The sequence below is a fragment of the Rhea pennata genome, chromosome 7 (assembly GCF_028389875.1).
Source record: "Rhea pennata isolate bPtePen1 chromosome 7, bPtePen1.pri, whole genome shotgun sequence".
NCBI lineage: Eukaryota > Metazoa > Chordata > Aves > Rheiformes > Rheidae > Rhea > Rhea pennata.
The window spans coordinates 26,458,602-26,746,959 of NC_084669.1; the positions used below are offsets into that span (position 1 = coordinate 26,458,602).

The 288,358-nt window shown below is 38.0% G+C and overlaps 2 protein-coding genes across 7 annotated transcripts; one reads left to right on the top strand and one right to left on the bottom strand.

The window, feature by feature from the left end:
- Window positions 1-7,911: 7,911 nt before the first annotated feature.
- Window positions 7,912-46,410, bottom strand: POLR3A (RNA polymerase III subunit A). Of its 3 annotated transcripts, XR_009958954.1 has the most exons (33): window positions 46,328-46,410; window positions 45,852-45,987; window positions 45,185-45,322; window positions 43,474-43,645; window positions 42,027-42,181; window positions 40,768-41,007; window positions 39,980-40,142; window positions 39,637-39,773; window positions 38,954-39,057; window positions 37,866-38,007; window positions 37,224-37,364; window positions 36,494-36,563; window positions 36,117-36,244; window positions 34,468-34,606; window positions 32,446-32,610; window positions 31,990-32,162; window positions 30,634-30,745; window positions 30,312-30,430; window positions 28,626-28,763; window positions 27,062-27,232; window positions 26,170-26,283; window positions 24,880-24,915; window positions 21,791-21,877; window positions 21,626-21,708; window positions 18,342-18,512; window positions 17,622-17,715; window positions 17,419-17,511; window positions 16,777-16,941; window positions 15,932-16,096; window positions 15,477-15,608; window positions 13,945-14,077; window positions 9,770-10,400; window positions 7,912-8,625 (listed from the first exon to the last, which is right to left on the bottom strand). XR_009958954.1 is itself a non-coding variant. In XM_062580282.1 (32 exons), exons 1-32 carry the CDS (start codon window positions 46,369-46,371, stop codon window positions 10,252-10,254), a joined length of 4,209 nt encoding a protein of 1,402 aa, XP_062436266.1. In that variant the 5' UTR covers window positions 46,372-46,410; the 3' UTR covers window positions 7,912-10,251. The 3 variants fall into 3 exon arrangements, 2 of the variants coding, with proteins under 2 accessions (XP_062436266.1, XP_062436267.1); XM_062580282.1 differs by having other exon boundaries at window positions 7,912-10,400; XM_062580283.1 differs by lacking the exon at window positions 24,880-24,915 and having other exon boundaries at window positions 7,912-10,400.
- A 298-nt stretch (window positions 46,411-46,708) lies between these two features.
- On the top strand, window positions 46,709-184,556 carry RPS24 (ribosomal protein S24). 4 transcript variants are annotated; one of them, XM_062580316.1, is made up of 8 exons: window positions 46,709-46,801; window positions 47,184-47,249; window positions 47,618-47,827; window positions 48,322-48,432; window positions 48,553-48,567; window positions 49,323-49,340; window positions 51,536-51,571; window positions 52,433-52,644. In XM_062580316.1, exons 1-6 carry the CDS (start codon window positions 46,799-46,801, stop codon window positions 49,326-49,328), a joined length of 411 nt encoding a protein of 136 aa, XP_062436300.1. In that variant the 5' UTR covers window positions 46,709-46,798; the 3' UTR covers window positions 49,329-49,340; window positions 51,536-51,571; window positions 52,433-52,644. The 4 variants fall into 4 exon arrangements, with proteins under 4 accessions (XP_062436300.1, XP_062436301.1, XP_062436303.1 ...); XM_062580317.1 differs by lacking the exon at window positions 48,553-48,567 and having other exon boundaries at window positions 46,710-46,801; XM_062580318.1 differs by lacking the exons at window positions 48,553-48,567; window positions 49,323-49,340 and having other exon boundaries at window positions 46,712-46,801.
- The last annotated feature ends 103,802 nt before the right edge of the window (window positions 184,557-288,358 follow it).

A 288,358-nucleotide genomic window follows, 5' to 3' on the forward strand; every position in this document is an offset into this window, starting at 1 on the left:
AGAGCCTAAAGATTTCCCCAGGTCATGTAAGTCTGTGGCAGAAACAGTTAACTGATTCCACAGGTGCCGATTACAAAGCTCCTGCCCTGGGCGTTGCTTCTTATTTTTACTCTCCATGGAGCACATACAGACACCAGCAAGTGAAGCAACACTGGTGTCAGGTAAGTGGGAAGGAACAAGAGCAGGCAGAAAAGAAAAGTAAGCAGAGAACTAAACCACTGAATATGGCTCTCAGTGCTGAGAAAAAGCCACATCCAGCTGAGAAGCCTTTCACTTCAGTGCAGAGTACAAATACATTGCTTTATGTAATAAGGTCATCTCTCCAGAAGTTATTCAACCAGAATTGTAATTTTGATGGCAGTAGATTTCCACATCCAGATGTGCTGAGGAGGTGCCTTCTCCTCGAGCAGTTTCACCGTGCCGCGGGGAAGGGCTCGCGGTAACCTTGCATGGCTGAGCCGAAGCCAGCCAGTGGCACGGTATGGTTGACACAGCACCGCCACAGGGAAGCCACGTCACCAGCAGTGACAGTCACTGCCTACAAGGGAGGAATCTGTTTGAGAAACACAGATAAGGAGAAAAAAAGATAGGAAAACTAAAAAATGCACAGCAGTACCATCTGTCAGAAGAATTAAACAGAAATCTTAAAGTTTAAAGGCAGTCTGTAATGTAACTGGAAAATATTTGTATGAGCTGCAAATCTGGAAAACAGTTTTTGGAAAAGGGAATGGGAGAATCTTCTGGGCTGTCAAATGTACCAGCACGTCCACCAAATGTTGTAGCATCATTGTGCTAGAAAAGTGCAGGGGTCTATGTAAACTATGGGACAAATTGTGTGCTTCCTTCTACTGGGTGCACGGAAAGGTCCCATGCCTGCTGTCCCCTTCCACCACAAGTCATGCACCTGGCAGCTGATGCTTCAAGCCTACACCACAAATGGCTAGGAACATCATCTTTACTCTAAAGATAATCCACCCTTTGTAACAGAAATGCTGAGAATCAACCTTAGTCAAAGAATCCCCAATCTCTGATTGTATATTTCTCAGAATTTCATTCTACATGGCGGCTTGAAAAAAGTACTTAGAGAAACAAGTCTTATCTGAAGTAATAGAAGAAAATAACATCATAGGATTATAATCAGGGATGAATCATGCCACCCTGCCAAACAATGCTTTTTGGAACTGAGCAAAACCCAGAATAAGAGTAAAAAAAAAAATCAAGAATTTTTAAATCACAGACCCTCAGAATAGTCAGAGTTGGCAGGAACCTCTAGAGATCATCTTGTTCAACCCCCTGCTCAAGCATGGTCAGCTATAGCAGGCTGCCTAAGATCATATCCAGATGACTTTTGAGTATGTCCAGGTATGGAGATTCCACAACCTCTCTGGGCAACCTGCTCCAGTGTTCAACCACCCTCAGAGCTAAAAACAAAACAAAACAAAACAAAACAAAACAAAAACAAAAAAAAAAAAAAGAGGAAGCTTTTCTTTTATTCAGACTGATTTTCCTGTGTTTATGCCCATTGCTTCTTCTGTCACCAGGCACCACTGTGGCAGTCTGATCCTGTCTTCTGTACTCTCTCCCATCAGGCATTTATGCACATTGATCAGATCTCCCTGAGCCTGCTCTTCTCCAAGCTAAGCAACTCCAGCTCTTTCAGCCTCTCCTCATATAAGAGATTCTGTAGTCCCTCAATCATCTTCTAAAATAAACCATCACCTTAATCATCACCTAAAGCTCACTTAGGCCTAATCCTGGCATTTTCTGGAACTCTTAAAGTTTATTAGTGCAATCTCGCTGCTGCTTTTGCATTTTTTGGCCAAAAATTCATTATTTTCCCCTTTAAAGCTGCACAATTTAACATTTAAAAGGTCTACAAATAGATAAAATTGCCTTTTATAGTAGAAGATTAAGCAGCTCCATTACTGGTCAAGTGTCTCTAATTGACAAAACACAGCAGTCATGGAGGTGGAAAGGGAGCTGGTGTGACATTCAGTGGTGTACTCCAGTTCTGTAGGTAAGGAAAGCCAGCCACAGAGGCATCTTTTATCCATGTAATGAAACTCCTCAACATTGTCCAGCCTCTGAAATCTGACAGGATCATTGCATTAGGATGGCAGACATTCATTACATACGATCTTTTATTTTATTTTTTAAATTCTAAATAGGTTTCCATTTCAAACTTTAATAAGAGATTTTTTAAACTAATCTTCATATGAAATGTTGCAGTATCTGTTCTACTAGCAGACTCCATATTGTAATTTAGTCCATGTCATTTCTGTTTGTTGACCCAGTAGCAAGACTAATATATTATTAAAAACTCCTCTCAGCAAGGATTTTCCAGAACTTATGATCTGTCCATGTGTATCAACACTTCAAGACCTATTTGCCCCTATTTACGTACATCATCATCCATGGGAACTGTACCAGAATCCAATATGCAGAGCAGCTTACACAGTTAGCTGTAGCATATCACTATAGTTCCATACTTGTCTTTTTGTACAGTTGGCTGAGTAAGGATTATAACCAAATAGATATGATAACTGAAGGAAAATAATTCAGTTATTGCTCATTAATGTTGTTAATCATATAATGAATCATGTGATTTTTAACAATCAGTTATCACAGTCTAATCTCCAGAACAAATGATGAAATTTTAGTTCTCAGAAATACGCATCTTTTCTTAGTCATTTCTGTCAATTCACGGGGACTCCTTGTAGTGTCTAGTAGTAGGTGGATAGTAGATAATAGATATATAGTGCTAGTGATCACTATTATTTCACCTACCTAGCATGTTATTGTCTTTCCTCCTCAAACAGATACAACAGATAAAAGCATCTTCTTTGCTTCCATATGTCCTTGTTTTTTCCTTTTTTCTTTCTTTTATTCTTTTATTTCTCTCTCTCTCTCTTTTTTTTTGCATTCTTTGTCCATCTTTGAAGCTTTCTTCCCTCTATCCTTAACACCTGGAGAAGCCGTTCTATTCCTGTGCTACTTTAGTCACATCTGCCATACTTTCTTCCAAAAGGAACAACAAACATTCCTCACCTTGCAGGCTTGGACCTGCAAGACAGAGACAAACTCTTTGGAAGAAGAAACATCCTGTGCCCTCTGATGCACAGGATGGCTTTACATAGAACAATACCACAAATATCAGAAGAAACCATAGTGGTTAGCACAATTCTGTATTCAAAGATGTTTGTGGTCAATAGAACACCTATTCACATCCAGTTATTACTGGGTTCTTCAAAGGATCACTGTGAATTCAGTTATACATCTGCAACAAAGCTACAGGCATCCCTGCTTTAATCTTTCAGCTTTCACATATAAAAGTACAAGTCATCTTTCCTTAATTTTGCTGTTTTCCAGTTGTCTGTACACACAGAAGACTGCCTGTTTTACATTATTTTCAATCCTAAACATCGGTCTCTTGCAGCATCACCTTCACATGCTCTTAATGCAGTCTGGGTTTGGGGTTCTGCATCAGCTCAACAATGCGAGACGCTGCCCAGCTGCCAGAGCTGGAGGCTCCAGAGATGCTCTTGGAGCCATTATTTAAATGCTCACCATAGGCAACGAATGCAGACTGTAACAACCACTTCTGCATGGAAAATACTGCACCACAACACACTGGCCCCTTTCACAGTAGAGCTATACTGTTCTCCCTCTTGCCAAGAGAAATTCACTGTGTTCCTTTGGAAATGACTATGGTCTCTTCTGTGCCACTTTTCTTAGCCAGATGGGGCAAAAGATAAACAAGTCCTTGCTAATTCATGAAAAGAGCATGCCTAGACTGTTTTCTCCCTCCTAGGTGAGGGAGTTCCTTTAATTTCCTTCTTCACATATATAATCTTAACTGATTTCCTTCCGTTTCATAGTTGTATCTCTGCTCTGACATTAAAAAAAAAAATGTAATAGAAGATAAGCAACTACTACCCCAAAACCTTGCTATTCCTAAAACAAAATGCTGCTCTCTAGTGGAAGATCATTATTTAATCTAGTTATGTTAGAATGAATGTTTCAAGTATGTCACTTTAATTTATGGAAAACCTTAATTCATTTTTACGAGCATTGACATACTAGAGTGGAAGAGGTGGTTTATTTCGGTCTTTCAGGTTGTCCTTTAGATTTTGGTATTTATTCCTCAAGATAAATTCACTATGCAATTAAATCAACACTGTAATCACACCTGAATAACTTGCTGAATATTTATGTGTTAAAATACTTGCACATTCTCTAAATGACCCCTTTTAGTTGTTCTGTTCTTAGACAATATAAAACTATTGAAAATATTTTCTTAATTTTCTTTCCACATGTTTAATTACTGAGAGTTTTCTAGATCAGAACATATATTTAGCTGTTTTAAAAATACAATATTTGTCATTTATATTCACAGTAGAGTTTAGGCACGTATGCTGATACAATGAAAATGTGCATGTTATTTGCTATGGGTGTCTAAAGACGTTCCTATCTCCAAGCACAATGATACCGAAATTCACTGAAGTAATTGAGGGATTATTGCAATGACACAGCTCCTTCAGCTTATACTGAAATGGTGACAAATAGGCAGGCATCACAAGGAGCATCTGCATCTTTTCTTCTTCTTCTTTCCTTTTAATACATAAGCAAAAAAAAAAAAAAAAAAAAAAAAAAAAAAAAAAAAAGTCATATCCCTCCATACTGTTTCTTTTAAGTGATGGAGGAAAGTAGCATAGTTCTCAGTTTATTCCAAGCTTTCCACATTCTGTAAAGAAACTCTTTATATCACGTGCCTTGGTTTTATCTTTCTGCAGACACGGGACATGTGTAAAGTAGTTTCCTGACAAAGATACTGAGAAAGTACTTTATTACTTTTTTACGAAGTGTCATTTCGAAAGAATTCTGCTTTCTGCTTACTAGTTTACTAATTATTTTGAACTACTATTTTTTGCCTACATACTATTTCTACTCTAAGTATTCTTCACATCAAATACTAATACTATGAGGAGAAAAAAGTAAGAGTATAAAGATTAAGCTGTCATAGATTGCTAGCCAGTCAAACTTCTTTTGTAACAAGTGCTACCCCTGTCAGGTCTCTATATGCTCTTCTGTCAAAATCATACAGACTACATACATCACAGACTAGTATTACAAATGCAAGAACTCTCCAGGTTAACTTGAACCACCAGCTTCTGAAGCTGCATGCTGTACCCACACAGCCCCGTTTGGCTGCACAGCACACAGCTGTGGCCCCCGCGTGTTTGCTCATCTCCCTGACTACTCCTCGCTCCCTCTTGCCATCCATCCAGCTGTCACACAAATGTATTCCACAGCAACTGCCTAACCCTCCTGCAATAGCCTCATGAAGACTTTCTTTAGCTTCCCCACTGGATTTCCTCACAGCCCTCTCCCTTCACTTACACTTCAACTCGCTTGCTGCTCTGTTCCCGTAGCTCAGAACCCGCCGCCCTCGCGGCAGAGCTCAGGGGATCCCTCGACACCAGCAGTTACTGCAGCGCTGGATGTATGGCCAGGCCTTCGCTCTTTTGCATTCTTAGCACCAGACCATCAGGTCATTGCCTATGGTCCCACGAGTGCAGCCAAAGGTGTGTGTTTGTTTGGGGCCAAAAAGAAACAGACAGAAGTTTTCTCCATCCCCAAGTTTCTACTGACACAGGTTTTGAAGCAATTACTCACCTACTCCTGTTGTTCAGCAGAAAAATGAAGAAGGAACCTTTTTTCGACCCACTAGAAACAGAATCCAGAACTACTAATTTTTAGGGAGTACAGAGAAAGAACAACACACCTGCTCTGTCATTTGCTTAAAGAAAAGCAGAAAACAGTACTCAAATTTTAGTGAAGTCACATAGTATGTAGTATTTTCATTAGACCTCACTAAAGAAAAATAGCCAAGGATCAGTTTACAAATAATGACTTACCAAGGAAAGTTCCTAGGTCTGACAATTACAGAAAACTTTACATGATTTTAAAAGGATGAAAAAGAAGGACGATAATTAGAAAGCAGGATATTTATAATTTCATGAATTTTGGGGATCGATCCTTGCTCCATTAAAAATGTGCCGTCAGCAACACTAACATGAATCAGGGTTCCCCTCGGAGGCCTCCCGCTTGCAGTTGGCCTTGCTGCCTGACTGCAGCATCATTTGCTACATGCTTCATACTTGAGATTCTTCAGCGACCTTTCTATTCTAAGTTCAATGAGTGTGTTCTGCAGAAGCTGGACGACATTGGAATTTTTAAGAGCATCTGTGAACAAATTCACATGGTAACACCTAATTGTTCCATAACCTTATAATTAGATTTTAACATTATCTTCCAAAGTGTTTTTATTGTAATTAGTGACCAAACAATTCTGAGATATTAAAAGTAACTCACTTACTGTGAAGCTTCTCCTTGCAAAGAACATTTTGTCCGTCTGATATATTTTGTTCTAGTGTATCTACTGCTTCTACTGTATCTGTGTCTACTGTTATAGAGCAATTTCCAGATCTTTTAAAGAAAATTTAACTTAGTATTTAATTTCAATTAGTGTATTAATTTGAAGACCGTGAAAATAACGTGCAAAACAATCTTGATTTCTTTAAAAATGAAACTTGCTCTAAAGATGATGGTAAATGTGATAAAAATGCGAATTTTAATGAAATATCCTAAAGTTTCATTTGACCATTAAAACTGATTCTTAAATTAGCTGCTTATGAGTGAAATCCAACTGCTAGTTTCTTTACTGAACATACAGAAAGCCCTAACAATAATTGTTAATCCATAGTTTTGTTATAAACAACCTATTTTTACTCAAAACACTTATAAAGTACATTGCCTGCTCAGAGGAAATGTATGTATATTATATATTCATTTAGGTTCATTTAGGTTGTAAATATTGGAGATTTAAGTGCACTCTAATGTACATTACATGTATAACAAGTATTATGTTGTTGACATATACCCAGGTACTATACTTGCAAGCCATCACTTCTAGCTCCTTTTTTAGTGGTATCCCTACAAAACCGAAATATATTCTAATGTTAAAGATGAGTTGTGGGAATTATCTGGAAGAAAGCAAACTTAAAGGCTTGAAAAATTATCTTTTTTTTTAATCAAATTCAATCAATCAATTGCAAGGACTCTTCCCCCCCCCTTGATAAGGATCACTACATATATCACAGACTAACCTCACTTCAGAAGTACAGAAGCATTGTATTATCCCTCAGTGATGCCTCCTTCAAGTTACCAGAAAATTTGTTTGAGGAAAGCCCAGTAACTCTAAATTGCCTTAATAACTAAGCGGATGAAACAAGAAGAGGTTGGGTCAAGTATAAGCTCATTTATGCACAATTTTTTTTTTTATCTCTGCCTCTTTTTATTGTTTTATTAAATAAAATTGTAACAGATATAATTCACTGCATACTTTCAAGACATTCAACAGAGGAAAACTATAATTTAAATAGTTCCATTTCACTGTGTTTACAAAAATGAGGTAGCTACTCATGACCATACAAACCTCATCCAATTACACCTTCAGAAGAATCTTATTCATAAAAATACCAAACACTTTCATTAGAATTTCCCAGGATAAAATCAGGAAACTTTTATGGTCTTTCTCTCAATTTGACCCCTACTTGTTGTGTATTTTCAAAAAGAAATAGAACTAGACTTCTATATAGACTTGTTAGTCAGTAAATAGTCATCTAGCTCACAACAAAAAATTCAAATACATTTGGAAATTTTTATAGTTAAAAGGGAAACTGGAAAATACTTCTGGCTTGTAGAGTAGATATTAAGTACATTCCACTTCCAATTTTGACCCTAACAAAATCTCAGCAGACGTATGTTTTAGTACCCAATCCAAAATATAAAATAATTTGAGAATAGCTATGTTGAATTTCACATCAGGTCTTTTCTGCATGGAGGATGAATTAAAAAAAAAAAAACAAAAAAAACAAAACAAAACAAAAAAAAAAAAAAAAACCACACAGAACAGAGGAACAGAAGAGCAGTGGCACCTTAGACTTAAAACAACAGGATTTACATTCTCTTAATGCACCCTTACACTTTTCTTTTGGTTGCTACCTGAAGACAAACCACAGCACATACTGACTCATTTTCAAATGCCAGATAATTCAGCAGCTTGTTTTCATTTCATGTGTGAACAACTTTAGCTGTATCTACTTTTTTTCTCTCCAATCTTGACCCATGTTATGAACACACTGAATATCCAAATACTGAGGACAACAAGAACCAAGAAACTTTCCCTCCCTAGCACTGAAGTAAATTTACAGTACTACCTTTAAATAATTTAAAATATATATTCAGTTTGAAAACTGTTCTAATGGCCTACAGATTAAAACATTTAGTCAAATGATTTCATGTCCATGCATGAAGTTTCCTTCCTACTTCCACTTGACATATTAAAACAAAACCCTATTAAAACAGAACCCTGCTCATTTATGAAACTTGCCCAAAACTAAGACTGCTAAACATCATGTACATTACAGATTCCGGCAATATAACAGCTACTATAATATGAGAAACTAGTTATTTTTATAATGTTCTTAAATATAGGTCTTCTTAGAACTTAGTAACAGCTTTAAAGTCTGCAGCTTTGTGGTTGCTCTCCACAGTAGAATCCTGGGAAAAAAAACATGTACTGGATAATAATGTGGGATAAGAGAAAAAAACTAATAAAGAAAAACAGACAAGTAAGGAGCAAACATTTCAGATATATTTAACTGCACTCAAAGTTTAACGCAGTATGGATGATTCAGATACTCAGTTCTAGCTTTCTAAAGTCCCTTTCTCATTCTTAGGAGCTACAGAACATTTTCTGCAGCTCCTGCTGAAATGCCACTTCAAAATGCACTCTATAAAAGCTCACAGATTTATTTTGCAGGTATTTTCATCAAAGCTGAATACGCAGTGTATCTAATAATGAGTTAATAACCCAAAGATCTCAAAATAAATCAAGCTATCATACTGCAAGAATTTTACAGCTACTTGTAAGTTACAGAAATATATGTTTTCATCAGAAATGTCTACTGTTCAACCTTACCTTTATCTGTACCCAATATTACAACTTCATAAAGTATACAAGTCCCATGATACCAATACTGGAAAATTCTCCTCAATCTCCAAAATTTAGATAGTACAAGTCCTAATCAGTAAGTTTAGGAGTTACTTCCCCCAAAATTGGTAAATTTAGTTTTTTCTTTTTTTTTTGCAATACTATTTGCCTACAGGAAACTTTCACTGCCTTCAGAGCCACAAAGCACAGCAATCTGACACTTGATATCCACCCACACAGAGCGCACGTTTCCAAGTTTCCAAGTGCAGCAGCTTCTTTCTTAAAACACCATGTTCTAACATGCAGCTCTGTCTTTTAGCTCTGCCACAAGAATACCTTTTGAAGCACCATTACTCTTCATTGGGTTCAATAACCCTGAAACTTATCTTTATGGAAAAGTGGACTTAAAATAGGATTTTTTCAGTCAGAAAGAATACCAAGAAAACCTTACGTATCACCTACTCTTAATTTCGCACTTGGCCCACTGCAATTAGCATATTCAAAACTGTGGATATATTCTGACTTAAGAGAACATGTATTATCTTGAAGTTAATTACTCTTCCGGTTCATGCAAGGTACCTTAACAAGGTAAACGGCTTAGGTTTTCTTTTTTCACATGTATCATTTTAAGAACCTCTTAGGATCCTCTATTTAATGATCAGCTAGTTTTACTGACAGTCCCCACAGTGCTAACGTAAGTTGAACACTTACCACTTCTAAAAAAACCCCATCTGTGATGTTGCAACATTGATATTGTAGTTTCTTCATAAATCAGTGAAAAGCACACATCAATTTGAAAGCTTTACTTGTGATAGTGAGGAAACAAACCCAGTTCCTATAAAGACGAACATCAACTACCATGGGAAGTAATTTACAAAAGGTAAGGTGCCAAAGTTTCAGCTCTTCTCAAAGCATATTGCTAATGCTATTATTTGTAGCATGGAAAATTCTAGAACAGAAAGAAAACTTTTATCAGCTGAGATCCACTTCAAATTATTTTCTGCTCTCTGGTGCAGAGAAGCCTCTCCTTTTTGTCTGTACAAACAGGCGGTAAACAATCGGGCAATCCTTTTGACAGTATTTCATTTATGAATTCAGTTATTTGAGACACACAGAACTGATAAAATACATTCCCTAATTTAATTACAGGTTTTCTTCCTGTTCCTTGCTTAGCTCTGTATTTTGCCCAAATGCTATGTAACAATGGGAATATGAAACTCATTATTATCAAATATCAGAGGCCTCCTAGGAGGGGCTGATTCTTTGTCCGCTTTGTGTAGTAGTTTAAAAAGTCCTGTCCCAATATTCATCGGAATTCCCATGATGATGCACTCGGAAACACCTAGGGGGAAAAAAAAAAAAAAGTTGAAATGTCTGAAGAGTAAAAATTTTCAAAACTATTTTTTCATTTGCCATGCTCTAAACATTGCTCTATCATATCTCCTTGAACCTCATATGTAAAGACCAATGTCACTATTACCTTTTAGTTATTGGATTGTTAGATCACTATGTCACATAATTAGTGTTATTTAAATAGTGTTATTTAAGTTCTGCACAATTAGGAAAAAAAAACAACCTAAACACCTTTTCTACTAATTAACGAACATGAGAATGTTTGTCTTTGGAGAAGATGCATTCTACCTATTATCAATTGCAGAAGTTGCAAGGTAAAGTAACTTATGTTTCTTCTCTGACTCAATGCAAAGACTTCATTCAAATCTGGACAAGCTCTCCTGAAACTCCTGCAATTTAGCAGAGCAGAAGGAGCTTTAGTTTTACGTCCTTAAAAAAAAAAAAAAAAAAAAAAAACCATTTTCGTGATTCAAAAAATACTCGTTTTGAATGTATTAAAACGCAGATCTGGTCTGTGCCAATTATTTTTGATAGCTATAGTATTTTTGCACCAATGTGCTGACATACAGTTATATTTCAGATGTACTTACCTGAACTACTTCTCCTGATAATTTATGTTCTTATAAAACATGACTATGAATTAAGAAAACAGCATGCAGAGACAAAAAACACTGATATGATCCAAATGATACTTTCACATATTCTCAGGAGTATGAGCACACTGTCCTTTCCATAAACATTTAATAAAATATTTAACCTCTACAAGTAATAAATAAAAATGTACATTTAATGCATATCCTAAGATGAAAACAAATTTTCTGAAAACTTTGGCAGTTTCTTAATTTCAATTTTTAAGAAATGTATAAGAAAATGCAATACTTCTGTTCTCAGACCAATGCTGCACTTCCACTGAATGTTTTCCTATGTTAAACCCTTAAAAACACTGTGCATAATATGAATTATTAAAAGTTATCTACTGCGTATCTATGACCACTATTTTGTACAGCTGCTATAGCATCCAGAGTACAATGGAAAAAGCAAGTTATAATCATAGAATCGGTAAGGTTGGTAGGGACCTCTGGAGATCATCTAGTGCAGCTGAGGGCAGAACAACGGCCAGGAAAGGGCACTCTGCTCTAATGACCACCCCCAGACTATTTCAGTGCAACCCTACCAGTCAGAACCTATTGCAGATCTAAGCAGCTGCCTGACAGCTACGAACTGCTGCTCATTTTCAGCTGGAAGAAGCTAGCTAGAGATGCAGCCAGTCTTACTGCTCTTACTGCAAACAGGCTGTGTTTTTGACGTTTCCCTCATAAACGAGTGTCACAGCAATGATCTGTAGCTCTCAGTTCCCACTTTGCAGTTAGAAAGGAGAATATACTGTTGACTGTTCTTTGGGAAGGGGACAGAAAGTTAAACAGGCTGCATCTTTCACAGATAGCATGTCCTGCTGAACCTGCTGATGCTGCTTCTGCAGTGGAGATGGCTGGAACTAGATATATTCCTGTGCCCTAGTTTCAACCCACTCTGCCCACGGGGGTGGCAGCAGCAATTCTCAGAAGAAAATGCTTGTCCTTATGTTGGTACAGGAGGACTCAGATGTTCCCCATTTTCTCAGGGGTAAAAAAAGACATAAGATTAAAGGGGTTCAAAGGCCACATTGTCTGAAACTACATCCACACTTTCTGGAGAAGCACTGATTTGAGACACCATTCAATTCAGCACCTATAGTTGATTTTAGGCACATGCTCATTTTTCTTGGCAGCGTTTGTAAGTTTTTCCTGCTCTGGAGATGCAAAAATGTGAGCATGTGACAGAGTCTCTTTTCATGGTAATTCAAAGAGATAATGAGGAATGACCAGATCAAGCAGCTGCCCAGCAGTTTTTCTTACAAGTAAGCCAATATCACCTCCCCAGTTTTGAAAGATAGACAACAAATTTCTGTTTTGTCCATTCCACTCCATTCCCTCATTTGAACTAAAACATTAATATAGAGGGCAACATGAAAAGATCTTTGGTTTTCGCATTATTCAAAATAAGATTTTACCAACCCAGAGGGGACTTTGAAAAAACATTTTCTTTTCCTTACTGTTCAGGATGGAATAAGTCTGCCATAGGATCTTTGTTTTAACCACAGGCAGAATAATAAAAACAAAGATTAATAAAAACCCACTCACACTGAAGGCTGAACAGCCAGAAAGTGGAAGAGCTCTTAAAACACAGGCTAGTAATATAAAGGTTTCTAATAGATTCCAGCCATTCAGAAAATATTCTGTCTACAGAACATTCAATACATTTGACAGCATTTTTAAGATCACCTAGGAAAACACATAAACCAGTAAATTTTAACGTACTATGTTAGTATTTTTATACTTCACTAGGACCCAGAAATTCCAAACAAGCAATTACAGCTCCAGGATGGTAGGTCTTATATAAACGTACGCTGAAGAGAGTGAAACCAGCCTGCCTTCTCTTTTTCTCAGTTTAATCTACTACAGACTTGTTAACAAATCATTCCAACAGATATTTAACACAAAGGAGAATTAAATCTGGGAAGAAATGGGGAAAAAAGAGAAAAAGAGAGGAAAAGATTTAAATTCCAAATATTAGAATACACGGCAGAAATTCAAAATCAAGAGAAACAGAATGACAAAACCCAACTATTCAAACAACTAAGATACAAGTGATGATATTCTGTTTGTCTGCATGCATGCGTGCATGCACGCGCATATGTAATACACATGTATTCTAAATTCCAATTAGATTCGTTAATGAATTCAGTGAGAGGAAGATTCAGTGGATGTTAACAAAGTAATCTGTAACACTTAAAAGCAAATATATTTCAAAAGAAATTGAGAAGATTATCTTCTCTGTTCTGCTAATGAATAGCCCCTGACAAAATAGGGTTTCTAATAAAAAAAAAATAATAAAAAGAAAAAAGGATAAAATTACCTATTTGGTTCAGAACTGAACTGAAAAGGTCAAAGGCTTTTGTCTTTCTGTATTTTCTAGTTACAGTTGACAAATTCATGGAAGCAATCATTATGCAAAGTATCATATGCACCTATACTACCTGAAAAGTAAATGTCTTCCAACACAGTAGGAATGAAAAGGAAACCTAAATATTGAATGAGGTACTAGCTTCCCTGTCGAGCTCTAGGTGTTGAAGACAAACAAACCTTTGCAGTGCAAAAAAAAGAAATACTGATTTCAGCAAATAATTCAGGAATAGTGAAATTCCAGGAAATCTGTCCTAATTAAGGAGTGAGAGGAATAAAATACGAATGGTCAAAGTCTGTCTTAAGAAATGTAAGACACATGCCCATCTGACTTCAAGATCTGTAACTGATGGTGGAAGGTAATCCTTAGAAAAATGTTTATCAAACTTCCAGGATCAAGAAGTACAGATCAGTCTCAGTCTTTACATTTTTGACACACAAGATGAACAGAAAGCTTAGCAAAGGGCTTTGAGGAGTTTTACAGCTGCTGGATAAGGACCACAAACTGCCATCAGAATTTGCAATACCTACCACAAACAGAATCCTTCTGCCCAAAGTAGGCAGCATCGAAGAGATGATCTGCAGTCTTTTCAAAAGAAGCCAGCATCAACACGCTTTCCTTCATTTTTGCCAGTCCAAATCTAGTAATGCCCAGCACTTCACCCTTGATTGATGGAGAAACCCAGAGAAAGATTATCATAATAGTGGCTGGAGGTCAGTTTCACTTGCTAAAGAAACAAATTAGATGGACAACAGAAATGTACCGATTATTCTAACAAAACCAGGAAAAAGAGTAGTAAGTAAAAAGTTACTATCTACAATATGGTATATTTCCTAATACGTTGCTTCACAATTAAATATCCTGAAGATTAATATTTTGATAGTTATCAACATTTAAATAAAACAGAAGCAGTTATTTGTAAACTACAGAACCTGTTATGAACTGTTAAGGCAATTTTTTTAAACAAATATCGGAACAAACGAAAGACACATGGACACGAGAGAAAACACAATCGTAAACCAGTTGCTGAGCTACAAACTTTTGTGATGTCTCAGAGCAGTGTTATAAAAGCACTTCCCGGAAGCTACTGCTTTTGTCCTCATAAAGCTGACTTCAGCTGCTAGCAGATTAGAGAAAAAAATAAATCTTCATTTTTTTCCACACTCCACAAAAAAATACTTCAATTTTCTACTAACTTGATGTATTTTTGCCTCTATCTCTACCAAACATCCTGATTACAACAGACTTTACGCATTTTTGAGGCCCAAGTCAGAAATACAAACAAAAGAAAGCACAGTAGGAACCCAACAAGCATAAAACACTGCACTCTGCTGCCCTTTTCCACTATTGTGCTGCAGCTCAGCACAGCAGCCCCAGGGACTGCTGTACCTCAGTACAAAGCCCTACAGCTTTGGGAGAAGCAAGAATTCCTTCGTCCATTTTACCCAAATTAAACCCTTGCACTCCGACAGGCAAGAGTGGAAAAATTGATGTCACTAGGTCAAATATATTTAAGTTATATATTCAAATATGTCTAAAACATACTGGATGGTAAGGATAAACATCAATCAATAAAGAGCAGATATGATGTTGTATTAACAAGTCCTCAAAGACTGTTCATACTCTGTATGTCATCTGATCCTCTTTGTAAAGTCTGTATCCTTTGACTCCTGTACGCAGTGAAGCTGCTATGAAACACACCCCATGTGGTTTTCTGTATCACAAGATACATGTGTGTATCTTAAGCTGCATGTGTGGTTACCCACACAGTTGATTTTCATCCCCAAATTTTTAGGCTTCAGGTTTCCAAGATGAAATCATGATGCCTTACTCCCTTCACCAACTTTTCCCAATCAAAATAGACCTACTTTTTTTAAAGAAGTGGGTTAATTAACCATTTTGTTTCATATATAAACAACAGTATTTAGATAGCACAACATACAGTTCTTTCAACCTGTAACTGATTTCCATCTTCCTAGCTGACCCTTATTCTTCCCAAACATGGCAAGATTAATTTGAACAAACAGACCAATGCAGCATTGAGAAAAAGCATAGAACAAACCTTGTATGTCATTAGATCAGACAGCAGCATAACATGTCTCCTATCAATGCTCATACCATGGTTCACCATTGTATACTGAATCTCATTGATAATAGTGGTCCGAGCAGCTTCAATTCCTAATGTCTTCTCTACCTAGAAGAAAGATTTTGTTGGATTAATGACGAACCAAATGCTTGGAGCAAATATGTTTCTGAACTGAATATTATCTGACATGAGTAGAACGCAGTTTCTTTTGCTACCATTTTGTATTTCTGTCTTTTAAAAATTTTTTTTGAAAAGGCTTTTTAGAAGTGAACAGTGCTGCCAGTGGAATTATTCTCTTATGTTAATACATTCTGACAACTATTAGTGAAATCAGGCTCGATTAGCTATAAATTGCTGCATCTGAACACAAGGCAAGCACTTGTAGTAAAGACATTATGGGGCAAAAAGCACAGTACTCATTTGAACATTACCTCGTAAGTATTGTTAGAGGATGTCTTTGTTCCTTTCACTCCATGAGTAGCCATAACAGCTCGCAGGTTATCACCTTCAACTAGAAGTTTGTATTTTTCCTTACCACTTTGTTCATCAATATGAATGACAGCTCGAGAAACCTCTGGTATACCTTGCACTACAACCTTCAAAAAAGAAAAGCTTGAGTAAGTTTGATTCATACAATGACGTAGTATATAAAAGATAAAGTAAACTCTACCAGCATTCAAATGTATTTAGAACCTCCAGTCTCTGGAATAGGTGGTGAATTAAAATAAATACAAAACTAGATGTTACACTCTTAAATACACTAGTGCATGTGACATTCACTTTACACCATCAGCCTTACTCAATACCTGCACACGTCAAATAAATTCAGACCTAGGTGTCTGAATGGTGTGTCCACACAACTGAAAGGGCACCCTGTAAATAATACAGCTCACTGACTGGCATTTTTAAAATCTAAAGTAGACAGTTTTCTTCTATACAGCACAAAATAGGCCAGATATTTTCATGTGCTCCAGGTCTAGATGCAAATGGAAGAAGAAGCAACTATTTCATACTTTTACAAGAACTGCCGTGTTTGGAATGCTTCAGTGAATGCTTAAAGGAAAATACCAAGTCTTCAATTTTATTTTATGAAGATTAGTACTGGGGGCTTAGTTTGAGCTGTAAAGCAGTGGCAATCAAATCACAAAGTTCTGGACTCAGATTATCTCTATTGTAAAGACTGACAAAAAATACTCCATCTTCCCATCGTAGAGCCCCAAACTATTATTACTGATTATCTCCCCCCAAAACATGTGACAAAGCCTTTGCTTTTTACCTTTGGCAATTCTTCCTTAAGGGACTGCAATACATAATACATTGAACTCTTGCTATTTTCACGAGGGGTCACGCATACAACTGCCTCTCCATGGACAGCAACATCCCCAGGTTTTACTCTGAGTTTAGATATGCAAATAGAGTAGCGCACAGTCTCTGCATTCACCTGTGGCAAAAATATTAGTCATCAAACATTAGAATCTCTCTCAAAATATTTAAATCTGCTCAAAAACATGTAGCAGTCAAATTTGTGCTATGACTCTTAACAGAGTATCAGAAAGTGGAATGTAGAAAACTAAACGAAAATTCACAAATTATTACTCTTTTAAGTTACATGAAATACTGTCTTGTGTTGAGAGTACATACAGACCCGTATGTTCCTAATTGAAAGACAGAAATAGCATCTTTCTTATGTTTAGCAAGACATCAAGAAATAAATTAATGTTCTCATTTCCAAATAGAGCAAAAATTATCCACTTTAGAAGAAGAAGAAATAAATCTTGGTGTGATGTAGAGACAGGATATGCTTCATTAACTTCCTGTTTTTCATTTCCATTACTCTGATTTCTGCTTCTGAAAAAGGATGAAGAGACCCTTTGGAATTTTCTCAAAGCATATTATGAAAGCAAACTGAACAACTCACCTCTAATCTCAGCAGTCTAATGCGCTCCAAAGAGAGCTTGACCAGGATGAAACAATCATCAGGAAGAAACACTTCTTCGATATATTCTGAAATCTTTAAGAGATAAGGATGAAACAGTTATTCTGAGAGAATGGCTAAAATGTCCCAGAGCAATAGACTAAAAAAGGCATTTAAGGCATTACCAATAATACAGTTTTTCCTACCTCTCCTAGTAAAGTTTTCTCAATTCTTCCTTTAACCAAACGGGCAAAATCAGGATCATCATCTTTGTCCAACTGTGCTGTTATAATAGGTGTGCTACAGAGAACAAACACACAGAAAAAACCTCAGAGTTATGAAACTGCTAAACTAGATTAGAGATGGCAATTTGTATTACAGCTATACTTATGAAATCTATCACATTATCCAAGGTAGGATTAACTAAGATAGAAAGACATTTGGCTTCCTCGGGTACATTTAAAAAAATTATTCTTCAGATACTTCAGGCTAGTAAAAATAAACAAACACACAAGAGATTATAATAATATAGCAACTGATAATTTTGGTGGCTTACACTACTCTAGTGTTATTTAAATATGGTTTTGTGGATACCCAGCGATATGCATGTTTCAACTATCACTAAAGAACAGAAAGATTCACAATATATGAGAGATGCCTAACAGCACATTAAGTTTCAGAACAGAATATTAAGTTTCAGACAGTCATCAGTTTATCTCATTTGATTTTCAAAAAAATGAAACTCGTCTGTTTTCTAGCCCTAACTCATCACTTGGTTGGACAGACAATAAATTTTTCTTGTTTAGGTATTTAATAGATTCATTGCAGTTTCTAGTATATTACTGATATCAGAGAAATGCTATCACATATCACAAATTTATCAAACAGGTTTCACTTCAGGAAAGAAAAAACATCAATACTAGTACCTAATTGCCTTTGAAGCATTAATAATTTCTTTGATTCTTGGCACACCCAAAGTAATGTTCATTGAAGCGACACCAGCAAAATGAAAAGTCTTCAGAGTCATTTGTGTGCCAGGCTCACCAATACTTTGTGCACAAAGAGCTCCTACTGCAGAACCAGGCTCCATCTGTGCCCTGAGAAAGAAATCCTCGTAAAAAATACAGGAAGAAATATAGAACTCAGTAAGGCATAAAATCCTAAACAATCACAGACAAAAACTATTCTGGTAGATGTTATTAAAAAAAAAAAAAAAAAAAAAGAAGGTAACAAACTTGTATTAATTAAACCAGTTAAAAGGTCACTGATATTCAAACACTGATCTCATGCAAGGTGAATGATGCCCTGTCATACAGGCATTCAACAGCCCCAGTACAACATCCATAACAGAAAACAAAATGCTCTTCCTAAACGTCAACCAGGAGAACCGAAATTTTCCATTCAGGAAACGGCACACACTAATGTTTTCACAACTCCCATTGAAACGTTAAAGAATGAGAGATCTTTAAGAAAGTCTTCTCTAAGAAATTATTGTGTAGATAACTTTTTAATAAGAGCAAAATTTAGGTATTAATGCTGTATTGTTCTCAGCTTATTTAAAAGCTTATACTAATGACCTACTTTCCCTCCAACTATGCATGTAATGGGACCATTTCTATGTTTGACCCTTTCTAAAACTTATAGCCTTTGAGAACTGGTTGTCTTTACAGTACAGAAAATGAAGACCATTGCACTATGCAGTCTGAAAATGAGAATTTGTGAGGAAATTTACATCTTCCCCTAAAGTTCTGTTCAGATCCTGGAGTCAACATTCTTAAACCTAAAAGAGTGCAAAATGATCATTTTTACTAGAGCAAACAAAACTTCCAGAACTTACAGAATATAACTTCCTAAATCTATCTAAACTGTAGCAGCATCTTGCATTTTCCTTGATGAACTCTTACCAAGTAAATATGCTATCTCATACTCTTTAGCTTCTAACATCCGATGGAATTAACTGAGTGACTGCAAAACGAAATTATTGGAGGTTATTGTTTTCACTATTATTTAGAGATCTCTTGTCATTCACTCATGCTGTATAATAGAATCATAGAATCAGTAAGGTTGGAAGGGACCTCTGGAGATCATCTAGTCCAACCTCCCTGCTCAGCAGGGTCACCTAGAGATGTTAGACAGGGTTGCATCCAAGCAGCCCTTGAAGATCTCCCGAGAAGGAGACTCCACAACCTCTCTGGGCAGCCTGTGCCAGGGCTCCGTCACTCTCACAGGGAAGAAATTCCCCCTCACATCCAGGCGGAACTTCCTGTGCTTCAATTTCTGCCCATTGCCTCTTGTCCTGTCACACGGGGCAACTGAACAGAGTTTGTCCCCGTCCCCCTGACACCCTCCCTTCAGGTACTTGTACACATTGATAAGATCCCCCCTCAGTCTTCTCTTCCCCAGGCTGAAGAGGCCCAGCTCTCACAGCCGTTCCTCATAGGGCAGATGCTCCAGCCCTCTGATCATCTTCGTAGCCCTACGCTGGACTGCCTCCAGTAGCTCCATGTCTCCCTTGTACTGGGGAGCCCAGAACTGGACATAGTACTCGAGATGAGGCCTCCCCAGGACTGAGTAGAGGAGCAGGATCACCTCCCTCGACCTGCTGGCAACACTCTTCCTAATGCACCCCAGGATAGGGGTGCCAGGATACCAGTGGCTTTCTTGGCCACAAGGGCACATTGCTGGCTCATGGTCAACTTGTCATCCGCCAGCACTCCCAGGTCCTCTGCAGAGCTGCTTTCCAGCAGGTCAGCCTCCAGCTTGTATGGCTCCTAGAGTTATTTTTCCCTAGGTGCAGAACTCTGCACTTGCCCTTGTTGAACCTTATGAGGCTCCTCTCTGCCCGGCTCTCTACCACCAAATTGCTGTGATCCCAGAGACTTCTGTTCCTGCTAAAATAATAACCGTCTACAAAATAAAAGCATGCATCACAGCAATCACATCCTTTCCAAAGGTACCATGTTTCAGTTGTCAGACCAGCATCAGTCACCACACATCAGCATAATACAATACTGTAAAACAACACACCATTCACAGTTCACACTTAAGAATATTTAAGAGAAACATAAGCTAACGATACTATTACTTGAAAGCAAACCTTATTGCTTTAAAGTAGGTAAAGAATTTAATACATACATAAAGCTTCTGGAAAAGGGAAACCACACTAACAAATAATTGATGTAGGTGAGTGCGAGGCCACAAAAGGGCTGTCACCTGTAGCTCTACGCCAATGAACAAATCCCAGAAGAATCATGACCTTCTTTAAGTAAGCAAAACAACTCTCAATGGATAGTGATGATCCATTCATACTAATGCTGTCTTGTAATAGACCAGGAAACAAACAACAAACCCCTAGAAGTGGGTAAGAGATTCAAGGACACTTTAAACCAATGTGTGACTTAACTCTTTATAGATTGTGTAGACCAAGATGAACCATCAAGGTTGTTAAGGATTCAAAACTGATCCAGTTCAAGCACTATTCCACATGGACTCTTTGGATGTGGGAACAACGTGCTGCATGGACGGGAGTAAAGTAACATGTCTACAAGTACCTAAATTTCATTGTTTAAACAATATCCTCAATCTTTTGAATTATAGCACTTTTCATTTCTACCTGAATCCACTGTTCAAATGCTATCTGTGTATTCTACAAAATAAGTAGTAGCTCCAGATGAAAACTGTGCTCACAGATATGACTACTACTATTTCAGAAGAAAAGTGCTTCAGCACAAGCACATAATTTTTCACACTCAAGTCTCCTGAAACAAGGATTTAAGAAATACAAAACATTTTTTCCTACAATATAAAAGGAAAACAATCAATTAGTAACAAGAGTTTCCTAATGAAAGCATCTAATCAGGACTCAAGACAAAAAGGTGAAAATCCCAGCTCTGGCAAACCCTCAGAACTCTCATACAAGCTCTAAACTCTGCATCTTAACATCCCTACCTGTAGATAGCAAGACCTTTTTGTTTTTTAGTTATTCTTCTACCTTTGTCTTGCAATATTTACATCTTTGGGGTCAACTACTTGTCATTCTTTATTTGTACTGTAATGACAATGGTACCAATGGTACCAAAGTAGTAAAATACTTCGCTTTAAATTACCACTAGTTGTAAACAAAATGGCAAATATTAAACTGGTTTTAAAAACAAACAAACAAAAGAAGGTAGATTAGAGAGAGGAAGAAAGAAACAGGTCAAACACCTACCTCATGTATTTGTCCCTACAAGTCTCCAGAAACTTCTCCAGTTGGGTTGGAGTAATCCTATCCAACTGATACAAAACTCGTGGCTGAAAAGAGAGGACAGCTGGAAATGCAATAGCTTATGAAGATCTACAGTAACTGCATAATTACCCCAATGAAATTAGTTACCTCAGTTGTGCCATTGTCATTAATGCCATACTTGTCCCTAGTTTTTTTTATCTTTTCAGAAACACCTTTGATGAATTTTTTAATTTCCTGAAATTAAATATAACAAGGGTCAGCAAAGATATTTTTCTCATACTGAAATCTTCAACAGTAAGTTACTTGCTTACAGATACAAAAGAAATGCTTACAATAATAAAATAGTCATATGTAATATGAAGAGACATCAAAACTTAGATACACAGACTAGAATTTAGTAAACCAAATTCAATCCTGTGTAACCTCAAATTAGTATCATTACTTGAAAACGTAGGCAGTCTACTCTGCCTAAAAGTATCCTTCCTGAGCACATACTGAAAACTCAGAGATCTGACTTTGGTTAATCATTTTTAACTAATCATCACTCACTGACACTCTTCCGACTATCCCACCTCAAAAATCTTATGGAAAGGAAAAAAAAAACCCTCAAAAATATTTATTCTCTGAGTATATGAACCCAAATGCTTTCTCACTCATTCCTCAGTATTCAAAGTAAGTCAGAGAGGAAAGACGATGTCAATAGAGGAAATATACAAAGGACATCTGTTAGACAGGTTTCAGAGATTCAAGATATAGTTTACCTACAAAAAACAAAAAGCAAAAAACAAACAAAAAACCCCCCGAAAATTTATATGTACATGACATAGTCTCTACCTAGCATAGTACAAATAGCACCTTTTATGCTGTGGGGAAGTCTTGTAAATAGTGCATTTAATGTGTGCTAATACATAAACCAGCCACACACTTATCAGGTTTACCCAAAGATAGCTCTAACAGCCTTTACTGAAATGCAAATTGAAATGATTCTTTCAGAAAAACATTCAATATTTCTATGAAAAATCGTTCAGTCATTTTGCTTAAGAAACAGGTATGTACTGTGGAGATCATGAAATATGAGGCCTATGACTATTTTTTCTGTAAAACTGGATTCAATGCAAATCACTACTACAACACAGGCTATCAAAACCAAAAAAACATCAAAGAAAAATCAAAAGCAAATAATTCCTGTCTACTTCAGCAATGATTTAAGAACACCTCTGTGGAAAAGTGGCTAATTTGATTTTCAGAGTGCATTTAGGCCCTTTCCACCCCATTATGCTTGCTTGTCAACCAGAATGATGACTATAAAGTAACATCTCATCTTTGCTCAGTACTGGCCTCTATCCAACTACTACAGTAGCTGAGCACTTAAAATTACCTGCCAAATTGAATAAATATCTAAATGACTGCCTTTTAAAAATTTTGTTCATAAATCAAAACAGCTCATTGTTTTCCATGAAGACTAAAACAAAGTCTTATTGAAAAAAAAATGATTACAGGAACGTGCTACTGGAATGAATGCTTCAAACTGTTTCCCACTCGGAAGACAATAGATTGCATCTATACATTTCTGACCCCTTTGCCCTGCTGTAACTCCCAGTAACTTACAGATAGACTATTTTGTCATTGGGAAGATTTTTTTCACCTGTAGATATTTGGATATAATAAATAATTTTATTTATTTTGTAAGATAAGTGTTGAGTAATCATGCCAAATGAAGGCTTAGTTTTTCTACTACTTGTGGAGAAAATAAAAATAGGAATGCAGAAGATCATTCAGAACATCTGGTCAAAATGGGGAAAAAAAACCCCACTAGAAATACTTAAAAGCTATTTCATCTGGAAAGGTGATTCTTTTGTGGGAGACAGAACTGAGATACGGCAACTTCAACTCTCTCCCCAGGACATTGAACATTTAAATTATTTTATACTTTCAGCTACTGTCATATAATCAAGGGACAGGAATAATAACAACAACACATCACAAATCAAAAGAAGTTGTCATATTGGCTACAGAATTAGTAAGATGAAGAAAGTCCACAATAGGACAGACTTAGGAAAAAAACAGCAGTGTGGAAATAATATTATGGTAAACTATTTATTGTAGACTTTTTCTCTTTGACAGTCTATGAGATTATCCAAACTATGGATTACTTCACGTTACAAATAGTAGCTTGCTTTCTGCTGAGCCTGTCTTTACGGAGTTATCATCTGGAGTGCAATACTGTCCTCCACGAGCACAGTTGTGCAGCTTCCAGAGCTAGCTCAGGAAAATAGCTTCTTTCATGTAGTCTTAGACCCTTTCATCTGAACCTGTTTAACAAAAAGGCACCAAACTGACTTGGTAAATTCAGGCTCAGCACAGACCTTGTGAACTACTACATGGCCAACATTAAGTAAAAAGGTCTGGTCTCAAATGATTCAGCAAGAACTAGTTCAAGTCCTGTCAGACTTAGTAGGCCAGCACTATGTATGTCAGCACAAGACTGGCTCTGTGCAAAGGCTTTTTTGTGTTTGCATTGCACTCTCAAGAACACATACTCTAGCCCCAAAAAATCAGGAAAGTTGTTTTTTCTTTTTCATTCCAAAGGTTTCTAAAGATCTTCCTAATTGTGATAAGAAGAAAAAAAAAAAATCTCTTCAGCTATATTTTAATACACACAGGTATGCCTATGCTAAAACATTAAGCCCCACTAAAAGCTGTGTCAGGCAACAATCTGCTTATTTCATCAGTTGACTTCCCTCCAGTAAGGACAGAGTACAGGCAAAATTAATGTTAGTCTGCTTGAAAAAGGCTATTTAGATATACTGTTAGACACACTCTGGACTAGAGTGGATAAGCCTATTACAGTAACCTCCTGGTAAAAATAACAACAATATGAAAGACCTCTATTCCAGAATGGAAAAATGGTGAAGGGAAGAGGAGAAAATTAGGAAAAACATGCTAATATCCCTACAGGTTGAAAGGACAAGTTTTAGAAAGAAAGAAAAGTCACATATCGAAACAAAGCTTCCAAGAACCAAATCCTGAAACTTAATTGTAGGGATTAATTCATATGTCATGGTTTTCACCGTTAAAAATGAACTTGGGCAAACTGTTGTGGTGAACATCTAGATTGGAATTTAACAAGCAGGTATGTATATATTCTATTCAGTTATTTTAGCACTATACAAACATCTTTAGCTAAAAAACACTAACATTAATGCTCACACAGTGCACACACATGCTACAGTTACCTCATTATATTTTTCATAACCTGTCTCAGTTAATGTCTTCAAGGAAGAAAAGAAAAAAGAAAAGGAAAAAAGAAAATGAAACAATAGCTGAAACATAAATATCAGAAATACAACTGATTACTGTTAGGATGATGTAGCTAAATCTATGCTTCTGAAGTGAACAGCAGTTACTTAGACTTTACTGATACAATTTAAAAAAACCATACACCTCAAAAAGAACAGTTTTACCTCCATGCTTTGATATTATTGTATTGCATCTTTTCTCCAGCAACAAAGTTAAGATTTACAGCATATTTCTAACATGGAAAAGAACTGATTTTTCAACTCAGCTCTAGCAACTGAATTGCTAACCAATTCATACACAGCTGCTTACTGGTTTTGTCACTTTCCACTCTGAAGTGCTGATCATTAACCAACTCTTTAAAAGTGTTACTGAATTCATGGTGTTGTCACCACTGCCAGAAATTAAAAGGGACATCAAGGTACACAGCCAGGTTAATTCCACAGCTTCTAACCACTATCTTCTAAATAAGCCTTAGGTTTGGCCATTATCCTAAATTCTCAAATTGCTTAATGCTCTTCTAAATGCATTGACTTTCACAATTCAAACTACAGGAAGGCAGAACACAGTCATGTGGACCTTCACTCATCCTTAAAAGACATAAACCCTACCAAATAATGACTCAAGTGCTTTGCTGGGTTAGTATCAAAGGAAAGCAAGGTAAATACATGTGTGCATATATGGTGTTTTTACTAAAGGAAGAAAAGCAAATGACTAAAAACAGTTACTTAGAAGACAGATAATATCAAAACATATACATAATAAGGGAGTATGAGACCCTATCCTATTAGTTTCTCACATAGAGTCAATGAAGACTACTTTTCTTCAGACATTGCAGAGGATGTATGTAATTATTGTACCATTTTGTTCCAGTAAGTTATCTCAGATATGACCAGAGGCACCTTCTACTCAAAAATCACTAGATTTTTCTCCCATTTCAAAACCTACTGTTGTGAACACAAACAACTTCTGTAAGAATAATAATTAATATTATCATATTAAATTGCAAGTCCTACCTACACAGAGAAAGTATCCAGAAATATCTTATTGAACAAACTAGTACTGCTGCTACTAATGTAGGAACTTCAGCCATTATTCCAACAGATTGATAAAACTGATCTTTAAAAAAGTACTTTCAGTTTATTTAATTTCCCTGACTTATAACAGAATTATGTTACATATAAGGGTTAAATTCTCAATGTGAAAAGGAAATGAGAAAATGATATTACCTGCAGAAAACTGTCTTGGCAGCAGAGAAATTCATTCTTCTTCATGATGGACTCAGATGTTAATACCAATTCGTTTTTACTAAGGGCTGGTTCATTTCGGCATGGATATACAGCCTGAGAGGGGAAAAAAAATACTGCAGGTAAAACATACACACAAAAGCTACACTGTAAGGATATAGAATATAGATACACGTATCTATATGTATAACATATAACTGATTAACATCTTTTAAGTGAATAATACCAGACTATTGTGAAGAGAAGACTCGCATATTTTTCTACATGCTTCAGTAAAGCTGAAGATGTGTACACACACACACACACACACACACACACTTCTAATTCTACCAATTTATTACACTCACAAAGAAATCCAAATGGTCATGTCAGTAAAAAGTTTTTATCTTAGTCAAGGAAAAAAAAATAAAAGTATAAATAAATAACACTTATTGAAACATAACTATATGTTCAGTTAGTCAACAGCATTTTACGCATCTGAGCTAAGGAGCAGTCCAACACAAAAAACATGCACACCTTTACATTTAATTAGGAATTAATTTGTGTAATGTGAGTCCAATCTAGTACCCAGCTAAACCAGTAACAATCTAACTCCCAAGCTTGGTATTGGGCCCAAAAACCACATCTAGACATTGAAAAAAAATGTATTTTTTACACCTCATACATAGTTCAGCTCTAGTTGCCATGTTTTAAAGTAGAAAAATTCTGCAGCTGTTGGCATACACAAGCAGAGAAACTCAGATCAGGATCCCTCAAAAAATGCAATTTAAAATTTAATTATTTAATTAAAACAATTCTCAAAAAAAATTGTTACTTCCTCCTAAATGCCCCAAAGTCTTTTCAAACTTCTAACAAAGATTCCAATAATCCTTACTCTGATGTTGTCTAGAACTCGCTTGAACTCCAGAGGTTCATCCTTCCCCTCCATTGCTGCAGGATCCAAGCCATCTCCTCCATAAATAAACTGAATAATGTCACCAGTAGAACTTCTGACAGTTAAATCATATTGAGAACAAAGATCTTCAAGTGACTTTACCAGCCGCCTCTGGGGGGGGGGAGGAGATACAAAGAGGGAGGTGGAAGGAAGCTAAATAGATTCTTTTCAAAAATAGCTACTGATTGAGATTACAAATATCTATAGTAACTGGACTTAGGAAATGAATCTGATATCACCATTAGCAGACACAGGAATCTATTTCATACATACATACATAATAGGACTTCACTGTACATTCTCCTGAGCAAAAAAAGTCAGCAATAATAAAATCTTAAAATAATTCCACATTTAAAAACTCTGTCATATAAGATACTTAACGATAAGCTATTAAGAACCTATCACAGTTCAAAGGCTTAAAGGAAATAAAATAAATAAAATAAACCATCCACACATGCCAAAGTGTATTTTCAAAGTTCTTCTAACCATGTTTGTTTCTCAAGTGATACAACTTTTCTGTACAAAAGCAAAACCAAATCAACGATTATTTTCATTGACCAAAATAAAAAAAAAAAAAAAAAAAAAAGAAAAAAGAGACATTGTAGCTCACCTGTCAAAACTTGTAGGTACCCTTTGCATCAGTGTTACATAGCTATTGATTACTACATTGATTCATTGCATCATTCATTGCCCCTACTACAATCTCCCCTTATCTGCTTCCCCCCAAAAGAGAACATGCTACTAAGTATTAGCAGTTAAAACCCCTTTTACTTTAAAGATGGACCCATTGTTCTACCTATGTAAAACAGCTCATTAATGAATATAAATTGGCGCTTTTTTTTTTCTACTGAGGAGGAAAAAGGTAAGACAAAATAAACGTTAAGAGATTTAAAAATCCAAATTCCATGTGCTACAATTTATCTATGTGGTGTAAAAGTTGATGAGAAAAAGTTTTAACAATTGTTTTTACACACACATATATATGTGTGTATATATATGTGTGTGCGTATGTACACACACATATACACACGTGTACACACACACACAAACACGCATAGTCCTTTAAATTTGCAGACAGAGAGTCAAATTAGCTAGTCACCCCAACAGAAATGATTTCTCTCTTTGTAAAACTACTTGCATGTACTTGAATTATTTTCCCAACATCACGTTGCCTGGGCTTTTCTACTGCCTGTTAGCCTGGAAAGAGAACTATATTTAAAAGTAAAAGCCATACTACTTGAATATTACTTAAAATATTACTTAATTGTTTTCACTGAACTCTAGAGACTAAGTATAGGAACAAGACACCTGTGCCATTGCCTGAAGTGTCTACAGACAATAGAGCAAATTCAAATATTTCACAATATACTCTCCATTACATTAAAAAAAAAAAAAAAAAAAAAAAAAAACATGCACTTCATCTTCCCCATCCTACAAAACACATACCAAAACACATATCCTCCTTTTGCAAAATTGGTAATACTCCCATTCTACTGACAGCTACCTGCATATATCCAGTTTCAGCAGTTTTTACAGCTGTATCAACCAGACCTTCTCGACCAGCCATGGTATGGAAGAAAAATTCAGTAGGAGTCAATCCAGAATAGAAGCTATTAGCAACAAACCCTTTTGCTGCTGGAAGCTGCACAGAAGAGTGGAAAAAAAAGATTAATATACAGTGTACATCCTGTATGCATGCAACAAAAAAATGTGTACTTTAAGGGGCCTAAATTTTTTCAGAAAGTTAGTTGATAAATACAAAATTAAATAGAAAGCACTTGTCTCAACTTGTATTTAGAATCATAGAATTGGTAAGGTTGGAAGGGACCTCTGGAGATCATCTAGTCCAACCCTCAAACAAGTGGCCCATATGGGGATTGAACCCATTACCTTGGCATTATTAGCACCATGCTCTAACCAACTGAGCTAAACCTAACCCCTAAGTTCAATGTTCATTTTAGTTCTGAATAAAGTCTTCAAAACCCTGTCTAGTTTTTCCCAAGTTATATTAGATAAGATTTTATTTCTCCACATTCAAGTCTTACCATGCTTCCATCCATTTCTTGCAAACACTACACTAAACTAACACTTCAGTCTCCCTTAATGTTTCAAGAAATGAAATGATGATATGAACATTAATTCTGTAGTAGTATAGCAAAGGCATTAACAGTGCTGAAGAATAAGGAATCTATAGAGAATATAACAAAGTGAAGGTGTGTACATAACTAACTCTTTTGAGTGGCTGGCTTTCACTACCGATAAAGAATTTGGGCCAATGGACTTCACGCAGACATCCCTTTAAGCCAAGCAACAAAGCTGACCACATAAAACAATGTTATAGGCTACCAGGAGTTTCATCTTAGAAGACCATTTTGTGCTGTTATTTAACAAGCAGTGTTTCTTACATCTCTAACAAAGCTAGAGTTAAAAGTTATGACTTCTTCCTTCTCATATAACCCATGAAGTTTTATTTCTCTCTTAATTCATTCAGGAAAGAAAGGGTTTCATGTTACAGAATTCAGAAGTTGAAAATAGGACATGCAAGTGCCGTGGCTACCATCAACAGCTGACTAACGCATTCTAATCAGAATGATGGCTAGTCCTTGGAACCTTCTCTATAGATAACTAGATTTCAGATACCAATTTTTAAAAGAAAAAAAAATCTGAATTGTATTAACAAGTGCATATTCCTCACTGATCCATGTAGAACAGGATTCAAATGCAGCATGTTTAAAGTAGCCCATGATATCTATCTTAGTGGAAAAAGAAACAAACCAAATTCTAGAATAGTTTATCTGGTATGTTACACCTGACTAAAAATTTCAATGTCCAGCTAACAGTTGTCCTGAAAAGTTCTAGTGCACTGAAACAGAATGTAAAAAGAAGCTTTAACAAATTATTGCACTAAAAATGTATCAGACTTAGTTTAAAATTACTAAATTAGAAAGGTCTATCTTTCAGAAATAGCAAAGTTGAGCTGTAAAAATTCAAACTAATCAAACTTTCTATGGGAACTGACAACATTGCTCTTAACTCGTGATTCACATTCAAAACACTTTACATTCACTGGGAATGTTGCTTTTCCTTCACCATGCTATGACACACCATACCCTATCATGTGTCCCACTTAAAATGGTGTTAACAACCTATTTTTCTTTCTTTACAAAATACTGCAAGTATACAAATTTACCTTAGAATGTTTCTCAAAGTGAGGCAAGGATCTGTTCTCAAATCCATCAGGAACTCGTGACCCACTGATAGCCTGCTGACCTACACAAGCAATCATCTGGGATATGTTAATGAAGGAACCTGAAAAGAAAATGAAAAATGCCGCACTCACAAATGAAGAGTATCAATGCTCCTCCAAAGACAAAGATAAATGCTCCTCCAAAGATAAATTCAATAAATGTGCATCTGACTACTTGTACAAAACAGGCTATAATAGGAACACAAGCAATTCTGAGAACAGTGATGGAGGCAGCAATCTAATTTCAAAGCTTAGGGAGTCCTACCTTTAGAACCACAGAGAGCCATGATAAGGGGACTGTTGCTCTTGTCCAGTTCCCTGAGACAGGCACTGCCAGCATGATCTCTGATAACAGAGAGTTCTTTAAGGATTAAGGCCTAGAATCCAAGAATTCAGAGATACAGCTTTAGTTAAAAATACCATACACAAACAGTACCCTCTCACTTGGTACTAATACCTTCAACAGTCAAGAAGAAATTAAAAACAGAATAAAAAGAAAGAAATCTATATGTTTGCTTGTAGTAAAACAAGATACGACTTTTAACTCAAATAACCATAGTTTGCTGTGTAAAAATTCTTTGCTAGAAGACAAGGGTAGCTGAGGCATGATAGCCTCTTTTGGCAGCATCACTAGCTTAAGCTAGTTAGACCAATCATCAAACTAAGTTGTAAGTCTCATTGTGCTACACGTAAAGACCATCACAAAAAGTGATTCTGGACAGCATATGCAATGCTGATATCTCCAATTGTTAAGAGCTTAACAACTGTATCAAAAAAATGTTCTAGGACATACACCAAAAAGAGGAAGAAGAAGAGGAGAGAAAGACTGCAAGACTCTTCAGTCAGAGAGTACCAGTTTTAACTAACTGCACAACTGTGGCAATAGCTAAACACAAAGTGGAGGTGACTTTACAAAAAAAGTAATACAACACATCTCCTAGACATTTAGTATCCAAGAGGACAAATGTATAAAACGATTAAAGACAATGAAAAGAGTATTCTTCAGTTCAACCCGTTAGGTCTCCATTAGGTCCCTGTCTTTAAGCTTTTGGGCAGTCATTGCTCTTCATCAAAATTCCTTCCCCCCCCAAAAAAAAAAAAAAAAAAAAAAAAGAGAGAGAACTGAAGTCCACTCAAGTTTTGCCCTAATAAAGCACAAGAAAACATTTGCATAAAGACAGAATTGTAACTAAACGAGTATTTTTCTTTTTGGATTAGATTCATTGGTGTTACTATTAGTTATTAACTTACTTAGTAAATGTAACATTAACTCCACTCTGTTTGGCTGTGTAATTTTCTTATTTTACATGCAACCCCAATACTTCCAGCAGGGTGGGAGGATCACAGCATTCAGTATTTAACTGCCATTTTTCATGTTCTTGAAGAGCATAAAAATCAAGAACAGCTACAACAGCAGCCCCAAGTGGCCCTAATCCATTCATATGAATGCATCTAAATGTTAAGCCTAGACAGATTCAAACAATTAAAGTTGAATACATAAGAATCCTATTCACTCAAAACTTTAAGCTTCAGCAGACAGCTTTGAGCTTCAAAACTGAATAGGAATTCATTGATGAAGTCTCTACTATAAACACATATTGATTTAATTTAAAACTTTTACCTCTAGTGTCTCTTCTGCAGTACAGCCAGGCTGCTGCTGCAGCTTGCCAGTATTCAGAGCTTCAATATACTCATCACATTTCTTATAGCCAGCATTCAGCAGTTCGTACTTAGCTTTTAGCAGGCCCTGCCCAGGGGTAACATCACCAATTCCAATGGAAAAGCCACGGTTAGCTACAGTAAAAAAACAAGACAATTCTACTAGCTCAGTTTCATAAAGAGAAAATACAAATAAAAACAGGAAATGTTACCATCATGACCTTTATTATTCTTGCTATTATGATGCAAATCACACACATCAGTTATTTCAGTGTTTCTATTAGCTTTGCAATTAGCTTATTTTTTAAACAGATTACACCATATTTTAAGCATGATTGCTTAAACCATGCTTGATTGTTCTGTATTTCAGCCTTAAAACACTGTTTTTACAAAGAAATGTACTTCCCCCATTACTTACAAAGATAGACAGGAGCAAGCCTGGCTAGCCGTGACATGGCATCTGCAGCTTCCACCTGACCCCAGTCTCTCAGCAAGATATAGAAGATATTGTTCTTGGATCCTGATCCTAAGGTTCCTTTGTCCATACTGCCACTCATTAACTCGCTATTTTGAATTGTGACATCTAGAAGCCAAAAAGAATCAGTCATTTTTAAAATAGTACTTAAACTCTAGCAATAAATTATGAAGCATGTTGTAAAATAAAAGCTTTGTTCACGAAGCTAATAAAACCCAGAGGCATATATTTACCATATGTTAACCTACATTAACATTTCTCTATTTCCCTCCCTCCTTAGAATGGCAATTTATCCAATTTAATACTTCTAAGAAACACTAAGAATAATCCTTTATGTTAATAATCTAAAAATCAAGCAAAAAACACCCCAAAAGAAACTTCATTTCACTGACCAAAACAAGGATTTCAATCAATCAGTCTTAATCTTCCAGAAATAAAGTCCATGATGCTACTTAATGAACTAAAGAGCCCGGATTTTTTTTATTATTATTTTTTACTTAGAGCAGTAAAATTTCAGAAGGGAGGTTGCAATTTTCTTATTCAAAGACCCTGTATATGCTGCATCCCTTAGGTTCCGTTTGCTTCCTCAGGAACCTGTAATTCAGGTACTGAATCTTCCTTACAAGCTTTAGCCTTTAAGCAATTAAAAAGTATCTTCTAAACATGAACTTTAGACAGATTTTTAATGAAAGCAGTACATGTTCATTCTCAATTTCATTATGCATCTCTCAAAGAAAAACTGGCATATATATGTTTTTATGTTTGGACCCAATTTAAATCATTTTCTGCAGAATGCTCTGATGTTTGCACACTATATGCTCAGTATATTCAATATGAATTTAGGTAATCAACTTGTTGAACTACAACCAAAAAATTATTACATATAATGAAAATATAATACCAAAATTTAATGACACCTCAGAGAATTTGCACAATTTTCTGAATGGAATTAGTGTTGCTTTAGAAATGAAGTTATTTCAGAGAACTGAACAGACCCATCAGTGAAATCCAAAGGTTTTCTCAATCATTGTCTACTGTTAACCTCATAAAATGGAAATTCTGCCCATATATCTTAAAACGTAAAGCCGATGGAAAAAGGAATATGGCTTTATGTTCAGACAACATCAGGCTTGCTTTGCTCACCTCTGCATTCCATCCAGGGTGAAAAAAATGTGCCATCACATTTACAACCAAGTTCACAACCACTGAGTGCCTGTGCCTTCTAAGGAAATCTCTCAGAATCTGGTACAGAGTGGATTTGAGTCCTCATCAGATCTTTTCTCACATCAAGGCTACATGCCTGACCAGGCATATAATGTCGGTATGCAATGTAAATCAATGGTTCCTCCCTAGGTTCCTTAACTCACACTTCCAAGCAGTGAAGAGTTAAACTAATACTGCCTGCTCAAGTTTTTTTCCCAACTGTTACTACATGAATTAAATTATTAACCAGCCAAGCCTTGTTCATCTCTTACAGTGCTTTCAACCTTTGCTTCTTTGCTACCACTCTGACTTCCCTAACTGAAAGGATATAGCGGTTTGACTTCTTAGAGATTCCCATCTTCCCTTCATATCTTTAATCTTTTCAGTGTTTGACTGTTAATCCCAGCATCACTATCTCCCACTTGAGATACTGAATTTTCCCGTTTGCCTTCTGCACGGCCACTTTAAGCTTCTTCGTTTTCCTTATCTTTGTCTTTCTTACCTCTAAATACTGCATTAGCATCACTACAAGCCTAGAATCATATAAAAGAAGTTTTATTACAAGAAACCATTCATGTCTTTTCTTTGACATTCAGTATGACTCCAACGTTTTGAAAAAATGCACAATTTAATTTTCATTTCAAGAACACTATGCGAAACACTGCTTCAACTCCACGAGAGAGCTCAGTAGCAACAAACTCAAAGCAATCTCTACAGCTTCTCTGAAGAGTTCTAAAACAAAACTTCAGAAGTGTCACTCACAAGAATCATTGAAACACAGGTCTTCTCCTTTGCCACAATATTGTTTGCCCTTGGTTCGCAGATTGGCTTTTACAGGACAGTCATCACTAGGTTTGAGAATAAGGCTGAAAACCTGTTTTCCTGTCCACAGTGTTACAGGCTTAAAAGAACAAAAGGACAAAACTTAGGGTTGGAGGTTTTATAATACAACTATAGTAAAATAGCAGAAAGATTTTAATTGTAAAATTTTGTTTTCTACACTGAACCGTTAGATTCTGAATTACATTTATAGAAGTGTATGATAGCTTTCCTTTGAATAGGAGAGCTATTATGCATTTCTATAAATAAGAAAGCACTGACTCTGAATTGTTACCTTTTAAATAAGAGTAAGTGCATGCATGAAAACAGGGTCTATTACTCCTTCTAACTGCCATACTTCTCCCTCTGATCAAAATAAAGGAAGAAAATGATAATGGTACTGCCATTTAATTTCCAAAACTGGATGCCATGTTTGTATTTCCTTCATTATATAGTGCCTTCTGATTAAATTTTTATGAGGTTAAACATTCATATAGTTACGTATTTCACTCAACTGTGGTAAAACATAAGTTGTTTAGTTACTATACTAGTGTTACTACACTAGCAGTAGTGACATGCAGTGACAAAATTATTTATTTGATTTGACAGAAGCAGTCAGAGAATCACTGCTCTTGGCTGTAAATTATAGTTTACATACATTTATAAAATTCACCTTAGATACTGCCCATAAATGTTTGACCTTGCTTGAAGTATTATTCTTTGATGCTCCAGTTTTACTTTGCTAACAGTTAAGGAAATTTCCAGGAATATATTACACTTACAGCAATTTTAACATCTAGTAAAAGGTATAAACAAGTACATGCTGGTTCTTCATGAGTATTCAGCAAGTTACAAAATATATCAGTTCTCTCTCCAAACAATAACATTTGCTTCAAATGGAAAATTAATCAAATAAAGCCACCCTTAAAAGTATGCGAATGAAGGCTTAACAGACACTGATCTCATCTAACAAATGATACTATAGCACTCTTCAAAGTCTGCGACTAATACACAAATAGTTTGTCCTTCACAACAAATTTTCATGCACATGATGTACCAGAAGTCACATAGCAATCATCATCTTTACACCTTTAACACTTTTCCAGATTAACAGTTAAAACATTATTTCACAGATGTGACATCTCTTAGTGTTGGAATACTGGAACTTAGAATTGTCCAGGATTCCAACACATTGCTTCAGGGTACCCACAGATTAATGTGGTTTCTCCACTTAGCCCCATATTAGTCTCCACAGGTTTTTAAAAACGGTGCATCTTCTACTGATCATCAATAGCAAGGTAGCCTGTCTGATGGTAGCAAGACAGAAGAAAAACTCTGCTTTAACCCTGAAGGAATATGCACTAGTTGGTGATAGCTGATGGATTATAGCATCTGGACCACACCATGCAAGGTCAACTTTGCTCAGCCTCAGGCATTGAACTCCTTCCGCATAGCTTTGACCCTGGATTCTCACTCTTTATGCCTTACAATATTTGACACAGTGCCAATGTCAGAGCAAACAAGAACTGTCACTGAAATTCTCTGTTGAAAACACTACCATGGATTAGAAAAAGAAAAATACTTTGACACACCTTTAAGATTGCTGGCGGTGGAAGGCGAACTTTAATCTTTTCATCCTTGCCGACTAGGATAGAAGCAATAATTTGACAGGCTTTGGCTCGATCAAAAAAGGTATCTTTTAGTGTAAGAAGATATGCACCTAGATTGTAAAAAAAAGAATTAATCTAACATTAAAACTAGGTTAAATTTAAAAGCTATTGCATATTTGGTATTAACGATTTCATTCTGATACTGGTTATCCACTTAGTGTACAAAGTGATAAAAGATTAGAGAGCTTCAGTTGTAAATCCTTTCTAGATTGTTTAAAAATTCCCCCAGTGATTATGAAAAAACAACAAAACAAACAACTGTGAAATCACACAGCTCAAAAATGAACTTATGTACATACCTGTAAGGAAATCTTGAATAGCAGCAATTAAGGGCTCTCCATTTCTTGGTGTTACCAAGTTTGCTTTAGTCTATATGACATAAGAAACAAAAAGATTACACTTTTCAAAAGATTGATATTGCATTTGCTACTCAACAGCGCCCTAAAGAAACAAACAATGAACTGGAAAAATTCTCATAGTGTTGCTACTGACTTCACTCACACATCACAGATCAATAGAAAGAACTATCAGATCCCTCTTCATCTACTATCCTTTCTCTCTCTGTTCCATCGTATGAGCCTACTGTCTCCTGTCTTCTCTGATAAATATTGCTCCAGTACCATCACACTATTATTGCCTCACTTCCAATTGATCTGACAGCCCAAAATTGCTGGGATGTCAGAGGGGAAGGCAAACTATGAACCTGGTAAGGGAACCATCCTACTTCGGCAGTGCTCACTATTACTAACGATAGTCAGGTAGAAACATCTAAACACATGCTCTTACTTAAAATCACTGCCAGTGGAGTCTAAATACATGGCTAATGGACTACGGAGGTATTTAAAGAGCCTTAATTTATTCTAAATTCTCTTCTGCTTTTAAGCAGCTTCACAGTTTAGCATTATCCTCATCAGGGTAGCTAAATGATGTTTTCAAATTTTACAAATCTACACATTATTTACATGTAAGGTACAAGGCATAGTTCATCTGCCACTAAAAAAAATCCCAACAGCAATATGATCTACATACCCCCATTAGAACAAGTGCTTCTGCTTTTGCTTCTTCTGTCTGAGGAAGGTGAAGGTTCATCTCATCTCCATCAAAATCTGCATTGTATGGTGTACAGACACATTCATTAAACCTGAATGTCCTATGAGGTTTTACTCTAGCCTGCAAAAGAAGAAAAAGCAATGAATTACACGGTCAAGCACATTAAAAGATAAAAAACATACCTGAATGTCTCCTTGTATTTTTACCTTAGATGTAAGTCAAGATTTCTGATTAAATGATTACATTGACCAGGAACTAACAGAAACAGGTTACGTTACACAAATGTAACTACTAACCTCAATTATGAAGCACTTACACAAATCACAGAACACAGCATGCTTTGTAGGGATCACATCTACTCTGCAAAATGAAATGCCTATGCAAGCACGGATACTAAGATCAATTACGGCTATTAACAGAATCATCCAGATAGAATTCTGCCCAGTTACACTTCAATTCCCATGCAAAACCACACATGCACTGAATTTACGATCCTCCCCATGCAATGTTTCAGCAGAAGTTGTTTATTTTTGTTTGTGTAAGAGATAAACATCAGCAAAGGTAAAGCACCTAAGATTCAGGTGATGCACTAACTCTATGCTAGACTGTGTGTGCACTTACAATGTGAGCCATGATGCTCAGCTTGTGTAGAGATGGTTGTCGGTTGAAGAGTACTATATCACCATCTATAAGATGCCTCTCCACAGTATCACCAAACTTCAGCTCCTGTGCCATCTTTTCTCGGTTCCCGTATTTCAAAAATCTTACAGCAACACATGGCAATAGAGACAGAAGAAATAAAGTCAAAAAGATATAAAGAAAACTGAAAAGAAACTGTGTTTATAATGTAAATTCTTCCATTAAAAACGTTGGAGTATTTGTATTTCAATGACTAGAAGATAAAACTGGTGTGGAAAGTGTTGCATCATTAAACACCAATCCTGTTATAGTTTTAAATAATTAATGAATTTGCAATGTTAATTAACAAAAGCAGTGTTATTACTACAAGTCAGAAAAAAACTAGCCATAAAAACATGAAAATTTGTAACCGTATCAGAAAATAAGGGGTTTCACTGATACACAGTCACATCTTACTATCCGTAAACTGACTGCAGATTAGCCCTTACATAACAGCAGCCAGTACAAAGTGCTCCACACTGCCTGCTTCCACCCATCATTAAACTGCAAAGCTCCAGAGCTCACAGTACAGGAGACAGCAGTGTTAAGCCAACCCCCTAGATCCCAATTGCTAATGAAAACAATAAAGTAGAGCCATTCACCTATCTCTGCACTGTGCCTCTCAGTATTTGCCAAAATACAGATCTCATCCAAGTTCCTACATTACCATAGTATTGTAGCCTTTATTATATTACACCAAATAAAAAATAATCAATCCTAAAGCAATCTAATTGCAGTTCACTATCATTAGTATGGCATGGCACTTAAGTTTAAATCCCATGGATTATCTGCTCAGGTTTATTGTACAAGCTCTTTTTAGATGACAAATTTTTATTACTGTCATTTATGAAGGATATTAAAAAATAAAAAATAGTATTAATCCCTATATACATATATATATATATACACATATATACACATATACATACATATACATATATATATATATATATATATATATGTAACTGGTTTCACACATCAGTAACAACAAGCTGATGAAGAGAAATGAATCATTACAATAAGCACAGTACCTTTTCATCTGAGTGTGCCTTTGCTGAATGAAGTTGGCGCCAGGATGAATATCAGGACCATTTCGGACAAGTTTTCTCATAAAATTTATATTTGCTTTATTCACCTGTTGCATAAAGACTTCAATCACTAACAAGTAAAACACACTTCTGGACCTCTTGCTTTTTCTGGTGTTTTGTGTTTTCAAATTTTGGGATTAACTAACAATCCCACCCCCCAAACACAGCCTCCAGCTGAAAGAAACAGGTAGGACAGAGGAGAAAATTTTAAGTTGATCTTAGAGCAGAATATCAGAGGGAAATTAAATGAAAAATCTGGGAAGTAAATTCAGAAATAGAAAAACCAAAACAGTCCTTAGACAGGTACACCAATGAACATATGAAGCTATATACAAGTTTAAAAAATATCAAGCAAAACTAACATTCTCGCTTGATGTCTCCCTTCACACGCAGTGGGCCTCAACAGTACTTGCATTCATCTGATACTACAACTTTCACTTGCTAGCAGCAATGGAACTAGCAAAGTGTCATTGAATAGCATGTTGAACATAAATCTGCTATATTTACTTCTTTTTGTTTTCCTTTTCCATTCAGGTTATAAACAGGGACAACAATGCTACTGGGTTAAAAAAACAAAAAAACAAAAAACCACAGACATAGGAATGGCTTTGGTTCTGACTGCTTACCTTTTCAGGAAAGGTTAGTATTTTAGCAACATGTATAGGCACTGCTACTTCATCTATACGTAAGTTAGGATCAGGTGAAATGACTGTTCTGCCAGAGAAATCTACTCGCTTTCCGGACAGATTGCCTCTAAACCGACCTAACAAAAATAAGCAAATTAAAATGATTTTACAACAATGCATTTTCAAAATGCTATCTGCAAAAAAGCATTCACATTAGGATAGCAGATTAGAACAACTTTTACAGTACATCACAGGAGCACAACACAAAAATAACACAGGGATGCTTTGCAATAGCAAATATTTCTGCCTTAATTAATTAATTAAAACAACTTTCCAGACAAACCTTGCTTTCCTTTCAGTCTCTGAACAAAACCTCTAGTCCATTTTTTAGGTGCCATATTGAGAGGAATCCCAGAGAGCTCACTGTTGATGTACAGGGCACACTGTAGTTGAAGGAAGTCCCAGTCTTCCATAATCATCTGTGTTTTGGCTCCTGATATCCTATGCTAAACAAAATAAGTCAGTTTAGAAAATAAACACAGCAACACAAATGAAACTAGCAAAGAATGTTTCTGATAACGAGTACAACTGTTTGTTCTTGTGAAAATAGCATTAAGAAAACTTTACACCCATTTTAATAATAAAGGCAAGAGGATAGGCCCTGTCTCAAGAATAGATAGTGAAATTAAAAAAAAAGGGAAAAAAATTAGAAAGAAATGGGAAGGCCTACAAAGAACAAGACGAGTCCGAATGGCAAGTAAATGGGCAATTTCTAAACATTATAGAATGTTTTCCTGTATCTGATCGTTCAAACGTGTAATTGCCATGAGGAAAAAAAGACAACAGTTTATGGATCAGAACTAAAAAAGGAAAAACAACCTTCTCCCAAGGCACCAGTGCATCTTCAGGAGGTCCTATTACTACAAAAAGATAACATGAACAGTCAGATAGCCAGCTCCATTTGAAGCAAGTCTCCCTACTTGTTTTAATGAAAGGTTGAATGAGATAGCTGTGCAGTGTAGACTGTTTTTAGATTGCGAGCAGTGAAACAAGTAAAATCAGTTACTATATTCAATTCTAACCAAATCTTCTCAAAGGCAGCAGTGTCTGACAGCTTGAAGGATGACTCACCTTTTTTATTACATCATTGAGGAAAATGATCTCTGTCAGTTTCATAGTCAAGTCATCTTCATTGGTGCCAGACTTCAAGTCACTCACAACAGAGGGTCTGATGCACAGTGGGGGCACTAGGAGTCGTGTGAGGATCAAATCTGAAGGTTTACCTGCTTCTGGGTTCATCAGAAGCAGAGGGATATCTTCTGCCTGGATTCTTTTGAAGAGGTTCAATACTACTAATGGATTCAAGTTTTCCTACAAAATACATTGGGGAATGGGGAGAACAAATCATCATGAAAACAACTTTCAATCCTTCCCTCCTTCCCTTATTTACTGATTGTTCACATAAAAGTATTTAAAAAGGACAGAGAACTACTATTAATGCAAACAAAATGATGTTTCAAATTTTTTATTCTGAACCAACATTTTTAGTGTCTCAAATACTCAAATAATGTCTGCTCTCCTTGATTTTTTCCGCTCTATCAGTGTTTACTTCTCACCATGTTACTCCCTTTTTTAAAAAGGTTACTGAGAGCATTTCACACTCACTTCCCAAAGCCAACTCAGTAAGCTTCTTAAAACAAATTTGTAGTAGATTATAAATATTCATTTTATTAGAAGAAAATCAACACCTCTTCTAAATTTTGTTTTTAAAATTTCATTTCTCTCTTCTCAGTATAGCTACTGCTCCAATGTAAGAAACTTACATATTCATTAGTTTTTCTGCTCCATTATCTACAGTAAAATCTGCCTGGCTTGCAAAGTGCAGAAAGAAACAGAACTCCGCACAATGCCAAACTGAATGAAACAAAAAGTCTATCCGATAAATTGCCTCTCTTCTCAATACTGCTCAGTACTGTTCAAAAGAACAACAACAACAAAGTTCGTACTGTAATCATCCTAGACTTAAAGTAAATCTACAAGTACGTGCAAAGTTTCCATGGGCCTACATTTCTTCTCCCGTTTCTAGCTTATGGAAGTTTCATATACCAAGAATCATTTCTGCATAGCTGCTACATATCCCTAGCACTACAGCTCAAACATCCCCTCTCTTTACAGACAGAAAGCTATGTATCAGAGTATGCTAACACACTAAGTTTCTCATTTTTCAAGGTTAATGTTATTCCAATGGATACAAACATTCTTCAATTGTCTATCTGGTATGTGAGAAACTTAGATCACCAAAAGGCTTAAGCAGCTACATTAAATGCCTTTGAGGAGTGTTATTTCATGTACAAAGACTAGCAAGAAATTTAAGTGATAATAAAATTTACCTGAGCTCTTCCCAGTAAGGATTCTACTTCTTTATTATGTTCTATGGCAGTTTCAAAGGACTGGAGGAAAGTGGATACTATTGGATCTACCACTTTCTTATTGGTCTTGTATTTTTCATGTATTATTTTCAATAAACCACACTTCTTCACAGTTCCTGCAAGCAAACAAATGCTTTTTAAAAATAAAAATTTATGAAAACAAGTCAGCCACTCTTCCAAAATTATATATTTTATACCTTCTGAGAATGCAATAATAAAATAAAAAGTTCATCAACTTTATTAACCAGTTTCCTAAATTCATAAAACAAGAAGAGGACAATCAGAGCCATCTTCCTTGTATTGCTGGCTTATTTTGCCTTGATTATGATGTGGCTTCTGAAGATGAAAGAGGGTATTCTTTCTCAGCCTGTACTTTCATTCACCTTTCCTTCAATCACAACAAAGATTTTTTTTTAATGTAAAAATTCCCACGTTAAAAACCGGTGAAATGTGCCATATATATACACCATCCAATTAGCTTCTAAAGTCATTTTGGAAGTGAATTACAGCAAAAATCTGACAAGTATTTTCATTTCATGCAGGCAGCAGTACTGGTAAAACTTCTATAGACTAGTACAAAGGATTTCCAAACTCAAGTTTTTTTTTTTTTTTTGAAATAGACTGATTTATCACTTAATTTTGTAAACTGATATTGTGCCATGTGTATGCCCCTTTACATACACATGGCACTCAAAGAAACTCCCTTCCTAGTTGTTCAGATCTTTGATCATCAGAACAATACAAACAGAACTTTCATGAGTTTAAATAGCAAATTTTTACTGCAAGTTATGAATTATCCACTCACTATAAATCCGTAATACCACAGCATGTCCCTTAACAGCAGTGTTACTTTATGAGCATACATGAGGAAAACGTGTTTTTAAAAACAAATATGAAATCTTACTGCATAAGATACTCTGCCGTGAAGAACAAATTCCAGTGTAACTCAACATCATGAAAACTCCAAGCTACACCTGCAGAACGTACCCTTCCACAGGATGACAAGAGCTTCTAAACTTATAAAAGGTGATTTAATATAATTATGAAAAGTGAAGTTCAGTCAAAATTACAAGGTTTACAAATGCTTCCAAGATATTTATCATTGACAGTAGCTTCCAGTGTTCTTAAGAACATATTAAATAGGCTTTTTGCCATAATTCAAGTATCAAGTATTGGTTATTGCCATAAAGGGATACGACATCAGATAAAATCAGCTACTAGGACAGTGTCTATATACACATACATAAGATGTGAACAAACTTGGAATTAAAAATGCAACTGCCCGTTTCCTAATATCATTAGCTGTGGCACAAAGATAATCAAGATTTTGGTGCCTACCAGAGATGTCAAGGTTAAAAAACAGCACCATACACAACTACCACTAACTGTCACTAATGCCAACACTCACCATTAAAAGCACCACAGTACGGACAAGTGTTTTTCTTTCGGCACTTTTCAGACACCTTTTTTTTTAGACCTCTTTTCTGAAGATATGTAAGGCCAGGTCGCTTTAGGTAATCCAAAAACTGCTTCTTTTCTTCCACAGATAGCATGATACGGCAACAGGTTTTGCAAATCATCTTAAATGTAAGCACACGTAAACGAAGTTTAACAGAAACATGCAAAGTTGTAACAGAAACCAAGATTAACATGTTTTAGTCTAACTTGAGTTCTTTATCAATATGCAGCTTTCTGAGTGAAGTATACGATTTTGGCTGAAACACCAACCCACATACAGTAGGCTGCAACAAAAATAAGCACATGAAAAAAAAATCTGGTCAATGAGGCAAATTGTTGTCCAAGTTCTGCAGGATCTTAAAAACCCATACAAGGCAAACAGGGCTCTGATTTACTTGACTGTCCTAAATGGCAAGTACAATTCATGTATTTGTTTCAAACTATTGCGCAAGGATAAATGATTATGTAAGTCTGAGGTCACATATGGTAAGACTGATGCTTACATAAAAGCACTTTACAATACACAAGACGCACAAAGAACTGATAAAATATACAATACAACCTTATTTTGGTATTCTAAACTACTACGTTTCGAGAATCATAGGTGGGTTAGATGTGGATTACATGAGTGGACAGTGAGGCAGATTGAGAACTGGCTGAAAGGCAGAGCTCAAACGGTTGTGATCAGTGGTGCAAAGTCTATTTGGAGGCACACAGCTAGCGGTATCCCCCAGGACTCAGTACTGGGGCCAGTCTTCTTCAACTTATTCATCAATGGCCTGGATGAAGAGACAAAGTGCCTCCTCAACAAGTTTGCAGAAATACAAAACTGGGAGGAGTGTCTGGTACACCAGAGGCCTGTGCTGCCATTCACAAGGACCTCAACAGGCTGGAGAGCTGGGCAGAGAGGAACCTCACGAAGTTCAAAGGGAAGTGCAGGGTCCTGCACCTAGGGAGGAATAATCCCATGCACCAGTACAAGCTGGGGGCTGACCTGCTGGAGAGCAGCTCTGCAGAGAAGGACTGGGAGTGCTGGTGGACAACAAGCTGACCATGAGCCAGCAATGTGCCCTTGTGGCCAAGAAGGCCAATGCAATTCTGGGGTGCATTAGGAAGAGTGTTGCCAGCAGGTCCAGAGAGGTGAACCTGCTTCTCTACTCAGCCCTGGTGAAGCCACATCTCAAGCACTGTGCCCAGTTCTAGGCTGCCAGTACAAGAGAGACATGGAGCTACTGGAGGCAGTCCAGCGTGGGTGAGGAAGATAATTCGGGGACTGGAACATCTCCCCTGTGAGGGAAGATTGAAAGAGCTGGGCCTGTTCAGCACGGAGAAGACTGAGAGGAGATCTTATCAATGTCTACAAATATCCTAAGGGAAGATGTCAAGAGGATGGGACTAAACTCTTTTCAGTGATGCCAAGCAACAGGACGAGAAGCAATGGGCCCAAACTGAAACACAGACAGTTGCATCTGGAAAACTTCTTTCCTGTGAGGGTGACAGAGCACTGGAACAGTTTGCCTAGAGAGGCTGCAGAGCCTTCTCTGCAGATATTCGCAACCTACCTAGACGCGATCCCGGCCAACATGCTCTAGGTGACCATGCTTTTCTAATCGTTTCCTTTGTGCACAGTAATACAGATTATGAAACACAAATACATTTACCTGTAAGATGCCTATCACAGCTTTGAAGTATCCAACATGGAAACATGGCAGTTCTAAGTCAATGTACCCATAATGTCCTAAACAATCTGCTAGATTTTTTCCACAAGTTTCACAGGGACGGTCTTTTTCACTGGTTCCCTTCAGGGAAGAAAAAAAAATGAAAGGTTTTAGCAGTTATCAACTAAGCGAATAAATGGAAGATACCACAGCAGTTCTAAAGGCAGTCAGTAATCTTGACAGCAGACCTAGAGCACTTTCTTTTCCCCTCTGCATCACAATCATTCCAGTAGCATTACACTCAGCCCAAAACTTCCTACTGATGTTAGTAATATTAACTCATCTAGCTGTTACAACTGATCTACAGCCCAGTAAGACATTCTGTACATGAGCCTCTGAGTCTCCCAACAACCAAGCTGAACAAATTTCTCTGCTGCCTTGTAAGAGTGCTTCCCCGAACCATACAAAAGCAAGAAGAGAGTAGATGTAAAATATCAAGGTTCAGAACAACATGGGAAGCCAATGCAACTGACAATCTCTCCAACTTAAGTAGAGACATACTGGCACATTTTTTTACTGAATAGGTAATTTCATTCTTCATCTCACATCATTTTAACTATTTCAAGTAAGCCCACAGAAAGATTACAAAGAAGAAAAAAACAGGTCTCACCATGCGATGGTCAAGTACTCCATACTGCAGGGGAGAGTGATTGTTGTCCTGACTGTACAAGTTTTTGCTAACCACCTGAATGTGCGCTTGCTGACGCATCTCTTCTGGAGATTTCATCCCAAAGCAGATGTGGCTTCTGGGATGCGAGAAGTCACAAGGACATATGTGTAAACACACACAAGTTTATAAGCACATGCACGCAAACATATGTTCAGAAAACAACGCACGAAAGGGTAAGGTGATTCAAAACCCGGCCGAAGCCGTTTCTTTCCGCACAGCTCCTAAAGCCAGACCTGTTTTGCACCTGCGGGGCAAGGCCCCAGCCGCCCGCGGAGAGCCGCGCTCAGCTCCCCGCCGCGGCCACTGCCCCGCCCGCGCCCACACAGGGCGCTTCTGCCCGCGGAACGGCAATCCCACCCGCCCCACGGCGCAGAGCCCCCAGTGGCGCCGGGCTCCGCGCCACCCGCCCCACTCACATCTTCTTGGCCACATCCGTCTCCCTGAACTGCTCCTTCACCATGATGGCGGCGGCGGCGGCGGCCGTTACGCGGCCGGCGAAGCTGCACGCGACAGCGCAGAGCCCCCACCGCCGCGCAAGCGCGCTACAGCCACCCTGCCGCGGACCCCTCGCCCCGCCCCGCGGCCCCTCGCCCCGCCCCCGCGGCCCCTCGCCCCGCCCCCGATAGAGAGCCGCTGCGCCCCCTTCCCTCTGTCCTCTCCTGTGCTGCGCTGGTGCCCTCCAGGCCACCCTCTCGCTGCCGCTCCTCATCAGGCGCCGGCTCGGCCACCCCCGGTCTCCCGCACCCGGCTCCGGCTCTGGGAGGGGCAGCCCTGCGCGCGGCCCCGCCCCCCCCGGGCGCGAAGGTCCCTGCGCCGGTTTATGATTGGCGGCGCGGGCCCGGCGCTTCCTTTCCGCGCTCGCCGGCAGAGAGGCCGCCGCCGCCGCCATGGTGGGTCCGCGCGCCATCCGCGCCGCCGCGCCGCCATCCCGCCGCCGCGCGGCCCCCGGCCCGCCGCGCCCGCGCCGCCCGGCCCGCCCGCCCGCGCCCGCGCCGCCGTGGCCGGGACCCGCGTTTCCCTCGCTCCGGGCCGCGGCGCCCGCGGCCTGGGCCCAGGGCGCCGTCCCGGTGCCGGCCAGTGGGAGCCGCTGCGGGCTCGGAGTGGGGCGCGGAGCCGTTCCGGGGTGGGGAGGGGATGGGACGGCGGCGGTGCGGGATGCGCGCGGGCGGCCGCGACCCGCGCGGGAGCTGCGCGCCGGTTCCGTGAGCGCCCTCGGCCGTCGGCGACGCGTGGCGCTGCGGCGTGTTTTCTCACCGCTCTTGTGTCCGTTAGAATGACACCGTGACCATCAGGACCAGGAAGTTCATGACCAACAGGCTGCTTCAGCGTAAGCAGATGGTAAGAGTATAGCGAAAATTACCTGTCGTTTCACGTGACTGCTGCTTCTGGCATGTTGGTGTTCTTCAGTTACTGTCGGTAAAAGCTGCTCAGTCTGGCTTTTTGGAGATGCCGTTGTAAGAGCATGTGCGTTTAAATGTATTGATGCATGCTGAAGAGGAATGTTAATGGTGCAGTAATGGTTTGATCTGTCATTTGAAACAACATACTGCTGTCAACACTTTTGTTTCAAATTAATAGTTTTCCTTATTGCTGATGTGGGGTATTTCAGTGCCAAGCATGCCTGTAATGGGTCTGTGAAGTCTGGTAACTGTAATGCATATTGGTCTACTTCTCCTTTCATGTAACTTCTAAAAACTCATTCTTAGGTGATTGATGTTCTTCATCCTGGGAAGGCTACAGTCCCCAAAACAGAAATCAGGGAAAAGCTGGCAAAAATGTACAAGACCACCCCTGATGTAATCTTCGTCTTTGGCTTCAGAACTCACTTTGGTGGTGGAAAAACAACAGGTTTTGGCATGATTTATGATTCCTTGGACTATGCAAAGAAAAATGAACCAAAGCACAGGTTGGCTAGGGTAGGTTTTCTTTTTGTTTTCTAATAACTTGAGAACAATGAAGATGGCCTTAAAGTGTTTTGTGGTTTGTGACTTAAAACTGCAAAGGAAAGTCTTGTTAAAGTAGTATTGCATGGATATGAAAGTTGAAGTGTTGTGCATATAGTTTTGTAATAGAATGGGTTACTTAATGCATTTGCAGAATAGGATAAGCTTTTTAGAGTATATTTTGGGCCTGGGGATGGTAAAAACAGATGTTACTAATTAAGCTTAGTATGAAGAAGTAACTATAAACACCACTGAACCTGTTAAAGAATTAAGAGATGGAACTGGTACATACAAATACGGAATATTAAATGGTGTATTATATTGAATTTGTATTACTACTTAACTATATTTCAGATTCAAGTATTATTTGAAGAGCCTGAAAATAATGGAATTAGTTCAGAAAAACTTAAGGTCATAAGTTAGGGTCAGTAAAGTGATTTTAAATAAATGTAACTTTTTCTTAATAGCATGGCCTGTATGAAAAGAAGAAGACTTCTAGGAAGCAACGAAAGGAGCGTAAGAACAGAATGAAGAAAGTCAGAGGCACAGCCAAGGCAAATGTTGGTGCTGGCAAGAAGGTAGGATGAGACTATCTGTAAGCTTGAATGTGGATGTTGCCTTTAAAATGTTGATTAGAAATTAAACAGAATTACATTGTCTTTCTTCCCATTTTTTTCATTTGTTCTACTGGATAACAGAAGGTAACCTGTGTGGTGATGTATAGCTTTCTGTTGGCTTAGTAGCTTAGTTTAGCTCCTCATTGCTGCAGCTTAGCTGATATAACATGGAACAGTGCTTAAATAATTTTCTTGTGTGTCAGTTATCAAACTGAAGCTAAAAGTTCTTAAATTTAACAAAAGCATTGCTCTAACATCATAACTCATGCAATGTATGGATCTGATGCACTTTTCTTAACATATTATTCTGACTACCTGAATATCTAACACTTCTATCCCAGCAAGTTATGGTGTTCCTAACGATGCCATGGAGGAGACTTTCTTAGGCATATATGTGCTAGGTGATGAGGTTGGTGTGGAAGTTAGGGTAGAGTTTAAGTGACTGATTCCTGCTTTATAGGGCTTTTGTTCTGGTGGAAGTCACCATTTTGTGGCTGGAACTTTGTACAGACTTGACAAGCATGAAGTTTGGAGGCAGACTGAGTTCTTAAAAAAAAAAAAAAAAAAAAAAAAAAAAAAAAAAAAGGAGGGGGGGTGGGGGAGACATGCAGGGAGGGGAAGCTGAGGAATAACCTAGGAATAGCCACTATCTTCAGCAGCAGCTGTGCTCTTTGTGTTTTGGCGGGGGGGAAGTAAGCTTTGCAACTAAGTAAGTGGGTTTTTAAACAGTGAAAGGAAGAGGGGGGGGCTGGGTTTTGATAGTTCTATAGCTGCTATAAATTGCTTTAACATCTTGAACTTTACTAATATTCACTTTTGCTTTTTTCTACTTTCTTGGATTTCTTCATCAGAAATGAAGTATCTAGCAGGTACTGAAAAAATGAGTGTGGATGTTGTGACTGAATTACATATCATTGAAACACTCTTTATTCATCCTTTTAATGGAAGCACTGTACTGCTTTGCCTGCCTACATCTTGCATTAAACTCGCTTCTACCCTGTAAGGGTTCAGATAACTACATAAATCAGTTTTATTCTGTGTAACTTAAAAATAAAATTTGTTTGGCAGACAGCAAACAAGAGTTTTGATGTTAATAAAATAGCATTAATATAAGAAGTTCCCGATGTGAGGAAAGCTGGTAAACTAAATGGTATCATCTGAGGCATTGGGTCAAAACCGCCCAGATTCTGGTTCAAAGTAGTACAGTGCAATTGCACGTGTAACTTGATCTTTGTTAAGTAGTTCATGTGTCTTCATGAAAACTAGTCATACTACAGCTTAGTGCATTTGAGATGGTTGTTGGAAACCAGTTGTCAGCTTGTAATACTTCTAACTCTTGACCTGAATTACAAATTTTAAGACACCAATTTACTGATGTGAATTTAGGTTCTCTTCACTGAAAATAGCATAAATCTCACAGGTATATTGTTGGCTGGAAATAAACTAACGTTACTGCTACCTACTGCTTACCTAGATAAGATTCAAAGACTTTCTGCTTTACTGCTGGTTTAATAGTGAAGTTATACAACCATTTACAGTGTAACAGTAGAAGAAAAGAAAACTTACTGTAGCAGTAATAGTGTAACATGCATCATGTTGTGCAACGCAAGTGAGTCATTTAGCATTGGGCTGGTATCAGTAATATGTGTGAGGTTCCTCTCCCTAAGAATTCTTTGCTTGAAAGTAGCTGTTACTGACTCTTATAATTCCCTTTATCAAAGGGTTAAGTGACTATCACTTACTAGTATAGTTGAGCTCATTTAAATTTCTTCAGCTTCTAAAATGTTTATGCTTTAAGGCTGGGGTCATGTGCTGTGATAATTGCACAACAGATGTGAGTCTTGTACCAGGCATACCTCAAATGAGTGTGCCATCTTGCCATCTCAGTAACAGAACTGTTTTGGCTTTGAAATTCATTCAGTGCTTTAAATGATCTTTCAGTTGAGAAGTATATGTGGGTTAGAGCGTATTTGTTAGTTCTGGTGTCTTTACATAAAGCTCAAACTAAAGACAGATTAATTGGCTTGCCTTTTGGAGAACCTGGATGTGAAGGTTCTCCTCACAGAACTAAACTGCCTCACAGAAATAAGCTTGCAAAGTACGCTTTTAAAGCTTTGTTTTGAAAAATGCATGTTTGAACATAATGGTATGGTGTGGTACAGCACTGTTTCTCACAGCCATCTGTAGGAATTTTAAATCAATTGAATCAATCAAGACAGTTTTGGTGTCTGCCTACATGTGTGAAAAGTATTTACCTCTGAAGTACGTAGTCACTTGATTGAGACCTGTTTAGGCAAATCTGTATAGGCCTTGGGCTACATACCATGTGATTGTGTAAACTTGGCATGCTGAATCATATTTAAATTTTTTCTACATAGCAGTGTGTGTTATGATGTCTAGCTCCTCTAGTTTTGTTTAGTGTTCTGTTTTGCTTTCTATTCCTTCAGAATTCCCGTGCTGTTTCTCCTGCAGTTACAAGAAAAGTGTATTAAAAGTTTGTCTAACCCTTTCTCCTGTAATTAGTTGGACTTGCATAGAAGTTCACAAGTGTTGTGAGAAGCACCTCATCTCCTGCTTGCTTTTATAGTAATGACCTATATAATCTGAGATGAGGTAGCGTAAAAACAACCTTTCAGTGTAACTGCTACTACAGGCTTTGACATGTTAGCCTTCCAAACAATTATAAATGCTTTTTTTTACATACACACACAAATATATATATATATACATATATATATATATATATATAACAAATGTGACCAAAATGGGAAGCATGGATCAGCCCTTGAAACAATTGTGGCCTGTAGATAGAAGTGAACATTAATTGCATTAAGTATTGTAGAGCTCTACATTGCTATGGCTAGCTCCCACCTCAAGTTTGAGGAATGCATGAAATTTAAGTTTTTAGCCTATGCAGTAGTTAAAACTTGCCTGAGTTTTCCTGTTACGTTTCACTGCGCTAATTGAAAAAAGCGATTTAGCATGTCAAAAGCTAAACCTTTTGCAATAATAGAACTTGGATGAGACCATTCTTTTATCAATAATACTTCTTGCTTTATTTCAGTAAATGAACATACCTCAGATAGAAAATGGAAAACAGGTAAGACCTTTTTAAGTGCTTTGTTAGACTGGACATTAGATAGCATGTTGTTATCACATGGGTCTACTGTTGATTCATGCAAAGACCATTGGATTTGTCCTGATAGAACCCAGTGCAGAGTTTAAGATTAAGGAACACTTCAGTATTTACAAATCACTGTTGTGCTTGCTCCTGAGTTGTGCATTTGTGGCTTAATGTTCTTACATGAAATACTTAGCTAGTAGAGACTGAAGCAGTAGGTAGTTCTCAGATTTACTGATCAAACTGTAGATTTAGTTTATCCTAAACAAGGCTTAATTTTTCCTTTTTCAACAGTGTTGGTATGTTATATATAAGGTAGCATACATTGTTTTTTTATGTCCTAAATGGATTGAAGTTGTTTATCTTCTGTTTTAGAAACTATTTTGTATTTTCTTACCAGTATTTACATCAAGTAAACTGTGTACAAACCTGATAGCCTTTTATACAAGTTCTGATTTACATTTTAGATCTCTGCTACAGAAACATAATTGTTTAGATGTGCTGTGGACAGAAACCATTACAAACAAATTTTATTATAAACTTTCAGAGTATGATTCATTTTAATTTGAACAGTCTGGGAGCTGTTGGACTGAGCCTAGGCTGTTAAACAGAAGGCTGACAAAACAACTGTTAGCTTGTTGCTTCTGCAGAAGTGCTGTGATTTAGGCTGTTGCCAAGTGTCATGGCAGTACTGTGAAATTGCCTTTCTTCAAAGATAGGGTTCAGTATAGTTCACCTGGCTGGTTTGGGATCTGGTTGTTCAGGTGTTACAAAGGTCTGAGTGTAAAAAATGTTAATTTCACTAGTTGTGTGGAACTGATCTTTTTTTTTTCTTTACAGACTAAATTATTCTGGAAAGAAGTGCAGGAAGAATTACTTTGGAAAGAAGCTGTTCACCTGGCTTTAACATCAAATAAACCATGTTAATAAGTGTCTATTTGCTCTTTAGTTCTGATTTGACTGCTACAATTTTGTAAAGTCTGAGAAGTTAATTGGTGTACTGTTGGCACTGTATTGAAACTTTCATAATTAAACAGCTCTTATGAGTATCATTTTTGAGTCTATCAATTTTGTAGTGATAGAAGTTCCATGCAGGCAGTGTTACTTAGCAGAGGTAGAGGTGACTATCATGACATTCAAACTGTAGTTTGAAAAACCCTTAAGACTTCAGTCAGGATCTTGAACTAGTGGGTGTTGTTGTCTGTATTTATTTCAGCAGCACCATGCATACCCTTAGCTGTATGGTAGTGTTATTCCTCGTGATAGTGTGTCTGCCTTTATTGGAGTTAGTAATTGTGGTTAGTAATGAATTGCACTGGTAAAAGGATAGATACTGCAGATTTTTTCTTAGCGTAGATGAGCTAACAAAGTTTGACTAAGGGGATGGAAAAGCAGGGACTAATTGCTTCTAAAATACAGTTTGGATTATGAATTTATGTTGAAATGAAAAGATTGCTCTTTTACTTAGCAGATGCCTTCAAAGACAGATAGATATTGGATATGCTTCTGAAAAGATACAAGCAAATTGCTCTGAAAAGTGTTGATAGAGAAGTATTAAAGTGAAATCTGTTGGATATATTATGTGCACTGAACTCCTGAGTCTATTGGTGTGTTTTAAATTAGTGAAGATAAATTTCTGACTTGTGAAGGTGTATAAAGTAAAGTTAATTCACATTAGTAGGCCTAGAATCTAGTTCTAAGCTAAAACTAAGCTTTTTTTTAAGCTAATACCTGCATTAACTCGCTTTTTGTCAGATCATGTTCAACACTGAAAGAATAGTCACGTTATTAAATATAATTGTTCAATCTCTTGGGGATAGTGTGAACACAGCAATACAGATTTCTGTAGCAGTTTTTTTCATAAAACAGACTGGAAGGAAGCTGCAGAAGAGGCTAACTCCTTTATAAATATTCATTAAAAATGGTTGTGTTTAGGATCTGAGGCTTTGCTCTTTTACAGCTTTTCTTTGAGTGAAATGGAAATTGTCTGCTTTAGTGAAGATCATAGTTAAGTGTTTTAAGCATTTCCATATGTGTACTTCTTTTAAAAGTTCTAGAGTGCTCACGCAAATTTGTAACTCTTTTCAGAATCTTCCTTACCTTAGTTTTCAGCAATCAAATAAAAAGAAAAGACTGGCATAAAGCCAGCAAAACTTACATATTTTTGATATTTTGGCTTTACAAAAACAGTATTTCAGAAGGCATGTACCTCTTGAAGTAGAATTCACTTCTGGAGTTGGAGTACTAAAGATTTCATCTCTAATGCTGTCTTAGCTGCTTTTCATTAAGGTGAAATTTTTTTATAGAAGAAACTTCCTATGTAAATCAACTTGATATTACTGACCCACAGTTTAATTTGGCAGATGTTTAGTAACTCTTCATTTTTCATGATTAGGATTTACTTTTTTTGAAGGAGAATAGAAAAATACTGGTACTTTTAGAAGAGGTAGGAATTTTTGGTAAAAAGGACTCAAAACCATATAGCTAGACCAGTGGGGTGAAATAAGGCTTCCTGTGAAATACTCTGAAAGCTATGCAGAAGACTTAGGGCTTGATCTAATTAAAATTGGAACAAGCAGTGGGATTTCTTGGTGAAATTCCAGCTGTATATGCAGTGAGAGATACAAGACAGCCAGATAAAGGCAGCCTCTGTCTTAGAGGTTGTTGTCTAGAAGAGAAGACAAACTACAACAGAACAAAATGAGATTTACTAGAGAAGCTGACTGGAGAAGCCAAGATTACTGTTCAGAGGCTGTAGGGGGTAGGAAAATAACCTATAGACATGTGAAGAGAGATAGTAAAACTTAGCATCAGCTGGACAGTGATGCTGTTTTCTCTACAGAGTGGCTTACAACAAGCATGAGAGCAAATGCTGAGGGAGAGAAACTCAGCTGATACTGTCAGTGATTTGAAAGGAGTGCACCATAACTTGCTATGAAAAGACTGCAGCATGAATAGGAAAAGAAAAAAAGATGATATATTCCTTTAAATAGAAAGGAAATTCATCTATGAGAATAAAATACACAGGTCACAATCAAATGTATTTTCAGAGGTCAGAAGAAATCATGAATGTGTTCAGATTATTGTGACAAGTTCCTGTACAAAATTCATTTTAATGTTGGTGTTTCCTATATGGAGATAAACAATGCTGTCCTGTAGCAGCTGTTGCTACTAGATTCATGCAGTACATTCAAAATTCTGGTTTTGAACATTGCTTGCTCAAGTATTTGCATTTGAGTAAAACCAGATTTTTTGACTCTTGGCTCAATATTGTAGTGGTGCCAACAGGCTAGATATGCGCAGTCCGGGTTTCACTAAATGTTGGGAGAGTTTCAGCTAAACGTGAAAATTCTCAAATGGGGTGCAAGTGTGTGTTTGCTCCAAAAAAACAGTAATAAGTTACTCTTATGAATTTATGTGTTCAATAGAAAAAGTTCAAGTAAGCTTTGATAAGACTGTTAGGACTAGTATGTTAATACTTTTGGACCACTTTGCTTTAAAAGGGATTAATTGCAAATGGAGTCTTATATTGTCTAATATTGTCTTTTAAAAAAAAAAAAAAAAAAAAAAAAAAAGGTGCATTCCCCTATGGATTTTCATCTTCATTTGGAATTCATTAAGTTTCCTTTTAATAGAAGCCTCTGCTTTCTGTAAAGGCTGTGGCTAATGAACAGTTGCAAAAGTGGTTAAAAGGTACTCTGAGCACTAAAACATAACTGTATTTTCTAAGAACTGACCATTGGCAACCAATAATATTGTTTGGGGGGGGAGGGGGGTGGAAATCACTATCTTCCTTTCCAGTAACTGCTGTTCATGCACAGAGATTGTAAGGAAGGTCTAGTAGTGAGCTGAGGTGGAAGCATGTCCAGCATGTCTGTGATGTTTCTTTAATACAGTAGATCTTTTACACTCAGTTAAAAGAAAAAAAGGTGGCAATGCAGCACTTCACTAGGCACAGATGATAATGGTTTATACTTGTGTTCATTGGGTTAAAATACAGCTTGTTATGTAATGAAGCTGGCCAGACTTTGGATTGACCTGCATTGAGAGAGACATGCTTCACTGCCTTTCATGATGATCTGATTTGATTGTACTGGAGCTACTGTCCTGCTATCATTTTCTGTCAATTTTTGCTAGCTGTTTAAGGCAGGCATCATTTGTGCTGATTTAATAGCCAGTTTCAATCACAGATAATACAACTTTTCGACAACAGATGACCTCAGATCCGTATCTCCTGCACAGTGTTGGCTGTAAGTGGAAGATTGGGTCTGACACTTGCCTTTTCCAGTGTTTTCTGGCTGGTTTAACTCTAAAAATTGCAGTGAAAGTGGGTTTATATTGTTAAATTAAAAAGAGAAGTTGATTTTCTGGTGTCAGGGTAGTTTTTACATAGTTAACTTCACTGTTTCCTTCATAGTTTGATAGATCCCGCTACACAGCAGAAGTGGGAAGAGAAGCTTTTTTACTTTTGACACCAGCAGAGAATTACCATAAAACTTGGGAGCCATCAGAACTCACATTTTAGGTCTTTGTTAGTTGATCAGATTTTGCATTAATAGTTATGAAGAATAGTTATTGAAGATCATATCACTATATCATTTTTTAAAATTTTAATTAAACAGGCAAATCTAAGGCACGTGTCTGTTAGTTGCCTTAGCCAGCAGACTTCAGAAAAAACGTTTTAGCATGGTAAATGATTGCTGTAAAGTATTTCCTTTAGATTGACGGTATTCTTTTGGCTACTGCCAGTATTTCACTTGTATGGCAAGTGTCTGGTGGCCCGCGTGAGAGTGTCATGATTGAGTTACTTTTACAGAAGCTCCAACACAGAGCTGCACAGACCAAACTGAAGCGTCTCCTCTGAAAAGCTTGTCACAGCCTTAAAGGCAAGTGCAGGGAACTCTACTTCTGTCCCTGTTAGGACAATATCAGAGAACCTTAGAAAATCCCCACGAGATGGGAAAGTTCTAATATTTCGACTTTACAGAAGAAGCACAGAAGCATAAAAACTTATTCTTTTTTTCTTTTAAAAAGAACCCCCTCAAGTCTTAAAATGACAAGACCCTCTAACATTAAATGAATTTCCTGTTACTATAAAAATACCTCCTGAAGTGACTTTGAAGTAAATACTCTTTGCTATCATTGCTGATTTTCAAGTGCTGAAAGTAGGAGAAAGTAGTAGTTCTCTTTTCTCTTTGGCCTCACCCTTAATGACACCTGAGGTTTGTTTGACTTGCAGATCTCCACTTAGCCAGGAGGATATTTCATCTTTATATAAGATGCTTGTTGCATGTGGACCATGCTTCCTTCTGATATTCATGTTAGTCCTTTCCACTCAGTTAGAAAAAGTTGCCTTTATATGCTGCTACAACATATCTTCAATGTCCTCAGTGATACATCTCTATTTCTTGTGTTTCTACTTTTCAGTCCATTTCTTTCTGTCCAAGCTGATCTCTATGTTTCTTAGATTTGTTCTGCTGGCAGATGCTTTTTCTAGCTTTACTTTCCTAAAGACGTGGCAGGAGCGAACAATAACAATACAGCTTCTATACAACAACTTATTTTATCAGTCTCTTAATGGATTATCAATATTACACTGGCACCTTTATTAACAGGGAGAATAATATATGCTGAAAAGAGAGGAGGAACCTAAAGCTGATGCCTGCAGAGTTAGAAGCTTGTAGAGTACTTTATAGTGCTGGTCTTTTGTGGATGAAGCACAGTACAGTTCCCAGTTGTGTCAAGGTGCCACACTTCATCCATCCAACATTAACACTGTTTTAGTAAAGGTACAAAATAACTTCTGGCAGCCTTTTTAAAAAAATGAGTGACTCTCATTCATCACTGTAATTAGTAAATGGAAACAGAAGAATACTGTAGTACACAGCTGCTAAATCAACACTAGACACAAGGCACAGTACCTCCTAGATCTGTTCTTCAATTAATACTCTCCACTATTTTTAATGGCAGTTACAGCAAAACTGCAGAGAGAGAACAGGTCCGTGAATTTCAGAGGTGGTGATGAGATGTATCACCAGATGTGATGTTTTTCCTTCAGCTTTTCAGCTTATTTCAGTAATCACTATCTCCAGCCTCTTACTTGTTTTATCATTTAAATAGCTGTCATGGGACCCAAAATGCAGGACCACATGTGAAATACTTTTCATGGTGTTTGCTGAGTAATGAGAACTTTATTATGTGGCCATTTTCAAACCATAAGAACTTCAAGAGCAAACATACCCTACTTTTCAGCAAAACTGCATAAAAGAAAACAGCTTAGGTTCTCAAAGAGATGGTGCAAGGTAATCTTTTAGCCAGCAGAGGACTGTAGAACCACATACACAGTTCTTGATGCAAAAATGTCCGGTCACAAGGAGTAAGGGGAAAACCCATGCAGCAAAATTTGTACAAAAGAGATTCTCTTAAAATACTGAATTATTTACATGAGTATGTGATAAAACAGTGAAAAAATGAGGGTTCTTCTCTTTTTTTGTTCCTCATTAAAAAATTTAATTTGCTCTACTTTGTCACGGAAGATTAATGGGAATTTTGTTTACTTTTTGAAGAGCATTGTAAAGAAGAGTACTTAATATATGAAGTATACTGAGGCTTTTGGTGGAATCATGACACTACACTGATACAGAAATGGTGACACAGTCCCTAAAGGAAAACATACTTCCTTTGTAACAAACATTATGTCTACAGAAACTAATAGCACAACCTCCTATTCAGTTTATGTAAAATAAAACAGGCCATATGTTGCTGCTTTTAGAGTTGGGGTGTTTAAATTAAATGTTGTTTAATGAATATTCAAGCCCATTTGCTCAAAAGTTGTGCTCGGTGTAGCATCTTTTTTCCTCCCTATTTGATCTTGTAGGGAGTACTAAGCCATTACAAGAGGGTACTAAAACTGAGGCATCTGTGTCTAACTAAAACTTGGATATTAAAATCCCACAGCAGATGAGAGGGTAAATAAAGACATACAGTAACAGGATCGTATTATTTTTTGTTTTGTAATTAAGACTGAGAAAGGTTTGATATGCATTACACCCTTTAAGAAACAGGAACATTCACTGTGCTGTTACGACAGCTGCAGTTTGGCTGCACAGTGGCTCCACTCCCCGTTCCCAACAGCTTTTTCAGTACGTATGGGCCAGGTGCCTGCCGTGGGGTGCCTCAGCAGGCTGCTTTCCAGAGTCCCCTACATCCACGTGGCACCAGAAGCGGCTCTTAGATCTTCGTGTCTTGGTGTGGGAAGGTTTACCAGCAGCAATGTATAAAAGCTGGGATTCACGTCCCGTTAGTAACATAGAAAAACTTTTATCATCAATCCCCAGCTCAAAGTCAACTAGAAATGTTGGTAGGCTGGAAGAAATACTCCAGAAGCCAGATCTGTCCTACTGACTGCCTTATGCAACTCCCTACCATTCAGACCTGAAAATGTATCAGGCGTTCGCCATCAAAGTCAGGAACTGCACTGTGAGATTGCTCTGAGTTGAGACGGGACCCAGAGTCACAAATGGGTGGTTGAATTCAGTCTCATTATCTGTTTATTTGCATCCATTTTTTTCAGGCCTTTAATTCATGAAAGTACTTCAGTGCATGCTTAAATCTATACATTTTCGAAAAAGCCTCTAAGAAAAAAATAGGTGCTTAAATATTTTCATGAACTTTACCTTCAAGTCCAGAAATGACACCACCACCCTCTTTTTCTAATGGCTTGGAAAAAAATCTCATTAGAATGCTGCAATGTAAATGCAAATCATAATAATTGGCATTTACGTATTTTCATGAGGATTCTTGAGATGCTTGTTTTTACTGCACAAGTGCAATATTGTAGATATACAGTGAAGCCCTCTTCAGAGAATAATTGATACACATATAAAATACTTAAGAGCATTTCCTAATACTGTAAATATAAATGAAAGCTCAGATTCATTACATGAGAAAAACAAATATACAACACCCCATATTCTTCATAATTCTACTAAAGCTTTCCTGGCCTAAAAAATTCTACTATCTCTGCTTAGCCAGGTTGGGAAGCACCCTTTAGCACAAGACCAGGACAAGAAATTGCTTGCCCAACAATGTATCACCTGAAGATAGTTACTGTGTTTTGGGCATGTCTGCAGAACAAAAAAATTCACCATTTCTCTAGCTCCTTAAGAGCATTTGTTAAATATCTCCAATTAGAAATATGTATATAGACGAAAAGATTTAATGAAGTTAACAGTGCTATCACTTTTTTGCAATGTGAACTTCTGGAATGAACCAAACTTGAAATTCTCCTTATACTTCAATAGGAAATTGAAGTGCTAGCTGCTGTGCAATAAACTGAGAGACAGTCATAGCCAGAAGAATGCTAATTTTATTTTGCATCTCAGTTTTGATCTCATAAAACTTGTAATACATGAGGAAAAATGATTTTTCTTTTAAAACCCATCTATATGATTGAGAAAGACTTACTGGGATAATTATTTTTAAAGTGTAGCTCTATGCTAGATTTATTTCTTGAGCAATCCCTTATGTATATTCATAGTTTATCTACTTACTGTAGTGAAACACTTCTTTCAAATTTTAACGTTTATTACCTCTATGGGCCAATATAGAAAACAAAAGAACATGAACCTTTTCTTTCTTGTCCATCATCAGTGGGAATGTTCACTAGTTGCCATCAGCTACTAGGTTTTTCCAAACCCTCTGTGTGCACAAGGGTGACAGAAAAAAAAAAAAAGTTGGGATGCTTTTCGGAATCAAGGTGTACTGTGAGTGAAATTATGTTTTTGTGCTGGATTTGCAGATCATCTGCTCCTTTAAGCTACAGGATAAATACGGTCGAGGCCATAGACTCCTTGAATTTCTTTTCTTAATGCGTATGAAACCCCACATAATGCATTATATAATGTAGTTAAGCCAACCAGCCCCACACAGTGCATGGTGTCAAGGGGAGACAAATCGTGACTGAAAAGTGCAAGGTGAGGACCAAATGTTCAAGCCTTATTGTCAATGAGAAAAACTTCAGGCACTTCCAATCTTTAACACACTTTCTGAAAGACTACTTCATTATTTCACTATCAATTTTTCAGTATCTTGAGCAGAAGAGGTAGTATTGGCAGTAGCTTTTTGATATGGACACATCCTCACTAAGAGCCAAGCAGGGACACTGAACAGCTAATGCAGAAGTGACATCTTCCAGTACTACAGGTGGCGTGACAGTGGGGTAAGTGCTATGTAAACATAGAAATATCACTGCAAAACTTCATGGCCTGGCTCCTGGGGAAGCGGGGGGGGGGGGGGGGGGGGGGCGGGGAGGAAGAAGAAGAAAAAAATTATCTGCAAAATATCTGAATGGGAGATTTTCAGTGATTTATTTTTCAAAGGGTACTTTCTCTTCAATAGATTTTCTACTGTGCAGTGCCAACCAGCTTCTGTTAAATATTCCACACAAATGCCAGTCCAATATTTTCATTACACTTCCAGTATTAACTTACTGATGACCATTATACAAAAAGCTTGGCAGAGTGAAACCAGGGAGGCAGCTTATAAAAATATATTTTTTTAATTTCACCTTTTCATTCTATTTCAGGTAGTTAAGTTGCTCTCTTCTGAATCAAGAGACTGTGCCATTTGCCTGCTGAACGAGGATTACAAATACACTATATAACCAATTTCAGAATTTGGGGAAAACGGCAGCCTACAATATAATGAAAAGAGAATTTTTCAAAGACCTTAAAGAACAGATGGGATGAACAGTTAGTCTAATTGGGTCAGAAAAATACCAGTTTCAGTAAGTTTAATCTATTCCTTCAGTTCAAAAATTTTACATATTTTAAGTCAGGATTAAAGTACTGGTGGCTTGAAATCACTGTCCAGTAGATACCCAAGTTACTAAAAATCTCCCTTCAAGTTTCACTCTTGCCAGTTCAGTCTTCTGAATTTAGGCCACAAGCCCTGTTTTGTTTCCCTCTCTCCCACCCTTCACCCACACTTCTGCAGCTACAGTATATGTAAATTACAGAGAGAAAACTATTCTCCAAGCACAGGAAAAATATAAAAGACTTCCCCCCCTCATTATGCTTTAAAACATGCTAGCTCTTTCTTCCTCACCTTTCTTCTTGTCAAGATGTAGCAAACACAAACTGTCCCTAAGGAGAAAACAAACACTTGCTGCAGTACACAAATGCTCCGTGCGCTCGTGGCATCAGCGCTAACATGGATCGTTTCAGCTCCAATTTAAAATCCTTTCTCCTGCACCTTACGTCTTCTCTTTCTGGCCATCTATCCAGCTTCTTCCAAGTTTGTCGTATTAATCTGGCATCCACCTTTCTGAATGCTAAAATGCACTATCCCCTCTTTCCATGGTGGTGCGCATGTTTAAAACATTGAAATATTTTTGCATCCTCCTGAACGCTATATAGGAAAGATGAAAGAATGAGGAGAACAGTTGTACATCATGGATCCAGCCCTCAGGATAGGAATGATACTGATGACAACCTGTCGAAATGCTGAACTCGTGTTGTTGTATGTATGAAAGAGTGAATGCAAATGAGGGATAAGGAGAAAATAAAAGTAACCCAATGCTTCAGGATGGGCTAGGGAGATTTTCCAGCAACAGAACAGCAAACATTATCAGACCATTTGTAATTACAAGTCATATAACCCTCCACTGTTGGGACCCAGAGGTGTCCCTACACCATTACATTCCTTCCCAAAGATGTTTTAATGCCTGAAGAAATCTAGGCATACTCCATAAGTGATAGAAGCAAAGTCTGCTTTATTAAAATCCTAGAAAAGACTCTTGGACTGCTTGCTTACTAGCTGCCAGGAGATATCAGCGTAGAGTAAGGAAGTTAATGTATCACTGTGATATACATGTTCTGGTTTTGCACACATGGCAAATACACATGATTAAAAAATTTGATAGGTTCATTAAGAGGTACAGCCCCTGCATGGAGATGTTCTTCCTTGGTTTCAGTTCATGTTATAGCAACTTAAGATAAACTGATTAGATAGTTAAATCCATGCAGCTCTCTAGACATGGCCTTTAGGACAGTACCTAACTACTGGAATTAGTAGCAAGGCTGAAGTGGACTACTTCGGGAGGATAATAGGTGTAATAGTGCATCAGTCTGCAAGATGTATTTCCACGCTTTATTGTGGATAAAGAACCAATATACTGTAAGACCTACACCTTTTCTAGAAGAGAGCCAGTAATTTTGGTATGTATGAAGAAACCAGTTCCCAGAGCTCATATACATGTTTTCAGCAAAAGAAGAATTCCCCTCCTCATCCTCCCACCCCCAGCTGTTAGGCAGGACAGTACAAATTTAATGACACAATCAGAAAAAGGGCAAGCAGCAACGGATAGAATCAATACAGAGAAGAAAGCTGATTCTTTCCAGTCCTGTTATTTTTGCTCTACCCCTCCACCCCCATCCCAATCTTTGTTTTCCCCCATTGCCTGGCAGGTAGGATGTTAAAAGAAGTTGCATATGAGGAACTGAGAGTAATTGGAGCACAGCAGTCTTTCTTGATTTATTACTTCATTCATTAATCCATATATAAAATGTAATTTAGGATAAGGCTCTGAAATCCTTGCTCTGACATGTTCACACATATTTGATAAATGATTCCACTGGAAGAGGCTTGAAGGGCATCTGCAGTAAATTCTGCTGAGATCTATTTCTCAAAACATTTTTACACTTTCATATCAAATTAGAGGATATCTCTTAGATAAGGGTAAGTGATGGGATTTCTATCACTTGGGTGCATGGCTCGTAACTCACACGGGTGGAAGAGTACAAGCAACCAGCACCAGAAGAAAGCAATAACTTCAGGATAATCTCCTTGAAAATAATTCTCAGAATTGTCTTTCCTTGACCCGAAGTTATTAATAGCCGTTGAGAGGTCTGAAGATACAGTTTTATCTAGCTATCCAAAGGAAAAAGTACTACGATACATGGAGTCCATTTCCATTAGTCCAGGCTGAACAAGCATTATTAATATTAATTTGAGGAAACAGAACAAAGTAATTTTAGTATAGAAATCTCATAGTTTACATACACAGAACATGACAGACAGCTCTGTGAACTTGGGAACTGCATTGTTTTGATTAAGTTAAGGAGGCACAGTGAAACAAAGAGTTTCAGTTTTAGAGAACCTTTCTTTCTTCAAACTGGCTACAGAATATATATCCATCACCACACAGTCCTTAGGCCTCCCTTTCTACTCTATTTTTATTGCTCTTCTTTTACCTTTCCCATTTCGGTACATAATAGTCACTTCTCCTAGCTTCCTATAAGACTTTTCTCAGACTGTCCTTTCAGTTCATACCGTGCAGGAAGCATTCAGGAAAAGGAACGGCATTAGCAAGTATCTGTGGAAGCAGCTCAGTGGAAAGTATGTCTTTCCCATACCCCTGTGAAGTGGATGTATGCGGTCAAGGTAGCTAGAGTCATCTCCCACCTTGCTCTATCAAACGAGGCTGTGATGTGGGGGAGAAAAAAAAAAGTTTGTGGACCTTGATTTTTTGACACCTTGTTATGATCTGCGTGCTCACTATATGGTAATGTGCACATCTACAGAGACACATACACAAGCACGTTTCTGTGTTGTTGCTGTTTGAATTGCACACAGAAGGTCAGATGATCTCCAGGTTCCCATTGGTGTAACAACAGAGAAAAGGGATGAAAGCAAATGTTCACCTTCTGCGATCGGTTCTGTCCTATGCTAAAGCAAGCCTACGAATTAGGGAACAAAATCAGCTTACAGAACTGAACAGGCATGAATTACATAGTCTTTTACAGTTATTGTAGAAAGCTGCTGTCATCAATGGGACCTTCTGACAGTGTGGAAGAAACTTTAGTGCTGTATTTTCATAGAAAAGAACCCTAAAACAGCAACATTTGGCCTTTAGCAAATATTTTCAGCTCAGACCTAGCGAACTGATCTGATATCTATTTAAAATCTCAACTTTTAAGAACAGGATTAAATTGAACTTCTTTGTATACAAATCCTAGAAACTCAATTTTCTCTCTTTCTTTGGAATATACTTTCTTGAGAAGGTAGCAAATAAGTTGGACTCTGAATTCTGATCACTACTTCTTTTTCTCATTCTTCTTAATCCTCTAGTTAAGAGCCTTTGTCCGACTCCCTTAAAATTTAGTACAAAATGTCTTCCTGAAGACCATACTTAGCTTGCTGATTTTGAAGCTGGCAAGCTTCCATTCACGAATTCAAGGATTCCGGCTTCTAAAGGAAACTTAGCTGCAATAGCAACTCTACATCAGCCACTGCCATTCTGCAATGACCACAGTATGTTGAAAATCTCAGTCATGTATTTAAACTCCCTGTGGTTTTATAGATTATTGCTGCTGCGCAGAGGAAATCCTTCTGCTGCCCTTGAGTAATATCCTCCAGTCTTATTCAGCCTGAAAGTGTTTGTCAGGGAGTCATTACAGCTGTTTTGTTTGCATACAGCTTTCATTCCTTGTACTTTAATGTCTGGACATCATTAGCTCAAATAGTCTAATGAATAAGTATTCCACTTATTAGAACTTATTAGTATTCTACTTATTAAGTCTTCTCCTATTAAATAGCTAGTTTGTTTATTGGTTCATATGTAATGTGCTAGGTCAGACTAGCTGATGTCTCTATCAAGACTATTCTGAAGAACTTTGTGGTCTACCAGTTTGATATTTTTGCCTGCTGCTTTCTGAGGAAGCAAGGACAGGCTAATTTCTGTATCTGTTTTCCTCAAGATTCTCAAAGCAGTAAAAGTTCCTAGAAAGGGTGATGCTCCTGTCCTACTAAACTCTTTACCAGAGAGATTGGAAATCCTGCTGTCTAGTGCAATTTGGGTAGCTTCACCAGGTAGGATAGCACCTGAAACAAATTAAAATCAAGTGCCACAGTCATTCGATTTCTAGCTGTACCTAGCATACAACAACAGAAATAGAGAACAAGGTAATAGCCTGTATACCAAGGATTATCACATTTTTCTATTAATGGAATAGACAAAACTCGCCCTGACTTTAATCAGTAACCTCTTCCTCAGAAGTGCTATTTTGTGTGGTAAGGAGAAAGAGACACGTAGGACAGCTATGAGTATTATCATTATGAATCAGAATAATACACTTACAGACTAATTTGGATATTGTCAGCTTTCTCCTTTCCAGTCTCAAGAGTTTTCTCCCACACCTTCAGAATGACAGTAACAGCATTACCACTGCAAAAAATTAATTCCTGTGTCTAAGCTCTTTCCAAGCATTAACTACTTTGCCCTTACAATAGCCCTCTGGAATAAGTAAAAACATATTGTTATCCTTGTTGTGCAGATAAGAAAGCAAGGGAGTTTAAAGACCATTCAATTTGCAGGAAAAATTTGAAGGTTAGGCTCTGGGTCAGAGCCTAGCCCATTCTTAATTAAGGCCTGTGCTTAATTATTACTAATAATATTTTAATACATTACAGGTTTTAATTTCCAGGCAGATAACACATTAGGTGAATGATGCATTACAACACAATACTTTCTGAAGGAACAACCAAAGACCTCCAGAAACTCGAAACTATCAGTACCTTTCCCCTTCCAGAAGGAAGGCATTTCTCTTTGGTCTTACTTGGGAGACTGCTCTGTAACACAAATACTGGAAAAGCATATGTGTTTGTATTTGCAAAACTAGCCTGAAACAAAATACTCTATTACATGTTCTTTCTCTCCAAATGGAATAAAAGAACAAATATGTGACAGATGTTAATTATATTACTTACTAAGCTATTAGAAAGAGCTGAGATGCTCTAATAAGGAGCTTGTATGAAAACATTTAGACACGCTATGAAATAGTAACAATTAAAACAAACAGTAATATATATCTGCAAAATAGCTCAAACTGTTTCTTAAAAAGTAGAACAAATTCAATCATATCCTTTCTCTCTTCATTTACTGTCTATTAAAAAAAACAGATTAGTAAAAAGACTGAACAACAGCCTAACAGTTTGATCGCTATTAACCTTGACAAGAAGAGTTCCTGCCCAAACCCAGCCGTAGCTACTGATTCTTTAAAGCCCAGCTGATGCCCATTTGCTGCACACAGGTGTTAGCAGTAAATCAGTGATGGCCTACAGGTGCTTCCTGTTGGAGCCATGCAAATGGGAGGATTTATATTGTTACCAGCCCCCCAAGACAAAGAAGTAGAAGAGTAGCTGTTTGATGAAGATATGCCTGAGTGTATCCAGATTATCATCCTGACTTGCAATTCAAGCGGAAGAGTGTCAAGAATTCCTGAGTTCTGAGACTGAAGATAAAGCAACTGAAGAGATCTGTGTAAGAGTGTTAATTGTTTTTGTTTTTTTTTCAATCTAGCAATTGTGAATGATTAGAGAGGAAGAAGAGGGGGAGAGTAAACGAATGAGGGAAATAATGTTTAATTGGAACTATTCTTTTAAGTAATAAGCAATTTTATTTAATTTTACCTTTTAAAACTTTTCCTCTTCTGTTATATCAAAAATAAATGGAAGAGACTATAAGAGAGTAAAAAGAAAGTGCTGCTAATTGGACAAAGAAAGTAACTTTAGAGAGAAGCATTTAATAATGGATTCCTGTTTTTTGAATTGGTTTCATTTACTATTATTGTGTTTTAACTCAAAAAATGCTTCTGTGGAAAGTTGGGTTTTAGCTGAGGAAAACTTTTGGCTAGCCCTTGAGCTAGAATTAGAATGTAGTAACAAAACTTCTTTATTTATTTAGTCTTTGTCTGCTTCAAATAGCATATCTCAAAGGAGCATGTGTGACTTCATTGCTTTTAAGTTGTTCCTCTTATAAAATCTGTGCAGTTTGATGACACTATGCACAGCTGGAGGGCATAAAGTGAAAACATATAGGGCTCTGTAGCTTCCAGAGCACATGGGGCACCTGAGTCACTGTTGCTGCCACCCTCAGTGCAGCTAGGAGTATTCTGAACTCCAAGTCATTCCTGAGGATTGCTGCAAGACATCTGTACCTCCAACTGTAAGGCGTTTGCCTCAAAGGAGACTTAGACTGCCTTCCAAACCCTATTTACTTCAGTGATAACAGGTGTTAGATCATCTTTTTCTGAGTAATATAATCTCAGGTTATAGTGAGGTGCTATAATGAATTAAGGCATATGCTCACAGAATGGGAGAGGGTAGCCAGAAAAGCACTCTACAAATGGCATGTACCAGAGATTTCCCCTTAAACGATTTGTGAGGGCAATCCAGAGGCCAGGCCTTGTGAGAGAAAGCACACAAGGGACTAGATTAGCTGTAATATTTCTGTACAGTGACAGCATCATTAATGATGCTGAATGAGATCCCCAATAACTGGCTGCTAGACACTGGAGTAATTTGTGAAGCGTTGTAGAAATGTTCTGGAAGCCTTGGGTAGGTGTGGGGAAAAGTTCTGTCAAAATAACTTGAAAATACCAGCCTTTAGCTGTTTCATACATTACTTATGTTTGTAGTAAACAAAATTCATTTATGTGGTATCAAAATTATTTTTGTGTTGTAGGTCTTCATTAATCCCCCCTCCAAAAAAGAAAAAAAAAAAACAAAGCAAAACTCTGTAATCCAAGGGACAAGAGGGTGTCTTCAGGAAACAATTTTGATTCCTGGCTTTCAGCAAGCCATGTCCTTTTTGGCAAGAGATAGCATAGCATTTTGCAGTGTTTCAGAGAACCGGTTCTGTCTTGATTCACTTTTGGAAGATTAAACCAGTACAAAACCTTCCCTCTGCAGTGAAGTTGTTTAGAGAGATCCAGTTCACTAATAACCAAACTCTCTAAATGTGTATGAATGTCTAATCTGTCATCTTTAGGCACTTCTAACATCTTTGGAAGTCTGGTGCAGTATTTTGTGGATGTAGAAATATCAATTTGTACAGCATAGCAATGTGTCAGCATGTCGGGATGCCAATCTAATTGCAGTACTGGTAGTCAATCTATAGATTGACTATGATGAAAAACAGTACAGCCAAAGCTAGCACAAGTGCTGTTTACACTTCAGCTTTGGATCTGGCTTTTAGAAAAATGGAAGTATGTTGTGTCCTGGATCTGCCTTCTCCTTTCCATCTAATGCTGCTTCCCTCCTCGATGAAATTGTATGTAATCTAGGATACTGCAACTCCAAAAGAAGTTTGAATTTCACTTTGCAAGCATTTATATATGTTTATAAATTGATCTCAATGTGTTCTTATCTTTGAGCTCTGAGTGTTGATCAGGTAATTTCTGATCCCTTCTGTTGCATCAATATGCATTTACATAAGTTCATGTGGCAGTTTAGAGCCAATTAAAATTTATAAGCCACAAGTAGTGAGAAAAACTGAGGATTAATTTACTCACTGGAGTATTAATCTGTAACATAGTAGGTTATTCTTCAGCAAACTTGCCTATATGGAGATACAGAGATACATTTCCTTGCATGTTTTACTGTAAATGCAGTAATTAGTCCCACTGGGCTGTTGAGCTTCAGTGATTGCATCCAGTGGTACTACTGCAGCCTTGGTATGAACTCCAGGAAAAAGAATCAAATCAGCAGTATGAAATCCAGCCATGTTTATATAGCAGAATCTGTTTTGTTTTTCATTCTCTGCTCTGAGTTTGAGATCAAGAAAGGTGGAAAAAGGTGAAAACAAAGTTTATTTAGAAGAAGAAGAAAAACTTGTCCTATGACTATCAGAAAGTATAACCCCAGATTCTTCCAATTAAAGAAGAGATTGAGATGGGTCTGGAAAACAAATGCAGTGAATGTAAATTACTCCATGCACTCAACAAGAGCTTCCTCCCAGGATTTGTGAGTTAGGATCCCTACATGTGGAGAACTGAAGTGATCAAGCCTAGTAAATCAGACTCTTGTTAATGGTTCTTCAGCTGTCACTTATTCAGCTAATTATATCACTGAGGTGAGCAGGGACAAACTCTGTGGCCACAAATGGCCCCACAAAGTGCCTGAATTATGTTATAATTTGGTTCCTTTCCTCTCTGATTTAGGATGTTTTTCCTCACATGAAGCTCTGCCATCCTCCAAGTTACTAACTTTGGACTTGTTTCCATAAACTGACTACATTTATTTTGTGACTTTGGGGGGGGGGGAGAGAAAAAGGGAGGGGAGGAGGCCAAAAAAAAAAAAAAAGCTCTTCGGGTGACTGAGGAGGTAAAGTTCCAGAATTTTGTCTGGGAAAACCCAGCTGAGACAAGCGAATGAATAAACAAACATGCTGTAGAGACTTGTATCTTGGGAACACTGAGACTTCACAATGAAGAGTTGCACTAAAAATTCTTCTCCTAAAGGATTTTAAATGTGTTATTCAATACTTGTTTTTTGGTGTCAGTAGCTGAGAGTTGTAAAGCTAGTCTCTTTGTCATTATCTCACATTACTGGATTTATCTATCATATTCCCTGTGATATAGTATTGAATGATACTGCACAGGCAAAATTTGCTGAACTGCCTTTATCTGCCTTTTATATAAGAATTGTCCCAATCCAACCTTCTAGTTGTAATTCTTTTGCTTTGCTAGGAAACACAAAGGGAACTGTCTAGAAAAGCTTGAAACCAAGGCAGGGGGGCCATAAGTATATTGGTGGGAAGAATCCTTTGTGCTTTGGAGAACTTTGCAGCTTACCACGTTGTCAAATCTCCACTCTTGTACCCTAAACATTTTCCTGGCTTGTCTGGCCCACCAGATACTAAGATAAGTAGCATGTGAATTCTTCACTTGGGGGTCGTGGTATTGACCCAGGACTGCTCTGAATGTTGCTTAGATAGTGCGTGGTGCTTTTGCCTCAAACAGCTTGCAGTCCTAATGGACCAGGTAGAACTGCTTGTGGGTTCTGGTTTCTTCTTAGTCAAGGTGGAGTAAAATAGTTTTATCATAAACAAAACAAAAAAGGTTTTCCAAAGATATCTTCAGGTCAGTTTAGAGCAAGGGAATAGAATTCAATCCTCTGCTGAATCTCCCAGGCTCCGTACCTGTGACAAACCCTTCTTCCTGCCTTTTAAATCTTGCCTCTTCAAAGCACTTTTTATCCTTGGACAGCTTTTGTTCTGAGGAGCAGTATAATCTTTCAAGCTGCTCCATGGCAGTGAACACTTGGCAGCAAGCACAGTATCTGGCGATGTTCCTCCAAGTTGCTAATTCCCAGCTGCAAGTAAAGCTGAGCTGTGCACGAAGGGGCAGTAGGACCGATAGTCTGTTAGCCCAGCGTTGCATGGAAGTCTTGAGGGAAGAGCTGGCTAGGTTCTGACCTCCTCATGTGATCAGTACTGAAACAGAGCCCAGAATGAAACTCTTGAGATTTAAGTGTCTCTCTCTTCCTTTTTTCTAAAACTGGAAATCGTGCCGGAACACTAAGGCTGTCAAACTCTAAACAATCATTAGAAATAGTCATACGACATAGGTGGCTTTTTGAAAATGGTATACCGAAGAACCTGCTATTAGGAGTGAAAGTTACCCTTTGGGTGTACATATTTGACAAAATGAGTTACTCTGCCTGTATCAAACTCAATATATTGAATGTAAATTCATGTATTACCTGTTTTTTAAGCAGTATTTCATTCCATATGCAAGTATGTACTCTGAAGCATAAAAAAAATCTTGCAGTGTGGTATATTCCAAGCTAATTTATGGGAGAACATTTTTTACCTTAATGTAATATTATTTCTGAATTGCCAATACCAATTTTCTCCCCCCTTCCCCTTTCTCATTATTGAAGCTTGCATACATACTTTTTTGTATATATTATTTTCCAATTATCCTCTGAGACACTACTACCGTAACTCTACAGAGAATAACAGAGGTAGGTGGTGACTTTCAAAATGCATTATAAACCCTCTAATGGTTATGTGAATATGGGAAAGCCAGTAATAATCTTTTTGTTTTGGCTTTTAAATGTCTTCCAGTATTCAAACTGTGGCTTTCAGCAGAGATCTAATTAGCATCGTTCGTTCTGTAGCATTATTTTGGGGGCGGGGTCTGGTAAGAGCTTCCTTCTATAAAGGTTTCTGTACCAGTGCTTATGACTTGTTCTCACAGTTCTTAATCACTTTGTATCTCTTTGAGTCAAACTTAGTTTCTCTCTTGCTCTCTTTTTAATGTTTGAAAGGGATGCTCGCCCGTTTGAGCCATGTAATTTCAGAAATTTTCAAAATTTTTATTTTTTCAGAGTGTAAACATTTTGGATTTTATAATGCATTTTACTCTTGCAATTATTATAATCAGGCTGTATTTGGATGAATCACTTTTTTCTCTATGCCTTGAACTGGAATATTCCCTTACCAGGACTGTCCAAAGTTTGACTCAAAAAAAAAGTTTTAAAATAAAACTGCCATGAAATGAAGACTTTGGCAGTAACAGTGTTGGGCCTGAATGTGGACTTGACATTGGGATTCTCCAAGAGGGAATTGGGGTTGTGGCTGGGCTGACTCGAGAGGCGCGGTAATCCGGACTGCGCTGCCCTGGGAGCCCCAGGACCGGCCGCGCTGGGGAGCCCGCGAGGCTCTGCGCGGGGCGGCTGCCCCTGGGAGCTCCGGCACTGCCGGCTCTGCGTAACGGGATGCATGGAGTGCGAGGAAGCGTTTAGCTGAGCGGGAGGAACCCTGTTGGCGCCTGCAGACTTGGGCTTCGTGCCTTCGGTAGCTGGTTTTGATAGGAAACATATAAAGCCTGAAGCCTTGACCCTGCTTGCCTAAATACATGGTGGTGCAAGCTATCTGTAGCTGCAAGCAGTCAGTGAGGTGTGTGCCCCCACAGACTATTTTCCAGTCTGATTAAAAAGAAAAAAATAGAATGGGTAATGTTTTGTCCTTCAGCAGAGAGCAGCAACTTAAAACTAGCTCAAAGCCCTGGGGCGGGGAGAAAGCAATTCCTAATTTGTTTCAAATCTGGATCTGTATCAAGGAAGAAGGATAAGACTGCAAGCATACATGGTGTTTTAAGTAGATTTGTTTCAATTGTGGAATTGTATTTTTTTTAATCACATTAATTTGCAGTTTTTGCATCATGCTGCAGTCTGCTTTGAACTGTAAGGGCAAAATTATGCTTTGAGTTATTTGGTCTGTCTTGGACCTTAACTGACTTCTGTGTATATATTCATGCAAAATCTCAGTTTGATTTTAATTTTTGATTATATTTGAACTAATTATTTTCATAAATTAAAAATGAAATCGCTGTGATGCAAAATTTCTGTCCCAATGCTGCTGCTATTTAACTCTCTGCTATTTTATCATTTCACATACCAGAGTGTTTGTGGTTTGACGGAAAAAGTAGCAGAGCTCCTCCATCTACAGCTGTACCTTACTGAATTTCTTCAGTGCCTTTCCTTTTTTTTTTCTTTTTTTTTTCTTTTAAGGTCTTTGATTTAATCTTGCTTTTCTCATGCTACAAGGTACAGCTGCAAACACTGTTCTCTGCTGATTAAAATGTGGGATGAGCAGGCTGGCATTGCTCTTGGCAAACACTGCCCTAGTCGCTGGGGTGGGGAAAACACGGAGTAATGAGCTTTAATCCTTGTTAATGATACATACGAAACATGCAGGCCAGCCAGCCCCAGTTGTCAGAACACCCTGATTTACTAAACCTCACCTCTTCGGAAAGAAGTGATGAAGATTGATCACTGCTTTCTGTCTGCTGATGTTTATTTTCCATTTATTTTGCTCATGACCTTTGTTCCTTACGAGCTTTATCACCTGTCAGCAGACACCAATGTGGTCTCCTGTATGTCAAAAACCAGGCTTGTTGGGCAGTATGTTGCTTTTTTTTTTTTCCCCCTCAGCATAAGGTCGTAATTCCCTGTTTGTGCACCAGAACTAAGCCTGTACTTACGTTTGTGTAAAGAGCGTTTAGCTCAGCAGTGGGTCTCGGGGTGTGCGCGCTCCCCTGCGCGCTGAGGGCAGCTGCTGCCCGGCTGACGAGCCGCGTGCTCGCTTTCCCCGCGGAAAGCCGCGACGAGGCGGAAGCGCGGGGCCCGGTGCGGCTGCGGGGCCGCGGAAGCGGCTCTCCCAGGCTGAGCAGCCCTGGCTGGGCTGTGGGAAGGGGGCTTCAGCTTACAAATTTATCTCGTCTTCCTGACAGGAGAGGTGGCACAGATCTTGGATAACACGCGGAGCCCCTTGGCCTTGCCCCAGCTGGCTGGTGCCTGCCAGCCTCCCAGCTGCAGACTGGGGCTGGAGAGCTGCGGAGGGGAAACATGCTACTGCCTGAGGCCGCGGCAGGAAATCGCTACCCTGCTGCTGTTGGTGCTGGGTCTCCTCTTGCCCGGAGAGGGAGATGGTGCTGCGCTAACCAGCTCTGTCCGTTTTGACCCGTTTGCTGTTCCCTGGCTCTGCTCCGGGGCAGGATTCCTGGGAGCCATCGCGGGGCAGCTGGCCTCTGCTGGGATGGCTCTTGTTCTCCCGCGGTTTGGCGCTCCTGCCGTCCTGCGCGGGGCGTAAATGAGCGTGCTGCTGTTTGTGTGCATCACGGTAATGAAGGGTTTCGGCTGTGCCGTGAGCTCAAAGTAATTAAAGTGCATGTACATGGCCACAAATACTTCAATGGCATGTTCTGGGCAGTATTTGTATCATTATACTGATTGCAAATATTTGGAAGACTTTGTAGTGAAAATGTTTTCTAATGAATTTAAACAAGTCAAGCGATGTCCTTGGTCTTTTCCAGAAAGACTGCACAAAACAAACTTTGGTCACAAACTAATTTGGAGAAGAGGGGGGAAGCCAGCTTTTTTTTCTTAAAAAAAAAAAAAAAAAAATCTCTCTCAAGCTAGAGCAATTTCTGTCTATAATCAGTGGGTTGTTATAAAAGTGATCTTATCTTACAGGCTGGTTCAGAGCAGCTTTGCTAGGTATACCCATAGCTGCAGCAGACTGGTGATATGCCACAGCTCCTTGCTCGATTACGTGACAGGAGGATCTAACCTTCTGTACATCTCTTCTTAATTGTCTAGGTGGCTTTTATTATTAAAGCCTAAAGCTGATTAAAAGAAAAAAAAAAAAAAAAAGAAAGCATCAGAATGAACTTCTGATTCCTTTCATAAAGGACAATTATGTTGTATATTTACTGGCAATAAATCACTTGGATTAGCTGCTTTACTTCAGTCTGCATACAGTGGGGAAATAGTTTTGCATTTCGCAGTGAGATCACTTTAAGAGGTCTGAACAAACTTCCATGTATGTGTTGATGAATGCAATGCGACTTTCACAAGGCCTTGTATCAGGCTATTTCTTTTAAATAATTGTTGTCTTATGTGCTGGCAGGATGCATGGACTATTTATTATAAATTCCAGTCTTGTATATTCAGTGTGCTATATACTGAATAGGAAGTGAGGAAAAAAAAAAAAGATAGGACTATCTCGGACTGGTAGGATACTTTGTCTTCTGCAAGGACTCAAGTATACAGCCATTGTCAGCTTATATCCATCTTCTAGGGTAAATGATGGTTTAGTGCCTGGCTAGATGCAAAATTCACTTGGGCAGAATTCACAGCTGCAGGAAATAGCATCAGGCCTGCCTCATAATTGTTACAAGCTTTCTACAATTTATATTGGCATATGTATGTGTAAGGGAGAAAGAATTTACTTAGGATTATTTTTTCAGTAGTAAGATGTCCTGAGGAGCACTATGGCAATGTTTCAGGGCATTTTTCTATGGGAACTCAGGCACAGGTGCAGATCTTTTTTCAGAGCCTTTAAGGAAGCCTAACTGTGACCTGCCTGGCTGTCAGCTAACAACTCTAAATGGCTAGTGGGCTGCTGGCACATAGTTCTCTTGTGTGCTGTAGACTACATGCTGTGGCAAACCTTAGCTATGCCAGCCCTGTGAGCCACTTGGTTCAGGAGAAGTCTTAAATTAGATTAAGGGAATGTAGTGCTGTGAAGAGACCACAAGCACAGATAAACCTGGTGGTTTTTAGCAGCATTAAAAGTTATCAATCAGAAGTGTCTATATTTGTGTGACTATGCACATAGACTTAAACCACTGCATTTTTATCAGGTTTTAGTGTTCACTATATAGTAGTGGTATTTTGAGAAGTCTCACTTGAATATGCATGAGCTGTACTGGTGGGAAAAGGTAAGAAAGATGCAGAATTTCATGTGATCATGGCCCTTGTGCTCTGACACTCACCCACCACCTCCAAATAATGTATATTTAGTAATATAAAAAACTTGTTCATTGGTTATTACAAGGGACCTGTCAAGGATAACACATGCAGCACAGCAGTACTGTACCATTCTGATTCCCCAGAGCCTGGTGTATCTGCACGTTAGTTAAGGAAGGCCACAGAGATACCTGGGTATTCATCTCATTGCTGTTGAAATTTCAAGTACTAGCTGCCGAATTGCTATCCCCTGCTCATGTTGGCAAAGTTCAGGTGCAGTATGAGCTTGAATAGTGAGCTTTCCTGTGTTGCCTGTTGTGTCTCCCAGCACTAGCCAGGGTTTCTCTGCTGGGTCTTTCATGACTAGCATCACCACTTGGAGCTTTTCCTGTTTTTAGGTTTATGCCATACCTGAGCCCCTTCTGCTGTAGCAGGAGCAATGAGCTTCTGCCTACCAGAGGCTTAAAGTGCAAGAATGGCCACACCAGTTCAGATCAGGCAACGGCTGCTGCTACTTCCCTTATTGCTTGGTATGCTTTAGTGGCCTAAAGCGTTACCTTACTCGGACAAAATAACTCCATGCATATGTAGAGTGTCGTCCTACTCAGAGACACCTAGATTCCAGTGCACCAGAAAGGTTTGTTTAGTTTTTGATTTAACCTTTTTAAACCTGCAGTTTGTCAGCTGATATTAGTAGGCAACTTGCAATGTATTAGAGAAATGAATGTTTTTTTTTTTTTTTTTTTTTTTTTTTTTTTTTTTTTTTTACCCTTGATATTTTGCCAAGTCCCAGAACCATATTGATTTACCTGCTTAATTATCTTTTGTAAACAGTGAGCACAATACACAGTCTGGAGTCTCAGGCTATAGACTTTGTTATATAAGGAAATACCTATGAATGTTTTGAAGCCTAGGGATTTGTCATCTTTAAGACTCAAGGGATTGCCCAGTCTGATCTGAGAATATATAGATATACATATATAAAAAGTTTCCCATAGTCATAATTGTTGGGTTTATTATTGTTCTGGCATTACTGAAGAAGATACAAGTCATTTTTTGGAATAAATATAGGGATAATGTAGTTTAAATGTTAGTTGTTTCTTAACTCCACATTTTGTGATCTGTTAACATGAATATTTAATTTAATGCAGTCAAAGATGAATGCTTGTGTTGATTTCTAAAAATGTGAAGATGCTGCAGGATAGCCTCTAGCTCTGTTGCCCTTTAGGAAATACAGCTGAAGATAATTTTCATGCTCTAATCATACAAATATTCCTTTCCTTCCCTCTTGCCCCTCCCCACTCTCTCTTTTCTCTCATTCTTTATTCCTAAAAATAAGCCATAGGGTTCTAATGGGGACGCTGATTAAATATGCTGCTCTGTAATTTATGCAAAAGTGAATCCCAACAGGAATCAGGGACTCTGAAAATCTGTTGTGAAATAATTATCCTGAATGACATTGTAGAAATGGTCCATGAGGATGTTGTCAATAATACATTACATAAAATCTGTTTGAAATAAACCTTGAAAATTACATGATATTCAAGGGAACCTGAAAGAATTATCAGCAAACAAATTTAATCAGCCTGATGTTGTGCATACCACTCAACCTCTTATTATCTGATCATCTAGGTTTTAGAATGCTATGGGGAATTGAATGACAACTAATACTAAGATAGAGCTGTAGGAGCTCATGCAGCGGCTGCAGGACTACCTGATTCTCTTAATTTTTGCTCATCTCTCTTCATTTGCATTCATTTCTTGCTGCCTTAGCTTCTTCAGTGACACCCACTGATGGTGACCTGGCTGTTTGTTGTTGCAGTTGTTCCCTTAACAAGAAGGCGCTTGTTAACAAAGAATGAACCTGCTCAGCAATGAGATAATTTTGATTCTTCCTGCATACTGTGAAATGGTTATACCAATGTCTAGACACTGCTTATTGTGATATCCCAACCACATGGTGAAAATGAAAGCCAAACCACAAAATTAAGTGCAGTATAAAATATATGCTAAAGCAGGTACAGCTTTAGTGACATTTCTTGCTATAAAAGTCAGCTGTGGTGAACTCATTACAAATAAATTCTAGGGAGGTAGGACCTGCTCTTGATTCACTGAAATCACTGGGAGTTTTACCAATGATTTTGCAAGGAGCGATAGAATAGGAAATTCATTCATCTGAATCTATTTTCAGGCTTTCAGTTATCAGGCATCTATTGAGAAGAGTCTTAGATCAGAGTTAAAATGCATGCAAGATACTTAATGCCAGCTTCAAAACTTTATTTTATTAAATAGCAAAGCAGACATGATAGGTATGTTTCTTTTATTTCAGGTCATTTGTCACATGTGCTAGCATCTAGGACCCAACCTTCAAGTTCATCCTCCCATTTTTCCTGCATTCATTGTGCCCAAGGAATTCCTGTTTTGTGAATGTATTTGGATTAAATTGTGTGATGCTAAAATAAGCAATATTACCCCTATTCAAGACTTTCTACTCCCTTCCTTCTAGTCACTCATTTGGAGCCTTCTAGTAACTTCCTTTCACAAAGTTAACAAATTTGGTAAAAATGATTCTTTCAGGTTGGCTCATATCAAGATGGTAGAAATACAGTGAGATGGATTTTAAAAATGATCCCAGATGAGGAAAATGAAATTGGCAGACTTGGCATTAATTTGTAGCTTTACCCAAAGACTGCATAACCCTGGGCAAATTGCAATAGACAGGACTCTTGCAATTGCAAATGAGAGCTGTAGCCTGAAATCCTGATTATTGGGAAGTGACTCTGCTTTTTGTTTCCCAAATGCAGGTTGCAATATCTATAGGGTACTTTCTAAAGTACCCTGACACGAAGGTGATAAGAAGTCATAAGAAATCTATGCTGGAGATGCTCTAGTCCTTGCCTTCACTGAAAATGTTACAAGATAATTTTCAGTCCTCTGCACTTGCTAGCTGATTTTGAGTATATTAAACTTACAAGAGTTAATGGACATCAACTCTTTGGATAGGTAGTTGAGGGTGCTACCTCCTCGAAGCGGTACAGGAACTAAAGAGACGGGATGACAAGAAAAGGAAACTGAACTGTTCTATTTTCAGCATCTACTTTTAGCTAATGAACATTTCTCTTGCTTTAGTCTAGTTTTCCATTGTCCTGATAGCATCTTGTTTTGTTGGAAGTAAAGGGAATTGTGTGAGGCAGAAGGTAAGCTGTTGCGAGCTAGAGTGCCTAAACCCTCTCTGAGGGAAAGGGGCAGAGGCCAGCCTGCTCGAATCAGGAGGAGACATGACTTAGGTCTGTTAGATATGACTTCAGCTAGATAAAACTTATAAATATTGCATCACTTATTACATATCTGACTGCATTACCTCACTTAGCAGTGTAGTCCACTAAAGGTCTGTCTAATAAAACCTTCAAGTCAATAATTGAGGAAGAAATGGCAACAATTTAGGGCTAGTCTATTAATGAACTATCAGAATAACTCCTAGCTTTTCACAGGTTGATTTGGCTTCTTTTAGTATGTGCTTGAGAGTGAAACCACATGTTTAGGATCAAGACTATTTCAGTTTACCTCAGCTGGGAAAACATGAATTCAGAGAACACTAAATAAAAACCTCATAATCCAAAACAAGAATCTTGCATAAAGCTGTGCCTAATTAAAGACATGAATTATTGCTTCATTGTTTTCATTCCAAATTATAGATAGTCCATATGCAATGAGTTAACTAAACTTAATGGCATAAGGTAAGAGCTATAAACATTTTGAAATCATTGGCACATGTGCTAACAGTAAAGTTGCATGAAGCTTACCTGCAATCAGTCCAAGAACTGCACTCAAAATCTCTATAGGAAGATGCAGGGAAGCTCTGCTAACCCTAACCACCCTTTTATTCAAGTGCTTTTCTGAAAACATTGGTTAAATACTTCTGTTTCTACAGTGGCCGGGGTTTAATTATAGATAACTACGTACATTGGATGCTATGGACAAATTTGAGTCATTTTTATGACTTGGTCTAGAACCAGCACGAGCCCCAGTGGTGAAGCATGTGGGTTTGCCTTCACTTCTGAGTTGTGCTCTGTGGTTTATCCTGGCTTTGAGGCTAGCTCAGGCAGAATCAAATTGAGTAAATATGCACCTTCAGTGTAAACACTTGCTGAATTTCTTTCTTTCTCTCTCTCTCTCTCTCTTTTTTTTTTTTTTTTTTTTCTTTTATCAGCAGGTCTTGGGTAAAAACCCTTATGTAAGCCTCAAAATGGGAGCTGATGAATGCTGTAGGGTTAGACTGGGTTGGTTCAAATAATAAAATTATCTCACTGAAAGTACTGTCTGTTGAAGTAAATGACTGTTTGGGAATGGCTGGATGAAAAATTAAACTAAGTTTGCTTAATGAGGAAATGTGTAGATAAATAGGCAACCATAAAATATCTTCCTGAAGTAGAGACCTAAGAGCTCTAAGTGTATACTGCCACCATTCAGCTTTTGTGGTGGTGCGGTTTAAATTGGAGCAATTTCCTTAGGATATTAGAAAATGGAGGGTTTAAAGATAAAATCCATATGAAGAAGGACCAAAAAAATATTCAGATCTCTTTCACTGAGCAGTTTGATTCAGATCAAGCTTTTAGCGTCATGCCATAGTCTCTATCTTACTTGACTAGCTTACGTGAGGGAGGGAATCAACTTACACTGATTCATACATTTAAATCCCAAAGTTGTTTGCTGTTTTTTTGTCTTGCATCGTATTCCAGTCACTGGCCTATAAAAGGACTTACTTGATTTTATCTGTCTGTCCTTATATATTTTCCAATTAATGAAGTATAAAGGATGCATCATTAATGACCTGACCTTGCTCCCCCCTGTCCCCAGTGCTAATGCTCCCATTCAAATCAGAATAGAGGGTGTGTAATGACAGAAAATGGTGTTATGTATTCAAGAAGCTCTGTATATGCAAACAGTAAGTCTGTTTCTGTGTATTTGTAATATCAGTCGTTGCAGTTTTTTTCCTCAGTCAGCTGGATAGCTTTGTCTTTAATCTTGCCTTTGCTTACTGTGTTTCTTGTTCATGTTAATAATGCACGGTAACCTTTTATCATAGGGTGATGAGCTGAAACACTTCCTGAAATCACTAGAGTTTTAGTAGATATATGCTAGGGTGTAATTTTGCCCTTTAAATATGCACTTTAATACGAATAGGATTTTATAGTATTGTATGCATCAGACTTCCTGTGTTAACCTCATCATACCTTGCCCAATATGATAAAATCAAGACAGGAATAAATCTTCTGGAGGAGGAGTGTGTGTGGGGAGAAGGAAGAGAGGACTGGCAGTACACACTAATGGTCTAACTACTCTGTTTTCTTTTTTATTTTCTATTTCTTTCTTCAAAATGTCTACCAATGGTTTGAGTCAACCATTTTGTGAAAGATTGTAGAAAGTTGGACTGCTATAGTGTTCTGGGCTTGTTCTGTATTGTCAGAATATAGGTAGAGATTTCTGTAATATTTGTAAAGGAATAAGTAGCAACAGGAGCTATGCTGCTATGGAAGATTGCACCTGTTCACAAGGGAAAAGAACCTTTATGAAATACAATAAGGTCCAAATAAATTTAGATGAGATGGCTCTAGATGAAATGCTTGCTCCCCCTCCTTTAAAGAAAAGACTGCTAAGACCAAACTAAAGAGCTGATGCTATTTCATATTTAGCTCTGATAAACAGCAAGGTCATTAGAGCATGGGATCAGTTTGAAAAGGATAGATGTAGAAAAATATAGGAAGTAACTGAGGAAGTCAACAAAGTGTAGTAAAGGGTGTAGAATTTCTATGGTTAAAGGTAAGAAATTGATGCAAAACTTGTTCCCCAGAAAGGGGGACTATAAATCTCCAGGAACAATTCCAAGAAAACAGATAAACAACCACATCTGAAGGGGTACTGAGATGAGAACAAAGCCTACAAGGAATGGAAAAGGGGATTGCTAAGCAAAGAAAAAATGTAGTTTGCAGTTAGGAAGTATGAAGCATAACTTGGGTAGCAACAGAATGAAAAAAAAGAATGCAAGTGTAAAGGTAAGACGGGGCAATGCCTGGACCCCTGGCAGGGACAGATAAACCCAAGGCACACTGTGGTGAATATTGAGTGTTTATTGCCTCTGTGTTTGAGCATGATTCCCCAGTGATTTCCTGATCGAGGTGGTAATGGGGCAGGAGAGTCCCTGGCACTGCTTAACATCAGTCCATGGCAAGAATTGGCAGAGGACGGCACTGTATGAGGTTTCTATGTACTATATACAAGTGCAGTAAGTACACACTGAGCTCATCACTGATCTCAGCTTGAAGCCCAGGTGTAGCACCACACTGACATGAGTTTGGCTGTGTGCCTTGATCTATGGGTCAAGGTGATGTTCCTCTTCCCACAGACAGTCTATCTGGCTTCCATCTCCTTGCATATTAGGTATGCATATCTCCTTGATACTCTTCTGCATTTTCCCATACAATATGATATTTTTATTCCTATATGATAGGAAAGCACAGAAAAATATCTACTGTGCACTGAGGAACAGCTAAAATTAAAGTGAATTTAAATATGGTCCCAAAGCTAAATTAATGCTTTTTCTTTCTTATTGGTAAGACTGATAATACTGAAGAAGGTAGGATGTTTGTGGAGATCAAGCATGCAGATACGGAAATTTTCATCTTCAATGAAAATTGATATCAAAGTGTGTGATCAAGTCAAGGACAGAATCTAGAGGATGCTCATTTCAGATTAATTACTATATGCATATATATATATATACACACACACTTCATATGCTAACTTTGTATAGCAGTGCTATGATACCTGCTGATTTCTGGATGAAAAGGGAAAGCTGCCTACTGAGTTGATTTGTCCTCCTCCATTCTATTTGCAAACTAGAAACTTTGAGAAACTAGTTCTACTTTGACAAGACTGAGAAGCTCAATGTGAATGCTTTCTACAAAAGAAAGATGATCTTTTTCTCCTGTGTTCAGGAAAACAAGAATATATGTCAAATAGATGCAAAACTGAGTATGCTATTTCTTTTTCTTCTGTTGCTGTCTTTAATGCTCTCATAATAATTACTTGCCTCCTACATGGATAGAGAAAAGCTATTGGTGGTAGGAAGAGCAGTAGGATATAGAAATAAAAGTACTGTTTTGAACTTCTGACCATTTTAAAAAAAAAAACCCTCCTTTTTTGGAGATAATGGTACAGATAGAAATTAATATTTTCTTTGTAAAGAATTTTAGCTCACATTTTTGTGTGTCTTTATGCTAGTCAAAGTAAGATATTGATCCTATTTTAGTTTTGATTAGTTAAATATTTATGCTATTTTGATTAGAATTCTAACGTTTAATAGGCCAAGATATATATATATATATATATATATATATAAGCTAGCTTCATAAAAACACAGGTTTTGCCAAGTCTTAAAGAGCATGCCCTTTCATGAGAGTCATAAGAGAATAGATTTCCTTTTATAAGTTGCTCTCTTGCCTCAGTACTGAGATGAAATGTTGAGTTTAACAACTGTCCAACCTGGGTATTGTTGTCAATCACAAATTTAGTATCTAAGCTGTAGTATTTGAAACTGTAACGCTGTTTCAGCTGTGGAAGACAGCTGTGTGTTACAGGTATGGGGGAATCAGTAGCTGACTAAATCAGAAGCAGGAAAGCTATATAATATCAAAAGCATTTAACTGGCCCTGAATTCATTTAATAAACAGATGCTTAGCTTCTGCTCATAATGCTTTATTACTGTTTAGGGAGTTGGAGAGAAGCAACAGAAAAACCAAAACACTCTGCTAAGATGGCATTTATTCTAGTCTTTACCAAGTATGTATTATGTAGGCATGTGGATAAGGATGTAAGTAATGCTACTAAATGGCATAAGAAAACCAAATGCCCATTAAATAACATGTTTCTAAAGCATGCTTTAAGATTAAAAACCAATCTTGTACTTGATAGGGCTTTGGATAATTTTTTTATTATATTCTAGGAAATACTGTGCGTAACAAAGGGTAATGTACATACAATGGATACATTATCTGTTATATATAAATATATAGATACACCATATGTATATATCCAAATGGCCAGCTTCTTTTTAAAGGTCTTATCAATGATGCAATGTCTCATGTTGCCCTATTTTGGAAATACTATCAGGTGGTAAAGGCAAATGCTATCCTTGTGAACTTATTTTCATTCATCAATATGTAACATATTTATGATATTATTCAAGGTCCAGCTCTGGATTCTTAATATTGCATGCAGCTTAAAGATATTTTTTCTCATGACTGAATTAGTTATTGAGTTGACAAACAACATCAGGGTCAGGAAATCCCCTAAACCAAAAACTGCTGAAGGTTGGGTGAGTATTATGGATAGGTATCATATACACTTGCTCTGCTGCTTAGTTTTCTTAGGTGTCTGCTTTTGGCTGCTACTGGAGACAGAATACTGTTGACTAGGTGGACCCTTAATTTAAACCAGTACAGTTTATTTTCTTACAGTAATATTTAATATCTCTGGCAAAAGTGGTAGTTGTTTTAGCTCTTTTTTGTAAGAAAACAAGGCTTATGTAGTATTGTCTTTCTCCTTCCCTTTACATAACATGTGAACTTGGCTGATTTCAGCCAATTCCAGAGATGTTACATCGCTGCAAGTTGTCTTAATGTATTTGACCAGAAGGGAGAAGAAAAAGCAATGTTACTAAAATGACCCCTGAAGAGCCTGAGCAGGTATGTGGCCTGCATGGGACATCCTGCGATCCTTTCCAGGGTCGAGCACAAGGCTAGAGGAAATAGGGCTTCATGCATACCTTTTTTTTTTTTTTTTAATACATTGAAAAGGCAGTAGAAAAATTTTAGGCAGACTAGACTGGGCCCTTTGGTCTTCCAGTCTTCATGCTCTCAGTTGGCCTTCCTGCTGTACTAACCTCTATTTAACCTCCTCAAGCTTCCTCCCTTCTAACTGTCATGACCTTCCCTTTGGGGAAATAAGTGAAACCGAAGTGGATATGTTTCCTGAGTACACGTCAGGTTTTCAAGGTGTACCTGTTGCTTACGTTCAGCACTATCCAAGTACAAGGCTGAGAGGTAATGCCAAGGCTTGAGGTTAGACTGCAGCTCAAGTGATGCCGATTTGCTTATGTCTTCAGCTTTATACGTTCATGCGTATTTGTTTTGGTTTAAGTATTATAATGTATAAAACTGGAACTGGCTGTCTTACATCTTTATCAAACTTGTTTTATATCAATCTTTCCATGACAAACTGAAATATGTTGCTTTCAGCAGGACATAGCCAGAGAAACCATTGTCCTTTGCATACACTCTACTTGAAAGCCCATATCCTGGGTAATATTCAGGCAGTCCTAGTTAATCCATTCCAGGAAAGCCATAGAGATCAAACTTGTTAATGCAGGTCTGAAATACTCAGCAACCCCGTGTTGTTGTTAGCAGATCTTTGACCAGGTTGGCAAGCAGAAAAGCAAGCAAATTTTGTGGTCTATCAGTCTGTCTGTTCCATATTGGTGTATATACATGTATTTAGAGAAGACATGTATGTAAATCTACAAATTCACATATGCATATGTACACACTTGTATACATTTATACAGAATCTAATTTTTTTTTTTTAAGTATTTAGTAATGTTTCAGTTCATCAGTATAATGAATGGGAGTAACATTTCATAGCAGTAAAAAAGTTTGTATGAAGGTTTTTGGTATCAGAGCATGAGTTTGCAGGAAATACAGAAATGAGGGGTTTTAGGGTTGACTGTGCTGAACAACAGTAACTCAATGCATCCAGTAGTTGTAAATGTGATAATTGATTATCCTTGTTATTTTTCAAATGAGACTTCTTTACCTTATATACACATCTATCTTAAGTTAAAAGCAATCACAGAAAGAGTAAGCATGAACATCCGAGTGGTCCTATTGTATTTTAGGATGGTTTCCTGATGAATCTGAAGTAGATGCTTTGACTGCTGAAGTCTTCTGAATTTGTGTATTCCAGGCAAAATTAATACAGTAAGACTTTCATGTGTATTCCTGATTCAGTTAGACCTTCTATAAAAGCAGTGCTTACTGTATTTGTACCACTTCTGTATTTGAATGAGATGTCTAAAACTGTTCTGATACTGGTACTAGCAATAAACACAAGAGCTCTTTAGGGATGAAAGGGGTAAGTTTTCGAACTGAACTACTGTACGTGATTTTGCAATCCTTTTTAAAAATGGAGAAAATGTTTTGCTCTGGGAGACTAGAACTTACCAGTGGATTCAAGTGGAACTTCAAAGAAATAAGATAGTATTGGATGTGGCAATAATCGCAGTATTGTTTTACTGGCAATTAGATTTCAAACTGGCAGGGATGTATGAAAACAAGCTTCAGTTATGGGACTGTGGTGTTTCAATGCCATCTGTCAATAGTTTGCTCCTTATGCCACAACATGTGTACCTTTGGAGCAGAAAAAAATTGATTTAATAGAATGAGTGAAGAGGTAAAGCACACTAAATTGTACTCCAGTTCTTATAACAAATGCTGTCACTTATGGAGTTCAATATGGTATGAACAAACTTGTGTCTATACAGACACAAGCCACAGAGTCTCCTTGTTTGTGACATATTGTGAAGTACAACTTGATCTTTCTGATCTCAAATTTTTGCAGAATTTGATATAGCACATGCATAGAACTATTTCCATAATTTTTTTCTGAATTATTGGCTGTTGTAAATGTCTTGTTTATATAGCAATTGTACCTGCATGGGGATTTTAAAGATTACTATGGAAATTTTTGCAAAGGTTTTGACCTGTTTCCAATTAAGGTGATTGTATTAGTTATTCATGATCACTATGTTCATTAGTATTTAAAAATGAGATGTTACCAACTGAACTTTATTAGTTTTAGTTTTTACAATAATGTGTAGCTCTTGTATTCTCAACCAACCTTAAGACATTCTTGGACTACTAGCTAGGCAAAACAAGACTGTGCTGACATCTTCTAATCCCAGACTTCGGAGCTGAGGCCAAACCTTCAGGGTTCTAAACCTTAACTTCAACATCTATTGTAGATACCATATATACAGGATATCTTTTAGTAAGATACAATGAAAACAGAAACTAATACCTCCCTAAAAATGAAGTGTCTCTGCAGTTTGGAGCAAATCGTGCTGTAAGAAGAACCTGTTGCTCTGGTTAGAGATGCTGATGGGTCCAGAACTATATCTGCAGCTATGGATGCATGTGTTAAACTCACTTGTGTGAGGAGTCCCACTGATTTCAATAGGATTCTTCAGTACAAATTTAGGGCTCCTGGGAAACGCTTACTTACATAGGAACTGCATTTCTGTAAAGAACAGTATAATGAATTTTACCCAGCAAGTCAGATGCCAGTGTTGTCTTAGCTCTGTAATAAAGTTGAACAGTGTCTACTTACATTTCCAAATCTACCTTCCAATTTGTTTTTTTGCATTTGAAGAACTGAATGTGGATACAAAATATGTACAGTCCTTATTAAACCCCAGAAGCTGGGAGTTCATTGTCTGCTAGTGGTGCTGTGATAATTTTGCCTTATTCTAGTTCTCATATGTTCACTTTGAAAGCAGAAAAATTTAGCTGTATACCCAGGAAAGATGTAATGTAACAAACTAACTTATGTACTACAAAGTACTCTTTCTATAGCACTTTGAATCGTTTTTAAAAGTATGCTAGTGGGTAGTATTTTTATCATTAGGCTTAACAGTCTGTATAAAACATTTCTCTGTATAATGTGAATTATATGTTCAAATACATGCAGGCACAAAATGTTTGATTTTTTTTTTTTTTTTTTTTTTTTTTTTTTTTTTTTTTTACAAATGAGTTCATTTGAACTGTTACCAATGTTGAATGCTTTGTTAATTACATTAGAAATAGTCTATGTAATTAGAGGGTTTTGTCTGGGACAGAATCAGAGCTGAGAAATAAAATATTCACATGGATTTTAGGCTTGATTGTTTGAATTCTCATATTACAAGGCTTTCTGCAGACTATTTTTTGGTAGCTTACATTCTCTGGCTTTGCCTTCATGAGAAAGGACACATTGGAGTAGCCATTACTGTTTTAAAGTAACTTTGGAACTTATGGTAACTTTCAAGTGAAACCAGTGGTTGGGTGGGAGAAGAATTGGATCCCTCATACTCATTGTTTAGCTGCCTCTATTTGAGCAGTAATCATACTGATTTGGGTTGCTGCTTTTCTCTCTCTGCCAGGTAGCATTAAGATTCTTTTGGTGGTTTGGAGTAGCAGTCTAGAGACAGCAGCAGAACAGAGCTAGCTGCACTATAGCTGCAGGCACAAGCCTTGTAGGAAAAGAAATGGCTGTAAAGCTAAAGCAGTTTGAGGTGAACGTAGGGTAAGGTTTTATAGAGACAGAGGTAAAGCTAGCCTGTTAAAATATGGAAATGGGTTGGAGGGAAGGAATGAAAATGGAGGAGGGAAAAAAAAGACAGTCCAAGGAAAAGACTATAGGAAATGCGAGAAAACCCCTTGAAAGGATTAAAAAAAAAATGGTAAGGCAGAAGAACTGATGAAAGCTGATTGTAAATAAGGCAATCCATATAGGACGAGGGAGGAGGAAAATATATAAAAACTTAAATTACTGAACTAATTCTGTTTATAAATTGAAAATCCAGGTCTATTGACAGATTGTGAAAGGAACGGAAATGGTGATGGCTGCCTATCATTTTAAGAGTAACTTTTGATGTCATTCTGTTTCAACTTTGACAGTGGTATTGCATATTTTGAGTACTTCCCACGTTGCATCATGCCACTAGGTGGGTAAATAGATGGCTGTTAAATTTTCAGATTTCTCCTTTTCCTGGTAAGTGTAAGACATTATTTCACAGACAAATATTTCTAAGCAATTTCTAAAGATAAAAGCTTAGTAGTGTTCTCCCTTCTTACAATTAGGCCTAGAGAAAGGATATATCTAGAAGTGCTTTAAGGATCATGTGTAGGCACCAGCTTAGAATGTATGTGCCTCCAGACTTAAGTGGTCTCAGTGAAGTTGGTAAGACTCTTCCAATACTTAAAGCTGTCTAGATGTAGAGTATCTTGCTAGCCTGGCACACTGATACAGTCCCACAGGTTGTCTTTGTTCACTGAACAAACAAAATTAAAGGTGAACAGTAGGGCAAAGCAGATAGTTGTCTCATACATTGGAGTTATTGTGTACAATAACGCTATGGGAGGAATAAATTCCTTATGGAAAGGATAGTAACATTGCTAGAGGGCCACAAGTTTAATATCTAGGAAACTGAAGTGGTTAAACGAGAAATGACAAAATAGTTGGTAATTGAAGTTCACTCTTGCTTATGAAAGGTCAGATCTGATGCTTACTATTACCAACTGTCTTAGATTTATTTTATGATAAGGACTTTTATTTAAGAGCCTTTTCAGACTATATTTTAAAAAAGCTAAGCATCTGAGGCTTTTGCTTAAACAGACTTTCTAATTCTAATGCTTAAGAATAAAAGCTCAAAAAAGTGAACCCTAAAAGCTGAAATGTAAGTTGACAAATGAAATGACCATGACCATTTTTATGTCAGTCTCGGGATTTTTTTTTTATTTTGATCTGAATTAATGTTTTGAATTTTAGGATCTGTTGATTAAAGTTGACAAACCTTTCTATGAACCCACAACTTGTTAATCAAGTAAGAATCCTTTTTTACTGAATCATTAGTTCAGATGCATGGTTTGTTGGGAATGTTTCTCAGTTCTACGGCAGAACTTGAATGAGAAAGGATCTGAGAATGGTCTTGCTTTTTCATCTCTCTATGCATACCTGCTTGTGTCGCTCCTCTGGGATGGAGGTTCAAGCTCTCTTCTGCTCTTGGCTGAAAGCATTGGCAGCTTGAGGAAGGACTTCTTTAGCAACCTTTATGTTACTTAATTAAATGATATTTGGGTCAAAGGCTGGCAGGCTCTAGTCTTGTGGCTAAGATATTGTCTGGGATATAGGAAGAAGAATGTGAATTTGACTCCAGAATCTGTCTACTACAGCTGACAACTTCGTAGTCACTTGCCTATTCATTTCCCAAAGATGGATCTGTCCATGTCCATTTTTTTTCTGTTTGCATAACAAATTTCAAGAGATTCTGGGCTTGGCCAAAGACTGAACAAATCAAGTGAAAAAGCCCTCAATTTTTCTTGGTAAAGAGCATTTCCTGTTTTCCTAGCCAAGCTTTCTGGCAATACTGGGTTCCATGGTTCAGAATCATGCTGGACTCGCTCTCCCTGTTGCTTCTGATAAACAGAAAATGTTAGTCCCTAAGGCCAGCAGCCTGTGATATTTTGTGGTCATTACACTCTCCACAGTTTTCTGAGATGCTGTGGATATGCATGTAAATACTAGAGTAAGCCATTCATCTAAAAATGTTCATTTCAGTAACTTCTACATTTCTACTTACACAACTTCTATGGAGAAGCTGTAAAGGTTATCGCTTGTAAGTTAAGACATCCCTCTGCTGAAGGCTCTGTCACAGGTGCTGAAATGTTGTAGTAGTTCAGAAGGGTCAACCTGATTTTATTTTCTGTTTTGCAGCTGTATTACCACTTAGGTAGCCTTCATGCTACTGTCCAGCAGATAAATGGGGGAAGGGCCAGGAGTTGAAGTACTAGCCTAACACAGGTTTTCAGGGTGACTCTCAAACTTGTTTGCTCTCTTTAAATTTGTACTCTAGCACTGCTTAAAAAAAAAAGGAAAAGAAAAGAAAAATCTATAAATTAATGTTAGTAGACAGCGTCTTGTGCATCCAAACCACGTCTCTTGGAGCCTGATGTTGACTTTCACCAGAGTTAGATCAGTCCCTAAGTAGTATTTTGCCATTCAAGCAAATGAAGTCCAAGTGGTTTTCTGTTAGATCTGGAGGGGTTTGCCACTTGATGTAGTGAGATGGCAAAGCATGGGGGGAGGGTATTGAGGAAAAAAGATAGGAAAAGAAAGAAAAAGCTCCGAGTAGCTCTTGACAGATGGTGCTTGAAAATGAGTATCTCTCTGGCACCATGAAAGCTCCCTGAGGGGTTCTTCATTCCCCAACTCTTTTTCTTTTTTCCCTTCACTTGCTCCCTGACACTTCCCTTCATTTACTGTAATTTAAATGAGTGCAGAAAAGGCATATTTGATTTTAATATGTAAAGAGCTACTCCTGGGTTTGAAGCAGCCATTTAACATGCAGGATGAGTGAAAGGAGGGATGGAGACTGGGGCTGCTGGCTGTCAGTTCCTGCCGCAGTAGTTGCTGCCATTGCTTGGCTGCTATCAAAGATTCATTGGGGGGAAGTCACTGCTTTGCAGACAAAAATAACAGATGGTCGCTCGTGTTTGCCGTACTCTGGGGGCCTTGCCACAATACACGAAGTCCAAGAGAATTTGCATTACTGGGGGTGGTTGCTTTTTGTGTGTGTTCATGCATATTTGAACAGACTTTTTGTTTTTGGATTTTATAAACTTGCTAATGAATTTAATGATGAACCTATAGATTTCCTGATATGCTTACAGGATGTGTTGGTTTTGAAGTGAATTTTAATTAAATTTTCCAGCACTCATCCACAATTTAGCACTGTTATGTTGAAAAACAAGCATTTTACCACAGGTGGTGGGGCATGGATGTGACATTTGAAGGAAAAAAAAAAAAAAAAAAAAACCCTTTCCCTGCTGCCAACCCAAATAAACATGGTTCATTATGCAAAAATACTGATCACGCTATTTTTCTTTAGAGAGCTAAATAGTATGTAGACAAAATAAATGTTTATTTCAGTCAAAGGCAAATTGAGCAGAAGGAAAAATTGTTGTTCGAAATCTTTTATATTTTAAAGATATGAAGTTATATTGATTTCTTTTTTGGGGGGGGAGGGGGCATAACTAATTGGTCTCATCTTTATGGAGATGTTCTGTTACCTAAAGCTTAGCATCAAACTCGGTCAGGTACCTCTCAAATATAGCATATGGCCAAGAACTGTGACCTTTAGAGTCCTTATGTCTTAGTTAACAGGAGACCGTGAAATAAGACTGTCTCATGTGGCATTCAGACTTCCTATGTAACTTGCTCATTGCTAGCTATCAATGAATTCGCCTCTGAAGAATAGAAGTTGCAAAGAATCAAAGCTGATAGTTATTTTCCCCCCCTGCATTTCCCATTTCATTAACAGCTTTGTCTTACTCAGAATGGTCAGTCTCCCTTGATGTGAAAAGAATTCAAGTTATCTAACAATCTATGCTACTTAACCTTCAATAATGAAGGTGCTGTTTCCCAGGATGTTTTGAGGGCTGCTGTTAAAGCAAATGGCCAGACCTTCTCTATGCTTGTGACTGAATTCTTTCTACAGGTTGATCCCAGGAGATGGGCTGCAGTTCTGTAAGGGCCACATGCTCCTCAGGCCTGGGGGTTCTCCCAGGTGTTGTAAGAAGGTTTGAAAGACAATTGGGTTTATCTTTGTATTTCTGTTCTATTAATATTGCCTTTAGGGTTCAGGAAAGCCCTTTTTTTTTTTTTTTTTTTTTTTTTTTTTTTTTTTTTTTTTTTTTTTTTTTTTTTTTTTTTTGTAATGTGTGATTTGGCTTTCAATGCTTTTCCTCCTATTTCTGAAAGGTTGCAAATGGCCACAACTAGAGGCTTTTCCTCAGGTAGGAATATTTTCATGAGGATACTTTTCCTTCATTGTGATATGCCATGTGATAGGATTGCTGACATATTTGAGGTGTGTTATTTTGCTGACACAGAAAAGTTGTAATTCTCAGGCTTTTGTACAAGTAATCTTCTGGTAGATGAATTATGACCAGGGATACTAATATTTTTAAGGAGTGAGAAGGGTAATGGGGTCTTTCATCTGCTGAGCAGGTGTTTCATGAAGAGATCAGCAGAAAACTAATCATTTGGGCAGAGACTGCTGCAGAATCTGTGCTTGGAGGAAATGACTTCTGAAAACTGAAAGCAAAAATAGTTGAAGGTTGGTGTGCCCAGTTTTCCATCTCTACAGAGAACATGTAGCACAGACTCATATGAGACTATTTATTGTTGTCTTGGTTTAAACTTTTCCTGTTTCCATAAATGGTTGCAAGGGGCATCTGCAGGAGACAACTGTGCAGCAGCAGCTAATAAAGCACCTAATAAATTTTTTTTCACTTAATTCAAAATTATCTACAGCTTTAAAACAGTTGTTTAATCTCTTTCAAAACTCTTCTGCTCATTTTCCAAAGATGCTAGTGTTACAATGTGAGGGGGTACCTTGGTTTACTGATTTATTTAAGGAAGTTGCTTATAAAGATCATAGTGCATCTGCATTTTTTTTTTGAGTGTGTATATGAGTATGCAGGTTATGTGAGGTATCCTTATATTCATAAAATGGAAGATGTACCCTGTGGTGAGAGTAATGATGGAGAGTAAACCACAGATCTAGACCTATTTTTTTTCTCAGCACAATGAAGTCTGTTTAAAACATAAATATGCACATGTGAATTGTGTGCACTGTACCAGCAATGTCTGGTAAATATGAATAGGTGGATGTGGTCATTTCAGATGTATATATTTCATATTGTGATTATGGGCATAGCACAGTGCTGCTTCTCAATTGCTTTAGCTTAGAATGGCATCTTAACAGCTTTTCCTCATTACTTTTTCTAAGAATTTTTATCTCTCATTATCAAAGAAAGGAGTATGATTCTGCAGCTGACTGCCTTTGACCTGTGGCTCTAACTTGACAGCCAACAGGCTGTCACCTCTTTGCTCTTAGAAACTATCTCTAGAAATCATTTTGAGGAAAGTTGTATGGGTAACAATCTAAGTTATAACTATATTTGCATCTTGTTAGAAGCTTTTTCTTATGACGCAGTTTCCTGCTCCTCCTGAATAGAAAGTATGGTCTCAGCTAACTGCCTTCCTCTGTGCAGTAAAAAGGAAGCATTAAGTGAAGACAGGCCAGGAGGATGAGGTGCTGGAGCTGCTCTTTATGTGAGAGAGCAACTGGAATTCATCCAGCTCTGCCTAGGGGTGGAGGAGGAGGAGGCAGTTGAGCTTATGGGTAAGGATCAAAGGGCAGGCTGGCACAGGGGACGCTGTGGGTGTCTACTACAGGCCACCTGACCAGGAAGAGAAAGTTGATGAGGCCTTCTCTAGTCAGCTGGAGGTAGCCTCAAGATCACAGGCCCCGGTTCTCATGGGGGACTTCAACCAACCTGACATCTGCTGGAGGGACTAGACAGCAAGGCGCAGGCAGTCCAGGAGGCTCCCGCAATGCGCTGATGATAACTTCTCGCCACAAATGGTGGAGAAGCCTACGAGGAAGGGTGTCCTGCTGGACCTTGTCCTTACCAACAGAGAGGGACCGGTTAGAGATGTGAAGGTGGGGGGCGGCCTCGGCTGCAGTGACCACGAGATGGCGGAGTTCAGGATCCTGCAGGAAAGAAGCAAGGCGACAAGCAGGATCGCAACCCCGGACCTCAGGAGAGCGGACTTCGGGCTCTCCGGAGACCTAACTGGAAGAATCTCATGGGTTAAGGCCCTAGGAGGAAGGAGGGTCCAGGAGAGCTGGCTAATATTCAAACGTCGCTTCCTCTGAGCTCAAGAACAGTGCATCCCTATGAGTAAGAAGCGCAACAAAAGGGGCGTGAGACCCGCGTGGGTGAGCGGGGAGCTCCTGGCCAAATTCAGACAGAAGGCGAAAGCGCACAGAATGTGGAAGAGGGGACAGGCTGCTTGGGAGGATTATAGGAATGCAGTCAGAGTCTGTAGAGATGCATCGAGGAAGGCTAAGGCCCAGCTGGAACTGAGTCTGGCAAGGGATGTCAAGGACAACAGGAAGGGCTTCTTCAGATACATCAGCAGCAAGAGGAGGACATGGGAAAATGCGGGCCCGCTACTGAATGGGGCGGGGGCCCTGGTGGCAAGGGATACAGAGAAGGCAGAGTTACTGCATGCCTTCTTTGCTTCGGTCTTCACTGCTAAGGGCAGCCCCCAGGAATCCCGTAGTCCGGACGTGAGGGAGAGAGTCTGGAGAAGGGAAGACTTTCCTTTGGTTGAGGAGGATAGGATTAGAGACCTTCTGGGCAGCCTAGACACCCACAAATCCACGGGCCCGGACGGGATGCACCCACGGGTACCGAGGGAGCTGGAGGATGTTGTTGCCAGGCCGCTCTCCATCATCTTTGAAAAGTCATGGAGAACCGGAGAGGTGCCTGAGGACTGGAAGAAAGCCAGTGTCACTCCAGTCTTCAAACAGGGCAAGGAGGAGGACCCAGGCAACTACAGGCCGGTCAGCCTCACCTCCATCCCTGGGAAGGCGATGGAACAGCTCATCCTGGATGTCATCTCCAGGCATATGGGGGAAAAGAAGGTGATCAGGAGTAGTCAGCATGGCACTATCGCACATGTAGTAGTGTGACAAGGCTCCCAGTATTGGACAGAATATTGTTGCAAAAAATAGCTATGAAATTGTCCCACAGAGATGAATTGTTTTGTTTTAATTTCTGTACCAGTCTTTGAATTTAAAATCACACTTTCAATTGTTCATTGACTGAAAACAAATGCCTCAATCTTGACATCTGTCTCAAAACTGCTGAAGAACCAAGTAGAAAATGACTGTTAACATACAGGACTAAATTTGCACTGAATAGCATTGAATGCATCGCAGTTAAGAATTCCTGTGATAAGACACATAAGATGGCAAGAGAGCCTGGACTCCTCCATTCGTTTACCACTATGCACTGTACAAGCAATCAACAGAGTTCTTGAGACAGAAGAATGAAGCCACCCCAGAGGGGCAATTACAATGCTTTAGTGCTCAAAAGTTACTGCCAATCCCATGAACCAGTTATCTTGCCAATATATGTTCTGACAAGGTATAATCAGAGCATGAACTGAAGCAGTCCATTGCTTTCTCTACTGCTATTGGTAACTGAAACTTTTAGCCAGTGACTATAATTACTATTTATAGTCTGCACTGACATACTAATTAGGTGTTTAAGCTATATTTCAAACACTTTTGGAAGGTGCTGCCTTCCCAATGAATTTGCAATCAAAGGTGCATCTCTGAACTAGTTGTAGTTGGGGATAACTAATATACTGGCAGAAGTTCAAACCTTGCCAATGATTTGGCATAAAAAGGCTGCTGCTTTGGGGTTTTTCTTTTTTTTTTTTTTTTTTTTTTTCCTTTTTTTTTTTTTCTTTTCCGCAGTATATTCAGTACTTCCCATGGGAGGGGAGGTACCTTTGGTCTGCCTTTGAGTGGTGTTTGTGTGATCTCTAACTCACATGTCTGATCCAGCTGGAATCTGGAACCTGGAAATTGTTTCTTTCAGAAGAGCAAGAAACCCTCTAAAAGGCAGAGGGAGTAACTTTTCAGGCAGTAGTATGAACTCTTACGGTGAAGAAAAGCTTTTGTATGTATGTCAGAGGCTTGTCTTATGCTAGTCAGATTGACAAAACCATGGCTAGTTCAGCCTGGGGGCTTGGCAATTAAGATGTGAACACCGGTACTGTAACACTTGTGAATTCTCAAGACAAGGAAAACAAGACTAAACTCTTACTCTGGTTACACTGTCATCTTGGAGCAATATTAATGATAAAATGGTAAAAAAAATAAAATGAAATGATTAAAGAAACATTAACTTACATCTAACACTGTTTCCTTTGAAGCAGAAAGAACCAGAGTTGATCAAATCCATAGACTGCCTAGAGGTGGATCACATTTGCCGTTGACAGGAGAGAAAACTCAGACAGCTTTTGTAAAGGTTGAGAGAAGGTATGAGCAAATTTATGTCTGAATAGCTTTCCTCTACAGGAAGTGACTGGATAAAAAGATTTTCATGCTTTAATACACTGGGACTACTTGTAAACATCTCCCTTCCCATGATACTTCATTACATGATATTATAGTAATAGTCTAAACTCACCAAATTCAAGTCCTACATAGTTATGTTCTTATAGGGGTTTGTACAACTGGACTGAAGTTGGAAAATGTTGTTGAACTTAAATTAAACATGGAGGAGGGAAAAATGAATTCTGGGAAAGGTAATTATTACATCTGTCATAAGCATGCTAGGTCCTAGCTCCAATTATTTTTTTCTCACTTTTTGAATCATCTTTTTTGGGTGCAAAATGTATGACCAGGCTGAACATAACGCTTATAGGCATATGTAAATAAAATTATAACAAGGATAACTTTCATTAGTGGCTATGTATACTTACCTAAAACAGTGTTGTATCAGCTCTGAGGTTCTTATCTTCTATGCGTGCATTTCTGTTTGTATTTAGGTTATGGCTGAAGAGAACTGTGTACTAGGAAAAGGTAAGGATAATCTGAATGAGTTTATAGATCCAGCCTGTAGCTGGCTACACATCTACCTAAGCAGATTTTCAAGTACGTTTGAATCTCCAAGATAGTGTGGTCTTATTCACACAACTTAATGTACCAGGATGATTTTGCCGGGATTGTTATTGACAAAACAGTATCAGGTCATGGAATCAATACTCTGCTACTTCTCCCCTCTCCCTGCCTAAAAAACTTGATTAGAAGATCTTGTAATAAAAGCTGTTGTCTGGAAATTTGGAGGCAAACTATTGAGTGGATATTGAAGACACTAGGAAGAAGGGGCTTGCTGGTAGGAAAGGTAGACTAAGCATTTAAGAGAATGAAAAAAGCAACTGCAGTTACCTAAGAACAAGAGCAAATGTTGCTGTTGCAAGAATAAACTACCTCCTTCTTGTGACCAACCATTGAAACTGCTTCGATGTGGGTGTATGTTGTCTGGTGTGCTGTCCAAGGGCTATGCAGATGTTGTTAGATAACCTGTATTTATTAGAAAATCTATATGAAAACAGATAAATTGTAATATCTCTAGTAGATGTTAGAGATCATTCCTGCAAGTTTTGCACTGTAAGTCAAGACTGAAGCAACAAGGTATTCACTTTTTGTCAAAAGACCCTTTTGGTTAAATTATTTTGTCAAATTTTGTTGAATTTGTTTATGGTTGAACCCTGTAATAAAAGCTCCAGACTGCAACTTGTCATCTTGTTCACTTCCTGACTGTGCCATAAACTTCCTGGGTAAGTTGCTCAGCAGGGTAGTGTCTCTTCTCTAGTGGTAAAAATACAACTAAACTTTCTTCTGTTCCTCATCTTGACTGTTTAGATTGGAGGATATTGGGAGTGGTCACTGTTTCTGTATTCCTTCTGGGGATTTCTTGTTCTGTCTGCAGCCTTTATGAAATAATGAGATTTTTGTTTTCCTTAATCATTCTAATTTCTAAGGATTCCTTTTTTAAAAAATACGTGTTGGGGCAGGAGGATAGAGATTGGGTGGAAAAGCTGTACAGTGAAATTGATGAGATGAAATACAAGTGGTTACCTGTATTTGTCACAAGGGTACCTGATCAGAGTTCATTGTCCTCAGTAAACTATTATAGATACATGGTGAAAAGATGCCTAATTGTTTGCTTTCTGAAGAGTGCTGCAACTAACAGATCATAGGAGTGTGTACAGGTTATGGAGACTGAGCAAGTTAATCTTATATACAGGACTAAAAATTGGCAAAGCGAAATGTTCCAATGCAGGGAAAGTACTTAATCTCCTTGCATTTTTTTTTTTCCAGCTATAAAATCAAGATAGTGCAACTTCTTCCTTCTCTCAAGGGTTGTACAAGAGGTATTTAGGTGTTGATTATACCCTAATGCTTTGGTTTCAGGCACTGCTGAGCACTACAGTATTTTAATGTTGATGATACTTGAGACTATACTCTGAGAAACTTCCTTCAGTTTAGTAATGTTTTATCCTGAATGCATAGTTAGAAATGGATCCGGCAGGGATAGAGTTAATGTCTGACTTCCTCTCTCTCTAGACTAGCAGATGCTCTTCAATGCACTAACAAGAATGGGTGGATTAGCAGGTGCTTCATGCAGGAAGGCTAATGAGGTTCACTGGCACTTGGGGATATGAAACAGCAGGGGAGTAGGGGGGACTGGGGTCTGGAAGAGAGTAGTGGTGGGGTTTCTGGCTGAATAAGACTGCCCAGGCTATTCTGCAGCTGCCTTTTTCTTTTTTCTTCTATGACTCACAGGAACTTGGGTATTTTAATATTTTACTTGGATGATATTGGTGATGAATACCACGAGGTTCTCTCCTTGCTGGTAAAAACTGTCCGTGGATTAATTGCTCTGTCATCTCTGGACTGCATTTCTTACTGCTTCATTCTGTGTATAACTGTACAGAACGAGCACATCCAATACACAGTTAGTAGGTTGGTCCGGAGAGAGCTTGTGCCCCATGCTGCCAATGACTCACCTTAATGGGACGGACCACAGATGGCCTAAGTTTCCTTTCCAAGGTTCCTCTGCTCCAGCTGGGCTGTCAGGGTGAGTTAACCAGATTAATTTGGTCAGTGCAGCTGAGTCAATTCTGATGGTACAAAAGATGATGGAAAGTACTAAACAGGATGGCTCTGTCAAACCTTTAACACTTCAGCATCTGCCTATCACCTCCCCCAAGGAATTAAAGCTTTAAAATGTTTTTTCTAGACTAGAACACTATTCCCCCCACTCCAAGTAGGAACAGATGTTTTGGAAAGCATCCTGCAGGTATGGGAGCGTTGTTTATAGAAATATATCAAAATGTGAGAATTGTGATCAAATCATGAGATATTCTGCTTTGTCAAACTGAAATGTAGCCGGAAAAATCTGACATCAAGAAATATCTACTGTCAGCCCAATTTGTGGAATAATTCTGGTACAGTCATGTCTGTTTGCATTAACAGAAATATTCTGTCCTGAAACATTGGTAGTATAACTAGCTATTCTTTATATATTTCCTTCATGGCTTAAAAACCTGTTTTGTGGTCTTGCAACTCATCTAAAGGCATTGTGCAAATGCAGGGCATTGTCAAAACGGTTGTGATGGTGTGTAACGTTAAGAGCAGTGGGCTAGTCAGCAGCTCTATAATATGAAGTCCTTTCTAGTTTGGATTGTCAAATGATATTTTTGATTCAAGGGCTTTTTAAGAATGAAAGAAACAAGGAAGATAACAGATCAGTTTTTGTTGCACTTCAAAAGGCTCTTAAAGCGTAGGGATAAGAAGCCTATAGGGCTTCTTAGTTACAGATGAGATGCTTGAGGTCTTCAGGTTAGTCTGGAGTCTAGTTCTTATACAGAGCATTATGGTTTAGTACAGGTAGCTGTTCCTTTACTGGAGTGTTTGGCAAATGGTTCAAATGCCTGAAGTGATCCAAGAGACTGGAGTAATCAGTGTGGCTCTAGGAAAAATAGGTGACCCAACTAGTTTATATGACTTTTGTGCTATTTAGCAAAAAAATGCCTGAATACAGAAACTACTTCTACAGACAGGTAAGGTTATCTGGTAGGCTGACCATATTCAGAGCTGCTAATGAAAACTGGCAGTTGAATATCTCCAGTGCCAAGTGCCTTACTGAATTGTTCAGGCTCTTGTATTTTAAACTTAATTTGGAAGGATTTATTAGCTGGCACAATAACCCTATTTCTGTCTGCCCTGCATCTCTGTCTTCAGAATGCTGTGGGGATACTTAAGAGCAGAAAACATACTGCAGATGGAAGCTACCCTGTGGTCTGACTATTGTAGGATAGGTTCTAGGAGCTGCTGTAGCTGATAGTAGAGAGAGAGTGCGTGTGGGGGGGGGGGGGGTTTGGGGGTAGGGGAAAGCATCTCACATTGTGGTATTTGTAAGGGGATACTTCATAGCTTGGTCATGGATAATCCTGTATCCCCAGGAGTTTTTCTTGGCTTTATGTATTGGTATGAGCTCAAAATTCTGTCTAGCCAAGTTTTCCTGTAATCTTCAGATTTTACAGTAGATTTGGGCCAATTGACCTGAGAACCTAGGCATCTGAATGCAAAGAAAGTATTTCTATTAATTCTTTTGAAGTATAGTTTATAATTTAACCTTACTGGGCTCTCCCCCCCCCCCCCAAAAAAAAAAAAAAAAAAAAAAGCTTCTTGTTATGTAACTATTCCTCTTCCACATGAAAGAACTTCTGTTAGGAAATAGTGAGACATAAATTCCTTCTTCCAGATGTTGAACATCTACTGAAAATACGGTTTTAGCTATCTTCAGGCCAGCTCACTGAGATACTCTGCTATCTAGGCGGAAAGACTTTTTTGCCTTTAAGGTTGTGATGTCCATTCTCCTCCTGCATCTGCCATGGACTAGTTATGATGTGTGAAAAATCATGGAACTTTTTGCTCCATCTACTACTCTGCAGAGAATTTTTAAGCCATCTTATTCACTTAGGTATATTGAGTAGTCTGTTTCTTCAGATGGTGTTGGAGTATTGCTGGTTTTCAATGCTATGTCAAAATATAGTGGAGAGGGGAGGAGGAGTGGTCATAAGCATCTTAGCCTGCTTCCTTAAACATACTGAGATAATATAGTCTCCAAGTGCTTCTGTAGGCTTACCAGAGCAGTTATTCAAGTTATTGGCATTTCTTGTTACTTTGCTCCAGACAACATGTTAGGAGTAACCTTTGCCACTTATTGTAAAGCTCAATTGACTATTTTCAAAGTGCTTTGAGAGCTGCAGAACGAGAAGTAGATATTATGTTTACTTGCTGGTTTGTCATTAAAAACTGTACCAATCACCCTTCTTTCCTTACTGCAATCATTTTTGTGTGGAATGCTTTTCTGTTTTCTGCTTATGTTTAAAATATCTTTGGTAGAGGAGGGGTGAAAGGTGATGTTCTATGTAGCTGCTGTATGATTGCAAGGGAAAGGGGTGTGTGGATGGGGGCAAACCAGAATTTAAATTACTCAAGATCTTGAGTAACCTTTCTGGATATATTTTCAAATGCAGCTTGTGCTGCTTAATCATCACACCAGTCTTGCAGCCTATCTGCAGAACAGGACAGGTAAGTAGGTGGTTATGTACCTCTGGCAACAGTGACCTGTAAGGTTGTATGGCCTGATAGGCAGCTTGACATGAGTCCTACTGCAGTGCTGCTCTAACTGGGTTGGTAGGGCTACTGCTTCTTTGTGAATAGTGGCTGTTATATGCAAGATCATAGAATCGGCAAGGTTGGAAGGGACCTCTGGAGATCATCTAGTCCAACCTCCCCCCTCAGCAGGGTCACCTAGAGCATGGTAGACAGGGTTGCATCCAGGCAGGCCTTGAAGATCTCTGGAGAAGGAGACTCCACAACCTCTCTGGACAGCCTGTCCCAGTGCTCTGTCACTCTCACAGGGAAGAAAATCCCCCTCACCTTCAGGCAGAACTTCCTGTGCTTCAGTTTCTGCCCACTGCCTCTTGTCCTGTCACAGGGGACAACTGAAAAGAGTTTGTCCCCATCCCCCTGACACCCTCCCTTCAGGTACTTGTACACACTGATAAGATCCCCCCTCAGGCTTCTCTTCCCCAGGCTGAAGAGGCCCAGCTCTCGCAGCCGTTCCTCATAGGGCAGGTACTATGAGGAAAGGTTGGGAGAGCAGAGATATTGCCTTGTGTCATGCTAATGGCAGAATTTAAGTTGATAGGTTTCCTTAATTATTTTGTGGATTAGCATCTGTGCCCAGATGTCCTCCAGTGGTTTTTCCTAGTCCTGCCTTTTCAACTGTCTCCATCTGTCCAACTTTGAGGGTATTCCTTTCTGACTCTTTTCGTAAACAACTAAGATTGTTAGCCAGGGGTTGCATTCAGCCATCTGTTCAAGTGGGTCCCTAGCTCAATGAACTGCTCTTTGAATATGTCTTTCCACTGCTTTAATATTAAAACTTTTCTGTTGAGAGAGAGGTTTTGGTAACATTCTCATGTCCCTCCATAGTGTTTCTCAACATAGAGGGAACAGTATGGTAATACATGAAAGAGCAGTTGAAGCAGCTTCTGAGAAAGGTACAAGTGCCAAAGATAGAAATGTGGCAGAGCTGAACAGAATTACCTTACTGGCCAATGGAAAATAAGTGGGCCTGGGGAGCAGGATTGTATTCCTTAGCTATGTTCTTCAACTGGATTCCTCAGAGCTGACAGCAGAGTAGTATCCCTTATGTAGGAAAGCACTTCAATTGAAGTCTTGTTATAGTCAATTGCTGCTGACTGCAGAGGTGATCTGCTAGCTTTGGATGAGAAAGCACAGGTATTAGAAGCAGCTGAGGCACAGAAGCACGGAGCATCATTTGACCTGCTTGTTTGTGGTATCTTAGTTCACTTTTAAAAAGCAAGCTTGGGTATTTCCACGTTCTAGTGCAGTCAATAGTTTAGATGAACTTTTGTCTATTTAGCTGTTTGAGGGCCTGGCAGCATGATTAAACAGTAAAGAAAGGACAATGTTTTGAAGCAGTTGACATCACTTGGTGACCTGTGCCTGTTCAAATAAGTGTTTTTAATACTGCTCAAGGCAAGGTCAGACATCTAGGACTTAATCTGTGCTTACCAAATTGAGGTCTATGTTCTGGACAGCAGTGACTTTTAGACATTATAATAGATTAGCAGCTTGGTATGCACTCCCACTGCACTGCAGTGGCAGGAAGGCCATTGCGAACCTTGAATAGGTGAGTTAGAGGATTAGTGACTAGGGATGACAATGCATCTTTTGGTTCCAGGTACTGGAATGCTGTGTCTCCTGTGTTGCCCTCCCCCTCTTGATAGGTGAAGTTAATTAAGCACTGGATCAGGCTGCAAGAGAGACTCCACAAATTCTCTTTAATGTTTTAAAGTTAAAACTAAAGGCATTTTGAAAAGTGTGTCTTCATCAAACAAATTTTTTGGCTTACACATACAGGTAGTTGATTTAAACTTGAAGTGCTAAAGTAGGAAACTGTATTACACTGTTACACCATTTTTAATGTATTTGAACAGTTGAGGAATTTTTTTTTCACTCAAACTAATCTCATTAGTTTGATCTGGGGAATGAAAATAGTGCATTCTGTGATATAATTAGCTTTTTGCTGTTAAAGAAAAATTCAGGATTTCTTCCTGTAAAGACGTACATCCCTATTGCTTGGGAAAATAGCTTATGTCAAGAGAAAGCCTACTCTGTGTGTGTGCATGCTGGGTACGTATTTCAGGAAGCTGTGCTGTAGTACTGAATTGTTACATGTGATAGCCCAACATCAGGAAGAGAGGACTAAAGCTCTTCAGAGAAAGGTATACAGCTACTGCTGTTCTCCCTTTGAAGCCTATCTGTGAACAGAATGTTCTCAAGGGATGTCTGTAAAATAAGCCAGCAGCCTGTCAGCCACTCAGCATTTGCTTTGCATTCTAGTACGCTATACTTCCTCTGTGTTCTTACTCCTCTTGTAAGAAAAATAATGCGAATCCACAGCAATGCAGACAACTATCTGGCAGCTGGGTGCCTGGCAGCCCAAGTTTCTATTTATGGAGAAAATGGATCCCAGCAAAAATCTTATACCGGGGAACCTTGTTCATGTTGTCTTGCTAGAGTACGGAGAGCCTTGGACATGATTTCATTATGTAACCACTAGATAAAGTTTGCTCATTACTTGGGGCTACTGAAGCCCTCAGTTTTGTTCAGAATTCTGTAAATGTGCTGTGGATGGGATACGCATGCTGGCCTTGCTGGGATTTAATGACTGTGAATTCATGGAACTATGTGATGAGTAAACTATGCTTATGCATGATCTGGTCTTTGCTATTGCTTCTTCCAAAAGCTTTTCTGTTGGTACTCCTTCAAGAGTAGTTCCTATTCTAATGACCAACCTGAGAATTAGTTAGACCTGAGAACTACTTTATTTTGAATGTGATACTTTGTCTGCTTTACAATAATACAGATGATAGTAACAGCAAAGACAGTGTTTCCTTAATGCTAAGCAAAATGGAAATAGGTGCAATTAGTTGTATTTGTTTTCTTTAGGTAAATGATACATTTTGTTTGCACTTTAACTGTGTTCTATAATTCACTGGATATTTTTTGCATGTTGCCCTACCTTTCAGGGCTGTAAAAGCTCGATCTAAAGTTGAAAAACTGAAAGCTGCACAAGGAGGGAAGAGGGAAGAAGCCACCAAATCAAGAAGAGTGTGATCTCAGCTATTCAAAGTCTTATCTAAGCCCAGTCTGAAGCTAGTGAAGGACTGTGTGCTACTAGAAATTGTTTTCTTATGCTCTGCAGCTTTTCATTGACTGAATATAAAAGGAAGAGGCCAAATCACTATGACCCCAACATCTGTATGTTACTATTAGCTTGTCTTTGGTTGAAGAGTTAGCGGAGATTCTTGCTCAGTCACTGACTTCAAACAGGCTTCTGTCAGTGCATGCTGCTTTTTGCTGGTGCTTTAACCCTGGGCTAGCTGGTAGAGCTGGTAATGTACAGTAGAGTTCAGTTCATACTTTTAAGCCAGCTCTTCAGGTTTCACATTCTGCTATCAGATTTGGAGTGCTGATAAAGAATTAACCAAAGGCTTTAGAAAACTGGAGACAAAAGATATTGTCACAAATTTGGGCGAACTTCATTACTGGATAGGAACGGCGTTGAAATATTTTAGATTTTCTAGCTGTTGTATAAAGCTTCATCCTGCACTTGGCTGTATGAACTTGACAAGTGTGTGAGGTTTAATGCCACAAGTGTCAACCAGATACTTATTAGACAATCAAGCAGTGTCAGCAATGTCATGGTTCATGGAGTGGTTAACTACCCTACTACCTTAGTTTTTCACTACACTTGTTTTGTAGTAATGTACTAGCAGCAGCAACTCAAATAGGCTCTCTGAAATGTCAAGCTTTGCAAAAGTTCTGGGGCAAAAACACAGTAACATGTCATCTTTATCCTGTCACAAAGATCACACAGAATATTAAGAACTGAGATGGCTGTAAGGCAGAATGAGAGAGTTGATTGAAAGGTCTTGGAAGAAGGGCTCTCTAATACTCTTATTTTGGGTGTAGAAACACAGAATCAGTGGCCTTAGGCCTCACTGCATCTCAGTTCTCTGTCATATTTAGTCACTTGGGATCCTGATTTTTGCGCAGTTAAGTTGATTTCAGGGCTGTATTGTTGCATCTAAGTTGTAGATGTTGAACAGGACTTCATAAACATTTTGAAGGTCTACTATTTTTTACTGAGGGAAGTATGTAATTTTACCAAGGCTCACCAAGTAGAATGGAACGCACCAGCCACAGCTTTGCCAGGTTAGCCTGACTCTCTTTCACAGGCATAAACTGTGTCGGCATACTGTAGCTGGCTCTGGAAGAGTGGGAAAACACTGTGAAATACAGATTCTGGCATTGGAACTTGGGGAACTATACTTCTGGGATCTTGAAACGACTGGGGCAAAAAATGTACTCCAGACTTGCAGCAGTGAGATTCTGTTTTTTGCTGTCTGTGTACTTGTTTATGCAGGTCTTACACTGTTATAAAGAGAGGCTCCAAGTAGTCATTGAATAGGCATGTGCAGATGGTAATTTATGAGAAGACTGAGGATCAGATCTTTTTCCTAGGTGAAAATTTGGTGCTTAAATATATAAATTTAAACTTAGTGTTAAGTGCTTTTTCAGATATAGCATCTCCTGAAAGGTTGATTTGCCAGTCTAAAAGCAGAAGAGCATACGGTACTCTTTGTCATGCTTTGAACTGAAAGGTACCACATGTTCTAAAATGTTTCCAGTGACCCCTTTTATAGGAATCATTCACTGCTGTTTTGTGCAGTTGTGATCTACAGTCTGTTAAGGGTGGCTTATATGGTGGCAAAAATTAAAAGTTGCAACTGGAGGTCAATAAAATGTTTTTAAAAGGGCTTTTGAATTTGTGCAGATTTGACATGTAGGAACTTGGTTTTAGTGAATGGAAAAAATGCACTGAAATTTCAAAAATTATAAGAAGGCAAGCTCACTCAGACTTGAATCTTTCATCTATACTTTGATTGCAGTTTATGTAAGTGGTTAATTGTTAAATAGACTGTGGTCTCTTAACTCATTCATTCACCTAAAACACAGTGGTGTACTGGGAAGCGGTTGAACTTCAGTCCTTATCAAAAGTGTTTCTCACTAAATCAGGGGTATATATTGTAGTTTAGAGGCTGTACCTAATCACAGAATTAGCCTGGCATTTAGGGGGAAAAAATAAAAAACAGTAGCTTAAGTTTGCAGTATTTAGTAAGATCCTGCAATTCAGTCTCAGGACAGTATAGTGATGGTCTGGATTTGGAAGTATTCACACACAAGTAAAAGTGTATTTGGCTGCTCTAAGTGATATCTGTCACTGTTACTGTCAAGGGCACCATATTCCCCTACAAAAAGAAAACACAAGACAAAAAGTACATTTGTGTCAGTTTTGTCAATGCTGTATCTAGTCTGTAGCTTACATTCACTTCATCATTGCTTTTTCACACATAAGGCTGTTCAAGGTAAATGAATCTTAACTTGTTTTTTTTTTTTTTTTTTTTTTTTTGTTCCCAAAGAAATAATTTAATCTAAACACTTGGTAATACATGATTGCTTTTGGTTGCTTTCAGAGATGAGGAAGGGGTAAATCTATCTTTGTTTACCCTAAATGTTACTCAAGCTAGCAAATGGTCCAAGGCTTTGGTCAGAAGGGAAATGCCTTGTGTATTTGAATAGCCAGAATTTCATCCTGAATGTAGGAAATACATCTTTAACTTAAAGCTGGTGGTCTGACCATTTTGTAGCCATAAGTGAAGTTATCTGATTGTCCTGTTGGCTGGCGGAGAAAATACTTGAGCCTGCGTATGAAATTGCTTTGTGAAGCACAGAGCAGATTTTCTTTCTTAGATTTTCTTTCATGCTCTTGCATGAAAAATGGAAGTCCTTGGTGTTGCTAAGAGCAGGACCTCCTCCATATGTTCTTACTGACTGCAAGAGCCAGCCATTGCAATGAGGGCACTCCTCATGACTGGAGACCCAGGTGGAGGGCTGAGAGGCAGAAGGTACTGTTAAAGACATTGTTAGTTCAGACATGAAGAACCTGCATTGGTGGCTTTTCTGCCTTAAGGCTGTTCCAGCTGGTCATTTGTTGTAAAAACGAGTTGTATCTGGGAGAATAAAAATTGGGTTTTCTGGCATAATGGTGGTGACAGTGTGGAAGAGATGGAACAACATGCTAATACTGGAAAAACAACCTTGACACAAAGGTTATAGTAACACTGAGATTTTGATAGTTGGCTTGATTTAAGGAGGTGTGAAATAATATCTTCAATCTGTGTCAGGTCAGAGAAAGAGAAGTACTTATACTGCTGAGTGCAGTGGAGATGAAAACAGATTCTGGGATTTGAAGCTAGGAAGCCTGTCAGTCCCTGCACCACAGATTCTGAAGTAAAGACATGATTCCTTATATCTGATCCAGGGTGATTTCTGGCAACTCAGTACATGTAAAGCCTTTTCTTCCCCCTCTCATTTTAGCAGTGTTCTGCAGTGGCCTGGATGTAATGTGAAGGTCATTCTGTGCGAGGGAATCAAAAATAACACATTTGTATTTCTTTGCCACCTGTATTTTAAAACATTGCTGCAGAATCTATTCTAAAATTACTGAATTCATTAGGGCCCTGGACTTAGAAATCTAAAAATAGCATAACTTGCTTTACAGGTGGGCAAAGTGCACATGAGCTGAGAAGCTTCAGACCAAGTGATGTCTGTAGTGACTTTGCCTCAATGTGAACCCTTCACGAAGCAACCTTGATTTCTGGTTCCTAGTCCCATACGCTAATCACTCTATGATAAATGTCAAGGCAGGCAAGTATTTGATATATCAGGACTTGGAGAATATTCTAAATGGTCACGGATGGCTGTGTTCTCCCTATTTGACTTGTTTCGTGTGCTGTATTATAGATACCAGTGCTTCTACATGCACTGGTGCCGTTGGCTGAAGAATGAGAAAATTAATGCACTGAGAAGGGCTATGTTACTACAATGTTAAAATAGAATTTCACTGACTTTTTTTTCTCCTTTGTCTTTGTTGTAATTTTTATTACTGCTTTTATTTTCCTTTGCTCTTCCAAAGAAGGAAGTAAAACTGATGCTTGGATGTGGGCTGTGAATTGATTTCTGCCAACAGGCTTCACTGCTGGTGCTTAGGAAGCTGTTTGCTTAATAATGTGATGTAACTGAGAAAATGTAAATCCAGGTCTTCTCAAACTACTTCACCTGCCACTGCATGTGAAATGTGGGAAGCTTAGTCATTTGATGTCTCAAGTTCTCTTCTGTTGTCTTTGACACAGCGGCTGGAGTATGTGGGAGATTTATTTTCATCACTTCAAAACAAATAGTACTTCTTGTAGAAGCCTGTATAGAGGAGATCTTGTATCATCCTTCTGCTCTGTAATTGTTTCTGGCAGCTGTTACCTGCAAAAGATAAAATCAGGCCTTTATGGTCCTTTGGGCATCTGTCATTCCATATATATGTATGTGTGTGTGTTCATAAACTGGGAAACTGGAAAGTGATTTTTCAACAGATGAAGTCTGTTATGTCCTGGAAATGTACATGCAAGTTTAGAAAGAGACCTACTTTCTGCATAGAGGCAGGCTTAAGTTTGGAAATTGGGGCTTTTTTTTTTCTGTTTTGCAGGCTTTGTATAAATAGTACTTAGATCTTTGGGCATGAAAGATCAGCAAACCGCTGAACAGTTGTGTGCTCTTTCAAGGTAATGTGTCTGCTAGTATCAGTACACTGGTACTGATATGTTGTCCCACCTTTTAAACAGAAACCAGTGAAGCATCTTACTGTGCCTATCAGTGGTGGAAGATGTGTTGTAATTTCTGATTTCTGACATAAGTGTGTGTGTGTATGTTTCTAATAAAAATATTTCCTTCAATAGAAAGTTTTTTTTCTACCTGCGGAGCAGCACTTTTTTCAGAAGGTTTCTGCTGAGTTATGGAAGGAAACAAACTTCAAATGTATTTTCCAAAGGAAGTGCCTGCTTGGAGATGATTTTTCCTGATTAATGGACTGAAAATGCCTTTGGAGTTCCACCATCCTCTGTAACCACCAATCCTGCCTATTATCCTGGTGACTCTGAAACCTAGGGCTAATTGCTTGGCTGGGAAGGTAGATGTAATAACTTCCTTGATGTTACTGCCTGTCCTCTGATGTCCGTCCTAAGTTCTTTGCCATGACTCAGCTGTGTTTGTGTTAATTATGTAGTCGTAGAGTTCAGTGAATCAGAGTGTGCTAGTAAGTCTACTGAGGCCTATTGAGCTGAACTTAGCTTTTATAATGTCAGTGAAAATACTTGCAATCAAAATTTGCCTTTTAACTGTAATCTGAAAAGAGTTCATTCCTGTAGGTAAGAGAGATCCCGTGTCCTTACCACAAAAGGTGAATATTTTAATTTCTCATTGCTGTCATTCTTGGTGGCCCCTGTTAGACTGCTGGTGAATCAAATGTGTTGGATACTGCAGTCTTATCAGTGTTGCTGTGGCTGTCTTGGAAATGTGTGTTCTTCAAACCTTCACATTGACACGGCTGTGTGTATTTGTAAGGGTGAGTAAATATAGCAAGAAGGCAAGTGAAGTATCTTTCCTTCTGTTAAGGAGAGCAGTTCTTAGCTGTATTTGGATATGAAGGTTGATATGGAAGTAACCTAGTAGGAGGAAGATTATGAACTTGGAGCAAGGCATTGAATAACAGCACTGCTTAAATAGTAGCTTTTATATTATTAACATATGCCACTTGTTTTGCCATTTTCAGGAGGGAATGTTTTGTTTTATACTTCAAATCTGATACAGTCTGTCTCCTATTCAGACCCAATATTTCAAGGGCATTTGCTATGCCGATATCTAAGTTTTAGCCTCTGTTCCTGCCCCTGCATGTTTGTGTAACCTTCACTTTTCTTATACTGTGCACTCAATTTCTTTTTCTGTAAAAAAAATTGTCCGTAAGCAAAACAAAATATTGCGTCTAGAGTGGACCTTTTTATATATTAAGATCTAATGTAATTTGTGGGTTGTCCTACATACACAAAATGTTTTTCTCTTGCTTAAGACCAGAATGGCAAGTTGGTTTGTAGGACTGATCCTTTAATATCATACAAGTGCTTCTGTCTTTCGGAGCTTGCATTACAAAAACGATGTATTTGGGTTACCTGTGGTATGTTTGGATCAGAGTAATGGCACCTAGACTTCTGATAGTCATGTATTGACCTCAAAATCCTTCCTTTAACTTTAGGACTTGGACTAGAATGTCTTAATCAAATTTGTTTATCCTTGCATTGATGTTTTTGAATCATCCTTTAAAAATGTGAATTGGCTTGCTGTTTGAACCTTACTGGAGTTGAATGACAATGGAAAAGGCTAGTATATTCTGCTTTTAGGTACCTTGTGTTGGACTGTCTCCTGCTAAAAGCTGATTTCATGTAACGCTATTGGCGTCAACTGACTACTTACTGGAAAAAAGTTTAGGATGATTTTTTATATATTAAAAAGAATCAAGAACTTTTTAAACCCAACCATTTGCCCTTATTTGTCCCTTCTATTTTTCACATTCAAATCAGTTTCCATTTTGCATGAGTGAGGAGAAAGAAATGGAGATAAAACCCCGAATGAAGTCATCTGTCTAGAAAAACAACCTAATTTTTTCCTCTTACTTTATATGTATATACACATATAAAGATATAGATATATGTATATATTTATATATATAAAAATAAAATGCCACATCCCAAATAGTGTGTGAAAACCATCAGGGCAAAGTAAAACAAGGGATAGAGGAAGTTAAATGATGTGGTTTTCCTGCTCATTATCTCTAGTTAAATGTAACTTGACAATACCTTAGATTGCTGCTGCCTCTTTTTTTTTTTTTTTTTTTTTTTTTTTTTTGTTTTGCTGACCGTGTTGAAGGTGTGCATCACTTGTTCAGTGGGATGATTTGGCAGTAACACTGTTGTTGGCATGCCAGGACCTTAAATACAGAAAGAATCATGTGTGAACTTAGTAATTAGTATTGTCATGGATTAACTGTTCATATGTAATGTGCAAATGACACAATCATCTTTAGTCTCCATGAAATTATATAGTGAGATAGCTAAACTGAGGGGAAAAACCAAGTGCCTGCTCAACAGAACGGAGAGTTATTTCTATACAGTGGAAATGTGATCAGTTAAATGGTGTTTATGACTAACCTTTTCTTTGTTTTGTGTCCTGTCTACTTGTCTCAGGTTTCTGCCCAGTGGCAAAGATGATAGGAAAAATATGTTGCTGTTGCTTAAAAAAAAGTGCCACAGCACTGAAAAGACAGTAGCTGCTTAGTGATTAAACTGTTTTTCCCCAGCCCCCCCTTCAGCACTCCATTTTTTTTTAATGTATTGTGCAGTGCCGCTGTTCAGCCAGAGGCTAGGAGAGGGGATGTAGGTACACGGCATACCTGCCAGAGGAGCGAGACACTGGAATATTCCAGCTTGAGAACAGCGTCTGTATAATAAAGACAGGATCCTACATCTTCTGGCCCTGGTGTCGTTGTTATTTGCATCAAGGCACCAGCATGAATCAGTGCACTGCGGCAGCAGTCCAGCTGATGTGACTTGCATTATTATCAGGTACCTGATTGCAGTCTCTGGATGGATGGAGGGTTGGATGTGACTAGCATATCAAAATGTGTGGTGGTGGTGCTGCTGCTGCTGTGCGATAGTGATCTGTGGTGCAGACAGAAGCCACTCAGTGTGGCAGAAAGTTCTTTAGGCACACAATAAACCCCATTTGGTGAAACCTTGATCAGTCACTATGATTTTTCTGTGCAATCTTTGACATGCTACCAGCCTGTCCAGAAAATGCTGTGACAAACTCATTTAGACTATGTAGAACAATGAGGAAAGTACATTGTTTTAGTTTTGAAATTGCAAGTTTTTTACTCCGACACAATTATGAATTTAAGATAAATCTGTTGGTTCCAAGACTCCAGTAGTCCAGGTGCTGTATTCCCGTATGGAATATTATCATTTTCCTCTTCAAATATGTCTTACTTCCAGATAATGCCAGTTCATAAAATTTTGCCTTTTTTTTTATATGGTATGTGGATCAAAGAGTTTTTTTTTTTTTTTTTTTTTTTTTTTTTTTTTTTCCCCTGCTCCTATCATTGATCCCAGATCTCCATGATCCAACTGCTTTACCTTCAGTGGCAAAAATCCAAGGCCTGTATGGGTTGCAGGCTGTTTAATAATGCATTTCCGAATTGGAGGTGACTGTCAAACCAAAACACAATGCTACTTTATGATTTCTTTTATCTGTGGATGGATGGATTTATTCCTGTTTTCAATTTTCTGTCTAATTTAGCTTTGCACTTGGTATTACTATCTGCAATTATTATCATGTTAAGGTTGCCCACCGGACAAGATTGACAATCTTACTTCTAGTATTTTCTAGTATTTGAGAATTTACCAATGTACCATAAATGTCCTTTTAATGTAGGCTTTGAGGTGTTTTCTGTGTGTTGTTTACAGGCGTTTTTATGAAACTTGTGAGTAGCCAGAAAAATAAGGCACATGCAGGATTTGGAACAGTGATGTGAAGTGAGGTACATATAAGCCATATTTTACTTAAAAACCACGTTACTGTCAATCCATCTTTTAATAATGTGCTTGCAGTAAGTAAAAGAATATGTAGTTGCAGATGATGTGTGTGGGTGGGAGAAGAAAAATGGTATTTGACAAAATGGGGACTTTGCTGCATCTTGACTAGCAGATCTGCAGTTGAAAGACCACATAACTTGTATTTTTGACTCTGTGTATGACATGCACGTGTGCTCTGTGCCCTGGCTTTGACAGACCTGAATATTCAACAGGACCTCAAAAAACTGAGTTTGGAATCAAGTAGTCTGCATTATCTAATGTGATTTTTTTTTTTTTTTTTTTAATGAAGTAGTCATTGGTCAATACGACCTGTTAAACATCTCTGAAGCCTGGAGTCAAAGGTTGCTTTGAAAGTGTGTGCTTACGTATTTTTTCTTTTCGATTAAAAATTGAATTATCAAATTGTTTGAAAGCTAGAGCAAAAGTGGAGGTATCAAAAAGCTTTAGAGAAGAGGCTTTCATTTAAGATTTGTAGCACATTTAGCAGAATAGTGTGTTTAATTATCTATTAATTATTTAATTGCTGTAGACCTGAGCTTGAACAAAAACCCATATTTCAAATCGCACTTTATTTTGGAGGCATCCATTTTTCAAGTCCATATGAGCGCAAGTTTTGTAACACGATGGCTGTGTTATTTGAATCCTTTCAGTTATTAATCATACTATCTCTATTTTGATTAGTTTGGAGAAAATCCAAAGTCTTTATGCTCTTTTGCACAGTAAGAGAAGTGTTACACTTTCTCCACTGAGAGAAGTACGCTGTATTGCAGTGAGCTTCCAATATCCTCCATCCTATGAACTATCCCTTTGTTAGCTGCTTTTTGATCCTTTGTTGAATTATTTATATCTTTATCTCAACATCTCTTAGATGAGGCCCTGGAAACTCCAGGACTATTCCTATCACAGTCACAGTAAGAAAGTGCAGGATAAAACAAAGGGAAGCTTTCATGGTCAAATGCTAATTTACCTTCTATCAGGCAAAAGAAAAATGCATGTCTATTGGGGTTAGGAATGAGAAAATCAAGTTCAGATGGAATAAGAAATTTCTAAGGTCTTTGCATTAAATTGGGCCTTACTGGATCTGCAGAAGTCATACTGTTTTTGTAGATGAGGGAAGCTTTTCAGCAGGATATTGTACTTGAAAGTTGACTGGGGCATTCAGACACTCAACACTTGTGAATGCATACTCTTTCACAGAATGGTTGAGGTTGGAAGGGACCTCTGGAGATCATCGTTCCCCTTCTCGGCTTTCATCTTCTAAGCTATTTGTGATGACTCTCAATATGTATCCTTCTAGTCTCATAAAACAGTGTTAAAAGTCTCAGTCTTAGTTTGATGAAAATGCAGTAAGAGGCTCAGTGAAGTTTTTGAAATAAGTTGTCCCAAGCTTTGACATGGACTAAAATTCAGATTTATTTTAAATGAGAAGTTAGGGGCCAAGAAAGATAAAATATGCCATTTTAATTGAAGAGTAAAGAGTACTTAATTGCATTAAAGTATCAGAGAACCCCTTATCATTCATCTGTGGTGGTACCTAGCAATCTCCTTAATTTTCAACTTGATGAGGTCAGTTTAAGTTTAGTGGTAATGCAAATATGGCAATGCTTTATGTTCTAAGAAAAGCTTTAACATTTGAGGTGTTGAGAAAGATGTAGTAGGAGAACAGCTAGAGTTACAGAAAACTTGTCTAACTGAGAATTAGTTGGTTTTCCACTAAATCATCAGGAAGACGATGTAGTAACAAATGGATGACACTCCAACTCTGCACTGGAAGAAAATGGAGTATGCTGAACTTAGAATAAAAGGCATACTATTTTGTAGCAAGATACTGGAAGCCCATAAAGTTCAAACCATGAATTAGACATAAATTTTCCTTAACTATGGGGTATAAATTATCAACGGACTTTCATGGACATGGTATTATGCAGAGTAAGTACGTAAATCAAACTAGTATCCTTGCATCTTTGGTAAAAGAGAAGGTCCTGTTTGACATGTATCAGGCAGGAATGACTTGAGGAAATCATAGAAGGAGGATGTCGGCATTAGAGACCATAATTGTCTCTTCTTACCTTTTAACATTTGAGTCATTTATGAGTAAACTTTTCTGCTCATTTTTGAATCCAATACATGATTTTGCATGGAATTCTTAATTATATTAATGATATTCCTTTGAGTATCCCAAGAAGGTATTTCTGATAGACCTCAGAGTATTCAAGGTGAAGTATAAGGCCACGCTTGTGCTTTCTGATTTCAAGACCAGAGTCTCTCTCAAATGCTGTGATATTGCTGACATTGCATAGATGAATTGCTATCATTAGCTATATTATACTGAAAATAGAGAAATAAGGAACAACTTGACTTAATATGACTTAATAGTTTGTGTATACTTTTTATTTAGATTCTGTACTTGCATTCAATGTAAAGGGATTTTCTATTACTTGTTCCTTGTTTTCTCTTACACTGGTAAGAATAAAGCAGTAATCTTTCAGGAACCCACATGGTGCATGATCAGTGTTGGATAGTCATTTCTGAGCACAGTACTCCTGTTTGTGGAATGTGGTACGGTTATTTGCACAGGCTTTAAGTGCATGTATTTGTATGTTATTTTCTACACTCTTTTCAAATGAATAGTTAGGGTAACTAGTATGACAAGATAACTTATTAAATTCCTATTTCTGTAGCTAGTGTTAAAAAAAACTACCTGTCTATATCTGAGTTTTGTGCTTGACAGGCAAAGAGTTACATTTCCAGTATAACTAAAATAGACATTTTCAGTTGCAAAATCATTTTCAGTGACATATGCTTGGACTGCTAAAACAGGAGGAGGGGCAAATAGTAAGCACAGTCTACAACAGGGTTTTTGTCTGTAGTATTAGCTGACATGAGAAATTTGCAAAACAAAACCAGATTTTGTCCAAAGGAAACGAAGTGCATGCAAAAAGAATACAACCAAGGATGAAATGGAAAGTAAATGAAGACTGTCAAGTGGTTTGGTTTGTGTTCTGGCAAAATGTGTCTGTTAAAAATGAATCTCTCTACCTCAGTAGTAGGAACAGGGATCATGTTTTATGTCTAAAGAATTGAGGGTAAAAGCATGTGCAGCCCCTTATATTGGGAAAGCAAAGGGGAGAAAAGCCTTTTCTGTTTTCTTCCCAATCTTTGTTAGTTGGGGTGTCTTTTTTACTGAGGTCAAGCAAATCCCTGGTAAAGCAGGGAACTGGGAGCCAGCGGAGCTGGCTGCGTACACACTCTAGTAAGAGGAGGTTCGTTTGCCCTTGCATTGCTCTTTGAAGAGTTTTTGCTAAGCTGTGGGAGATAGTTCTGTGGCACCTTCATGATGTTACTGCTAGAGCAGTAAATGAGGATTCTTGCAGTTTTCAGAGATCTGCTCTGGAAGTGGAGAGGTGTCTCCAGCTAACCACATGCATGGTAGCTGGCTGTGGAAGGAAGCATGGTTCAGTGCTTTACCTGGCTTCTCTGGCTGAAGATTGGAGATGAGGCTTCAAAACATGCATATTTTACAGGAATTTTGATCTGTTTTTCCAAATCAAGTTATTTATTCATTTTAATATTGTTTGCTTTGTGATAGTGGTTTGTCATCAGTGCAGTCTTTTTTTTTTCCCCCTTGAATTATGCCTTTGTTAGGCCTTTCACTTCTTTACTCATTAATTTGAGAAAGGCATTGCTCTTCAGAAAGTGCTTTGTCTCACCATGTATATGTGTAGGACTCGTGCTTGCTTTGGACTTCTAGATGTTATTGACCTACATAGCAAATTTGTGAGAACATAGATTCTATTTTATAAAGAATTAAGCCTGTGAAATCAGGCTGCACCAAATCAGAATTAAAAATAAAAATGTTTCATTTTCTGTGTGAGGGAGAAAGTTATTGGGTCAACTGGAAAACTTACCTTTAGATTAAAAACAACATTCATTTTGATTACTGCAAATTAAAAGATTCACAGTGATTTGAAGTGCTTCACTCAAGTACTTATCCAAGTAACCTGTTCTGGTATCTTCAGATTTTCTGGGTCTCAGTTAACCTCCTTGTGCAGTAGAAGTCTAGCAAGACTGAGTAAGGCTTATAAAGGCTTATAAGGCTTATATCTTGGTGCAATTGTGTATCCCTAAGGGCTATCTGAATTTTAAATAGCAGTGGTTGTAACTATTTATGTAACATGACTGACTACAGCCAGCACAGAACAGTGTCTTCTGAATACTATTTCTCCTTTAAATTTTTACTGCATGCTAGTCTGAATGCTTTGGCTGCAGCTGCTACCCTTTGCTTGAATTACATGTCAAAATTCTTGTCACACAATGAGCTATAGTGTAGCCCCCCCTAGGTTCAGTATGTTTGTAGCCAAGTTGCAATAATGTGCTGTTTTTCAGCAAATTTGTTTGTGTGCTTAGCACAATTTAGATAGAATTTGTCTGTTACCTCTTAGTTTATTGATTTTTGCCTTGATGTTTCTGTGGCATTAGAATGATTAGCTTTTTTTTTTTTTTAAAAAAAAAAAGGTTTTAAAACCTAATTGTCAGGTTTTGCTGTCCTGAGTGTGCACCAGTGCTAGTTCATTTCTTGTTCTGACTATATTTGCTAGTGACTTGTACAAATGACTTGATTCAGAAAATGAGAGCAAGTCAGTATGTCTGAGGACATCAGAACCGACTTACTGAGCCCAACTTTGTTAAACTAATTGGAACTGTTGAAGTTCTCAGCAGTTGGCTTTGGACTTGGAGATTAACTTTTGCAGGCAAGCACTTAGTGAAAAATCTATGGGAGCATCTGAGTGTAGAGTTGGCCATTAATGGATCTTTGATAGAAGAGATCAGTCAACTAGTGGATTAAAGATACATTTAGCATTCCAGTATGTAAAGCCAAGATATTTCATACTATGGATTACTATTAAAAAATAAAAATTTTACTGCTTCAGGACTGAACAGCTTTTCACAGCATTAAATTATATGACCTTTTCACAGCATTAAATTATATGACCTCTTAGGAATTTACATGTTTTTGTGAATCAGGCTTTTAAAAATAGTGCTTTATGCTATAACTCTGAAGTTTCTTGGGTGCAAATAGATGCTTGATAAACAATTTGTTTCATCTTACAAAATTTTCACCTTACAAACAAAATTTAAAGCTAATTCTGTTTGTTAAAGGGCCAATTAACATGATATAATTGTAGCATCCTCCTTGAAAAGCTGTATGTGATTGGGATAATTTTCAGTGATCTAATATGACAGCTGGGCTTTCACTTTCAAGCGAAATGGAAGGTATGTTCCAGGTAAAACTTAAGCTTCTGGATGGATAGTGCGAAACAAAGTGCCTACACAATGGAAAAACTGAATCTTTCTAATTTTAACTATGGATTAAAAACTTCCTAGTGGCCTGTATCAATCCAGGTCCACTTTGCTCTGTTGAGTTCCTTTTTCACAAATTATTAACTGCAGATAGTTGCCTCGGACAGGAGCATTTGGTGGAAAATAGAAGTAATGTCTTCAGGAGATATGAGCTAGGCTGATGTAGTAGGTTTAGAACTGTAAATGCATAAAAACGGAGTAACACAGTGGGAAAAGGTGTTAGAAAACACGGAGGAAGTTTCATGGGGTTAAACCTAAACCAGGAAAAACTTATGGTTGTACTGAAATGGGTTACCTAAACTGTGGGGTCTGTTTAAAGAAGTCCGTACCAAATCTTTCCAATAAATGTCTTAGTCTGAAAATTTTTTGTTAATAAGTTAGTCAAGATGAATTATCCTTTTACTATTATGAAAGATTATCATCTATGTGTTGGTGATATAGAGCAATTCTGGCTGATATTTGGGCACCTTATGATAGCTGCTAGGCATACCTTGAAGCAAAAGTAAATGGCCCTTACAGGAATACAGAAGATGAGAGCAAATCCTGGTTCTGTTAAGTGCCAGTGGGAGCAAATCTGAGTTTTACTGAGTGCCAATCCAGTGCCTTAACCCCAGGATGCCAAAAATCCTGCTTGCGTGCTGCAGGTAAAACAGCAGCACAGTGAGGTGGACTTTTTTGGGACATACACTGGAAACAATGCTTATGTCAGAGTTGGGCTATTGTTTTTTTTAGTGGGCAAATATATCACTACTGAATGGAGTGAACCTCAGATAAGAGCCTTGACAGTGATATAATACAGTATAGTGTATTACCACTTTATTTTTATGGCACTTTTTGTAGAAATGATATCTCAAAGGCTTTACACAGTTAGATAATACAGATATAAAGTTAAATAATGGCAAGGAGAGAGAGAAAAATTAAGAGGTTTAAGGAAAAGAGACAAGATCTGTTTCCAGATGTCATTTGAAGATAGATGACATCAGTAAAGCAGAGATAAAAGAAAGCTTTTCCTATATTGGAAGAAGTGTACAAAAGTCTCTGTCCTTAAAGGAAGGCACAGGGGTACAGGTGTAAAGTTACTGCTGAATTTAACTCATCCCTTGCTTTCTGGCACTTGCTTTGCAGTATGCAAGCTGACTTTGTCATAGTTACCTGTTTATATAAATATCTAGACTGCACTTGCTAACGCTGTTGTTGATTTGTGTTTAAATTATTTCTGATTTATGCTGTTTTAAGTGAGGTGAAGGTAAGCTGTTCAAAGCTTTTTATTCAGATGCTTTACAGTTCGTAGTGAGTTTCACCTTTTATCTCCCTTTCTCAGCTTTTTGATGGATTTCCTTATGTGACAGACCTGGGCGAAACAATCTTGATTTCGGAAACAGTTAAATGATTTTTGATTTTTAGGAAGAAAAGAAGTTGCATGCAAGCTGCCTCTTCATCCTGAGACCTTTTCTTCACTCCTTTTCAGGCTCAGCTTAAGCCAAACACCTATTCCCTCCACCTCGTGGTCTCAACTTCCCTTGTTTTCATGGTATGTAATGCTCAGTCGGTCCCAGGTTGATCAGAGAGGGATGGGCAGTGCAGAGACCTGGGTGTCCGCTGCTCCTCCATGCTTCTGACTGGTTTTCTCTTGTTCCTCTGCCTTGTACTGCCCCTTCCCAGCACAGGTCACCTGCAGGCCCTTGGAGTATCCCTGTCCCGGTGCAGGCTGATCTGACAAGCAGAGGTGTTGGTGGGTAATGCGCTGTTTACAGCAGCTTTGGAGCTGGCTATGACTGGCACAGGGTAATTCACAGCCCCCTCTCACACAGGGCACGGCTGCCCCGGCTGCTTCAACCCTGTGGCACGTGCCTAGTGCAGGCTACTGCGTCCCACACTCCTACTTTTTGTCCAGGAGCTCACATGAAACTGCACTGAATCTGGAGAGCCCCTTCAAAACAGAAGGTGAATTGAGTTGAGAAACCTGATTTGGAGAAAATTCAGCAAAGACCTATAAATTTAAAAATGCTCATAGAGCGAGTGACTTCTGCAACCATTTCTTGCGAGTGCAGATTGATCCCCGACTGAGCAAAGTTCTTCGCATCAAGGCTGGCGTAGGCAGGGTCTAGCCTTTAAGTAGTGTCTCCTGCAATGCAAATGGGATCTGGGTGCGTTTAGGCCATGCGCAGCGCTGCTTTCTGTCGTGTGGGTAACGAATGTACAGGTGCAACAGTCAGAGGTCTGTTGCTCACCTAGCTACAAGTGAGGCCATGTGGGGCATGTTCAAGGTCATTTGCCTGTAAAAGGAGTCTATTCCTGTGCACTGGGCTGGAGCAGTGCCTTTGGCTCCCCTTATGCTTTCTGCATGTGTATATGTATGTATATACACACACACACGTATATATGTGGCATTCAAAGATGGGAACGAATTCAAACCAGAGTCAATACACTTGTCTTTGTTCTTTCTGTAATATTTAAGAGCAGATTCTTTCAGCTGTAGAAACCACAAAAAGCTGATAGTATTGTAATTGCGAGGAAAAGATTATAAAAACTTAATATTCTGAACGTGGTCATTAACTGCAGCCTTGCTGCTACTTAGCAATTACTGTGTCTTACAGATATACCATTTAATGTTTTCTATAAATATTGTTTCAGTTTATTGACTTACTCTGTTTTTTAGATGGCTAGGCGTAGATATTGATCATGTTTTGGAGGTGTGTGCAGTGTAGATCAATCACAAGAAATCTGATAGGAAGACTTTTATGGACATATTTGCCTGTCATTTATGAATTTCAAGTTTTAATGAGTACTAATATAGTTAAATGAATTGCAGAAAAGAAAGATTACACCAAATGAAGGGAGTAAGCAATATACAGTGCCAAAACAAACAAACAAATTAAGGAACTGTTACAGGAATCCAAGATGAAAGGACAGGAAAAGGTGAAAAACATTTACTGCAGAAATACAGATTTAACCCAGATCTGACTCCTCACCTATTGTTCTTAGTAACAGCCATTACTTCCATTAAATCGGAGACACAGGTTTTGAGCCTGGTGAAAGGCTGCTTTCTAGTTCTTTGTGTATAGACAAGTATTGTTTTTTTCTTCAAAGTATGCTGTCCTTTCATTAAAATATTTCAGGAAGATTTTCAGCAGTGTAAATAAATGTGCAAGTCACCTGTTTCTCATTGATTTCCAGTACCCTTTGTCCCTTTGAAAATCACCATCTTTGTTTGCTTTTCAACTATATTTGTTTTCACTACTGATTTAAAAAGAGTATAACAACATCATCTGCCATCATCAGCTGGAGGATCACAGCTACCTTACAGAATACTTTCATATTTAAGAATAATTTTGAAGAATATTAACCATGGAGGAATTAAAGTATCCCAGGAATCTTGTTAAGATATTAAGAAAATTATTTCTGTGGGCTTATTAATAGTGCCGTTGCTTCCTTGGTCCTTCTGTTTGTAAAAGAACAAGATAGAATTTTCTAGCCTGGGTTACTAAGCTTTCAGCTCCTAGACCTGCAGTTATTAATCAGCTGTCATGGCACACCATGAAGTAGTTGTTCTAAAACCCATGTTTGCTTTTTAGGCTGATAGTATGATGTGGTAAAGCAGGGAGAAGGTGATGCATAATGCATAGATTTTAATGTCTGTGATAATACTGCAATCTGTAGTTTGAATGACTTGTATTAATTCTCAAAATAAATGCCCAAGATAATTTGCCAACAAAACTGATTCTCCCCTCCCCCACTTAGCTGACTTAATTTGTATGAGATAGCCTAATAGATTTGCCATGGCCTCATTTAAAGATTTCATGCCTGCCTTTTGATCACTTGTTAATAAGTATTACAAAGCAACAGATAAGAGCTTCAGGATTTGCTAGACATGAAAGAATAACTTGGACAAAAATCCAAGTAGGGAAAATTCCACAGACATTTTTGAAGTGGTGTTTACACTGAAGTTTTAATGTGTCTATAAATTTGCTCTAGTATGTTTCTAAGTGCTGTGGGCAGGGCAAGGCTTTTACAACTCGTGCTCTGCATCAGTATAGTTTTTTCCCTGCTTGAAGCTTGTGCTACACATACTTGCTTGTCTGTTTTAAGTACTGAGCTGGCTCAAACTATGGCAAATTTTCAGTGTAACAAGATCTTAACAGTAAAGTGTTAACACTTTTCCTTTAGATAAAATTCATAGGATGCTGGAAAATGAAGTTCTCTTCGTCACAAAAGAGTTGCTGCAAAAACTGTAGCAGCCAGGTTTCCCCAACACTGCCTCTGTACTGCAACCAAAGACTCTCCCTAATATCTGCCTCATGCTCTCAGGATGAAAATGAGGTTGGAAGTTTGTTCTTGCCATTTTGCCCATTTGAATTTTTTGCTGCTCATGAACTTAACTTTAGACTGCGTCCTGTAATGTGTTTATGTAGTGCCTTGCCTAGAGACTAGGGCTTTCTTCATTATGTTTCCAAGTGTTATCACTTTATAGGTGATAGAATCACTGCGATTTCTTGCATTTATGTTGGACATGACGCAGTGGCTTCTGAAATCAGCGTGAGACTTCAAGAGTAAATTTAGTGTTCTGGTCCCTATGTGGAGCACATTGTAGTATGCCTGTCTTGCTGTTGAAGTTTGTCTCCTGATGTAGGAGCACAGAGATAAGTAAGCTGTGCTCATGATATGCTTGTTTGGAAACCCGTTCATGGAAATGCCTTTGTACTCTGCTCGTTGTCTAACTGCTAGTTTCACCAGTATGCGTGTGAGGGAGAGTGACGGGGACTTGCTAAACTTGAGCAGTGTTTTCGATGCGATTTAGTAGTATGAAGAGTGAAGTGCACTCAAGGCAAGGGTGTATGAAACAAAATGATAGTCTTGGTGCTATTTCAAGCACTGAAACCGTGCTGTTGTGCTGTTCCAGAGTTGTGAATTGCTATTAAAATAGCCATGGGCATGTTGTTTGACGTAGCTGTTACTTGCTCACTTACTGCTAGGTGTTAAAAGAGTCACTGTGTTGCCAACATAAAAATAAAATCTTTGAAATGCAGTTGCTGTGTTAGACTCCTAATTTCCAAAGTTCTGGTTCCTGAGTTAGCTGTATATTTTGTATTCCGTATGTTTTCATTTTACCAATATATCCTAAATCCAATTGCTACTGAACAATCTTGAAATTCATCAGCCTATCAGTCTTGACATTAAAACTGATTTAACCAGACTGTGTTCAACCCTTTAGATAAAAGGGAAGACTGCATTCACTCAGACATGCAGTGGTACTGCTACTGCCTCAAAATGAATCCCGGGAGCCCAGCTGGCAAAGGATATGGAGAAGAGTAAACTGGAGTTAAAGTCGGGCTGATTGAACCACTCCAGCAGCAAATGGGACTAGAACCGACTGTCCTAGTACCCAGTCCCTGGGAGATATTCTAACAAGAGGGTGATCCTAGTGCTTGTGTTCTGCAGGTGAGGAAATGAAACATTTTTGCAATGGTCTTAGTAGAATAATAGTAGGAGAAAAGAGCCCTTTTAATTGAGCCCATCTCTTGTGTGATTTTTTTATACTAAAATGCTTGAGATGTGAAAAGCAGAGTGTGGTATAAAAATCAAATTATTGTGAAAATGTTTTTGCTCCTACAATTTATTTCCAAGAATAAAAGTTCAGGATAGAGGTGAGAATGTTTAATGACAAATGAATAGAAATGATATTGAGGTGGTCTCATCAGAAATATCTATTCAAGGTTTAACACTAAATCTTCAGTGCTTGTTGGCTCTTTTCAGGAATTCAGCTGTTAATGCTATCTAAGCATTAGTGGGTTACCAATTCAGAAATGCAGAATATGATTTTAGAAACAAAAGTATTGAATGATTCTCAACGAGGGGAGAAAACCTAGCCTCTGAGAAATCATTTATGAACTATTACAATATCAGGTTGCTGGGGTACATTCTGTTGAATGTTTGCTCAAAGCCTACATCTCTTGTATTAATCAAATCAGAATTCTGTTAAAATATGAGTGGACAATTCAAGGGATATGACTTGCTTTGCTGATGTCAGATTCTGTATAGTTTAAATATATGGTACCTTTTTATGCTGCTGTGTATGCTAGTAACATACTATGGGTTGAAGGAACACGATAGCTCAAATTCCAGACTATCTCCATGGTTTGTGGCATTGGAAGTGTATTTAATAATGCATGTTGCATAATTGCTAGAATTGGAGATTCATAAAGCTAATGCAGCCCTAGGAATCCTTTTTAGTCAGACTGAGCATGTGTTTTTCAAGTGGGCTATATTCAGGCATGCTTACTTAGTTTCATAAGTTTTGTTCATAACAGGAGTCTTAATGGAATTAATCTCAAGTCAGATGCTGCTTATAACAAAACGTTTAGAGAATACTAAAACATCATGACTTTCAGAAAGTGGGGAACCTTGCATACTATTTATACTGTACCATGTATTGCTGCGCACTTGCAAACAGTTTACATTTTAGAATTTTTTGAAGCCTGTGCAGACTGAAATATTCCTGAAGTTCTGCAAAGGCAGTTTCTCACACTTCTTTCCTGTAGATGAATTTGTAATATTGTTTCAGAAAGATGTTTATTACCTGTCTGTTTATCACCAGGAAAATCACGTGGGAATTTAACCCAAATTGTTGTGAGTTTGCTTAGCATGTCAAACATTTGTTAGGGAAATTTTATAACAGTAACTTACTTTATACATCTAACATCATTAATAAAATTTTTGGGGGTTGTGTCTCAGAAAACTAAAAGACCTAATTCAGCATCTGTTTTTTGAGGTAATGATACCTGTGCTCTGGGGAACAGTCAAAACAATGAGTCAATAGGCAGTTACTATGAGCGGGGGTTAGCATTTGGTAGCCATAGTAAAGCTCTGTTCTTGGGGCAAGTTGCAGAACAGCCATATATGATTTCAGATGTCACAGCACTATGTGGATCAGAATTCTTAAATAATCTAATTCCAGAGCCCTCTAAAGTGGGTATCCAAATGCTGAACTGTTTGAGTGAATGGAAAAAGGGCCGGAAGTTTGAGTGCATTGCAGTTAAGTGATGAACTATGACATGTTACTGGCTCGTAAATGTTCCTAAACTTGTTTAGCGCTTTTATAACGACCCACAACTAAGTGTAGAAGAGCTGTGAAAAATGCTTTTCATATTTTAATATCAATTAATTTCTAGCCCAAAAAGGATACTTGAGGTAAGGATGAAGGAGAGCATTGATAAAAGATAATTGGAAAAAAGCTTTTTTAAAGTTGTGTATGTTGTTGTGCATCACTTGTAAAGGGTTGGTTCTCCTTGTTCCCTCAGTGGCAATGTACACTCCACACACTAGCTGCCTCTAAAGTGTATTTGTTATTTGTAATGCATAGGCTGAACTGTTGGTTTCCTGATAATTTTCAGTGACATAAAGCAGCTAAAGCAAGTTAAGGATCCTACAGAAAGCTTATGTTGTCCAGCTTGATGGACCAGCATGAAAAACTCCAGAAATAGTCTTGTTAAGAAATAAATTGGCTTTAGCAGAAACGGTAAATCATGCATCTGATTATAGGAGTTCTGTAGAAATGCAACTGATACTAACGTCTCCAATGTGGGAGTGGACAAAAACTCTGATCTGAAGTTGTGTGTTAGGGTCACAGAATAGATGCTTTTCCTTTTTAGAGTTTTTAACTTTCTTCCAAATCTCACTTGAGCAAATGAAATTCTAAAAGCTGGAAGAGAATATGATTCTCAAGGATGAAGAAAGGAAAAGGAAGAGTTTAGGGGGAGATACCTTTAGAAGATAATGCAGAAGTATTTGCTAAGGGAATAGAATGGCAAGTTTAGATAACTGAGAAGGTAAGAAATAGAAAAAAATCACAGCCTTATTCTAAGTGATCCCAGAGGGAAAGATTGACTTCCAGTATAGCAGTACTGACTAAAACATGTTTGCCTATAATAAGTAGGTAGGATATTGTCAAAGTAGCTTGGCTATATATTATTTCAATCATATCATTCACTCTTTCCCCTAATAAATTTAATTAATGATGGTTGGCTGACATAAGCCTTGCAGTCATAAAACTGAAGATCCACCCTTAATAGGCAGATGAGGGACTTGCAAGCATCATGCAGCTCATCTCCATTTTTGACCTTGTGCCTAAACTGAGACCTGTCTAAAAGGAGGAGAGGAGTAGGCACTTTGGGACACTAATTCAACTTAATGCTGAGTGTGATTGAAGCTGTCTCTGTAGGCAGTAAAGCAAGCACTAGGAATAATGACATGTTGTAAATTCATTTAATTTTAAAAGCTTGCTCAAAGGTAGAATTACTAGAAGCACTTCAGCTTTAGTGTGGATTTTGGTTTTGAATTTTTCTTTTAAACCTACAACCTCACCAGGCTGCAGTTATTTAATTACAGATTTAGCTTTAACCACCCAATACTCCAGATACAAACTGTGTTATCATTATGGGATCATTCAGAGCAGGAGTCATGTGAATTGCTTTAGTAGTTTATCTCTTTTCCTCAAAAGCTAAGTTCAAAAAAAGGGGGGGGGGGGCAGGGAAAGGAGAGAGATAGCTAGGATCTGCATCTCTACAGTGTGTCATCCAAATCCTGCCCATACCCTGGGTGTACAGGGTAACAGCAGGCAAAGGAAATGTGACTCACTGTCAGAGCAGACATGTACTTGCAACCTATGTAATTACCTCTCTCTGGGCAGGCTGAAAAAACCCGTAACCTCAGAGTGAACTCTGGCCACAGAGCTCTGTGCTAAGACTAGAGAAATGGTATGCTCCAGCCATCACTTACAGGTAGGAAGCAAAGCAATGTCAGGATGTACTCTTGTAGGCTGATTTCATCCTAAAGTCAGAGACATCAGTTGTTAGTTTATGTTAAAAGTGCAGTTTTGTACAAATTAACTGTCCTAAAGATGTCCTCTAGGCATTATGAAGCATTGTTATACTATTTTCTTAATCGTGTGAAAAGTACGATTTACCATTAAAAATAAATATGATCTCTGTCTGAAAGCAACCATTCTTAGAGCATACTAGTGCCTTAGCTATTGCTAACCGTGTGTTTCCCACTAATAATTCTCTTGACTAATCTGTGGGCTGTGTGTTTGTTTTTTACTTCTTTCATTTGAGTCCAGGCATTTATGCTGTTTTGACTAATGTATATTACTACTACCTTTGCTAGTAACTTGGCTTTTAGGGAAGGCCCTTAAGCATCTTATTTGCCTACTGGCTTCCAGTGGTCAATGACCTTGATTGATGACATCCATTTTCACATCGCAGGTGACTAAGTCTTTTTTGCAGTGCTGCTTGGCTAACCAGCTCTGAATTCAAGGAGTTAAAATGGTGCATTTTGATGTGTTCAGATGCCCCCAAAGGACATGTGTGTGTCTTGCAGTTACCTTAAGCCAATATAGGTTGACCAGAATATTTGGGTGAAAATGAGCAGTCTTCCCTTACCTCCCCCAGTGGTACGTTTCATTCTCTTCTGGTGCCGGGAATAGCACTGGTGAGGCCGCTCAGCAAAGCAGAGCAGGGAATGAATCTACCTGAAATGAATATTTTGTGATTCTGTTGGGTTAGTGTTTATTAATTCTGTGGTGTGTAATTCCGTGTGTTGGTCCAAGGAAGGTCGTGGGAACCTCTGGGTGGGCTGGACTGCTGCTCTTGGAATCTGCCCATGCTTAGTTCAGATGTCCAGTGAGCCTGCTTTCTTTAGATCCATAGTAAATCTAAGCAAGTGCTATTTGCTATTGAATCTGCACAGTTTTCTCTGCGTGTTGGTGTGAAGTGGTTTGTTTTTTGTGTTTTTCCCCCCCACACACACACTTTTTTGCTAGCAATAAGAGTGCCTTTGGAAAATACTTACCTCATTCATTTTTGGTTGGGCTATGTAGTCCAAAGCTTTGACTGAAAAATACCAGAAGTAAAAATCATAGCAGAAAATTCTTGGGCATTTCATAGGCTATATCAAGAATATTTTCATCAAGTAGACCTACTAGTTCCAAAGAACATATTCTTACTTGTAGGCAACTCCACTGCAAAGTGCTTCAGAGAAATGATGATTGAACAGATTTCACAGGTCTTTACAATTGTAAAAGGGATTGCGTTGCTGATGTTCAAGGGCATAAATCTGGTTACGGCACTGTTAATCTCTACTAGCTTTTGGTTGAAGACCATGTTTACAGGGTTATGTGCTCAGCAAAACTTCTGCTTTGTAAGATTAGCTTCTCAAATTTCAAAACTGTCTTATCTGAGCTAGTGGAAGCATTAGTAGACCCTATTCTTAGGGATAAATACTCCTGTATTTTTTACTATCCCTATTATTTAAAAGACATGTAACTTAAGTCCTGTATCAGAATCCAGAAAAGCCAGAAAGAAAGCCTGAGTTGAACAGGGTTAGAAAACTAGAGTGTAAATACTGTTTTGGAAAAGAAATGGTTAGATTCATGTAGATGCAGTATGCCTGTGCATGTTTTTTAAACTTGTTAATTTTAACCTGGTTGAGAAATGCTGAGTTTTTGGCTTGGCCTTGCACTTCTAGTTCTTGTCAAGTTGGAGCTGAAGCCTTAAAAGGTAGATACTGTCATGATGCTACTGATTCAGCTTGAAATGAAGCAGCAAAAGGTTTGCTTGCAAGATTTCTTGCTGTGCTCTGAAGAGCCAAGTGTTTTAGCTTCTGCATGGAAAACTTAGCCACATATGTAAGCTTTGGCATATTTCCCCAGCTTGGATAAAGATTAACATGCATTATTAAAGATAAAGGCTGTTAGTTAAACTTTTGGTGTCATCTTAGCACTCTTTCTGGTGGAATTACTGAACAATAACACAAATATGAGGCTTGGATTTAGGAATTGCTATAGAGGAATCTCAATACTTTAATGTATCCTTGGTGAGGCTAAAACAAATGAAGTCATGTTGATTGATATGATATAGCAATACTTCAAATCTGTTCTGCTTGTGTCTAGTGAACTGGCTGGATTTTACATCTCTGCTTATAGTTCCTTAAGTGTGGGTGCACCTGCATACTACCACAGTGGGGAACTGAAAAATTCACTGAATCAATGCACCCTAATATAAATGCACCGTGGGAAGGTAAAAGGTACTTTTATTTAAATAAAATTAATTAAAGCCTTGTTCACATCAAGGTTGGTGATGCTGTTACACTGATAGGACTTTCCCTAATGTAATCCACATATAAGGTAATTAACAGGTGTAGAACTTAAAAATTGATAAAGAACAATTCTTTTTGTTTCCTAAACAAAAACACTGGGTTCCTAGCAGCTTGAAAGGTATTCAGTCTGAGCTTGTATTTAAATGGGAGCTGTGCTCCTACTGTGAATAATTAAGTTTCTCTCCTGCTGGTGGGTGGGGGGGGGAAGTGTAATGCACTCCTAGGGAATGCAGTTCTTGCCTATGGAGATACACAAGCCATAATAGACATTTGGGGGGAGGTGAGGTGAGGAGGGTGGTGGTGTCTGCATCTGCCAAGAGGTAGTTTTTCATTAAGGGGTATTTGGAGGTCTACAAGTGGCTGTATTCTCAAGTCTGTAAATAAATAAATCTTGTTGACTTTTGTAAGACAAGCTTAACAGTCATGAGCAACATCACATCTACTTTGTCCTAAATGCAGTAATTTATTATGCAGGTATTATAAAGATCTGACTATGGCATGTCTCTTGGGGGTGGGAAGGGTAGGAAAAAATCCTGTCTTATTTCTTTAATGGCATCTTTTAGTGGAGGTATTGAGAACTAATGAGTCAATACTGAGCAAGTCTGTTTTTTCTTCACTCTTCCTCTTTCCTTTTTCCCCTTGGTCCTATCTCACTAGCCATGAAGTAGTATACCTACCCCGTTCTGCAGAACGTCTTTCACAGAAGCGGCTCAGCAGGGATGTTCAGTTCTGTCTGACCTCTGACAATCTCTTGTATGTGTGTAAAGGCAGAAAATCTCATGTACATTCTTGTGGTAGATTTTTTTACAGCTGCTATACTCTGCATGTTTCAAAATGGTAAGTTCAGTCCTTAATTCTAAGGAGAGGATCAAGTGATAAGAGAAGTGAACTCTGTACTTAACTCACAGCTACTTCCTGGAATATTTTTTCCACAGCTTGATATTTCCCTTTTTGTAAAATATATCGTTCCTCGTGTATTAGGCTCTTTTTAATTTCAGAAGCCTGCCAGGCTTGACATATTATAAATCCACCTACACATATAATCCTTTCCTGTTACTCAGGTGAATGCTTTGTCCTGCTCCAAACCAGAGAACTAGAGAAAAATGGATTAGCTCTTTTGTAGGAGAGGAAAACTGTCTGCCTATTGGTCATATCTTTTGAACTGGTTGAAACTATGTGCGTAATAATGAGCAGAGTTGAGTTGCAGCAGAGTTGAGATAAAAATCAGAAAACAAATCAAGTTCAACAAGGGCAAGTGCAGGGTCCCACACCTAGGGAGGAATAACCTTAGGCACCAGTGCAAGCTGGGGGCTGAGCTGCTGGAGAGCAGCTCTGCAGAGAAGGACTGGGAGTGCTGGTGGATGACAAGTTGTCCATGAGCCAGCAATGTGCCCTGTGGCCAAGTATCCCTGGGTGCATCAGGAAGACTGTTGCCAGCAGGTCGAGGGAGCTGATCCTGCCCCTCTGCTCAGCCCTGGGGAGGCCTCATCTCGAGTACTGCGTCCAGCTCTGGGCTCCCCAGTACAAGAGACATGGAGCTGCTGGAGGGAGTCCAGTGTAGGGCTACAAAGATGGTTAGGGGACTGGAACATCTCCCCTGTGAGGAAAGGCTGAAAGAGTGGGGCCTGCTCAGCCTGGAGAAGACTGAGAGGGCATCTTAGCAATGTCTATGAATACCTTAAAGGAAGGTGTCAAGAGGATGGGGCCTGACTCTATGGTGCCAACCAACAGAACAGGAAGCAATGGGCCCAAACTGAAACACAAGCAGTTGCATCTGGAAAACTTCTTTCCTGTGAGGGTGACAGCACTGAAACATTCTCTGCAGATACTCAAAACTTGCCTGGATGAGATTCTGTACAATGTGCTCTAGACGACCCCACCTGAGCGTGGGGGTGAGACTAGATAATCTTCGGAGGTCCCTGCCAATCTCAACCGTTCTGTTCTGTAGCTCTGAATTCTATTGATGCCCAGATGGGGTTTGTCCTAGGAAATACTTTATATTTTACTATTTGCGTAGTGATAGATGGGCTACCATCAAAGCTGGAGCCTTATTTTGCTAGACTCTGAGCAGACCTATGCAGGAAGAGAATTACTGACACAGATTTCAGGATGTAAATAGATGAGAAATCTGGAATGAGACCTGTCAGTCTCATGCTTCAAGTGGGAGGTTCAGGCTAGTTGGGGAGAATGCCACAAGCCTGCCTAATCACACCCTTCTAGGGAATACTTAAATCAAGAGGGCGTTGTTGCAGGAAATGTTTTTCTGGTAGCTGTGTAATGTCATGGTTTCTGTGCTGTCCTGTGACCTGGCGAATGCAGGGATTCCTACTTCTAGTCACTTTGCTAAAGGCAGAAAGTCTTGTATGCAGCAACTCAGGAGTGTGGGGAAGGCTGGAGAGCAGGAGCAGTAGTAACTCAGTTTTTAGGGCCCTAATTTAGCACATAAAAACACTGAGGTTCAAAGCCTTGTGCAGCCACATCTTTCCTATAATAAAGCTATTGCTAAAAATACCTTTGAGCAGCTGGTCCTCAGACTTTTCAGGTTTTTGTTTTTCTGCTTCAGGTATTAGCAAGGCCTTACAGGGACAGAGTGAGGGTAAAAAAAAAAACTATATGGATCACGTGGTGCTCAGATGCTGTGGTAGTGAGGACCGTGTAAATGCTCTGAGGACAAGTCAAAAAGGTCTGTGAAAGAAAGAGCAACATATTTCACGCCTGCCAGTGGCCATTATCCTATTGAACAGTATTCCTTTTATGTGCTCTTCTCATGACTTTTTTGTGCTAGTTTGTATGGGCATGCATCTCTGCCTACAGATGCATTTTCTCTATGTTCCTGTTTTTACTAGTATTTACATTTTAAGAAATTTTCTTGAGGGGGAAGTAATTTTTTGCTAGAGGATGAAACACTCCGTTTCTTAGACTTTATAAACTAAAGAAAGCCTGAGATAAATGAAGATATGTATTTTTTTATTTACAGTATACAGCACTGCAAACAAAAGGTGGTGCTACTTTAGTCAACCTCCTATGCCTCAAACTGACAGTGATTAGAATTACTGTAATAAAGGGAACCCTGAAGAATATTAAAATGAAACCTATGATAAAATATGCTAGAGCTTTATAGATTAAGCCTAGCATTCTGAATATTCTTTTGATATGAGAAGAGGCCTGAAATATATAAAGCATAAGCTTAATGTTCTCTAGGGAGTAGGCATGCTTGGATGTTGTGATTTTTGTTTTCTATGAAGCAAAATACCATAGAAAATTATGGAATCTGAACCTCTGCTCTGGAAGATGAAATTTTACCATCAACATCTCAAACAATAATTTCCGGAAAAGAGACAAAGAAGGAAAACCTTTTTACAAAAACAGTAATGTTCTTCTCCTGGAAATACTCTTGACTCAGAAAATGGGAAGTAAAATTTCTTCAAACAAGATATAGCTTCATCCCCCCTCCCCCTGCAAAAAAAATATTCAACTGAATGTTGTAGATGTTTTTCTTTCACAAATAAGGGATCAAACTTTATTTGATACAGTAAGTATTGCTGTGAATTTTTAAACAAACTTTATTGGAAGTATCTCAGTTTTTAGAAATATGAAATCTGCATGGCGATGTCTCAGTATGGAAATCCTCTACTATTTTGTACTAGCAGGTGCTGATTATCAGGGAAGGAACACATTACTACAGAGTTTTCAGAAAGCTTGGTAAAATTGGTGGCATTTCTAAAAGGCCCCAGTTATTGGGAGTCCACCCCAGTGAACTTGTTTGTTAGCAGTTCAGTTATAAGATGAACCCAAGGAAGATGCAATATTATAGCAAATGTAGAGCCTTCTGCTTCTCTAGATCAGAAACTGAGTACACTATGTGCAGGTTTTTTAATATGTGGATCAATAATGTTAAAATGTCTTCAGCAGAAAGAAAAAATTTTCGAAACTTTGAAGTGTTGTTTCCGGCTCAATCTGCTAAATAATTTTTCAACTGATTAAAAAAAATATATAGGTCCAGGCTAACTATGGACATATTTCTTATCAGTGTATTTTAGAAACCGATGTCTTCATTCTTGTTTTTTGCCTTTTTGGAACAGCACCTGCGTTCAGTGCACTTCTCAAACTGTGTTCTGAGCAGTCAGGGGATTGGAATAGTTCTTTCTGTTACTTAAATGAGTTCCTTGGACATGCTCATATTAAGTCTTTCATCGAGGTTCAGAAAATAGTAATATTGTAACAGAAAAGTAGAAATACCCCTGAAATAGTTCACTTGCTGTTTTTGAGACCTGACTCTGATACTCTTTTATCGCAATTGAATAAAATTTTTCTGTTCAAATCAATTACTCTAAATGGTGTTTCTCTCTGGAAACTATCTGTCGTTATTCAATCATCTCCTTCAAAGTGCTATTTACTATTAAGATGAAAATTTTTACCAGTTACACTTACAGTGCAAATCATAAAGATGATTTATGGCTTAAATAATTTACTATAGTTGATTGTGCAACTTTGCTGCCAATTATCCAGCTGTAAACTTACAGTATTTCAAACTCATTTTTCAAGTGGCACTGAGAGTAGGGGCTCAACTACAAACAGATCAAACAGATCTTCTGACAGAAATAGGGCGTTTCCTGCTGTGAGAAATCTGGAGGCAGCTGGCTAACTGAAAATGTTAGTTCTTTTGACCTGCCAGTTGCCTTTTGCCACCTGCTAGGTGGTTTCCCTAGCAGACTGTGGACATGCTGCAGTGGTGAGCGCTCAAAGCACAACACCACTTCCTAACTGCCCCGTTGTGTCTTCGTTGTATGAATAAGAACATATGCCTGGGGTGGGTTATTGGGTTGCCCACCCATTAGCTGCCTAGTAATTGCAAGCAATTGCACAGTGAACATTTAACTAAAATATTTAATTGAAAAGAATCCACAGAACATCTGCATGTGTGCATATATCATTTCCACGTGAGACAAAACATTAAATATTTTATAAAGAATTTAATATGCATGCATATATAAAAATCAGCAATCCAACAAGATAGATCACTGACACTAGTGCCAATGGATATGTCGGTGAGCTTATTGTACAGTCCTATTATATTGCTACAAAAAAAGATAAAAATATGGGGAATGTGGAAAGAAATAAACCAAAAAATTTCTAAGCTGCTGCACAAACTGCATCTGCAACGATCTCTGCAAATCTGACCTGCAGAGAAAAGTTGTCTCAGTTAGGAACATAGTGGTCAATTAAACTGTGAGCGTAAGAGGAATATTCTTCAAGTCATACATCCACAACATGTTACTGTAATTCAGAGCGTCATTAAACAAATCTCTTTCTAACAGTGGACAATTTCCTGTTCTTCATGGGAAGACTCCTTCTCCCTCTTTTCATCTTTGACTCAGAAGTGATAGTATACACTCCTTTGGATAAGGCTTCTGCCTTCCACCAGGCTTCAGCAGGCGGTGTGCTGAAGCACAGGATTTGTGAGCACAAGGATAATGAAAGGAAATGGTGATCCAACTTCATTTTAGGTTTTCATCATTAATTCACATGCATTTGTGATCTCTAAAATATCGAGATGTATTTTCTGTTTGCAGAAATTCTTCTGCTGTGTCATGGTCTCTTCATAAACTTATTGCCCTCCGACTGAAAAGCAGCTTAGGTTCTTGGTGTTGTCTACTGTGAAAGACTGTTGCAGGACAAGCTGGAATAATACGCATAACTATTATATCCATTTGATCCTTCATCTGTCTTAAACAGTGTTGTTATTTATAGTAAATAATATATAATGTAGTAAAAACATTTCTGACTGTTTTTCTGTCAGTTTGCTAGCTAAACAAGCTGTGCTCTTAGTACCTTGTCAGACATTCCATTTTTCTAGCTATTATAATAGATTCTGTGTTTGTTCCCCTTTAAAATCAATTTTGCATACATATAATCAGAACTGTATATAAAGTTGTTGAAGTTTTGTAAAGTAGAGCATGTGCTTTCTAGTTTCAACTAAATATATTATGTCCTAAAAATCATACTGTTACCTTTATGACTCAGGAAATCCATTTTTTAGGTTGCAAATAAATATGAGATCAATCCTAAAGTCCTTTTTGGGTAGTATCTAGCAAAGATGATGTGAGGAGACAATAGTAGTATGGATTACATGCAGCTGTGTAATTTTTAGGCCTATGTTTTCTGTGCCAATAAGGGACTTCAAGAGTGTGACTTGTGCTATGAAAGAAATTGGCCTAACAAAGGTATTTACTAGTTTTGGCAGAAGTGTATCTTTTTCTTGCTCCTGGAGACATGTGGCCCGTTTTCTTATCAAAACGGGGTCATAGTTTGGTAATTCCTTGATCACATTCATTGTTCCTGTAGCTAAAACAAGTTTGTGGGCATGTAATAGTCAACAGAGACCTCTGCTGATTCACTTTTGCTAATGGTAATTTTGTTTGAGTGAAGATTACAAAAATTATTGTTGTTTGGAGCTGCTTCCCTGAAATCTAGTTGCTTCATATAGTAAGAATGTGTTTACCTTCCACACACCTTGCAGATTCTGTCTATTTAGCCTTTCTAAGTAATACTTCTTTTAAATGTATTTGCACAATTTCAGTTGCTTGTCCATACTGTAGAAAGATGCCTTATGTGTAAATACTCTTTATTAGTATTTTCTATGGGGTGGGTGGAGTTGACTTCAGAGACAATGTGAATATGCCCATGGACTTCTGTTGGAGCACGGTCAGAGACGGAACCAAGGTTTAAGGAGTACAGTCCTGTATTTCGGCTGTAAAGCGGGAGCAACGCAGAATTTTAAATACCTCAGATCCTTTTCAGCCCTGTTGGTGCTCACCGAGTGTAAGGATGACAGAGCTGGCTTCTCAGCTGTGTATTTGTGTATGGATGTATACAAACCTAGCAATGTGTATAGTCATACTATACATAGTCATACATTATATATACCTATCTATGTTCATATACAGGTGATCTTGTGTCTAAGGTATTTTCATAAATTGCAGTATATTCTTTTGCTTTTCTCAGAATATGGTAACTATGGTTCAGGGAATGCTATCTAGCAAGGCCTCTTTGGCACACTGACTCACAGGTCACTATTGCAGTCCAAAATAAAAACAAAGCTTGCTTTTACCTTTTCAAGGTACCCTGAAAGCTAGAATTTGAGTTCTGTTTTCTTTGCAGTTTTTTCTGACTTCATCCATTTCATTGATGCTTCAGAAAGAATGTTCAAACCTCAGTCGTTAAATGGGGACTAACAGCACTGGGTTTAGGCACTTTCATTGCTTATTGAGCTATAAATCCAAGTCTTCGGTCCCCATTTAAAATTAGTTACTTCTCTGAAGACTTGAATTTGAATTTATACACTCAACATTAGTCATCCAAGTATAAAAATGCTGGTATTACAATGTTTCAGTGCCTCAGTTTATCCATCTCTAAAAACATAAACTTTCTGACTTTACGAGAATGTCAGTTTTAACTCATTAATATCTACAAAATATTTTTATCATCTTAGATGTAAGGAGCTTTGTTAACTGTTAACAAGCATGAATGCTCCAGAACTGCCTAGTACTGAACTCTGAGTTCGGGCACTGTAGCCTTTTTATTACCCGAATTTCCAAGGAAATAGCCTACCTAGAGTTACAGTAGTCTGGTATTTTGAATGCTTATGGAAAGGCCTTTCTGTGTAAACAGTAACTTTTGTGTCCTGATAGCGTGTTTTATACTGAGTCTCAGGACTAGGGCTTGAAAGAGTCCCAAGAGATGAGAAATATGAAGGCTTGTCTCATCTGGTCAAAAGGTGCAAGAACTAAGTTATTTGGAATATGAATAACCCTTCCTCTGTAGGGGCCTTTGGACCAGCCTTCAGTTCACTATCTGCCTGATGCAAGGTTTCTTTGCATGCTCAGGTGGTGTGCAGGGGTCTTCAGGTAAACAGATGAATCTGGCCCTTTGGCCTGCACTGCTTCTGGCTGACCTGTCTTTTTGAGTGAAGTAAGTTCACAATGGAGAAAAGCAGTGAAGGTTTTGGTTTTCGCTTGCTCTTGTCATGTTTGTGACAAAAGCATAAATAATTCCTGTCGTTGCTGCTGTGACTTTTAAGTTTTCCTTATGACATAACACTTTCAGCTTTAATTTCATCAGGATTTACAGAATAAAAATCAGTGTTGTTATGTGGAAATAAGAGTAAAAAATTAATGATAAAGTAGCATAGAAATACCCCTAATCCTTTTAATAATAATTTGAATTATATAGTATTTTTCATTTTGTGGAGTTGTAAGGCATTTTATTAGCTGCCAAGCCAACATGCCTGAATCTGCAGAATACAACTACCTTGAAGATACAGGTGGTGATGAAATGGTACACAGCACTTTGCACAGCTTCATAAAGTTGAAACATGTGGCCCCAGGAAAAGGATACTGATTCCCCTTTTTAAACACCACACTAAGGACTCCTCTGTTGTGAAAAGACAAGATCTCAGCCTGATCTGTTGGTCAGTTAAAACAGTAAAAAGCTAAATAGTAGATGAACAGGTAATTTTGAGGTATTTAGGCAATTACAGGTATGTCATTATGAAATGAGTTGTATCAGCATGGGAATGGCAAAATTGAGTTTTGTCTTTGAATTAGCATGTGATGAAAGAAATCACATTGGTGTTCTGGGGAACAGACTGTAGTTCTGGGAGACAGATTTGCTGTGTGATTTGCTCAGTTAGGATCCTATGAAAACACTAAAAAAAGCCTTTTTTTTTTTTTTTTTTTTTTTTTTTTTTTTTTATGCTTTGGAAGCTGCACCTGCTTGGCAGTCTCCTCCTGTCTCATCAGAGCTGTGGTTACATTAAAAATGAAGGTATTGTCTTTTGGACAAGCTGTAAACATACATGGTGAAATTTTAAACATGTTTCAACTAATTATCATTCTGAGGACATTCAGTTTAAGGCTTGCTACTGCCCCTGAGGGCCCCCCCCCCCCGTTTTATAGCTGTAAAATGGGCAGGAGGGGTAGGAGCCCTAAGAGGTGCCCGCTACGGAGGGTTTTTGTCTCACTGCTGAGTCCTGCAGGAGCATCTTGGGGGAGGTTCTGCCAGTGATTTCTGTGGTGCTGGGATTGTCTGCGCAACTGCTTCTGTTACTTCAACTGGAAAACCTTTAATCTGGAACCCATAGAGATTTGTATTGGAGTCTTGGTAGCAACAAATCAGCCTTATTAATGAACTGTTCATAAATCATGCTCCCAAAGGTATTTACATGTACGCGTATGTATCAGTGTTCATGCAGTGATTTTCTTATGCAGATTGCTGCCTGTTCAGTGATCCAGGAGGCACTACAAAAGCAGATACACTAGTACAATAGACTATTCATATCCTTCTGATTCCAGCAGAGCTCTATTAAATGATGTTCGTTTCTTTGTTCCTTTCTTTTCTCTATAGCTCTTTGGTCTCTAGCTTGAATGAAGGGGTTTGGCTGTGTAATGTTTTATTTTGAGAATTTCAGGTAATGGGGAACTGCAAATGCTGACTGGCTGACAGTGTTAGCTTACAGCAGGTGGCACTATTTGGTGACTTTTGCTAAAACTGTTTTTACTATGTCAGTGCACATGAACGTATTGATACATGATCATTTTTCTATTGATGTTTTATGGAAACATTAAATAAGGTACACAATCTGAGGAGGTATATACATGTGTCTTCCCTTCTAAAGATTAATAATAAGCTGTGCTTTTCAAAGCAGATCAAACACATCCATTAAGCACTATTTCGTGCAGTTAATGAATTAGTTTTATCTTGCTAATTTTTTGGAGTACTGCTTGGGATAGGTATGATTGACTCTTCCTGAGATTTTCTAGAGACATTCTAATGTTTAACTGTTACACAGATGTGATAATTCTAAAGAGATTAGAAGTTTCTATCAAAAATGTTTTAAAGCTTTACCTTAATACTCCCTTTACTTTTGTCACCATAGCATGAAAAGTAAAACAAAACAATGCTGCTTATGGGATAGTGTTTGTAGTGGAAGGGAGATCTGCTGCTGCATTGCTTTTCTGGTACAATAACTTGCCCAATAAATGCATGTTCCGTTAAACATGCTGACAAATGTGCATGCATACACACACTTTATATATCTTTATATATGCATACATATTCACATATGCACCTGTATTTATCGAGTCAAATTCTACTCTCGCACTAGTTGTGCAGTGGGGAGATTTCCTTGAACCACTCTAGACTAGCATGGGTGTCAATTAAAGCGGAACCAAGCGGATTAGACTTGCACAGGAAAAATAAAAGTACTATTTTCAGCTTCCTTCATATTTTATAGGCTGTTAAACAGCTGTTCTTACCCTAAAGATGTCTGAAACAGTATGGATGAATTGTTTCCCCCTTTAAAAAAGGGTGGGGGGGAGGAAACAATTTGCCAGCACACTCTGCTCCTGCCACTACTCCTTTTCTAATGCTATGTAGTTATTTTTAGCAGTAGAAAGTGCAAAGCATGTTTAAGAGAAATAGAGTGGAAAATGCGACATGCATAACCCATCTTTGTGGGTGGATGAGGTTTCTCTATCAGGGTTGCTCTGTTTGGTGTTATTTGCATTCTTTTGCTGAGTGCCATGCTCTTCTGAATTAAAGATGTGTTTTGTGGCTTAGAAACCCTATTCAAGCACATCTACATGACTGAAAAATGTATTTAAATGATATAACATACAAGCTACTGATGTGATCAGTTTTGTGAAGAAATTGTTCTTGATATTTGACTCAATAGTTGTGTACTTTCTGTCTATCAAAATCAAACTAATAGAAGAGTGGAGAGGATGTATTTAACGTGGTCTTAAAGTTTTGTGTTTAGCAAGAGCAGGAAACAAGTACTTCTAAGTAAGTATTTCTAAATATGAGTAGTGTTTTTCTAGATGAGGCAGGGTGTGTGTGGGGGATGTTGAGATTTCTTTTTCCCTGTTAGCTTTATTCTTAGTTCTGCCAATGGCCCCCTGAGACAAATATCTTCATTTGTCCTTTGCTTCCTTAGCCTATAAAATGAGGATAATGATTCTGAACTCGTTCAAGAGTGTAAACATGCATGGATGTTGAATGTTGTGTTAATCTTGAAATGGTTTGCTACTGCCATCTACCCACTCTCTAACTTGCTTATTCAAAAGGAAGGATTCATGCTACACCTTTTTCATTCTGAAATTTCTATCTTCTCACTTGATCTGACTTGCCTAAACCTGCTTACACTGGTATTACCTTGAAGAAAGTACTTTCTCTGGAAATACATATCAGTGGTCTTAAAACTGGAGAGCATAGGGAAAGCCTCCCCTTTTCCTCTCAGCTTTCTCTCTTCAATGACTCGAAGTTTTTCTGTATGTATATGGGATTCTGCAGCCCCTATAGGCTTTTGAGCAGAAAGAGCTTGACTTTCACTTGCAGATGGCCACCATTTCCCTCACCAACTTGCTGATCTGCACCCCAACTAACTTGTTTGCCAGCTAGCTCTGCAGGTATCTTTACTAAATATAAAATTGTTTCCTTGCTCTGTTGAGACAGTGACATAGTCTTTTCTTTCCCTGTCCAAACTTGTGCTCAATGATTCCTGTAGGTTTTTTCTCATTTAAGAGTTCTTGAATTACAGATGCTAGAGCTCAGTAAGCCTAACACAACTCATCACAACACTGAAGGATTAAGTATTTCCTATCCTTTCGCACCACTCTCAGATGTCTTATATGCAGTTGTTACAGAGAATGTAATTTAAAAAGTGACGGTACATGCGGTTTTCCTTGTGCTTTCCAGGGAGAGGAAAGGGCAGGAGGGGAAGGATGGTAGGCTGTTAGCTTATTGCAAAGAAAATTAGTGTATATCTAGGGTATCTTTTCTGAAAAAATGAAAATGGCATGATGTTTTCTGCATCTCAGCCAAGTCCCAAGAGGGAGGGAATTTTGTTATGACATCCATCAAAAGCAATTTTATTTTACCTTGAGAGAGTTCAGATAGGAAGGTGACACTGAGCTTTGCTTTCCTGGATTGGTAGCACAGATGTTTTGCTATATTAGTTTTAAAAAAAATATATATATGTTTAGAGTATTTACTTTTTCCGAGTACAAAAATAAGCTTCATGATTTGTGCCACATTCCACCAAGTAAGCTTGCTGCTGTTTTGCTTTTTAGCTCTGCAAAAACTCCAATTGGAGTAAAAAATGACGTAGCAAACAAGCTATCCTACATCACTATAGACTGTTGAATTATGCCCTGTGTCATCACACTAGCTTTGGCTGTAGCAGATAAAATAAAAGCACACTGATTCTGTACAGATTGGGTTCTTCATTAACTGTGTTACAAACTGAGCAGGCCTGTATCGGAGCTGGGACTGATGATTCCTGTGGGGTGGAGACAGTGCTAGGGAATCAGTAGATGAAGTCCTCTGGTAGGTACAGTATTGAATTAATAACAATCATAGTACTAGCAGCTTGTGTTTTGCTTCAAGCCCTGTCTCCTGAATTAGGAGTAAACTGAAGTCAAATTGTTTATTGGGGATGTTCAAAATCGCTACTTATACTAGAGATGTTTCATAAATAGTTTTTACTTTCAAAATGGACTCAAAGCCTTTGAATTTGAGGATGGTGTTTTGGAACCCAGTTTACTTACTATCCAGCACATCACCAAAATGTAGTTCAGATTGCTACAGAATTTACTACTTGGTAATACCTAAATGTCTGTGAGCAATTTTTATTTTGTGTGTGTGTTTGTGTCCAGCAGACTCCAACACTTCTGCTTCTGTATGGTCTACACAGATCATATCACAGAATCAGTAAGCCTGGAAGGGATCTCTGGAGATCATCTAGTCCAACCTCCCACAGATTTCCTGGTGCTGGTTCCACTGGGGCTTGAACCCAGGACAATTCAGCATGTAAAGCACATGTGATAACCATATGCATAACCTGTTATGTTTAAGGTCTCATATAAGCATATTAACTCAATCCAGTATGTTTCTGTAAGTGCAACTTTTAGTAGAGAATCATTGTAAGAACTATATCTTAGGATTCCCACAGTCTGCAGGGAAAGAAGGAAAATAATTAAATTCCATTTTACTTTTATGTGCAGAACAGTTCTGATTATTTGAACCTTAATTATGCCAAACTTTGTTTACAAACCTTCATCTGCTAACTGGAACTGTTCTTGATTACTTGAATTCCTGATTATCTAAATGTATTTGTTGGTCCCAATGACTTGGAGATAATCAAGATTGTAAACTACAGGCAAATTAGGCATCTAGCATTCAGGATCATTTGTTTTGCCATCTTGAGCTCTCTTTGTCATAGAAAGTGTTTAAGGTGTTGAAATGAAACTGAATCTATATAGCATTCATTACTAAGACTGGTTTCAGATGTGCAAGTGGATAAAGCTGTCCAAAAAGGTGAAGGACTCCTATATGTGGTGGAAGGGCTTCAGAGTTATGCAAGCTGACCAAGTGCCACTACCACCTGTAAATATTCAAAGGGAAGTCATGTATTCTGTTGCCTTTCTGCTGAGTTGTCCTGTCTGGATAGTGACTTGCATTTTATACAGTTAAACATTAAAAAAAAAAAAAAAAAAAAAAGAGAGAGAGAGAGAGAAATATCTACAAGGGATGAGCTCCCCCTTCCTTCCTCCCCTGTTGAAAAAAGAAGGAAGTTCCGAATGTTGGGTTTTTTTAATTTATAGTATACCCCTGAGAACATGGCTTATCAAATCTTTGTATGGATCTAAGCTTTTTCAAAGCATTTTATTTCCTCAGCTTTGAATGCCTTGTGTAGTTTCCTTCTGTTTCTTGTGGACAGGTGTTTAGTGGTTCCTGCAAAGTTAGCATCTCCAGCTGGGTGCTCACAGATGCTTTCAGAAGGGTAGGTTATGTAATTTTGGCATAATATTGCGTTGCTCACTGTCCTGTTATGTCTCTTGTTTTCACCATTTTTGTGCGAGTATGAATGATTAAAGTTCAAACTGACAGGCACAAGGCAAATGAAATAACAGAGGCTCATTATCCTAGTCAGAGCCATTTGTAAAATAACCACTTTGGAGGGTTTACAGTTTACACGGTGTTGTGAATATCGGTATGAATTTCTCATTGCTTCTCCAGGTGCTGGTTTCCACAGACAAATATAACCTCCAATTCCCAGCACACTGATCTGTCTAAACACAATTTGACATGCGTTGCTATTAGCTTAGCACCTTATCAAATAATGTGCCCTGATACAGATAAAAGGTTTTACAACCTTGCCGCCTTTGTTTCTGTGTGCGTTCACCCACAGAGACAGCTCTGCAGCAGCTAATAATTAACACAAAAGACAAAGACAAATCTATATGGCTCAGTGTTGGAGGCTCCAGTGTGCATGTTAAGCAGTCAGGGAAGTGAAATCCACAGCGAGAGGGTCTAGAATGGGATTCTTCAAACAAGTCTTTAAAAGGATTTGAAGTTGGGCTTTGTAAAGTCACATTTTTACATGATGGAGCAGATGCCAAATCGTTGTCTGGAAATCAGCACGATTTTATCTGTCAGAGCATTTACTCAAATCTTCAGAGAAGCTCTTGCTGCTCTGTTAGCAGTAACCCTGTGTTGCTTTGCATGCCAAATGTAAGCAAAGAAGCTGAGAATGGAATTAACTGTGCTGAAAAATCAACCGGGGAGATGATATAAAATATTCACTGAACTGAAGCCTCCTTTCTTCCTCCTTAACTTATTTAAGAGTTGTGTCTTTGGGCTTATACATGTCCACACATTCTTAAGCAGTAGCTTGGGGGACTAAGCCCAAGGCCATGCTGGCTTTCTCTGTTTTATCTCTGTTAACACTTCAGAGGCCATTGAAGGCACCTCACATATTACTTATCCAGCGTCTTTATCTTACCTAGAATTTTAAATGTGGCCTTAGCCAGACAAACTCTACCAAAATTAGCATTCTTCTGACACGTGTCTGGTGGGGAGGGAATCCCAGATTTATTACATGAGCAAATCTGCAGTCTTGAAACTAGAGCAGCAAGTAACTTTAAAAACCAGGTCAAAAAGCTACTTTGATGTAAACATGCTGTTTTTCATCTAAATCACTTAAAGCGGGATTTTAAAGGTATTTGACGATACGAAATACAAATAGATACAGTGAAGGGTTTTCAGAATTGCTTTATATCTATGGGTGCTTTTAAAACTCACTAACCATTCATTTATGTTTCAAAGCACATGAATGTCTTAGTCTGAATCTAGGTTCCATTGAAAAATTGCTAAGTACATGTTCAGAATTATACCGTTCTTATATTTTTGAATGGGGCCTTGAAAGAAGGAAAGTGATTCTTACTAGAATGGGAAGGTGCCTACAACACTCAGTGTTTAGCAGTGAGAGAGAGACTGACAAATGTGATCTTTGGCTAACAAAATGAATACAAGTTCAGCTCCTTATTGTTTGTATCACTATACTAACTTGCTTGTAATTTATTGCTCTAAGGTCCAAATGACTTGAAACCTCATTCACTAACAGACAGTACCTAGGGTAAGCTGGAGAGGAAAGTGATGCTTTGAGTTTAAGCATGTCTGTAGAATAGAAAGCAGCATGGGCTGCTGCTTGTAAAATGTCATGGCACCAAGCTAGCCCCAACATTCACATCAGGCTTGTATGATTACACAAAAGCTGAGATTTTAAATGAAACCTGAGGAATTTTGATACCCAGTTCCCATTGATACTTGCAATCCTTGAAGTCCTTCCTATTGTTTGTTTCCCCCCCCCCTCCCCAGCTTTTCTGAAATGCATCTCTAAAAATTTTTCTGGGGTGAATTTGCATGCTGTTACTTTGCCCCTTCACTCAACTTCCCAAAGGGATATTTTATGGCTGGAGTTTAGTGTCTGGTATCTTTCAAGTTGTTTAGAGACATGTCACATTACCTTCTGTCTTTGGTGGGGATGATGATTGGTTTTAAATCCAAGGAATAATGCAGCTGCAAGTATATTCAGTGTGCAATAGAAGTGTAAAGGCAGGCTGTAGAACTGTTCTGTTCCATGGGTCTGGCAAATGCGCAATGGAAGCAGGTGGTGCTATGCTTACTGCCTGGTTAAATCTTTGGTTTTTGTGGGGGTGTGTGTGTGTGTTACATGACAGCCTTGGTAGTACAACAAAGCTGATGTTACTAAGAGCAGTAGTGCTGTGTTTATCAGCAGGACTAGACAAAATGATGCAAAATGCTTCCTTACTGAATTCTTTTTAATCTTCAGAAATAACTTTGCCCTCTGTTTGCATTTTAAACCATAGAATGAGATTCAAAAGATTACCCAACTACCAAAACCTAGGTGGTAGTCTTGCCTGGAAAGAAAAACGGTGGAAGACCATACGGTCACGAGCAGCTGCTTTCTCTATGATGTCTGCGATTTGTGCATTAAGCAACTGTTTTTCTTCAATCATTAAACATACTAGAGTGGCCTCCCTTAAGTTCTGAAATCAATTTGAGTTTGCAGCCTCTCAGGCTCTTCATATTTTGGTCCGGCCTTCCATTGTTTGTCATCTTTCCTTTTTTTCTTTTTACTTTAGTTCTTTGAAGTGATATTCTTCCCCAGTGCCTCATTCACATTCTACTTCCTGGACATATTTCATCCCTCTTTTTACAAGTTGTACTTTAGCAGTTTGTTTCTTATGCCATGTGTTAACCTAGTTATGTGTGTGAATTCATTAGTAAGGCTCTGTCCAGTGAAATTCAAAACCAAAGAGCAAAGAACAGGAACTGAAGTGCAGCACAGAAAGCCCTCTTATGTTCCTGAATTGGAGGAAAAAGCAACACTGAGAAGCAGCAGCGAAAGTTTCTTAGAGGTAAAAAAATCATTAAAAACTGCAGGATCCCTGGGGACAGATTTGGTCAGGGCAGTTACTTAATAATGATGTTCTGCAGGGCTGAAGATTGCACTTGAAGTTCATGACAGAAGATGCAGTTATAAGGACAAAATGACCTTAATAGGGATAGCCCTAAGCAAAAAAGTGGTAAACTCACAGAACATCGCTGACTTTACAATCTTTCTGTAAGCTGAGATGTCTCTTTATTGTGGAATCTGGGGGACTTGTATCCCTTCGCACAACCGTGGAGCTCATTGTTGGCTGTAGGTATAAATTGGGAAGACAACAGCATAGGCATGAGTGTAAGGTACTGTAATTTCAGAGGTGGTTCTGCCGCAAAGAAAAATGGCTAGATGGTCATGCAGAATTTGTGCCTACTCCCTGAAATAGTGGTGTCAATACTAATGCTTGATTCAGTGATATTTCAAAAAATAAATAGCTTTCATCTTTATACCACACAATTTGATAGTTCACTAACTGAAATTATACCAGAGACTACCGAATCAACTTTTCCTATGTTCCTGACCCTGCAAGCACATACCTATCTAAGCTGTTGTCATTTAAGTGACTTACATTTTTCAGCACGTGCAGGGTAACGGCGCAGATTAAGCAGTTGAAGCGCTTGATTCTTCTTACTTTAAAGTCAATGTTGAAGGTATCTCATTGATGTCATAGTTAGACTTTGCAAAGATCCACTAGTGTATTATTACAACAAAATAGTATTGTGTTGCGCAGTAGTGCGAGAGGGAAGACTGAATTAGTAAGATCCCTTGATAATGTGTAATTAGGTGAAGGTGTAAGAAGATGGTCTGTGCTCCCATTCTCCAAGTGTGTTGGTAAAAGATGGTAAGGGAAGAGGATGGAAATAGGAAGAGACCTGACAGGAACCTAGAAGATAGTAAGAGACACCTTGTAAGGTGGTGATACAATTTACTTTCCTCTAAGGATCAAAAGGAGTTAATGGAGTTAATACATCTGTCCCAGTGGTATTCCAGGGAAAGGCAGTAATGTACTGCTTTTAATCAGAGCGGAATGTGGGAAGGGTTTATCTATCTGTAACATGTTCTGATATCAATGAAAACAACTATTGTGAAATTGGTGAGGAGATAGATCTGTGCCTGTATGCCTTACCGACGGAAAGGGATAGAGGAATTAGATGGGTGAGATCTAGCTGGTCTGATCCTGAACCCTTCAAGATAAGTGGAAATCAGCAGTTCTCTTTTAAGTGTGAGACTGGGCCCTTGACAAGCTACTGCCCTAAGCCTTCTGTATCTAATTTTATTAGTATTTTGCTTCCACAGCCACTAAAATTTCTCAAACTCTATAAAGTGTCTGAAGCCTGAATTGCTGTTTTTCCAGTCAGTTACTTCATTTTTAAGCAGAGGGCTTATGGACTAACATACATTTTTTACTCATTTCATTAATATTCATTATAAAAAATGTAAGCATCTAAAAATCATTTTTTATTAATATGACATATTTGTGTGTTAATATTTTCTTTCCTATTAGCTGGTGACAAACTGTGTAATTTACCATTTGTGCCATGACCAGTCTGAGAACCTCCTCATCTTTCTTCCTGATTTACAGCTCACAGGAAGAGGACAGATTAGTTGCTGAGCTGTGATTTATCCTCTGACTGACCCTGCTCTGGCAACTTTGCTTTGTTTCAAGGCTTCTTATTTTTTGTGAGGCTTCTTGGAAAAGCTGCTAACAAGGTGTGACATCAAATTCTTACAGCTCAAGTAGTTTTATCACGTGGTTCCACACTATGGGACACACTGTGCTTTGGGAACATTCAGTACCTGGAAGATTCATGATAATAAGAATTATTTTTACTTGCATTGTAGCAACTTGGGACTTCTATCTAAATACTGGAGCCCTGTTGTGCTAGACACTGTACATAATTAAAGAATGACTCTGACATCTGATAACACAGGGGTGCCATAGGAGATGGAAGGGAAATTCAAGATAACAGAGATAATGGCTAGTGTAATAGCAGTGGTTACAGAACACCTATTGCCTGAAGGATGGCAACTTATATGATTAAAACCCAGACTCATTGTAACAGAAGCTGCAAAAACAAGCTAGTAGTATCTTTCTATTGCCATCTTTCAAGGGAAGCAAGGATGAGGCCTGATGCTGAGGGATAACGTGCATCTTTGGACATTGAGTCTATCTTGGCCAACAACCAGAGCAAGGCTTGGGGTGGGCTGTGTCCCACCAGTTCTGGTGCTTCAGGGAACCTGATGAATATACCCTGGAGGACTGCGTGTGATTTCATAACATGGAAAAGCGAGGGAGGATATTATAAATATTACAGAGTTCTTCCTTACCTGTTGCTTCCCCCCACCCCTGCCCTTTCCTATGGTGGAGTTGATGTGGCTTTGAAACTAGTGAGCCTTATGGCAGATGCTGAGGACTTGATCTTTGGGTAGGGTTTAAACTTTAACTGAATTAGTATAGTATGTGAATACAGGTGAAATATTAGGAACTAATTGTAACTATTACTCAGATATTTCTGCTAAGTTTTAAAACAACTATTACTCTGAGAAAAGAAGCAGGTTATTGCTTTTGATTAGATTATGAAAGGCATGATCTCTATGCAAATTTTATCATTTTTTGCATTTCAGATTAAGTTAATTCCTTATAAATACCTATTCAGTGTCTCGGAGTTTCACGGACAGTTTTGTGACCATTTACATAATTATCTAAATGGGCCACTCTTTGTCATCCATCATGCTTTTCGCCTCGGGACATCTTGATTTTTCACTGCAATCTTTTGAAGTTCAGCCCATGATTTCTGGGCTGGAGGTATTGGCTTGATTAACTTCAAAGAGGCACGCCACTGACTATCAGACCAGCCTGTCAGCTGGCCTCCAGCAGACGCTATGATTGTGAGCGGAATTGAGTAGCTGCACTGTAGGTATCTTTTTTTTTTTCTTGAGCAATGGCAAAATAATTAAAGATGAAGGTTAAACAATGTCATCGAAAAATATGTTCATTCCTAGCCTACAGGACCTGTTATAGCTTTAAATGCAGGGATGGAGAGACAGAGGTGGAACTCCAAGATTTTTTGTGTCAGTAGTTATTTTCTTATCCCAAGAGAACAAGGAAATATAACAGAATTACAGCTAAACCCCTTTCCCAGGACTTTGGGAGCTTGAAATAACATGAGATGTGGAATGATACTGTCTTTATTTCACTGAACTAAAACTTGACTGACATTTTACGAACAACTTTCTGTCCCTGTTTCCCATGCAGTACCAAGGATCTAACAGTCACAGTAACATTTCTTTTTCTTAAATTAATAATTATAGATCCTTTCTTGTGCATAGTCACTTGTATTATCTGTATCCTATTTTGTCAGTTATGTAATACAGTTGTATTTATTAGTAGTAAATTCCCTACCTTTTTGGTTTTTCATTAAGAGATCTAAAGATACCTGGTCACAGCAGAAGATAACCAGAATTATTTAATCATGTAGTAGTATGTACGGAATGTGAAAATTTCTTGACGTTTCATGATGTTAGCTAAGGATTTGTAGGGAAGGAGGCATTTTCTTAGAGGCTTTCTCAATATGGCATTTGATATTGCACATGCATCTTATCTTTTCTCAGTAACACAAATTTTGGTTTTCAACCTCTATATGCAGATGGCAGACCCAAATGTAAGCTCACTTAAACATGATGAGATTAAAAATTAAGTATGTACAAACTGTAAGAAAGATTTGTTGACCTGAGGTGATTTATATAAAGACAATATGGGAGATATGTGAAGATGATGTGTAAAGACAATATTTAGAACTCCAAGGACCTGCATAATGCATTGTATGGGAAACTGCATGCTCATATTAATGAACACATTTGGAGCAAATTACATCTCTATAAAGGTGTAATGTATAGAAAACAGTTACTGTGCTTAGCAAGACACCTTGATGTTGTCAAAGGGTTGATTCCTTAGCAATTAGAAATGAATGAAATTCAAGTTATTATTTGGTTACTGTAGCATTGTTAATGGAGGTGATATTCTGATTACCCAGAGAATTTGCTATACTACAGCAGTTCATAGATTATCTAATGATATGAGCAAATTAGATTCACGTGCCTTGATAGGAACCTATTTTAGATATGTTGATATAGATAATACTCCATGATTGCATATCTCTTAATCCTCTAGTAATTGTTTGATGCATCTCAGTTGACTAAGGTTTTAGAAATGCCTTATTTCTCTGATGTAATGTGGTTAAATGCATTGGAGCTTCACACAGAGTCTTTTGTACAAATAAGGTTGTATGTAGAACATGTAATAAAATCCTGTACTGTCATATATAGTGAAAGGAGAAGTAAGAAATTAAGAAATCAAACTGATGGAATCACTTGCCTGTCTCAGGATAGAAACAAGGCCTAACCATAATGCACTTGGATTAATACTGAATAGTGCCTATTATTTGATAACAGTTCAGAAAACTTCTTTTTTACAGTTCACAGCAGGGTGGCTTGATTTAAATCATCAGTTTTAATCATGATTTATGTCAGCAGACAGGAAACCTGGATTTAAATAATTAAAATTAATCTGTACTTAATTATTTTCCTAAAGAAATTTCCATTCTTGTTGGAAGATGTAAACAATTAAAATGTGCTGATTTGCAACCAACTGAAGTCTTACGGTAATATTTTTTTTTTTTTTTTTTTTTTACAAACAAGATACAGTACAGCTATATATTTTTTTAAAGAACTTATCATACATTTTCTCAAATTATTAATTTTTCCATTTTATGATCGTAGAGAACTAGAGGGTACTTTGTTACATAAGATTTTTTTTCAGGAAGTACATGTCTAGAAAGGAAATAACCTGCCCGCTCCCCCCCCATGCTTTAGTAATTCATTAAATTATTTAAGGAGAATAATCTTAAACGAGATAAATGTTTACTTTTTAAAAGTATTCATAAACTTAACTTTTATTTACAGTATTTCTGAGCAAAACAGGTATTGGCTGTAGTGAATTGTTAGCTTAATATGAGTTAGATTTTCAAAAGTATTTACCTAAATGGTACACAGTTTCAGTTTAGTTAAGCACTGTCTACAGAGTTTGAAAATGGAACTGGACACTCAAACATATCTTTAGATGTCAAAATAATTTTGGATGTCTTTTGCCCTGTGTTTCAGAATTTTAGAATTAATAGTTTTTCTCTTGCATATTTTTCAATTCGAAGATAGGAAGAGAAGACTATCTCCTCTGCGTTTTCAGCTTATAATTGGGCTTCTCAATCTTTCATGAACTTATCCAAATACAGAAAATATTAATACCACTTTAAATAGATACAAACAGTAAGAATAAATATTAGATTAAATAAAAACTTGACTTAAATATGACTGATAAGGAATATTAAAATGATTTGATTATGAAAGAAATCTGGGACACTAAGAAAGCATACATAGAGGAACAAAGTAAGGAAAAACAATGGTTCTTTAAAGAAAACTGCTACATGCTTCCATTTCCCATGGGTTAGTGAATTGACATACTAAAAAATCTTCTAAAAAGTCATTAGACAATATTATATGAGCTAAAGACTACTATTAAGTCTTCTATACAGTTATGTGTAAGAAGTCTTAATGGACAGTCTGGTGAAATGTGCTTCGTGAAAATACTGTTGTCACGGATTAATGAGTTAATACACTCTATACAGTTTATAATTATTTATCTTGTCTGTAATTAGAGATCTTAAAACGTGTATCATCTACTGTGAATAACCTAAAACACCCTATGCCTGTTTATCAGTCAGTATTGAATTAGTAATCTTTACAGGAAGGAACTAAACAGTTGGTTTAAAACCATGTTTTACTGCAGCTCACCCATGTTCTATCCAAAAGGATTTTGCAAGAAAAGCAAAGGGAAAATCTGTTTCAGGCAGATGTGGTGACTTATGTTCTATGCTGGTGAAGTACTTTGTTTTGTGCTTTCTAGACAGCTTCAGAACAAATAATTTCCTACTGAGTTTGACTTGATAATTGAGTAATAATTGAGAGCCTTCTGGACCATGTGTTTGGTGCTAGAGAGGGTCCCCTGAGATGATAGTGAGCCAGTGTCACAGGAGCTGTTGAATTTCTCTGTAGTGATTCGCTACTGAGAGCTTCTCTCAGCCAGTACCCAAGGGGAATGCTTGCAACCAGGCTTGCTACAGTCGTCAGCAGTATCTGCACCCCTGGGACAACCTTCCGTCTAAAGACCAGCTTGTTTCTCTGCAGGCTTTTTGTTGGCTGAAGGGAAGCATCTGTTGCATGCTTCTAACTCTTGGAACACCATTCCTACCACATAATTCAAACTATTCCTCCCAAACTCAGTCTTGTCCCTGTATTAATTACTACATAGAACTATTTGGAGCTTTTGAGCAAAGCAATGCAGTTTGATGGTAAGAAATGCCTCTACAGGCTGGTGGGGTTTACCATCACAGCAGGAAGTGTAACTGCCAAGCAACGCGCTGAAAAAAGATTTCCATTCTACTTCCCTATAAAGGTAGCTTCATAAGCAGCCGGTCCCACTAGCGCTCATTTGAAAAGTAGCGTGAAGTAGGGGGGAAGGCAAATCTGCGTTCTCAGCTGTAAGACCCTAAAAATGGTCTTCACCGTCATGTCAGATGAAAATTCACAAGTCTATGCTGTCACCATTTGAGGCAGCACAACAGAATGTGAATTTCTGTTTTCTTCCTCTGCTACTTGTCTTTTCTAGCTATTAGTAGGGTTGAAGGCCCTCTTGTCACTGTTATCAGTCCAGACAATCTACATGAAGTAGGTTTTTGCCCTTCTGTTACTTGGGAAGCTGCTCTCAATGCTAGAATTAGAAGTGAAAATGAAAGCTGTGAGGAAGAAAATGGAGGCTGAGAGAAGGGTAGATGCTCAACAGCTCTTTTTCAGGGAAAGAGAGATTTAAAGCAAATTTGTGTGTGATTAGTTTTTCTGATGATACTTTTCCTTGCTGATACAAGAAAGAGAAACCAGACCTAAAGTAGAGACCTGTGACCTGAGCACAGAGCATGTTAGAATAGGCTATAAGCTAAATCCCTCTTTCAGTGATCTTGAATGTTATTGAAGAGTGTTTTGTTTATTTCAGCAGCTAAGTGATTCCAGTTGCTACAAAAATTCTCTGTTTTAGGCTTCCTAGCTCAGGAAACTGAACTCTTACTTCAGCAGTATTACCACTAGCTCCTGTAGACCTAATCAGCATGAACCTTCAGCCCAGCAGGCAGGTGCCAGAGTAGCAGTTTCTTTAGAAAGTACATATGAACTGTGAGAAGTTTGGAATTAGTAATGCAGGTCTTCTGTCATTTTAATCATTGGCCCCTGCAGGGAGGCTCTGATTAAATGGATATTCAACTCTGCAGTAACGTGCACCCAATTTTAATTTGCATATAATTAACAGCACAAAAAGTATAATTTTATTATTTGGTATTGGAAAGCTGATCTCTGGTAACAAGAAGCTACATGCTGTTGTTAAAGTATGATATGAGTGACTTACCTAATATCTCTTCTTTCTTTTTTTTCCTGTGGCATGTTAATTTTAATTTCAATTTTCCTTGATATAAAACACATCTGAATCGTTTCCCAAACTAAATTACAGCATACACTGTATTGTCCTGTAGAACCTTTATGTAAGAAGAAATAATCCTGTAGGTCTGTTAACCTTCAAATGTCCTATGTATTTTCACTGAAAGACATGTTTAAAAGTAAAGCACATAGTGTAAATCCCAATGTAGGGATTTCGGTTGTAGCTTGGAGGGCCTTAGTTTTACTTCCATCTCTGGCATCCATCTGGGATATGATTGAGAGCAAATCAGCTCTTCCCTGAACCTTTTCCCTTCCCACTGGTTAGGTTGTCAATTTAGACTGTTGGAGCACAACAGGATAAGAAGGACAGAACAGTTACAGCTGTGTATTCACTCAGTAGGTCTATGGCCTTTGGGCTTAAGTTGCCTTTGTAATCACAGAAAATGAAGACTCCTAATAAAAGTTTTTTGAGTTGATAAGTTAGATTTGAATGTACATGGTAAATACTTAAACTCATTAACCCCAAGAAAAAAGGGTTTCCTAGGCTGCAATCCTAAATGTGTGTTTCTGTAATGTCCTGGGTTAGCATAGTGAGGTGGTTGTCGGCAAACTAGTAACTGTCAGTGTTCACCCTGTCTCTTAACAGCTGTTTGTTGGCAGCTTGGTGGCTGCATTGAAAAGATTGTCCTGTATTTGCTCTTTTATATTTTTTTCTAGAATATATACTGCAATTGCTGTACTGGATTAGATGGACATTTATTTTAGCCTAGCAGTTGTTATAATCTTACATTAACAGTTGTGATGCCTATTCTTAACTCTTACTTACACTCAAAAAAATTATGCTTCAGAAATGTACAGCATCAACATTTCAAAAACAGTGAACTTCAGTATAGCATGTCTTTCTGGCAGTCTGAGAACCAGAGACATCTTAATTTTTTAGTCTTGTGTACATTTGTTATTGCCACTGTTTTAATGGTCCTTATGGTCATTTCTTGGTCTTGGAATTTCTTAGGTCCTTTTGTACAAAGTTAAGTATTTAAAAAAGAATTGTGGTGTTTAATTGCCAGCTTAATGTGCTATACGATCGTAGCTGGTCATTATTTCTGATCACTATTATGTAACGTAGGTCAAAGTTAGAAAAGTAAGCACTTTTGCCGTGTGTGTTTTGTCTTTGTCCACTAGCATGGATTAATACTTTGCCAGTGGGAATTATGGACTTGAAATTGAAATCTGGCCTTTCCCTTTCAAGTGTTGTGTGTGTGGCACTAACGCAGAACACGTTTCATGGGAGGTGATGGCAGGATGCCTTGTTTGAATGCAGGCTGAGTTCTCACTGGAACAGTGAAACGTTACAACATTACTGTATTGTAATTAATCTGAAATTTCATGAATATATGCACGCTCTAGGGTGTAAATCTCAAGAACAAACTTTTCCTTCTGTTTCATGGTGATCTGAAGACTTAACTGGAAGATTTTCTCACAACACACGTAGATCATAGATCTCCTATTTTAAAGTTGACATGGGAGCACGGTTGACATGGGCATGCAAGGGTGTTGTCATGTTAACTTCAACTAGGAAAGACAGAAGTAACAGATACCTGGCATGAATTTATTGCAGGCTAACAACTTGAAAACATGTCTAAAACTTTCAGTGTGAGGACTTGTGTTGCCACATCCCTGCTGGTGGTGTTGGGGTAACTATGTTAAGGTTAGGGTGAATGTAGAAATATGCCTGCCTGCCTGCCTATTTCTACCCCAGGAGAGACCTTAAACTGGAAACACTATGGAGTGACCTATCCCTTACTATAAAGGAAGTGCTCTAGCATTTCGAAAATCCTTGAATTGTTTAAAGAATAGAAAACAAAAACTGGGCTTAAAGATCTGGTAAGCTTTCTAGACTACAATATCAATTATACATACATGCACTTCTAAAAACCTTGTTTGTAAAATTAAGAATTTACTTTCCACCTAAAACTCTTATTTTGCATTTTACCTTTAAGAATCACAGGTATTATTTTTTAACTATGATTTTTTTGAACTGTGAGAGAAACATATATCTTGGAAAGAAGCGATTTTGGAAGGGGTGGTCTTCTGAAGAATGTTAATAATACTCCTACTTAGATAAATCTGAAATTAGGGCAGTCTTTATCAAAAAGCAGTTAGTTTTCTTTTTTGTGCAAGTACATGAAATAAGTATATTAGCTTGTGAAGAAAGATGTGATAGCTGTATTATGCTGAAACTTTTAAACACTTTATAGATGCACTGTAATGTTTTGTGCTACTGATTTTACATTTTAATATGATTATTCAAGGATAGTCTGTCTGATGGCCTGTAGCCCATGATAAGGTTCAGAGAACTGATGTTAAATTTGTTAGTCCTTGCTTTGACGCTGGCTGATGGGTGATCTTTTGGGCAGGGCATTTTGAACGCTGTTTTCCCATCTATAACACGATTAAAATGAGTTTTTTCTATTTCTTTATGAGAAGAGCTACAAATGTGTAATATCTCTTTTTTTAGAAAAGCGTAAAATAATGAGTCATGAACCTTCATTTGAGAAAATGACATGGTTGGATTTTTTTGTATATTGACTGCATCAATATTCAAAAGCAATTAACCTTCCACAAAGACTTGTACAGAATATGAGAGGAATAATTCAGAGATAGTGGAATAACTTGTTTATGTGTAATGAAAATAAACCTTTCAAACCAGTTGCATGTTCCTTGCTGGAGTGCTTTGCGTTGCTGGCTTCTGAATGTTTTCTCCCTGTTCTGTTTTCCATCCCTCTAGTGTGAAGAACAAGTATTTCAATGATCTTGTATTCCCTTAAAATCATCTGTAAAAGCCTGATAAAAACAACTATAAAATACTACAGAAGATGTCCTTTACTGTGTTTCTTGTTTGCACGTTTTTATTCTCTAATTCCCTTAAGTATAAAAAGTTAAAGCATGGATAGGTTAAAAACTTCTCGTAAAAAAAACTGTCCAATACAAAAGCTAACCAAGATTCCTTTGCTATATGAATGTACTGCACATAACTATTAATTGCTAGATACTTGCATGCTAGTTGATGAGTAGGTCTATTATTTAAAATGTTTGAATGTGATGAAGAGTGTTTAGCTAACTAGTTGTCATTTTTTGCTTCTGTAAGGCTATGTTTCTGTGTTAACATGACTAGGTGTGGTCAGAAACTCATGAAAAATTCCGTAATTACACACACAAACTAAACTGAGATGAAAAAACAATGTTTGGGACTTCTCACAGATGAAAAACTTAGAAATATCCTGATTCAGAGCAATAGAAATACTTCAGTTCAATAGACCGTTCAATGTATCATCTCACTTCAGTAATATAAAATCATTTGATATAAGTTTCTATGCTGCTTATATGTGAAATGCAGTTAATATATTAAATGCAATACACCAATGTTAAAATGTGTATACACCTTGAAATGACAGGAATAAAAAAGCTGTCTGAATTGATACATTACTGTGAAAGTGTAATTTGGATTAAATGAGTTTTCTGATAGAAAGCTCTTCTGTGTAACTTATCTGGAACCAGTTTAAAGCAGAATATTGAGTTATATGTTTACATGTTGAATCACACCTATGCTCAATTGTGGGGACATTCAGCACAATAAATACAATGGTATTGGGGTAGACAAAGTCATTCTGGGAATGCCATATTCTCTCTTGCAGGAAAACCTGCAAAAACAAGTAGTAAATGCTAATTTTGTACAGTTATGGGACAGGGCTCCTTCATTTTCCACCTCAGAAGATGATACATTTTTCTGAGGCATTGGGATCAGTCAGCTTTAGAAACCTTTTCAGAGAAGGAGTAATGTTAATATAGATGTACATGTATATATTTATGTATGTATATATATATTTTTTTTTCTTCCTGAAACATTATCTAGTAATGTGAAATGGAATGAATTTCACTGATGCCACTGGAAGAAATATAGCATATGGGAGGTCAGAACTGGCTTCATAATTGATAACACTTGCTTCCTCTTTTGGCAAATAGTGACTTTCACAGTGTTTTATTCTAGTATTGAAAACTTTAAGCTGTTAGATTTCTAATTATTCTTGGGACCAGCAAGTGAGAATACACTGTGAAACCAAACGAGTGAGAATTTAGAAAGTTAATATCTCTTCTGAAGTAAGTAATGTTAAGATAAACCTTTCACTTAGGTTTTTTTAAAAAAAAAATCCTAATTCAGACACTGCTTGTAGATTCCTGTCATTTACTTTAAAGGCATATGAAAGGGAATAGAATTTACTTCAATAATTAGCAGTTCTAAAAGGGTTTAAAGTCTGGAATCCAGTGCTCTAATATTTTCTTATCTGACTCTGAATCATAATACAGATACATAATAATGTTTTGTTTATATAATTTCATGACTGCTCTCAGAAAAAGCACAGATAGAAATAATTTTTAATAAAGCAACAGCTGTATAAATGTGGTATGATGGGACTGAGTTGCACAATTCTAATTTTGTAGTTGAGTGGAGGCTGACCTAAACTGAAACTTGCAGTCTGTAGGTGGAGTTAGAAGTGGAGAAGTCCTGTGGAGGGCTCGGAGGGCTGCTCGGTTAGCAGCCGCTGTTGCTTTCACAGCTGTGCCAGGAGGCTGGAGATGACTCTGGTACTTGTAGCATGAAGCTCTGTTCTAGTCTAATTGCACTGTTTATTTTAAGGAATATCTGCAACACTCTTCAGGATTTTATTTTTAAGCAAGTGAAATCTTAATGTGAGCTGCCTCACTGATTTAAGTAGCCATGCTATCTTCCATTCACCAATATTTGGTCCTTGTATCCTATCCTGTTGAGTGTTTCTTTCCTTGGCCTGTGTGTGCCAGGACACAAGTGGCTGCGATCTGTGTGGTCTGTATGAAAGTACACATATGAAATATAATAATTTGCTGTATCTGGGGAAAAATATTTTCTCCAATATTCACTATTCTAATTTAATAGAAGCTTTTACATGGTTGTTGTTGCCAAGGTAACCACTTTTTTCATATCCATGTGTTCAGCATATGTGTGTATCACTTTATCCCTTAGCTCTTAGGCAATATCATGGCATTGCATTTGGGAAATGATTTCTTTCTTTTTTTTCTCTCTCTTTTTTTTTTCCCCAAGCATATAAAACATCTTAACATCTAGAAGATTCATTAAATGATCTCACTCAAGAGAGGCTTAAATTATTCTTTTTGTGTCCTTTTATGCTGAGGCTCTGAATGTGACCGAGTCCCTGTTATCTCTTTGAACTCATTTAGAGCAGTAGTAAATTTAAAAAGTAAACAAGTCACTGTCAATATTTCAAATGCATATGTATAATGTATGGATTTTACACATGCACACAGAATGTACTTATAGGTGCATGCATGCAGGATGGACTTGATGAAAAGAAGCCTATAGATCCCACCTTGATAATACATTTTCATGCCAAATTCTATTTATTGTCCAAGCTCTTGGACCCAGCTGAGATCGAGTTGCTTGAGCTTTCAGTCTCAAACAAATCCTGACCACAGGAACATTATGGTACTGTAGAGCTTTTAGAGAAATAAAATATTTACAATTTGTTTTTGTGTAGCTTGCATAGTGATCATCAAAAAAATTGAGGATTTTTGCCAATTTTGCTATTTGTTGATTCACTCCAATGTATTGATCAAACTTATATGTAGCTACAACTAGGACTAAAAATTCTGGCCTGCACTGGTGTATTGTATGCCTCATTTGAAACACCAGGGTGTGAGTTGCCTTTCTACTGTCACGAGTACAAAGTTTTAAAAAATTAAAGAATAAAACAAAAGAAAACAGAACTTGTGCCAAGGTACTTGGGCAGATATTTCAAGTACTACTTAAGCAAAATTAGCCCTGATTTATGTCCTGGTTTTGGCTCTTTCTACTCTTTTAATCTTCCAGAATGCCCCCTTTTCCCCACCCCCCTCTGTCTTTTTTTTGGTCTCATTTTTACCTCAAAGCCTAAAATAAGTTTGGGATGGTGATTGTTGGAGACAAAAAGATCATGATTTGGTAATCATTAGAGCAGCTCCTTTATGAGCAATCAAGTTTGCCCCATAGTGCCTGAAGTGTAGAACTTGTTGCCTTTCAAAGCCCACTGGTGCTTGGTCTGACACCTCACTCTGGGAATGTGCTGTCCTTACCTTCTAAAAGTTTGAACCTAACCCAAAGAATATGGAAATAAATGGGAAAATTTCTCAGTAGGTCATATTTCTATGTACTTTTCTTGGCACTTTATCTACCAAGAAGCCCTCCGCAAATACAAGTTTTGTTAACTTATTTTCAGGCAAACAGCTTGCTTGATACAGTCAGTGCAGAGACTTGCCTCCTAGAACACTCTGTCTTGATAAGCCCACCAGATAAAGTTCAGCCTTTTTATGACTTACTGCTATAGTGCTTTACAACTGTAGAAGTTTTATTTAAATTACTTCAGACATTTTTCTTTCCATTTACAGAATAAATCACAAAATCAATGGATGCCATACGTTTTATGATTCTTATTCAAAGATTATCCACCTATGCCAAAGCTCCACCCAGAGGTGGAAGTGGCACCTAAGAAGCATATAGATGAGGGAAAGTGTGCTCATTCTCACCATTGCATCTTGCTGGCACTTGCATAAATTTCTGAATTTGTTTACATGAGAAAAATACCTCCCCCACACAATTTATATCAACATAACAAGAAAGATTTAAACCTGTTTATACTTTCTTATTTTCTGTGTTGCTACTCTTATTTTCTACGTACTGAAGATGGATTTTTGTTTTTAAGCCTCTAAAGCTAAGACATAAGTTCTAGAAATAGCACTTTTCATATAATTTGACTTCTGTTTTTTTCATTTCTCACTGTGCATTAATGGTTTACACCTTTGTAGACTTTGAGCTGCTTCTTCATAATGCTGTACCCATTTCTACGATATGGGTTCGTTAAACTCATTGTGCATAAAAATACACCTTGCATTTCATTCATATTTGATGCTTTTCATGCTAGATCTTTTGATTGTTTTAATTTTATTACATACACTGTACCTATTTGTGTTTTTAAATATTTATCATTATTTAGTTTTTTTGGTTGAAGTACCTTTGTTATGCATTTATTAACTTTTAAAAAATATATAGACATATTGTCAACACAAATGCTTAAATATTAGGCAGTTATCTGAGATATGAACGTTGGTCTATTTGATTTATCTGATCAGTCATTTGCTGTCATTACTGCAAACAGTTTTGGGAGAAATGAAACAAAGAGGTCAAATAGCACATCATGGATTTGTGATTTATGATTTGAAGGTGTGCTAAGCAGAGGAATCTTTACTGAAACTGCTCTTGTGGATTATGCCAGGGAACGTATGCTTGCAGGCCAGCTGGTGCTGACTGTACCAACATGAGCCTGTAGCCCTGGGGTCATGTTTGTTCTGTCCACATTAGATGACATTCAACTTGAAGTCCCATGTGCAGAATCCTCTAGCCCTGATATGTAGTCACTGTTTTTGTGGGACTTTCTTTTTTTTTTTTTCCACACTCCAACATGACAAGAATGTGTCTCAGCTTGCCTGAGTGATATTTCTATAGAATAATGTTGAGAGGGCTGACGCGTAGCTAGCGTACGGCATGCAGGGGTGTTGGAGAGCATGGGTCCTGCTGGCTGGTTCTGGAGGCCTGCCCTTATTAGAAGGAGCCAAATTTGTCATGGTAATCCTTCTATATCCTAAGTAAAGGGCAGATTGTGGAGCCAATTGTTTTACTGGTAGTGCCCAAGTGTTTTTTCAGAGAAAACTGGTTGGAGTCTTCCTAGAAGACAGCCTTGGAGGTGCATGTGTGTCGTGGAAGGCAAGGATTATCACCATAGACATAGCCTACATAGAAATGTAGTTACTTAGTACATTTCAAAACCTTACCTAGAGAGTTATGCATTTTTTTTGTCATGCTCTAATTCGTTATAGCTGTTTGAGTGACCGAGTAATATGTCAAATGGCTTCATGCACTCTCTTCATTACCGACTTCTATAATCTGCTTTTTTGATTTAACAGTTTGAGCTTGGATCACTCTTCAAAGAACAATCCTAACACTCACAGGAGACAAACGTTTCATGAGAAAGGTTTAGAAGTAACGCTGTATTTGTTGATAATTAAAAATTTTAAAGTAGAGTTACAGTTAGAAGGTGACAATCCTATCAGTGATAAATTGAATAAAGAGCTTTTTATGTCCTTCTGATACTGTGCGATATATTAGCAAAATCAACCTAGAAGAGGAGGTTTATATTCCCTTTTATTATATCACCTTGCTTTATATTATATCACCTTTCTCTAATAGGAATTTCATTTACTTAGCATTCTGAAAAAATCAGGCTGTTTGGGGATCTACCACACACAATGAAATAAAAATTTTGTGTATGTGGAGAAAACATCATATGATGCTTCCCAGAACTGTGTGGTTGTATTTGCAGGGTTTTTTTTTGATTTCCAGTATAGTCATCTGTACTGCTACTGTTAGCTACTTGCCACTTGAAGGTTATAATTTGCAATGAACAAGTGTCCTTAAGTGAACCTGCAATGTCAACATGGTGCCTGCATTGGAAAATATTTCCTTCTAGCTGTCAATTTTGTTACCAAGTGCTACTGTGCACCAACATTAATTAATAACGAGTGGGGGCTAATTTAAAGTCCAGGTGCTGAGCAATTTAAGAACCATCAGTTCCCTGCAGTGAATAAATTAGTCCCTGGGGCTTCCTTGTGTCCTTACCATGCCTGAATTTCACTCAGGCTAAATGTATACATATTACTACTTCTTACTTAATGGGGAAACTTGGGTTCCGTTGTTTTGTTACAACATGAAACTCTCTTCTGCGGTATTCTTAAGCACTTAGAGGTTTCTATTTCTAAATTCCACTTAGTTGGCTTTCTCAGGTGCGGCTTGCAGATATGCTATGACGTATTTTTCTGCCTTCTGCAAAGGAGTGAGGATGTGTCAAGCATGGCTGTCCCCAACTGTGTTAACTAGCAGTGGCGGTGCTTCAGATCAGCTGCACATCAAGTTCTGTTTGGATAAGCAGACCAAAGTCTAGATAGTCATCCTGACTGTCTACCTGATGTCTGGTGCTGCTTGTGGTTCTTTTTGCTTTTTTGAGTAGAGTCAAAAATTCCAAAACACTTAAGTTGATGTAATTACATAAATTTTTGCACTGCTGAAAAATTATGTGGAAAGCTAATGAAAATTTTTACTATTCTGTTGTTTATCCTTTATTTTAAAATAATCTATCAGGTTTTCAGCCAAGAGGTTTAAAACTGTACTGTATTTGAAATAAAGGTGGCTTCTTGGCTTACAGTTGAATTGAAGGAAAACTTCTCTTGGCCTATGGACTAAAGGTAGTGACTGAAGTCCTCTGGCATACCAAGCTGATGAAGTTTAAGACATTACTGCTTCAGCTGCCATCTTGCCCTCCTGAGTTGCTGCCCTGGCAGCAAAAGTGACAAAAGGAGGTGTGTTCATCTGCTTTCATTCTCCTTCTGGCATACACTTGTAAAGTAAACTTCCCTGGCAGTTCAGGAAAGCCAAAGCCCACGTGGGTAATGGGGAGACGCTGTTGACTTGAATAGGCTTTAGTTCGTTCCCTGGGTATCCTCATTAAACCTAGCTTTGACAGTGATGTCCACTGGAGGCAGAACGCTAAGAAAACTAATATCCAAACCTGTTCAACCTTTCTGCTCTGAGGTCAGGAACCTCTTGCAGAGGGGCAACGTGGACAGACGGGGGCGATAGTGTCAAACTGCTTCAGCTAAGTCTGCTGGAAGATGTCCGAGCTTTTAGCATTAGACCTCTAGGAAACTTTCGCAGTTTATCTTAAAGGTCAGAAGAAACATAGGGTTTCGGACCTTGTTACAATCTAAGAAGAGTTTAGATCAGTGAAGTGTTGAGAAACGTTTTCAGTGAGCATAAATTCAACTCTTGGTGAATTGCAGGAAATGTTACAGTTTTATTTGCTGTGTTCTGCTTAATATTTCTCAAAGCTTTTAGAGCTCAATTATTTTTTTATTTCCAAGGTAAACCTGAGTTTCATAAATACCCTTTTCTATTTAGAACTTCCTGATGACTAACAACATGTTGTAAGGAGAATAATCATTGCTTTCTACAGATGCTTTCCTGAGTTTATTTCAATGCTTTCTTTACACTTGGAACTCATTCTGTGAGAACTTTGAGCACTGAGGAGATCATCTTGGGATCACAAGGAATAACACCAGGTTAAAAAACAAACAAAAACCAACAACAACAAAAACAAAACGGTGACAACTTGTTATTTGAAAGTCTTGATACCATCTTTTGTTTAAAGCAAAGCCTGGAACTCATATTTCTACAAACTTTAATCTAGAAATGAGCCAATATTTCCTGAAATAGGCACTCCTTTGGTCCCTCAATCGGTTCAGCTATAATAGATTCAGGAACTATTTCCACACTTTTTCTGTATGCTCTGTTCAGCAGGTGTTTGACAACTTCTTGTCTTGCATTGATGTCATCCAGAATTTCTGGCAATTCTTTTATCCTACCACCACCTGTCTGACATCTTCTGAAGTCAGAGGAGTTGCATGGGACCATATTGAAATGTATTCTGCCTCAGCAGAATATACCTAATTCTGAGGTATATTTACATGTGGAAGTTCTGGCTCAGTTAAGAGCAAGAGAACCTCTATTCTGGCCATAGATTCTTTGATAAAGAGAGTACTCAGGGAAGACAGAATATAAATGTCTGAACTAGACTTATAAACTTTGGATATGAATGGAATGATCCAAAAGCCACTCAGATGAATGGGGTCTTTCAACTGGCTACTGTGGACTTTGGTTTTAGATACTTGGCCAAATCTCTGGGCACACATATGCACAAAAAGTGCAAAGACCAAACAAAGGCATATTGGAGTTGTACATTTATCCCAAAGTTATCTTAGAACTGTAAATTTTTTGGATATAGATATTTTTGGTTTTTTTCCTTCTATATTTCAAGATTTCTAGGGCATAGTGTGTAAGAGCAAAAATTCCTCTACTGGGAAATCCTAGACTTCATTTCTAACATGACTGAGTTATTTAAGTAATTATGATTTTATGGTTTTAATTACTTAAAAGTAATAGGTGATTATTTAGCCAAAAGTAATATTATATGAGATAGTTTGAAAAAAGATTCTTTAGCCAACATATAAATACATAACTCCTAGTACCTAGCTATGTCTCTCCTTACCATCTCACCAGTGACAGGTCCCAAAATCTTCTCCAAAAGATCTGACTGGGTATCTGCACAGCTCTGACTAACCATGCTATGAAGTATGTTAGGGAGAAACTTAAACAGGGTTAAATAGGGTTAGTCAAACATTTCAGAAGCAACTTAGTGAATGTATTGCACTTCTCTCTTTCTCTGTCATTCTCTTTCCCTTCTCCTCTTACGAGCTATGTATGAGCAGGCTGATTTCTGAAATATTTATAAACATTTTGTTCTGTGTTTTTGTGGGTCAGTTCTGGCATATAGTTAAAAGGCAGAGTGTTTCTGTTTAGTATTCATTTCAGTACTTTCCTTTTAATTGATGCTCTAGTATTTTGGACAGAAAATCTACTACTCCAGAAGTCATAAGTGGTAGACTTCCTTTTCTTTGTCTTTGACCACTGGGAACCTGCAAATCCATGAGACGTGCAGTGGTGCCTGGTTAGTAGAAGAATCAGAAGAATCATGTAATTCTGGCCTTGGAAAGGGCATTTCAAGATGGCTGTAGATATGCTTGTATAGTGAATCTCTGCAGAGAGAATATACATGGAACTTTAGGTTTTCACCAAGACACTAAAATAAATAAGTTGTGTTGAAGTAACTACAGTGTTTGAAATACTTCAGATAAGATTTGAGTGAAAAGAGATCTTTTCACTTTTGCAGCTCCCTTAGAGTGATTATGATTTTCCTTCTTTCTTGGCTGCAGACTTACGATTGCCAGCCAACATTTAAAAAATGCGGGGGGAAAAGTTCCTGCAATTACAAACTGAGATTACAACAGTGTTAAAGCAAATCAGAGTACTACTTGACAGCAAGGCAGTTGAATAAAATATGATGCAAATGGCTACCATGCTCTTTTTTTGTTTGTTTTACTGTGCTCTGATGTTTTTACAGGAGTCTTTTTCTTTCAGATCAAGCTTTAGGTCATGTATGTTATAAATTTTTTCAAATGCGTAATTACTGAATTAACTAGTAATTAAGTGTTGTTTTGGATTTGATTTATAATACATATTCTGTATCTTCCCTTGTTTATCTGTTAAGAAATAAGGTATCTTGTTATATTTTATTGAGCTGGTCCATTTATTTTGGTTTCACTCAGAGGTTTTCAGCTTGGATAAGACAAACTCTGGCTTTAGTACAGATACACTCTGCATCTAGCACTCATATCTCTGGGGTTAGAAAAAATATGAACTCAGCAATGAAAATACTGACTTTTGAATGTTTTTTTTTTCTTTTTTCTTAAACAGATTCCCTTTAAATACAGTACAGCCTAAGAATCTCATGCTGTAATTGAAGAGGCTAGGTTTGTACCTGCTCACTTCATTAACAGCTGTTACTAATTAGTGGAGCTAAGTCATTAAGGAACCTGCTGGGGCTTGAGGAGAATAGTTTATATTTTTTCATGGCATTCAAGCACACAATACGGTTGTGAGTAGGAGAGTTTCATTTGGGAGCGCTGAGGTTTAGCAGCATTAGCGTATCGGTTGTGGACTAGACTAGCTGTTGCAGAATAGCCCTGCAGTAGCAGGTGCAGTGAAGCCTCGGTGCTGTGGGATTCAGAGCAGCTCTCTGGGGCTGTGGTTGTGCCTGCAGCAGGAAGGGCAGTGCGTGGCCTGCTCCGTTTGTGCTGGGGGAAGTTAGCATCCTCGCAAGCCGTAGCCTCGAGTAGTCTTTAGGCAACAGTTTTCGTGGTGCCTGGCACATGGCCAGCATAATGCTGTATAAGAGACAAGGAGAGAATTGCTTCTTTGGGGGCTTTTGGGGGCACATCAGGCAGGGTAAGCTTGTTGTACGCTGTTGGAAGGTGTGGATGGACTGGTTTCCCTGATTCATTTTTTTTGTTCTGTGAAGTGGAACCATTTTCTCACCTTCCTTAATCTAGCTGCCTGCTTCCCGTAGGTATTGGCATACTTGCAGTGTCCGTTTCCAGAGCATGTTCTTCTGATAAATCCCAGTACTAATTCCAGAAGCTGGGAGGCTTTTTAGCCTGTGTCTCTGTCACGCTCTTGTACAAGCTCTGATTGCAAGTTGCCCTGTGAGGTGTTTAAGGATGGCAGTTTTGATTAGTTTCTCCTCTGGGGAGAGATGAAAGGGGAAACTTTCCTGTTCCCTCTCTCCCTTGAGCAGCTGTGTAAGACAAGTCACATGCTGTTGGTCTGACTTCAAGATGAATGTTAGTCTCTTCTGAGGTTACTTCTTCTAATGGCATCTTATTTTAATGTACTAGGTGAACTACATTACGAGGACAGTCATCAGTTTTGCATTTGGGCTTGCCAGATTTATCTGGCTGTATTGGACTTGCATTTTAGAGATAGCCCTAATGTATGCTGCTGGGCAGCTCTTCACTGATGCTGTGCATGTTATTAGTTGATTCCTTGAGTTTTTCCTTACAACAATTTTGCTGCTTCTATGGGTTATTCAAATGGAAAGTAATCAAGCACCCTAGGTTTAAAAAAAAAAAAAAAAAAAAAAAGTAAACTGTTGGAGTTTAGTAAGCTGGCCAGGGGAAAATTGATGTTCTTTCCAGTTACAGGCAGTGTGGATGTACCTATTCTTGTTATATTTGGCCAGAAAACAAAAAACAAAAGAAAAAAAAAAAGTGATTTAAAGACTGAGCTCTCCCAGTAACAAACAAACTGAGGAATAAGCATAGCAGGGATATGCCACCAATATGAGCAAAAGGTGACCACAGAGACTTTTCCTTGGAGCTGCAGTTAAAACATATCTGAAGGGATATGCCTGCAGATAGGATGGGTGAGAGACTGAAGTAGTCATTTATTTCAGTGGTGACTCTGAAAGTTTCCTTTAGCTCTTAGGATTAAAAAAAAAAAAAATCCACAACTTACAATAGCAATCTGTGGACATCTTATACAAAGACTTTTTTTTGAACTATATGTAGTACAGTAACAATATAGCATAGTCCTGAATGTATGTAATTACTACTGAAAGATGAGGAGTTGTTGTCCCTCCCTTTGGGAAATATCTTAAGTACAACGCCCATTTGTTAGAAGCAGTTCTCTTCCAAAGGCAACTCCCTACCTCCCTCAAATTATTTTGTGAATATAATTTTACAAGCCCCAGAAGTAAATGGTCTTTGGCAGGGATGCTTTTTAGCACTATGCAGAAGAGGTCTGAGCTGCATGAGAGGCAGGGAAAACATTCCCAATACATTGTCAGCACCTAGCCAATAATAATTAACAAATCCACAATTTCCGTTTGTTTGGTGGCAGAACTTTAACAAGGAACTCCGAGGAGTTCCCAAGGGCCCTTTTCAGCCCATAGCTGATGACGGCCGGGTGCTGTGTTGAGATAGCTTATTAAAATGCACATTGGTATGGTAGAATAGAGAAAGAAGAGACAATGAAAAGAAGAGATGATAAAATGGGAATTAGAAGAAGGAAAAAATCTTACCTGGAGGGTGTCCATTGTAGAAATCATCTTTCAAACTCTGTTTTGTTTTGCTTGCCCTTGTTGCGCAGATGGTTCAGGCATAGCACGCTTACAGCTGTGTGCATCAGGCATGCAGGTGTTGAATCCATTTTGGCATTTTGGCTTTTCCGGTTACTGCAGCCAGAATTATTAGTGGATCAAGCACAGCTCTTTCACAGAGCAGTAATAAAGCACAGTGCCACACACTCTGCCTTGTCCCCAGCCCTTTACAAGACCGAAAGAGCTGAAAAGTTTGTTGCTCCTGTGCTCCTGGATGAGCCGCTGGTGTATGGGCACATGTGAGCAATGTCGGGAGGGACAGAGGTTGCTGCTGTCTCCTGCGCGGTGTAGGGGCTGCCTGAGGCCATCCCTAGCAGCAATAACCTGGTGCCAGCCCTTAGGCACCAGAAGGACGGTAGTGGGTAGTGGAGAGCGCCTCTGCTTCGAGAAGCATTGGGAAGGTGAAAGGCAAATGTAACTGGAAATAGAAGTTTGTTAACTGAAAATTTGAACTGTTTTACTATTTTGACAGTGTGGGAAATCTGCCCTCTCCACATATTCTCAAAAAACCCCTCCTGGCTAAAGGGAATTGGTTTTGCTAAGTATTTTGGCTTTAATGGGGAAACACACAGGCTGCTAAAACTTCTGAAACAGCTCTTCTGGGAAGTGAGTTGTGGCAGTGTAGCAAAAGCCTCAGGATAATAGGATTTACCAATGGTGAGAGGAAAATATGTGGCTGTCCTCATTCGTTAGTGTTTGAGTGTGCTCCCTTGCACGTGAAACCTCTTCCCGTCCCCTTCAACGACAGAGCTACAGTTAGTCCCCAGTGAGGGAGTGACAGGTAATTCCACTGGAGTTAAAATAAAAAATAAATAAGTCCCCTTTTTAGCTGGGAGAATGGCCCTGTGTTCTTGCCTTCCATAGCTAAATTCTCATGTATTTCCAAACTTTGTGTCATGTGGAGAACCTTCATCTGTCAAGAGCTGCTGATTTGCTACAAACTGCATGTTGGCTGTTTTGATGGGGATGCCTTGACATGAGCCATTTCCATGGGTATTAGACTGCTGTGAGCGTTATTTTAGTAAGGATTGAATTGGTTTCATTTGCTCTTGAACCTGCCTGCCAGCTTGTTTTAAAAGCAGATAGAGAAAGGAACTAGATTACCTCTACTATTGTTACATGGCTGAGTCCTTTTCAGTCTTTTTTTCTTTCCTCCACTTACATCTTATTTAGAGAGAAAGGCAGGTAAACTGTGTGGCTTAAAGGAATTTATTTATTTATTTTTTATTTATTTATCTTTTTTTTTTAATAATGCATTTTAAGCCTGGATTACCAGTAAGGATGAAGTGTTGGCCTCATTGAAATCTTTGGAAATGTTGCTTTTACAGGCAAACCTTTGCAAAAAGGTATTTCATTTTAAGTCGCCTGCTCAGTATTGCAAAAAAATCCTTAGCTTTGAGAGGTTATACTACTTTACCAAGTATGTTGCCTGTGTGTATGTATATATATACATACACACACATACATATATATATATAGAGAAAGAGAGAGTGCGCGCGTGCGCAATGTTGGACAAAACTATCAACAGCAAGCCAAGCCTGCGGCCTTAACTCGAGAAGAAGTACTTCCCCTGGCCTTTGTAGACCCACTGTCAATATAGCAGCAGCTTGAATTAGCCTAGTGGCTGAGAGTGATACACTTTAGAGAGAGGAGAGACTTTTCACGTGCTGTATAGCACTTTAAAATGGTGAACGCTTCCAGATATGGAAGTACTCATCTTTTCATTTCTGCCATATCTCATTTAAAAAAGCTACAGAAATCATTTTACATTTCTGAAAGCATGGAAAATGCACAATTTTTGATTGGGTTTATAATTTGACACCTGTTTCTTAAGAAAATATTTAATGTTTAAAAACAATGTTAAGCCATCATCAGTCATTTCTGTTAGATGGTGTCATGTGATAGGGACAGATATGTCACTGCCTCTGAGTAATTCCATTAACATTTTAAGTCAATAAATATTAAAGACTTTGAACACGCATGTACTAACAGTAAGTTGTTTCTGATATTCCTTCTTTCCTGTTCTTTTTAGGGACACTGTGAAAACAACTTTTGAGATAAAATGTTGCTAATCTTCCTGCTTTGAGGATGAACTTCCCATTCAGAATTGTAGAAAGGAAATAAATGCTAACAAAATGTGTAGGAGTCCCAGAAATGTAAACCAAACGGTAGCACTGAATTGTAGAACAGATAAAACAGAGGCATCAGAACTGTAAATTTCCATTTTATCACCTTGCAAATACTTCTTAACCAGACCTCAAGTGATTATCTCCAGTGGGGGAAGGAGCTACTTTAGTCTCTGCTCTGGTTCAGACTTCTGGCCAGCAGTACAGGTTTGATGGTGAGTTTTTCTGTGCGCTGCAACTTACACTCTCTTCAGTCAAATTCCAACAGCGGTAAGTAGTCTATGGAGGTTTCTGGACCAGTTCTTCATCTGTAGTAGTTGCTCGTAAACCCTACAGCTATTACCTTGTACTAAGTAATGCTAGAGTAGTGCCTGTTATATGTGTAACAGGCTTGAGTTTATTCAGGAGTCAGCATTATAAGATTTGAGATACTGAATTTAGAATGAGGACATTAGTTAAACAGTGGAAATATACTTAAAAATAGAATGTTGCTGTTGGCTGGGGAGTGCTCCATCTCCTGCTGCACGGTGATAGGCACGTGGAAGATGTCAGATGTCTGTTTGCCATGCTCAGCATGGAGAATTGATAACCAATGAAAGGCAAGTGGTGAGGATGAGTGTGATTCACCTTACAGTCCCCAATGACTATGTTACCAATCCTTCCTCCTTCCTTTTCTACAGAGGGATAAGTATCTGAAGGCTCAGTCTGGCTCTTAGCTTTAAATTAGCATAAAATTCAGGTAGCTTGTGAAATTTGAAGTTTGCATATTTTCCAGTCTGTTTTGAACTTGGTAGACTTGTTTAAAAAAAACAAAACAAAAAAAAAGCTTTATCTTCATTTTTTCAAAATAAAATTTAAATAAGGTGATTTCAATATTTACAATTTTATTAAGCATAGTAATTTTTAGTGGAACAGCTATGTTCTGGAAAGGCCAAATTCAGCCTAACTGTAAAGAGGGATGGATGTAGCCGCAACGTTACTGCTTTAATCACATGAGCTGATTGTATAATCAGATAGTTATATTTCTTTTAGTCCCCTTCCCTGTGTTGATGGCTGTGGCTTGTCTTACTATCATTTTATTGTTCTTATTACATTCATTAGAAGGTTAACATATCTCATTGTGCAAAGTTTCATAAAGGAAAAGCATTTTTACTGAAGGAACCACGTATTACAGGATAGCACTAGTAACAAGTTTTGATGTTATGAAACATCTATTGATGATATCCATTATAACAGCACTGTGACATTCAACAGTAAATTTTGAATAATCCTTTTGAGTTTTAAAGACTTCTGGAAACTTTCTATTTATGATGCTATTCAATGCTACAGAACTGGGATTGATTGGGTTTGTAGTTAAATGCGCACTCCCTGGTATTTTAACAGAACCTTTCTATTAGTGGCCTAAATTTAGCTGAGTAGATGGGTGAGAGAACAACTGATGAAAGTGGTGTGGTTTTCTCTGCTTTTTTCTTTTTTCTTTTTTCTTTTTTTTTTTTTTTTTTTGACTATTTTCTCTTCATGTTGATCAGGAAGCAGTAGCAGCAGCAAGAGTTGATGGACAGACTTACTATTTGTTGTATGACTGGACATGTGAATATTTTATTCCTGAACACACACACATGGGGAAGAAGCAGAGGATACAACTGATCTAATTTTGAAATAGGATGTTCCTAGGGAAGGAAAAAAAAAAACACAGAAAACTTGTAGGGGATTGCTGATTTGAGGAAGTATCTGCCTGAGGCAATGTCATTTGAAAATGCATCTCACTTGGAGTGGTCTCATCTGTTCCAAAGGCAATGATTTTGATAGTCAGCTTTTTATTTTTCTTCCTTGGGAGCTGATAAAAATAATTGTAGCATCTGAGGTCACAGGAGCTGTACTGATTTGAATCAGTTGAGAATTGACCTAGGGAGTTGGTCTTTTTTATTGTGAAGCGAGCAAAGTTCTCCAAATCAAGAAAATGAAGGTTCAAAACTTTAGGCCCTATATATTACACTGCATTTTACTTGGACAAAACTGAATAAAAATAAAATATATCCATTAGTCTGTTTTTCCCTAGACTTCATGATTCAGGTTTCCAGCAACAAAAAGTCACCTTAAATGCATACTAAACATCACTGCAGCTGAAAGTCTACCTTACTGACTATATCACTGCAATTAGTATGTAGGGAAAGCCTGGAGGAATGAAAGCTAGGACAAATGCAGTACAGTTGTGTTCTATTAATTGGACAAGAGATCAATTTAAAATTTTCTTTTTTTAAAAGGAATGATTACTTTTAAACTGTCATGTCATAAAGATCACATTAAATATATTAAGTAAACATAAATCACTAGTGTTAACTCTTGAGCTATGTGGGAAGGAAAAGAAAACAAAAACAAATACAGTCAAATATTATTCCAAATATTTATCTTCGTAACAGTCTTGATAGTCTTTTATGTTAGTAAAAGTATCCTTAACAAGTGGAGCCTTGTGAATAGGCTATTTATTCCAGGAAAACTATGCTTTTTTTTTTTTTTTTTTTTTAAACAGAGTTCTTTGACTAAGGGGATTTGCTTTAAATAGTACAGAGCTCCTCAGATTTTCACAACTTTTTAGATTCACTTGTATAACTTTTAGATAAAGAAAAAAGAAGTTCTGTATTTAGCTGAACAGTGGTCAAATTCTAATTCATTAAAAATGAACAGGATAATCCTGAGTTCAGACTGGTTATGGAATGGTTTTGGTTATGAAATGAGCCTCAACTGTACTGTTGAACTAGAAAATGAGTAACTTTTTAAGGAGGACTTTCTCACTTCTGTGTCAAAGCCAAGTTTATGGATTACTTGGAAATAATTATTATAGAATGAAATACATGTTACAGAGGCTTTTAGGTTACTTTATTAGGATGCAAAAGAAAGATCTCCTGGAGATGCGTAGCAACAGATACAGCATCAGTTTGTGAAGTTACGCCAGTCAGTTCCCACTCTTTCTACTTTTTAAAACATTTTATTTTATCTGATTTAAGTTGTTTGAATGTAAGTAATAGCAGTGTGCTAGGACTATGACTTGTATCTTTGGATAAAAAACATCAGGGGATCCCCACAGTGCCAAACATGAAGTGAAGAGAGGCTATATAATTTGTTCTCTGACACAAATGGTTAAAAATTCCCAGGAGACGATTTCTCTATATAGGTTTTCATTTCTGAGGCATTTACTGAAATAAGCTAAGAATGAAATACCACCTGCTCTGACCAGATGGTAAGTTTGTGGGGACTTTATTAGATGCTGAAGCGGTGTGAATGTACGTACCGGGATGGAGACGATCACTTTTGCACTCAGTCTCCTTCCATCAGCATAAATATTGCACGGAGACTCAGGAGCTTATTAAGTAGAGACAACGCTCATCATGTTCTCTGGATTTCGCTCAGTGAGTCCAGCCAACAACAGAGTTGCATTGCTGTCGATCTGTATCGCCCGGTCTCTGTATTACATACATTGTAAATTCTGGATGAAAGATTTCATTCTGCTTAGGTACATTTACGTTAAAACTTAAGAACTGAATACTGGTTTTAACTAATGGAGTGTTTAGCCAGTGTATCTTGTCACTGACAGCAGCCACAAGTTGATGTCTTAAGATGAGTAAGAGAGCAAGACAGGTGTACATGGTACTTCTCCCTATGCTTCTTGATCATCCAACTACTTCCAGTGTAGAGACTCCCACTGGATGTTGTTTCTGTGTATTTAGTAACTCTCAATAGACTTTTCCTCTCTGAACTAGTCCTCCCTTTAGCTGGATCTCCCTGACTTTTTTTTGTCTAGGTGACTACTGCCTAGTTTTCAGACATTTTAACAGTTTTAAGTGAAAGCTTACTCCTTGTTGTTAATGATACAACTGTTTCATCCCTGTTCCTTTTCAATTCCCTGGGTGAATATTAGCTGTTCCTGGGAATTTGTTACTGTTTGCCTAGTTTTTTTTCCCTTATATTCTTTAAGAATACTTTAATTTCAGAAGCATCCTCTAGATTCTTCCAAAAAGGAGGACTACAGCATGGAAATTTCACTTGTCTTTTCCATAATGAGCACTGATACAGGGAATTTATTTAGGTTTTCTTCAATTGCCTTATCTTTCTTGAGAGGTGCATCTATGTTCTGATCATCAGTTGGCATTATTTTACGTTATTTGTACTCCTACAGATTATGTGTTAGTATTCATGTTTCTTACTTTTTGGAAGAGATTTTTGAGCAGTTCAAAAATGTTCTGATAGTGGTTTTTAAAACTCTTTTTGGCCTATCTTGTTTAATAGAGTTTCAGATCCTAGTAACTTCCATTATTCTTCTGGTTAGCCATGCTGCTTTTATTCTACTGTTTGCCAAGCCCTTCTTAATATCTTTGGATCTGTGCTTCCACTATAGTGTCCTGAAATGGCCTTTGTATGGCTTGCACTTCATTCTCCTAGTTGCTCCCTTTAGCTTATTTTAAGAACTATTTTAGCCATTTTTTAAAAAAGTTGAGTACAGTAGTAGTGGATTTTTTTTAAAGGTTTTATAAGAATCCTTCATCCTCGAAGGACCAATATTAACGTTTGCTGATAGCATGCCTCTTCATCTGTAAGATTAAAACCAGATTCTAGAGGTTATTCTGTTACAAATTAAGATTTTATCTCTTCTTGTGGGACTTCTAACTAGCTGCTTCGTGAAACATTTATTGATAATGCTTAAGACTTTTATCTGTGAATGTTGTCCTAATATGACGTTTGCCTTATGTGTGCATATTTCCTCAATACGTTGCAGTCACCATCATCACCTTGATGAGGTAGCCAGTAATGTAGACACAATATTACGGTCTTACTATTTAGGCATGACTATCCATAGGGCCTTTGTGGCGGTTGTCGAGGTGGTTTGAGCATTTGCTCAAAAGTCAGTGCTTCTAACATTGCATGAAACGTTTTGATCTGTCTCTTTCTATCTTAATGCACTCGGTCTGCTGTTAACTGAACGTTGATACCCTCTTTAAAGCTTGGAAGCTATGACTTCTGCAGATCACTGATGAATGCATTTTTGCAACTCATTGTGTTAGGAAAGTCACAGGAACAAAGGTAGTAATGGACTGTGAACTATTGCACTAAAATACATATAGTATGCAATATGTGTATATTATGTATATTATGCCTATGAATACATGCACACACGACATATGAAAATATAAAATGCATATTTAAATATATAAAAAAATATATTGTATACATAGTAAGCACCATTTTTATTGGCTTTTCTGCAAACATTTGCACATGTAATTTTGGTTTGTTTTTATGACAGATGAGGAAACTCTATTTGCAGAAATTACCTATAGTTCCAGCAGTGCTTAGCTGCATGTTCTGTAGAAATGTTTTTGAAGGGGACTGAATGAACTAAGTAAGAATGATTTCTGCCCAAAAGCCTCCTCTCCCCTAGTCATAGGGGAGAAGAAAGAAACTGTAGATGATTAGAAATATAAAGTTTTGGAGTATTAGACACTTGGCCCTAAACTAAGAAGTTTTTTGATTGTGAACACTCCAGAAAAAATCCAGAGACAGTATTGAAAAATGTAATAAGTTTGAATGTACTCCGTAACAGAAAAATATAAATAAAAATACAGGGAAAATAACAGGAACAAAACAGGAAAAGGTTTGGTCATAGGCTGTTTACAACATGAAATAGGCTAAGTTTCTGATGAACAGATTACATGTTACATACACTCACAGATGCCCCCAAAACAGTGATCTTCCATAGGAATTGCTTATCTCACTGTGAATTGTTATTAAAAAAAAAAAAAAAAAAAAAAAGGTGTAAATCTTAACAGTGTAAACAGTCATATCGTAGGAGAAAATAACATCTATGAATAGATTTAGCATATTAAGGATCTGTCCATCTCTGGATTATGCAGAAATTTTATGATTATGGAAGAAGAAATGTTGTTTCTGTGCAGTATTGAGAGATTTGTTGTTATATCTGTTTGAAGAATTCTTTGATGCTTGAGAACATATGATGATATTTTGATAATCACTTAATCTGTTTCCTGAAAACAAGCAGCTCTGAATGAAGTTTGGATGTTCCTATCAAGAAATCAAAGGTCATTTAATTCATACTGTTTGCAAGCGTTCTATCATTTCACTTACATTATTATTTTTAAAACACTTTCATGTTAAATGATGATTCCAAGTCAGAAAGCATTTGCCATGTAAATGTTCATTTTAGTTCATTGTTGTGTTTAATGAACTAAATATCAGAGAGCAACTTACAGAGAGATCAGCTGAAAACATTGGAAAACAATCTTTATTCTCTGTGTGTCCAGGTATTTTGCCTAATGGTCTATAGCTCTGCCCTGATTAGAATGGGGAATGTCATTACAAATACTTTTCTGCCTATAACCCATATTTTGCAGTGTAATATTTTTATGTTGTTTAGAGAAGTTTAGTTTTTTGTGAAAAAAGAGTATCTGTGGATAGTTTAAATTTCCCTGACTTCCAGATCCAGATGTAGAACAGAGGAGGATTCTCTAGCTGAGCAGTGTATTTGTAATCAATTTACTGCTTTTCAGGGAAAATATAGTTCATCAAAGGGAGGTTTAGAGCTCTAGTGATTCTGGGCAATTGCTGAAGTTTGGAATTGGATTCAGCATCCAAAATTCAAGGGTGAATTCCTATTTCTCTAATATGAGGGGTTTTTTTTCTTAAGTTTCTGAGTGCAATAAAATGATACCTTTCTGAAGGATATGAATGTCTTTATTTCAGTCTCTTAGGCTGCATACCATCAATATTGGCTCTCTAAAAAAGCTATATGTGGTATTGAATATTCTTTTTATATTTATTTATCCATAGTTTTATAAGGACATAGGTGGATTGATAGCTCTGAAGACTAGTTTTTTCTGGTTTTCCACAAAATGGGTCAACAATGTTCCCAGGATGAAGAAAGTTGAACCCATGCTGTTTTAGCGTGGTTGCACCAACCTGCCAGAGAAGAGATCTAGGAATCACTTGGTTACTGCAGTTTCCCTGCTTGTTTAGTCCTCACGTTCTCAGCCACAAAGTTTCCATTCACTGTATGTTCTGTGACACGATGTATTTGGTAGGAAATGAACTCCTTCAAGCAGACTACCAAGCAGCTGTAGGATGTAACCTTTGGTCTTGAGACTGGTTCTGACTGCACCATCCTAGAGGTGAAGGGCGCTGACTGGTCCTGCACGGGCTCAGTTCCACATTTCTGGCTCTTTCTCTATAGAAGGAGGAGAGGAAAATTATATGCAACAGAAGAGGTGATGTAGCTGTAGCACATAGAAGTTTTGAGCATTTAGATATAGTTGAACTATTAGATGGTTATCCTGGTACTCATGTATGATTTTATAAATAAAAGATTATTTTAACTTTTTTTATTGGAATATACAAAAGGATATATGTCACCTCATACTCTTTCAGGATATGATAGGCTCTCTCTCCTTGTCTCCTTAAACCCTCAAAATGGAGGTAAAATTACCTCATGGTGACTTCTCCCTCACCCCCCGATTTTAAATCAGCATGATGTTATGAAGTTGCTAATCCAGTCTTTTATCTTGTATTCACAATTATAATGTCAAGTTTGAATAATCTGCATTTATCTCCAGGGTGACAGCTATGTCAGAACTTCAAAAGGGCCAGTTTTACCAGCATCCAAAGATGCTTCTTGATTATTATATCTTGCAGTAAAATGAAATAAAGCAGAACAAAGAAAACGATATTTCTCTTTGACAGCCTTGTAAAAACATCTGTGATTAAGTAGTACATTTTAAGTACCTTAATGGTGCATTTAACTGAGATCAAGACCATTCTGAGCATTGTGTAAGTTAATCTCTAGAAAATGCCCACTTATGGAAAGATGCACATGCATATGGCACACATCATTTAGAAAACTCATCACAGTAAATAAAACATTTTGCATCTATTTTTCTATCAAAATTATCTGAGACTAGTAATGAAGGTGTGGACAAGGCAATGCCTTGTTATATGTGTCTTCAAAGTAAATATAAATTAATTGTTTTTTTTGTGAACGTTTTATTTTGTATTTCATTTTTATGATGCATGCACTGCTGTTGGCATTATGTGACCTAATTAGTGTAAGGCTTATGTCTGTGTTAATATCACCTGTAGGAAGGTGATATCAACATCACAGACTGCTAATGGTTTATTAACCATGTGTCTACAGTTTTGCAGGTTTGGAGTTAGAGACAGCAGTTCTGCAGTGTGTTTAGTTTTGCGTGGTACTTTTGGGAAGTCAGATGCCAAGTAAAGCCTTTGAGATCCATGAATGGAGTGATATTTGCTCTATAGACCACAAGCACCTTGTCAAAGGAATGCTTAGATCAAGCCAATAGACTAATAACAAATGAATTGTGGATGTGTTCTCTTAAAGTGCTGTTACACTGTTTTTCTTTGGAAAAATCTTAGTTTAATGTAAGCAAACAACCAATCACTTGCAAAATTCCAGAAGCAGTTTGTACCAGTTTGAAAGTCAGTATACATATTGCCTCATGATTGGAGAAAGCAGACTCAGATTTTCAGAAAATATGTAGTGTTTTCCATTTCCTTTTATTTCTTGTCTGATTTAATATGTCCCTATTCATATCGTGAGATATATAGTGTAAATCATAGAGGATATTTGAATAAGCTGAATTGATGCTGCTGTTAGAACATCATCTTTTTCATTGTTTAACTACTTTTGAAATTGTAGTTCTGTGAATTTAATATTACATCAAAGATTTGAGTGGTAGTTAAACAACAACTGTTATATTAGCCTGGGGAAGGAGAGCATCTTATGAGTATGAAGGACTCTTAACCATTTGAAGAGATTTTGTCTAGGCAAGGGGAAGAACTACCTTCCTTGGTTCTTATAGTTTGCATCCTAAAATATGAGATTTGATGGTGGTTGTTTGTAGTTTCCCTGCAGAAGCTGTAACATAACTGTATAAGAAGAGATTTTTCATGATCTGGATGAATCATGAGGAACCAGCACTTGGTTTCTACTGTGCTGTTCACCAGAAGTATTTGCCTGTGTGTGCTGCGTTCATGTATCGTGAAACTTTGGAAAACACCTTTAAAAAAGTGGGGGGGGGGGGGGGGGAGATGGAAAATTAATGTGAGATGTAATGCTCCCTCCTGGCTCTGTAGAATCAATAAATGCAACCTTCCTGCTGTTAGCAGAAACTTGTAAGGCTCTCATCAGTGTGAAGCCTGCAGATGTAAAATTTCTTGTATCGTCTTTGAGTCTTATGCCCTCTCTGCTTAACGGAAGGGAATGCAAAGTATTTAACTGTCCTCTTGAGCAGTTATTCCTCTTACCTAAGAGACCGACATCTAAAGTGGAATTTCAGTGACTGGGTCATTGTGGTTAAATGTGAGCGTGTGTGTGTGTGAAGACAATTTTCTGATGACAAGTGTCATCAGAAAATAATCATGGTGAAAATGAACCAAGTGTTGTAACAGAAGCATTGCAGCACTTGTGCCTTTTAGAAAGGAAAACTGTGCATTAGTGCTAAGGTTTTGCAAGATAGGTATTTAAAGTTGGATTCCAAGTTAAATTCAGTGGGATCTGTTGGGTGTATTTCAGTGGTGCTTGGCATTGAGAACCTACTGTAGTGGCTTTGGATTTATAAAGTGCTTTGCGATAAAAGTTATTATTGGAGCTTTAGTTATTGTTATCATAGTCTCTTTTAAAAATGCTAAGAAAGTTTAGGTAAATGAGGTACTAAAGCCCTTTTTTTTTTTTTTTTTTAAGAAAAAAAAAAAAAAAAGATAGTTCTGGTGCCTGAATAGCTTTCAGAAGTTAAACCTTGCATCTGCAGGACACTCACTTTGTAGTGCAAATGCCATTTCTGAAAGTAGGTGTAGAAAATTAAATCACTTATGTCCATAGTGCTGTCATTATGCTGAGACTTTTTTGCAAGGCTGAAGTCCTCAAACCCACTTGCATAAAATCAGTCTGGGTATGTCTGTGCTGCTCTGAATTCAAAACAGTGCCTGCAATATTTCCAAGCACGTTTATACTTGCATTTTAAGTATACACTTTAAGTTTTCCCTTTTTGTTACAACAATGATATATGCGAACATGCACAGCGGTATGTTGGTAACAAAAAGACAGACCTGTGAAATTTAGTTTGTTCCAAGCTCATGAAGCCAGAAGTCACTGCTATTTAGTGACAATATGGCTGGGAGAGAGCAGCATGTTATGAAACATGCTGCAGCTGGGACATGGAAAAAAAGTCTCTATCTTAGAGATGGAAATGCAGTAGTATTGTATAGCTCTTTGTATTGCTGTGCAAAAAAAGTGGGGGTTATTTTGTATAGTAACAGCACAGAAAACATAATGCTGGCTTAATTGCTTTAAAATAGCTAAGACAAGACATGTTACATGTGATGAATGAAAACCACTTAACTAATTTGTTCTTTTAGAAACATGAAGTAATTTGTGATTATGCATATGTATAGGTTTGTTTTTTCAGAATTATTCAAATTTGAATAATTATATTTCCACTAAAAATGATCACTGACTGCTCCATAAATCATTAAATGTACTAGGTCAGCCTTGACAATTGTTAGTTTCTGAATCTGTCATGATATGTTATTACAAAAAAATTTAAGATTTCATTGTGATTACCTACATTTTTGTCATAGACTGGAAAAAGTTCTACTGGGCAAAGACAATTGCTTCTGCTCATGTGGTAGCTATTTCCTCTTAAAAATATTTCATTGAGTATGAATTAATTCCCAACTGATATTTGAAGAGGAATTTATGTAATTTTATATTTTTAGTTTTCAGCTTTTTAATCAAAATCTCAGCGTAACTTCAGTTATAGCTTATGGTGTAAGAAACAAATGAAAATGGCTTTCAGTGGAAGAGGGTGAGATTCCGTAAGCTGGAGATATTCTTGGTGGTAGCGGGAAAAACATTCCTTTTGTAGTGATCAAATTACACAGGCAATGAGTATGATGGTTATCACAGAGACTGTTAGCATTACTGTAAAAATGCATTCGCACAGAGAACGAGTATCACTAATGTCTAGAATTAATTTAACATTTTAAGTCTTCAGTAGTCTGTGGGCACATGAACTAGAATGTAGTGCAGTCTTTTTCTGAACACACTAGTCTATTAAAGATGCAAATACTATAGTAATTACTTAACCTGGTTTCTTTACATCCAGCATTTCTGAGCTTTTTGAAACTAGTTCACCTAACTCTACAGAGAAGGAAAAAATATTCCAGCAACTTTTATGGAATGACATTCAGACCCTGAATTAACAAGTGGAATATAACTAATTTCTGAGCATAAGTATGAGAGGGATAGTGAGTAAAAGATGAGAAACAATCAAGTCATCTGAATAGAAGTCATTCTCAGAGTGGGCATAAATAACTACATCAGAGCGGGCATAAATAATTGCAGCTACGTTGTATTTCTATAAATGTCCGTGGACTTTCAGTTGGAGAGCCTGGGAGCAGCACTGCGCTGTCATGCTGACAGCGCTTCCAGTTCTGGGGTGGATCAGCTGAGGTGTTTCTGCCTATTGTGTGTTCCTATATAATTACAAGTGTAAAATTGTCTGCTGGAAATATCCAGACACCCAATAAATCTAGAGATCAAGACTATGATTTTTTTTTTTTTTTTGGTTCTTTCCATTTGTCTGTGGGAATTGATTCATAGTTTTAATTAACCTGTCTTGTTTTATGGAAACTATACCCTGGAAGAAGGAACCCTTTCTTAAAAGAGGTGTTGTGGATGTGATGCTATCAGAGGAAGGGCCCTACTCCGGAGAGGGGCTCCCAAGCAAGGAGAGCACTGGAAAGGGGAGGTGGGAGCAGGGACAAGATTTTATTACTGGCGAGTGGATTATGGAGATAACGGACCACTGACAAACTTGAGATTCATTTTCTATTCTTATAGGTATTCTTGTGGTTTTTCCTCCCCTTTTCTCTAGTAAATCTTTTCTCCTTTTATGCATGTGTTCATGACTTAGGAATTCAATGTGTGCTCTAAAAGGGAAGTGCTTGGGAACTCTGAAAATTTATGTTTAGAGCTCTATATTCTGAAACCTTCTGATTGCTATGTACAAGGGCCTCTACTTAGGTCCCTCTTACTGTGGATGACAGCACTTTGCAGGAGGATTACAGTATAAAGTAGATGTATAAAGAATACAGTTGACTGTCTCCAAGCTGTATTTCACCTCAAACGTTTTGTATGTAATTCATTTCATGTAGCTGTTTTGATGCCTGCAAGACACTGCAATGATCATTTTCTATTCCTTCTATCTTATTCAAACTTAGCGCTTTAGTTAAAACCAGAAGTATCTTCCACCCACATACTGTTCTGTTAGACAATTCTGTTGCTCTGCCAGTTCTCCTTATTTCTGTCTTCCTTTCTTTTATCTGTGCCTTAAAATGCAGCAGCTTCAGTTCCTCTTAAGAGTACTCTTTCTATATGGTTACTACTTTCTTCTTGAATTGTCATGTAACATGGTACCCTTCTGCAAGGGCAGAGACTTTGTCTTGTGTGGTTGCCCTTTTCTTATTGAGTAGCATATCTGATAATTCTCACGTGTAAAAATAGGAACATTCTGAATTTCTGGGAAATGTTTGGATGAAGCATAGTGATGTGAAGCTCTTGTCAATGTGGAAATACTAGCACAACCAAATAGAGATTTAAGAGCATCCCACAGTAGTAGGACTGGAATAAAAAAAACAATGTTTGTACTGTACGTACACTTCTATCAGGGCTTTTACATCCATGATTCAGATAGCAAAACCTATCCTGAAGAGCTGGCACTACTGAATCTATGGCAGCTGCTGCAGTGCATAATTAATGCAGCCCTGGAATACAGTTTCAAATACTACATGTCAGTGCATGTAGGAAGCCTGCAAGACAGGTGGCATTTTTCAATAGTGAAATATTTATGATTAACTAACTGTTTAACGGCCTATGCATATTTCTTCAAACTTGGGCAAAGGGAGGATGGATTTCCCAAATAAGTCATAAGATTCTAGTGGAAATTGATGGCATTTTCATCCTTTACAAACAGCAGGAAAAGATGATTTTTTTGTTTACGTGCTTTTGGGTAATGTACAGCACAAACAACAAAACAAGTAGAAAAGGAAATCTCTACACAGTTATTTTGGATCTAACAGGTAAAAAATAAGGTACAAGAGGAAGCAAAAACTGTGTCAGTAGTATGGATAGTGCCATCAGAGTGAGTTCTGAGGCAAGCTTGAAGGGGAACAGTAGTTCTGAAGAAACACTTTAGTCAGCAAGGTACATTATACATTGAACTTCGTGCTTAGCAAATTGAGGACAAGCAAGAATGTCCGTTTAATATAGCTTCTGTGTGCTGGTACCTTTGCCATACAAGAGGCTCTTGTCCTCTAGCTGTAACTTTGACTCGCACTAATTCACACTATTACAGGGGTATACTCAGTGTTCAGTTGTATCCTAACATGTGAATGTTAGTTTAGCTGAAAATAAACTGCCGTAACAAGAAATCGTCTGAGGCAAATGTTCTGGTAAGGTTACGTAAACACAATGTTTGTGCTTACTGTGCTGCGTATTTGATTTTCTTCAGCTGGAGGTACCTAAATGAACTCTAAATATACTCTGTAATGTAAATTTCGGGACGTATTTCTTGATATACTTTGAATTTAGTTCAGATTTGGAAATGGAACATTATTAGATTGAATTTTTTTTAATTCTAACATGCACGAGATGAAGTATTTTAATTAAGAAGCCTTTGAGAGCTGTAAGAACTGTTAAGCTTTATTTCATTCATTCTTTACATAAAAGACCATTGACTAGTGACAGCAGCCCAAACTTGAACTGCATCATTCTCCATCCATGAAAAATGCCTCATGTAACAGTACCAATATAAACCTTTTTTCCCTTGGTCACTCAGGTACCATCACATTCCCCCCCCCCCCCCCCCCAAAAAAAAAAAAAAAAAAAAAAAGCCTGAGAAGAGCTTGTGTGTAGCTAGACAGAATGAAATCAACAATGAAAATTAATATATGTGCTGCAGTAAAATTATTATTCTTCCTGATTTTGTAGCAAATTTTCTTGTAACTGGGTTGCTGCTTCAATTGTGGAAGAATCTCCTTTGCACTTATACATCTTGTGGGACTAATAACTGGACCTGTCAGGGAAATATTTATATACTGCACTTCAACAGCTGTGAAAGATCTAGAATAGTGAGGTATGAAGATGGGCTTTCCCTAGGAGGTGTCTCAAGTTAGAAAGGCAGTGGAAAGCCTGGAGAAGCATGAGGAGCAGGTAAGTGGGACCCTCAGTAAGGGGAATGGTGGCTTGCAGGATGCTGTGAAGTGTTATCTGAACCTGGCTGATGATTACTTCTGTTTAATTCCTTCTACATTGTGAAGCAAAGAAATTTTGCATCAAACAGAATGGCTCCAATTTTGCCCCACGCAAACATTTGTATTACGTATCCCATTTCTTTGGGAGGAGTCACATTTATATCTTTAAACAAAAGAGATGGCAGACTATTTTCTAAGGAAAAAAAGAAAAAACTCCCCAAAACCCCAAGGTGGGGGGAGGAAGAGAGAGAGGTTTACATTAAAGGAAATTTTCTGCAGTTTCACTGGGCAATTTTGGTTATTTTTTTGCTCCTTTCCAGAGCTCTTACTGACAAAGGTACAGGCATACAGAGCCTGCAGGCTGTTACCGTGTGATCTGCCTTCTACATACGAGTAGAATTTCATCTTAGTTGATTTTACTGCAGCTGGGCATTTACTATATTTAAGTCATTAACTATAAGGAAGAAATTATTCTGCTATGGAGAATAATATATGGGATTTCATTAATATTATATGAAAATCTGTATTTTTTGGACTCAGACAAACGCTAACTAGTCTAAGATTAATTTAAAATAAGTAAGGCAGTCCCTGCCACAGGGGGAAAAAATAAGGGCCTCTTGTCATGTTGCAGGCTTTGGTGGTGCTTAAATGAGCCAGAACAAAAGATCGATTTGGAAAGAAGTTACATTACGATTTGGTCCGGTTACTTCATATGTGTCCCCTTTTGTTGTCAACTGCAGAAGGCTATCCCGTAATGGGTGGCCCTGTCAAAGACCATTTAGATAAAACAGGAGGAGATTCCTAGTAAAAATGCAAGCAGATTTTTCATCTACCTACAACAATGAACTGAAATGCTTCCAGGGAGGGTAAAATTGTGTGCTTTTTTTTTCTTCTTCTTTTTTTTAATACATAAAAGGCTCTGAACAATTCTGTAGTGTGGTTCTGACCTTTTCATATACAGAACTAAGTGGTAAGGGAAATTGAGTTTCCTGTCAGCTCTTAAAATCTGCTATTTCTCTCCTTCTTCTTGTGGTCAATACTTGGCTTTTCTCTAAAGCCTTGCTGGGGATATTGTTATTTCAGTTAGACCATAAAGACCCTCACCTGCCACCGCTAACATGTTTCCTAGCAGAAATAGATTAGCTCAAGTGACAGGATCCAGGCAAAAGTTCAACTTTAATGTCTGATGACTTATAGAAAACCAGTAGCATGCAATACATGGCTTAGCTGCACTTCACTGTCAGTGTGTGTTTTATTCAAGGTTTGTGCTCTCCTTTTTTTTTTCTTTCCTTTTTTTTTTTTAATAACCATTTTAAACGCAGAGATATCATAGAATGGAATTTTTTTTGCTGGTAAAGAAAAAAATATTTCTGGCTTGTTGTAAGATGAGATGACAGGAAAGGGCAGAAGAAAAGTAGGGGATGATGACAGGGAAAATATTAGAAGTGAAAAAGATCAATTTAACACATCAGCCTGATTTGAGAAATTGATTAAATTGGACAAATTTCTAAGCCGAAAGGGAATATTATTTATTGGGGATGATTTATAGAAGCTTATACAATGAGTAGGCTCATCTGTGCCCCTTTTTCTTAACTGGTAAAGCTCTTAGGAGATGAAACTTTAAAAATGGAGGTAGCTGAAAATCCTGAAAAAGGGACTATTTTGTGTGAACTGCCTTACTGGTGTAGCCATCGTTCTCGGGTTAAAACGAAGGCTCAGTCTCAAAACTGTCATTAAAGCTATTTTGTAAGAAAAATACAAAAATGAATAAACAGAAATATGAGTCCCTCAAAGTGCTGATGGTTCCTATGACTGTTGTGATGTGACACTGTAATTAAAGGGAATTAATTACCATGGTTGCCTTGTTAAGACTAATGTTCATAATTAGCTTAAGGAAAAGGGCTAGAAGGGATTGTCCTCCATATTCTGACCTAACCCATGAACAGCATTGTGGAAAATAAAATATATGAAGAAAGATTTACTGAAGCCTGGCTTAACAGTGTTGGGGTACCAAGAGACTCTCTGTGAATAGGAGACAGAGAATCCTAGCATGATCTAGGGAACCTGAAACATATGGGACCAAAGACTGTTTTTCTGTCCCTGTAACTTCACATTTTGGGAAGGAGTGTCGTGTTCTCCTATTTCTGAAAAGATGTTTAGGGGAATCCTTGGGAAACATGGACTAATGAAAGGTAATATGCAGACAAGTAATGAGGAAAACCCTTTTTTTCCTGGAGAACATATGCAGCCTATAGATGATGACAGGTAGTGGAGAGAGAAAGACCAGGAGAAGCAGTGATGTAAAAACTATGTGGTATGATATTCCATACAGAAGTGCTCTGTGTAGTGCAAATCCGACAAACAGGGCTTAGTTAATGTCTTTTCAGAAAACAATATGTTTCTACAGAAACAGTGTTTTGGCAGAGCCAAAGCCTTGGTTCCACGGACAGGGGGAGAGGAGGAAAAAGGAATAAAGGCACATAAAAAAAAAAAAAAAAAGTTCAGTGGATCAGGGAACTGACATGAGAGCCAGAAGAAATAGCCATGGGTAGAACTGCAGCAGGCATTTGCCTAAGCTGGGGCATGCTCTGAGGGGAGTGTCCATGGGACTGTATTTGTGGTTACTGGTTGACATGACTTTAACTTCTCATGTTGAGGTTTTTGTTGTTTTTCCTTAAAAACTGACCTAGATTAAAAGAGAAAGTTTGAAGGATGGAATGACAGACAAAACATCTATCTGGGGTGAATAAAACATTTCTAATCAATCCAAAATATTTGGTGGCTTGAACTCACCTAATCCTTTCCCACTGATTTATTTAACTACAGAACCAGAGAATTCCGTTTGCAGAAATTTATAGTTGACTTTTTCTTTTTTAACCTAAAAACACAATGCAGACAGTTGGAAGCAAAGGCCTGTTATCTTTATTATTAGTTTCTATAAATTTATGAAATTTGGCTCTATTTAGGCTAAATTTATGAAAAGGACCCTGTCTAATTTGTATTTGACCAGGTCCTCTTTAACAAAACCTCTAAAATTCAGTTAACTTTCCCAATTTTTGACGAGCTTCGTCTGGAAAATCAGTTTCAGTGAGAACAAAGCAGCCTAAATGACCCTGTGCCATTACAAGTGCTCCTGATGTTATAGATGAGTATTTTGATGAGTTAGAATGGGGGAAACATAGTTCTGACATTTGTCCTGTGTGTAATGGGAGCCCACACAAAAGAGTGTATAGTCTCTGACTCTCAAGCTTAGCATGTAAAGAATATCTTTAGTGTTAGGTTCACCAAAGAAAAGAGAACAAAATCCCAGAAGCAAAACATTCATGAGTAGAAGGTGGCTAGAATGATTCAGAGCAATTTAATATGAAATTAAGGAAAATTAACAGGAAACGTGCTGAAGAGTTGTGCAAGCCTTTTTGTAGGGAGTTTTAATGACAAAGATCAGAGGAGCTGCACTGTTTCAAATGCGCTTTCTTTCATCTGCTGTGGGTTTGACTGGTGGTCTCTTCGCGTTTTCCCTCCCTGTTTTTTTTATTGCACTGTTATAGTCATTAGTCACTGACAACATCCTGCAAGCTAGGACGATCAGTGAGAGGCCGGGTCAAGGATACGAGCAACAGACTACTCCACTGAGACAGGACAAAGCAGCTAAAAAGACCCTAGTACTTGGTGAGGAAAAATATTGTAAAGTGAAATGATGCAGCAGCTAAGCACTCTGTAGTAAGTTTTGTTGAAAAGTAAAGATACAGCCTGTACCATCCTGCAGAAATTTCTCCAGGCCTTACTGAAAGGCTCAACTGCTTTTCTAGCATGAGCCTTCCTTGTGAAGTGATCGCTTTCATAAGAGGAAGATCTTGGGGAGAAATCTCATGGTGACAGTATATTGGATATAATAACAGCAAAGAGTGTGGAAAAGGCAGAGGTACTCTGCTGTCTTCGCTTTGGTCTTTACTGGTGAGATTGTCTTTCAGGAATCCCAGGTCCCTGAGACCAGTGGGAAAATACAGGGCAAGAAAACCATGATGGAGAAGGGTCAGGTTAGAGCACATTTAAATAAACTGAACATACATAAGTCCACGGAATCTGATAAGATGCTTCTGCAAACGTGCAACCCACATTGGTTGTGGAGTCTCTGTCCTTGGAGATGTTCAAAACCCAACTGGACATATCCCTGTAAGTGGATGTAAGTGGACACAACCTGCTGTAAGTGACCCTGCTTTGAGCAGGGGGCCTTCTATGGAAATTAAGGGGATGTTGTAGTTGATCGTAGGTCCTTTAGCTAAGTTCAAGGCTAGAAATAGCGATACGTACAGCCCAAAGTGTTCAGAAAACAAACGTGCTCGAGAGGTGGACTAGTGGTGTTGTGTTATCTTGCTAAATAAAATTTGTGCTACTGCTGCTAAAGTAGTAGCTGCAGTTAGGCAGCAGGGTTAGGAAATGACAAGAAATGAATACACATGAAAGCACTGAGCGCTTACAGTTCTGAAAAAGAAAAGTTAATTTTCAGAAACAAACCTTCAGAAAATTAGGTCCTCCTAATTAAAGAATCTCTTGTATCATTGTTAGTGAAATGGGCAAGTTCTTTCTATTACTTAATTAGTGGTTAAATACAAAATAGAGCGTTTCAGCTTATGAAATCAAGCAATTGTTGTTTTTCTGACTGAGCCACAGAAATATCCCACAAGCGGTTGGAAAGTAAAACTTTCTGATCTTTAGACTTTTTGTGTTCTGATGCTGGAACTATGGAACTATGTGTATATGAATTCATTTACTGTTAAGTATATGTGGAATAGTGAATCTTAGGAAGTGAATGCACCAAGATTTCAACTATTAGTATTTAAAAAAAAAAAAAAAAAAACTCATTTGTTTCTATGAGAGACTACAGTGAAGGGCTAATAAGATTTTTTTTTTTTTTTTTTTTTTGGAGGTCATGAGCTGAAAATGACAGAGGAAGAGAAAGGCCTATGTATTAGTCAATTAAGACACTAATACAGTCTGTAGGGGAGGCAAAAAAAAGCTAATCCTAAAATTTGCCACTGAACACTGAATAGTGTTAATTCTGTAGTGCAACATAACGGTCAAATTTCATCTCAAACATGGGGTACAACTTTGTTCACCCATGTTCAAGCAAGATGAACTCAAACTGGAACAGATACGGAGAATTTCTGCCACAAGGTTAATGAAAAGTCTGTCTTAGGAGAGGAGACTGAAAAGAAATTGCTCATTTGACATAGATCCCACTCAGCTTCATTTTCCTGAGTGCTGTCTATGAATACATCAAAGAGCATGAAGGTAGGTAAAACAGGGAGGGGAAAGAGATGAGCTACTTAATCTAAAGGACAGGCACAAGAACAAATGGGTATAAACTGGTCATGAATAAATTTTAGGCTGCAAATTAGAAGAAGGTTCCTGACCATTAGAGGAGTCAGACTTTGGAATGGCGTTTTAATTAGAGTAGCAGGGGCAAGAAATTACCAAGAAGATTATATGATATTGTACCTCTGATAGCAGGGGGCTGGAATCAGTGAATTAAGAGGTCCATTTCAGGCTCATTTCCTGTGTCCCCCATGTTCTTTTCTGGGAAGACTAGTATAAGCTAGTTTTCCCTTCAAAATAAAGAAATGCAAATCATGGCATTACTCAAAGCCCATCTTAAAGCACTTTCATACACAGGCACTGTGAAAAGTATTTTGAGGTAACCAGTCACGTATATTGCTATTAAGCTGTCAGCATCTCAGTAAAACTGGATTCAGTAGATAGAGAAGAATTTGGTGTAGGGCAAGAAAACTACTTTAGTATAAGCAGATTTTTGGCAAAGATGGTGAAGACAAGGCATGCATGTTGCAATTTGGTTAAAACTGAAATAAAAATTTAGAGCATAAGTATCTCTAAGCTGTAGGGATGAAAGGGTGAGGTGGGGGACATGTTTTCTGTTGCCAGCCTGTGTCTTTTTAGCCCTAACTCAATGTCATTCTACCCAAAAGGAGGATAATTATGTTATACTTTGGTTTATGAGAGCTAATGAGAAACCTGCAGAAGGAACATTTTGTGGATTTACTGTGTTCTGTTACTTTATCTGATACGGGTATTAAAAACTGCACTCAGTATAGTTAACAGGGTCTGTATAAATGTTCAGGGTGGGACAAGCTTGTGAGGTGTTAAATATTTACACTGTTTTTCAGGACTTACTGTAGTATTGGCTGCTTTGACCTCAAGTGCAGGCCTGGTGTGATGCTGCTTGGCTGCAGAGCCCTTTGGTCACAGCCTTTGGACCTGCGCGAGATGAGTGGTAGGCAACGGGGGCAAAGTTAGGGGCCTCAAACACGAACTTAGGAAACTGCTTCAAACCACTGCTTAGTTACTGCTTTTCAAACGAGATGGCAACTTCACCCACACGAGTGCTCTTGGGAGGTGGGAGCAGAGGTGGTACCTACGAGGTGAAACCACTCACTGCCTGCCGTGTTCTTGAAATAACTGTTGGGGAAGGAAAATCTGTGTGTTTGGGCTCTGGTTTCAGCTGAAATTGGATTTATTATATGCTGCCCTTCACCTGAGAATGGCTTTTGACTGAGAGCTGCTTATGGAAAGAGCACATTTTGGCTACATTTGGATGTGTCAGAACTCAATCCCTAAAACTAATTTTAATCACAATAGTATTAGAAAATGCGTGGATGTTTTGGGCATCAGTTCTTCCAAGCAGCAGACCGTATCATTGGAAGTGGACCTAGAGAACTGAAATGGGAAAAAATCAGCAAAAATACTTCAGTAAGGCAGAAAAAATATAATTGTACAATAAATATTTAGCTTTTAATAGAACTAATGACCTTGATGGGAGGTAGTCCTAGGGATTAATGAGTACCTGAGGTTAGTAGAATCAGCTCCACCCAGGCAATCATTAAATCACAGCTAGTGTCCCAGACTTTGTTCATTAGTGCTTAAAAAGAAAATCAATTTTACATGGTTTAGGGCCCCTTTTGACCAGGAGTATCAACAATACAGATTCTTAATTTTGAAAATGACCTCTTTGCTAGATTTTTTTTCTTTTCCCTGTATATGCCCCACACTTTAATATATAAGCACAAAATGAAAATGCCAAATTTCAGCACATCTAGTATATTAAATCCTGAGGTGCATTTATAATAAAAGCATAGCAACTTTTTGCACGGAACATTTCTAGATTTCAAAGCCTTACAAGTGGCAGTCCTTAATGGTTTAAAAGCATTTTCCAAACGCTTTGGACTTTGTGTTTCAGTTTAATAATGTTTGAATTTAATAAGTTATTAAAAATGGTATTATACATGCCCTATACCTGTAGGTAGCTAGACAAGGGTTAAGGAACTTTGAAAACATTTATGCTAATTAGTATTTTAAAAATGAATCCTAAGTTTTTTGAGACTTTGAGGATACTGAGCTAAATCTGAAGAAGACTCTAATTAAACTCCGGACATTTTACTGGAGAGCACAGGGGTCTTTTTTTTTTTTTTTTTTTTTTTTGTTTTTTTTTTTTGTTTTTTTTGTTTTGCATATAGCTCCTCCTTTTGAGTTAATTGCAACACATGTGGAAATGAAGAAATTTTTTACAAGCGTATTACAAAGGTGAAATGTTTTTGGAATGGGCTTCTCAAATAATTGTAAAATATTTTTTGTTATTAATGATATGCACTGACTTTGTGGAGCCACTGTCATAGGGTGGACAGATAATACTGTATGACAGTTTTGGATTTTCAGTGAGTTTTTTTATATAAACATATGTATATATACGCAATTTTTTCAAATTTTTGGTTTTTATATCTTTATCAGGATTGTGATGAAGTATTAAATGGTATTACTTTTCACACTCTATAAAATACAGTGTGAGAATGAACAGACAAAATGGATGCCACAGTGTTGAACTGATATGGGATAAATGCCCAGGAAACAAACATCAATAACCTGCCCAACTGCATAGACTGGATGCTGCAGCAAACTCTCCCACCCTTGCTAGAAAGTCATGTTATATAAACCGAGATGTAGCACTCGCTATGATGTGGATGCTAAGCTTCTCCCTAAGGAGAGAAGAGCTGTGTAGCTAAGCTCTCTGCTACCTGCAGGCCTGGTAAGTCCTGGCTGCACAGTACAAGAGCTAAGGAAAATGATTCTGGACTGCTCAAGCACAACGTTTTAATAAGAGCGGTCTGTGAATGGAGCTCCAGCCCTCTGTGTCCCAGGGCCAAAAGGTATCTCTTCTTAATTGCAGCAATATATGCAGCAGCAGGAATCCCTCGAGATTCCCAAATCTAAAAATTGCATTTTTGGCCGCCTTACTGTAATGTCATATGTATAAGGTATGTACATTTAGTCAAAATAGCAGTAAGCATCCTGAAGAATTAACAGCTTGCAGAAGGGCTGTTACTAAAAGACATTACTTAAAATAGAAACAACTAGCTTTTATGAATGCTTTAACTCTGTGTTCCTTTATTACAGAATAGATTTTTGCTTAGCTCTATGTATTTTGGTAAAGATTATGGATGGAGTCCTAGTCTATTAAAGATAGCGGCAGAATATCTGTTCATTTCTCTATAGGAGCAAAATTAAGCCCTAAAAATTATCAGCTTAAAAATAATAGAAAGGAAGGAGACAGGAGAAACCAAGCATATTGAAAATCATATAAATTATACCTGGCTATTCCAGTTACAAGGACGTACATTCCAAGAAATTTAATGTTTTTTGTTTTGGAAAGTATTTCAGTTTTAAGCACTATTTTGTTTGCAACTTATATCTTCCATTTTCATTTTGTTTGAAAAAAAAAGGAAAAGAGGTGTGAGAATTACAGAATTTATCTTACACGTGAATCTGAGCTGATAACGTGCTGTGCTCTGCTTTTGCTCAATATAATTGAAATACCTGAAACTTTAATTGAAGTGTGACTTTTTCAGTTAATTTCACATTAGAAATATTTGAACAATTACTCAAGAATAGCGACAGCACTGTCTGTTGTAGTGTGAGTAAATTCTTGAACAGTTTTTGGTAGCAGGGAACCTCACACAGCCTCCTGACAACATTCCCCTCCCCTTTAGCTCAGCAGAGCATTATTAAAGTTATTTTTTATAACACTGTTAGTTTTCATAGTTTTTTCTCCATAGGATTTTCTTTACAGCTTAAAACACTACTGAAAATCTTATTCTAATAGCTGCCTGGTCCTTTATAGTGAAATGCTAGGGAAGCTAGGTGAGGCTATAAAAGAAATCCATTAATGGTGAGAAAAATGTGCTTGTACGGTGTGTTGCAGCCTTCTACAGCGTATTTGGCAGACCCATAAACCACTTGCTAACGAGTGCCAGATAATGACAGTGGATTCTAAATAATTTTTTTTCCTCTGCAATTGAGTTGAAATGTTTTAAAATATGGTAGTTAAAAGGGAAAAAAAGTCTAGGGGAAAAACAAATAATTTCCTGTTTGATCTACAACACCATTTTAATAACATTTTTATGGTATCACACAGAGGAGAAAACAAAATAAATTCAGCAAATGTAGAAATCAATAGAGCAGCTGGTATTTCCTCTGGTGACTAAAATCAATGACATCCTCGCAGTGTTTTTTATTTATTTAAAAAAAAAAAGGAGGAGAAAGCCCTCCTCTAACTCGGGCCCGGTTGCAGCCCCTGCTGATCCCCGTGCAGCGCCGGGCGCCGATGTTCCCGGCGCAGCTGTAGGCGTCGGGGCGGCGGAGGCGGCTCTGGGCCGGGCTGCCGCTGCGGCCCGCGGAGCCGTCCGGCCGGTGGCCGGGTCGGCGCTCGGGGACGCGGCCGGCCCGGCCGTCGGAGGCGCTGCTGGCAGAAGGTGACGTGCGGTGCCTGGCGGGCTCAGCTGGGGCGGCCGTTCCCGTGCTGTTCCCGCTGCTCCCTGGGCCGCGGCTGCCCTGCCGCTGCCGTCGCGCAGGGAGCGGAGGGGAGAGCAGAGTATCGGTGGAGAAAATCGATACCCTCCGGCTTCAGAGGAAGCGTAACGTGGCCTCGGCTGCGGACGTTTTCCTATCCGAGGACCTCCGATAAAGGAGAAGACCACGCTGCTGAGCGCGACGGTTTACCGCGGCTCCCGCCTTGCTTATTTAAACTGATCAGCTTTTGGCGAAATGCACCCGAGGTGGACGCTTCCCAGGCGCAGCCGGGGCTCCGCTCCGTTTCCCGTATCAGATAGGGGCCCGCCAGAGCTGGGCCAGGCTGGTTTCGGGGTCACCTCAGCGCGTGGTCGGCTCCGTGCCGCTCCCGGAGCTGACCCGGAGCGCTCGCTGTGTCCCCGTGGGCCCGTGTGCGTGAGAAGCTCGCCAGTCGCTTAAAGTCCCCGAAACAGAGACTGATCTGGACTGCGGTGACTGCGTATTTCATGTTTGATCCACTGATCAGATGTGGTTTATTTGCAGGATTCTTAGAAATGGCAGAGAGAAACCGCAGGAAGAGCTCAGCACTGCAGATGGTGGTAAAACCTCTGTTGTTAGCAGCTGCCAGCACAAACCACGGAGGAGAAAGCACAGATAAATTCATGGCTGGAAGTTAGTGTTTACAGCAGAAAAAGGATTTTAAGAAGGATTTTTTCAGTGTGTGCAGGGATGGAAAAGGGGAAGAGAGCTGGGAGGAGGGGGAAAGAAAATTTCTTAGTTACTGCACCTTTACACTACAAATAAATCAGTGTATTTGGTGTCAGGGAGCCACTGAAAAGAGCTAATGGGGAAATGGAAGAGCAGGGACCTGAGAAGATCTGTTTTGCTGTGCGTGCGCACATATGCGCACAGAGAATACGTGATTTTCCATCATCTGAGCCTCCAGCGTGACAGAGGGAGGGAGAATAGCCGCATGCATCAGCCTCATAAAATCTGCAAAAGCACTGCTCTTAATTCAGCCGTCGGCTGCTCCCAGACCTCATGCAGGGAATTACAACGAAATTCTATTTGCAGGCTGACATCCCTAATGCTGCTGTGTCCTTATGTTTACTTCGGTTAACTGTCAGCCCTTATAAAGTGCACCATACTGCAGCCACTGCTGTGGAAAAGAAAACCCTCAGAGTAGCAGCTTTGGGGGAGATATTTGAGAGAAACATAAATAGAGGAAGCAGGGGAACTAATAATAAAAAAACCTACTTGTGTGTCTGCACAATGTGAGACTCAAAACAGAGATTATTCAGCCCTTGTTTTCAGCACATTTCTTGGTTTTAGTCTTGGCTGATAAAATATTTAACAGCCATCTTAGCACTCAGCATAGCAATACCTAAAGAGCATCCAAGCTCTCAGCCCCCGCAGAGACCCAATTTCAGAGACGTGAAGTTTTCTTTTTCCTCTTTGGATATAATGTAGGCTGTCTAGCCTTGCTCAAGGCTTGATGTGCACTTGATTTAAAAAAAAAAAAAAAAAAAAAAACATGAAGAAACACTGTGTTGCGGCATGCCCTGTCCCTGCAATGGTCACAAGGTTTTCTGAAAGTTGCAAAACAGAAGGATGCCACCCGCAGTGGTATGCTTATCGGACAAGTTGCCATATTTCCCTGCTCATAGAAAGACAGATGAAATAAAGGTTACTTCATTTGGGGAAGAGTGAGAGGGAGAAGTTTGGGTTTTCTTTTGCCTGGAATCCCTAATTAAGACAGGATTTCATTTTTGTACATGGACATAAGTAAAAGGCAATCTCTGCTCCTGGGAGTGTACTTTTGAAGTAAAAAAAAAAAAAAAAAAAAAAACCTGAAAAGGATGAAAGTGGAAACTCGATCAAGCAGCTTGCAGAAGATACCATAGGTCTCAGGCCATGAACTGAATAAGGAATAGCTGCGATCCAGCCTGTGCATTCATGGTCTTTATTGTCATATCACTGGAATTTTTTATGGCAGGAAAATTAGGAAAACGTTAATTAAAAAATTAGTTGTAAGATCAGCTTTCTTTGTAGTATTTCATACAGAAACATAGTATATGAGCTACTAGATCATGACATAACGATGGGAATTGACTTTTTTGGAACTGTTAAATGCTGACAGCTCTAGTCCTAATGGAGCCTTTTCAATGTCTCTGAAAGGTTGGCCCTCACAGGCATTTTGCTAGAGAGGCAGTATCAGTTCTTGAGTTTTTAATTAGAGCTGTCTTGATTTTTGGAGTTTTTCTTTACATGCTAACTGCCAGAATGAGGAAATTGTACTATGCTTTCAGCTGCTGCTACTAAACAGATATGCCTAGCCTTTTCTGATGTGAAACTTGTGATTTGGTGAGGCTGAGAAACTGCCAACCAAATACCAAGGCTCCAAAAACTATTGTTAAAAGAAAAGTGGTACGTCTTTATCAATTTTGGATATTTTGACTCTAATGCTGAACAGATTCCCTATTGTTTTGCTTATAAGTGGAGCGAAGAGTGATGCTTCTATTTAAGTTTATCTTATGTTTTTCCTGACATAAAACCTTGTCGTATGCTGCATTTGGTGTCTGTAGGCTTCAGCTGTTCAGAGTGATTTTTTGCATGTCAGGTTATCCATGTTGAGATGGTTACAAAAAAATTAGATTTAAAAAAGGTAAATGCGCCTTGATTTTACTCAGATTGGCATAAAAACACCCCTTATTTCTGTTTCACTAAGCATCTTTAGTACCTGCATGATTTGCAGCAGGAGCTTGAAATCTAACAAACATGTCAGAGACAAGAAGTTGAAAAATATATGAGTGTTACAGAGAAAGGTTCTGGAAGGAATAGGTGATGTTTTCTATTTGTTATTGGTTGGGTTGATTCTTTCTGATTTTCTGAGATTTAAAAAAATTAAATACTGATAGCTTGTAAGAAGATCAAGGTGAAATTTCTGTTCTTAATAAGACTAATAAACGTAGCTCTAGAATTTTCTTTATATATCAGTGATTTGGGTTTTAAATGGTAGAAAAGATGAGATAATGTTAGAACTGAGTTCCTTTTTATACTGCTGGCATGTGAGGGTGGACTTTAGTTGCTCAACTTACCTAAGACTCTGTTTTTCCACCTGCAATGTTCTGAAAAGTTTTGTCAACCTTCCTTTCTTTTTTTTTTTTTTTTTTAATGAAATCCTGAAGAACTTCTAAAAGAACATTTAAAAGGAAGTCCTTTCCCAGACAAAGCACATATTCTCTAGAAAAATCACTTCCTTTAGCTAGTTTAGGAAGTCATAGCACTTTTTCATATGCATTGATGTTCTTACTTCAGGAGCTCTGTATTGCCCAGATAGTATTCTTTCTAAATTTTTCTAAAAAGGCTTGATGTGATCTATTTTAATCTCATCTAATGCTTTGTGCTCTAACTCTGCATGCATTTGTTTAAGGGCTTTGCTGGCAGGGAAATCTTGTTGCAGTCATTTAACAAGTTCTTAACTCTAGTTGCGAGATTTGAGAAATGGCACTGTCAAACTCATGCTGTGCCCTCTGGTATGGACGCTTGGGTTTTCTGGTTCTAGGAGCGTAGTACTTATTAAGGACTAAGCCAGAGCAGTTTTGGCCATAGAAGTCAGTGGAGGAGGTGTTTAGGCCTGACCTCCTCCTAAATCCATCAGTAAACACTGGAGGGATGCAGAAGGGAATACGTTTCTTCTGTATGAAACAACTGCCCTTCCTTTGTAAGGCTGCTGAACTGCTAAAGGGACTAAGCTACTCCGAGTTGAGATTCGTTTCGTGGTGCCTAATGGGACGACAAAACGGGCTGGATGGATTAGGAATTGAGACACGTTCCCAGCATGAGTCTAGCTCTGTAGTGCATGCTAGGGCACGTAAAAAGATCACTGTATTTTCAGTTGTATGATGCAGTATTATTTCCATACCTACATTGCTAATAACGCCCTGCAGTACTAAAGGTGAAGGAGGGGTAAAAATCTAATTTGATTTTTCTTAGATCTCTAGTACTAGAGACTGTACTAAAATACTACTGTTACTAGCACTAGTTATCATCTCTGCCAGTAGGGTGGGAGCAAGCAAGGTCCCATAGAGTGGAGACAGTTATTCTTTTTCTCCAGCAAGCAGCCCCTTTGGAGGCCCACTATTTTGAGGGTTTGTTGCAGGAGTGTAAGCTTGTATTTACTTTAGAAGAACATATGCTTATTTATTGCAGATGTTTTTAAAAGTTCTCATTGCTTCCTAGGTTGTCGTTGCTGAGCTTATCTCTAGTATGGTGATGCTTTGAAGTCTTCTACTGAAATGTGCTCTTCCCTATGAAAGAAAACATTTACTAAACTGAAGGCTGCTTCAATGGGGATGAAAATAAATTTTTTTAGCTGATATTATTTTCTTACTCTCTGAAGGGTGTTGCTCTCCTCTCTAGAGTTACTCTACCACATCTGCTATCGCTAGCATTGTAAATGCTTGAAGGCTAAACAGCAAACTATGTATTCAGCCTTCTAAAGAGCTGCATTTGTTTATAGGGAAACTGGAGGGAAGTGGAAATGCTTGAAGGATTCAGTACTATGAATTGTGTAAGGTGTGTATATCAGCTGCCAGTACTCACCAGGCGTTATCAAACCCTATCATACAGGTCCCATCATCTAACTGTAGTGTACAAAGAGGATTTTGCCTTGAATTACAGCCATAGAAATCCTAACTACACTGGGAACAATTGCATGGATTAAATTGAGGTCTTTATTTTCTTTGTCGTTGCCTTATGTTTGATTCCAATGAGTTCAAATGGTGCGTATCATATAGATCCATGTACGCAGTTTATGCAAATTCTGGATGTATATTGCTCTGGCTGTATGTCAGAGTTTTACATGCTTTTCTGCTTTAGGGAGTCATACCTGTTGTTAAACAGGCTTATGCTTCAGTGTTGGTTTTGGGTTTTGACTGCATACTGCAGAAAGTAATAAGTTCTTCTAGCATTAATATGCTGAGAAGATCAACTATAAAACCTAGCATCCTAATGGTAGTACAGTGACGTAGCACAAACACTCTCTCTGCACAAAATAACGTGAAGGAGACCTGAATTCAAGCCGTAGATTGTGATTACATATGTGAAAACAAACTCTGAAGTTTGACAATCTCATGTTTATGTAAGATGTCTTATAATACATATTTGATCTGAGTAGTCCCCCTCAGTTCCTGACTGAAGTCTTTCCTTCTTGGTTATAGTTCTTGTGATAAATTTACCTGGAGATAACTAAGCTGTTGCAATGAATGCATTAATTTGTTGGTAGATATTTTTAGATTATTCTGCAGTTAGGAATGTTTCACCGTGTTTTTTTTCTAGACAGATGAACACAGTTAACATTACAATGATAAGGCATTTGCTATTTACCAAAAAACATTTAGCTCTGGTATCTCTGGGGATTTATTTGGAATATCTGTATTTTCACAGCTGCAAAATACAGGTGGCGTGGGCTGTTGTTGAATGAGTATGACATGTTTTTCAAAGGCGGAAAAATGAAGTCAACAGTCACACGACTAATTGACAATCATTAGCGGGTTGATCTTTTGCACCAATTGTTAGTTTAAGGCTTGAAAAATCTATCATTATCCCTGACAGCAAAAATTAGCCTGGTGAGATTCCAGCTCTCAGTTGACTAATTAACTTCTCTAATGCTGATAGACTTTTACCAGGTACACCTAGGAAATGCATCCACTGTAAGTATCCTTAGATACTGATTCATTTGAATGTAGTCTTTTCTGGGAACTGGACTGTCAGATATATGAGCAGTCTATCAGCAATGAAGGTGTTAAAAGTAAAGAAAGCACTCTCTCAGTTGCCTTAGAGAAAGTGGTGGTCATGCCTAAGCTAAAAATTCTTTGCATTCCGTGTTTTCTTATCAGAGTTTCAAAAATTGATTTCTAGATTACGGAGCTAGCATGCACTGTCTTAAAATTATATACAGGATTGTAGATAATTCCAATTTAAATTTTTACTTGCAGAAATTGCCAACTAGGACTGACTACACAGTTCTTGTAGGCAAAATCTGGTTAAAAAAATGTTGCAAACTTGCAGTGTTCTTGTTCAAATACAACAGAATTACAGAATGGTTGAGATTGGAAGAGACCTTTAGAGATCATCTAGTCCAACCCCCTGCTCAAGGAGGTTGCCCAGGACCTTGTTCCAATAGCTGAAAGTGATTTTGCAATCTTATTTTTGAAAATAGTATCTCTAATTCTGTAGCAGCTAAATTATTAATGAAAAGATATAATTAAGGAAGGTTAGAGGAAAATTAAGATATCTCTGAATATTTAATAATATTAAAAAAGAATTTTTAAGGCTGACTATTTCTATGTTCCTTTAAATCATTGTGACTATTTGATGGGTATTTCTTAGCAAGAAAGCATAGCTCTTTTGGGCAAAAACTGACATTTACTGTCATAACTGAGGAATATCCAGCACAATGGCAAGTTAACAATGGTAAATATCAAATTGTTAGATAAAAGGCATTCCAATATGCGAAAATATGAGATATGTCCATTTTATTTTTCCAGATTTTCCTTTTGGTTCTTCTAGTTGTAGTTAACTGAACTGAGGCTGAAACGATGATACATTTTTGAATATGACCAAGTGATATGGTTTATGCTCAGCTCTCTGTCTTTCATCTCGTTTGGGCTCTCAGATGGCTTTGTGTTCTAATCTATTACTATCACAGACTTTCTCTGACAGCCTAATGAGTTACTGTCATGTGTTTTATCTTTAATTTGACCACATCTGGGTTTTCTGTAGGGATATGAAATTAATAACGTGTAAATTCTTGAGTACTCTTTGACATAGCACTTTCACGTAACTTATCATCTTCTCAAAGTGTATTTTAAAGTACATTTTTCAGTAGAAATACTGACATCTAGTCGTGTTCAAACGTGTTTCTACCAGCTTTCAGCACTGACTGACTGCAAGTATTCAATTGACAGAGCAACTTAGTAAGTTCCTACTTGCATTTGTACGTTAAGACTACTGCCAGGCTTTTTGTGTGTAAAACAGTGTGTTGTGATTCAAACTTCAGGAGACAGGAGTTACCTTTATTTAACTGGTCAGGAGTTGCCTGTATTACATGCCAGAGTCAGTGGGATTACACACTGTGAAAGTTAAACCTGTCCCACACGTGTTTGATGGTTGAAGCAATGCGTCCTGCGTCAGAGCCTGAGCTGGCTTACAGTGAATGAAAGGGAATTTCATTTAGCGATGGGCAACAGAATATTTCTTTCCACCGTGACCTACAAAGCACATTAATGAAATACTCTCCGGGCGCAGTTTAGCAGTACTAAGGAAAAGGTGAGGATTTGGAAGGATCTGGGCACCATTGCGCAGCCTGCCTGTTTCCGCTGCACTGCTCTAACAAGCTGCCACGCAGCAAGGAGGCACGGATACACCTCGTAACCCTAACAGCTCAGCCGCGTGTCCGTAAACCACATTATTCAACCTTATTTCAGCTTTAAATACGTACTTAGGCTTTTTCATGAATAGGAGTGGAGGGTGGGTATGCATTTTGAGTAAAGCATGTGGTTAAGTGCTTTTTAAAACTGCGCTTTAAAGAAGTAAAGGAATCTAGGCTTTGTACTGCCTATGCAGGGGCTGCAGGGTTTGGTCTTGTCTGCTGGTCAGTATGTAAAAAAAAAAAAAAAAAAAAAAAAAAAAAAAAAAAGATTATTCCATTACTCATGAGTAATTTTAGTCTTTCATCTCAGAGTGGAATAAAAATGTTTTTCTTTTTTCTTCGACAGAACCAGTTGCCAGCAAAGCATACTTATGCAGTAAAGGTTACTGCAAATGCCATAAACATACGGATGACTCACCGCAATGAAAAAAGCGAGGGGACAATTTGTCCTGTTGCCATTAGTGTTTTTATTCCTTAGCAGGTATCAGAATAGCTAATTTGGATGCTGCTTTTGTAAACTGTGGGTAAGAACAAAATCTTCTGTTAAATCCAACTTCTCTGATTTAGGTAAAACCAGGATTAGGTCCTCAGCACTTAAATAATCCCTTAATTTACTATATGATAAGCACTATCCGCTCACTCCAACAATGGTCACATATAAAAGGCTTTTTTGGAGAACAAAATGTGCTAAATGAGAACCAGTCGCCTAGATAATTGCAGATGCTACACTGTATCTTGCTGCAGAGACCGGGAAGGTCTAGGTTCCAGCCTTGGACAGAACATTGATTTGCTACATTGTGTTTTATAAAAGTACCTGAAATGTCTTTGGGAAAATCCTAAAACTTGTTAGTTTCACAATTTGTAAAACAAGTCTTAAAGCATTTACTCTGTAGGAAAGCTAGTTAGTTGATGCCTTGCAATATTTTGAGCATTTAAAATTCTCTGTACTGTAGATATTATTATTTAACTTGAATATATGAAGAGAATAGAATGTGCCTTTTAATATAAGTTACTCATGCAGTACCAGTGAGCTCCTCTCCAGTCTTTCTTCTCTCCCCACAATTAATTAATTTCTTTCTCTGTGTGCAGTTTTAAAATTACCTAATTACCTGTAAACAAAGGGGAACATGTTTCTGGGTTTTTAATGGTGGAGTTTAATTTTTACTAATCTTATTAAATAATAATATTAATAAGGCTTAACAGCTCTCATACAAAGAGAGAGAGAGAGAGCACCATAGAAAACATGAATACCTTCAACTAGTGTAAAACAGCTTGAGCCATTTTAATTTCCACTGTGTATTACATATTTTTTTTTAAGCAGAAAATTAGACACAGGAGAATTAATTTTAACTTCATTGCTTATGAATTATTAATTCCTTATGACTGGAGTTATTTACATACTGACTAGTTGTTAGGTAAAGAGCCGTTAGAAAGGTGTAGCTTCTCAAATTTTTAAGAAGCCAAAATAACGGGCTGTTGCTTTAAAATAAAAAAGGCTTATTTGATTTTACAGTCACATTTCTATCAGTTTCCCCACATGGCTATGTATGCTATCACAGGTATTCTTGCAAAGCTTACGATTTTGACTTAGGTATGCTCTGTTTTTATATCTACTTCTTGACGTCCAAGTCGCGCTTTAGCAGTTTTGTGTTTTTAAACCATATACTGGATATTTCCTTTTGAACCACCAGCATCTCAAATTCTCACGGTGTTTGCTACCAGATCCCTTTGCATTGCCTACCTTTGGCTCTGCTTGGCTTTCTGTTTCTCGGAGTGGCTTTGTGCTGCTGTGACCATCTCCTCTCATTCTTTCAGCCTTCTATTGACTGCCTGTTTTCTTTTTTTCCCCTGTAAGATTCAGATGCATCTGTTACCTCCTAGACACTCAAATATCTGCCTCTTAACTACTACTCTGCCGTATTTTTTCTTACTATATTCTGAATTTTTCCATGAGACTGCTCCTACTTCTCCTTTTCCCACCTCCTTCCTATTCTTGGCCCTTGGCCATGTCTGTCTGTAGAGATTAATCCTTCTCAGATTGCTACTGTGGCATGCTAAATCTTTAGGGGAGGCAGAGATAGATCTTTGTTCTAAAATCCTCAAAATTCTTTGTTTCTACTGCCAAGAGAAAGTAGAGTTTTAAGAAAGGTGTCTGTCTATTGTACACTACTAGTCAAAGAAACTTTAAAGGAAAAACTGCAGACACGTGGACACAGGTGAAAAGAGGTGATAAACAGTTTTGTAGCCAAGGCATGACCTGGCTGTGTTGAATATTATCCCAAAGTAGATAAGAGCTTGACATTGAATGACTGAAAGGGAAAACATGGAGACTACAGGGCCAAACTGAGCTGTGTCATATGATGTGGGATATGTTGCTTCAGTGCAAAGTGCTAACGGAAAAGAATTGCAGCCTTTCTAAACCTGTCTTCCTCAGGTAAATGCAGAAAAATGCATCGGGTAAATGTAGAAAAAAACCTGACTGGTTGCTTACGCTGTTAGAGCTATGTTTGTCATAACTTACACCTCAAAATTACAGCTTCCTATATCTGACTGGCTTTCGCATTCTTCCTGACTTGAATTGTTATAATGTCTTAGGGCTTTTATTTTCTTTTCCTTAGTTTTGTAAATATTTATGCTCAACAAGAATTTTAGCTCAGTATCTATAGCCAATATTTACCAGTTGCCAATACTGTAGGAAGGTACTGAAAGGCCAGGACTCATCTGCTGGACTTTATTCCACAGTCTTCAAGCCAAGGTATAAAAGTACTGAGACATCAGTGATACTATAATGTTGTAATATATTTTATGTGATACAGAAGTATCTGGAGATCTCTCTTAAAAAGATTTCAAAAGCTATTCCACGTTTATACTAAATTGCAAGAGAAAGAATATGGGCTTGCATATTATTCCTTCTTAATGCCAGATGGATTAGTGTTATGATAATGAATATCCAAGGAATTAAACATGATTTGTCACTTGTTGCAAAGTGTTGCCCAGAACAGTAATCCATCATTGCTTTTTCATGAAAGAAGCTTGATCTGTGAATGAGATCTTAGACTGAGATAGTAATATCTTCATAAAAAAGCCTATTGCCACTATTACCATAATATTCTAATAATATCAAAGCAGGCTAAGCCCTGGCAGTTTAGCAGGAGGTGAGAGGGAAGCTAAGACTTTTAATGCGATTATGTAGGTTTACAGTAATGAGTTAAGTTTACTGCCTTTCCTCCTAGTTATTGTCACGCATGACTATTTTAGGCTTCCCTGCAGCATGCCACAAGCAGACAGAATGGTCACTAAGTCAGAATCCAAAATGCTGGAAAGGTCACAATACTACAGGATGCTACTGTCTTTATCATTTGTCTTGCAATACTTTGTTCTTATAGCTGGAGTCATAATGAGGACTGTAATGAATATACCTTAGATCTGTTCCTCTCACCCAGAAGCTGAAAATAAAGGGCGTGTGAATTTGTACAAACGAGGGACTAGGTAAGGTAGCTTTTGTTTACATAAGCAAATGCTTCTCATTCAGATGGTCATACTAGGAATTATTCAAGAGAGAAAGCATTGCTAGATGGACTCCTAAATAAGGAGATCACTCAGAGATGTTTTCAGCTGGGTCCAAAAAAGAGCTTGGGGCGCTTGTGTTATTTTCAAAAAATTTTACTTAGGGTATCAGTAATTAGGACAACAGACTTAGGCACCAGAGATTCAGATAGGGCTACTGGAGCCAAACTTTCAAGATGATATATCTGTAAAGTTGCGACATTATTTTAATCTTTTATTGTTTAGTAGTTTAAGGAATAGTTCGTTTGAAAGGTGGAAAAGTTTGTGTATTTGGCTGTTATAATAGTTGCAAGGTAATAAAGCTCTTTAAATTTACTCAGAAAGCTCTTTAAATTTACTCAGGACCTCTGACAGCTCTTCCAGAATCATTTGTCTGTGAAATGGAGTAATAATTCTTTCTTGGCCAACTACACTCTAGACTAACTCTGGAAAGTGTCTTTTCTTTAGTGGGAATGGAAAATGGAAGTGATGAAGTACTTTATCTTCCTTTGGGAAGACTCTACCCTCTGCTTTGTTTCAATATCTTGAGTGTCTTTTGAACTGTTGTTGCTGTATGTTTTGGGTGACCTCTATCAGATCTCCCTCACTGCAATCCAGATATCCAGTAAATCTGTCAGTCTTTACAATGATCTCGTGACTTCCCAGATAATGGCTGAACAATGATCATACGTGCTATTCTAGCAAAGCATCTTTGAATCACGTAAAGCAGGTAGATGTGTAGAAGCATTGTCATCAAACTTGGTTTATTTTTGAAGGTCTTGTGCTATCATTAGTATTATTATTTGGATTATAGTAGCGTCTACTGACCCCCAGCAAGATTAACGTTCACTGCTTGATGCAATGCATGAATAGTTCATAGACCAAAGGAACTTAAGAAGCAAAGAAGGAAGTAGAAATGGGATTAGAGAGCCATAATGATTTTCCCATGGTTACATAGCTGGTGAGCGGCAGAACCAGGAATATAATTCACATTCTTTCATTTCCTAGTCCGTTCTACTATCTGTGCTAACTCTCCCTGAAAGTGTCTGACTACCTTGAATTATACTATTTGGAGATTTTGTTCATTGTTTCTATGTCCTTTTTAATTCTTACTGACACTGTATTTTCTTTTCTTGCTGTCTTGTCATTTATGGAAACGTAGCCCTAAAAAGTAAAAGTAAAAATTAAACTGTAATATGTGACTCACAAGTGTCACACACAATGAGTATTTTGCCTAATAACCATAAAGAAAGCTAATACTTTTAGTAGAGAAAATTCTAGTATTTATACATAATGCAGTTTTTTCCCACATCATTAAATACTATCTGGTTTTTATATGCGTCACTTCAGCAAATTACTTTATGCATCAGGAAATCCAGTGTACCTGGTTAATGGGCTGATCTCGTGCTTAGAAACTGTAGTGATGAAACGCTAGACCTTCAGCATCAGTAACTCAATAAATATGGGAGGCGGAGAAAAGCCAGGTAGATTTTATTCTGATTCATGGTAGAAGCCTTACACAGTGGTAACATGCAGATTTATTGAAGGTTCTATTGAGTGGATTTTCATCAGAGTTGCCATAATCTGGAAGTTACATCAATAGTATAAACATATAGGAATTTTACAAATACTTCTATACTTTCTGCGAAGAGACAAAAGTAGGGGATCAATGTTTTTCTCAGGCATATAGTGTGTATTTTTGACTGTGCAAGTCATGGGAGAAAAAATGATGTGTAATATAGAGGAAATCTTTCTTCTGAGTTGTATTCTGCATTTTTTACTACAACTCTAGTATACCAGAATGCACTCTTGGTCTTTTTCTCTCACAACTCACAAGCTGAATCTCCATGGTTATGTATACAAGTCCTTTGCACTACCTTCAAAAATATTCTGCTAAATCGGGATGTGTTGTCTACAGAAAATCTAAGGATTCATGGAGGGAATCTTTCCACTGGCTTCAGTGGGCTTTGAATCTCACTGTAACTTATCCTTTAAAGCAATACAAATAGAAGATCTGAAGGCAGGAGTGTTTTTGCAAATCTCCCTAACCCTCCCTCTAAATACTAGAGGCTTGGCTTTTATGAGGCTTTTATCTTTGCCTCTCTCTTCCACTTTTATCCCCTCCTCTCCCTCATATAGAAAAAAAGTTTGATTTCAGCCCTATTCTTTCTCTCTCCACATTTTTGTATAGGGTATTTCTGTACTACTTTTGATGAGAGGAGGAACAGGATCTGGTTAGTTATGTCTCAAAAACAGACATAGAGAGTGCAGAGCTAAACAACTTGGATATTTTTTTATGCCTGTAAAGATATCGTCTTCCACTGAGTATTTTGAGTTAGGGATTTTTTTCTGTTAGAACCTTCTTTATTCGATATTTGGTCGATATAAGCCTTCTAAAAATTCAGCAGAGATCCAAACCGGTATTTCAGAACATTTTGTGTTTATACAGTTAACACTAAAATGTCCAAGCCCTCCAGGTCTCCAAGGGTTCTAAGTTGGAGTGGACTCGGTTACCAGATTTGGCCCTGAGTTTACGTTATCTCTGAATGGCATGGTTAAATTAATTAAACTAAATTTCTGCCATAATTGAACTAGAAAAAAGCCCTCAGAGTTATACAATGTCTGTTATTTATGTAGTTAGTTGACTAGCTGACTCTTTGCTAGTACGTTAAGTGGAAGGATAATACCAACATGATCATCTTGGTCTTAGGTTACAAATGAATCGGTTTCCATAAAGCATTTTCAGATAATAATACTTGTTTCTCACTAATGTGGGTATGCAAGTACCAGTGGGGGGGAAGGTGTTCTGATATAAAAGGGATTTTTTTAGGTTACACTGTTGCTGTAAATATTTTCTAATTATCTCTGTTAGAGTAAAGATCTGAAAAAGTATAAGTTGAGTGCTTTGCATAATTTATAAAAGCTGAATGTTTCCTAATTAGTTCTGTTAGGTTAATGATATTGCAGCCCCATTTTTCCATGGCCCTGAGCAATAACCTTTACCCTCCCCATTTTTAACACTTTCTTTTAGTTCAAAAACATGTGGTGACCTTCCCCATCTTGAATGATTTTTGGAAGACATAATGCTTTGGAAAATGTTACAAATCCCTTCTCCCCTCTCTCTTTGAAAGTAAAGAAATGGCCTGCTTTATGCAGGCAGAGTAAAAGCCTGATTTATACAGATCCTCTGAAGAATGCCGGTGAAGTGCATTCCTTCAGTGTTTTCATAGAAACTGATGTGAGCTGCATTAGCAGAAGATGTGAAAATGGTGAGGTGGGGGGAGAAAAACCTCTCTCAAAAGGATTCTAAAATAACATTTTGCATCCTCGAGTAATTCCCAGCTCTCCCTGGCAACCATTCATTTCTTCTGAACAGCAGAAATTTGCAATATGAAAGTGGATTGGCTTGCTTTTCCCATGGGGCTCTGTATCTCTTCATCCACCGCCTAGGGTAAAAAGCAATGCATACGTTTACAATATAAATGTGATTTAATCGACCTCCCTGTCAGCGAGAAATGGCAAGCATATCAAACAAGCCCAAGATGTTAGGAAGAAAAAATCATAAATTATTCCAGTGATGAGTTCCTGAGCAGCATTTTGGACTACTAGATGATTCTATGTAAAGCTGTTCCTTGAAACAATAATTAAGATAATTCTGTGTGACAAGGAGAAAAATGTTCAGCTTTATATTAAATGTGCTTTATGTTTAGTAAGCTGAATGTTCACTGTATTGATTGGAATTTCCCTTAGCTGCTGCTGTGCAAGACTTAAACTTATTGAATGATGCACCATTTTTTAAGTCTAAATCAGGAATATGATAGGTTTCTTTGTGGGTTGGTCTGTGTGAGTGGGTCTGTGTGCAGTTTAAAGGTTTTCAGTAACTTTTTTTTTTTTGGGGGGGGGTTGTATGTAGCTATGTGGAAGACAGGAAATTCTCTCTGTTTCAAATTTCATTGCTTGAAAGAGATACTAATCGTCCTAAGTGAAACTGCAGAAGGGTTCCTCGGGAGGAAGTGCTTACAGAATGGTTACGTCAATTAGTTTATCTAAAAGAGCATCTTCCAGAATGACTTCATATTTGTAGGGACAAATGCACATCTAATAGTTTTCTTTATATTCTTTATTTTTGAAAAAAACAGAAGAAGAAAGGAAGATTGAAAAGAAATTTATTGTAGTTGAGCCAGTTTCTTTCATCAATATGATCACATTTGCTCCCCCCCCAAAAAAAAAAAAAACTAAAAAGAACTCTTTCTTTTGCCAGATTATTTAAAATCTCTTACATTTTATTTCTGACTCCAGTACATTACAGTGTGGATCAATCAACAACAACCTTGGTTCGGAAGAGCTCCACAATGCGATTTTTGTTTTTCCGCACAATATTTATCTGGCCTCAATCAAAGGATGCCAGGGGAGACCGAACTGTATTGAGTTTATATAATGGACAAAGATATCATGATTGTTTTTTCAGTTATTTTAAGTGATATGCTGTTGTGTATCTCTCTCCACTATTAAGGTAACATAGCAGTAGTTAATGCAAAGCTTAATTTTACCATACATACTTTAAGAAAAGAGATTGCTACTTTGCATTATCTTTATCTTCATTCTTCTGGCTGTGAGAAATGCTTCCTATTGCCATCTATCCTTCATTACAATGCTTAATTTATGCACGGTTTATTTTGGATTTTTCTCTTTTTCCATTGTTACAGACTCAAAGCTTTATTATAACCTGATATCCATCCTCACTGGCTTTCTATCTGCCCATTAAAACAAAGGTTTTGGTTAAAAACAATTATTAGCTGATAGATTTTTGTAAGTCATTTCCTACGTTTTTATGTTTTGACCTGGTGTAGTAGGTTTCTTTCAAGTTCCTTTGACAGAATGTGTCATTTTTGAACTTTACACTTGGATTTTTGGCTCCAGCACACTTTGAATTACTGTCTTTCTCCACCTCTTGTGAATAAATTATAGTTCCTACCTCTTAGAGAACTGCCATACTGTCTCCTTCACTGACCTCATGTTGTTAATTCACTTGAAAATTTCTTGTTGTTTAGCTTAACCTCTTGTGTAGCTTTGCTTTCTTCCTCTGCAGTGCATTTTCTTTTCATTCTCTTGGAACTTTAATATATAATCTTCCCAGTCCTCTTTTGAACCTGATGCTTTACCTCTTAAAGGTCTTTACAGCAAGGTTGATATCTCTGGTATCCTGGCTGGATTCCAGTGTAAGTAATTACATTCTGTCTTTCTAAATTCTTCTTACCCTTTCGATTGAATGTGATGGTCCCTCTCTTCCTGCCTTTTGTCGCTGTGTGCATTGCTAAGCAGTCCTTGTGCTTCAGCCTGTGGCTTTTCTGCCATATCTTCCTGTCTAATGTGCTTTGGGACAAAAGAGAAATTTAAGATACTAAGTATCATAATTTTTACACGGAAGTCATATCTCCTTTGCACTTTATTTTTTGTGACTTGCGGGTTTAGATCATTCAGTGCTTCTCACTGTCATTCCAATAGATTTAATGCCCCATTTGTCCTACAGGACACTTTTGCAGTACTTTGGGTCCTTCTCCCAAAGCATGTTTCTCTTGCTTCTTCTGTCAATGGATATTGATCTCTTCCCTGCCCTCATGTTCTAACCTTTCTCCTGTGCTTTAAAATCTTCCATTTCTAGGGAAGCACTCTCTGTTCATACAGGACTCTGCCTGCTCACAGATTTATCACGTGCAGCTCTATCCGGTTCATTCCATGATTACATGTGCAAGATGCTTTACCGCGCGTGCCTCAAAAGGCAGGCCAAACTCTTGGCTCTTTCTAGAGTAGTCTCAGGCTCCGGCAGACTTAAGAACAAGCCCATTTGTTTTTTGATCTTTGTGCCCAGCCCAAAGTGATATCACTGAAGATGTACAAGGAGATGGAAATGCCCAGGAATCTCTGCAGCATCTATGGAGCACAATAAGGAGAAGGTGATGTATGCCAGGACTGTCTTTACAATACAGTTCTGGATGGCGTGCCTCGGGGCAGGAATGGATGCTGTATCTCTCGGCAACAGCCTCTTGGAGGGAATACACCAAGAGTTCACAAAGTGCTGTGGAGGCTGGGGGCAGAAGCACATGGATGAAAATCAGAATTAGGGCCCTCTATTTTGTGACTGCATTGGCCTCTCAGAAAGGAAATGACTGTGCCACACTGCCAGGTGAGAGTCATCACAAATGAACCTCTTTTCCCGAGCTTAGAATCTTTTCTTGAAATAAAGATTTTCTTCCAGAATGTACTCTGTTGCAATGAATAGATATTGATGATTTCTGGTGTAAAATAATTGTACTGAAATGACGTGCAGAATGAATTCAGTGCTGACGTTGTGCACTGGGATCAGCATACTGAGAAATCGTAAGAGCTTGGCAGTTGTATGAGAGTTTGGCTGATTACTTACATAATCTGTATGAGTCACGGCAGGGCCAACAATGAGGCTAGTTAGGTTTGCGCCAGCATGAATCTCTGAGGCTTTGGAAGGAAATTATTTTTTTTTTGTCCTCAAAATCACACACATTTTCCCTTGACCAAGAATATTTTGCTGTGAAATGTTAGATGTCTGGGAGAAGGTGGCAACTATCCTGCAAGGTACGATCATGGTATAGTATGATGTAAAATTAGCAAAATCTATTGAAAGATTCAGATGATGATTAACTACCTTAAATCAGCACCGTATTCGTCAGGAGGTTTTTATCTCATAGAACTTTGTGTGCAGAACGGTTTAGAGTTTCTACTGTTCCACTCTTTCAATCAGTGTTTTTTTTAGCTATCTATGGTCACTGGCATTTATTGTTTAGTTTCTTTAGGCCTCCAGTGTTCCTCAACTCAGGAAAAAAAATGACTGTTTTAGTTCATGTTAATGTCAGCAGACCCTGCTGCAAGGAGTCTAATCCAGCGACTGGATCATGAGTGTTCAGGAGCAAGGTATATAATTAAGCAAAAGCAATAATATATCTGTCCTGTCATAACCATAGAAACAGTCTAGTTAAACTACAGGTATGAGATTATTCTTGTGCGTTTGATGCAGATCCATGTGACAGTCAGGGTGTACACTGTGTGACTGATTCAAAAAGAATAATAAAAGAATAATTGAAGACTTACAGAGATGCAAAGCGGCACAGGGGAGAGCAAAGCAACTGGAAATTAAATACATGGTAGGGGGAAGCACGTTCCTTCTCCTAACTGGATCGTTCGTATATTCAAGTCTTGATGTAGATTCTTCTCTTATTCAGTGAATTAGTGGTAGCCAACAATAAGAGTTTCACCACCACCACCCTCCCCCCCCCCCCAAAAAAAAATCCCAGTACACTATGGTATAGGGAGAAAAAGGCTATGCTGAAAGTAATTGGTTGTTTCCTTTCAATTCCATAAGAACAGTGTTAAAAAGGAATAGAGCTAAGAAATCAGCATTAAGTAGTAGAAAACAATCTACTTGAACAGTACGCACTGCAGCATGGCTAAAATATACAGTTAGAAGCCTGTGCATTGTGGATATTGCTGTGAGCAGATGCAGGATAAGCTCCTTGACTGCCAAGCCTTCCTAAACTCCACAGACTGACATGGCAGCATGGTGGGAAGTTTTGGGATTGAGAGGCAGCTTGCTATATAGCATTTGTCTTTTTAACTTCTATGGATATTCTAGGTATATTTTTTGATCCTTATAAAAAAGCGATAAAAATCCTTATAAAAATAGTAACAGCGACCTCTTACTTATGTCATATCTGCATCTAGATGGATACCTGACACTTTGCTGGTGCTATTAACTGATGATGTAAACTACGGCCCAAATCCTGGCCTGCCACAGTGGCAGCAGCGTCCTTTGCCATGGGCGTTACGTCCTCCGGGGCAGGAGCCAGGAGCAGCGCTGGGTTCCGCAGGGTGGATACAGCGGAAACTCCGCGTGTGCCCACCGTCCGGGGCCAGCAGTTGTTCCGAAAGGCAGCAATGTGTTTCTGACCCGGTGGACTGTGGCACTTGAAGGAGAATGTGGTTCATTTACAGTGGCTGTCAGGAAAACTGAAAAGGGCATTACTACGAGTCTTTTTATGATATAAAGCAAAACTGTGCTCCTTCACACACCATCACCCTCAAGACCAAGTAGCTGTCAGCCTGTTGCTGCATGCATGCAAATACTACATTAGGTTGTGGTATATTTTTATTCTAACTTTTATAAGTAATGTAAGGCTGTTGTAAGGCTTATTCTTTGAATAAGAGTACTTACAAGGAGAAGTTTTACTCTAAAATGCTAATTTTCAGGAGTGGCTGTTAAAAGTAGCAAAGAGTTCCTATGACTTGGCACACCCCTGGTAAAACAGCTCCTGAAAATACTGAGAGGTTTGAAGTAGGAACTAAAGGGCTTGGAAACAATCCCATGATAATCACAGTTTGTGACCTTCACTTTAGATGGGATCAAGCTTCTGGGTCGGGACTAAATCTCCTATGAGACAACGCTGGGTAACGAATAGGCACTGCTCTGGTCAGTCAAGTAATGCTGAAATTACCTTTACAGGGCAGATGTCAAATATGTTATTTCTAGTTCTTACTACTGTTGGTATTTGTATTTTTTGAAGGATGTAAGTACTGTGATGTTTGCTTTCTAGGAATCTTTTAGCTTGAAACACTTCTGTTGTCATTTCGTCTAACAGATATGGAAAAACAGTTGCCGTATTTACACCAGTTCACACAGAGCTGAGAAACCTCCTGGGAGATAAGAAGGCAGGACGGATTGAGAAAAGATGAGGTACACTGAAAAGCAAGGACATGAGAAATGTTTCCAAAAATACTTGGGCTACTTTCACTAGTATAGCTAAAGTTTCCCAATCAGGAGAAAGCTCTTATATTTATAAAGCAGCGCAAACTGCAAGCCATGAATGTAAAGAATACCGCCTGCCAGTAGAACAGGTGGCAAAACAAATGGGAATGTATAACCAAGTGCTGGTCTGACCTTCTGGTGAATGCTCACTTAATTCAAGTACTTTTTCTTCTCTTAACTGTAAGTATGGTATGCAGAATTCAGTGTTCCTTAGTACGTTAGTATGTCCGCTTGTTTAGTACGTAGATGCTAAAGAAGAGTTTAGCCAAAGACACTGATGATGTTATGTTTGCTCTTAGTTTGGATTTCATGCATCATGTGATGCTGGATTTGTATCTCTCTCTTACCATATATGCTGGTAAATAGTTTTCTAGACATTTATCATTTTAAACTGTCACTGTGCATTTAGATTTTGCTCCAAAGACCAAAATTGATATTGGTCTTGATTTGAATACTTCTCTGACAAGGTTCTTATTTGGAGATTCACAAGTAGGACTAATATGTGTTAAAGCTACTCAACTTTGTATTTCAGAGCTTCATTGATACATTTAGTACAAGCGTGTTCACCATGACTGTTGACCTTATAACTATCAAGTAATAAAAATCCTGCATATGTATTTATTAGCTTAATAAGACATAGTAACATGCTATATTACAAAACAGAGAATAAAATATAGTATGGAAAGACATACCAAAGGTAAGGTTGAACAGATGACCACCAACCTCCTCACCCTTCCTTTTTTTTTTTTTTTTTTTTTTTTCTTAAATGCTTCACCATCAACTGCTTAGATCAAAATCTGTCTCCTTTCATTTTTTGAAAAGCTGCTGAGACTTTATGGAAGCACCCAGCTATAGGACACAAGTTGGAACAGGAGAAATTCTGATTAGAATGAGGATTTTTTTTTTCCCCTAACCATGAGGATGGATCAAATACTGGACTACACTGCCCAGAGAGGCTGTGGAAGCCCTGCCCTTGGAGGTGTTCAAGACTTGGTCAGATGTGCCCATGAGCAACCTGATTTAATTAGATCTGTTTTGAGCATGGGGTCAGCCTGGATGACCTTTTCTGGAGGTGCTTTCCAATCTAAATCATTCATGTTATCATTCTCTGAATGTTTTGTCCAACTAGAAGATCACTAGTCAACTAGTCATAATGGCTTTGCTAGTTGCAAAAAAAAAAAAAAAAAAAAAAAAAAAGCACTTATCATTCATTGATCTTTTTACTATTTTTTTTATGATTTATGATTTTATGGTTTGCAGTATGATAATTAACCTATGTTGGCCTTGGCACTTATCTGGTGCTATTTTTATTTGAATGCACTGAAGTGCTTATTTAAGGAGGAAAGATAAATGTTATTATCTCATTCTACCCTAAATGGTGCACGTTACAGACTTGAAGGGGAAGTGTCTGAATTCATATAATTAACAAACAGTAAGAATATTTATGATGCCTAAGGATAAGTTAATGAACTGTTATGGGTTCAATTAGCCCACTTCTGCTATGTCTCTAAGTTGCATCAAGTTTGGAGAGAAGCTTTATAATGGAAGAGAAGAGATTATCCTGAGGTTGAGTGGTAGGACAAGTAGGCTCCTTCTAGTGGGAAGGGCTTTACTTGGCCAGGGAATACTTCCATCCTAATTGTCAAGACCTGCCAAGGTCTTACAGGCACCTAATGCTTGATTTATTCCTAGGTGCCTCCCATGTGCAGAAGGAGTATACTGCAGGGGCTGCAATAGACAGTCTGTTTGCCAGAAGGACAAGATTAAGAGCTTTTTTCTTTTTTTCTTTGTAAGTGACTGGCAACAACACAGATGCAATCTAGTTATATGATTTTTCCCATCTGCCAGATCCCTGTTCAAACCAGTAGAACACAGATTTCATGTTATCACTCTTTGCTTTATTTCTGAGCCCAAACCAACTTTTTCTTATGGAAAATGACTCTTGGTTTCAGATTTTATCACGGACTCAGTTGACATTGAGTTCATCAGTCTCTTCAAGGAAATGGGGCATCTGATCCACATTATGTGAGTGAGGCATCTGCTGAGACATGATAATGGCTTCCCATGACTGACTAGCAGTCTTCCAGTTCAGCAGTGGTGTTCCTGCAATTTAAAGGATGCTGAAAAACGGTTACATTGCATATGCCTTTTCCCCAAAGCTTCTGTCCCTAGAATTAGAGATAATCTAGAATATATTAGTGAGCTACTTATTTGCTCCTAAAAGAGTGATTGATATACACGATGCACAGATTTAATAAACTGAGTGGTCGGCATCTCTCCTACGGGGAATCCCTCCATTCTCACCTGAGAGGATATCTTGAAACAGATACCAAGCCAGATACCAACAGATACCAAATCAGTATACTCATCTCTTTCCCAGAAACGCTCAGTCTTCCACTGAGCTTTCTCTATAGAGTGCCTGCAACTGGAGTTGAAACTTTATGAAATTGAGTAACGTCTGTGCTGTTGTCAGTCACTAAAGGTATTGTATTTAACTGCAGCTCCTTTCATGGAATCATTGCCTTCTGTAATGTACTACTTCAGTGTGAAGGAAACATCTGAGGAGAAATAAAATACTTTTTCTCTTTTCTTCCCTCCCCCCGCCCCTTAGAGGTAGTGTTTTGGGGGCTGTCTGCAGACCTGAGAAGACACAATGGTTCAAGTGGCATGTTTAAATTTTTTCTCTATGATCTTGATACATTTTTGAAGTCTTCTCCCATTCTTTTTTTTCAACGATACTCAAGGAGAGGAGATTCTAGGTATAGGCTACTTAAGTCTTAATTACTGTTTTATTCTAGTTCCTTAGGTAGCTTTCACTTTTTTTTTTTTGTTTTTTTTAACTTCTTTTCTCCCTTCCAGATTATATCATTCTCTAACTTCTCTTGAAGCTATTTATCCTTCATGAATATGAGTGCAGTCCTGAAAACAAGTATCCCAATCCACAGGCACTTAACTCACTTCTAGACTCCTCTGATCCTTAGAGATTGTATTCACAAAGGGGAAAAGAGCAGCTGAAAGGAGAAATTCACCTTTGTAACTTGCAGAGGAAGTGGGCCACTGAAAGGGCAAAGCAGAGACTCTGTATCCCTCAGTAATCCATCCAAGAGATTAATAGTCAAGATAAAAATAGAAAAAATATAATTATTCTAACTTCATTTCCTCTCTTAGAAAATAAAAGAGCAGGCAAGACCTTCACAGCCCTGATTCCCAGGTTTATATCTCCCTATCAGATTTGTGTGGCTTGAAGTCTATGGGAGTCTTAGTAGTAAAACTAAGTGAATAATTCATGGTGAACAGCTTATTCAGTGAATTACTGAAGACCCTCTCTCTGTTTGCGCAGAAAGTTTTCTAGCAGGTGACAATTTCTTTCAACTTATGTATTATTCAAATTTACTCAACCATTTTCTTAGGGTGTTTTTTTAATTTAACATGCTGATTTACTGCAGGAGCTCTCTGGGTCCTGAGCAGTAACAGACTCTTGACATTGCAATTGGTTTCCAAAGCCATGTGGAAGAGTTTGTGTTTCCCAGTTGGCTGAACATAACCTTTACTGTGAGGAAAAGAATTTGGAAAATAAGGCAATGCTTGTACTTTTATTTTCATACAGAGAGGCTGCAATTGATTTGAAATTCCCTATAATTCCTTAATCTTTTTTTTTCTTTCTGGATCATACAGGTATTATATGAGGTGTCATTCTTCTTAGGTAAAAGGCTAATGTAAGATTTATTGGCTATGTGTAGAGTTCAGATTTAAATTTCTTCTGTCACATTCATACAAAGTAATTGCCTGCACATTTGCAGACCAACTAGGAAAAGGTACAATCAGACCCCCATCTGGTGCATTTGATTACTTTCATGTTGGGACTGCAAAAAGGGTTTTTCTGAAATTTTATTTTGCCCTGCTGTGTCAAGCAATATGTCATCTCACGCGAAATTTCTATCTTTTGTGGTGCAAATTCTTTATGTGCCTAAGTGATAGTGAGGAAAAGGTTATTAAGACTCGTAAAACCAAAATTCTCTGCTGGGGGTGTAATGACAAGCTCCCCAGAGGCTATGGCTCGATGAACGTAGGCGTTAAGAAACAAACCTGCATTAGGCTCTGGGATGACATCAAACTTAGAGAAGGAAGATTCTGGCTTTGGAAATGGAGAGGTGACAAAACTGGCCAACTGAGTAAGGGTAAGAATATTTGATGGTTCATAAAAGAGGCTCAGGGAATAGTGCTGGAAAAGAGGTTAAAAGTTACAGTTTTTGTTCACAGTTAGATGTTGGGGTTTGTCTGGAGAGAACGTATAAGCATAGGAGACTTGGTTCTTAGGGGCGAGGTAAGAACTGAGTTTGTTTAGCAAGAAAAATCCTTTAACTGTTGCAAGAGAGGGGAATTTGCAGCAGTGAATCTTATCAAATCTTTCTCTAAATTTCTCTTCCATTCTCCTCCTTTCTTTTAGGTGCTAAGTGTTCTTACCATACTCATTACTGTGAATTGACTGACTGTGTAGAATTATATTTGACTGTAGAAAACAAAAAAAAATTAAGAATTTGCCAGGTACCTGTCATGCTATTTTCTTTTAACCATTCTTTTTTCTTTGTTCAGCTTGAAAATTGGAAAGTTGTGCACTCAAGAACCTGTGCACCACCTCATGGGTTCGTAGCTGATTAAATAGATTTTTGTGTGAAGAAGGCATCTGTTTTAGCAGAGAGATCCTAAAAACCCATCTTAGTCTCTTTTTCATTTATTGTTGAGATTAAAAAAAAAAAAAAAAAGCTATATAGCCAGGATATATTACATCAGTTAACATGGGAAAAATTAGTATTGCCAGTCCCTATGCGAAACACATGTAGAGCTAAGAGAGAATTGACAGAAGTGGGATGGAATGAGTTAAGGGTGTAGTTTAACGATACGTCCAGCCTATGTCACAGGAAATTATTTGGGGTTTTTCTTGACTTACACTTTCTGATTTTCTGTAGAAAAGTAGTTGTTTCCATAGTAACAGCTGCATTACATGACTCTGTACCTCTGAGATAGACTAGGATCTCAGAGAAATATACTTTTCAATATGTCATGTAAAAATCCTCTACTTGTTAGTACAAGAAATCTGGTTTTCAGTAAAGTGAGATGCTTGTCTGAGGTTTCTAGTCTATGGTTAATTTGCTTATACTCTCTTTTTCTGTTTCTCCCTTATTTATTATAGGTGGTGCTTATATTGCTGCCTATTAAGGTGCTTGACACTTCCTATTATAGGCTTTCTCTTCATTTGTGCACAGCTTCACCAAATATTAACAGTTCATACGTATTTTCCATTCAGCGTCTGTCTTGTGCACAGTATTTTTGGAAGTCAAAACTGTACAGTCATTTCTGAGAATTATTGTTGTTTTTTTCCAAGTTAATTTTTCTGTAATTTTTTTTTCTTTTTATGATTTCAATATCCCTTCTGGGGAAAACTTGAAGTGTACTTGAAAGTACCTTTTGCTGTCCCCTCCCCCCCCCCCCCAAAAAAAAAAATCTGCTGAAATTTAACCGTTTAAAATCTCCAGTGTGTCAGTATCCATGCTGTAAATTCCTGCCTTTTTAATGTTTGTGGAAGATCTTACTCACATGCTCCTCATATATAAATATGTGTATTATTTAATAATTAGATTCTATTAGTTGTCTGGAGAAGGCCAGGTGTAACACTGCTATTCCATTTATGCCACAGGACCAAGAGACCAGAAAAGGGTATTAGAATGGTTAGAAGATGAAGATAGGCCATAACTTAATCTCTTAGTAATGAGACTAGTACACGAAGAATCCGAGGTGTAAGGATCTTAGTCTAATTTGTTTTTCACACTGGTCATGTTAATTTGCAACCTGTTCAGAAGCTGCCATGGAGACTGTAAATACCTTAGACATTTCTTAATGAATTTTAAAAACAATGTGCACTTGGTTACTGAAGTAGGATGCTGTATTATGATTCATTCTTGTTAGAAAACGTACTGAAGTGGTATTTCTGAGGCCAGTGATGTTCAGTTCATGCAGAATTACTTCCACTGGTTCTTGATATGACACTCCAAGGAATTTTCTTTTGATTACGTTAGTATTTCAGTATTATAGCCTATTTTCTGAATTTTTTTATTTTTGGTACTGTGAACTTAGTGGGTATATCATTGTGGTACCAAACACTGCTGTGGCAAATTACCTGGGTTCGCTCTTGAGAGCTTGTATGGCTTTTTGGGGGTGCAGCACTCCATCAGTGCTAAGTGTGGGTAATTTGGCTGGGCCACAGCCACTGAAGCTGACAGAAATCTGCCTACAGGACCTGCAGACTCTTTAGACCGCTTTACTGCTTTCTGTTTTCTGAGGAGAACAAACCTGGGATTAGAAAGGTCATGTTATTTAGTACAGAAGTGAGATGTGAACGGTTATCTCCTACAGCCTTACTTGCTGCTTTCGTGACTACTACCTTGATTTGTCACTGGGGTAGTCCTCTTCGGCAGCATCTTGCATGAATATAGCTAGTACTTTGACATTTCACTTCCTAGTGCTGATCTAAAGTGCCTAGTTTGTGCAAGTGAACTGCCATTCCTGACTTGCCAGGCGGAGAACAAATCAGACTCCATAATGCAAGCAAGATCCCGGCAACTCAGGATTCTCTGAAGCACTAAAGACAGCAAAATATGTTTCTGTAGGTAGGCACAGGCCATGTTACACTATCACTGTAAGGCTTTGCTTTGACAGGCTAGCAGATCTGCAGTTGTTTGTTTCCTCAGAGTTTCAGTATCTACCCGGAACTGGCGTTACCGACCAGGTCGTGTGTGTTACAGCAGGTTTGCCGTGGGAGGTTTTCAGAGTGCAGGAGAGGAGAAAACAAGAGGCCGTGGAAGTCTACCCACTTCACTCTGCAAGCAGCTCGCTTAGTGGAGCACATCATCTGCTGTGCTTCAAGGTTAAAACTTGTCAGGGAAACGAGGAAAAAAACCCAGCACACAGTAGCCAACTTACAGCACCAGATGTTGGTCAGAGTAACGCCTCTGTACTAGGTCACTCCACTGGCCTTCTTGAAATAATTACCTTTTCTTCCACACATTTCCTGTTTTAAGGGTTAAGCAAGCAGTAGGTGGCACATGGGCAGAAATACAGCAGGGAAATAAATTTAGGAGAAGATCTGTCCGAAGGTTTTGGGAGTGAGACAGGAAATGTGTGGAAGTGGCTGAGCGTGGGCAGTGGTTTTTGCAGTGGATGACAATTTGGAGGAAAGTGTTGAAGCAAGAGCTGCAAGAGAAGTAAAGTGCATGCCTATTTATTTGCTTATCCTGCAAACTCTTTTAGAATTTAGCTGTGTATTGTATTTTCCTCCTAACCTGTTCTTTAATCTGGCACAAAAAGGCATACTAGTGCCTGGAAGCTGAAGCTAGATAAATAATTCCAAGAATAGGTGTAGGCTTTTAAAAGTGAGAGTAATTATTCAGTGGAATAATGTACTGTGGGTACATAGCTGTGGTGGGTTTCCCATCACTTGAAATCATTAAATCAAATGAAACACTGAGTATGTTTCTAAAAGATACGCTTAGCACAGAGCTTGGTGTAGGATTTACTAGGTGAGAATCTAGGCCTGTGTGTTGTAAGTCCTCTTGTGAGATAAAAATCTGTACGTGTTTTAGGCAAAGAATCTCTAATTCAGCTTTCTCCTCCTGGCTGATTACTTCATGTTCTCTAATTGGCATTTATTTTACTTTTACCTAATGCCAACACTCTTAAATATTTGAAAGTATAGCTTTATTTTTTTAGCTAGATGAAAATAGGTAAATGTATCAAATGAATAATATCTAATACTAAAGAGCCCATATATCGTCTTACAAAAGCGGTAGTTCTTAATACTAGATACTGAAATTAGGTTAGCATTGGCATATCTTTGCATCCAGAGAAAGTTCATTGCCTTGAATTCTGCAGATCTGTGCTTTGGATCATTGACTTCATTTTCTTGCACACTTCACAGTATAATTTGTGTCCAAAATGCTGAAATTTAGACCTCAATACTGTGCAGTAGGATGAAAACATGTATTTTCATCTCAATCTTCATCTGAAGGATCTCATAATAGTAAGCAGCTGAGCCATGCAATGGAGGATGAAATTCAGTTTCCCTAAGTACAAAGTGATACATTCAGGTGAAAAAATAGCCTTAGGCAAACACATACATAAACATAGCTCTAACTTAGTTATTCACACCCAGGGAAGTGATGGTGGAGATCAGTCTATGTATTAATTGTGGGACAGTTGTCATCAGTTTTGACAGTTTTCTCATCAAAAATTATGTAACTGTTATTTTCCCTAGGTGTTTTTATAGTGAAATTGTACTTAATCTTTGTTTTTAATTACTAAGTTGATTCTGCGTCCTGAGTAATGTATGTCAGCTATTTTAATCTTCAAGTTTCTGTGAGAGATTTCTGAGAAGAAAGTAAAATCACAAAATTACATACAACATGGCCATGTGGTTTCTCTAGACTGTCAACACATTAAAATGTGTGCTGACGCTGAACAGAGCAGATACCTTTAAATCATAGGTATGTGAGTAGTCATCCATAAACTGTTAGAAATTTATTTTGTAGTTAACAGCTCCTGGAGAGAGATCCATATGAGCAAGTCTGGAATTCGATGGGGTTTGCAGGGGTCTGTTTATGAGAACTTTTGCTGAAATTATGAATCCATCCATTTTGTAGAGTAAGTTGCAGAAGTAGGATCCTGATATTTGAGTGAGAGCAAGTCGCTGGGATCAGGCTGAAAACATAATTAAAAATCAGAGGACCGTTACAGATAAAGCAAACCTATTAGGGAAAATACTGTAGAGTGTTTTGTTTTCTTCTCCCTTTTAAAAGATGCTTTTTTTCCAGGCCTTTGGGGAAGAATCAACCACGTAGGCTCTCAAGGAAGAGCCTGTGCTAGCATGCTATCAGTCTGCTTTCGGGAGTGCTGCTGCAGTACTAATGCGCAGACATACCTTGTCTTAAGTAAAGTAAGAAAAGCATGGCCTGAGGAAAGAAATGGAGGGCAAGGGAACACAGAAATAATCAAGGAAATGTTTTGTGCCCTGTCCTGCATGTCACTAATCTTCCTTCACTAGAGCAAAGCTTGGTTGCAGCCTGAAGGGCGTGAGTGGCTGCTCCCTCCCGGAGAGAGCTGCCATGCAGCCTGAATCCCTGCTGTACCTTTGTGCATCTGTGGGAAAAACGGGTGCCGATATTTGTATGAACCCAAATGGAAAGCTCTAAAAACCTTGCAGTATAAATATTTTGAGAGAAACATTAGGCAAATACGAATGCTTATTTTCCACTAATGGAAACAATATGCCTTTTTTTTTTTTTTTTTTTTTGTGGAACGGAAATAGGTTCTAAATTATATTCAAACTGAAGAGCTGTATTCCTTTAGTGAGACGTTATTCTTATGGAGCACAGGAACTCTGAAGTTCTCATGCTTCCAAAAAAACTTCTGGCACACGTTCTTATGTGTAATCCCAGCTGTATGTCTGCAACTTATGCTAAACTTCAGGCTAATTTAAAATCTGTTTCAAAGCCAATTGAGGTCAATAGAAAAAAACCATTGACTTGTAGGAGCTTTGCATCAGGCCTTTAAAGATGTTTTTGGTTGTTGATTTTGTGTCAGCAACCTTTGCCAGCCTTTGCAGTACTGGCACACCAAAAAGAAATTAGCTATCAGGATCTTCATTTTATAGTCAAGGAAATTAAAGCACAGTAAGATGACGTGACGTGCCATGGTCGTTGTGCAGATCATCATAACTGTAGTAGGACTAAACCTGATTCTGATGGCAAAACCGCTGGGCCACGGTTCAAGCGCAACTTCTTGCACTGCCAAGTAGTTTAATGCGATCTAATTTGTTGTCTAAAATGTTCTTTTGTACAGTGGATGTTTTTAATACAAATAATAATGCAGGTTTCTAGCTGTCTTTATGAACAATTCCATCCTTTAAACATCACAGCACCTTGAATAAGGATGCTGCTGGCTGCCTTGTTTCCAGACACCCCCGTCGGCCCAGATTCACAGAACAGCATTCGGTAAGGCAGCGAAGCTAAAGTTACTGGCTTTTAATGGCAGCTGCAGATAAACGAAATGATAATAGTGATCGATGCGGAACACGGTCGCGATGAGCGTCGCTGCAGTCTATCATAGCACGCATTGTCTGCACCTGTCTTCTCAATTATCGTATGTGAAAACTTAGTGCATTAACAGGAAGAATGTGTTGTACAGTTCCACTTGGCTAGTTCACTTGCAGCTTTCGACTTAAAAATAAATTCCTTCTGAAAGTAGGGCAAAGCTGATATTTCTCTTTTTCTTTGAAAAACAAAATACCAAACCCAAAACCTCACCACGTATTACAGTTTTGAAGAACTGCTAGAAACTGATAGCAGTTTACTTGGATTTCCTTCCCACAGTGATGAACTCTCCTGTATTTCTGCACAGCTACTGGAATCCTTTTAGTACACAGAATAAAGAAGGAATTTGTGTGGAGCTGGGGAAAATGCAGAATGAAGAACTTTATCTTGTAAATGGCGTTCCTGTGCTTAGCTCTTGGAGACCTGTTCTTCCATGGAGTGGACAGTATTTGTTTCCCTCAAGCCTTTATCATCACTGTCCTGGCAGAACTGACTCTAAGGGGAAACAATATTTTAGCATAAGCAGAGTTATTTTTCCGTTATATAGTCACCTGGATTTTTGAAGAGAACTTGATAAAGGCCGTCTGTGACAACTGCTCTCCAGTTCTGGTTGATGATTCTTTGGTGGCTTGAGCTTGTGAATGCTCTTATTCCATATTGTGCTGCTTCTCCTCCTTATTTCCATATGCTATATTAAAACATATTTCTTTTGAAAGCAGTTCCTGTAGCTATATCATGAATACTATTGGCTCATCTTTGGGAAGTGATATACGCACCTGTGAATAGAAGGTCAAGTGTTTCACCAGACAGCATCTCTATTAAGTAGTGCTAGCTGTTAAAAAAAAAAAAAAAAAAAAAAAAAAAAAAAAAGTGGATCCCCTGCCAAAAGTGACTATTCAAACATTACTTAATGGATTCTATTTACATAGACTAAGGATCTAGCCCTGCTGTGTTTGTGTAGGTATTTATAATATACTTATCTAGGAAAATTTTAACTTAATTTTTCAAAGTGACAGCTAAAGGATTTTAGCAACATAGATCCTGTTAAAGTCAATGGAACTGTTGCTGATAATGTCCTAGGTAAAACACTGAAAGTAATAGAACTACAAAATATAATTACATATCTCTGTACTGCACAGCCTTTGACTGTTCAACTATCAGTTTTTAGGACTCGGTGCACAGTTATGAATGTAATGTCATGCTGCTGTCAGAAAAACAGGCTGAAGTCAATCAGCATGATATTTTCAGAGGCTTGTACACCATAGTGCTGTGTTTACTGTAGAGAATGGTTTCATTTACTATTATGCCTATAAAAATTACTTAACTCATGACAATTGATTTGTATTATTTTTCTGCAGTACTGTTTTATCATTGAAATTCTGTTCAGAATTATATTTTTATATTAAAATTTTTTTAAGTTGAAAATCAGTGCAGGATTTGACTGTCACTGTGGAATAAAGAATCCAGCATGGATGACTTGAATGAAATCTGCTCTTAGTTTATAACTGTAGGCATGTCTAAATTGCTGTTAATGTCTCTTGCCACTGGATTTTTGAGTATATAGAAACATTAGATGGCAAGCAGCTAAACTCCTTTGAGAGGTGACAGAAGTGCAGTATTTGTCAATTTAATGATGCAATTGTTTCAATTACTTCTCAGGTATATCCTCTCCTTTGCGCTACTTCACTCTGAACACTTTTTCTGTATTTGCAAGTTACTCTAAAATTAAGCAAATCCAGTGTTATTTCCTTCTTCATTCCTACTTAACAAATAGTAAGGATACTAAGACTTTATTGCAACGTGTGTGTTAGTGGGAAAGAACTTGCTTATTTGAAGCAGCTCTAGCAAAAGCTTGGCATGACCTTTCCTCGTGCCCTAGGCTGCAATAACGCAGTAAGAGATTAAGGAGAAACTGCACTATGAGGAGAGATGTGTAAAGAAAAGTTGCATCAGGACTAAGTCTTGTGATAGTTCCATTACCCTTGAGCATCTTTCTACAGTAAGTGCAGACACTGCAGCATACTGCTGGAAGCTAATTTGGGAAAATGAGCAATAAAACTGAAAACTCAGAGAAGCCCTGTGCTGTTGGTGTCTCCCACCTCTTAGCTGACTGTATGTTTCTAAAATGTCTCTATTTAGAGATATCTTCTGTTACTTTACAGTATTTTTCCATTAAATCTATTAGACTAGCTTTCTGCTCTCAAAGTAAAATGAACTTGCCTTGGAAAAAATAAATTGTAGGATCTGAACTGAGACCCACTGGCACAGGACTGGAGGCATTGACATGGAACTGGAGAGCTCAGAAAGCTCCTAACTTCACAAAGATGTGTAAGTCTAAAATCTTTCAAAAATGATTAGAAAAAAAAAAATAAAAACATTTTAAAAGCTTTATTTTTTTTGTCTTTTGAAAATAGTCTTCTCTTTTATTATCTAAAGAGCATATAATCCAAATTGATGACAAGAGACGATAGATATGAGAACAAGAGAGAATACGATGAAAAGTATTTTCTAGCCTGTTTGGCGGTTATGTCAGCGTATCTAGAGCCTAACTTTTTCCTTTGTATTCAGATGAATTTTTGAAGAGATGTTTGAAGAAGTTGAATGAAAAACTTCACAGATGTTTTCAGGCTTTTATGGAAGGAAGTACGAAGGTGGCTCGGAAAATTTTCTGAGCAGGTAGTCTGCTGTTATTGTTTGGATGGAGGTTTTGAAGTGAATGTTTTCCTACTCAATGGAAAATTTTATTTAGGGTAGAGATGAGTGATGAAGAGTCTAGAATGTGAAGGCGAATAGTTGTAACATCTGCCTTTAGTAGGCCTAAGACAATGTTTCCTCCAAAATGTAATATTACTATATAGTTGGAATGTATTGGTGCAAAGTATAGTTAGGCTTTCTAAATGTGATTTTTCTGACACTTTTCAAGTGGCTAGCCTAGAAAATACATTTCATAGGAATAGATTGAGTTTCTCAGTTCCTCTATGCTTTTCTATTGTTATCCATTTTGTACTAAAAATCTCTCCTTAGGAATATCAAAAGTGACAGCAGCAGCTGATTGGATGTTGTTCAAAGAAAAAAAAAAAAAAAAAAGGAAGGAAAATCAATTTTGTGAGAACAATATCCCTCTCTTGTAAATCAGAACTAGGCAGTTTGAATGATCTCTTAGTTTCTAACTGTGTGCCTCTACTAGGAAGCCTTGCCATCAAGGTGTGAGAAGTGGATATCTGCTCTAACTGACTGGAACTGGGTCCTCCTCACACTGCAGTGACCGCACATGTTTTCCAGAGAGATAAGCAGAAGTATAGGGAGAAGAAAGCTAGGCTTTCTTTCTGCACATATACAGAAATGTCCTCTGATAGATGCCTAGTATCTGTTTTGTTAGAAGAGCTCAGTGTATGCATCACTCTAGGGATGCTGCAGGGTGATCCAGGTAAGAATATAGGGATGTAATGGTTACTCTAATTCAGTGTTGTGCTCCAATAGTACTGCTTACACTGGAGAAAGAAAAATTCCCAGAGTGTGCTACCAGAAACCTCTCTGAATCTCTTAATCTCAGATGTATGTATCTCACAGTGCACAGTTCCCAGCAATCTGAACTTCCATGCTCCTTTTCTAGGATCTCTAGGCTATGCCTTTTCCATGAATTTGTGGGATATATCCAGGAATTACATACTTATGATTTTAACTTTGTAGGTTTTATCTAGGAGTTACATAGTTGCAATCATTGCTGCAGTGCAGCTCACCTCTCCCTCTTGGCATTGTTGGCTGATAAAAGTAGTTCTTGCTATGACCAAAGGATGGTTATTATTTACTTTTCTTTTTTGTAGTACTTGATAAATAACCCTATGTATCATAGGATATTTTTTCATACTTGTTTTTGTTATTCTGGGTCTGCATGTCAGACTAAAAGGAAGTACAGCTCAGACCTGTCAGTCTTAGTACCTAGCTGACTGCAGATTTGCAGATTCTCATTTCCTAGAGGAAAGCTTTGGGAGGTATAGCATAGGGAAAAAAGAATTCATCCAGGCCTATTTTTTGCAAACACCTCTACAATACAATATATAAAATATACAAAATTGAGAAAACTTTTCACTATTGTTTAATAAACTGGTCACTAATTCTGCAGTGTAAAGAACGCTTTGAGGAGCAAAGGAGTATTACTTCTGCCAAGAGTTGTGTCAGGCTGACAATAAAATGTGACTGGATAGCATAGGCTTTGAAGTGTTCACAGCACTTTTCAATAAACCTGCCCTTCAGCTAGGCGAGACGACTTAAATTTTGGTCTAGAAGGTTAACAAGTGGAAGTTTTGTGACAACTTTAAAAATCATAAAGTCTGAAGGCCCCCAAAAGGATCCTAAAGACTAAATCCTAAAGGCTAACAGCTGAATCCTAAAGGTTGAAAATGTCCTAAATCTTGAAGAAGAAAGACAATTTTATTTGTGGCATATTTTTCAACTCTGTGACCTGTAGCTGGAAGGGCTAATTGGATGAAAGCCTGGAGCACTGATTCACTTCATCTTCCCCCCCCCCCCCTTTCCACACTCTCCCATGCTACAAAGTGATAAGCAAGGAAGTTCCTCTTCCCTATTCCTCCATTCTGCGCAGTCTACTACTGTTGCTCATGTAGTCCCTGAGAGCCTGAAACATATGGGTGACCTGTTCAGAGCCCTGAATGTACTGTGTGTCAGTTTGCTTTCTAAAGTGTTCTTGCTGTCCAGTGACACAACTAATATATTTCAATATATTGCACCTGCAAGACCACTGTGGAGTAAAATACCACTGGGTAGGTATTAACCTATTAGCCAATGTGATACTTACGATATGTGGCATATGACATAATATGTAGCCCAAGGAGATATAGATTAAAAAAAAAGCCCAAAACCAAAACCCCAAAACCTAAAAATGTCCTTGGGTGATTCCAAAGTGCCATCAAGGTCAACCATAAACTGCTTGTATAGTTGTGAACTTATGGAAGTGAATCATTGAATCATGGAACTGGTGAAGGCTGTAAGGTATTTGTTATATGGTGCCATACTGTTTCTTTTAGCTACTGACATTTTTTGGCCCTTTCATTAACTATTCTTTTGGAAAGCACTTGGTACTGACCTAGCTTCTCTTCTATTGAAAGCAACAGTCAAGTGACGTTGGTAAGGGGGGAGGTAATGGTAACATTCAGCTTGTTGAATTGTGTCATCTGCTCCTGTGAGATTTTGATGGGACAATGAAAAGGAGACAAATTGATAGCCCTTAAAACATAAGTTCACAGATTACAGGAAGTACAACAGATCTACCACTTTAATCCTCTTTCCATTACCAAAAAGAGCTGCTGAGACATAGGGCTAGAACAATGCCAAGGGTCTAGCAGTAGTTTGTACTAGACTGGAGGCTTAGAGAAACTGCATTTTTTGCATATATAACTAACCTGAGCAAGCAGTAAAATCTAAATATATTTCCAATTACTCCTACAGCTGCAGACAGCATCTGAGGTGGCTGTGATCCACAAGAGGGGTCTGAGGATAAACTTCCTTTTCTGTTGGCATCTCCCAGCTTCTGCTGCAGTGTGCAAGTAGGACTCACGCCCACCTTTGTTTGCTGTCCTTATCTCTCTCCTCAGTTTTTTGAATGTCAGGAAATTGAAGCCAATGGCACTTGACTCCCCTTCTCTCTGTCCCTTCCAGGTAATTTTTACTGTTTTATAGCCACGCTTTTTTTAAAAATCTGTTAGTAACTTGTAAGGTGCAGCGGAAGGAACAACTGGGAGAGGGATCTGTGAACACAGGAGTAGATAGCGAAGACTTGTTAGAATTGCTCCCCTTGTTTAAGCACTCTTTTTGTTTAATGGAAATGTAAACTAGCAAAAGACCTCTGAAGCCATCTAATATACCCTGCAGTTCTAGGCAGCATGAGCTGGAGCTATACTGTGTTTAGCAGGTTTTTGTCCGCTCTGCTCCTGGAGGCTTCACTTCCAGGCAATCACTGTCAGTGCTTCACAGCCCTTACTGTAAGGAAGCTTTTACTTCAGTATATTATGTATTTGTTATTCCTTATTGCAACCTGGGCTTGTTTCTTCTTCTGGCCAATATTACTACAGAGAATTACACTCTTTTTTTATGGTAGACCTTTACACAGTTAAAAGACTGTATTTTTGCTTATCCTTGGTTCTCTTTTCTCTGAATTAAAAAACAAAACAAAACATTTTTTTTTAAATTTTACTCCTTCCATGTAGGTCATGTTTTCTTCCTTGCTTTCCTCAGCACTCTAAGCAAATGGTTCACATAATTCTTAAGATATGGTGTTCGAAGTAAGATATACTACTACAGCTGAGAGGTACCAGTGCTGCTTGTACTTGCCGTTACTGAATTGTTTTATCATTTTGAACACTGAGTCTGATTTCTGTCATAATTTTTGAGTTTTACTGCTATTGTCTGATGTGTTTACAACTAGATATCGCTTGCCTGAATATATTCTCTATGCCTTCACATTTGTGACAGTATTAAGTTGTACCACATCTAGGAGAGACACCTGAACAGCCCTAGTTGATATATGAATGTGGCAAATATCTTTTCATAATTTTTATCCTAGTCCATCTTTCCCAAACTTATTTATGAAAAATAGCATCAAAAGTATTTTAAAGAGAAGATACAGTATTCTCCATATTGTTCCTATCTCTTAGGCCTTTTTTCCTATCAAGAAAAGAATACACATTGGCTTGTGTTGACTGCTAATCGTTTTTTGTGTTCATATAACAGCTTATAAATAGTTTGTTTCATTATTTGTTCCAGTACTTTTCCAGGAACTGAAGTTAAGTCAAACAGTTTTACTGAACCTCACAATAGCTGCTAATGGCTCTGTGATTGCTTCAGCCCAGATCCAAAGACAGATTTCATCTGGACCAGATACCCAGAGATCTTATCTGTTTATTGAGAATACTAATTGTATTAGTACCATCTAATTTTACTTATCTTCAACATCAGAGTGCTTGCCAAACAAATTAAACATAGTCTATTTACTGGGAGAACAGGAGAACATTTTCTCTTGGGTTAGCATAAGTATTACTAGTTATAAGTTTATTATCTAAACTGAAATCAGTTTAAAAAAGCAAGCTTTCTGTGAATTCACATGGTGTCTGTCTTATTTGAAATTAATTTATTTTTGTTCCTTATTGGACCATAAAATACAAGGATAAGTTATAATTTATTTTTCCTTCTCATACATGATGCAGTTCTTCATCTAAATACAAAAGCCTTTTTATTAAATTATTTATAAATAATGTATAAAAGCAATGTCTTTCTATATTGCTGATATTAAACATTGAAAATTTGATGTTTTCAGACAGATTTTTCTTTAAAGATCTATTGTATGCTTAGCTTTAGATGCTATAATGATGATACCTACTTCTGGTATTCCGCTTTTCATCAGTAGGTTATGATTTAAAAAGAGTATCAGTATAACTATTCATGTTTGATAGCTGGATAAACTGATACATAGGAAGGTATCACAGATGGCAGGCCCCTTGTCTGTGGTTAGAACTGTAGTCCTGTGCTCTTGCATCCTCGTCCAGAAGCCTCTTCTTTGGAGCATATTGACTCCTGTGGGATTTTCCAGTATTTAAACTTAAGATGGTATAAACATCTTCTCAACACTGGGAACTGAAAATTGAAAATGATCTTTTATAGCTCTTAATTGTTTGGCTTGAATACTGTTTCCAAATGTAATCACTGTCCGCCTGGCAAGTATTCCACGACAGAGAGAATAGCAGCTCTTACAAAAGCATCTTTATTTGTGTGACTACCATCCAAGTCTTAAATTACTCCTGAGCTCTCACGGAACACAGATCAATGAATTTAGCTCCTGTTAATCAGCCTTAAGATTGATGCTCAAAGCAGAGGGAGAAGAAGAGGGAGATCCGTGGTTTAAATGCCTGTGTGGCATTTGCATACAATAAAAGGGGTCTGGCAGGGACCCGTCCCAATTAGAAGCTCAGTTACTGGAAAACCACAAACCCTCATAAAGTGTCACAGCTGCGTATGATAATAAATGTTAGCAGAAAAAGGTATAGATGGATGGCAGATTGGCTGCATCTGTTCAGGCTAAAAGGTTTATTGATTTTGTTTAAGGATATGTTGATTTTGTGATGGGTAAATGGGAACATAATGAAATCCTAAAGCAGTGGAACAAAGAGGGAATATTAGAAATTAAGCCTGGTCAAGCTAAATTCTGAAAATGAGAGAGATCCTCCTCGCATGTGTCTTTTTCTTCCTCTGTTTGTCTTCTCCCTTCCTTTTCTCTTTTTTCCCCCTCTTTCTTAGCTAGTTTACTCGACTTTACCTTTCACAACGCTATTATGAATTTATTATCTGAAAGATAGGTTCAGGTTGTATCTGTGCTTCAACAGAAGGAAAGGGTCATTAGCATTGGAGACAAAAGCTGCAGTCTATATCTACTGTTTTTTTCCTCTGTTTAACTGACTAAAATGAGATATGATCAGATTTTAATGGCTCCATTCATCCTAGGTAACTTTGAGCTTTCTCAAAAAGCAGTTTTCATCATCTTTAATATCACCCAAATGATAGTTAAACAACAGCCGTTGAAGACAGGAGGGGAACCATGTGAGAATCCTCCCCAACATTCGTGGAAGGGCATGTTGTTAAAGGCTTTAGTATTGTAAACACTGCAGTCATTTTCCATTCAATTTTTATATCTCTTAAGAAAAGATATCTTTAACAAAGGTTGTTGCTGTAGGAGTAAACAGTTCAAACTCTTAGTAATTAGTGCCTTGAGTAAAGAACTGGTTTAGAATTGTGTAAGTGGTAAGATGATGCTAACATCTCTGATTCTAAAAGCTAATTTGTTCAACTGGAGCAAATGCATTCAAACAGTATCGTATTTTGTCCATAGAAACTAACTTCACCTTATGTTAATACTAGATACAGTGGACTTGAGATGCCTGGATTCTCCCCTCGCATTTCCTCCTACTTCTGGAGGAATTTTAACAGTCATCCATGTGCATCAGTTTACTTGCAGCTCTGTAATGTGGCATTGCTACATCAATGCCAATAACATGCTTTGAAACTGTTGAATAATAAGCTTTTTATGTACTACAAATGCCTACTACTGTAAGCATTGTAATGATCATACTATTGCTCACCATTGTGTGCATAGCTGTGCTTTAAAAATATCATCTTTCATAGATGCCACTGAGCTTATTGTGAAAGATGAGGAGAAACATAATTTCAATAAATTGGAAATTCACTTAAAATTATTTTTCTCCTAAGAAGGTGACAAAAGAGAGAAACTTTGGAAGGTAAATGAGGATATTTTATCCAACTCAATCGTTAAACTTTGTGGAGAGTCTTAGACTGTTGAAATGTAAAAAGCCAAAGGGAAAATGAATTACAAAGTTGTTTTCATTTTTTAAATTGAAGCACATATATTGGATTCTTCAGAGTTAATGGCAAACAGCTCAAGCAGCAAGCCAGAACCATCCTTTGGTTCTATGCCACCAAAGAAACTAAGGTGGCATAGTCTTTTACAGAAAGAAATCTCAGACTGCCTAGGAACAGAGATTGTACTGGAGTACAGAGAGATGCCATCTCATCCTTCTAGCTGCACTGCATCTTGGAAACAGTTTCTTGGGAACATGAAGCTCTTTCAAAAAGAAGTTGTTCTCGTCTTATACAAAGTATAAGTGTACCTTGTGTCTGCTCTGTCCTTTGCTCTTTCATGTGTTACGTTGCCTCCTAAACACATTGCTTCCTCTTTTTCCTCTGCAGGTGCTTTTCTATTACTGCTGTTTCCTGGTGAAATAGTTGGCAATTGGCAGCTCTGCTTTCATTAGCACTATTGAGACTACTTCTGTTTAACTCCTGCTAACTATAAAATTGTCCTGGCTTTTCGATAAGGAAGTTAGCTTGGATATCTGTAAAAGCAGCTAAGAACAAGGAGGAGTCAGCACTGCGGGAGATGCAACCTCTCTGCACATCAGTGGTTTGCCGGCCACTTGGAAACACCACTGTTTTGTGGTGCTTCACACAGGAAAAGACAAACTCTCTTGTTGCTGCTCCAGTCAGTTTGCTTGCGCCTGTTGGTGCAAAACTGCCTGTGCTAGAAATGGTCATGGTAGCACTTCAGACCTCCCAACTTAATTTAAATTATTGTTGATTGCTCAGATCTCTATCAGCTTAGGCTCTTTGCTGCTTTTATAAGTTAACATGCGATTAATGACTGACTTAAAAAAAATCTGATATTTAGCTATATGGTGGAAGCCCAAAACTTATAAAAAAAAAAAAAAAAAAAAAAAAAGGGAATTTCTTTCTTTCCTTTGACTTTTCACATTGACTTTCGTAGCTATTGTTACACTATTTCAACTCTTTGACAGCTTGAAAGTGTTTGCAAAGGATGTAATTCCTTGTGAGTTAATGGATCCTGTTTGCACTTGAATGATTCTGTGTTAATGTACAGGGGGCAGAAGGCCTGGACCTCTTTCCGTAAGTCAGGCCTTTTCCCATAACTGAGGGGACTTTATGAAGAAATCTGACCCATTAGCTCACTCAGGATGAGTCTGTAAAGGTATCTGAGCTAGATGGTAAAACTTTCAGAAGAAAGCCATTTGTTACTGCCAAGTGTTTTCTATTCTCTGTTTTGACCATCTGTTGGAAAATAAAATTGGCTTGCTAGCCTTGTTACATTTCCCTTTTTTTTCAGAAAATGTTTGGAGAATCCGGTCAGGGAAGCACATGAAAAGAAGAAAAATATTGGAGTTGTATATAGTCAGTAGATAATTTTTACAAACTGAGTAATGATGAGATGGAAGAAGAAGCTTTTTTTCTCTGTAAATTATATGACAAGACTTTATTTTAGTTAACAAGGAAGAATATGTAGTGAAACAAAGCAGTTAGATCATTGCAATCCAATTTACTTGTGATATATAGTCTCAAATAAACATTGGCTTTAAGACTTAATTTCGTGCAGGCATTTCCTGGGAAAAGAGAACACTGTAACCTTTGAAGAAGACTTAAACAGTAAAGATATTATGCAGTCTCCTCTTCTCTCTTAGTATCAGTTGAAACGATTCCTCTGTGAAAAAACTATTATGCCACCAGCCTGCAAAAAAGAACAGGGAAAAAGACAAGGAGGTTAAGGTGGTCGGGGTATCAGTCGTGCTGCCTCGTGCCGGGTTCTCTCTGAGGATTGCGTTCGGTGGGACTATTAGCCAACTGACTCGGCAGTAAAACGATGACTAGTGTGGTGACCGTGGGCGTGTGTGTGTGGTAGTTTCATTGAAAGGTAAGTGGTGATACTGTATACTTTTATGTGACATTCTTCTCGCAGAGATTCCTATTCTGTTTTTCACAGAGTGCACTTCAGAGAGTTTGTTAGAATGTTATATAGGCAATTAAAAATGCAATTAAGAAGACAGGCTGCAGGGAAAAGAATAGTTACTACTTTTCTTCGTTTTGCTTTTACTTGTTATTTCTGGAAAATAGCAACAAGGTGGGAGAGGGAAGGAATGTTTTGTCAGAGGAACAGAAGCAGCATCCTTCTAAGTCAGTTACAAGATCACTAGTAAAGTAAGGGGGAAGAGTGAGTAACAGTTAACTCAGAGGGCACTGGAGGAATAAGATTAGATGAAATGATTAGGAGAGAGTGGGGGATTTGTTCCTTACCCTGGATTTGATGCGTAAGCATTTTGGTGCAATTGGTCTTGTAACTGGGTACACAAGACACTTTCCCATCTCTGCTCAGAGTTGGTATTTCATAACTAGTCCCCTCCTGTCTAGATACCTGTCACCCGAACTCCTGGTTTTCCATTTGGTGATGAGTCCTAATGATCTTTCGTATTTTTAAAAGACCTCATTTGAAAGGCCTTTGGAAATTGCTTTGAATTTCTTCTATGCTCTCTTACGGATTTGAAAATCATTGTTGAGAAAATATGATAATTAAATGAGAAAATGACCCCGCTTAAAAAGAGTATCCTGAAGAAGACAGAGAAATCCTGATGAACTGTGCAGTGGGTTTCTGTACCAAATAAGGGTGATCTCAGAGACAGTTTCCCTTGTCCTACTGGAGATTTTCCCAGTGTGCAGGAGGCACTAGGCTGCCCCTTGCACCAGGCTGTGTCAGCAATGTTGCAGGAGAGTTGTGAAGGTTCCCTGTGACTGTGACTTTGTGTCTGGTGGCCATTGCATAGAGACCATAGCTAAAGCACATAAGGCAGCAGCTGAAAATTAAGCTTTCTATATAAACTGGTGAACTTTAAATTCTTCTGGTGATTGGCTCCATGAGGTGTAACACCGTTCTTGTTAGCAGTTCCTAATGGCTCAAAGGAGTGCCGATGAAGCACCTTTGCTGCCCCAAACCCTGGCTTTAAAACACTGATTTGGTGACTCTTGAGTATTAGTGTATGTCTAATTCTGATTGTTTAAACTTTTGGATAAGAAACGTGGTCCTGTAGTTGGGATGCTCTGCAAAACATTATTTTATTTTATTTTTTTTTAATTGTAGACATACCTTTGGTATGACTGGGGCCATGTTACCTGGGCTACAGGACAGGGAAGCTCCAGCACAGGCCTGATCCACTGGTTGTCCAGAAAGGAGTGCAGATGTAATAATATTCCTTCCCAGCTCAGGCCATGAGCCACACGCATCTTGACCTGCAAGTAGCATCAGTGCTCTGGACTATAAATGACATAACACTGCTTCCAAGGTAAAGAAAGATATTGTCCAAACCAGTAAGCAGGCTGTTGCATGCATTCATAACCTGGTTTCAGATACATCCTGCTGCTATGATTTCCCCTTGAGAGTAGTGTCAGGATAAATACACTTCTAAACAGCTGGCTGAAAAGGGACAAAACTTTACTAGCAGTAAAGTAGAAATAATTAATTCTGGGTGAAATTGAAGGGGGAGACTCAGGAGGAAAATAGTGTTGCTTGCTAAATTCAGATTAAGGCTCTGGAGAGGAATTCAAAATTTCTCAGTGTGATTTGAACAGAAAAAAGAAGCCAAATCTTTTTAGCCAGAGTTGGTGAGAAGTATTCTGCTTGTGTCTGGTGTGCAGGATCTATTTAGAGCCTGCTATAAAGTTTAGGGAATAGAAGTAGGGCATCAGGAGACTGGGGGCGTATTCCCTGCTGCTGACATACAATGTAAACTTGAACAATTCTTGTTCCCATCAGTGCTTGAATTTCCTAATACAAAACAAATGAGAATTACACTATTTGTTCTCCACAAAGTACTATCATGAGGATTAACTCATAAATGCTTGAGTACTACAGCTGCAAGAAGCAACTGGTGTGGCACATGATGCATAAACGTCATGCTGTTAGAGAAAGATGTCACGGGAGTGCGTAAGCTTAGTGAGCCCTAACAGCTGTACCTGGGAGAGGTTGTGTGGCTGAGTCATCAGACACCTGTGGAGGAATTAAGTTTGCCCAAATTTATCTCACCACAGCATGTCCTGAGGAGAGGAAGTTCTTCAGTGATGAAGGTGGGAGGATAGCAGTGTGTCCTGAGGAGAGGAAGTTCTTTAGACAGTGATGAAGGTGGGAGGTTAGTTTTGGATGCTATTTTTCAAGAACAAGGTGTCTAAAGGTTTGCTTGAGGAATCTGAAACTCTTACCTACTTTGGCAAGTGAGAAAACATACTGAGGAGAGGAAGAGTAAGACTTTTTTTGAGGGGAATAACGAAGAGGGGGTACTAGGGACAAGCTCTGGTTGCTGACGATACACGCTACTTGAAAGGCAACCTTATTAAGGGTGCTGCCTTAGGAAATTTGCAGAAATAATATCTTGGGGAGGGCAGGTAGTGATTTGTTGGTTGGGTTGGTTTGTGGCAGGGATAAACTAGACCTCATTGCCTCTTTGTTGGGGGTAACAGCTTGCAGTGCTGTACCTTACCCTGTCAGGGAAAGCTGGTGGCAAACAGTCTTCTCTGTCACCCTAGCTGGCAGGAACTTGTTCTAGGTGGATATTTAAGTCTTGTCTTCATTCTTTTTATGTGAAAGCGTTAATGTTGAAGGAATAAAGCAGGTTTTCACCTTGCTAATTTGGCTGCAGACTGCTTATGTAGGAAAATTGAATGGAAAATTAATTCTTGCTTTTGAGACTGTTGCATTTGTTAGACTGGTGTTTATTTGTGTTACTGCTAGAAATGCTTGTGTGAAATGACTCCTTAGTGGCTTAACAGTAAAGGCAGAGTTATTTATTTTCCTACCCCTATTTCCATGTAAAGGCTTATTTTCAAGCAAGACCAGTAAAATGCTCAGAATTTAAGCTTATCAGCAAAAAGCAACAGTATGAGCATCAAAGTTTCTTGGAATGCTAAATCTGCAAAACCACTGTTTGGGTTCTTAAAGTTGCAAATTATACTATGCATTTAGGGCTTGTAGAGATGATTTTCTTGTTGCCCCCTCCTTCTCCCACGCACAGGTCTCATGAGGTAGGGCAATTATGTATGCAAACTGTAGCAGGTTCTAGAAGTACTTGCTCACCTCTAGCTGTGGTGCCTTTGAGCATTCTAGTATGGCTAGAGGCTGGAGACATGAGATCAGGTTCAAAGGATAAGGCTTGAAGGGAGATACTGTTTCTGCCAAAATACCCACCTGTCATCATCTGACTAGACTGCATTTTCTCTTTTTAAGACAAATAGCAGCTTTCTCATCTATCCCCAGTCCCACAACTAAACTTTACCTAAGTCTTGAGTGATTTGGTGACTCCTTCGTCACTTGCACCAGAAAAAGCATTTTTTTTCTATTTGTTCAGAGAGCAAAAGGATTTGGCTTGAAGTTGGCATCTGTGCAGAGATACGGAGATTGTAGGACAGTTTGCACTCGATTCCTTGGTGAAATTGCTTCTGGTCTTGCCATATCCTAGTCCTTAAGAAATTCTTTCTTGTAAAATGTACTTGCAATTTTTTTCCAATATCTTCTAATGAATTTACTGATTTGGAAAAGATTAACTGTATTCTGAAATGTTTGGACACAGTCACTTCTCCTTAGAGTAACTGCTTGCATAGCAGAACTGACCCATGACTGCAGCTTGCTTCTGTTTGGAAGATCACTTTGGTTTATAAAAGTTTGAATAATTTTAAGCTTGAGTTTATAATGGAGAAAAAAATTCTGCTTGTTAAGTTTTTAAGTTTATTAGTACTAATTAGAACACTTTGTACATTGTTGTTGCACTTTTATGTTGTCATAAAAATCGTCAGACCGCTACAGAATCATTCAACCACATCCTAATAAAAAAGCTCAGCGGCAATGCCTACAAAACTAATATACTGTCAATCAGTTGGGAGTGAAACTGGGAGGTCATGTTTTTACTTCTTAGGCTGGTTTTAGTCCAGAGCTAATAAAACAAAACAAATGCAGAAATCAGGCTAAAGAGGTGGAGTCAGTCCTTGCACCTTATGTGGTTAAGCAGTGCTTTTTATCTACAAAGCAGACCAGTTTCATCTGTGTTTTTGTTCAGTATGTTTTGTCTCCAAATAGCCTAGACTTTGTACTTGTGCAATGAGTTCACATTTTTTCCAAACTCTATGCATATTACTTAATTTAAACATGTAGCATGTATTTATGGATGATCTTGTAAAATTTACTATGTAATAAGAAGATTAAGCTTCTAGGTATTGTTTGGTGGGGCTGATTCATGTCCTTGATGAGCATTTCCTTTCCAGATCAGTCTGTCTTAAACTAATTGTGAAATTAGCCTCTAGAGTTAATATGTTCCTCTACATTATTCCTACTGAATTTAGGATTGCTATTTCTGCAGACAGTGTAGAGTTTATACTTAATTCAGAAAAGTTGTATATCACAATATATCTTTCATCAGTAGTCCTGAAAACAACATCTTTGAGTTTTGTAGTAGTGATTTATAACAAATACTTATTTTCTTTTATGAGAAAGTCATGTTATAATTTTTATTTCTACAGTATTAAAAGGTTATTTTTAAAGGACTTCCTCAAGTGATACTGTGAAGGATCTGTGTCCTATATATGAATGGGCAAATTGGGCCAGATAAGAAATTACTGGTTGATGGTTCATTTACAGTCAAAAAGTATATGGAACTTGTTGATTTTTGCCTATTATTATTTTTATTTATTTTTCAATCCAGGGCAAAGAGAGAAGATTTGGTAAGAAATGCCAGGTATACAGGCATACATATATCTCAGGTATACAACTATTATTGAGGCTCTTCCAGGACATGTCTTTTTTTCTACCTGGAAGTTTTATTTGTGATGGGGGGGAAATAAAAAAAAGTTCATAGGTCAAGGATTTCTACACTGGGATGCATAAGACCTGGATAAAAAGCCATAACCCTGTATTGGTGAGTTTTCTTTAATATGCTGAATGACTGATATAGTCTGACTTCGCCACTGCACTTGTGTGACACGCATCTGTGGAAAGCATCTGCACGTATGTGTGCATACTTGGTACATAACTGATGTTTCTGTTAAGGCAGTCAGACCACCTTAACGAGGATAATTGCTTTTTCAGTGAAGGCACAAGATCTTTTCTCTTAGATTGGCATGCTACCGTTGTGAAATACTTTTGGTCCAAACATCAGACGCTGCATATTTGTTCAGAGTAATGTAACTTGAGAGAAACTGGCCTGTATCGCTCCAGTTTTCCTGACCTTTGGGGCACCTTATTTTTTTATTTTTAAAACTCTTGTCATAGGAGAAGTAAATGACTGGGCATTTATCTAACACTAACAAGACTAACGTCTTTGCATCTTATAAAAATACAGCTGTTACTGGATGGTGTCAGAAAAGTACTATATAAAGGCTAGACTGGCCAAACATTATGAGGTTAATCGTATCTTATGTCTCTTCCTGCTGTTTTAGACCTTCTTTTCTTATTAAAGAACACCCAAAGGATGAGAATCTATAGAGATTTTTGAGGAGAGGGATGTGTGTTTTCTTTCCTTCTCCAATTTTTGATTTCACATACTGAACTTAAAAAAAAAAAAAAAGAAAGAAAGAAAGAAAAGAAAGAAAGAAAGAAAGAAAAAAAAAAAGCCAAAGTCTTAATATGATAAAAGTATATTTTAGAACTTATTTTTCTACAGAAGAATGGCATAATATGGTAGATTTTCACTTCTACCCCCTAGTAGTTCAATAAATATACTTTAAAAAAATAGGGATATTGCTATTTATTGCCAATCCTCTGGCATGAATCTTAAAACCGAAAAATAAACTGAATCCTTTTCATTTCCTTCAGTGTCACTGCCAGTAAAGGTGGGGAACAGGGAGATGGACCTCACTTTGAGGCACATTCCCAGTAACACCCATGTGCGCCTTCCACCCTCTGTGGTTTGACATTTACAAATAGCTGGAACTTGGACTACGAAGCGGTTGGTCAGAGGATTCAGATCGTGTCCAGGATGTGTTAACTGTGAAGCAGGAAAACAGGGTAGGAGTTTATTGTTGTCTATAGAGTAGATTTTTTTGCACTTAAGATTACATGTGGAGAAGTTTTTGACCAGAAAGCAGCCATTATAATATGATTTCTCTTTTGAGTAATTTATTCCTTAACTAGAAAATGAAATTTTGTGTCAGTGTTGCTGAAGGTGCAGTAGAGTATGTTACAGGATTTTGCTATGGTATGTGGGAAATCAGCATAGTAAATGTAATTAATTATGCATATCTTAAGGGAAATTCAGACACAAGTTACAGAATTCGTTTTGTAAAACTGAGAGATTGCAGTTGCTGTTTCTGGGACACTGTAGCTTACAGAATGCTATGGTTCCCAATCAGCTTTTGTGCATTACGAAACTATAATCCTTTGTATATCAAAATTATTCCTCTGAGTGACAGAAAGCTACGAAAATGAAGGAACTAAAATCTCTGAAAAAAGATAAATAGAGTAAAAACTGATTGCACTTCAACTCTGGATTGCAGCTTCAGCTGCATGTTTCTGGTTACTATAATTTGGAAAGAGCTAATTCCTTTCAAATCTAAATACCAGGAGAGAGAAATCATGAAACCAACATCTCAGACACCTTTTTAGCAAAGAGGATGAAAAAGACATAGCAGACTTCCACTTTCAGTAGGAAGGAGTAATTAGGAGTGGTAATTCCCATAAAGCCAGTTATGATTTTTCCGTTGCTAGTACCAAGATAATGCCGCTGTGTTTCCGGAAAGGATGCTTGGCAATGATGCCTATCTCTGTGATGCTTGCAAGAGTGTACCCCTTCCCCCGTTTTTTTCTGGCCAAGTTATCTTGCTCTCAGCAAGGCCGTCCATTCAATGTAAAGTGAATACGTACAAAAAAATGCCTCACCAAATCATTTATTTGGATTCTTATGACACCTAAGGGTAATTAATGCTGTAATTTGAGGATGATGAGTGTAGGACTCAGGTAATAGATACAATGAAGGTATGCATCTTGAATTATGCTCTGATGGGCTCTGAGTTTCAATTTATGCATAATATAATGCCTTGGAAGGGTTTATTGAGTCTTGAGATAGAGCTCTAATTCAATCGCTACAGGCCCAGGGAACTGTGCTGCTCCAGCTCAGAGACCTGATTCTGTTAGCTCAGACTTGCTGTGGCCTAGCCTCTCTTGTTGCTTGATTTTTTTTTTTTTTTTCCTACTGTTTCATATGAATTTAAATTATCTATTTCTTAATGAAAACCTACTATGCCCAAGCAGTTAGGTGCAGTCTGTGGATTTAATATCAATTTCTTTTAGTGATACACAGTAGGCTACTGGCTACTTTTCGGATGTATTGGGGATATATTTCAGCTTGTTAGTAATCTGTGAATTAGTCTAGGGATAAAGGAAAAGAAAACAGGCTGTGAAGCTTTTCCTCTGTGAATAACCCTTTTTATTTAGTATTTGTAGTGGATTCAAAGTTACCCACCAAAGCTATACAAATTCAATATAAATTGTGATGGAAAAAATATTTTGCAGGTGATAATATATAAATAGTATTCTATTCTGGTGCTGCTCCTCCCAAGTTAAGGGATTTCACTTGGAATACTAAGGTTGAAGGCAGGTTGGAAAGTGGAGTGGTGAAACAAGACCAGGAGAGCCCAGCCTGAAGAATTCAAGGTTGAGAAAGGTATGGAAGCTGGGACCGAACTTTGGGGCTCTCTTGTATGTTTTTTTTTTTTTTTTTTTTTTTCCTGAATATATGAGAACAGATTCCCCCATCAACATGTGTTGATACTAGTGAATAGCAGAGTCTGTCAACAAAATCCATAGGCTATACTTTGCTGTGGAATAACCGTGGTGAAACATATCCTATTCAGGGAGCAGTGGTTATATAAGGTAAAGGCCATTTGGGGTTGTATAAGTATCCAAACTTTGAGAACTTTTGGAGAGGAGGGCTGATTCTCTTCCCCAGCTCTCCTGAAACCCTACTGGGTGAACAGTCCTGAGAGGCAAAAATATTCTTCTTTTTTTGCCACCAGTAAAAACGTTAAGTCATAGAAGATTATTTTGAAACAATAGTTTTGAACTTTTAGAAGCTTCATAAAAACTTAATTCTCTGGAATGTTCAGAGGAATACATTGGACCATGATTAAGAGAGTAGCACTTCCTGGCTGGGTTGAGTGAATGCTGGGCTGTGAGGAGAAGAAAAGATGTTAATGTATGTTTGCTTAGCACTCCTCCCTTAGGCAGCATATGGATTTGTTTTTGTTTCTGACCCATGCACATTTTTTTATTTGTCTAGAATGATCCTGTGATGTTGGAATCCTTAGCATCCCTGGCTCTGTGTTTGATTTCTGTTATCCAGCACATTTTTTTTTTTTAATGTGCAAAAATAGCAAATGGAAAGTTTTATCTTTTTAAGTTCTAATGATAATGTACAGTGCCCTGCCCCTCAGTCTGGCTTGTCAGAATCCCTGTGCTTTCAGAGGCACAGCCTAATTTAAGATGGATCAGTGAAGAGATTATTAAATAACTGAGCTCTTCCATTTGAGAAGCTTCACTTTTGAGGTACTTCATACTTTCGCCTCTGACTTTGGCAACACTAAAACAATGGATATTGACTCAAAAAACAGAGGCAGTGAGAAAATATTTCTCTTCTAGGAATTATCTCACAGCTGCAATGCCTTGTTAGTGAGCAGGCAATATGTTCCCCGCTGTCCATTTTTATGTGTGGGTCCTCTTGCTCTAAGTGCGGATGAAACTTTCAGCTTTGACTTGTTGTCTTAGATTGTTTAATCTGACCTTTCCTTTCTCTTGCAGCTCTGCTTACTCCACTTGTAATCTTTTCCTTCAAAGTGTCCCACTGGTGCTAACCCAAAACCCACTAGCTAGAGTACCCAGTTCTCAGGATGAGAAGCAATTCTAACCTGAACACTTTTTTGGCCTTGATTTCTCCCTTCAGACTGATAGTAGTATATTAAACCAACCACCATCAACTGTTATGGTCATGAGTAACTGTTCCTGCTGACCCGCACTAGACTAACTGGTGCTCCAGGTAAAAAGCTGTGCTTCTGGTTAAGTTTCCAAGTACTTTGCATGTTACTGATTACCTATATGAGTAAGCACTTTTTGCCTTCTTGTTCATGGATTTTTCTGGTTTTAACACTTAGATCATCTTTTTTTCTGAGAAGCAAGGCACCAGTAACATTAAGCTCTTGCAGATTCCCTGAAGATACTGCAGTCTGTTTGTTCTAACGCTTCTAAAAATTCAGATCATATCCTGTCAGCTGTTATTTAATGAAGTGTCCTGTTTATTTCTTGTCTGCCTTGTCCTTTCTTTATTTTGACTGTAATTTTAAAAGCTCGTTATTGAATAGCAAAAGGTAAAAAGGAATTAAAAAATTCAAAGTCCATGCGGTAGTTTTGATAGGACTAAGGTGGGCTGAAGAGGTTCAGGCAGAATGGGCTGGAATTGTTTTGCCCTTCAAAACAATATGTGCTGTTGTAACTTTGCTATTTTTGAATTTTATCTACTGATGATAGTAAGACTTCATAGGTGAATCTTGCAGCATGGCCTCTAGGTATTCAAAGCTGGAAGAAGTTATGGGCTGTCAACATCTTAACAAGAAACAGTGTAAAATGTAACATATAATTCTGCTCTTTCTCCTTATATCCTGCAAAAAAACCTCTCAATACTATCATGCTCAGCCATGAAGCCTGCTATATACCTTCCTCCAAATAGTATCATCAGTTCTCTGTCACCCTCAAATCTACGTTTTCCACTTGCTTCATTTCTTTTGCTCTATTTCTGGTGCTTCTTGACCAATTGTATCTCTGTTTTTTCAAACAGCACGTGCAGAGTCCTCCTCCATGTACAAAAGCAACAAGTCTGCTGAGCTTTTCAGCTGTACTGGATTTGTATTTCCTTTTGGTCAAGATAGAGTTGTTTTTTGAAATATGAATCTTCTCCGTTCTGGTTTTTTAATTTTCTGAAAAAGTGGATCTCTGTTGGCTGTTGGTTTTCTGTTCTGTTCAGTGAGACAACTATGTTGAGGAAAAGCTGACCAGGCAAGGATAAGGTGGGGTTCTAGTTTGGTTCACTTTTTGATGTTTTGTTTAGCCTGTTATTTTGTCAATCACACTTACGAGGTGACCTCACTAATGGTTTTATGCACACAGCAAACTGCTGTTCTGAGCAGGAGGAGTGAATAGCCTGGATGGGAGGGACAGCAACTTAAAGTAGATACACCATGGCAAAATTTTGTACCTCTGTCCATAAACTGCCTTGCATAATGTGCATAGGCAACTTCTGCTATCAAAAGTTCTGAGTACTTGTCAGTCCCTTGCCAGCTTTGTGCTACAGGTGGGATTTCCTCATAGATATATAGTGTTAGCTGGAATACGTGAATTTCAAAGCAGTTATAGAGTGATATCATGGAATATATTTGGGGCTTTATGCTGCTTTGATTTTTCCTTTTGTTGACGCTGTTGTTGTTGTTTTTTAGATTGTTAGCGATTTCAGAGCACAGGTTAAATAAGTTAAATTACCTACCAACACAAGAATATTTGCTTTTATGCTGATAAAATCCTTCATCCAAGGATCCAAGTCTTTATTGTCTTAGTCACTGGTGACTTGACTGAACTATTTTTTCCTACAGTTGACTTCACTGTTGCCTTGATATTAGCATAGAACAAAAAGCACAGCTTTTTAAACAGAAAAACTGTTTAAAAAACTGTCTCATAAAAAGTGAGGTAACAAAGGCTTAGTCCTATGAAAATTATTCAATGATGGAAATAGCTAGATGGAAATAGATAGAGATAGCTAGTTAAGGGAAGCAGAAAACCTGCTGCACACACTGCATTGTCCCTATTTGTATTCCCCTCTACTGGCTGCTAAATGTTTGTGAACTACAAATTGTCCCAAATGAGCATATGTTTTGCTTTCTGCATCATAAGCTCAAAATCTCTGCAAACTTGCTGCCTATGCTGGCAAAGCATCTCCTCCTGAATTTTTAAAATAATTAATACACGGATGAAATCTCAAAACTAAAGGAGGAAGAGAGAATTTTTCATGAAAACAATATTCCTATTTTCAGTTTCCTGATGAATAGATTCTATTCACAAGCATCTGCACCAATTTCACATGTTTCCAGTCTGAGAATACTGTCAAGATACAGCTGAATGGCCTGTACCTTGAAATTCTGTTCCTTCGTTCATTAAGGCCTTGGTTTTCCTTTCAGAGCTTAGCAGCAGATAATGGAGAGGAACAATAGCCAATAAAGCATTCAAGTATTGGAAGCATTTCATCTTTGAAGGCAAGGAGCTGCTGTTCATTTTTGGAGTGTATGGTAGTAGGGAGGAGCAAGGCTGTTAGAGAAATGCTCAGCCAGTTTTCCATGTTAATATACCATGGTGAAGAGATTTCACTCTGCTTCATCTTACAGCCTTATCCAAGGTCCACCATAATCACTGAACCGTCAACTTCACTGTGCGGTGGATCTGGCCCTCGGCACAGTTTTGTCTTGGGTCGATAGCACTATTCTTCCTATGGGAATACTTTAAAAAAATTTACAGGATTGTGGCTTTGGAGATTTTCATTAAATAGCAATTTTTATTTTCTCAAAGGCATGGGAAAATTAGTGACTTAACTGTATCAATTATAACAATGCTATTCTTACTCAGAAATATGTTGACTTACATATGTTATAACAGCACCATTACCTATGTAACGTCTAAGTTGGAAATCTTAGTGGTAGTCCTTCAGGTAACCTGGCCAAAATGCATGACTTAACATAGCGAATGTTAGGATGGCATTTATAGCTCTGTATTTCTAAATACAGAGGACCTATAGATAATATGTATCAAAGATAATTGTTAGTAATAAAAATCAAATGAGATAAGATGCCAGTTAATTATGTAAAGTGGAATAAGTACCATTATATGTATGTTTCTGAAAATCAGTATTAATGCATGTGAATAATTATTCTAATAAATAAAACCATAAAAGTTGCAGAACAGATACTTGGAGAGAAATAGTTTAAGCTCATACCTTTGTTTAAGAGAACTGCATAGGTTTCTAAGTATAAAAAAAGCATTAGTGGCAACCAGTTTGTTTTAGTAATGAATTTTATTATGTGTATTTTCATGTGCATTGAAATGGGGAAGAATGACTTAAGACTTTTTTTTTTTTTTTTTTTTTTATTTATTTTAAAAATGTAAATAAGAATTCCGGAAGAACTTGGGAACTACCTCTAGCAGTAGTAGGCTTATTCTTAGAGTAGAAATAGAACCAAAACAGAGATCAGAAGAATCAAGATCTGGGAAGATGTTAGATAAGAGATTGTTTATTAACAATGTATCAGAATCTGTGACCTCTTGTATTTTCTTTATGTCAAAATGAACATTTTTAATTGTTACCAACTTAATTATTGATGTATGTAAATAAAATAATGCATTTTTGTATGTAAGACTCTGTTTTGCGAAATCTTAACTAGCCGCTTTGACCTTGCAAGTTGTAACGAAAATTTAGATGAACAAGCCAAACTTCTTGATTTAAAGGTGCTTAGCTTTAGGTGTTCAACCAGATAATATATCCACTTAAAATACATGCAAAAGACAACAACAACAACAACAAAAAAGCATCTCTTTTACCTCAGTTGTTTCTCAAAAGTTATTTTACTTGTAAAAGGAGGCAGGGTGTTTCTGCTGCTAGGACGGGGTGTTGTTAACATACCTTCTGGAACCATTATATTCACTTTGATCTGTTGTAAGTTGATCGTAGTGGAAGTGTTATTTATTGGTTTTGATACTTCCTCCTTTCATCTTTCCTTTAGGTTTTAACTATGTAGTGAAGTAAGTATATTAGTTAAATACTCTATATTCTTCCTCTGTAAGTGTAGGTGACGATTTCTACTTGCCCATGAAGTTGAAGAGTTCCTTGATTACTTCTAAAAAACCAGGAAGCTTCCACATTTTTCCACTTCCAGAAAATTTTTCAAATGATATGAAACTTTTTGTTAGAAAAGCTAATGATTGTAGCTGTTTTAAGTTACATTTTTTTGTTCCTGTATTGGCAACATCCAGTAGTCATCGTTTTTCTGCGTAGAAGGTGAATCTGGCTATGTTAATCTGACCAAATACAGATGTATCCGACAAGTTTTACCTGACCATACAGTATTTCTTAGTTGTAGCCAGCAAATATGTGATGCATCTCTCTCAACTGACTTTGATTTTAGTGCTTAACACATTTCTTAGAGTGTGAAAGTAACTTGCTGTACCTAAATAAGATATTCTGTAAGGTGACTTCTGTTTCTTTGGACTAAGTGCTGCTCTACAGTAAGAACTGTGAATACTTAAGTATTGGATTCAAGCTGTTGAGAACTGCAATCTCTCCAATCTATTACTATTTGCAGTTACATGAGTTTTGATAAGCTGTGTTTGCTAAGCTATAAAACTCCTCACATCTCTTTCTAGCAAAGCCTAGAGATCTTTAGTGTGACCAAATCTCCTTTCTCAATAGCAATAAATATTCAGAAAGGAGCCACACTGTGTGTGTGTGTGTGCTCACATTATCTGCAAGTGTTCTTTATAACATGCTAGTAAAAGAACAGCCTAGCTTCAAATTCACTGAAGGGCACTGACAGGAGTGGAGGGAAAAGACACACTTCTAAGTGAAAACCAGTTAGCTCTAACAATCTTGTTGATGGACTACTGGTCCTTATGTTGGTTGCAGTATGTGCTTTCTGCCCTGAGCCTCCTTGCAGGCCTGGTTAATCTTCAGTTGCAGTGCAGCAGCCACTTCAGGAAAGTTATTAGAAAAGTAGGTTGCAAAATATTTGCTCTCTGGAATTCTATAGCTGTGTCTGTACAAAAATTGCATGTGAATCCCACTACCTGTATCTGAGTAGTATTAACAGCACTAGTAGTTTGCAGTAACTTCAGAATTTGTGTGTACTTGACTGCTAGCTGTGTAAGAAGCAGACTGTTTTTGCCGTTCTTCAAATGTCTCTTTTAATATGTTTTACATTTTGATTGACAAAAAAGTGCATTAGCTCTTCCACTTGCTTGAATATTGCTGAAAAAGATCCATGCTTTGATGTGTTGTGAATAGGCTGATGTGAGCTTGGGGGATTAGGGTCTGAGTTGCTGGGCTCACTGGGAGAATAATTTAATTTAATTTCTTTTTTAAGAGGGGACTGTGAAACACCCTGGGGTCAGTGCAGCCTGACAGAAGTATTCACTAGGAGTCCATCTGAAAGAACCTTTGGAATTCTAGTTTTATTTACAGGCTGTTTCAAAACAAATTTAGTGGAGTCCAGAGCTTCAGTATATATAGATATCAGCTGATAAAGTTAACAGTGTTTATGAACTCTATATCAACTCTTGTCCCAATGAATAATCTTGCTTCCCAGAGCTCTATATGCTGGCTTGTAGACTATAGGAAGCACTCAAGGGCGCTCTCTCCCCATTCTTGCTTCTGAGTGTTTTCCAATGCAGCAAAGCCAGCTGCCCCGTCTAAATGAATCAACACTCAGATTTAGCTATTTTCCTTCAGCTAGATTCTAGGGAGAGGAAATGTTTGGTGCTCATCAAGAGTTATCTTTCCTGAAATTCATGAAAACTGCTTGGTATTACAGTTGGATCACAATTAAGTAAAAATCCATGTAGCATTAGTAACTAATACAGTTCCCTGGGCAACCTGCAGCAGCTTTACGCTGGTAGATGAAAGGGCTGTGGCTCTTCTAGCCCGAAAGCACTCCTTCATGTAATCCCAAAGGGACCGCGAGGCTTAATATTTGATTTAAAAAATGTGTTCTTCCAGAAATAAACTTTGGCTCAGTAGATGATGTACATATAAAATGGTTTTGCTTCTCATCTAATCTTATTTATTAATTTTTGTGTTAAATTTTATTAGACTATTGTAGTAATTAGTTACTGAGTTTAAAAGACTAGTTAAGAATTCTCTCCAACAAATTTTCTGGTGATCCTTCTGCATCTTGTGAAACCTTCTGTACGTTCTTGTAATCCTTCTGAAAGGACTGTAATTCTTCTGAAAAGACTGGCTCAGATGTCAAGGCTTCTCCTTCCATCTCCTAAATGGGAAGCAACAAGCGCAAGATCTTCCGTCCTCCTTGTTGCTGGTTTTGTCTTTGATATGTGCTGCCTCCACCAGTGAGATGGAAGACCAACCTCTGAAACAAGAGTGTGTTTTTGTACAAGCAAACATACAGCACATTGTATAGAGGAAAAAAATTTTGAAAATGACCTCAGCAGCAGTTCTGCTCAACCTGTAAAACCATGAGTAGGAGCTGGGAATCCAGTTCTGCATTCCATAGATGCCATAGAAGAGCAAGAACAAACCTCCTTTTCCAAAGTGAGGTTGTGGCATAAAGTTGAGATAATTACCGTGAGTGGCTGAAAGCCATGTGTGGTGGTGGGGGAGGATGGTAACTACAACTGTCCTGTGTAGCTCACTAAGTATCCTAGGAATAATTCCACGTACATCTCATGACGTTGTTCATAGCAGTGCTGTCACGACGAGTTAGAAATGCTGTGATGGGAATGTCACAGTGCTAGTTTGGTTTATTCATCCTTTTGTTGTGGTGGCTGTTGCTATTTTGACTTTTGTTAGTGGGTCTCTCACGTTAACTAGAACAGCTTCAAAATCATGGAGGACAGGAGGAAGCTGCTTGTGCTCACTGGGCTTGTATGTGCATGATGTGGAGTTACCTTTGTGTGGTCAAAATTCTGCTTCAGTGTACTCTGAGGTACGAAAGAGAACTGCCACATTTACTAATTGCCTTTCAGAGAAACATAGGTAATAGTGTTTCTACACATTTTATTGCAACATCAGCTAGTGGAATCAAAAGGTATCATCTCTCTTTAATTCTTAACAATTACCCCAGGAAAACAACTGTAAGTGATTAGACCATTTAGTGACCTGAAATTAAGACATTGTTCTTTCTTCTGCTTGTATTCAATGTATTTTATATTCTATCAGTATCCAAAGGAGAAGAAATATCATTTCTATCATATGTTTTGCAAAGAGCATTCATTTCTTCATATGCAGGAAATGTTTTTCATTAAACAGTGCATCTGATCTAAACCTGAATTTATCAGTTAATGTGTTTTGTCCACCCTGCTAGAACTATTCTTTTTGGCCCAAGTACTCAATCTTGAGAGCAGATCATATTTCCAGGAAAATACTATGGAACATTCTGTTCACAAGTTGTTTGTGACAGAATCTAGCGAAAGAAGCAGCAAGAGACAGGTTTGTAGAGAATAGTTGGAGAAAAATCAAGGAGGGATCAATGGGGGAGTAGGGAGCAATGAACAAACGACTGAGGAGAGTTTTAAAAATAATATTTTTTTAGAAAAAAATCAGAAGTACTTGTATAGACAATGAAGCAAACTCAGATTTTGAGGAAAGAACAAACAAAAATGACAATTTTCAAGTCCAGAAAGAGGAGGAAAACAAATGACTAGTAGACAATTAGGTATGGAAATTGGGCATAATAGAAGGAGGTTGGCTAAGGATGATGGGGGGGGTTAAGTGGGGCTGAAAAATTAAAAAGTGGCTGTAGGACTTAAGCTGGTATTCCCGGCCCTGCCCCTAAAGCCTGTTTGCACTCCAGTAAGCAGCAGGGTTGCAGCACGCGAAGAGACAGAGGCTCATCAGTAGGCAGCAGAGCTGTGTCTGCTCCCCACCCTCTCTACCATGGCGCTGCCCGCACATCTGCAGCACGCCATGGTGGCTGTGCTCCTGCTGGACCCAGCCTTTCTAGAGAGCACGACTAGCCTTGCACCACTCCTCCCTCCCCATCAGGTGATTTGAGACATCATGTAGCATCGTTCCCATCCATTAGCTTATTATATCATGGTGTAGTATAGTGTCAATACACTGGGTCATAAAAAGCGGAGTTGTCTGTAGCTGTAACTGATTCAGCTCTTTGTTAGCAAGGCTGGATACTTCTAATCGAATAGCAGCATTGCTATTTATTCTGGTGGCCTTTCAGTGATGGCGAGGTATAGGCTGCCTCAGCTACATTATGCAGACCTAAAAGAGCTCAAAAAATTTGAACAGGTGTGTTGTGGGAAAAGAGTCTGTTTCTCCCTCTCAACCATCCTTCCTCCTCTCCTCTCAAAGAGCTTGCATTGAACATGGGTGAACAGGCTTTGGGTGGGAGACTGTGCAGGGAATGATAGTACAATCGAAAAAAAATAATCTGCCCCTCCATCTCCTTCACAAGAGAGTTTGTAGCTTTAGCTCAGGTCCAGTTCACTAGCTGGCTGCACAATTGCTTGTAGTACTGTAGAGATGGGCAAAAATGGCTGGGGCGGATGAGAGTGTTCCTGATGGAAATGGGTGCCAGTTTAAGTATATTTTATACATGTGGCCTCGAACGGCAATTTAGAAGTAAGGATTGATTTGGTGGAATTTTTCAAAGTTCTGGTCAGGGATTTTTCTGGAGCAAGAAGGTAGACAGAAGTTGAGTATGATGGGAAAGCCTGTGGAGATAGCCAATTTCCAGTCTGAATGCTAGTGTTATGCCATCACAAAACTGAAAACGTTGGAAAACAGTAAGAGCAGTTCTCTGTTGTAGTACGTTTTCTGCTCGTTTCTTACTCTTTTTATGAAGCACGCTGCTTTTTTTCAGAAAGGTCCAAGAACTTTTTGAAGATAGCTATTTTTTGCTACACTTGCATGGTAACAACAAGAAGTTAATTCAATTTTTTTCTAGACTGCATTTTCAATATTAAACCTAGAACAAAGCAGGAAAGAATTCTGTCAAGATTAAAAAGTGCTCATGGACAGTATTTTCTGTAATCTTTCAGTTAAATTTTTTCCCCCTTTGTGAGAGAGCCCTTATGTTTTCTACATGTGGCCTTCACCAATATTAACCTGTAATATATTTATCATATTCTTTTTGGATTCTAGCTCTCCACTTCAGCCTTAAAATTTCTGTGTGATCATTAGTATCAACAATTAATTGCATGTTAGCTGGACGTGATCTGCATAAAGAGCTGTGTAGAAAAAGCCACTAGCACAGTGCCACAAGGCATTAATTGGTGCAGAGAACCTGTGCATCTGTGGCATCACACCTGGGCACCTACTTGCCTGTAGCTACCAGATGATGGCAGCCTGGGAAAAATGGTTGTACCAAGAAAAGGCTAGTTGTCTGCATTTCCAAGGCCCTTTATGGTCAACCCGTGCTTTACATATCATTCACATTTGTTGTTGAGGTTTTAACTCTGGCCTCTAACTGGCCTGTTACGTCATCCGCTGTTACCCACTTGTTATGGTTTCTGGTAAGCACTTTCTATTTTTTTTCCCCATGTTTTCCTTCCTGTTCTGAGAAGGTCTCTACAAATACCCAAAAAGCTATCTTCTTATCCTCCTTCCTCAAGATTGCTTTTTTTTCTTTTTGTTTCTTTTGCTTATAAAAATTCCACTGAGATCCCTGCTATACTGGCAGTATTAATTCATTTTTTTTCTTGTTTAATTATTGCTATCTTAATATTCAATTTATAAAGTGATGGGATCTCTCTGACACAATATTTAGCGTGTTTGGGTTGCAGACTATCATTCCTAGGTATTCCAGCAAACAGATTAGCAGATTTTAAACGTTTAAATGTATTTTTATTTGTAATTTTTATTTTCATCTTGGCATGTGTATGATTACTTACAGTTGTCATCTCCTGCCAGAAATGCATTGGGCCTCATCTGCAGATTTTTGTCTCAAAAGATTGGACCCTGAACTAGTTCAAGGCTACTTGTCCTTGGGGTGATAAAATTAAGTTTTGTGGAGAGGTGGAGTAAATGGATAGAGAAAACATTGACTAGGGTTAGAGAAAGGAGATGATTAGGAATGAGTCAATAGGGATTTGGGGAAACGGAGCCTTAGTGAGAGAGTCTTTTGGTGTGGCAGCCAACACAAAGGAGATTTGGGGTGAGTTAATGTGCTTTGTATAATGATAGTAAAGAAGGGGCCATCAAGGTTTATTTGTATGAGACTGTGGGAAAGGGTTATTGTAGCTTCAAGGGGTTTAGGACTGGGAGAATCAGCAGATGGTTTTGATGATTGTGCAGGAGGCTGAGGGCTCGCTTCCCCTCCTCCTTCAGCCAGCCTGCCTTCCTCCAGGCAGCCAAAGCAGGACAGGGAAGCTCTTGTCTCCAGAAGCCTCCAAGCTTTCCTCTCGTAACGCTTCCCTCTCCTACACCTACGAGCTGCTGCTGCATGAATGGGACAGGACGGCTCCAAATCATCCGCTGACGCGGAAAGGCAAAGGACGTGGGTGACAAAAAATGGGAAAAACTTTGAATCTTGCTGTTCCTGGTGCTAATGAGAGAAGCCTTGACAATTTTTAAGCAAAGTGGATGTATCTTCATTTAGCATGAAGAACTGGAGGCCTTGATTGTTTGTGCAGCTCTAGATCTTACGTTAGAAAGGATTTTTGGTTTTAGTCATGTACTCTAAGCAGATGTTTTTTAACCTCTTCTAATCTGTAATTTCCAATATGAAACACTCAGATTGGAGGGAAGAGGCTGAAATGTTAGATTATGGATTAGAATCACTGATGCGCACATTAACTTGAGCACAAATCTGTGTTCAAAAATCCTTTCCTGTTGTGGTAATCTCTGCTACCGGATGCATGTGCTGCTGAAATCCAACTGCAACTTCTGAAGCAAACTTGCTTCAGTTGTGAGCGCAGGAAATGCTACTGCTGTGATGTTTTCTATTTACTTGTGTTCTAACTACGAATGCCTGCTGTATGTATTCTTAACATATGTTAACCTCTCTGTTGCAGTTCTTGCCAAGAAACTGTCACAAACATTTAGAAAAAAAACACACACACACACACACACACACACACACACACACACACACAGGAAACATTCCTATTGTACTGCAGTGCCTGGTGTAACTAATTGGGCAGGTACAACAGGAGAGTGAAGATAAATAAAGCTACATATGTATAGTGTTTAGGTAAAGTGCATGATGTTTTGCATCATAATTATAACCCTTTTAGATCATAGTCATCTCCAGAAAGGCACAATAAAAAATCTGTTAAATAAGCAAATGATGGAAATGTAGTCCAGCGTGAGATGTTCTCCCAGGCTTAGTGTTAACAATGTGAGGCAGAGTCAGGCCGTGGGCTGTGCTGCAAGTATTCAAAAATATGGGTTTTTTTTATTTTTTATTTTGTGTGTGCTTCTTTTTTTTTTTTTTTTTTTTTTTTTTCCCTGTGTGTATGGCCAGGGAGGCCTGCACAGTGTGCAGCCCAAGAGCAGTTATTTCATGAAATGAAACAAAATCGAGGTGGAAGGGAAGGAAATGCAACAGGACACAGGAGAAAATAGACTGTTTGATAACATATTAGGTAGTAATTCAGATAGATTTTTGCTTATACAAAGCAGATTAGAACAGAAAGCTTTAGCTCTTATATCTTTTTTTCCCTCTGGTAAACAAATCAGTACTAACTTGCATATGATTTCCCTTCCCCTTTCTTGTCCCTGGACTATGTATTCTTCCAGGCATGCAAATGTTTTTTTTTGTTTTCTTTAATTTGGAAAGTTTCTCTGCTCAGGAATGTTGCTTGGCACAGGAAGCACAGTAACAGACGAGAGTGATTGAAGTATTGTCCCTACGGAGAAAGTTAAGAAATAATATGAATGTTATGTTTAACGCTTTTTGTCTCTGCCTCTTTTTTAATTGAGATTACAAGTATAAAGTGAATGCACAGTAATGTAATATACATTAGTGGTTTCCCAAAGGGCAGAGCAAAGGAGTATGTGGTCTTATAATTTTTATTAAATTTCAATTACGAAATGGGTTTATGATAATGCTGTTTTTCATTCAAAATACTAAAACACTTTGTTACAGTAGCTTTTTAACAGTGTGAGTGTAGGCCGATATTGCACTTCCAGCAGGAGAATTTTAAACATGAAGAAATAAAATAGGAATTAAATTGCTGGCTGAGAAGAATTATGTTTGTTGCATATATACATGCAGGCAGAAGCAGTCTTAGCTTGTCTCTGCCAGCACAGGTTCATGGAAATGGATATAACTACCTATCTTTACTTACCGTATTAATACATATAGCTAATAGTGCAAATTCAGAACTGCTTGAGAGAATAGGCTACAGTCAAAAACAGTCTCACAAAAATAAGCTGACAAAACAAATCTAAGGCTACATAACAATATGAAGAAGATTTAATTCATAATCTTAGCAGAGGAAAATTTATAACCATCCATATTGCTTAAAAAGAAGAGTTTGGGGAGAAGAACAATTTTCAGTGCCTTACTTTTGAACTGGAGCTGTACAAATGATTTGGTTCATATCATAAATTAGATTGTTCCTAGTTCTAACACATCTGTGCAGTGGGCTCGCAGGCTCTTCATGGCTCAGGCCCGTATCTAATATCCATGCTGTATTCAGATCCACAGCCAAAGCCTGTGGCTTAGCCAAACGCAGATTTGGGTGAAACCTGGGTGGGTTCTGCTTAGTTGTTGCAAGCAGCTAGGTTTTGTTGCTTTCCAGAGCTCACGCTTTATATGCATAAAACTAGCTATGGCAGCTGTCCAACCTGCACAAGCACCTCATCATGGAAGACCAGTTCTCTAAATCTTGTAGATTCTTCGTGTGTTCTATGGTATTGCTAAAAGCAGTCTGTCTGGCTATACAGAGCTGTTTCAAGCAAAATTTCAAATATTGGAGAAAAATATATTGGGCGATATGTGTCCTACATATTGTGCTGTGTGACAGATTTCAAGGAGACCTTACTGCACGTAACAAATCAAAAATAAGATTTCATTTTGTAACACTTGTGTTCTTTTCATATATGTTCTTTCTGTTCTGATTTTTTTAAGACTGACCTCTTAATATACAGCCTCAACAAAATTGCCGTGTGTTCTTTGTTATACCAGACTCTCGAGTAGTAATTTAGAGTTTTCTTTGAATGCTTGGAGGTTGGCAGTACGCTATGTATTACATGAATTCTGAGAAAACGAATCCCTGGATGTCTTTAGGGAAGCTGTGATGCTTGCTTCTGGGCTCTGGTATGATGAACCTTTAAAGCAGCACTGTTTACTCTTGTCTTCTGGAGGCTGATGATGTGTCCTCAAACTCCGAGGTTTCAGCTGAGTGAGTGTAAGCGTGCTTCCTGCTGCTGCAGCCAGTGGCGTTCTGCAGGCACATCGCACTCGGCTGCAGGGCTCCTTGGTTGGTTTGTCGGGTCAGACAGGAAATGCTGAATGGTTCCAAAATGAATGTTAGAAGTTTCATTTCTAGCCAAATTATCTTGGCCCTCCGTCTTCTGCCATCTGGCTGAATCCAGCAGAAGCTCCCACTAATTTCTATATCTGAGCTTTGGTTGGCTCCAGCTGTAGACTAAGGACATGCAAGACACATAGGGCAATTTGCCCAACATAACTTCATCTATGCTTTTTGAGCAGTTGCTGATCAGGCTCAGTAACAGTGCGTATCATTTTTGATTCTTGTAGATGACTGTAGCTGTGTTCTTTACCCTGCATATGCATGAAAGCATGGATGACTGCAATAAATCACCATGCTCCTGTAGTAGTTCCTGTCCCCTCAGATTTAGCAGCGTTTTTTCTTTGGAAAAACGTTGGTGAAGCTTCTTCAAGGTGTTTTTAAGTAAAATATACCTACTATTATTATATTTTATCCCGAATTCCTCACCATCAGGAATAGCAGAGGGAGATGCAGTTTCAGATGCACTGTTGAGGCCGTCCAGCCTGCAGTTTGCTGCTGATGTAGTCCTTGTTATACTGTGCTGTGCACTGCAAATACTGACTCATAGGCAGCTCCAGCTGATGCTAGGCATCTGCTCACCTTCTTAGTTCTGCCTTTTCAACCTTGCTCTGAATTTCTGAATAGTATTTTGCATATATTTGCATGTTGGTATAATTTTCAGGCTGTTTTGTTGTGTTACCAGTGATACATTCCTCCCTTTAGAAAACTGGTTAGCAACTCTGGTCTGAGAGTTTGGCATATTAAGTGACATGCCATCACCAGTTCCATGCACATTCTGCCCTAAGCTGTCCCCAAGGGATATGAAGTCTAAGTGAACTTTGTTTTTTAGCTCTCATAGCTTCCACTGTGGTTCAAATGAACAGAGCTGGGGGAATAGATGAGTCACAGTATACAAAGATGTAGAGAACCAGAAAAGGTTGCAGATGAAGGAGGGTAGAAAAATTGCAGATGGTCCAGTAACTGGAAAATGTGTTTTTTTTCTTTTTTTTTTTTTTTTTTTTTTTTTTTACATTTGCAGCTATTTGCATCGATTTGTGGTTTTTCACAGCATGTTTCATGAGTTCTACCTTTAATAAAGTATAAAAAGAATGTATGGGATCTTAGCAGTGTGTACAACGCAATTAGAGATAAAAAAAATTACATTATTTTTCCATGTGTCATAAGTTAGAGGGCAAAAAGAGTGGACAGAGAGAGGAAGGGATAGTAAGATGTTTCCCATTTGAATTTGAAAAATGCTTTGAATTACTCTTACAAGTTTGTATTTTCAGTGAACAGTAGAACAGTTGAACTTCCTCTTGCAAATCTTTGAATTTCTAGTTGTTTATTTTGGTGGGGCATGCAAAATTCAGAATACCAACTGCATATAATAAGTGAGGCAGAAAACTTACTGAGAGATCAGAGGCAGATTTCCACTGATTTTTCCTGGATTTTGAATCTGGCCAATAGACATAGTAGTATATAATAGCACTGATTGAAGACAGTCACATCACGCTATTTGCAACAAACTTGTTCAAGGACCCAGGATACCTGTGAAACTTAAATTCTTGTCTAAAGACTGTTGCAATAGCAGTCGTTCATCTTAGGCTGTAGAGCTGCTCAGAAAATGGAGACCTTGCAAAGTATTTCATAGTTCTGTTACTCCAGAGAGCTTTGAATTCAGTTCCCTCTCGTGCTCCTTCTCTACGATGGTGCACTTTTCTCTGAATGTTTGTAATCCAGGGTACTGGAAGATTAATGGGGAAATGGAGGAAGACTTCATCAATTACTTTGAATAAATCTCAGAGATGTTATCAATCTGTTTGCAAGCCTTTCATGGTCATAGATTTTTGTTTTAACTGGGATTTTTTTTATTATTTCAGCACAGCTGTGCCTAGCTCCTCCACACCTGCATAGTTGAGAAGTAATTCTTGTAACTGAAGTTATTAATCACTTTGCCTTTTAGCTCCTGGAGTACACCAGTATCCAGGATTTTTTCATTCATTTCTTCTGCTTTTGAAAAAAAAATGAAATCTCTCCCCTCAATTTCCATTCTCTCTTCCTCTTAGATTCTGTATTCCATAAGGATAGTGGTTATAAAAGGTATGTAACTCTAGTTAATAGTAGTACTTGAGCCCTTAAGTATTAATATGAACTGTTAAAGAAAAAGATCCAATGACCTTTAATTTTATACATATTATTTCAAATTAAATGTATTCTTTGTATAGAGGAAATATTTTCTTGAACCAAAAAAGTTTTGTATGATTAGCTGAAAACAGATTCTTGTCACTGTATCTCAATGCATTGGTATCTTTGGGCTGATAGTAGTATAAACTAGTACTGTTGTTAATTCAGAATTGGCACAGGCTCATATAGTAGTTTTACTAATAACCAGAGGTCCCGTATTTGTTTTTCCTGGATATAATTAACTGGGCTTCCAGGATTTCTTTTTTTTCTGAAAAGTTCAAAAACAAAACAAAACAAAAAAAAAACAAAAAAAAAAACATTTTGCAGTTACATTGCTCCAAAATAGTGCTCTGCTCAGATATTATGCCAAGATAATTTCGGAGTAACAGTCAGTTAGAGACTCAACGTGGGACTGAAGTGTTTGTGCAGTATTTTTGTCTTTTTAAACCATTAATAAACAATCCTATCCAGCCTTTGTCTTTCAGAGACCTTGCTCTAATAAACAGTTGCTTGTTTGTACCATGAAACAACAAATTAATTGGAGGCGCTGGGTTGAGTAGTGAGGCGGTTTGTATGCTTCAGAGTAGTAGGTTCTACCAGCGGCTCGCGAGCGCGTGCCAAACCGGGTACCGTTGAACTCGCCGTGCTTTACCCTTGCCCTGATGCTCCCGGGAGCGTGCTGGGAGCGCTGCAGCGGAGGCCCTCCAGCGCCTTGGCGTCGCGGTGCAGCAAATTTGCGTGGTGTAGGAGAAGGTTCCTCGAGTAGCTAATATGTGGGTGCCGGGGAGTCAAACTGCTAAAAATAATTCCTTACATGGATTTCTGTCTCTGTGTATCACTTCAGTAGAGTTGGAGTGCCATACAGTGACTTTTTTTTGTTGTTTTTTGCAGTTCAGCTATTTGCAATCCTTCTTTTTGACTCCTCTGGACGTTTCTGGCTTTGTCTGAGCTGTGGCTGGGAGGTGGGGGGTAGAACATGCAGGCAGCCCGCAGCTCGTCACGGGTTGTGAGACCTGTTCAAGGAGCTGCAGGAGTAGTGGCTAATATACACTGAATTCTGTACTGCCAGGTCCTTGGGAGAGCTGGTTTGTGTACCTTGACTAGAGGTTCATCTTTACCTTATCTGTCGTTCAGATAATGTGACCAGCCATTTGAACAAAATGCTGTGAGCACTGATAGGCTCTTGTGTCAAAATTGGAAGATAAGCTTTAACAAAACACAACTGAGCAAGTAGCAGGGGTGACTGGATGAAATATAATGGCCTTTCATATAGTGGGCCAGTTCGAGACATGATCCTTTATTCTGCTCTTGAAAGATACAAAGCTATAAAATATATGTTATTCCATTATTTTTCTTGCTTCTCCTCCCTTCCCATCTCCCTTTACTTCAGTGGATCCATAAAGCCTCAGAAAAATCTGGTGAGTGGCATGCTTATCCTTTGGGAAGTGAGCTGTTTTACTCGTATTGCTCCCCAGAACAGCAGCTGAGAACAGTGGGAAATCAAGTGCTGGCATTTTTGTTGGCTTTGCATTAAGCAACAGGAGAATAGGTTATTTGCAATGGAATTCACACCAGGTAGTCAAGATACAAAGATCAACATCAGTCAGCAGCAGACCACAGGAGCAGAATTGAAAGAACGGGCAAGCATTAAATAAGAAAGCACGTATGCAATTGTGCACGCTGAATGGCATCTCCACAGAGCAGCAGCAGCAGCGCAGGCAGCCTGTGTGCCCTAAGTACTGCTGATTCTTACAACCTGCACGCTCTGTGTAGACAGGCACTGGGGAGTGAAGGCTGTCCACAAAGCAAGTAGAATATTTTTGCATACTTCTACAGATCCCCTCTGAAATAACTGCAGTTCCGTCCTGTTTGTCTGTGAATGCAAACTGGGATAATCTTCCTCCATCCTTTTCCATCCGTTTGTATAATTCTTGCACTGCTTTAAAGCCCCTTATAATGGGGAGAAACCTGAACCCTGTATCTGAGATCTGAATAATCCTGGCCATCTTGGACTGAATCTCTTTATCATCTACAAGATGTTACTGTCCATAAAACTATAAAAAACTTTTATGTAAAATTTGGTTCTACTGCTTGACTTAATGACACATAGGAATTGGTGAGTTGATTCTGTGCATTGTGCAAGTAAGAATTCATTTTAGTGAGTCTTCTGTTTATCCTCTTTAACTTACAGTATGTTCCATTCATCTGGCGTAGAGACAGAATTAGAAGAAGGATGCTCGTGTCCTTACCTTTGGATAGATAAGTTACGATATTTAAAAATACCAAGTGGCACATAATGTCTAATTGTATCTGTGTCCTATTATTTAGCTGCCAAGGTGAAATGTGAAGAGCTGCAAGAGATTAAACTTGAAGTGAGACGAGTCGGGATTAAACTGAAAATACCACACACTTTTGTTCCTAATGCATTTGATACAAGATGAAATACGTTTACTAAAGCCAGAACGACTGTCCAGGGACATTGCTAGAACGAGTCAGCTAGATGTATTCTAAAAGAAGACACACAACATCTTACGATGTCGGTTCATTCTCACCGAGTGGAATAGCCCAATTCATGTAGAATTTCAATCAATACCTTTTGAAAATTCAGCTCAAATGATTACTTAGTAAAGAAAAGTCCATGCAGGATTTATTTTTCCTGAGAGAATGAGAACACGGCTGCTGACATTTACTTTTCCATGAGGTGTAACACACTGTGCCCCCTCTCAGATATCAGACTGTTTGTATCTGAGGTTGTGTGTCTCTCGAGTTTCAAGGGGTTGCCTGGATGTTAGCACATAGTACACAAGAGGATTGTGTAGTGGGATGTATGTGATGCTTTTTTCATTTACTTGTAGCGATTATGGCTTACTATGTGTGTTTACATATCTATGAAGTACATATAAATAGTGCACCAACTTACAATTAAATAATGTTTATAATGTTGCATTGCGAGGTTCTGTACCCAATATGCTTTGTGACAGAAGATGCAGAAAAATTTGTAGTCAGTTGTGCAATCGTACGTGCTTGAACGCGCAATTCCTGCCTTCATCTATACTTTATATTGCAGATCACAACTTCCAGGCCTAATTCAAAACCTGATAGTTTGTTTTGCGAGCTATCAGCCTTACTGCGTCTAATCAAGTCTAAAATCTTCAGATGATATTTTTGAAACAATGTATTTGTAACAATGTATTGACGTTTCACTGAAAGCTGATTTTATTTAAATCTTAGTTTCTTATCCATGTTTTGCTAACATTCATATCAATGAGTGATTAATGAATATTAAGCATTATTAGTATACTTAATAGTCAAACTAAAGGGATTGTAAGCCTGTTGCCTTTCTGTTAATTGGCTGCCTTTCCTTTCTAAGCTGCTTTGACCAATGAAATGTAATTGATTCTTGCTTTTTTGAACTCTTTCTTTCTGATCTAGATGATAGTTCAAGCTGCTAAAATATCTTGCATCTTGGGATATAAAATTTGAGAATATTGAGAATTGATTTTTCCCCCCTTCTTCCTCTTCCTCACATTTTTCCTGGGCTCCATGCTGGCTAGACCTTGGAGCTGCTAGGAGAACACAAAAAAGAAGGAACGGCTTTTGGAGTGAAGTGTAGGCATTTACTAATGACTGGAAACCATGATAGCATTCTTGGCATCCACTTGGTAATTGTATATAATCAGATGCCTCCTTTTAGTTAGTGGTTTGTCAAATCACTGGTTTATAGATTTTTAAACATTTCACTCTGTCTCTGCGCAGCTCTAAGGTTTCAGTTTAAGGCTCAGTCTTATCGTCCTGAAATTGCAGTTGATGACCTGGAAGGGATACTTCCTCCCCTCCCCCCTTCCCGTATGCTTTAACCTTTTGTCCTTTAAAAGTTATGAGGGAAAGAGTAAAATTATGCTTGTTTTTAGCATAAGAACAGTCAAATATCCGGGAATTAAGTTGTAACTAGGAACCACGAAATCCGTTCAGTCTGAAGGTTCGTGCATCCCGAGCGGGGAGGCGGGGAGTGCTCAGTCCTGGCTGACGTGATAATTTTTGACTCTGCGCACGTACCTGCGAACGAGGTGGTGTCCTACAACAGGAAGTCCCTCCGGCAGGAGTTTGTCTGTGATAAAACTCTGTACAGGGCACAAAGATAGCTGCTATGTAGCAATGCCCTTCAACCACTAGCGCTATTAAAAAAAAAAAAAAAAATAGCAGAAGGACTCTGTTAGTACAGATGACTAAATTATTTGTTGCTAATTCATTATTTGAAAAATGGAGTCACCTTTTTTGTTTGTGTTGGACATAATCTACAAACGTGTTTATTAGTTGTGTGATGTTGCATCACTGATAGTATAAGCAGGTTCAGCTCAGTACTTTATATGTCCCTGCTCATCTTTTTGTTGAGTATTCTTTGATAAATTACATTAAAGCCTCAAAAGCCACCCTCAAGCAAGAGAACCCAGTTGTGTAAAGGACATTTATAAAAATATAAACTAAAAAAGTTGTCCCAACCTTCCTTCCTTTGTAGCAACCTACTGGAGTAAGTGTATCTTTTAGGGGAAAAAATGAAAATATTAATTGAAATATTAAAATTTTCTTTATCATAGTCCCTTTATGATAATAACGTCTAATTTGGTCAGTTGCCTGTTTTGGTTTGAGTAGTTAATAGAAAAATTCAATGAGATCTTTAATTTCTGTCTACAGCATCTGATGTGCAAACAACGTTCAAAACAATCTGAGCTTCAAAACAGGAAATCTGCAAAACGAGCAGTGGTCAGCGACCGTTACATTACTCTATGAGGGCAGAGTTAGACCGAAGTTTTGGGGTATCTTTCATGGTCTGGAAGCAAATCTTATTTAGTGTATGATGATTTTATGTCAGCTCTTTGTTGCCAAGAGAAAAGTAATAGGTTTATTACGTTTCCACAACAAACTCTCCAGAAAGATTTCTCCACCTTTCAACTCCACTGGCTTTGTCACAGTTGTGACAAAATCTAACAATTTACTGAAGTGTGGCCAAATCCTTGACTTGCCTTTGGTTCTTCTAAAGACTAGTGATAATTCTCAATGGATTCAGTGGCTGACTTGCTCACACCTTGTCTCCCAATATCTAGCTGCTCTCTGTCACCAGGCTTTGCATCATGCTTTATCCACATATGGTGCTATCCTAGGAAACTGGAAAGCCCTGATTTGGAGTTTGCAGTGTATCCGTAGTGCCTCCCCCTTGCGGGACTTGCAGGTGTGTAGTTCGGTGATGAAGCGCCGCTGCAGCAGAGCGGGTGGATTTGGCACTGTACGTCCAGGTGCGTGTACGAACCAGCTGCCTCTCAAGCTGTGCAGCCGAGCCCATGCCGCATGGCTGCGCGCCTGAGCCTGGCGCTATCGTGAAATAAGTAGTGTTCGTAGACAGAATATGTGTGTGTATAGACACAAGATTTTGGTCATACTCTTTGACAGCTGTAGGGCAGTGCAAGTCTCTGTCTGCGGCAGTTGCACTGCTGTTAGAACAGTCTTTCTGAGTTTATTCTTTTTAAAAGTACGCCTTTTTCCTAGTTGTATACTATGCAGCATGTTTACTGCACATGTGAACATATGTTTTTCTACCTATTATCTATGTACACTATAGGCTTATTCTGTAACTTTCACAAACCTTTAAAACTTTTTTTTTTTACTTTTTGAAAATGTTATGTATTTTGAACACTGCATATTCTGAAATCAATTATACTGAACCATCTGAAAATAATGAGTACAGTATGACCCACTTCTCTATATCCAACTACTAATCACCTACAAAAATTCAGATGTGTAGTCTGCTGTCCAAATTGCTACTGTGCACGAGAAGTAATTCTTTGTAGGAAGAAGGAAATGATTTGGAAAGAATTATTAAAGAATCAGATACTTAAAAAGTTCTTCAAGTGCTTGATTCTTGACTGAAAGAAAAATATAACTTGAAAGAAGGAAATGCATGTCTCTATGCAAGTGACACATGGAACAACATAAAAAGGTGAGGAGTATGCTGATGATAAAAACAGAAAAATGTTGTTTTAACATAGAAAATAAGAGGTTATTGATGTCCTGTGTCCGAGTTAGAAGTTAGCTATTGCTCTGTGAAGATGATAAGTATTACATAGAATAGCGAATTTCCATGAAGTTAGTTTTACTACATAAAATTTAAAAATAGTTTGCAAAGTTTGCTGCAAACTTAATAAATGTTGAGCTGGGCTAAAAATCAAGTGGAACATGGATTGTGAGAAATATTCAATTGTGTCAGGCCCTACGCTTTTTTGAATAGAGTTTTTCTAGTAATACTTCAATATACTCACTAATGTCAGACCCCAAGCAAAAGTGACACATCAGAATGTAGTGCGATTCAGTAGTTAAACTTGGTATGAGAAATTTCTTCCCATAGACATTGGGAAATGTCTTAATGTTGGATTCAGTGGGACTTTCATTAAGCCTCTTAAGAGTTTTATTGGAATTCAGTTTTCTAATTCTGATCTGGCAAGATTTGTGTAGAAATGGGATATGAGCGGAAGAATAAAATTCAATAACTATTTTTCTTACACATTTTAAATATCCTTGTCAAGTGTTTTCACATTTCCTTGATTTTCAGTTTTTGGTACCTGTCTTAACAGTTGGAATTTTTGTTAGCACAAGGCTATACAAAGCGCAAAACTTGAATTTATGGGCCAAAACTTTTACTGAATGGAAATTTTACAGACAAAGTACTAAATTATGCTCATACAGTGGAAGAATTTAAAGTCTACTGTAATAGACTTGTCTGAAACCACATATTTGCTTGTAATAAATTTGCTTAACTTTAATCTTCTTTCCCTTTCCTATTGTATAGCGAGGCAATAGCAATAACTATTCCTTTGTCTTTTTGTTAAATCAAGAACGCTTTCAGAGAAAAAATAACTTTTTTTTTTTTTTTTAAAGTAGATTAATACCCGTGAACGGATTAGAAAGAAACTTTTGCCAGATCTCTGGTCTGTTACATGTGATCTGCCCTACCAAAGGGGAGGGACTTTGAATTTATTTTTTTGTTCATCACACGTGGAAGTTTACATCCAGTCATTTCACTCGTAATGTTATGCTTGGTCATACTTTTTCTTTAAGAAATGAATGCACTCGGTATGCAGTTTTCCCTTATGTGTATGAAATCCTACGTTTGCTCATTAGATCTGTATGAACTCACTCCCGTGACATTGGCCGTTAAAGAGGAATTGCTCAGGGCCTCTCACCAATGGCTTTCGGACAGAAGAGGTCCGTGTACTTTTATTCTCTATGTCAGTATTGGTGATCCGTCTGTGTGTTGGATGTGTGTAGTCCAGTCTGGTCTTTACCCAGAGATTCACAGAGCTGTTTTTCTGCTTCCTTTTAAGACACGGATCCAAGTCCAGCTGCTCTGACAGGCTTCTGTGTCAGACTCTTGCTCCCATTTCTGCTGTTTGCTTTACATCTCAGTGTGGAAGTACAGTTTCCTTCCTTGATTGTAAGGAGCAGGGAAGAGAAGGGAAAAATCTGCCTGTCACTGAAATTTGCTGGCTGGGACTGGAAGTGGGATTGCCATGCTTTGCAAGAGCAGGCGAGGTGGCCAGCTCTGCTCCTAGGTCGCAGTGGAAGCACCGAGGGAGTTAGGGCTGCTCTGCTTCAGCTTTGCTCTCCGGCCTGTAGAAATTTCCTTTCAATTGATTGGGAGTTTTATCTCAGCCATAAATCTGATTGTATTTTAATTCCACAGTTCTAACTAAGCGCAGTAAGATCTGCGGGTGCTCAGTGCCACTGTAAAGCAACCTGTGCATCCTTTACTGACTCCTTGCTACTAAAAGAAGGAAAGCAGTAGTAGTAATCACAGACACGTTGCCACGTTTCTTTGAAATTGTGGTTTGATTTCTAACAAAAAGTATAGATGGACTGTAGTCTGTGGGATTTTTTCTGTTTTCTTTTCTCCTTTCTTTCTTTCTTTTTTTTTTTTTTCAGGTTCATTTTGGGTTATTTGAAATGAAAAATTCCCTGCAGAGAAGTAATAGTTTCTTGTCCTAAAATTAATACGGTGTCTGCAAACTGAAAAGATGCAGCTGAAATTTGACTGAAAGACCAAAACAGAAGTTCTTTTCACATATAAAAATCTACAGAGACCTTAAAATACAGCTGGTTGGAACACTTTCATAGAAAACTTTCCCACTGAGAAAGTAGTTTTGTTGAAACTTGAATGTCTAGCTCAAGTTGTAAACTGTGATTACTTTCTTCTGAGCAAGGAAAAATGTTGTTTAGAGTTATCTAACTTGAAGACACATCTTAACATACATTTTCTTGGATAATATATTTTCTTAGATGATGTGATTAGATAGGGTAGGGCATTTTAATGAGTCAGACGAAAATGAAGCAAAAAGATACAGAATATGATGATACTCTCATTTTTTTTCATAATCTTTGTGTGAAAATTTCAGGAAGTTTTCTCATTTTGATTACAAACAGATGACCAAAGCTGTCTCCAGGATGAAAATGCAGTTTTCCAGCTCAGTCTTGTTTATACCAGTGTGCATAGAATTTTTTTGGCACTTTAATAAGCTAACTCAGGAATTTTTAAACATAGTTTGTCGAGTACTGCTGTTACAGAAAGTTGCTTGCTACCTTGACGTGGGAAGGTCCTGGCTCCCAGGGGCCGTATGTATGGCCAATACACGATGCATCTTTAGCTTCACCTGTTTCTGTCGCGGAGCGGTAGCTATCAGTTCTGTGTCTGGTCAAGTACAGGCACAGCAGTAAGTGTTGTACTATTTTGGCAGTGCTTTGTGCCTGAATAGCCATTCCCTACCCCTTCCAGAAAAAGGGTGGCAGGCAAAATATTATTTATGTGAATATGTTTGTGTGTTAGACTTCAGGACCTCCTGATTTGCCGGATTTGCTTAGCACCAGGTTCTCAGTAATACTGCATGGGCTGTGGAGGGATTGTGCGGGTGTTGCAAAGCAATAGCGCTAAGTGCTGTTTGGAGCTTCTCATTGAGACAGGTTTTTTTTTCCTCCTGACTGCCTAGCATTTGATGTACAAAAATTCTTACAGCGCAAAAGCAAATGCAAACATTGCTAGAAAAATAAACCTTCTTTGTAACTCTAATAATGATATCAGCAGCTCGTGTGATTTTTTTGGGGGGGGGGGGAGAGTGGGCCTTACAATATATGATTTTTCTATTTGTTTTTTTTTTTAATGAAACTAGCAGCAGCTTTATATATGTGAGCCTCTCAGATACTATTAAAAATACATAGAGACATGCATACTTACCAAGAAAAACAGGAAAATGGCCCAAATATGTCCTACCTGTTAAGAAATTTCTTGATCTTCTGTGATTTTTAAGCTATATGCTAGAGAGAGTCAGTGTAATGCAGGCCTTTGCCTCTTCAGGTGATGCAAGTAAGTAGAGAGATCAAGGAAAGCTCGACAGGGAGATGCAGCTGGCCAGGTGTTGGGGGATGGCACCTCCTGTGTTTGGACAACACGAATGTCCCTTGCAGCCGGGCAATGGGACCAATCCGATGGGAGGAGCCGAGGAACAAGATTGTGCCTGCGCTTACTGAGTGGCCTAGTGCTGGGACTTGCACATTATAGCATTTACTCTGGTTGCAGCGCTCTTGTGCAACCAAATTGGAAAAGCCTCAGCTACAAATGAGAGATGCCAGAATCACGCTTTTGGTACAGAAAATACAGACCCAAAGCATCAGTCTTTTTATGAAAGTTTAAGACTTAACATATCTGATATTCATGGTTTCAGATGGCGCTTTTGCAGGATGAAGGTATTTGACTACTTTTTCTTCATTTTGTTTCAAAAGGAATTTTTGTATATGTATTTGAAGGACGCCATATGCATACCACTGGCCTTTGTTTCACTGTCGTCGTCGTCTTTTCTTCGATATTCTATCATATCAGCGCTAAACAACTTTTCCTTGCAGAAATCTGTGTCTTTTTGCATGTATCGTAAAGACAGAACTACTCCTGGAGTTCCTTGCAGCTTGGGGTTAGGGAAGCATGTCTGCTCACAGTTCAAATGTCTCGTGAACATATGGTTCATAAGGGCACCGAAGCTCTAAGAAAGATGGAAAACTAGAATGTATCCCTTTTAGTTTTACTCTCAAAAAATAATTTCCGTTGTAATGCTAAAGACATTAAAGAAACAATACAAAACCTCTCACGTAACTGTTTTTATCTTTGTCCTTCCTGTACCTGCATGGACACACGTGAACATAAACTATATTTCTTTCACTAAATTCAAAGCACTAGACGCTGCTTCCCTGACAAATTTGTGCTCTCTTATAAAGGAGGTAAATATAACCAATTCCTCAGCTTGTCTTGTAGATGAAATAATATTTTTTTAAGACTTCTGTATGGAAGTAAACGTTGTGTCAAGGTGAATGCATACTGACAAAATAGCTGGGTGGAGCCTGTTGCAATAGCCATACTTTTGCATCCTAAATATACTACTGTCCTTGTATGCAGAGGAATGAATCCCCATAAGCATTGCAGTGCAGTTCTGGTGAGATGATTCACCTACACATGAACCCAGGAAAGCTGCAGAAAGCTTTCAGGGAGAGGTGCAGCATTATAAATATTTTAAATCTTACTGTGAGTAGGGAAAAGTGTGACATATGGTTTACATTTCAGTGCCTGCTCCAGTGCCGTTATTTTAGAACCTGTCGCTTTTCGTAGGCTATGCACTCATAGACAAATGCCATCACTTCAAAACCAATAGCTAAGCTACCTCTTTTCATACAATTTCTTTCAGTTCCAGCTGACAGTTAAAAATGTTTGTTGGTTTTTTTTTCTCCACCCTGTTCTAAGTGATCTGACGTAAAAAGACTGTAGTATACAGCTGAGCTTGAAATACAAACGTTCCCTTTGAAACTTGTAACATCCCACCTTGTCTAGAGCACAGCAAAACCATAGAAGAAGAATCTCAATGTCTGAGTGAAGCCATTCACAGATACAGGCATTATCTGGGAAAAGGGAGAGGTGCAGTTAGAAGCTGTTACCAAGTGGTATGAAGAAAAGTTGCTTGTTCCTGGTGCAAAGCAACCGCTGTTTTCATTTTTGTTTGCTTTTTCCCCTCTTGGCATGTTGCTCAAATGGCCACAACATCTCTTACTGTACTTTACAAAGCATTGCTACCATCACTAGGGGAAGAAGACAGGGTAATGAAAAGACATGTCCAAGATACTTCTGCAGGCCAGCAACAGCCCAAGATTGGGACCTAGGTCTACTGAGTTCTACTTCTGCTTTCTATTCACTAACCTTTATGTGCTTTCTTGGATTTAAGTGTGTATAAAATAGTATGAAGAAGTCAGGACGAGCAAATAATTCATGATATAAGATGGAAGCTTTGGAAATAGTTTGTTGTATAGATTGTCTTTTCAGTATTGTGTGACAGGAATTCAGTATTTCAGATCCAAATGTCTTTGAACTGCCTTATGAAAGATCCAGAACTGACTGTCTAGACCTTTTAGCATTTCTAGATAATGGTTAGTTTTCAGTTGTAGCAATAAATAACTTCATAGAATCACAGAATGGTTGAGGTTGGCAGGGACCTCTGGAGATCATCAAGTCCAACCTCCCTGCTCAGGCAGGGTCACCTAGACCATATTAGACAGGTTCCTTTTGGAGCCTTGCCAAAGAATGTTTTTGGATGGCATTGATACAGCTCATGTGCAGCTGTATTTTCAGAGCCCATCTATGTATCTTCTGGCTTAACAATACGGGGTGATTGTAGAAATACTATCCCACAGGGAACTGAAGATCTGCCTAGATAAACACAAGTGTAGAGCTGTTCAGGTAAAATTAAATGCTGCTTTAGCGTACTGAAATAAACTACTTGTTCTTTGAAATCTTTAACAGCTCTGTTTTGATTCTGGGTTTTTTTTTCTTTGGTATATGTTGCTGCATTTTTTAAAGCTTGATTATCTTTCTGAAAGGAATAACATTCAATTATAAGTTGATTGCTCACAATGTAGAAATTACTGGGTGATATATGCAGCTTGCATTATGCAAGATGGCAGAATAGCCAATTCAAGTAGTTCTTTCTAGCCTCCAGAAGCACAAGTTTTGTATTAGTTAAAATTCACGATGCTTCATACAGAGCTCTATGTGTACCTAAGCTACTGCAAGGTGAAAAAAGATGCAAAAGATGCAGCAAGCATATTTAAAATTTTGAAGGTTTTATTTGTTCTAGAAAAATTTTATTTCCTATGAAAGCTGCTTTTTTTCTTTTTTTTTTTTTCTTTTCCCCCTAGACTCTAAACAAAATTGGAACTTCAGAGGGTTATAAGCCAGATAAGCAATATACCAAACTGGGGAACACATCTAGCATTTAATTTACCATGGGCATGGCAATAACATGGAAAAGAGTATTTTTACATGCTTAATGCATAAAATTAAATGGTCTCTTATTAAGAAGATGCATATCAAGATGACATAACTGAAGTTAGTTCTTTATATACACAATGCAGACCTGCTATTGCCTTCAAATTTCTTACAAACTTTGTCCTTGCTGTGCCATGTTTAGACTGTCCCAGGTAGGAATCCAGGCCTGACTTACTTAAAGGCAGATTGGACAAAAGATTAAGAGAATGTAATGTTACTAGAACTGTACTATGCTAAAAGTAGAAAGGACATGGCTAAAGCAACCCAGTATTCAGTAGAATCATTTAAGATTGCATTCTCTCTTCCATATATGTTATTCTTCTCGCAGTATAATTAGGATAATATCTGACTATTAGTAATAATCAATAGTAACTCATTTTACAGTCATTAAAGAGGTATGCAGAAGTGTGGATGTAACAGTTTACATTTAACAGTTTGTTATTAACTTTTATAAAGGTCCTTTCATGGAGCCAAACAGTTTTGTGTGCTATTCAACAGGACAATTAGAAATAGGTGAGTGCATAAGTGGGATAGGATAGTCAAGAATCCATAAAGAGTTCCTGATTACCTTCCCCCCCCCCCAAAAAAAAAAAAAAAAAAAAGCCAAAAGGTCTTGTATTATCCTTTTTTCTTTCTTTCTTTTTTTTTTTTCCAAGCTGATAGACTTACACGTTTTAGATACTGGGGTATTGACCAAAAAAATAAGGGTTGAAAATCAGATACACTCCTGGGTCTGATAGAAATCCTAACAAGACCCTTCCTCCTCCTTTCTTTCCCCTTCCCCTACCAATTAATTAACAAGGATTTGTCAAGGATTTCTCTTAGAATTGGGAGACGTTTGGTGAAATGAAATGATAAAGCTTTAAGCTGTGTTGTTTTCTGAGACAGTCACTGGAAGAGACTGTTGAAGAGCAGTTGAGTCCTGAGGATGAATCAATCAGTCTGAGGTTTCAAAATACAGAATCTGAAAGGGGAGGGTTGCAGAAATGGTTTACTGTGTCCTGACTGAGAGACAAGGCACATGCTCTGTCATCTAACGGAGAAAACGCTCTAGGTGTGTGTTGTTTGTTCAGATACAGGTATGTCCTAGCCCAACAAATCTGGTTCTGATGTCAGGGTTTACAGATATTGTTTGAATATACTTAGGGAAAATATGGATATATGGATTTTTATGTGATTCACTTAAAAAAGCCAATGTTTTGGGGAGAACAATTTCTGTAATTTCACTTAAAAAGTGATATATTACTAGAGGAGTTTAGTGTTTAAAAAAAGGCAGGGAATGAGGAGGAAGGTTGGCTGTGACGTACACTAGTGTGAAAAGAACAGATGATATTATTTGAAATATCAAAGTGACTTAGGTGTCTTTTTCCTCTTTCCCTACTTTCTCAGGAAGGATCTCAGTCTATTCCTTTTGAAGTTAGTAACTGTAACTATAACCTAGCAGTCTTCACTGAGGGCATTACTGTGAGCCTGCTGATTGTAGGCACAATTCAACGAAACTCAGTGAAATCCTTGTCTCGTTAAAGTTGAGAGGCTTGCTGTTGATTTCAGTGGAACAGGCTTTCACTTGTAGTCTTAGAGCAGTAGGAGACATTCAAAATGTAAGCTAGATTGCTATTTTAGTTGTTTAAAAACCAAAAGTTCTCACAGATCCTTTCTGGAAATCATGAGCTACGCTCCTGAGATTGGAATCTGGGCTACCTATATACCAGTGTGAAAATCTTCTCCAAAGAAGTAAACAGTGAGAACATATGCTGCTATTTAAATCTTCATTGAAAATCAACATTTTTTTTCTTATCCTGCTGAATCATTTTTGCTAGAGGAAAAAATTAGAATTTTTGTTTAAACATTGAACTTGGCAAATAAGTGTGATGCTGTAAACAGAGGCCAGGTGCAGGGCTTTAAAGTACAGCTTGCTGCTGTGTACACCGTGAGGGGAGCAGAGGGGTAGCTTCACCTCCCCTGTCTGTATCTCAAAGCTGTGCAAAACCTCAAAATGAAAGGTGTTTTTGTTCACTTTTTTTTCTCCCTGCTTCCACTGCCTGTGGCAATATCCAGCTGAGTTTCAGAGAGCCTTTTTACTTGTTATGGTAAAGATTTTGCCTGACAAAAGTCATATTTTTATTGTGAAAGCCTTCATTATACAAATGACATCAATAGCTACCGTTGAAGCCAACCATATCTTGGAGTTTCTTTTGGTTTCTTTTAAGCGTAAGCTAAAACTATAGGTTTCACATGCATACCAAGTCCTTCAGAGAATGTTTGTTCAAAAATGATGAGTTGGAAACTTATAAACAGCAATTGAAGAATGATTGACAAGATTCAAGATTCTGTGAGGTATGTTAGCCAATATTGTTAAAGTTATCTCAGCCTTATCCTACAGTGCTTGTGGAAAACATCAGCTTTGCTGAAACTGTAAGGATTTAGGGAATTGGACTACTCTTCTGCCCTCAATACACGCTGAATCTTATACAGCAATGTCTTTCAGCTATGTTAAGATGGATTGCTGTGAAAGAAAATAAAAAACAAATACATAAAATACATGAAGTGATCAGGTGCTTCTTGTGCTAACCTATCACTACTGCCCTCTTTCAAGTAAGAATAAGTATACTCTGAGTTGCAATAATCTTTATATTTTTCCATTGTAAGTAGAAATAGGAGTAAAATGCAATTCTGGATGGACAATGAATGAGATAAAAACACTGCCTTGAAATATGAAAACAAAATTTAAAATGAGAATAAACAATTAAAATCTTAATTAGAATTTTGGAAAGTAGAAACTTTAATTTCATGGACCAAACAACCAAATCTCTAAGAAAGTATGTAGATGGTGGTGTGTGGATGTGAGAGCATATTCTGTGTTTATAAGCTCTGATTCTGTTTTTTCAAACTGCATCTCTAGGGCTTGCAGCTCTATCTCCATAGATGGTAAAGCTCATAAAGAGTAGTTGTATTATTCTTGTTTATTTTTGGATACTAAGCCTCTTCAGAGCCTGAAACAGTTCCAGAAGTAGTACAACAGCCCATCATATTAACTGTTTCAAATTTCCAACAGCCTTCTTAGTGTTGACTATGGGTTACTTTGCAGTCAATGACCTCCGTAGCCTAGGGTCTCCCTTTTCCCCACAACTTTCTCCTTTTGCTCTAGAAAACCATGTCTGGAACTTCTGATGGGAGCACAGCGGTGTATTGCAGCTTCTGCTCCAAGGGAACTTTTTCCTGGAAGGCTGGCCAGAGGAGCAGAAGAGGGTTTGGCTGAGATGTTGAATTTTACCCCTCCACAGGGGGGAAAGATATTGCCTGTTATGTTAGATGTACATTAGACAACTTAAGAAATGTATGATAAAAGACTCCTGGGAATTAAAAGCAGTTTAAATAGGTCATTTTACTGGTTTCATGTGACATTGTAGGGTGATTCTTGGCCCTATATTAAAATATGGAAGCCCAGTAGAAAGATTATCAGATTGCAAGAACTACATGCAATGTTATGAGTGCATTGACATTCAGGGTGAGAAAGATTAGATGGCCAGAGATGGTGTTGCATCCTATGGAGAAAGAAATATCTGGAGATCTTAATCTGAGCGAAAGCAGGCAGCCTTGTTTCCAGCTACTGTACTTACAGATTGTGTCTTGTAGGTCCAATTTAGTTTCTGGTACATGTTCTGTGTGCTGCCTTAGGGGGAAAAAAACAAAAACAAACAAACAAAAAAAATACTACTTTGCAAAACCGTTGCGGCTGAACAGGCATCTACACGCCTGTGATGATGAGTGTTGAGGTAGAGTCTTGTATAATCTACCATACGCCTTGGGACATTCCCAGGCAGTCAAAGAAAGAATCGACAAAACAAAACACAAGTAAAGTAGATAAACAAAAGTAAAGTAGATAATGATACTGGTCAAGTAAATTTCAGATATTTATGAGCTTTACTGAAAACAGCTTCATTCCCTTTAGGTAACCGAGCATTACCACTCTCTTCATGTTACTGTGCCATTTAAATGGGATATGATGCCAATGTAAAGCATAATGTATGAAAATTGTGGAAAGGAGAGAAGCTAACGACAAAGCGTTTGCTACATTTTCAAAGAATTGAAGAAAGCCTTTTTGTGAGGCTTTTCTGTCGACAGAGCTTTATATAGGCAACACTCATATCTATACACGTTAGACATAATTATTTGCCAGTAGATGGAGTAGTTTAATCAAATGTCTATCATTTAGTATCGTATCACTTTCTTGTATGACAATCTCCACAGCTTCCTGACACTATTAAACCCTTGAATGTTACTGGCCATGGCTCTCTGCTTTTGCTCTAGTGGCAAACAGTTAGTTACGTTATCTGTCAATAAAACCTTTTTTCATTTTTTCACACTTGGGTATCAGACTTACCTGCCAAAATTTTTAATAAAACTTCCTACATCTCTTTTTAGGAACTTCTTTTCCTGTCATGTGAACATGAAAGGACATGTCTCTTCTGGACGTAAAGAAGAGATACTTCAAGAGTGCAAAACAGAACTATTCATGATGCTAATATTAGACTGCTAATCAAGAGAGGTCATTTATCAGTGGAGGACAATATTTTAGGCTTTTTGCAGATTTTTACCTTGTCATTAGGAGGCATGTGATGGTTCTGGTTTTTTTTGGATATTATATGCAGTAGATAGTAGTTGTTAGAAAACAAAAGGTTGCCTTGGTGGATATATGCAGCAAACTTGTATTTGCTGAAGTTGGAAGTACTAATATGTTACAGATACACAACTGTGAAACCGATGTTGTTTCCCTTGACTTAGGTTTCCCTGGCTGTCAGCTCTGAGGCAATAACTTTTACAGCACCCAGATCTTCTCTTTTCCCAGCTGGTCTTCATGATGCCACAGTTTAATAGTTACTGCATCTATGATTCTTCTCACAGAGGCAGAATGCCCTATGTCTTCCCTCCAATAGTAGAGAAGAAAATTAATATTTCTGTTGCTCATATGTCTAGAGCTAGAGTAAAATACCCCATAATCCTTGACAGGTTTATGGCATCTGAAAAGCTCCAAAGCGTTCCACAGCCACTCCACAATAGGGATCAATAGGGATTATTTCTCTCCTCCTGCTTGTAAATATTGGATGTTTCATAGTATCAGCTCACCAGAATCATCTGGTATGAAGAAAGAATATTTTGAGTAAGTGAGATCATAAATGAGGAAATAGAAATTTGTTGAGATGGTAACAGTAACTTGCTTATGCCTGAAAGAACGAGTGATAAAGGTTTCTGCAAGGCTGCTTGCACTTTCGTTAAAGAGCTGAGAAGGGAGGATGTCGAACCTTGCAGCATTTTTTAGAAAGGTTTATGCTGAACCATCCTATTAGATTTTAATGTCAGGTTTGTTACAGACTTGCTAAAATTAGTCTATGATTGTCATCTTAGAGAGGTGGTAGATGCAGTTTGTAGACTTAAAAAAGTCAAGCATGGTCTGCTAATAGTAATTGCTTCAAAAGTTTATAAAAAATGTGCATGTTTGGAAACTAGGTATTACTGCTTCATGTATTATGACTGTGGTATTTCTGTTGCTCTTTGGACAGAGAAAATAATGTTGAATACTGCTTAGAAAATAGTTAAAATACAGAACAAACTTTTGTTCTATTTGTGAAAAAAATAGATGGAATGCAGTATTAAATATACTTAGGTATCAAAAATCTCCCTGATCAGATACAAACAGAAAAAATAAATGTGTATAACATAATCAAAGAACTCGCAATTTTTTTCCAGAATCTGAAGTGTTCAGTTAGCTCTAGTTTTCTAAAGTTCTAAAACTTAAAAATGTATATACATACACACTACATATATGTGTATGCATTAGCTGTACTTAAGGAGGGAAAAAGGAAAGGCCTTTAAAAGAGAATTCGTAATGCAGATTTTAGTTCTGACTTATCACTTAATTATAAAAAGTGGAATATAGGATTCTAAATACAATGGAAATAATGGCAGATTTTTGTGTTTATCTATGTGACTAGTGATCTCCCAACAAGTCATGGTTATAGCAGCGGCATTATATAATTAGACATATAGATTAACAAATGAATTAACAATAGCACCAATATTTTTGGCTACTGGGAATTCAGAGCTAGTTGTATACAGTTTCAATTATTTGTATGTAGGTTTCAGTGGTGATTCACGAGGGATTAATTTGACTTCCTATACTTGTTAATGATTCTGAAGCAAATCTGCAAAACCTGAGTTGTGCCACAACGTGGGAAGGAGGGGAAACTTAGGCTTGGGTAGTCTCCATTCCAATGAAAGTAGACAAGGACCCATGCTTTGTGTCAAAAAATCCTAAAATCTCTATTCAGCCAATAATAGAAAGTTGTTCAGTCTAAGGGCATGTGTCAGCTGCCTGGTGAAAGAAAGAAGGCAGGGAACTGTATACTAGCAAAATGAGCGCTCTTAAAAATTCCATGAAGAACAGGTAAAGATAAAAGTGCAGGATGAAAGCTTCAAAGCCTTGCTGACAACTGAAATATGAACATCAGATGTTTTCAAACACCCTTCGAATAGATTTCAACATTAGAACCTCATGCTTATTGCCTATATCCTAAAGTTTTGTTTGAAGCTAAACCTTTTAAGCTCGAATCCATACCTTATTCACTGCATCAAGTAACTTCTAAACAGATCCTTGCTGCCACCTTTGTACAGTTTGTCTGACCTGACTCTTTTCTTTTTGTGGCTCAACCAGAAATGTATGTTACCTACTTATTTAATTGTCCTTCTGTGGCCCATGCTTCTTGCTCAGTAGCTTTGATATATCAAAAGTATGATCTATTCTCTCCTCACCATTCTCATGTCTCCCAGGAAATTCTGTATCCACTTTGTTGCTGAGCTGTCCCTAAGTGCAAGAGCAGTAATTGTTTTTACATTCAAGGGCTTCACTGTAGGTTTCCTAGAAAGAAGATATGCAGTACTATATTTGGATATAAGAGGGTATTAAAAAGCATACTATCTTTATAAAATACTATTGGCTCTGGTAATACCAGTGCAATTCAAAATCATTAAAACTCCCACTGATTTCAGTGTAAGACAGAAGTGAGTAGAAGCCTACTTCTATTTAAGCTTATATTTAGTGCTTAAAAAAATGCTATTTTGTTTGTGATCTACTACTTTGTTCTCTAGCATGTAGTACTTGGGTTTTGTGATGCAGTAATGAGCTCTAGATCTACTTTAGTGAAACCTGAAAAACCTGTGTTCATTGAAAGAGATGTTAAAGCACAAGGAGTTTAGATGAGTCAAGTATCTGTATTCTACTAATATATCTATATATGTATTTTGAGCTGCTTATTTCAGAGTGAATTCATGAGGACAGTGCTGAAATAGTCATCTTTCTGGTTTGTAGCACAGCCCACCAACGAAGCAATGTTAAGTCAGTTCCTGGCTTGGGTTGGTGCAGGCTTTCTGCAGATTCTGTCCCACAGAAGCATTAGAGATGGAAGGAAAAAGGTTTTTTCCTTTCATTCTGTAAGTGCAAAGAACAAATAATCTTTATTTCATATGGTAACTATCTCAGTGTGGTAACGTTGCCTTTGTTTTCTCTGTCTTAGATTTCATATCAAGTTGATTGCTATCTTTATTGAAAAAAAAGATGCCTTGATGTAAAAAGTATAGTCTCAAGGAATTTGTCTACATCAGACTTTTTTTTTTAATGTCGAGTTATTTGCTGTTCGTGGTAGATACTCAACGTGTTCGTAAAAGCTGGTATGACATTCCATAGAGGTTTGTCCGAGGCTATGCATTTTAAATGATGTTATACTTCTCTGTAAAAGTAGTTCAAAACTAGCCATTTGCAGCAGCTTCTAGAAGCAGTTTGGATAATTAATGTATAGTGTTGTAGTATTTTGGCCCTTAGTTTTGCCTTAGGGCCCTGTACCCAGCTTCCATATCTTTTACTATTAAGGGGTGGACTTTACTCCTGTAGGTCCTTGGACCACACCTGCCAACAGGTTGCCACCTGTTGAGAGGCAACAAATTTACAAGCCATTTTCTGCAATAGGCCTAGAGGCTGCCAACTGGTGTTGAGAAGATGATGGAAGAAAGCATTTACATTAAATCTTCACAAAGATGTTCCTTTCAGAAGTCCTTCTTGACCTCTACAAATACGTATTCAGAGTATTAACCATAGCATGAATTTCTCCTTGCTGAGTGAATGTGTGCCCACCCAGTTCATCAAAATGTCCAGTCCTTGGATGTGCCGGGGCTGATAGTTTATTTTTTATTCTCATTATCTGACAAGCTTTTTGTCAGGATTTTTCCTGCCATGTGTGGCCAAAAGAAAGAGAGAAACCAGTAACTCATTAAGGACAACTTCTGTCATTTGCTTCTGGGACAAATAATTAAAAAAACCTCTTCTGACAGCCAGCAGGTTATATTTGTATAATCTGGATTTTCTGTTTCCAGAGTTGCCTCAGGAAATTGGATGTAGCAGGCTTATAGACAGCAGCGTCTGCAGGCTGTTAACGACTGAACAACTGAGTTAGCGTAAAAGTTTGTGACTGCTTCTAGCCATGCTCTTCCATTGGCTTTGGTGCTCACTCTTTCTTTCTCTGGGTTAGCGAGTTACAAAAATTCACAGAGGAATTTCATGCTCTTTTTGTTCTTTTGTTTCATTTGTGTTTTTGTTCTACTAGAAGAAATTATTTAAGTACTTCTTCAAGTATCCTGATGAACGGGTCTTCAAAACAGAATAAGCATTAACTTTTGTCTTGCTGATCATTATTCTCCTCTTTGTGCTCATGTAGTCCATTTGAGAAGATCCCAATAGACTTCTAGAGACCCATTTAGCTCTGTGGAGGAATATGGCTTTTTTTTTTTTTTTTTTTTTTATAAAAAAACAATTTACAGCAACATTACACAAAAAAATATAGGAAGCAAAGATGATCTTTCACTTTAGTTGGCATAAAATATTATAGCTGAGGTCCCTGAATCAGGCGCTGCCTTAAAACAATGAAATCAGGATCCTGAAGTCTGATAAACAGAACTGAAGAAAGATCAGATTTAAAGAAGGATTTGGATTTAGTGAAGCTCCCAAATTTGAGGAATGAAACCCTCAGCATTACTTCTGTTGAATGCTTGTTTTTCACAATGCTGCCTTTGTGCAACCACAGCACATTTTCCAAATTAAACTTTATTTGGACCTTTGAAAGACAAAAAGTGATTAAAATTCGATTATTTTCATCCATTTTATCCTCAGTACAGCAAACGTAGGAAGCGCCCATTTCTCAGAGCAGTTCCTGCATTTGGCTTCAGTGGTTAGTTCCCATAGTTCTGTTCCCCGAAGGGCTGGTTGTTCGGGTAGTCCTTCCCGGCACGTGTGGGGCTACTTATTAATGAGGCAAAGGGCAAAGAGCTACAGAATTGCCAAATCCTTACTGGATTTTTGTGCTCGCTAACTCGTGAAGTCTATCAAGATTGTAACCTATCCTCTCAAAGTAACAGCATGAAACCTTGAGGTTTGCATGACTGCATTTTGACAAGTTATTAAATTTACTATGTCATCCCATCTACTAAGGTAACTTACAGATCTGTCCCTACTGGGCTTTGTAGGTTTGACTGAGAACGCACTAAATTCTTGTATTTATCTTTCAGTCTGACCACAGCTTTGTGAATATGCTTCTCTGTACTTTAATTTTGATGTTGTAAGGAAAAAAAGCCTCAGAGTGCCTATATAGTAGTTACTGCTAAGAAAAGGCAAACAAGGAAATTCATTAAAATTTACTTTTGGAAAAACCTATTCAATTTTTTTATGTGTACATGTATGTGTATATGGATGCATGTGTATCTTCACACATACACTTTTCCCTACTGGATTGATGTGCATACAGCACTGCAAAATGGATCTGCCACCATCCGTGACAAGCTACTGGAAAGGGATTTGATTGAATATGACTCAGACGCTCAATCTCATTGTCCAATTTACCAGTGAATGCACTGCAGGCTCATTGATTATATGCAAGACCAGCAGGGAAGCCTTGGCTTGCTTCGTGGGCCACCTGTATTCAGCTGTTATGTACACCTCTTCCCTGAGAGCTGCATGTAAATGAATTGAGGTCACTTAAATTTGACAATACAGCCACATTTTTTATGAATAAAAAAAGAGTAGGAAACGTGGGCACAGCTCTTTCTGTGAAGAAGTTGGCATCATCCAGAACGAAGAGCATGGACTCTGAATCATCAGCTATGTTTTAGAAGTTAAGTAACATATCCTAGGAATCTTCTGACTGGTAGATACTCTAGATTGAACAGCTAGCTGTTTCTGAGAAGAGTGAAAGTCACTGTATCTGATCGGTGTGTGGGGTTTAATTTAGATTAAACTTCAAAGTTAGCAAAAATTTGTAAATGAAAATGGTCTTTCATGAGCAAACATGATTGTATCTCACATATTTGACTTTGCAATTATTTTTTTCCCAATGATTAGGCACATATGATGAATATAAGTAAATTCAGACCTATAGGGGACAAAAATTTTGCTAGACTATGCCTGTAGATATGCCTATTTCTCAGGAATACAAAATCACTTTCAACCAGAAATGGTAGCTGTGGTTTTCACTTCTGTGTCTTTGTGTCCCTACCGCCAAAGATGCGAAGGGTGGAGTGGGCTCAGTCGGGTCCCCTACTCTGAGTAGGACAACAGAAGCCCTTTGCTGGCTTCTGTGTTAGTTAGTCCCACAGGCAGTACTAATTACTGCATTGTGTTATACTGCCCACTGGCAAAACATCCCCCCCCCCCCATATTCCCTATTTTAGTTACTGTTTTACAGTTTGGTCTTGTTACTTGCAGATAGGCACTGCTAGGAAAATGGCACTACTGAAGTTTATACTGTCATAAGTCACCTGTGTGTGGAAAAAACCCCTCTGCACTGCGCTCTGTTTTTGCCTGGGAGAATGACGTTCTCCTGAATGATTGAATGATATGTTCTTCCTTCTTCAGTCAGGCTGAATTTGATCCAATTTTGTTCAGTCTTCTGGACTTTCTAAAATATTGTATGAAAGCTTCAGAGGCTAGGATGAGAGAGGATGTAACTAAATATTAGCTTTCTAGTCAACCCACTGTTGTAAAAGGCAACTTAGATGAACTGAAATTTCACTGTGATCTTCAACATCAACTAAAGCCCTGATCATCTGCGTCCCAGTTGGATGAAAAGGAGCAAGAATGTCAAAGAGCAGCAGCTTAATGTCTGCAGGAAATACTTTACAAGATAATGAAGGCTCACACCAGTGTGAGGCTTATCGAATAGTCTCAGTGGGAAGGTACCTTATACTATTGGGATATGTACTTTGCCAGAATTTTTTCAGTTTTCATGTAAACTATAACAGAGGAAATCAGCATATCAGTCTGACAAGTCATGTACAGTATCATTTGCATTGGTTTCCTGTTCAGAAGATTTTGGAAAATGCTAGCTGTTTCTTTGTACTGCTCCCTTAAAAGGGGAGATAACCAGGCCTTTTCTGGCACTGAGGGCAAGAAACTTGGGCCCCATGATAGGTTTATTCTTATTGCTTTCATGCCTGATATAAATATCTATTTGTAATGGCATCTTTTCCACATTGAGCAAATGTGAAATATGTCCTAATTTTTGTTTGCTAAGCATTGGATAATTTGCAGAGTGCGCTTACAGTCATATAACATGACAGACGACCTTTAATTTCCCTGTTTGTGGTATTTTTGGAGGAATTTTCCCTAACCAAAGCACTTCATCTGCTTAGGAGCTAGAAGTTTCAACGAGGAGGAGGAGGCTGGTGATGTTACAAGGGCAGCCTGAATATACAGAGTGGGTTACAAGCTTCTTGTAACACAGTGTGCTATTGCTGTTTGCACTGATCTCATCAGTTTGTTTACATACCCTGATTTTTACTCTCTCCCTGACCAACTCCCTGTACCTTGCGTTTCCTGTGTGCTCGTTTCAGTGCCGCTCACGCAGCGAGAACAAGCGATTCAAGCCGCCAGAGGAGCCTGCAGAACAGGCTGTACACACCTAACCCTCCCGCTGCCAGGAGCCGGGCCCTGGAGGAGCGCACTGCCTTTCCACTTCTGCTGTTTGTTTTTACATGGCAAGTCCTTAGTCCTGGGTTACCAAACCATTCGCCTCTCTCTGTTGCTGAAGGGCTGTTTGTTTTTTCACAGCGCTTAAAAGGAACATTCCCGCTGCCCGATAGGGGCTCTCAGCGTGGTCTTAACTCTGTAGTGCAAGCATCATATTTAGGTGCAAGATCTTCTGGTTGCTTTCCACAGAGGTTTTATCAGCACCCTTGTGCTCATGGCTATAAAACTGTTCTCTCCAGCCCTCTGCTCCTTGTCCTGTGAGTAAGGCTTGACATCGTTTATGTCGATGTAGCGCTTTATCTTGTAGGAAGAGGATTCTGCAACTCTAACCTGGGACGTCCAGATGCTGTGCAGACCTAGCAGTCTTTGTAGATCATGAGATTACGTCTTCAGCTCGTATAAATTAACATAATGCTTTTGGCCCTGTGTTTCTAAATGAAGATCAATGTTCTGTGTTTAGATGGTTTGAAAATATGAAAGTTTACTCACAAAAACAACCTCTTGTCCACTTGGTACTTTATTCTAGCCAGCGGAAAAAAAAAAGTCAGACATCTACTATTCTAAATATTCAATGGACTAGACAAAGATTGTTTTTAGAAGAAAAATCTGATCTCTGTTCATGATGACGCGTGTATTCTGGCATATGCTAAACTTTTCACCCTCTGCCACAGCTCTAGATTTGTACTTACGTGATTCTTTTTGAAAGATCTAATGAGTTGATGAAACCACATACTGGTAAACTCTGTAGACTGAATTTGTTTGTTGTGTATCCAAGAATTTCTTGTCATCTATTGTTGATATATTTGGCATTCTTTCTTATTATATTAGTACTATGTATCTCAACTGAAATCAACTTTTTCATTTTGCTTTGTTTTGTTCTTTGAATTGTTGTTTTCCTGCGTTTTGTGCGTCAGTGTTTCTCTGTTTAAATCTCTGGAATTTGAACCGGTTGAAAATTTCCCAAATAGAATTGAAACACTATTAAATATGCCCTTGTGCACCGTATTCCTATTCTGGAATTTAAAAATGCCAGAAATTCCAACTTCTCTTGCCCAAACTGCAAACGCAGACAAACTTTGTAGAAGCTTTTGCAAGCTTCAGAGAAACTTGTGAACTTTCACGTGTTTTTGCTGAGCTGAGCTGAAATTTCAGACACTTAGAGATGGAACAATATTAACTGATTGAATGACATTAAAGCCGGTGCCCCATAGAGACAAGCAGCTGAGTTACTGAGCGCACTGAGCTGTTTGGCTGGGGCGATAGAGACACCTCGAGCGTGGCTCAGAGCAGAGGCTTCAGGAAGCAAGCTGTTGTTAGGGCTTCAGATTCCTCCCTAACATTCAGTTCACAACAGCAGAAGGATTAAGGGTTTTGAGGAAGGGCTTGAAACTGTGAGTTTGTCAGGAGATGGAAAAAGGGGGGTTCAGAACAATCTGTGTTGGCTGCTTTCCAGCAGGGGATATACATAATAGCAAATGATGTCATATAATGGAGAACACAGAAAAATTCCTTAATCATCAAAAATACGAGTTACTGAAAAACAGAGAGAAATAGATGTTGGGAAAATACATTCCATATATGCCTGTATGTGTATATATGTATATAATATATTTTTGGCTTCCCAGTTTCCAAGAAAGCAGTAAGGACCAATAATATGTTTACATGATCAGTGACTGTGGCACTAATATGGAATTGGTAGAAATGGATGAAATGTGTTCAGCCTCTGCTTCCTTCAAACTTTTCATTAAAGTGTAGTAGATTACTGCAACAGAAATGTGATTCGTTTAAAATATTGACATTAAATAAAGCCAGATGTACCTAAGTAGCAAAATATTCAGAAGAAATGACTTAACATATAAACTATGTATGGATTAATGTAATTCCCTGTTCCTCCCCCTACTAAAATTTCTCTCCTTCACTCAAAAAAACCCAAATCAAAACAAAGCAGAGGTGGAAAAAAAGTCACAAACCATAAAACCTAAGAATCTAAGAGTTGCAGCCAAGCCAGTCACCATAAGGCAATTTGCTAATGGTTTTGGCAGAAATGATACGTTCAGCTTGTCTTCCTGCCATGCTAGCAAGCTAGCTTTTATCCATATGTGAAATGTTTTATTTCCTCTAATAATATTTGAATATATTTTCTTCTTTTTTCTGAAATATGAAGAATGATCCTAAGTTCACTGTTGGAGCAGAGAAAAGGTTACTTTAGAAGCAATGTAGTGTTTATAGTTGATTGTGAAATCTATTGTTATCTCTGGTTTTAAGAGTGCAAGTTAGAAACAGTTTAGATCCTTTCCAAGTTCTCAGGACATATTTCACGTACTAGATCACAGGATTTTACTAGTCCTATGAAACCAAGTAGAAAAAAATCTAATCAGAACAGTAATTGTGAAAATGCCACTGATACTGGCACTGATAAAGAAACCTCAGTGCATCATCATTCAGATGTTTCTGCTGCAGAAATGAAGAGAAATTGTAGAAATTACAATTTCTTTTTTTTTTTTTTAAGTCAGAAATGTTTATACGTAGATATGTCCCAATTCTTCCAATTCTTGTTGTATCAAACTGTTCAAGTTACATTTGGGCAGTGGAGAATGTGACCTCTTTTGTAACTTATTAGGCCTGCAGAGCACTTCATGTACATTTAATATCCGGCGCTTGACGTGATGTTTCCCAGATGCTCAGGAGAGAACACCCTGTGGATGATGTTAGGAAAAAGAATACAACACAAAAATGGGTTTTGTTTGGGATTTATTTTATTATTATTTCTTTAATTTTAATTTATTTCAATTAATTAAATTACATGTCAAGAAAGGTAGTTCATTTCCAAGTACATATCTATCCCAAGTATGTTGGACTGTTCTTCAAGAGAAGGTTTGATATTCAACCTTATCTTTGCAATAATTGACCTCATTGTTCTGCAGGCAGAATTAAGTATTTCTTTAGTACGTAGATATTTCTGTAAGTTCTCTTGTTGTTGTTACTTTT

What these genes read in the sequence shown, in the direction of transcription:
- POLR3A (XM_062580282.1), bottom strand. Translation starts at nt 46,371, where the DNA reads ATGGTGAAGGAGCAGTTCAGGGAGACGGATGTGGCCAAGAAGAT. An exon ending in TATTCAAGATTTCCTTACAG is followed by an intron (nt 36,245 to 36,493) that starts GTATGTACATAA and finishes TTTACAATCTAG; the next exon opens with GTGCATATCTTCTTACACTA. An exon ending in TTAGACTGCTGAGATTAGAG is followed by an intron (nt 16,942 to 17,418) that starts GTGAGTTGTTCA and finishes TTTTTGCCACAG; the next exon opens with GTGAATGCAGAGACTGTGCG.
- RPS24 (XM_062580316.1), top strand. An exon ending in TGCTTCAGCGTAAGCAGATG is followed by an intron (nt 47,250 to 47,617) that starts GTAAGAGTATAG and finishes ACTCATTCTTAG; the next exon opens with GTGATTGATGTTCTTCATCC. An exon ending in CAAAGCACAGGTTGGCTAGG is followed by an intron (nt 47,828 to 48,321) that starts GTAGGTTTTCTT and finishes TTTTCTTAATAG; the next exon opens with CATGGCCTGTATGAAAAGAA.